General features: G+C 41.4%; 2 protein-coding genes and 1 pseudogene across 9 annotated transcripts; 2 read left to right on the top strand and 1 right to left on the bottom strand.

Annotated features, from left to right (window-relative positions):
- The first annotated feature begins 79,804 nt into the window (after positions 1-79,804).
- FHL1 (four and a half LIM domains 1) lies at positions 79,805-156,083 on the top strand. 7 transcript variants are annotated; one of them, XM_059680099.1, is made up of 9 exons: positions 79,808-79,953; positions 86,956-87,056; positions 108,322-108,392; positions 151,209-151,390; positions 151,825-151,999; positions 152,611-152,780; positions 153,223-153,409; positions 154,005-154,204; positions 154,586-156,083. In XM_059680099.1, the coding sequence occupies exons 4-9, from the start codon at positions 151,235-151,237 to the stop codon at positions 154,667-154,669; spliced, it is 972 nt and encodes a 323-aa protein (XP_059536082.1). In that variant the 5' UTR covers positions 79,808-79,953; positions 86,956-87,056; positions 108,322-108,392; positions 151,209-151,234; the 3' UTR covers positions 154,670-156,083. The 7 variants fall into 7 exon arrangements, with proteins under 7 accessions (XP_059536083.1, XP_059536082.1, XP_059536081.1 ...); XM_059680100.1 differs by lacking the exon at positions 86,956-87,056 and having other exon boundaries at positions 79,805-79,953; XM_059680102.1 differs by lacking the exons at positions 79,808-79,953; positions 86,956-87,056; positions 108,322-108,392 and adding exons at positions 142,729-142,846; positions 145,312-145,436.
- Positions 156,084-160,718: 4,635 nt separating this feature from the next.
- LOC132224114 (activated RNA polymerase II transcriptional coactivator p15-like) lies at positions 160,719-161,455 on the top strand (annotated as a pseudogene).
- Positions 161,456-167,861: 6,406 nt separating this feature from the next.
- On the bottom strand, positions 167,862-201,925 carry MAP7D3 (MAP7 domain containing 3). 2 transcript variants are annotated; one of them, XM_059678460.1, is made up of 17 exons: positions 201,640-201,925; positions 197,144-197,227; positions 195,467-195,630; positions 191,503-191,614; positions 190,857-190,961; positions 184,825-184,950; positions 180,282-180,931; positions 179,630-179,733; positions 179,153-179,361; positions 177,867-177,996; positions 175,944-176,079; positions 174,944-175,048; positions 173,910-173,963; positions 172,117-172,240; positions 170,344-170,536; positions 169,166-169,425; positions 167,862-168,603 (listed from the first exon to the last, which is right to left on the bottom strand). In XM_059678460.1, the coding sequence occupies exons 1-16, from the start codon at positions 201,698-201,700 to the stop codon at positions 169,170-169,172; spliced, it is 2,613 nt and encodes an 870-aa protein (XP_059534443.1). In that variant the 5' UTR covers positions 201,701-201,925; the 3' UTR covers positions 167,862-168,603; positions 169,166-169,169. The 2 variants fall into 2 exon arrangements, with proteins under 2 accessions (XP_059534443.1, XP_059534444.1); XM_059678461.1 differs by lacking the exon at positions 184,825-184,950 and having other exon boundaries at positions 201,640-201,924.
- Between the last annotated feature and the right edge of the window lie 12,589 nt (positions 201,926-214,514).

Genomic DNA, 214,514 nt, shown 5'->3' with positions numbered 1-214,514 from the left:
GCATTTGGAGCTACTCTAAGGAAAACAAGAAGTGCTTACAGGTAAATTAAAAAGTAACAGGTACAGCTCTTCTCCCTGTATTGAACTAGTTGCCCACTTCCTTTCCAAAGCTCTGATATATTTTAAAACTTTCTCTTGTTGTTAATTTAAAGCAAAAACAAAGGGTAGGTTCAGTTTCTACCTCAATTGTACAACATCTAATGTTAGTACTGACAGATAATCTATAGTAAATAAAACACAAAACAGTCTTAAATATTTACATGATGCAACTGAATTTGAAAATCAGTGTCTACCTTGGTAATTCAGGACAAGAATTGTAGCACCTGTCCCTATGTCATAAACACAGTAGGCCCTCAAGTCCTTATGTCTGAAGGAAGGTCTTTACCTAGGTAGCTTTCTTCCCTTCATCAGATAATCTAAATTTCTTGCCAGCTTCTGGCTCATATAGTTTCCTGCTCTAAAATAGTCTTTATACTGTGTTCCTTGCAGTAAATGAAAACTCAATCTTCAGAAAGAAAATTAGGTCATTGGCTTGGCTTTTCTTGATTCCCCATCAGATTGAATTGAGATAGGATACTGGCAAGAGCAGCAGGATAAATTATCATTTGTGAAGTGTCTGGCCCAAAAGGGATTATTTTGACAGTCTGTTCTAACCATCCAAGCAATGTTTCCAATAAAAAGTTTTATTAGGTATTGTCACAGATGTAAATGTTTCATAAAGATATCACTCCACTTGTAAATCATGTACTTGAATTCATACTAAAGTCACCTCATTAAATACCAAGAAAAACGATGTCTTTCACATAAATCCTGGTCTCAAGTGACTTCACAAAAAAGAGCAAAGAACAAAAAAACAAAACTCAAGCCCCAGCCATCTAAGGCTGAACTTGGGAGACTGACAGGAATACAAAATTTCCTTTATCTGTTTCTTTCATCTTCTTTACCAGATCATATATTCCAAGATTTTAATTATCTTCCCATGTCTATCAGATTCTCCCGAGGTAATAGAACTGGAGAATAATTCAGATTCTAACTTTAAAAGACACTCTGATTTATTGAGGTAAAATTTGTATGGAGTCAAATCCTTTTTCATGTAAAGTTCTGTGAGTTTCAAAAAACACACACAGTCATGTCACTATCACCACAATAAAGATACAAAACATTTTCATCACTCCAAAAATCCCCATGTCCTTTTGTAGCCCCTCTTGCCCCTAGGCTCCTGGCAACCACTGACCTGTTTCTGTCCCTATAATTTTGCCTTTTCCAGAATGTCAGATAAACATAATCACACAACACATAGCCTTTGGCATACTATTCACTTGTAAAATTAATATTATTTTTCAGATAATAAAGATTAATACATGTTCATTATAAAAAAGAATATATTTAACTAAGAAACAAGGAGATATAAAAATGCTTCCCAAAGATAAACACTGTTAATATTTTGATGGATTTCCTTCCAGTCTTTTTCCTATAGATGCATATGTACTCCCAGGTACAGGAACAAAATGTACAAAATTAGAATCCTACTGTATACAGGATTGTCTTTACTTTGTATTTTGTTACTTAATATTGCGGTCATTTTCTTAAAGATTAACTGCCTTGAGGATTGGAGGCAAGAGCCTAATCAACAGGTTCAGGGATGAACGAGAAATAGAAGCAGAGTCATCATGACCCAGACAAACCAGCTCCAAAGCTGCTTTTGCAGGCTCTGTGCGTTCTGCATTGGTTTCCTGGGCTGCTGAGTTCCACTAGTTTTCATCAAAACCTCTTTCTTGTTGTTGCTGCTTGCTGTTTCTCAGACGAAAACACTCCCCTCCCCCATTCTTCTGAGGACCCGACAGCACCCTGTGTTCCACTCTGGCAGAGAACGTACCACACCACATTGGAATTATTCATTAACTTTGTCCATCTCCCCTACTCAACTGTGAGCCCCTTGTCTCATTCTTCTCATTCCGCCCCCCCCCCCATACTTGTGTCATGTTACTCAGCCAAGAGTAGATACTTGCTAAGAATGTAATGAACAAACTAATGAATGAACAAATGAACACAACAAGATGAAAACTCCCTCACTGGACTGGTTGCTGCCACTAATTTTTTCGCCCTTCTGCTTTATGCCCCTTTTGGGGCATTATTTTTGGTGGCCACCACAGAAGGGGTGGATTTTGCTTTCAAATGCCTTGGCACTTCTGACTCACAGCTACACAGCTTAGCAGGAGAGCCAACAAACTACTTGTCACATTGCTATGTCATGCCTCATGTGTTGCTCCGTGGAGCCGTGCCAAAGTTGTATTGTCAAGGAGATGTAACATGCAGAAAATGGACCAGTCAGGGAGGAAGAAAGAGGCAGTATGCTCAGAGTTGCTGTTGATGGGCACACAGACATGTGAGTGATTGATTTGTGCTTCTCGGTGGCCAGATCAGCTCTTGCTTGCTCTGCCTGCCCTTTTAGGGGTGGGGAGAGAATTGCAAGAGTCTGTGTTTAAGAGTCAAGATGAGGTGAAAAGAGTGACGGTGAGGGAAGACAGAAGTCAGAGTTGAGAGTGTTCTAATTCCCCCCTTTATTTTTCACATGAAATAATACTAATAATAGTTGCCACTTATTGAGTGCCTATTATGGGCCAGGGACAATGTTAAGACCTTCACATGCATTGCCTCATTGAATCCTTACAACAACCCTCTGAGCTAAGCACTGTTATTATCACTCTTTTACAGGGAAGTAAGAAATTGAGGCTCAGAGAGGTCCAGTGAATGTCTAAGATCACACAGCTACTCAGTACAGTGCCTGGGCTACAATGAACACTCTATCAATGGTAGCGGTTATGGATATTATCATTATTATTAATCATAAGGAATAGCTGATGCCATAGTTGCAGAGAGTTAAAGCAGGCTCTGAGATACAGACTCCTGTAGGCCTCCTTGGAGCTTTCAGAGGCCTGCTCTATGGGCAGGAAGTCCCCTAACTTCTCTTTCTGACTTTTCAAAAATTTGGAAGGTGGCTCCTTGGGTGGTGGGAAAAATGATGCCATGCTTGTGTTTGGCTCCTTCTTGGTTCCCACAAATGCCCTTAAACTTTTCCATTTTCTGAGCGCTTTTGTGAAACAGCTATGATGTGGTTGACAGTATTTGTAGTCAGAGCCAAGTCAAGCCTGCCTCTGGAGGAAAGCTGGAAGCCTTTAAGGGTCTTGTCAGGGCTCACGTAGCCCACAGGCCCCTTCTCAGTGTCACTCGAGTCGGAGGCTTTCCCATTAGGCAGCTGCCGAGCACAGTGCCCTCATTGATCCCTGCGCTGTTTCCCTGGGTGGGGAAACCAACACTGTATTGGCAAGGCTGGGGCCTTTCCCCAGGGAGGCCTTTGCTGGAGCCCCTGATCTGCCTGTGATGCTCTTCATGGTTCAGGGACTACTGCGGACAGCTCAAGATGATTTCCCTTTCCGTGTTTCTTGCAACTTCCCCCCTCCCCCGCCAGGACCCAGGAGAAACTTTGAAACTTAAAAAGTTATCCACATGCCAGGAATCCACAGTCTCCCTGTAAGGGGTAGATGAGCACCATATGCTGTTTATATAAAAATAAATGGCTTCCCCCCATGAAGCACCCAGGCCTGAATCACTGGCTAACCCCCCTTTTATCTTAGCAGCTGAGCAGTGGCCCTCTGGATGAGGATGTGTATGTAGAAAGCACTTTGGCTTGAAAAAGCCCCAACAGTTTGTTTGTATGAGCTGCATCTCCTAGGGAGGCAGGTGGTAGGCAGGCCAGTGGCCCCCTGTGGGACCAGCTGAAGAAGACAAGAGATGAAGACAATCAGGTAGTGCTGTACAATGGCCTTCTGCCTCCCCAAGCAGATTTTCAGAGGGGTTCCCCTCATCCTCATGACCCCCCTGTAATATTATGAGCCCTAGGAATAGGGGGAGAGGGAAATATCTCTCTCTCTCTCTCTCTCTCTCTCTCTCTCTCTCTCTCTCTCTCTCTCTTTGGACTTCAAACACCACACCACAGGGCTTGGGTTAGGCAATTGGTGCTCATTCATTCATTCATTCATCAAGCAATTATTGAGCACCTACCACATATACATCTTGACATTGCACAAAGTCCAGACCCAACCATTTGCTCTCTTAGTGATGATCCAATGAGGACACTGAGTCAAAACTAAAAGTTTGGATGTGAGGCAGGCTGAAATTCAACAGCCTGGGCAGCTAGTGAGTGAAGGCATAAGTTGCTGCATTTCAGTGTGGTTTCATTCATTCAACGATCAATTCATGAGTGTCTATTATGGACCAGACACTGTGGTAGGCACTAGGGTTATCAGAAGGAAGAGTCCCAACTCTGATAGAAGGCAATTTCAGATAACAGGAGCTAGCATTTATTGAGTGCTATGTGTGCCAAGAACTATGCTGAGCACTTTTTGTGCCTTATCTTTTTTGAATCCTTGTTCCAGACCTGTATGGATGGGTAAACTGAGGTTCAGAGATTTTACTAACTTGCACAAGGTCACTTAGCCAAAAAATGGCAAAAGTAAGCTTGAAAAATTAAATGAGTCCAAAGGCCTGAGGCTGTGTTTTTTGTGCACCCTCTGTCTACTGCAGGAGTCAGTCAACTGCTGCCTGTAGTACAAATCTGGCCCACTGCCTGGTTTTATACTGCTGGAGAGCTAGAATGACTTTTCTTTATTTACTAGAGGCCCGGTGCATGAAATTTGTGCACTGGGGGTGGGGGTCCCTCAGTCCAGCCTGCCCCTTCTCACAGTCCGGGAGCCCTCAGGGGATGTCCTGCTGATGGCTTAGGCTCACTGCCCAGGGGAGTGGGCCTAATACTGCAGTCTGGCCTCCCTCTGCAGGAGGCGACTGACCGATCAGGGGAAGGCGACGCCACCATCACACCTCTGCTGCTGGCCACGAGGCTGCCTGAGCCTCGGCCATCGCAGCCACTGCAGCTTACCTGAGCCTCGGGCCTTCACAGCGGCAGCAGCCACTGGCAGCTTGCCGGAGCCCCGGGCCAGCCCTGGGCAAGCAGCGGTGGCCATTGGCCGCAAGCTTCCCCATGCTTAACCAATCAGGTGCGCTCATCTGGTGATGGGCAGACCACATCTTCCAGGGTTCTCCTGGCTGCAGGGGAGGGTGCTGGTCTCCCTCTGGCCCTGGGTCACTGGGTCTGGCTGCTAGAGGAAATTCCCTACATTGGTTGCCCGGACACCTGGAGGCCTCTACCAATTCCTGACCCTCACCTGAGGGGCGTTGAGGGGTGATGGAGGCGGCCTGGGAGTTTGAGGAGCCGCAGGAAGGAGCTGCCTTTCTCAGAACTCCTGACCCGCATTGCTGGAGGCCAAGGTGGGGCATAGCCAGGCCGGCAGCTCTTAGCTGTGGAGCTTGGATTTTCCCTCACCTGGCCTTCACTGCTGGGCTTTCCCTTGCTCATCTGCCTTCGTTGCTGGGCTGTCCCTCGCTCATCTGCTTTCGCTGCCAGTGTGGAGGTTTCCAGGCAGAGCAGCTCTGCTGCCACTTGGCAGAAGGAACCTTCAGGAGCGCTCACAGCTGCCGCCACCATGTGGGGAGTACAGGTTGCCCTCCACCAGGCCCAGCCTCCCCCGCCCCTGTCCCCAATGCTGCAAGTCTCCACCCACCTGCCCCTGCTATGCACACAGCCTGCTGATCAGTCATTACATGACGGCATCCCGACCAATTTGCATATTACCCTATTATTAGATTTATTTATTTATTTATAATATATATTTTTATCGATTTCAGAGAGGACAGGAGAGGGAGAGAGAGATGGAAAATCAATGATGATGAGAGTATCATTGATTGACTGCCTTCTGCAGGCCCCACACTGGAGATCAAGCCCACATCCTGGGCATGTGCCCTGACCGGGAATCGAACTATGACCTCCTGGTTCATAGGTTGATGCTCAACCACTGAGCTATGCTGGCCGAGTTAAGAATGACTTTTAGATTTTTAAATCTCCACAACATGAAGATTATATGAAATTCAAATTTCAGTATCCATCAATAAAATTTTATTGAGATACAGCCACACCCATACCCATTCATTTACATATGGTCTAAGGCTTTTCCACTGTAACAGAAGAGTTGAGGAATCTTGACAGAGGCTGTTTGGCCAGCAAAGTCAAAAATGCTATCTAGATCTTTGCAGGAAGAGTTTGCAGTGTCCCTGGCCACATAGGTCACTGGCAGAAAAGGAAGCAGGTCTCAGCCCATATCTGAACTCAGGTGGTTTCAGGACCTCTGTCCTCTGATCTCAGCCTCTTCTTCAACAACTCAGGCAGATCTCCAGGGAGGCTCAAATGAGGCATTTCAATGATGGCTGCCTTTGAATTCTTTCAGCACTTCTTTCAAGAGTCTCTGAGGACTGAGCTGTTTAGGGTAGTATTAGATTTTTCCTAATGTTTAGATAAAAATGTAGACGGCAGATCTTGGGTTATTTGTGAACAAAACCCTGTCCTGTTGGTCTTTGCTGAGAGATGCCAAATTATCTCAGGCTCCACTGGGAGCTGCCTGCAGGGGCCTTATATGGGCATAATCTCCTAACCCGGGCCTGTCTCCTTTTCTGTGGTATGGTCACATCCACTTTTAAGGTTATGTGTGAACATTTCTGGTCTTTCCATTTGCTCAAGAAGTGGGGAATTTAGCTTCTGCTGCATTTGAAGGAAAGATGACTGCTGTCAACTTCTGCACATGTCTTATTTGTACATAAAAGAGGACAGTAGCCTTCCTTTTGGCATTCATCTCTATTAACAATCTTCTGTAGGTGCAGGGGAGAATTTTGGAAATGCTGGAGTGGGGGAAATGTAGCTTCAGTACTCTGTTCTCCCCCCACCGGGATTAGTGTGTTTGAAAAGATATTGATAAAGCAAACATTTAAAGTATGACTATAGGCAATGGGTTCTGTGTGAGGTATCCCAGGTGTGTTATGTTACTCAGATCTCACAGTACTCATCTATTGAGCAGATATTTATTGATGTTTACTAAATGCCATATCTATGCTAGGCCAGGGCTACAACAGTGAATGAGATAGATAGTCCCTGTCCTCATGGAGCTAACCCTCTTGTGGGAGAGGCAGGCAATAGACAAGTAAAGAAATATTTAGAAACCAGGACAGATTATGATGAGTGGTGTAAAGCTAAAAAGCAATACACCAAAACTGAGTAATGGGGTGACCTACCCAAGACTAGGGAGTCAGGGAAAGCCTCTCAGAAGAGGACAAATTAAAGATGAGACCTGAATGATAAGAAGGAGCTGACTGGGGGACTCTCAGTGTTTGGACTGAAAGTCTTGGTGTTTAAGATTTTGGTTAAGAAAGTTAATGAAAGAGCTATGACAGTGCCCAGCTGGTGTGGTTGAGCATTGACCTATGAATCAGGGGGTCACGGTTCAATTCCTGGTCAGGACACATGCCTGGGTTGTGGGCTAGATCCCCAGTGTGGGGTGTGCAGGAGACAGCCAATCTAAGATTCTCTCTCATCATTGATGTTTCTCTCTCTCTCTTCCTCTCTGAAATCAATAAAAATATTTAAAAAGAGCTATGACAGTGACTCAGTTGACTGGTGCCTCACACTAAGGAATACAAAGCTCCAGATAGTTATGTTCTAGCTAAGGCCTTTAACCTGGACTAGGCTAGCCCTGGAAAATATAGCTTTGGTTCAAAAGAAAACCTTTAGGCAAGTAAGGTGCCCCACTATTGGACATCTAAGTCCACATATTTATGGAGCTCTTTCCATGAGCCTAGCACTGTCTAGGCTCTGGGGATCTAGAAAAGAATCAGACAGCAAGGAGCCCACACTCTAAGGGAGGAAATAAGTCATATAATCAGGTAAATGAATCCATAGTGTGATAAGTACAACATAATATGTGAAAGATCTCAAGGTAGCACAGAAGAAGAGGCAGCACTCAACACATTTGGGAGGGCCAGGGAACAGGCAAAAGAGGCTGAATTTTGAAGGGCTAGAAGGGCCTTATAAAAACAAGGAACGCCAGTGAGAAAGGCCCAGAGGCATGAAGCCACATGCCCTGGGCCTTTGGAGAATTAGAAGTCATTATGTTATGAATTTTTGAGCCTAGAGTACAAGATGGAGAGTAGTGGAGATTGAGGTTGGAGATTTCAGCAGGGCAGGTCATGGGAGGGCTTTGTTGAATAAGTGTTGTGGATTTGAACTGCACTAAAGGTATGTAAAAACAAGAAACAGATCTCCCCATTGATTTGCCTTGATAATGCCCCTCTTGTTATCTAATACCATGAATTTTGACTTGATTTTCTAGGAAGCTATGGGATTTCAAAGAAACTGCCTGATCCTTTTCTAGACAAATTTTATTCTTTTGGAAGTAACTTCCCTCCCTCCCCCCACAAGTACTGTATACTTTTCTTATAATTTTTCAAAGCATCTACCATATGGTATTTCTACCAAGTGAGAGATTATTATCCCTTTATTTGGGGGAGCTGAAATGAAGTCATCTGTCCTCTGGAGTGACAGCTGCAAGCAGAGATGTGCTCTCCAGGGCAGCAGGCCTGCCATCTGAGCATCTTCTCTGTGTCTGTCTCCAATCAGCCGCCCATTGCTGCTTTCCCTTTTTCCCTTGCTTCCCATTATGTAAGATCATTTTTTACAGAGATGAGCTCTGGGCTCATTCTGAATATTTTAGGTGTCAAACATCCTGTTTTTCTCTCAGCAATGTGACCTCGTCAATGACCCGCTGCATTTCAGAATGACATCATGGGATTAAACTCAGAATGGTTGAAGAGAAGTGATTATGGGAGCCTAGGGACCTCTGCTTGTCTCTTTACCTTTCAGCAAGTTGTTTGAAGATGCTGAACAAGAAGCCTGCAAATGAGTGTTCGCTTTGCAGAGAAGAGGGGTCATAACCTATGGCCTATGGACTAAATTCTGCCTACAGAGCAAATCCAATCTGAGCTGTTTTTGTAAATAAAGTTTAATTGGCACTCAGCCACACTCATATGTTTGCATATTGTCTATGGCTGCTTTCACACTGCAAAAGCAGAGTTGATCCTATGTCACAGAGCCCATATGGCCCACAAAGCTGAAAATATCTACTATGTGGCCCTTACAGAAACATTTTGCCAAGCCCTGCACCGAAGCCTTCATCCTTCCCCTTTGGAAGAGAACATGTGAATGTAGTGGTGTCCCCCATTCCCTTCCTCTCCTCCCAAACACATGGCACAACAAAAAGTAGAGATTGAGTTTTAACAAGCATATCAGAGTTTTCATATTTATTCAATGACATCAGTACTTTTACATTTATTAAATGCGTTGCCCTTCCAAAAAGTTCCCTTGGGACATTGCATACTTATTCCAATGCTGCTGCCAGTGTGCTGGACATCTTGGGGGCTGCTCTTCAGAGCCAAGTTATTTGACACCTGAGAAAATTCCCTTCACCTTCTTTTTGGAACCAAAGTAGTGCAGCCTTGTCAGAACATGTGCCTACTGGCCATGCACAAATGTTGGCCAATTTAAAACATTTTCAATCTACCACTCAGGCTATCCCAAAGAATTGGTTACAGGTTCTGAAGATAGTTCCCTAAAAAGCGCTTTGAACATGATTTCTTCAGATAAAAGAGGTTTGCCTCACCCAAAGAATTAGGAGTCAAGATTATATTTTGGAAACACCTTTTGGAATGTTGGTGGGTGTTTTCAGCATTTTGGGCCATTTGATTTATCACAAAATAAAACACTCGGTGTGTGGCTTTCTCCTCCTTATTCAGAGACTGTTTTCATATTCCAAACGCCTTTACCATCTGTCCCACATTTCCCCAGCTCTTTATAGCCGCTGGCAGTGGGTTTTGCTGTGGCTTGCTGCATTGTACCCATTTAGCTAAAAACAGAATGGACTAAGGGATGAGGGAACCCTTTGCTCAGTTCCCTTTCTCACAGCCAAGTCTGAATGGGAAAGAGTCTCCTAGGAGCTGGGATGTGGTATACTGTGGGTGGGCCAGGGATTGCTGGGAGAGCATAGAGGCAGTGGACATGTCAACTTTTGGTAGCCACTCTTGTCTCATGAACCGCTGTGTGTTCTGGATTGCTGTGGTAGAGGGGGTCTGGAGTTTGGTGGTTTCTGAAAACCATGAAATGCCTACTTATTGTTCCACATTTCTGCTTTTTCATTTTCCTTAAACTCCTTCTGCAATGGGAATATTGTGTGTCCAGCCCTGAAACAAAAAGATAACCAGTTAAGCAAGTTGCTTTTTTTTTTTTGGTCCTTTATTACTTTTTCCCCCCAAGAGCCACTGGCTCCCACACAAAATGTCTATATTTCATGAGCTCACAATTGCTACACAGATTTCTGCTCTGCCAGAGTCTCAGATGCAGGCCTCTGGGGGAGTTACTCATATCATGTTTATATTTGTACTAGAGGCCTGGTGCACGGATTCCTGCACCAGTGGGGTCCCTCAGCCTGACCTAGGGAATAGGGCCAAAACCAGCTCTCCAATATCCCCTGAGGGTCCTTGATTGTGAGAGGGCACAGGCCAGGCCGAGGGACCCCACTGGTGTACGAATTTGTGCACCGGACCTCTAGTATGCATATAAGATCTTTGGTTAATCTCTTCCCACCATCCCCTTTTCCCCCTTCTCTCTGAGATTCATCAATCTGTTCCATGTTTCCATGCCTGTGGTTTCCACTCCTGTGTCTGTCCCTGGTGGTCAGTGCACATCATAGCTGCTGGTCGGATGGCTGAACAGTTGGACAGTCCGGACAGTCACTTAGGCCTTTATATATATAGATTTCCCATTGAAATAGCTTTGCTTGTGTGATGGGGTATGAGTAGGTGGATTACTAAGAATCAAGGAGGATTAGGACTGGAGCCACAAGTGTACATTCATCACCAGTGCTCCCAGATTGGCATCCCACCACAGCTCTGGGGACTGAGGGGCTGCTTTCCAATCGAACCTTAGTTAAGGTGGTGGGGGGGTAGTTTCGCTTGGAAGGTGCTTTTGCTTTTCTTAGATTATCTTGCTCCAGGAACCAGAATTTAAATTTGAGCTGTTAGCTAGAGGCATTGGTGGGAGACTGGTCCTGATCTTGGTATTCTGGAGCCAGGTCTTTTGTGTCATGGGTCCCTCAAGGAAAGCTGAAAGCCTTAGACCACTCAAAAGAGGTGGTTCAGAGAGAGAATGCTGGGCACGCCATATGTATCTGTACTACACGTTTTTCATTAACAAGTATGTTCTTCACACATATGGTGATCTGGTCCCACTGGACCCTTTTGAGGGTAGAAATTATGTCTTCCATTGTTTGAGCAGCACCACACAGAGTCTCCTGGATCAGAGGACACATAATGCTCTGATTTGTCTGCAACAATGTGTGAAATAACAAGTAAATAGTACTTCAGGGCATTTGGTTTTATATTTTAAGCTTATTGTCTATTCTGGTAGTACTTAGTAATCAAGTGGCCTTCGGGTGGGAATCCTCTAAAGGTCGAATCCCACAGGACTTCCATCAATCAGGCAGCATTTGAAGGAACTTGTACTTTGTTCACAAAATGTCTGGCATAACAAGTCTGGTCCTTGGTAGATGTCCAACTGGCATGGCTCTCCACCAAAGCGAGAAGTGGAGGAGGGGCTTTCTGCAAGAGAGTTCTTTAGTTTCCCATTTAAAAAAAGAAAAGAAAAGAAACAGGGCAGCTTCGGAAATGTTTGCTGGAAAGCTGAGAACCTTGATTTTGATGTTGAGCAAGAAAGAAATTATGTTGGCAAGAGCACTATTGAGGTTCAGTTCTTAGTATTCATAGGAGTTAAGAGCTTGACTTGGTAGGTTGGACACGTTCCTGTGGACAGAGCTTATGGAGTTGGAATGATGGCATTCTGTTCTTGCTATTGGTAGTATGGGGGAGGGGGACATGCAGGGTAGGGGAAAGAGAGCGGGGAAGTAAGAGGGTTGAAGACAGAAGCAGAGCAGTGTTGGAATGCAGGAATATTAGCTAGTATTCCTTTTCACTGTCCTCCAGAAAACATGAGACTGTTCAAAAGAGCCATTAAACATTGGGGAGGCTAAGTCCTTTCCTGGGTTTCATCACTAGCCAATGGTATACTTGTTTTCAAGTTTACCATGACTTATCTGTCACTGATTTAACCAGTCTTCAGCACCCATTAACAGTTCTGAGAAGCCACCCTCTGCCACACCTTCCTTCAGCCCTAGGGGTTATTTTTTCTTCTTTCCATTTTTCCTTCAAGAATTTGCCCCATTTGGGAATTTTAAAAAAAGAATCTTCCCCAGTATTCTCCTTTCATGAGTACCAGAAGCAATTCATACTGGGAGAATGTAGGCCACTGCCCTTAGACAACCACTGATGATCTATCTTAGGCCCCAATTGAGGCTTCACAGCCTCCTCATTTATTGTATTGTTTATACTTGAAGACTGCTGCTCTCCTCTGAGGGTTGCATCTGGTTGACTGACTGAATCATTCATTCATTGGTTCATTCACTCAATTCATCCAACATGTATTCATCCAACTTTCATCCTGCCATATGCCAAGCTTTAATCTAGGTGCCATGTTATAATGTGGGGCGAAACCAGACAAGTTCTTTGTTCCCATTGAGCATATATTATTGCTAGGGAAGAAAGACAATAAACAGACCAAAAAATCCACACGAGCAAGGGAAATATCCAAGAGTAGCAAGTGTAACACAAAGAATGAAAGTAGGGTGATGTAATGGAGTGACTAGGTGGCTTATCTCATATGACCTCTAACCTGAGATTTGAAGGATGAGCAGCCAAACTTTTAAAGAATGAGAGTGAGGAATATTCCAGTGTAAGAATGAGCTGCTCTAAAGAGCCTACTATGAGCTAGACACATGGCAGACAGAGGGTAACAAAATAGAACAGGTCTTTGCCCTCCAAAGCTTCTAATCTATATGGAGAGACAGAAAATAGATAGGTAGTTACAATGCAATTAGATCAGTGCTATGACAGGAAAAGTATATAGAGTTAGAGCAAGGTCTCTGAAGGCTAAGATGGAGGGTTAGAGTGGCTTCCTGGAGGAAGTAGCATTTAAGCTATTACAAGAAGGATGAGAAGAAGTTAGCCAGGTCAATAGGTTGTAGGTGAGGTTAGGAGAAGGGACAATATACCTGAAGGGCCAGTGATCACAGAGCATAAATGTATCTGAGGGACCAGGAAAAGTTCATAGAGTTTGAGGAAGGAGAAGGTGTTGTGGGCAAGGAGACTAGAGAGGTAGACATGGTCATGTTATGGATTTGTATTCTGATGATAATGGAAGAATTGTTAAATAGTGTTATGTTGGGAAGAGACATAATCCAATTTATGTTTTGAAAAGACCATTGTTCTGGCTGCTATGGGAAGATTGGATTGTATGTAAGGGAACAAGGGTGGAAGCAGGAAGATCATTTAGGAGATGGGTCCAGTCATTCAGGTAAGAAAGGATGTTGCCAAGGACCAGGGTGGTAGATGAGATGAAGGTAAGTGGACAGATTCATGAGATACTGAGAAGGTAAGACTGACAGTACTTGATGAGGGATTTTTAAAATGGAGGTAAGTGAAGGAGAGAGAGAGAAGTCAATGGTGTCACCTAGATTTTTGTCCTGAGCAACTAGATATATGTTGGTGCCATAAAGATGGAGGAGACAGAGTATAAGATTTGGTGAGGGAGATGAAGGCAAGATGAAGATCTCTGTTCTGGACATGTTGAGTTTGAGGGGGATGTCTAGTAGTTAGATGGAAATGCTGTTGTCTAGATCCTAGGGAAGAGTTCTAGCATAAGAAAAGCTGTCACTAGATGGAAGTTGCAGCAGTTGAGGTCATGGAAGTGGAGAGCCAATGCTAAGGAAAGCAGGCAGAAACAAAATGAAGACAGAGAAAAGGAAAGGACCAGGGACTGAGCCCTGAGTCCCTAATTGCCACATTTAGAGGTCAAACATAGGAAGAGGAGTAGCTAGTGAAATAAAAGAAAACCCAAGGTATCTTCACAGCAGCTGAGAGAAGAAGTGCTTCCAGGAGGAGGGAACTATTAATGGTCTAACACTGCTACTGAGCATTGTGACAGGCACAATGGAATATCTTTTGAATTGGATACAGAAAGTCACTGGTGTCCTTGACCAGAGTTATTTCAAGGTGATAGTGTATGGAAGCCTGGTTGGAACCAGTGGAGAAAGGAATGGGATATGAAAAGGTGAAGATAGAGGCACCAGAGAAAAGGCAACATTTTGCAGGTTAGAGGGCAGCCCAAGATTGCACTACTCCTCCACTGCCTGGGAACTAAGATTCAATTCTTTCTTGGTTGAGTTTCTATAGTCACTGAAAATGTAACACCCAACAGTCTCCCAAAGGAAAAAAAGTGACCACACTTTACATAACCTGGATTTTCCTCACTTTACCAAACCCTCATCACAGAGCCTCTCATCCCTATTTAACACAGGCTCTCCTTTCCTAAATGCATTCTGTTCACTCAACTTTCAGAGACTTCATAAAGGGTCCCCCTGTATACTGAGGAAGCAGCACACTCATTTTTAAATTCATTCTTTTTTTTTAACATTTTCTAACTGCTTATTATTAAGTGCACTGAGTGGGTCCTGAGAATAAAGCATTGAAGAAGACAAACTCATGGGGTTTGCATTCCAGTGGGAGAGGCAGACAAAAAATAAGAAAATAAGTGCCCTAGCTGGTTTGGCTCAGTGGATAGAGCATTGGCCTGTGGACCAAAGGGTTCCAGGTTCGATTCCAGTCAAGGGCACATACCTAGGTTGCAGACTCCTCCCTGGGCCGGACCCTGGTCAGTGCTTGTGCAGGAGGCAACCAATTGATGTGTTTCTCTCACATCGATATTTCTCTCTATCTTTCCCTCTCTCTTCCATTCTCTATAGCAATCAATGGGAAAATATCCTCAGGTAAGGATTAAAAATAATAAAGAAAGTAACTAAATAAGTATGATATTTTCAGATAGTGTTGAGTGCATTAAAGAAAACAACATAGAATTATAGGATGCACAGCAATGGAAAGGGGAGGAGACAGAGTGTAAGAGAGGCTCATTTAATCAGGATGGCCAGAGAAGAGTCTCTGAAGGGGAGATATTTGAACTCTATAGAACTGCACTTGTATCCTTTCTCCCAATAAAGCACTAGCAAGGGCATGCACTGGAGCTGCTACCACAATATCTTCTAATACCACCCTGCCACTTCAATACCCATGAGGAAGAGCCTTCTATCCCTAGCCTTTCAGTTCCTTGACCCCCTTTCCTCCAACAGTCTTGTCTAACCCCTGTCCCACTCAACCACTCAATTCCAAGATAATACCTTAGACTGGTCATTACCAATTTTTCTATCAAAACTTTCACTGTCTCATTGGAAGGCTAGAATAGGAGACTAGAATCTTGTACCTGTCCAGCTCATCCCTGTAGTGACCACAACTATTTTTTTACCCCAGTGATCCTACTACTGTCCATCACCCCATTGATGTCCTCTCTTCCCTCCTTACTTAGTTTACATTCCATAGTCAGTCATTGTAGAGATGAATAGCAGAGGTAGGAAAAAAATAATTGTATTTATTCAGTTGCATATGCTCCAATTCATTGCCCTTCTCACATTAACATACTTATGTAGCAACATCCCAAACCTGGTTAAGTTCATTAATCTCTCTCTCTACTTTGCAACTGCAGCTGAAATGTGGCTAAAGGAAAATACAAAACCATGATATCTGGTCTCACTTTAAATTCATGACCACTAACCACAAGTAGGTCCTTAGAGTTGCCTGGCAACCTAACCATTTCCCTAGATATTCACTTTCTAATTCTTGTTGAAGAATATGTCACATGTACTCCTCTCTTCTCAAAACTCCATCACCTCTTTCTCTATTTTTCACTTTCAGTGGGTGATCTATTTTCCTGTTTTATTGGGAAAACAGAAGCAAGCAGAATATAAAAAGAACTTCCAAAAGCTCCCACAAACAAATCTGTTACAATGGAAGAGGTGTTTGTTTCCTATCTAAGGACAACTCTTCCACTTCTTCATGCGATTCCCACCTCTTATCACTTACTCAAAGACATAACTATAAAAATTCTTCCCAGTGTGATGTTAACAGCTAATCTAATACTAATCTAATGCATAATTTCCACTGAGGACTGCAAAGTGGTGATATTAGAATTCTACCAGACCATCTTCACTTATTAGCTGGAAATACCTTTATAAATAGAAATGTCCCTACATCTACTATATGCTTTTATAATAGTATAGTGGTACCATTTTTAAATTTTTAAAATTTATTGATGTTAGAGAAAGAGAGGAAGAGAGAGCAAGAGAAAGAGAGAAACATTGATTTGTTTGTCCACCTATTTATGAATTCACTAGAGGCCCGGTGCACCGGCCTGCCCCCTCTCACAGTCCAGGAGCCCTGAGAGGCAGGAGGTGACCCGGAAATCAGGGGAAAGCAACACCCCCATCACACCTCTGCTTCTCCTGGTTATCTGAGCCTCGGGAGGCCCTGGGCTACTGGGCAGCAGCCATCCGAGGCTTGCCTGCACCTTGGGCCAGCCTTGGGCAGCTGGCGGGCTGAGGGCAGGTCAAGCTGAACAACGTGCCTGCCCCCTTCCTCCCGCCCCCCAGCAGGGCTGAAAGGACTGGGGGACTCCAGCGGGGCTCAGGGGACTGGGTGCCGCCATCTTGTGGTTATGGGTGCCACCATCTTTGTGACAGCATGATGGTCAATTTGCATGTTCCCTTTTTATTATATAAGATTGGTTGATTCTTGTATGTGCCCTATCCAGGGATCAACCTTGCAAACCTGGTGCATCAGGATGATGCTCTAAAAAACTGAATTACCAGGCCAAGGCCTAGTGTTTGATTCTTTCTCTCTGTTTACCAATTTTCAAAATAATGAGTTAAATCTCTAGCATCTTCCAACAGTGATGAATGGCTTCCCCCCCACCATCTCACTCCAGCCAAGTTTTCACCATCACCATTCCACCTAAATAGCTTCTGTCAAGATCATAAATGATTTTCATGATGCTAAATCTAATCATATAGCCTCAATCTAGTTATATCTCAGGAGCATTTGACATGCTCGTATTGAAACTTATTTTTCTCTTTCCTTCTAGGACAATCTACTTTCCTGATTTTCTTTCCACCTCACTGATGACTCTTCAATCTCTTTTGTTGATTCCTCCTCTTCTCTCTAACTTATTTTTTAAAAATTAAGATAGATTTTTTTTTTATGACTCCTATATTTATTGCAGTGTTGTTTACAATAGCCAAGATATGGAAGCAACCCAAGTGTCCATCAATAGACAAGTGTATAAAAACATGGTGGTACACATATACAATGGAATGTTACATGGCCATAAAAAAGAATGAAATCTTACCATTTACAACAACATGGATGAACCTAAGAGGGTATTATGCTAAGTGAAATAAGATAGTCAGAGAAAGACAAATACCATATGATTTCTTTTTTTATTGTTTTATTGCTTAAAGTATTACAAAGGGTATTAAAAACCATAAAATTTGCCATTTTAGAGTGTACAATTTAATGGTTTTTAGAATACTCAGAGTTGGCAATTAGCCAATGATCTAATTCCAGAACATTATCATCACCCCAAACAGTAACCTTTTATCTACTAACAGGCATTCTTTATCCCCACTCCCAGCCCCTGACCACTGTAATCTACTTTCCATCTCTATGGATGTGCCTATTCTTCTCCTTGACTTCTTAACATTGGAGTACTCTAGGGCTCAGTTCCTCTTCCTCTTTATCTATCCTTAGTTTTTGGTGATCTCATCCAGTTCCATGGCTCTAGGTACAATCCATACATTGATAACACCAGCATGGACCTCTCCCCTGAATTCTAGACTTGGTTACCCAACTTCCTACCTAATCTGTCCACATGGATGTCTAAAAGACATTTCAAACTTAACATGGTCTGCCCTGGCCAGTGTGGTTCAGTGGATAGAATATCGGCCTGTTTACTGAAGGGTTGTGGGTTCAATTCCCGATCAAGGACATGTACCTAGGTTGCCAGTTCCATCCCCAAAGGAGGCAACCAATTGATGTGGCTCTTTTACATTGATGTTTCTCTCTCTCTCTCTCTCTCTTTCTCTACCCCACCCTTCCACTCTCTATAAAAATCAATGAAAAAAAATATCCTCAGGTAAGGATTAACAACAACCACCACCACCTCAATATGGTCAAAACAAGCTAATGGCCTCCTAGAATCTGTTCCACTTGTATAGTCTTCATTTCAGACTATGACAATCCCATTCTTCTAGTAATTTGCTCGTGTACCAAAACCTTGCAGACATCTTTGATTGCTCTCTTTCACTTACACCCCACACTTACAATTAGGAAATCCTGTTGGTACTAACTTCAAAATATATCCAGAATCTGACCATGTCTCACAACCTCCACTGCTGTTACTCTTGTTGAAGCCACCATCATCTCTCACCTGGTTATTTTAATAAACTCCCTATTACCACCATTGTGCCTTCTATAGTTTTCAGCTCAGAAAAGGATGGTTCTTTAATATTTATAACATTATATAGTAATACCTATTACATATATAGCACCTGCTACATGCCAGACATTACGAGGCCTTACATGATATGGCTCCCATTACTTCTCTGACCTCATTTGTAACTGCTATCCCCATCATTCATACCACTCTACGCTGGCCTACCGGCTGTTCTGAACACCCTATGCACATTTCTGTTTCAGGGTTTTGAGTGTTATTCCCTGTGCCTGAAACATATTTACCCGATATCCTCCTGGTTCATGGCTCATGGCTTACTCATTCACTTCCTTCAGGTCTTTGCTTATATGTCATCATCTTAGGTAATCACTCCCTCAAAAATTAAATCCCCACACTCAGTCCCAGGACCCCCTAATCTCCTTCTCTGCTGTGTTTTTCTCCATAGCGATTATTGCCTCTGTCAAACTATATGTTTAACTTATTTATTTTATTATTTGTTTCCTTTCCGTAGGTTTACAATCTGTTAGTGAAGGGATTTTGGTTTCATTTTTCACTGCTGTATTCCCAGCACCTAGAGCAGTGCTTTGCAAATAGGTGCTCAATAAGTATTTGTTAAATGACTGAATAATAGTACCAATTAACAGACACAAATTATGCAGCTATACACCTTACATTCATGGCATCACCTAGTTTTCATAACAACCCCAAGAAGTTGTATTATATACATATTTTTCATATGAGGAAACTGAAGAGTTATGTGACTTTACTCAAGCTCACACATCCGGAAAGTCCTAGAACTCCAAGCTTCCACAGGGTCACAATCTGGCTGCTCTTGCCTTCCCTCAAAGTGCCTTGTCTCAAGAGAGCATTATTGTATGGGTATTTCTGGAATCTCAATGCAAACATGTAAATGGGACCCAACTAATGACATTTAGATTTTAAAAGTTGCCCAAAAGCAAGCTGTACTTTGTGGGTTTATTTTTCTTTCATGGTTTTCCATCTGTGGAGCTACAGCCACAAAGGACAAACTCGGTCCTGCTCAGACTCCAGAGATGAAGAAACTGACATACGCATCAGTGGGAAAGAACAATGTGATGGGAGTTGGAGAAGAATTATCTTCTGGAATGAAAATTGTGCACAGCAGAGGCAATTTATCATGTCATATCATTTCTGAAATCATCTCCCTGCTGCCTGCCAGCCCATCAGAAGTTTTGCTTCAGTGGCTTCCTTACTGTTCTTTAAGCAAATGAAATATGCTTGCTTCTAGCTTTATTTGTTTATGTAATTTTTGTATTGTTTTCATAAGAGAATGTGTTTTAATAACTTTATGTACTTTACAGATAGTCATAGATACTTGTGACAACATTTTTGCAGCTGTATAATAAAATAAGCATTGGACAGGGTCAGATTGACCAACACTTGCTGGCATAATCTTTTATATTTGATGCCAACTCTACTAAATTAAATACAGTTAAAGCAAAAACACGTTATTGTGAGCATAAAGATCTGGTTTTCCACATAGTTGGACTTTAGTTTTGGAGAAACAAGGGGACTGTGGTTGAAGAGGATGTTTATAAAAGGGCCATAATAAGCTGTTTACTATGCAACTTGACAGGGGCAAGATTTTGAAATGGGTGGCCCCATAAATGGACTGGAGAGTTTAGACTGCAGTTGGAACTGGTCTCTCTTCTGAAAACATCATACTGGGGGGTTCATATTAGCTCCATTTTACAGAGATGCCTCGGGGAAATTACAACCTTACTTTCTATCTCTGGTCCATTTGTAGTTAAAAATGTTTAGTGTTTCACCTTTACAGACATCTCCACTGACCACTTTTAAGAAATTGAGAGTGGATAGTAATGATTGAACATAGGTGTTAGCATGTTTCCTTTCTCACTATCTTTGAGATTTCACCTTCCTTCACCTTAGTGCCATTCTTCACTTCACATCTGGAAAGAGGCACTATGCAGCAGGAGTCCTGTGAGCACTATCCAGCCCATGGCCATTCCATGAAGGCTTAAACTCTTTCATGATGGTCAGCTCTCTTTCTTTTGCAGGGCCCTGGGTATTAGGAGATCACTTCTTTTTTTAATTTTTATTTTTTTAGTTTTAAAAATATTTATTATTAAGAGTATTATAAATGTACCCCCTTTTCCCCCCTTGCCCTCCACCACCTAGTGTCTGCCCCACCCAGGCCTTCACCACACTACTGTCTGTGTCAACAGGGTGGTAATGCATATATGCATATAAATTCTTCAGTCAATTTCTGCCCTCCCCACTTCCCTCTGAGATTCATCAGTCTGTTCCATGTTTCCATGCCTCTGGTTCTATTTTATTCATCAGTTTATTTTGTTCATTAGATTCCACATATGAGATCATGTGATACTTGTCTACCTTTGACTGGCTTATTTCACTTAGCATAATTATCTCCAGGTCCCTCCATGTTGTCTCAAAGGGTAATAGATCCTTTGGCTGCAGATAAATCCATTGTGTAAATGTACCATAGTTGTTTTTTGTTAATTGATTCATCTAGTGATGGGCACTTCAGCTGTTTCCAAATCTTAGGTATTGTAAATAACGGTGCTATGAACATAGGGTTGCATATATTCTTTCTGATTGGTGTTTCAGGATTCTTAAGTTAACCTCCTAGTACAGAACCCAAGTCAGCTTCACCATCACACCTACCTGTAGGTTTAGCTCTGCCATCAGGAGTGAACAGATATGCCTTTTTCCATATGCCAGCTCTTTCAATATTAAAAAATACTTCCATGTCCCTTCTCAGTTGTTTGTCACAAGCTCCTCCATATATGGCAGGGCCACCTCTAATTACCATCCTAACTCTTGGCCTCTGGATCCTCTTAAATTTGTCAACAACTTTTGGAGATTGTTGCTTCTGGTCTCTAAATCTAATTATAGTTATAAAGAAAACAACTCATTGGACTTTTGCTCAACACTAAAGATTGTTATCTTAGTTAGAAAGATAGTTCTAAGACTCTATTTTCCTAGTTAAGAGTTCTTTCTGCAACCCCATTCTGTCCTACATGACAGAATTAAGAGCCAAAGAGATTTAAAAATGAAGGGTTAGAACCAACAAGATGAAGTATAACAGAGACCTTTGCATCTGCCAAAACAGCTTAAATTACATGCACTTTTAAAGTTGTCGTGTCACATGGCTGACTCATGCAGAACTTGTGGTCACCTAAAGCCCCCAAGTCTTTCTCCATACTGGCAAATTATGTATTCCTCATGCTCTGCTTTAAAATTCTTAGAAATTAAAGATCATCTTCTTCATTTCAAGTCATTCTTCTAGCCTACCTTGATATTTTTAAAAATTTTATTAATGTATAATTTTTTTTAATTAAATCTTTATTGTTCAGATTATTACATTTGTTCCTTTTTTTTCCCCGCCATAAATCCCCTCCTCCCAGTTCCCGCCCCACCCTCCGCCCTCACTCCCCACCCACTGTCCTCATCCATAGGTGCACGATTTTTGTCCAGTCTCTTCCCACATCTCCCACACCCCTTTCCCCCCCAAGAATAGTCAGTCCATTCCCTTTCTATGTCCCTGATTCTATTATAATCACCAGTTCATTCTGTTCATCAGATTATTTATTCACTTGATTCTTAGATTCACTTGTTGATAGATGCATATTTGTTGTTCATAATTTGTATCTTTACCTTTTTCTTCCTCTTCCTCTTCTTAAAGGATACCTTTCAGCATTTCATATAATCCTGGTTTGGTGGTGATGAACTCCTTTAGCTTTTTCTTATCCGTGAAGCTCTTTATCTGACCTTCAATTCTGAATGATAGCTTTGCTGGATAAAGTAATCTTGGTTGTAGGTTCTTGGTATTCATCACTTTGAATATTTCTTGCCACTCCCTTCTGGCCTGCAAAGTTTCTGTTGAGAAATCAGCTGACAGTCGTATGGGTATTCCCTTGTAGGTAACTGAGTTACTTTCTCTTGCTGTTTTTAAGATTCTCTCTTTATCTTTTGCTCTTGGCATTTTAATTATGATGTGTCTTGGTGTGGTCCTCTTTGGATTCCTTTTGTTTGGGGTTCTCCGCGCTTCTTGGACCTGTAAGTCCATTTCTTTCACCAGGTGGGGGAAGTTTTCTGTCATTATTTCTTCAAATAGGTTTTCAATATCTTGCTCTCTCTCATCTTCTGGCACCCCTATAATTCTTATGTTGGTACGCTTGAAGCTGTCCCAGAGGCTCCTTACACTATCCTCGCATTTTTGGATTCTTTTTTCATTTTGCTTTTCCGGTTGGATGTTTTTTGCTTCCTCGCATTTCAAATCATTGACTTGATTCTTGTGCTCCTCTGGTCTGCTGTCGGGCGTCTGTATAATATTCGTTATTTCAGTCCGTGTGTGCTTAATTTCTAGTTGGTTCCCCAATATAAGATCGAGGGTCTTATTAGTTTTCGTGTAGATCTCATTAAGTTTATCGGCACCTTCTAAACAGTTCTTGAGAGACCTTAAAAGTGTGGTTCTGAACTCTATTTCTTCCATTGACAATTTTGTCCTGTTTCTTTGTCTCCGCATTTTGTTATGCTTCTTTGGTGCACCCCCTAGTGGTCTTTGTTCGCAGTCTTATAGATAAATCTTGATTGTTGTAGCTAATTCCAGGGAGGGTTTGACCTCCAGGCCAAGTGGCTATGAGAATCAGCTGCGTCAGCAGTGAGAGAACTTCTGTCCTCTAGGGAGGTGCTAATCTAGCCTTTGCCTGAGGCTATCCGGCAAATGCCTCTGTGCAGGGCTTGGGCGGGGCGGGTCGCACAGGATCAACAGGGTGGGCCGGAGAGAGCAGTTATGGCGGCTCTCAGTCCTGTCCCCAGGGGCTCTGCCTCTCTGAGTCCCAGCCCCCGCTGCAAGGCTCGGAGAGAAAGCTGCACTCGCTCTGACCGAAGCCAGACAGTCCGCTTCTCCCGTTTGAGCCTGGGTCCCTAAAGACTCGCCTGTATCTGGAGCTCAGTGTCTGCGCCTCCTCCCGATTGAAAACAACAACCGCGCCCTCCGCCGCCAGCCCGCTCCGCGCACTCCGCACCTCAGAATTTGACTTCAGCACTGCGGCTCCTCTGAGTGTCCGTATGCGTTTCTCTTTCCTCCTAGTTGTAGGACTTCCACTCAGCCAGCGTTCCTGTGGTTCTGGGTGATGTCCGTTCCGTGTTTTAGTTTCACTTTTGAAGTAGTTGTTCAAAGCAGCAAACTCCGGCGTTAACCTATGCCGCCATCTTGGTTCTCCTTATTAATGTATAATTTAAGTGCATAGGTGTTAAATGTACAGCTTGATTGATCTACACACACACACACACACGCACACACACACACCACTGTAATCACCACTCACATTAAGAAACAGAACATTATCAGCAACCAGAAAGCTCCCTTGTACCTCTTTCCAGTCAATAACTCCACCCCAAGATAACTACTGTCCTGATTTCTGACACAGTAGATTAGTTTTGGTCTGTTTTTTGAATGTCATATAAATGGTTCACACACTCTTTTGTGAATGGATTTTTTTTTGCTCATCCATTATGTCTGTGAGTTTCATCTGTACTGGTGCATACAGTAGTAGGTTATTCTTTTTCATTGCTAAGTAATAGTTTGTTGAGTGGGTGTACTACAATTTGTTTATCCACTGTCCTGTTGATATAAATTTGGGTTGTTTCTAAGTTCAGGTCAATACAAATAATGCTGTCATATTCTTGTACATGACTTTTGGTGGATACATGGATTTATATTAATAATAAACCCAGAAGGATACTTGCTGAGTCATAGAGTACATATATGTTTAGGTTTAGTACATGCTGTAAAACAGCTTTAAAATGTGATTGCGGCCCAGCCAGTGTGGCTTAATGGTTGAGTGATGACCCATGAACCAAGAGGTCACCAGATCGAATCCCAGTCAGGGCACATGCCCTGGTTGTGGGTTTGATCCCTGGTAGGCTAGCAGGATTGATATTTCTCTCGTATTGGTGTTTCTCTCTCTCTCTCTCTCTCTCTCTCTCTCTCTCTCTCTCTCATCAATAAAAACATTAAAAACTTTAAAAGGTAATTGTGGCAATTTACAGCCTGTGCTGACCTGTTTATGTGTCCTTGGCTAGGCTACAGTCCCAGTTATTCAAGCAAACACTAATTTACATTGTGCTATAAAAGTATTTCATTGACTGTCTTTGGGGTCCATGGGTCTCCTGGGGACGCAATAAACCTTTTCCTTTTCTTTCTTAAAAAAAAAAAAAAAAGTATTTCATTGATGTGACAAGTCCATAATCAGTTCACTTTAAAGAACATTATCCTAGATAATCCTGGAGGGCCTGATTAAATCAGATGAAAGGTCTTAAAGGTAGAGCTGAGATGTCCTTGAAGAAGAAAGTCTACCTCTGGACAACAGCTTCAGCTCATGACCAAGTTTTCCAGACTTTCCTGCTGATTTACTCAGTGGATTTCAGATTTGCCTAGCCAAATCTCTCTCTCTCTCTCTCTCTCTCTCTCTCTCTCTCTCTATATATATATATATATATATATATATATATATATATATATATATATATATATATATGTATATATATATATATATATATATATATATATATATATATATATCATACTGATTCTGTTTCTCTGGTTGAACCCTGACTGATGCAGATTTTGCCATTTCAAATACCTAAATATGTGAAAGTGACTTTGGAATATGATAATGGGTAGAGGCTGGAAAATTTTTGAAAACCATGGTAGAAAAATCCTACATTGGTTTGGACAGACTGTTGATATGGATGTTAAAGATTATGCTGTAGAGGCTTAGGAGGAAGTCAGTAGCATGGAAAATCATCTTATAGAATCCATATGTCATCATAAAGAAAATGCTGGTAGGATACTTTATCTTCTTCATTTTTTAAATATAAATAAATCAAAATGTAATTCTAAAAAATGTTCAAATGATCTATAGGAATACAGGAAAAAGCAAACAGAGAGAACAATAAGAAAACACCAGTGGGCGGTGTGAAACATGGCAGGAGACCAGCGGCAGTGGCCGGGCACAGAGGGAATGAGGGCAGGAGAGGCAGGGAGGCTGGGAGGTGGGTAACAGTGTGGTGGTGGCCCACAGGCTGCAAGGGAAGGAGGAGGTGGGGAGGCAGGGAGGCAGGGAACCTGATTGGCCCTGATCGCAGGCCAGGCCTAGGGACCCTACCCATGCATGAATTTCGTGCACTAGGCCTCTAGTTTATATATAACATCCACCAAGATAGACTCTTTCTTTATTTTTTTTATTAAATCTTTATTGTTAAGATTATTACATTTGTTCCTCTTTTTTCCCCCCCATAACTCCCCTCCTCCCAGTTCCCGCCCCACCCTCCGCCCTCATTCCCCACCCACTGTCCTCATCCATAGGTGCACAATTTTTGTCCAGTCTCTTCCCGCATCTCCCACACCCCTTTCCCCCCCAAAAATAGTCAGTCCATTCCCTTTCTATGTCCCTGATTCTATTATGATCACCAGATTATTTGTTCACTTGATTCTTAGATTCACTTGTTGATAGATGCATATTTGTTGTTCATAATTTGTATCTTTACCTTTTTCTTCTTCTTCCTCTTCTTAAAGGATACCTTTCAGCATTTCATATAATACTGGTTTGGTGGTGATGAACTCCTTTAGCTTTTCCTTATCTGTGAAGCTCTTTATCTGACCTTCAGTTCTGAATGATAGCTTTGCTGGATAAAGTAGTCTTGGTTGTAGGTTCTTGGTATTCATCACTTTGAATATTTCTTGCCATTCCCTTCTGGCCTGCAAAGTTTCTGTTGAGAAATCAGCTGACAGTCGTATGGGTATTCCCTTGTAGGTAACTGGATTTCTTTCTCTTGCTGCTTTTAAGATTCTCTCTTTGTCTTTTGCTCTTGGCATTTTAATTATGATGTGTCTTGGTGTGGTCCTCTTTGGATTCCTTTTGTTTGGGGTTCTCTGAGCTTCCTGGACCTGTAAGTCTATTTCTTTCACCAGGTGGGGGAAGTTTTCTGTCATTATTTCTTCAAATAGGTTTTCAATATCTTGCTCTCTCTCATCTTCTGGCACCCCTATAATTCTGATGTTGGTACGCTTGAAGCTGTCCCAGAGGCTCCTTACACTATCTTCGTATTTTCGGATTCTTTTTTTCATTTTGCTTTTCTGGTTGGGTGTTTTTTGCTTCTTCGCATTTCAAATCTTTGCCTTGATTCTTGCGCTCCTCTGGTCTGCTGTTGGGAGTCTGTATAGTATTCGTTATTTCAGTCCGTGTATGCTTAATTTCTAGTTGGTTCTTTATCATAACATTGAGGGTCTCATTAGATTTCTTGAGGATCTCACTACATTTATCGGCGGCTTCTAGACAGTTCTTAAGAGACCTTAAAAGTGTGGTTCTGAACTCAATATCCTCCACTGACAGTTTTGTCCTGTTTCTTTGTCTCCGCATTTTTTATGCTTTCTTGGTGCACCCCCTAGTGGTCTTTGTGCGAAGCTTGTTGTAGTTAAGCCTTGATTGTTGTCGGCAATACTGGGGGTGATTTGACCTCCAGGCCAACTGGCTATATGTAGATTCTATCGTTAGCCATAAAGCAAACAAATTTAACAGAATTCAAATCATATAGAGTGTGTTCTTTAGCCACAATGGAATCAAACTAGAAACCAACTAGGGAGAGAAGAGGGAAGGAAGAAAGAAAGGAAAGAAGACCAGCAGCATGTGCATCACCAGGGAGCTTGTCACATATGCAAAATCTCACACCTGCTAAATCAGAATCTGCATTATAAGAATATCCTCAGGTGATTGGTGCCCATATTAGAACTGGAGAAGCATTTGCCAAGGCTAAATGGGAATAGAGAGGAAGTTATAGATAAGAGAGAACTGTTAAGGCAGAACTGACAGGATTTAGCATCATATGTAGTGATCCTTTATAAATTAACTTATTTCTCCATCTGCTGACATCTTCACTTTTTCATCAACTAGAGTTCCAACTGACCGCACACTCTCTTGGATTGTGTTCACACCACAGCTGAGGAGCTGGCCTTCTCTTTTGGTTTAGAGCTATCTGTAGACAGAATGTTGGTTTCTTTTCAGGGGCCCCAGCAGATGGACCCTTATGCAGTTCAAAATCAATAAACTGTAAAAGAGAACAGTGCAGGATATTTCCACATATTTTCTGTTTTTGCCAAAGCAGATTTAGACTTCAGCTGTTTCAGTAATTTCTTTAAGTTTCTTCAAAGACAACAGTTGACTTTCATTTAAAAGCACTGGAGGGGTGGGAGGAATTGAATTACCTTGAGAAGTTTTGAAAAGTAAAATGTAATCTCTTTATTTGAGTTGCAAAGGACAAAATGCATCCTTGTTTTCATTGTGAATACATATCTTAAAATCAGTAGTTCATGGGTTTCTATAACTATTTTTTTAAACCTCACCCGAGGATATTTTTCCATTGATTTTTTTATAGAGAGTTAAAGGGAGGTAAGGATGGAAATGAGGGAGAGAGAGAGAGAGAGAGAGAGAGAGAGAGAGAGAGAGAGAGAGAGAAACATTGATGTAAGAGAGACACATCAATTGGTTGCCTCCAGAATCCGTCTGAACCAGGGCTGGATATCAAACCTGCAACCCAGGTATCTGCCCTTGACTGGGAATCAAACCCACAAACCTTCAGTGTGTGGGTCCTGGTCCCATGCTCTAACCACTTAGCAACACTAGCCAAGGCTCTATAACTGCTATTTAAAACAGGGAGAATGGTGGGTAGCTTGACCCAGATCATCCAGGAAGGATCCCTCCCTGTGAATAATAATTACCATATGCCAGTTTTAGAAGGACATTGACTTCCTTCATGAGTCAATATGTTTATTCCTGTGAGATTAGGATGACAGTTACTTCAGCTGTTGACCTGTTCTCTGTCCTTCAAAACCTCCAAAGTTGTCAATTAATGAAAAGTAGTACTCACCACTAGTCCACAGCAGCCATGGTGGAAAAGCATGAGACGCCTTGCAGAGTAATTTCAAGTTAGGAGGAAACTTAATCAGAAACTTATTCAGCAAGAACTTATTAAATGCCCACCAAGTTCAAGACGTTGTGCTTAAAGGGTTCATAGCTGCAGTCTATACTAGAGAAACCAACTCTGGTTAAACTAAGGAGAAAAGGAATTCACTGGCACAAAATCAGATAGCAAAGAGAATTGATAGGAAGGCTGAGGAACCAGGTTTGGAAATAGTCTAAAGCTGAGGGAAGCTTGGGGTCAGGGTCCCAGCCAAGCTCACATCACAGGAACAGACTGGTTCAGTGCTTCTTTCATCCTCACTGGGCACTGCATGCTGACACTGTCCCCACCAACCATTGCCAATGACTACTTTGATGCCCCAGCTGCTGCCATCAGAATGAATTTGGAACTGTCCCTTGCTTCTTTGCAACACTGACTCCAGATTCAAAGTACTGCACAGCATTATTAGGTCGGTTGAGCTTAGATCATATGTCTATGCTTAGGCTGCTAGGGGTCAGAGACAGTGAATGTGTAGCACTTTCAATTTCTTCAGTGGAAGGTGGGCCCTGCCTCCCATCACGATTCACACAATGGGGATTCCCAAACACCCTCTCTCCCTCAGTGATCTCATCCTGCCTCTTGGCTTTAAATACTGCAGCCTACTGATGGCTCCCAAATTTCTATCTCTATCGAACATCTCTATCGAGCTCCAGACTCTTATGTCTGCATGCCCACATGGTATCTGAATTCAGATATCTTATTGACAAATCAAATTCATCATGGCAGACAAAATTTCTTGATTCACCCATCTCCACCCCATATAAGCCTGCATCTCCCCCAAATTTTCTTTCCTTAGTAAACAGCACCACCAACATTCAAGCCAACATCTTAGGAATTTCCTTCCATTCTTTCCTTTCTCATACCCTACATATCCAATCCATAAGGACATCCTATGGTTTCTACCTCCAAAATATACTTCGTATCTGCCCTCTTCTCACACTTCCAATACTCTAGTCTGAGCCATAAGCATCTTTTTGTCTGCATCAGTCACATGTCATTCAGGGCACCAGTAGGAAACAAATGGTTTAACCAAAAAGAGTCTAATAACTATTAACTATAAACCATTATATATTATCCTATATAATAAAACCCTAATAAGCAAATCAACTGAAAAAAGGAACAACCAGTGGAACGACCAGTTGCTATGATGCACACTGACTACCAGGGGGCAGACACTCAATGCAGGAGCTGCCCCTGGTTGAGGGCAGCTCCTGAGTTGAGCATCTGCTTCCACCCCCAGAGGGAGGCGACCTGCCAGTGGCGGCAATCCGGAGGGCGGTGCCAGCCGGTGGGCGGTGCCAGGCCTCCAGCCAAGGCGGGTGCCAGCAGGGGGGCCCTGATTGCTCCACCTGCTGGTTGCCCCACAGATGGCCCTGATTGCTGGCCAGGCCTAGGGACTCTACCCTATATATTGGGAACAGTCTCTTTGATTTAAAAATTAAAACCTGGCAAGGCTACTCTAACACTGAAAAAACAGATGATGCAGTGATGACATGCATGGACTCTGGCTTGCACATTTTGGGGGTCAGCCCTGATTCTGACACTTATAACTGTGTGACAAAGCCAATTACTTTCACTTCTCTATGTTTCAGTTTTTCCACCCATAAGATGGGGGAAATGGTACTACTGCTTCAGAAGGATCGTGTTATGTACTACTTTTTATAATCAGGGCAAAAAAATCTAGCTGCCCATACAACAACAAGATACCTTTCATCTGTATGAAAGGTATGGTCACTGGTGCATGCAGTGTCCTGAATTGTGAGAGGGATGTCTGACTGCCAGTTTAGGCACAACATCCTCCGAGGGGTCCTGGATTGTGAGAGGATGTAGGCCAGGCTGAGGGGACCCCCTCCCATGCACAAATTTCATGCACTGGGCCTCTAGTTACTATATATTATTATCACTATATATTATACTTGTAGCCTGGTGCACGAAATTCGTGCACATTAAAAGGGAATTAATTGCCCTAACTGATTTGGCTCAGTGGATAGAGCATCGGCCTGTGGAATCAAGGGTCCCAGGTTTGATTCCGGTCAAGGGCATGTACCTTGGTTGCAGGCACATCCCCAGTAGGGAGTGTGCAGGAGGCAGCTGATCGATGTTTCCCTCTCATCGATGTTTCTAACTCTCTATCCCTCACCCTTCCTCTCTGTAAAAAAATGAATAAAATATATTTTTTAAAAAGGGAATTAATTAGCAGAGATATTTTAATATTGCTATTTGCCCTTTCTCTATAATAGAAGTGTGAGAGATGAAAGGAAATTAGTAAAATGTATATGAAAATAATATGTAAATTTATTAATAAATAAACAGTAACAAAAGGATATAACAACAGAGGCATGATATAAAAACGACAAAAACATGATGAAAACAACAAAAACATGATATAAAAACAACAGTGATGCAAACAATGGCTGATAAAGTGATTAAACTTATTCTAATATCTCCCTGTAAACCACAGTAAGAGTGAAAACACTTTCAGAGTGCTTGACTAATTTCCCTTGTGATGAAGTACTTAGAACTTTAACTGTAACATCACATGCTCTTCAAACTCTAGAGAAAGCAACAAATAACTGACCATGTGCAAAAACGGGTTCAGGTAGGAATATGCCTACTTTGTCTAGAGTTTGTCCTTGTGATTTATTAATAGTCATCACAAATGCTGGCATCATGGGAAACTGTCATTGAATCAATTTAAATGGGAGGCCAGTGTCAGATGGGGACAAATTAATTCTTGGAATCAGAACAGCCTCTCCCTTTGCAGATCCTGTTAATACTTCAGCTTCGATAATGTTAGGTCATAATCTTTTGATAATAAATCTGGTACCATTACAAAGACCACATTTACTATTGAGATTTCTCAATAGCATGATGATTGCACCCACTTTCAATTTTAATTTATGACATGGCATTCCTGAAGGAGTAATACTATTAAGAAATTCTATGGGAAAATTTTCCTTTTCAGCATCATCTGTGGAATCAATGGAATCATAGCAGTGGTTCTCAACCTTGGCTGCACGTTAGAATCACCTGGGAATCTTTTTAAAATCCTGATTCCTGGGCCTCATCCTCTGGAAATTGTTTCTTTGTTATGGGGTGGGGCCACAACATTAGTAACAAAGAAACAGAATTAAAACTTTATTGTGGGGAGCCGCTACAGTGTTTTGAACAGGTTCAAGCCTTGGGCTGATGAGAGGGCACAGTCCTCTCATTGCCACATGCAAGTCCCAGCTTGGAGGGCAGGGCCTTCCCAGCACAATTATAGCCAACAGCTGTAGTTGTAAGCTTGAACCTATGGTCCGAACACGTTGCCCCACGTGCCTGAGTGATGTGGGCTTGATAGAGTTCAGGTGCATGTAGTTGAGTAGGATTGAAACCCAGGAGAATGTTGTAAACATCTTGGTCACGCCCTTACTTTGCCTCCTAGCATCTGCTATAAACTAAAGGCATGGCTGTGGGTGTGGTCACTGTCTCTCAGAGAAGCAGCGTCCCACCAAGACCTGGCTTTCATTCTCTTGTCTGTCTTTTCTAAGCCTTTCAGCCACCCCCACTCAGGTTCACCCCTGGCCGTGCTGGCGCTTGGCACACTTTAGAAAGATCTGCCTCCACGCTCCGAGGGCAGGTTCCTGCCTCAAACCCTGCCCTTACAGGAAATAGCTCTGGGAAACAGCTCGGGGGAGGGCGCAGCCATTGCCAAGACAACCCCTGCAGGACTGACTTCCTTCCAGTTGGTCACCAGCCAGACCCCGGTTGTGATGAACACCACCCATGGATTTTATATAAGTAGATATTATTACTATACATCACTACTAGGTGTACCGGTTAATAATGGTGGATTTTGTAATCAAAGAAAACATGATAATTTCAAGAGAAATATCAAAAGTGCTTTATTCAAAGTAATGTCCATTGCTAGCTACACATTTCCCCCATCTTTCAGGTAATTTGTGGATACCGTTCCAATAGAACTTTTCTTGTTTTGAGGCAAACCATTCAGAGACCAAATTTTCCACTTCTTCATATGTTTTTAAGTGCTGCTCAGAAAGTGATGTTCAGAAAGTGCATGTGCCATCGATCAGAACAAATGGTAATCTGAAGGAGCAAGGTCTGGTGAATACAGCAGGTGGGTTAATACTTCCAAGACAAGATCTTTTAATATGTCTTTAACTGGTTTTGAAGTGTGTGATGAAGCAGCATCATGAAGCAAAATTAGTTTGCCGTGTCTTCTGGCCCATTCTGGTCGCTTCACGATCAAAGTGTGGTTCAAATTGATTATGTGTTGTCGGTAGCAATCAGTATTAATGGTTTCACCTGGTTTTAGAAGCTCATAATACACCACACCTTCCTGATCCAACCAAACACAGAGCATTGTCTTCTTTCCAAAGCAATTTGGCCTTGTAGTCGATGTTGATGGTTGACCTGGATCAACCCATGATTTTGTGCATTTGGGGTTCTCAAAATAAATCCACTTTTCATCGCCAGTCACAATTCGATGCAAAAAAGACTTTCTTTCTTACCGTTGAAGCAATATTTTACTGATGACTTTTCGGTTTTCCATTTGTCTTTCTTTCAGTTGATGTGGCACCCATTTTCCTTCCTTTAAAATCTTTCCCATTGCTTGTAAGTGATCGGAAATTGTTTGCTGAGCAACAGTTAATCTTTCTACAAGTTGTTTTTGAGTTTGACACTCATCTTCATCCAATAATGCTTGTAATAGTTGGTCTTCAAACTTTTTCAGTTGACCTGGACATTTGTATCCACATCGAAATCATCACTTTTAAAGTGTTTAAACCAGCATCCACAAGTATTTGAGTTGGAGCATGTTCACCATAAGCTTCCTGAAGTATATGATAACTTTTTCTTCAAAATAAAGTAATGAATTAAAACTTCCCACAAATGCTCTTTTTTGGCAAGAAATTTGACATTTTTAAGCGTAAAAATATCTATGATGTTAACAACTTCAGCAAATTTGACATGTGAAGTTTTGAAGCTTGCTGTCAATAAAACAAAATAGCATACATATCAAATCGCATATTTATCAACATATGTGTAATTCTATCTATTCAAAAAATCCCCATTATTAACTGGAACATCTAGTATATATAAACTACGTATAATGTAAATTGTAATATACAGGGTGTCCCAAAACATGTATACATGCTTTAACAGCTGATAGCTTAATTTTGAAAGTGAAATGTATTTTTAAAAAATGTTTTTATTGATTTCGGAGAAGAAGGGAGAGGGTGAGAGGGATAAAACATCAATAATGAGAGAGAATCATTGATCAGCTGCCTCCTGCATGCCCCTTAGGGCAATCGAATTTTGATCTCCTGGTATGTGGGTTGACGCTCAACCACTGAGCAACACTGGCTAGGCAAAATGAAGTGTGTTTTAATAAACACTGCCTTTATAATTATTCAAAGTGTGTTGTATACATTTTTGGGGACACACTATATCTTGTATATAATGTTATATAAAATATAATATATCCTATCTAATAAAAGAGAAACATGGTAATTAGCGTACGACCGCTACCCTTCCCATTGGCTAATCAGGGCGATATGCAAATTAACTGCCAGCCAAGATGGCGGCCGGCAGCCAAGCAGCTTAAACTGAACATGAGGCTTGCTTGCTTCAGTGATGGAGGACTGCAACGTTCCCCGCCTGCCTTGCTGGCCTCTGAGCTTGCAGTTTAAGAAACATTGTAACAAATATAGAAGCTAAACAAAACCCCAGAAACCAGCTTTCAGCCGGCCGGGATCTCAGAGCTGGAGTTATACATTGTTTCAATTATAGAACCTAAACAAACCAGATACCTGCTTTCAGCAGCTGAAGCCTCAGAGCTGGAGCCAGAGCTAACGCTGGCCCAGAATAAAAAAAGAAAAAGAAAAAAAGGAGCATTTGGGAGCTTCAGCCCTCAGCCCCTCACCCAGACTGGCCAGGCACCCCAGTGGGGACCCCCACCCCAAAGGGTGTGTGACCAGCTGCAAACAGCCATCATCCCCTCATCCAGGCTGGCCAGGCACCCCAGTGGGGACCCCCACCCTGATCCAGGACACCCTTCAGGGCAAACCAGCCGGCCCCACCCATGCACCAGGCCTCTATTCTATTTAGTAAAAGGGTAATATGCCTCCCAGCACTGGGATCAGCGGAGCTGCGAGGCCTCCCGGCACCAGGATCAGTGTGACAGGGGGCAGCGCCCAAACACCCTGACCGCCCTGCGGCTCTGTATGTGACAGGGGGTGGGGCCACAACCCCCCCACCCTACGGGCCCTGCTCTGTGTGTGACGGGGTAGAGCCATAACCTCCCCATCGGCCCTGCCCTGAGTGTGAGAGTGGCGGTGCCCCAACCCCCTGATGGGCCCTGCTCTGTGTGTGACAGGGGGCGGTGCCCCAACTCCCCTATTGGCCCTACTCTGTGAGTGACAGGGGGGAGCTCCTCAACCCCCTGATGGGCCCTGCTCTGTGCGTGACAGGGGTGAGCTCCCCAACCCCCTGATCAACCCTGCTCTGTGCATGACAGGGGGCAGCGCCTCAACCCCCTGATTGGCCCTGCTCTGTGCATGACAGGGGGTGGTGCCGCAACCTCCCCATCGACCCTGCCTTGAGTGTGACTGGGGGCGGCGCCCCAACCCCCCAATCGGCCCTACCCTGAGCGTGACTGAGGGTGGCATCACAACCTCCCAATCCGCCCTGCTCTGTGCATGACAAGTGGTGGCGCCCCAACTCCACAATCGGCTCTGCTCTGAGCCTGACCAGGGGCTGCACCTAGGGATTGGGCCTGCCCTCTGCCACCCGGGAGCAGGCCTAAGCCAGCAGGTTGTTATCTCCCTAGGGGTCCCAGACTGTGAGAGGGCACAGGCCGGGCTGAGGGTCCGCCCCCCCCCCCCGAGTGCATAAATTTTTGTGCACCGGGCCTCTAGTTGTTATATAATACTAGAGATCCAGTGCATGGATTCATGCACTGGTGAGGTCCCTCAGCCTGGCCTGTGGGGATCTGGCTGAAACCAGCTCTCTGACATCCCCTGAGGGGTCCTGGATTGTGAGAGGGCACAGGCCAGGCCAAGGGACCCCACTGGTGCATGAATCCATGCACCGGGCCTAGTATGCATATAAGATCTTTGGTTAATCTTGCCCTGCCCTCACCCCTCCCCCCCTCCTTCTGAGATTCATCAGTCTGTTCCATGTTTCCATGCCTGTGGTTTCCACTACTGTGTTGAGCTTCTGCCCCATGATGGTCAGTGCTCATCTTAGCTACCTCTCCCCACCCATTCCTGTCCCCAGCACAGGCCCTCACCCCCCTACTGTCTGTGTCCATTTATTATGCTTATATGCTGGCATACAAGTCCTTTGGTTGATCTCTTACTCCCCCTTCCTCCTCCACTGCCCTCCCTCTGAGGATTGACAGTCTGTTCAATGCTTCTAAATCTCTGGATCTATTTTTGTTCATCAGTTTATGTTGTTCATCATATTCCACACATGAGTGAGATCGTGTGATATTTATCTTTCTCTGACTGGCTTATTTCGCTTAGCATAATGCTCTCCAGGTCCATCTATGCTGTTACAAATGGGAAAAGTTCTTTCTTTTTTATAGCAGCATAGTATTCCATTATATATAGATGTAATACAGGATTTTTTAAAAAATTCTTTATTGTTTAAAGTATTACATATGTCTCCTTTTTCCCCCATTGACCTCTCCCTGGGTGTTCCCACCCCCAGCACATGACCTCACCCCCCTAAGGTCTGTGTCCATGGGTTATTCTTACTAGTATATGCATGCATACAAGTCCTTTGGTTGCTCTCTTATCACCACCACCACCCTCTCCCCATCCCCCCTGCCTTCCCTCTGAGGTTGGATGGTCTGTTTGATGTTTCTGTGTCTCTGGACCTATTTTTGTTTGTAAGTTTATGTTCATATATTCCACAAATGAGTGAGATCATGTGACATTTATCTTTCTCCGACTGGCTTATTTCGCTTATCATAATGCTCTCCAGGTCCATCCATGCTGTTGCAAATGGTAAAGAGTTCCTTCTTTTTTACAGAGGTTTAGTATTCCATTGTGTAGATGTATCACAGTTTTTTAATCCACTCATCTGCTGATGGGCACTTGGGCTGTTTCCAAATCTTAGCTATTGTAAATTGTGCTGCTATGAACATAGGGTGCATATATCCTTTCTGATTGGTGTTTCTAGTTTCTTGGGATATATTCCTAGAAGTGGGATCACTGGGTCAAATGGGAGTTCCATTTTTAGTTTTTGGTTTTTTTAAAAACATATATTTTATTGATTTTTTACAGAGAGGAAGGGAGAGGGATAGAGAGCTAGAAATATCGATGAGAGAGAAATATCAATCAGCTGTCCCCTGCAAACTCCCCACTGGGGATGTGCCCACAACCAAGGTACATGCCTCTGACCGGAATCGAACCCGGGACCCCTGAATCTTTAGGCCGACACTCCATCCACCGAGCCAAACCAGCCAGGGCCATTTTTAGTTTTTTGAGGAAACTCCATACTGTTTTCCACAGTCGCTGCACTAGTCTGCATTCCCATCAACAGTGCAAGAGGGTTCCTTTTTCTCTACATCCTTGCCAGCACTTGTGTTTTGTTGATGATAGCCATTCTGACAGGTGTGAGATGGTACCTCATTGTCATTTTGACTTGAATCTCTCAGATGATTAGTGACTTTTTCATATGTCTCTTGGCCTTCTATAAGTCCTCTTTTGAAAAGTGTCTATTTAGGTCTTTTGCCCATTTTTTTTATTGGATTGTTTATCTTCCTTTTGTTAACTTGTATGAGTTCCAGATAAATTTTGGAGATTAAGCCCTTGTCATATATAACATTGGCAAATATGTTTTCCCATGCAGTGGACTTCCTTGTTGTTTTGTTGGTGGTTTCTTTTGCTGTTCAGAAGCTTTTTATTTTGATGTAGTCCCATTTGTTTATTTTCTCCTTAGTTTCCATTGTCCTAGGAGTAATATTGGTAAAGATATTGCTACGACATATGATATTTTGCTGCCTCTGAATTCTGCCAAGATTTTTATGGTTTCCCATCTTATGTTTAAATCATTTATCTGTTTTGAATTTATTTTTGTGTATGGTGTAATTTGGTGGTCTAGTTTCATTTTTTGCCTGTATCTGTCCAATTTTCCCAACACCATTTATTGAAGAGACTGCCTTGAATCCATTGTATATTCTTGTCTCCTTTATATTAATTGACCATAATGGCTTGGATAGATCTCTGGGTTCTCTGTTCTGTTCCACTGGTCTATATGTCTGTTCTCGTGCCAGTACCAGGCAGTTTTGAGAACAGTGACTTTGTAATATAGCTTGATATCTGGTATTGTGAGCCCTCCAACACTGTTCTTCTTTCTCAGGATTGCTGTGGCTATTCGGGGTCTTTTTTTATTCCATATGAATTTTTGGAGAGTTTGTTCTAGGTCTGTGAAATATGCCATTGGTGTTTTAATGGGGATTGCATTGAATTTATAGATTGGTTTGTGTAGTATGGACATTTTAACGATGTTGATTCTACCAACCCATGAACACGGTATATTTTCCCACTTGTTTATATCTTCTTTTATCTCTTTTTTCAACATACTGTAGTTTTCCTGTAAATTATTCTTTATTTCAGTAAGTGTGCGCTTAATTTCTGACTGGTCCTTTTTCATGTCTTTGAAATTCTCACTAAGATTCTTGTCTCACTTAGTCCCTTGAAGCTCTCATTAAGATCTTGAACAACCTTATAACCATTGATTTGAACTCTGTATTCAGTAGTTTGCTTGCTTCCATTTCTTTCATTTGTGGCATGTTTCTTTGTCTCCGCATTTTGGCTGCTTCCTGTGTTTGTTTCTATGTAATAGGTAGAGCTGCTATGTCTCCGGCATTGGTAGAGTGGCCTTGTGTAGTAGGTGTCCTGTAGGGACCAGTGGCTGAGCCTTACCAGCCACCTGAGCTGGGCATTCTAGGTGCACCCCTGTGTGGGCTATGTGCAAGGTCTTATTGCAGTTGAGCCTTGATTGCTGTTGGCAGTGACTGGGAGGAATTTACCTCCAGACCAATTGGCTATGAGGACCAGCTGTGATTACAGTGGAAAAGCTGCTATGCAGGAGACTCCCCTATGGAACAGTGCTTGATTCAGTGGGGCTTTGGTGCTCATGGAGTTTGCTCCTTGAGTGTGTTGCTTGTGGATATGTAGAGTTGTAATCTGGTATGTTCTGAAGCTGTCCACTGGGTACACTAGCTCTGGGGCTTCCAGGGAGGTACAAAGTCTGCCATTGCCTGTGGGCAATTGGAAGGAGCTACAGAGAGATCTGCAGATGAGTGCTACTTGTATTGAGCTTGGAAGTGCCCAGGGGAGGCCCAGCTCTTAGCAAGACAGGCTGGTTCTAGTTCTGAGTCTTGGGCATCTTATTGATAGCTTTGGGGCATGGTGACTCCAGATGCTGTTTGTTTAAGAGATTTTAGGAAAGTCTGAAGCCTGAACCAGGACAGGACATTCTTATGGAAAAGCCATTGCAAACAGCTTGGGTGGGGCTGCATATTGGATAGGGCAGAGTCTCAGGGAATCACCAGGGAAGAGCAAATAGTGTGAGCCAAATTGATGGAAACTCAGCTATGGCTGCGAGTCAGCTCTGGGACAGAGGAGGTGCAGCACAGGATCAACGACCCCCCACAAGCATCCCTGTCTGTAAGAAAGCTGCCCACGAGTTCCTGCCCCTATGCCAAACAATCCAGTTCTGCCCCTATGCCAAACAATCCAGTTCCTCCCAGAATGTCCCAGGTTCTTTTCAAGCCACTGCCCCAGCATTGGAACCTAGAGGGATTGAGTCCCAGTAAGTCCATGTACTGGTCCTTTAAGAGGAACTTCCTGGAAAAACCAAGATGGCGGCGTAGGGAGTGGACCTGTGCGTGCTGCTCTCTCACAGCATCATTGAAACTACCAACTATGAGGCAAACAACCACCACTCAGAACCATGGGGAAGTTGGCCCAGTGGGAGTTCTACAACTGGAAGAAAAGAAAGAAGCGCAGTGAGACTGAGTGGGAGCTATGGAGGCACCAAAAACAGGTACGCAGTCACACGCCAGGCGGGCTGCAACTGGATGCGCGGTTTTTTTTTTCAATTGGAAGCGGTTACGAACCCTCGAATCCCCTGGGCTTGCTTGGGGCGGGTCTCTGAGGCCCCAGATCCCACAGGGAGAGGCAGCCATGGCCTTGCAGCGGTCGGAAAGTGAGGGAAGCTCTGAAGCGTGGCTGCTCGCCGGCACTGAGGGACGCGAAGTCCTGGTGTCCTGGGGAGGCGAGGGGCGCGGAGACGCCACCATTGCTATCTGCTCCGCACTGGCAACTCCCTGAGACCCCGCCCTACTCAATTTACATCCCCATCCAAGCTGTGCCAGGTGCACAAAAAGACCCACCTGCGCTTTTGCAGCCTAACCCAACAATTTGCAGACTTCAACTGCTCGCAGCCATGGGAGACACACTCAAGAAGCAGACCCAGGAGAACCAAGATGGCGGCGTACGGAAGAGACCTGTGCGTGCTGCCTCACACAACAACATTGAAACTACCAACTATAGGACAAACAGCGATCATACGGAACCATGGGAAAGCTGGCCCAGTGGAAGCTCTACAACTGGAAGGAAAGAAAGAACACTGAGACTAAGTAGGATGTGCAGAGTCACCGAGTACAGAGCCCAACCCAACAAACTGCAGATTTCAACTCCTCGCATAGAAAGAAGAGCATTGAGACCTAGTAGGATGTGCAGAGGCACCAAGTACAGAGCCCAACCCAGCAGGCTGCAGATTTCAGCTCCTCAAATCCCGAAGGGATGCAATCGGGGGGCGGAGTTGGGTTCGGGGCAGGCCAGGGCTGGGCCCGGCTGGGCCGGCGTTGTGGAACCGCTGTACCAGCAGGCGCACAAACATGCCCACCGGTTCCAGTCTCACGTGGGGCACTGGGGGACGGCAGATGGGCAGTTTGTGCACTTGGAGGAGGGCGTGGTCTGAGCAGGAGTGCTGGATGTTCAGCCACCAGGAACACCTGGAGATTTTGTCTGGCAGGGAGCTGCCCCGCAGGGGACAGAGGGCCAAACTTCGTGTTTCCCGGGTGAGGCTGGGATGGCCCCAGTGAGGTTGGAATGGCCCCGGTGAGATCGGGACGGCCCTAGTGAGGTCGGGAGGGCCCCAGTGAGGTCGAAACGGCCCCAGTGAGGCTGAGACAGCCCCGGTGAGGTCAGGATGCTCCCGGAAAGATCGAGACAGCCCTGGTGAGATCGAGACTGCCCCAGTGAGGTCGGGATGGTCCCGGTGAGGTCGGGACAGCCCGGTGAGGTTAGGACGGCCACAGTGAGGTTGGACGGCCACGGTGAGGTTGGGACAGCCCCAGTGAGATTGAAATGGCCCCGATGAGGTCGGGACGGCCCCAGAGAGGTTGAAACGGCCCTGGTGAGGTAGGGACAGCCCGGGTGAGGTTGAAATGGCCCCAGTGAGGTAGGGACATCCCCAGTGAGGCTGAAATGGCCCTGGTGAGGTTGGGACGGCCCCGGTGAGGTAGAGACGGCCCCGGTGAGGTTGAAACGGCCCCAGTGAGGTAGGGATGGCCCCGGTGAGGTTGAAACGGCCCCGGTGAGGTTTAAACTGCCCTGGTGAGGTCGGGACGGCCCCAGTGAGGTTGGGATGGCCCCGGTGAGTTTGAAACAGCCCCGATGAGGTCAGGACGGCCCCGGGGAGGCTGAAACGGGCCCAGTGAGGCTGAAACGGCCCCAGAGAGGTTGAAATGGCCCGGGTGAGGTAGGGACAGCCCCGGTGAGTTTGAAACGGCCCCAGTGAGGTCGGGACGGCCCCGGTGAGTTTGAAACGGCCCCAGTGAGGTCGGGACGGCCCCGGTGAGTTTGAAACGGCCCCAGTGAGGTCAGGACAGCCCCGGTGAGGCTGAAACGACCCTGGTGAGGTTGGGACGGCCCCGGTGAGGTCGGGACGGCCCCGGTGAGGTTGAAACGGCCCTGGTGAGGTTGAAATGGCCCCGGTGAGGTCGGGACAGCCCTGGAGAGGTTGAAACTGCCCCGGTGAGGTCGGGACAGCCCCGGTGAGGCTGAAACGGCCCTGGTGAGGTTGAAATGGCCCCAGTGAGGTAGGGACGGTCCCGGTGAGGTTTAAACTGCCCCGGTGAGGTCGGGACGGCCCCAGTGAGGTCGGGATGGCCTCGGTGAGTTTGAAACGGCCCCGATGAGGTCAGGACGGCCCCAGTGAGGTCGGGATGGCCCCGGTGAGTTTGAAACAGCCCTGATGAGGTCGGGACGGCCCCGGTGAGGCTGAAACATGCCCAGTGAGGTCAGGACAGCCCCAGTGAGGTTGAAACTGCCCCGGTGAGGTCGGGACGGCCTCGGTGAGGCTGAAATGGCCCCGGTGAGGTTGAAACGGCCCCAGTGAGGTCAGGACGGCCCTGGTGAGTTTGAAACGGCCCCGGTGAGGTCGGGACGGCCCTGGTGAGGTTGAAACGGCCCCGGTGAGGTCAGGATGGCCCCGGTGAGGCTGAAACGGCCCTAGTGAGGTTGGGACAGCCCCGGTGAGGTCGGGACGGCCCCGGTGAGTTTGAAACGGCCCCGATGAGGTTGGGACGGCCTTGGTGAGGTTGAAACGGCCCCGGTGAGGTAGGGACGGCCCCGATGAGGTCGGGACGGCCCTGGTGAGGTTGAAATGGCCCTGGTGAGGTCAGGACGGCCCCGGTGAGGTTGAAACAGCCCCAGTGAGGCTGAAATGGCCCAGTGAGGTTGGGACGGCCCCGGTGAGGTCGGGACGGCCCCAGTGAGGTTGAAACGGCCCCGGTGAGGTCAGGACGGCCCCAGTGAAGTTGAAGTGGCCCTGGTGAGGTTGGGACGGCCCCGGTGAGGTTGAAACGGCCCAGTGAGGTAGGGACAGCCCCAGTGAGGTTGAAATGGCCCCGATGAGGTCAGGACGGCCCCAGTGAGGTTGAAATGGCCCCGATGAGGTCGGGACGGCCCCGGTGAGGTTGAAACGGCCCTGGTGAGGGAAACTGCCCTGGTGAGGTCGGGATGGCCCCAGTGAGGTCAGGACGGCCCTGGTGAGATTGAAACAGCCCTGGTGAGGTTGAAATGGCCCCGGTGAGGTAGGGACGGCCCCGGTGAGGTTGGGACTGCTCCAGTGAGGTTGGGACAGATAGTGGGGACCAGTATAGACTGATGAACAGGGGTAGATGCAGAGGCAGAGCAACACTGAACAGACTGTCAAACTATAGTGGGAAGCCTGGGGAGGGTTTGGGGGGAGAATTAAGAGATCAACCGAAGGACTTATATGCATGCATATAAGATTAACCAATGGACACAAGACACCGGGGGGGGTGGGGGGTTAAGGACTGGGGGAATGTCAAGGGGGGGAAAAGGAGACATATGTAATACTCTTTATAATACTTTAAGAAATAAAAATTATAAAAAAATAAATTTTTTATTTGTTTATTTAAAAAAAAAAAGAGGAACTTCCTGGGTCTCCAGCAGCCTCCTTGTCACTCAGTCACAATCCCCGCTGCTTTTTACAGCCTGAAATTATGGGGACTTCTCTTCTCAGCACTGGAATCTTGTGCTAAGGGGTCTGGTGTGGTTCTGGTACCCCTTGCTCCTCACAGGAGGCCTCCACAGCCATGATATCTCTACCAATTAAAAAAACAACAACACCTCCACAAGTAGGTTGTCTGACCAGCCCATTCCCTGCCTCCACCCCTCCTACTAGTCTCAATGTGCTTTCTTCTTACTTCTCTAGTTGTAGAACTTCCATTCAGCCAGATTTCAGGTGATTCTGAATGATGGTTGTTCTGTATTTTAGTTGTAATTCTGATGTGGTTGTGGGAGGTGATTATTAATGCCACCATGTTGGTCCTCTGGAACTCCTATGTATTCTAGAACCTTTATAGTTTTAACTATACCTAAGTGCACTTAGGTATATGATGCATCTCAAATTAATTTTTTAATAAGCAGAAAGTAGGGGGGCAAATTCATTTTTTTCCATAAGTCTATCTACCTATTCCCTGCACAGCACCATTTGTTGAAAGACTATCATTTTTTCATCAAATTGTCTTTGTACCTTTGTTGAAAGTCAATTTATATTTTTAATCAAAAAATAAGAAAAAATATATATCCAGACTCTATTCTGTTCCATTGCTCTATTTGTTTATCTTTATGCCAGTACCACACAGTATTTTTTAAAAATATATTTGTATTGATTTTTAGAGAGAGAGGAAGGCAGAGAGATAGAAAGATAGAAACATCAATGAGAGAGGAATATCATCAGTCAGCTGCCTCCTGAACAGCTCCTATTTGGGATTGAGCCTGCAACCGAGGTACGTGCCCTTGGCCAGAATCAAACCTGGGACCCTTCAGTCTGCAGGCCAACACTCTATCCACTGAGCCAAATCAGCCACGCCCCACACAGTGGTTTTATAGTAAATGTTGAGATAGTGTGCATCATCTAAAGTTTTTCTTTCTCAAAATTGTTTTGGCTAGATCCTTTGTGTTTTCATATAAATTTTACAATGAGCTTGTAGTTTATTTTAATTTAATTTTTAAAATTAAATTTATTGGGATGACACTGGTTAATAAGATTATATAAGTTTCAAGTGTACATTTCTATGATACATGATCTGTATATTGCATTGTTTGTCCACCACCCAAAATAAAATAATCTTCCTTCATGATATATCTGTACCCCTTTATCCTTTAATAGCTGCCCTCCCCTTCCCTCTGGTAACTGCCATACTGTTGTCTGTCTATAAGTTTCCATTTTATAACCCACATATGAGTGAAATTGTATGGCTCTTAGCTTTTACTGACTGACTAATATTGCTTAGCATAATATTCTCAAGGTCCATCCATTTTGTCACAAATGGCAGTATTTCATCTTTTCTTAGGGCTAAGTAGTGTTTCATTGTATATATGTACCACATCCTTTTTATCCAATCATCTATTGAAGGACACTTTAGTTGTTTTTATGTCTTGCCCACTGTGAATAATGCTGCAATTAAAACAGGGGTGCATATATCTTTGCAAATAAATGTTTTCAAATATTTGAGGTAGATACCAAGAAAAGGGATTGCTGGGTCATATGGTAACACTTTCATAATTTTTTTTAATATTTTATTGATTTTTTACAGACAGGAAGGGAGAGAGATAGAGAGTTAGAAACATCGATGAGAGAGAAACATCGATCAGCTGCACATCTCCTACTGGGGACGTGCCCGCAACCCAGGTACATGCCCCTGACTGGAATCGAACCCGGGACCTTTCAGTCCGCAGGCCGACGCTCTATCCACTGAGCCAAACCGGTTTTGGCCACTTTCATAATTTTTTGAGAAAACTCCATACTGTTTTCCATAATGGCTGTATCTGTTTATAGTCACACCAGCAGTGAATGAGAATTCCTTTTTCTCCACAACCTCTCCAACACTTGTTATTACTTGTCCTGTTGAAAATAGCCATTCTAATAGGTGTATGGTAGTAGCTCTGATTTGCATTTCCCTAATAGCTTGTGAAGTTGAGCATCTTTTCATATATCTGTTGGCCATTTGTATGTCTTCTTGGGAGAAGTGTGTGTTCAGATTCCCTGCCCATTTTTTAATTGGATTGTTTGTTTGTTTGTTTGGTGTTGGTTTATATGAGTTCTTTATATATTTTGTATATTAACCCCTTCTTGGAGTTGTTTGCAAAAATCATCTCCCATTCGATTGGTTGCCTTTTTGTTTTGTTGGTGGTTTCTTTTGCTGCGCAGAAGAGCTTGTGATGTCTGCAAGAGAAATTTTCTAGGATAATAAATGGGGTTGAATTAAATCCATTGGTCAATCTGAGGAGAATTGACATCCTAACAATATTGATTCTTCCAATCCATCAACATGATGTATCTCTCCATTTATTTAGGTCTTCTGAATTGATTTCAGCAATGTGTTTTATTTTTCAGTTTAGAAATCTTGATGTCTTTTATTAGAATTTTTCTGGGTGTTGGAAGTTTTCTTGATGCTATCATAAATAATAATGTTTTAATTTTAATTTTATAATTTTTCACTGCTAGTATGTAGAAATACAGTTAATTTAGTATTTTGACCTTATACCTTTCAACTTGCTTAATTCACTTATTGGCTCTAGTAACATTTTTTATATTCATTACATTTTTCCATGCACAATTATGTTATCTGATTTAAAAGATTTACTGCTTCTTTTCCAATATGTATGTCTCTTATTTTTTTCTTGACTTATGCACTGATTGGAACTTTAGTATGATGTTGAATAAAAGTGATAAGACTGGACATCTTTGCCTTGTTACCAATTTTAGAGGAAAAGTGCTCAATGTTTCACCAGTAAATATGATGATATATAAGTCTCAAAATGATACTTTGGCTGCTGTGTGGAAAAGAGGTAAGTAAATTTAAAAAGCTAGAGATAAAAATTCATTATTCATAATTATATTAATGGAATTTAAAGAATGAGCCCTGAGGAATAACCAAATTTAGATGTTAGGTAATAAAATAAGAATAAATCAATAGCAGGCCTGGAAAAATGGAAAAGATACCACCAGAAGACCAAAAATAATAATAGATACTATTTATTGAGTATTAATATTTACCATGAACTACTCTTATTTTATTTATCTTTATTTACTCTTTGCATAAGTAAAGGAAGAGAGGGATTTAGCAAAAGATATTGAGGATGAAGCCTGAAGAAAGCCAAGATGTGGCATGTCACAGAAACCAGGAAAAGAGATTACACTAAGAAAGAATGACTGACTTCTGGATATTGCTGAAAAGCTAAATAATATAAAGACAGAATAACGTTCCTTTGATTTGCCAGCATGGAGTTGGCTGCCTCAGCAAGAGTAGTTTCAGTATAGTAGAGAATCTGGAAGACAGATTGGGGTGATTTGAGGCTTGGACTGATGCTGAGGACAAAGAGGCAGTGTAAGTGAATGATTCTTTGGAAAAGTTCGGCTGTGAAGAGGGCAGAAAAAGGAATATCAGATGGAGAGAGCTGTGGGATCAATGGAGGAATTTTCATGACCTAGTGTTCCTGCCACATTGTCTTCTAATAGTTCTCCCCAACTTGCCTCTGTCCATACTATTCTTTCCACATTCAAAATTACTCCACACTTGACCACCTGATAGGATCTTATCCTCCCGCACAGAGGGCAAGAGTGGTTAGCTCGTGAAAATCCACCAATCTCTACACTTAGACCCAACAAAAAGCTGTTTAAATGCACAAAAATAAGAAAATGAAAAACTGTTTCTCTACCCATTGTTCTTTCGGTTAAAATCCAATTACTGAATACCTACTGTGCTCCCAGCACTATATATACTAGGTACTTAGATGACCCCAGCCTCCCTGTCTTTCTGTAGCTTTTAGTCTATGCTGGCTAGAGTCTGGAAAAATCATAAACATCTCTTGCTTCTAGGACTGTGTTCTCCAGAATGGTCAAATTCTTGCTTGGCTCTGTAGTATAATTTACAAGGAGTTCCAAAATGCTGGATAAACAAAGAAGATACATTTATAAATGTTTTGGACTGCATACTATACTTCTGTTAGTTTATTATGGAAAATAACAAGGTCTTTTGCCATAATATCTTCATATTTCATATTCTGCTTGTGAATGATTATCCATAAATTCCTGTTGGACCATATGCAATTAACCTATAACAACAAAATTCTGAGAAACTGATTTCTGCACCAATGTAATGGAATGTTCTACATACTTTTTAAAGGTTCGAAATAAATTTTTCATATGTTTCACTAAAAATAAAGAAGCAAACATAGTATTTCTTTATTTGTAGCATTGGAGTATATTACTCACACTTAATTCTGTATTTAGCAATTTGAAATGGGGCCTTAAGGATATTTGAACTCCTGGAGCCCTTTCACATTTCCAGACATCAATTGAGTGAGATGAACACACTACAAGAGTAGCCGTCTATAAACAGGGACAATTAACCCATAAGCCATTAGAATCAGAATGTGGTTTGTGCAACAGTCCAGTTAGAAGCCTAATTCTGGCTAAATGTCTGGCTTCAGCTAAATTGTTCAATTTCCCTTTTTCTTAGGCTCTCTAGCTTATAACATGGAACTAACACTATGATCTTTAAGATTAGTAACTAGAAAGTATATACTAACAATTATAGAGCTGTTTGCTAAGAGAAAGTATGATTACCCATATGAATCACTTTATCTGAAGGAAAGATAGTAATTCTGTCCTCCAACTACAAAACCTCCTTAGGTATTTTTATGTAGAAATTTTTAAGGAAACATAGGGGCATAGGGAATTGTACACTTAAAACAGGTTAATTTTATGGCTTGTTAATGATACTTCAATAAAGCTGCTTTTTAAAAAAGACATAGGTCCATATGAGTACAATGTCCCCAATATAATAGGACCTACAAGAGAAATTTCTCTCAGGCTTCTTTACCAGAAATAACTACTCTTATACTGAGCAATACTATGGTTTATCTTATTGACCCTGAGAAAAAGATACTCACCAAGAAGGGCTACTGGTGGCTAACTGGGCTCAAACTTAAAAACAGAGCCTACTAGTAATTTATAAACAGGAGCCTATCACCCAAGCCATGCTTCAGGAAGAAAACTGCACTAAGATGCCTGCCCCCCGCCGCCACCCCCCACCCCCGCCCCTGCACTGAATTACCTGCCTGCACTCTGTTCCTGCCATCTGAGCCAGCTACTGAAAAAAAGAGTTCCTGTGTTAATTTACACAATAGAATACTATGCAGCTGTAACAAAGACGGATCTCTTACCCTTTGAGTCAGCATGGCGGACGTGAAGATTATTATGCTAAGCGAAATAAGCCAGCCAGAGAAAGACAAGTATCACATGATCTCACTTATATGTGGAATATAATGAACAAAATAAACAGATGAACAAATCAAATCCAGAGATATGGAAGTGTGGAACAGACTGTGGAATCTCAGAGGGAAGTGGGGGAGGGCAGGAAGAGATTAACCAAAGAACTTATATGTGTAGATGCATAACCCATGGACACAGACAATAGTGTGGTGGGCCTGCTGGGAGGTGGATGCGGGTTACAAGAGGGTCAATGGGGGGAAAAGGTGGGCATCTGTAATATTTTCAACAATAAAGGTAATTTTTTTTTTTTTAAAAAAAGAAGTTTCTGCAATTGTATTTCAACCAAGTGGACTGAAACTTTCCCCATCCAATCAGAGCTGTGCGACTAGATCCTCATCAAGATCTTCACAGATCAATCAGAGTGGCTCCATTTTGACCAAACAGGACAGTGGCTTTTGGACCAATTGAACTGTGAGAATTTGGAGTCCTCGTTGGCATGAGGATGGACCAATCAGAGACCAGGAGCAGGGACTTCTTTCTATATAAGTCAGCTCCCTGGGGAGCATTTTCCTTTTCCATAGGAAACTGAAGACTGCGTTTTCCAGCCAAAGCTAAAACATCAAAGACATCTTGCCAAAGCAGAGTGTGTAGACAGGAACAGAGCACAGCAGAGTAGGTAGAATGGACAGAGCAGAGTAGAACAGGTGGAGCGGACCAGAGCAGGGCAGAGCAGACAAGCCTAGAGAATAGGGAAGCAGACATGTCTTTCTAGCCAGAGAGGCAACTGCCTGAAGCCATGTTTTCCCACAGCTGTGCTGTTTCATGAGCTGTAACACTATTGAGCTATTTTGCAGCCATGCTGTTCTACAGCTGTGCTGTACCACAATTGAACTATTTGAACTGAGAAAAATTTCCTCTTTTACCGCACCACAAATTGGGGATTCCTGTTGGCATTGAATTGGCACCAATGACCATTGGTTGACAATCTTATAGCAATGTGAGCTTGGTCTTGTTTACTTCTTTCCTTTGTCCACCAGGCATCCCATATCTAGGTTTGTGATTCGTTTGCAGCATTTCAGCATACTATTTTAACCTAACTTTCAGTTTTATTTTTTTTTCCTACCCATGTTTTCCTTTGGTCTTGAACTTTATCTATTGATTACTTTTTTATCCTGTTATATTACACGAATTTATGTGACCAACTTCACATCCTCTTTGGAAGTAGGAAGTATGTAACTGACCAAACTACCACTTAGTTACTTAATAACAGAGGAAGGCAGTATGAGCACAACGAATATTACTCTATGTTGAAAACACCATCCCTGCTAATCATTTTAGAGAAAGTGAAGGAGGAATGGACTTGGCTTTACCAAGTTACTTGGCCATAATGATCCACAAGAATAGGTCTGCATATAACCACTGTACTCAAAGATTCAGTAGGATATCTGTTAAATATTTAAAACCAAGGCTAATTTATTATACTTTCAGACATTTCACATTTCAGACATTTTACCTGTACCCATCTGCCAAATGAACGTTTATGGAGAAAGAGCCAGTCTAGAACAGAAGACTAAAGAACAGTAGACTATAAGCAACTGTTTAATTTTCTCAGTGCACTTAGAATAAGAACCCCACTTCTCCCTGTGGACTAGAGCTGGCCCTTGTCTGTCTCTCCACCCTCGTTTCCTTCCAATCTACCTTTTGTTTACTAGGTCACACTGGAAATGACCAGTATTTTTCAATCTTGGATACGTTAGATTTTCTGTTCCCACTGCTTTGAATGTTGTTTCCCCAGCTGTGGGCTAGCTAGTTCCCTCTCACCCAGGAGGCCTCAGCTGAAATAGCACCTCCTGGGAGAGGCCTTCACTGACCACTATTTTTTCCCTTGTTTGTTTCTTTTATCATAACCCAGAATTAGGTTAATTTTTTTGTCTACTTGTTTTTTGTCTGTCTCCCTCATTAGACTGAAAACTTCTCAGGGCAAGGCTGTCTTAATCATAGGAGAGATGGTGAACCTCCATAGTAGTGTTCTCCCCTCCAGTGACTTTTGCCATACCTCCCTGTTTATTGCCATCATAGCCCTCCTCACAACTTGAAATGTTCTCTTTTTGTTTTCTTGTTTATTGCCTTACTCTCCCTACTAAATTGATGCTGGGGTCCAACCCCAGCAGGTCCAGGGGTCCCCAAAGGTGTGGACAGAGTCGGCGAAGAAGGAATGACACAGAGACAGCGTTCAGTTGATCAGCAGCCTAGCCAGGATCTCTAGCCAAGTTCTGGTTAGGATCTCCAGCGAAGTTCTGGTTAGGATCTCCAGCCAGGTTCTATGTCCATGTTCTCTTGCTAGGTTCTCCAGCCAGGTTCTCCAGGTTCTCCAGCCAGGTTCTGTAGCCATGTTCCCTCGCTAGGTTTCTCCAGCCAGGTTCAGTCACCAGGTTCTAGTCAGGTTCTCTTGCCATGTTCTATCCAGGTTCTATAGCCAGGTTCTATCTCTAGGTTCTTCAGCCAGGTTCTCTCGATAGGTTCTGTCTCTAGGTTCTGTGGCCAGTTTCTGTCCAGGATCTTTTGCCATGTTCTCTCGCTAGGTTCTGTCTCTAGGTTCTGTCTCCAGTTTCTGTCCAGGATCTTTTGCCATGTTCTCTCCAGCGAAGTTCTTCTGTCTGTAGGTTCTGTCTAGGTTCTGTGTCTAGGTTCTGTCTCCTGTTGTCTTGTTACATCTGTATTTATACCAGTTGATTCCAATCCTATCAATCTCTATTCCAAAGGTTAGGGCGTTTCTTATCTCCATTCCAGGGAGTAAAAATTATGTAGCTTAAGCATGGTTGTTCATAGTTAGTGATTAACTACCCGCCTGGCACTTAGTTAAGGGGTTTTATTTCCTCCCTAACTTCAGGGGAAAATCCCTACCTGGGGAAACAACCTTTGTCAGAGAGGTGACCTTGGTTAAAACACATAGCGCCAAGAAGGTGAGCAAACATATTAAGAACAGTATGCCATATATGCCAGGTCCCTTGAAACAGCAAGGATGGACCGGCTCCCGGAAAATTGTGAGCATCATGAGGGCAGGGAACATGTCTGTCTTGCTCCCCTTCTGCATCTTAGTGCCCAGCACAGGCCTTGACACTGGATAAATGACAGAGCCCTAGTGTTTGTATATAGGAAAAAAACATCAGACACCTTCCTGAGTAAACACTGCCTGCTTGTAACTGTCCAGTTTAGAATTGCCATGGTGTTGGCTATTGATTCCAAAGGTGTTTTAGTCTGTTTGGACTGCTATAACAAATTTCCACAAACTAGGTGGCTTATCAACAACAGAAACTTATTTCTCATAGTTCTGGAGGATGGAAGTCCAAGGTCAACATGCTGATAGATTTGGTGTCTGGTGAGAAGCCTCTTTCTGATTCATAGACAGCGTCTTCTAGCTGTGTCCTCACATGGCAGAAGGGACAGGGGAGCTCGCTGCAGTCGCTTTTATAAGGGCACTAATCACATTCATGAGGGTTCCACTCCAATGATCTAGTCACTTCCCAAAGGCCTCACTTCCTAATAGCATCACATTGGGGGTTAGGATTTCTACATATAAATTGGGGAGAGGGAGATATAAACATTCAGTGCATAGCAAAATAATAAGAAATGAGATATTATCTTTCCTATCCCTGTTGTGCACTGAAATCATGGAGGACTTAGCACAGCTTCAGAATGGTATCATAGGAATGCTAAAGTACATAGCACATGTTTAGGAGATTGGACAACTATTTGTGTTACTTAGCAGCTGCAATGTTGAGAAACATTTTATGCCTTGTGGGCACTGAGACAGCACAAACAGTCTTTCATTTCTTAGCACTCTCTCAATTCTTAATTTTAAAAATCTTTTTCATATTATAAAAGTAGTAATGAAACCAAATAATATAAGTTACAATGACTAGCTTAGAAATTCCAGAGGTTAACAGGAATTAAGTGTTAACTGCTACAAGTTGTAGCAAATTATGAGGGTCCCAAATTTTGAAGAAAGTATTCTTTGAGGTGAAGCAGCCAGAGAGTTGTGGTGGAATGAAGCTGGCTAGGGATATTGAGAAATCAATGAGGCCAAGTAGGGAGAGAGAAAGCAAGTGCAATCCCCAACTTGCACCCCTCTGCCACTAAAGTGATTCTTGTGTTCCTCCCCTGCATCTGTCTTCTTGCCTTGGTAACTTGATTTTGTGCAGTTAATAGATATGTTTTATTTTATAGATACAATACCTTGCCATGCTCAAATAATAAGATTCTAAACTTAAATGTCTAGAGATGTGAAGCCACTATACATAGATGAAATAATTTAGTCTATAACCTGCCTTACAATTGCTGAGATGGTGGGGTTTATATAGAATCCAGCCTTGCTTGTGTCTTACTAGAACTTCTGCTTAAAAGTTAAAGTGTCAGGGTTCAGAGAGGATTCAGGAAGTGAGCTTGCAGATGAAATATACACTCAGTTGTTTTCATCTAGGGCAGGGGTGGGCAACCCCTGGCACATGTGCCAAACATGGCATGCCAGTAACTTTTGCTGGCACGCGAAACCCTCTCTTATAATCTTCCATTTACAATTTTTTTCTTTTTTTTTTTAAATATATTTTATTGATATTTTACAGAGAAGAAGGGAGAGAGAGAGTTAGAAACATCGATGAGAGAGAAACATCGATCAGCTGCCTCCTGCACATCTCCTACTGGGGATGTGCCCGCAACCCAGGTACATGCCCTTGACCGGAATCGAACCTGGGACCTTTCAGTCCGCAAGCCGACGCTCTATCCACTGAGCCAAACCGGTTTCGGCATACAATTTTTTTCTTAATATCGACTTTTTCATTTTTTAGATAAATTCAGTGTAGGTGCATCTTAGATAATTAAATACTTTTATATAACAAGTTATCTTAAAGACCATAGACATGGATTGACGAGAGAGGGGAAGAGCAATTTCTATGCCTCTGCCTTAACTCTCCCTGCCTTCCTAGTTCCAACCAGTGTTTTGGTTTCAGCCTCAGATGCAACGGGTTTTCGTTGACAAGACAACCGCCTCACCTACTTATTCAAAATTTCACTCCAAAAAAATGAAACCTTCTCTCTCACTTTGCCCACCGGAACTAACGAAAGGGGAATAAATGTCTATGTTTCTCTCGGCAGCAACAGTCCCACTGATAATATCAAACGGAGTCATAAAGTTTTCTGTTGGATTATCAGTGTACATGTATACATTAAAAAATAAATGTATTTTTCATCATCATATACTGTGTTTTTGTCACTCAAATGAATTTTATTATTTCTTTAAGGTTCTTCACATACGTACACCTTAAGAGATATCAAGTAGGCGTAACATGTTCTCAAAAAATTAGGGTTGGCACGCAGAAGAATTTTGAGTCAGAGATTTTGCTGGTTTTGGCACGCACTCACAAAATGGTTGCCCACCCCTGATCTAGGCCCTAGATTCTAGGGGATAACCAACATCTCTTTCTTATTTTTCTAATATATTGATGCACAATTCCATTGGCACTGCTTATAGACAGTTGTACAGCTTGATCTACTATTTCTCAGGTGCTTAGACTCTTGAAATATTTCTTTCTCAAATTCCAATTAAGCCTGTGGGGATTATACGAACACTTTGTTTGAAAATATATGGATCATGGTTTTTCAACTCTGCATTTGATCAGGGTATATTTATTAGAGATAAAGAGAATGAAATCTTGGAAAGCCTAAAGCTCTTAGGTTCAAATAGAACAAGCCTTGCCCACTGTTCTCTCTACCCCAGCGGTTCGCAACCTGTGGGTCGCGACCCTTTTGGGGGTCGAACGACCCTTTCACAGGGGTCGCCTAAGACCATCGGAAAACACGTATATAATTACATATTATTTTTGTGATTAATCACTATGCTTTAATTATGTGCAATTTATAACAATGAAAATACATCCTGCATATCAGATATTTACATTACGATTCATAACAGTAGCAAAATTACAGTTATGAAGTAGCAACGAAAATAATTTTATGGTTGGGGGTCACCACAACATGAGGAACTGTATTAAAGGGTCACGGCATTAGGACGGTTAAGAACCACTGCTCTACCCCTTTACCTGGGAATGCACACATCAGCATTACAGATTTTGTCTGTGCTCCTGAAGTGAGCTGTTACCCCGCTTCCCATAAGATTGAATCTCACTCTACTCTGTCTTTTCTTGGGAAAGGAGGGACAAGAGTGACGTGGCTATTGTTTTGTTGCCATCTAAGGAGGCTTTCATTTTATGACTGAGCATCACCTTAGGAATCTGAAACAATGCAATTGGCCTTGCAAAAATGTATCAAGATTTATTCATTCATTTATTCAACAAATATTTATCAAGATTTTACAAGTGCTAGGAACTATGATAGATGCTGGGGATACAGCAGTGAACAAAATAGACAAGGTCCCCACTCTGAAGGTATTCTAATGAAACTCCTTGTTCTCTGCTTAATTAAATAGTGAACAACTTTATCAAAACATCTAGTGTAATTGGTCAGAACTTAAGTACACATTGAATATTAATGTATTTGACTTGAAACAATGTCTTCTTTTTTTGATCCTAAAATAGGATTCTATGCTAATAGGGGTTTTGAAATGTGTACTCAGATTTTGTGTCAACTTAAAAAAAAATTCATAGACTAGAGGCATTTGAGAAGTTGGAAGGAACCTTAGAAAGCCAGAGCAGTGGTCTATGAGCCAAGTTCAGCCTGTAGACATGTTTTATTTGGCCCCTGTGGTATTTTAAAACTATTTAGATTAGTTGCCAATATTGAAAAATCAGGCAGTTTCACATAAAAATCTGGATTTGAAAAGGGAACCCTCGTGTACTGTTGGTGAGAATGCAGACTGGTGCAGCCACTGTGGAAAACAGTATGGAGTTTCCTCAAAACATTAAAAATGGACCTGCCTTTAGACCCAGAGATCCCATTTCTAGAAATATATTTGAAAAAATACATGCACCCCAATGTTCATTGCAGCATTATTTACAACTAGAGGCCTGGTGCATGAAATTTGTGCATGGGGGGGCGGGGTCCCCTCAGCTCAGCCTGCACCCTCTCCAATCTGGGACCTCTTGGGAGATGTCCGACTGCCGGTTTAGGCCTGATCCCTGGGGATCAGGACAGTCGGACATCCCTCTCACAATCCTGGACTGCTGGCTCCTAATCACTCACCTGCCTGCCTGCCTGGTCGCCCCTAACTGCCCCTCTGCTGACCTGACCACCCCTCACTGCCTCTGCATGCAGGCCTGATCACCCCTAACTGACCCCTGCTGCCGGCCAGGTCATCCCCAACTGCCCCCTCCCTGCTGGCCTGGTCGCTCCTAACTGCCCCCCCCACCAGCCTGGTCACTCCTAACTGCCCTCCCCCTGCTGGCCTAGTCGCCCTTCACTGCCACCCCTGCTAGCCTAATTGCCCCCTACTACACCCCTCCCCCCGCCAGCCTGGTTGCCCCTAACTGCCCCCCCCAGCCTGGTCGCCTCTTACTGCCCCCCCTGCTGGCCTGGTCACCCCCAACTCTCGCCCCACTGGCCTGGTCACCCCTCATGGCCCCCCACGCTGGCCTGGTCACCCCACGCAGCCTGCTGTTTGGTCGTTTTGTCATCCCTCACTAACCCCTTGCCAGCCTGGTCACCCCACGCAGCCTGCTGTTCAGTCGTTGTTTGGTCATCCCTCACTAACCCCCTGCCAGCCTAGTCACTCCACGCAGCCTGCTGTTCAGTCCTTTGGTTGTCCCTCACTAACCCCTCTGCCGGCCTGGTTGCCCCACACAGCCTGCTTGTTCAGTCCTTTGGTTGTCCCTCACTAACCCCTGTGCAGGCCTCGTCGTAGGCAGCCATCTTTGTGAGGGTGTGAAGGTTAATTTGCATATTGCCGCTTTATTATACAGGATAGCCAAGATTTGGAAGCAACCCAAGTGCCCATCAGTAGATTAGTGGATAAAAAAGCTGTGGTACGTTTACACAATACAATATTACTCGGCTGTAAAAAAGAAGGAAATCTTACCTTTTGCAACAGTATGGCTGACCTGAAGATTATTAGGCTAAGTGAAATAAGCCAGTCAGAGAAAGATAAATACCATATGATCTCACTTATGTGTGGAATCTAATGAACAGAATAAACTTATGAACAAAATAGAAACAGATGTATGGCTATATGGAACAGACTGACAGCTGTCAGAAGGAGGAGCCTAGAGAGCTAGGTAAAACATGTGACACATGGACACAGACAACTGTATGGTGATAGCCATAAGAAAAGGGGGTGGGGGAGATGGAGGTTGGCAAAGGGGAGATAAATAGGGATGGAGAGAATTGACTTTGGGTGGTGAGTGCACAATGTAGTATGCAGATGATATTTTATTGAGTTGTAGACTTGAAACCTATATGGTTATATTAACCAGTGTCACCCCAATAAATTCAATAAAATTTAAAAATGTTTTTAAAAATATGGATTTCTGGCTTGTCCTGAAAAAAAAAATATGGGTAAATGTAGCCATGTCATGCCCAGACTGCTGTATGGCATATATGGTGCCATGCATGCTCCAATTTGTTAAGGTCCTCCCTGTATCACCCACCTGACCCCAGGAGGCCTTGTGTCTGTGACTCCTGAGCTAATTCAATCCCTTCCTGAGCTTCAGAGAAATCATTACTGCTCAAAATTAGTCAACAGCTGATTAGTTATCATTTTCTCAATTTGTTTCAACTCAAATACCAAGAGTATTATTTGTAAACAAATAAAGTTAGGAAAGGGACAATTATGTTAAAAGGCTTTTCTTGCCTGAATGGTGTTCTTATTGATGAATTTAGACTTTTTAAATATAATTAACTGATAGGAGTTAAAGCAACCACAGCTAAATAAAGATTAATCACATCTAAAAACAATAAAATGTGCTCTGAATCATCATTTTTCAAAAGCTATCTCTCAGTTTAACTCTCACCTCCTCTTTAAAATTTTCTTTTGCCTGGCCAGTGGCTCCATGGCTGAGTGTCAACCTATGAACCAGGAGGTCATGGTTCGATTCCCAGTCAGGGCACATGCCTGGGTTGCGGGCTCAATCCCCAGTAAGGGGTGTGCAGGAGGCAGATGATCAATGATTCTCTGTCATCATTGATGTTTCTCTCTCTCTCTCCCTTTCTCTTTCTCTCTGAAAACAATACAAATATATTTTAAAACATTTTATTTCACTTTTCTTCTCTTCTTCTGAACCTCTTTGATTTTATTTACCTAGTTAGGTAACAAGTTAGCACTTAATCATTCATTTATTCAGTAAATATTTATTTGAGCACTTGCTAGATGCCAAGTGGCTGTTCTGGGCACTTTGGATAATACAGAGAAAAAGAAACAAATTTTTTTGTGTAGCTTCCATGCTAGAAGCAGAAAGAGACAATAAGTAATCAAAACCAGTTCTGAAAAACAAAAAAAAAACCCAAAAAACAAAAAACTTAGTTCTGCTAATTAAAGGAACTATCTCTATACATAAAACCCTAATATACAAATAGACTGAACTGTGGAAAAACCAAACAAGCGAACAACTGAACAACTGGTCACTTGTCGTGTGCTGACCACCAGGGGGCATGTGTAGAACATAGTGGGCATCAGCCATGGCGGGATGGTGGAACAAGTGAGTGGGGGCGCCAGACCAAGGCAGGGCACCGGTCGCTGTCATCAGGGCGAGCCTCTGGTGGTTACTGAAAATTCTTTGCTCCCATGTGCCAAGGTCCTGCCCGGCACTCGCACCTGCTGCTGGTGCCATCCCTGCTCACACCCGCTGCCAGTGCCAGAGCTACCACTTGCACCCGTTGCCATTGCCTGGTGCTGGCCCTGATCGCTCAGCACCATCAGTGGGTGTGAGCGGCGACTGCCAGCTTCAATAACCTGTTAGGGCTTCTCCACCTCCCCCTGCTCCTGAGGGTTGATTGGGGCCAGCAGCCACCTCTCACACCTGCTGCCAGCAACTGCCCTGCTCTCACCCGCTGCCAGCGCTGGAGCTGCTGCTCACACCCACTGCTGGTGCCAGCCCTGCTCACACCCATAGCCAGCACTGGAGCCACCACTTGCACCAGTTGCTGGCGCCCAGAGCCGGTTCCAATCGCTTGGTGCCGTCAGTGGGTATGAGCGACACCTGCCAGACCTGATCACCCCTCAGGGCTTCTCCACCTCCCCCTGCTCCTGAGGGGAGATTGGGGCAGCAGCCATCACTCGCACCCACTGACGGCGCTGGACCTGCTCACACCCACTGCTGGTGCTGGCCCCAATTGTTCTGTGTTGTCAGGTGCAAGTGGGGTCAGCGCCATCAGCAGCAGTGGTGGGAGCGGGGGCTGCTGGCAGACAGGGGACCAGGGGCCATGAGAGGAGGGGCTAGGTGGGGGCGCAGAAGATGGGCCCACCACAGCCTCACAGCCCACAGTTTCTTTCAAGGTGCATGAATTTGTTCACTGGGCCCCTAGTCTATCTAATCTAATAAAAGACAAACATGCAAATTGACTGTACCTTCGCTATGCCTTAAGCCACGCCCACCAGACAATCAGAACAACTATATGCAAATTACCCCAACCAAGATGGCAGCTGGCAGCCACGGAGCTGGAGCAAGCAGGAGGCTTGGTTGCTCTAGTGATGGAGGAAGCCAAGCTTCCCGGCCAGCTCTGAGCTCCACTGAAGGCAACAAAGTTTCAATTATAGAAGCTAAATAAATCCCAGAATAAAAAAAGAAAAGAAAAAGAGGAGAGGCTGGGAGCCTCTGTCACCGGGGGGCTTGGCCAGCCTGAAAACGTCCCTCAGCCCCTCACCCAGACTGGCCAGGCACCCCAGTGGGGACCCCCCACCCTAAAGGGGGTGTGGCCAGCCTGAAAACAGCCATCAGCCCCTCACCCAGGCTGGCCAGGCACCCCAGCGGGACCCCCACCCTGATCCGGGACACCCTTCAGGGCAAACCAGCCGGGCCCCACCCATGCACCAGGCCTCTATCCTATATAATAAAAGGGTAATGGTAATATGCAAACTGACCCTAACAGCAGAAAGACTGGTAATGACTGGTCACTATGACACACACTGACCACCAGGGGGCAGATGCTCAATGCAGGAGCTGCCCCCTGGTGGTCAGTGCGCTCCCACAGGGGGAGCTTTGCTCAGCCACAAGCCAGGCTGACGGCTACCAGTACAGCGGTGGTGGTAGGAGCCTCTCCCCCCTCTTCAGCAGTGCTAAGGATGTCCAACTGCAGCTTAGGCCTGCTCCCTGCTGGCAAGTGGATATACCCCGAGGGCTCCCAGGCTGCCAGAGTGATGTCTGACTGCCAGCTTAGGCCCAATTCCCCAGGGAGGGGGCCCAAACCAGCAGGTGGTCATCCCCCAAGGGGTCCCAGACTGCAAGAGGGCACAGGCCAGGCTGAGGGACCCCCCTGAGTGCACAAATTTTTGTCCACTGGGCCTCTAGTGTATATATATATATATCAAGCAACTGAACAACCAGAATGACCGATCACTAAGGTGTGCAAAACAGGAGCTGCCCCCCTGGTGGTCAGTGCGCTCACACAGTGGGAACGCTGCTCAGCTGAGGCCCATCGCAGCAGCCCACCAGCCCACTGTCAGTCATTCACTCCCTCAGTAGTCCTGCAGGTCCAATCTCCGAAGAACAGGCCAGGCACCAACAGACCAGTGCTGTGGGCATGATCCTGACAGCACTGCTGGTCTCCTAGAAGTTGGTTTCAGGCACTGCAGCTGCTTCCCCTCCCTAGATGTTCCGCAAGGAAGAAACAATATAAAAGTAGCCGCCAGGTGGCTCCCAACAACTGGCGTGAATGTCAGCGGGATAAATCTGGATCCCAAGCCGGCAAGTGTGTCCCATCACCCGCCTGGAAGGCTGATTGTATCCCCCCCCCCCCCCAACACCCCTCTTGGGACCCTACCCATGCACAAATTCATGCACCAGGCCTCTAGTGAAGATATAAAGACAGTATAATGTGAAGGTGACCTGGAACTGAATGTTATTTATATAGAGTGATTAGAGAAGAATACTCGATGACTAGGGCCAGGGGTGGGGAACCTTTTTTCTGCCAAGGGCCTTTTGGATATTTATAACACTACTAGAGGCCCAGTGCATGAATTCATGCACCAGTAGGGTCCCTCAGCCTGGCCTGCAGGATCGGACTGAAACCAGCTCTCCAACATCCCCTGCAGGGTCCCGGATTGCAAGAGGGTGCAGGCCAGGCCGAAGAATCCCACTGATGCACAAAAGAGGCTGGGGAGGGACGTGGGAGGTTGCCCAGCCAGGGAGGGCTCCAGGGCGTGTCTGGCCCATCTCACTCAGTCCCGATCATCCAGACCCCAGCAGCAAGCTAACATACTAGTCAGAACATCTTCCCCCTAGTGGTAAGTGCACATCATAGCAACTGGTTGACTGGTTGACTGTCTGCCCTCTGGTGATCAGTGCACGTCATAGCAAGCAGTTGACTGTCCTTAGCATATTATTAGCATATTACACCTTTTTTAAAATATATTTTTTATTAAGATATTACATATGTGTCCTCACCCCACGTTACCCCCTGCCCCCCCCCCCGCTCATGCCCTCACTGTCCCCCGTTGTCCGTGTCCATTGGTTAGGCCTATATGCTTGCATATAAGTCCTTTGGTTGATCTTTCCCCCTTACCCCTACCCTCCCCTACCTTCCCTCCAAGGCCCGACAGTCCAATCAATGCCTCTCCATCTCTGGATCAGTCCTTGTTCATCAGTTTATGTTGTTCATTATATTCCACAAATGAGTGAGATCATGTGGTATTTATCCTTCTCTGACTGGCTTATTTCACTTAGCATAATGCTCTCCAGTTCCATCCATGCTGTGGCAAATGGTAAGAGTTCCTTTTTCTTCTTCCTCTTCTTAAAGAATACCTTTCAGCATTTCATATAATGCTGGTTTGGTGGTGATGAACTCCTTTAGCTTTTTCTTATCTGTGAAGCTCTTTATCTGAAGCATATTACACTTTGATTGGTTGAATGGCCGACTGGAAAACCGGACACTTAGCATATTAGGCTTTTATTATATAGGATTCTTGGGCCATATAAAATTATCAACTTAATCTCCAATAAGCGTTTAATCTCCAAAATTTACAGGCAGCTCATACAACTTAACAAAAAGAAGATAAACAACCCAATCAAAAAATGGGCAACAGGCCTAAATAAATACTTTTCGAAAGATGGCATACAGAAGGCCAAGAGACATATGAGAACATGCTCAAAGTCACTAATCATCTGCGAAATGTAAATCAAAATGACAATGCTGTACCATTTCACACCTGTCAGAATGGCTATCATCAACCAATCAACAAACCAAAAGTGCTGGCAAGGATGTAGAGAAAAAGGAACCCTCATGCACTGCTGGTGGGAATGCAGACTGGTGCAGCCACTGTGGAGAACAGTATGGAGTTTCCTCAAAAAACTAAAAATGGAACTCCCATTTGACCCAGTGATCCTACTTCTAGGAATATATCCCAAGAAACTAGAAACACCAATCAGAAAGGATATATACACCCCTATGTTCATAGCAGCACAATTTACAGTAGCTAAGATTTGGAAACAGCCCAAGTGCCCATCAGCAGATGAGTGGATTAAAAAACTCTGGTACATCTACACAATGGAATACTACGCTGCTGTAAAAAGCAAGGAACTCCTACCATTTGCAACAGTATGGATGGACCTAGAGAGCATTATGCTAAGTGAAATATGTCAGTCAGAGAAAGATAAATATCACATGATCTCACTCATTTGTGGAATATAATGAACAACATAGATGAACAAAAACAGATCCAGAGACAGAGAAGCATCAATCAGACCTTCAAACCTCAGAGGGAAGGTAGGAGAGGGTGGGGGTAAGGGTGAGAGATCAAACAAAGGACATGTATGCATGCATATAAGCCTAACCAATGGATACAGACACCAGGGGTGTGAGGGCATGAGCGGGGGGTGGGCTGCAATGGGGGGATAAAGACACATGTAATACCTTAATCAATAAAGAAAATTAAAAAATCATTAAAAATTATCAACTTGAAAATTTGCCTGCTATATTTGGTAAAACAAGTAAGTCACCCCTAATGGCTTGGCAGGGCCAGACCAAATGATTTCTCGGGTCTTCCTTATAAGGTCCGAGGGCCAGATGTTGCCCACCCCTGTTCTAAGCAAAGAGAAAAGAAAACACAATGGCCCTAAATTGGAAATAAACTCAGTATGTTCAGCCAGTGTCAATGGAGCAGAGGAAACAAGACTGGTAGGAGCGGAGATGGGGGATGGAGCCAAGGGCAGGCATGCAGGGCCTTATGGGATGTAAGCCATAACAAAAAGTTTAGATTTTATTCTGCTTCAGAAGCCTTTGGTGGGGGTTCCATTATATTGGCCATGCCTTCTATTTATTCTGAGTCTTCCACAGCAGACTGCACAGTGTTAGGCAGTGAATAAATACCAATTGATTATTGGGTCAGGGACCCATGCCAATCTCTTCAAAGCAGTCTGTCACTAAGAGAACCTGGTGTGGTAGGGTTAAGAATGCTCCATTTGCAAGAGATAATTTCCCTAGGATAACTCAAGGGGAATAGAAGTAAGCATGAGGAGTTCTGCATCTTGTATGATGTCATGATAACTCTGTAATGCCTCTGCGGAATAGAGAACAAACCTGCAACTGAGATCCTCAAATGAGAAAGGAGAAACTGTAACTGGATGTCATCAGTGTTCATCCTCTTGTGTATGAACAAGGTCTCCTCAAAAAGGAAGAGCAGTGATCAGGTGGGGGTCAAGTGTTTGGCTGTGGACAAGCCTTTTATCATGTGGCCCTTGGAGAACTGCAACTGACAGTGGTTGTTGTTGTTGTTGTGTGAAGGGGATTTGGCTCTGGAATCTGCTAAGACCTTTGAAAAAGTTTAGACAAACCTAGCAACAGAGGTAAGAGAAACCAGTGCTGGTCATATATGATGATTATTAAATAGTATCGAGTAAAAGCCAAAGGTGTTCCACTGAGAACTCCTTCTGGCTGCATTCTGTGAGTTCTAAACTTTCCACTCACTGATTTATTAAAAGTGACAAGGAGAAGAGAATCTTGCTGATCTATGATCAAAAATTCCTCTCAAACAATAATGTAAGTCAATGGCAAATCATGGTTCTCTCTCTCTCTCTCTCTCTCTCTCTCTCTCTCTCTCTCTCTCTCTCTCTCTCTCCCCTCCATATATATATGGCTTACAACCCACAAGGCCCTGCATATCTGCCCTTGCCTCCCTCCCCCATATATATACACATACACTCACACACAATGGTAAGGAACACATATGAAAAGAAGTCTATCTACGCAAGCATAAAGGTCAGAGTACCTGGGCTTGGATATCAGTAACCCTTCTTAATATCTGAGTGACTCTGGAAACTTGCTTAACCTCTCTGAACCTTTAGTTTCCTCATCTATGAAAAGTACTATATTATCCTATTTTATTTTTTAATTTATCTTTATTGTTGAGAGTATTACAAATGTCCCCCATTTCTCCCCTCTTACTCCCCGCTACCCATCTCCTACCACCCCAGGCCTTCACCACTCTATTGTCTGTGTCCATGTGTTATGCATATTATCCTATTTTAAAAATATTTTTATTGATTTCATAGAGGAAGGGAGAATGAGAGAGAAACATCAATGATGATAGAGAATCACTCATCAGCTGCCTCCTGCATGCCCCCTACTGGGAATCAAGCCTGCAACCCAGGCATGTGCCCTGACTGGAATTGAACCATGACCTCCTGGTTCCTATTTTAAACCAGGGATATTATAAGGATTCAATGAGACTATACATGTAAAGCTCTTAAAACAGTGCCAGGTAAAGTGTGATCAACACACATGAACTATTTTTATTTATTTCTTATTTCCTGCATTGTTTGTAAAAGCACATAGAGTAGTTGACATTTGCACTGAATTGTCAGCAATTAACAATGTGTTATCTGAGCTATGAAATTTGAAGGGCCAGACCAAAAAGAAAAAGTGACTCCTTAAACTGATGGTAATTTCAGTTGCTGCCTTCTACTTTGGATGTCTTCATAATGAGCTTTAAATTTATTTTTTTTTCTTAAATTAAAGTTGACATACAATATTATATTAGTTTCAGGTATACAACCCAGTGATTAGACATTTATGTAATTTATGAAATGATCCCCTCCTGATAAGTCTAGTACCCATCTGACACCATACATAGTTATTACAATATTGTTGACTCTAGTCCCTATGCCGTCCTTTATAGAGAAAAACCTCTTACCCAATTCCCAAATATAGACCTAATCTCAACTGAGAATGGCTCATACTCCTAAAACATTCCAGTCTAGAAAACAAGTCAAGAATTTATTTGCCTCCATTTTTATTCCATTTTGCCAAAGCCATCAGTCCATAAACAACATAAAGTGTCTAGCTCTTCAGAATTCAACAGCTGTTAATATTCAGCTGACTCTAAGCTCAATTTAAACTCAGGCTGAGAGGAGCTGTGCATATTCATACCATAAGCATATATGGTAGAAGTCTGCCTGTGGCAATCTGGACTAAGAAAATAATTACACTCATGTGATTTAACCCTAAACAGAAGCAACCTCCCAAGCCTAAGTGGGCTCTACCTCAGTGGGTTTCTCTGGCTTCCCTCAGCACTCATAATTCTATAAAGGGAACATTAGCCTATGACATGTGTGACCACGTTTTAAAAAAAGTTTTGCAATTATCAGTGGCTTTCAGTTCTGAAGTAACAGAAAAATGGTTCAATATTACATTTAAATATTCTGAAAATGTATGTACTTTTGTCTTGAATTGCTTTGTCTTTGATGATATTGTTGGCACTTAAACAGTGAACAACTGAAAAATTAATGGATGAAAAGTAATATTTAATTAACTTGCTCTTATCAAACACCATGTCCAACTGCTATATTTAGCAAATGAACTAATAGAGAAAGCTGCTGCAGAATTAGTCAGCACATCAGCCTGTTAAATATCAAAGAGCAGAGGAGGCTTTTTTGTCTCAGCCTTGAACCAGAGACTGAAAATGCATCTAATTTTAGCATTTCCAGAGGAGGATGAAAAGATGTGAAACACAATAATCAAGAAAAATGTCACGCACAGCCCAAGTACACATTCATCAGAACAGAAATGCTGGGAAGGTGGCAGCAAGTAAGAGGTCTGCCTGGAAACCAGAATTCATCACAAGTGAATTCTTTAAAAGAATTTACCATTAAAAAAAAGCCAAGATTCTCATCTATACAAGAGGTCCAAGGGAGTAATACAGAGTATTGAGTAAGTGGCAGGTTGTTTTTTTTTCTAGAAGCAGTTTCATGTGGTCTACTTTAGCATTTAAAGGCTCCAGAGTTTCATCAGTGCAATTGAAGGGAATGATTAAAGGAATCAAGAAAATGCTTTCTTTTCAGGGTGAGTTTTTATTTTCTATAGAAAAGCTTCTTTAGAAGTGATATCCAGGTGTGGGGGGGTGGGCAGGAAAAGGAAGTGGGTGAAATGAGTAGTCCTTCAAGAGAGCCTAGCAATCCTAATATATTTAAAAGGTTTTATTGCATTATGAAGACGGTGCACATTCTTAATAAAGTGTAAAAAGAAAGAAATGTGAGCTTTGATTTATTTTGATGTCCCAAGACCCTGGAACAATGGTTGGCACATAGTAGGTCTCAAAAATATTTGTTGAATAAATGAATGAATGGTTTCATATCAAGATGGAGAAGTGAGTATATACATAATTCTCTCCATACTATTTAAAACACATAAGGCCCGGCCAGAGTGGCTCAGTGGTTGAGCATTGACCTATGAACTAGGAGGTCATGGTTTGATTCCTGGTCAGAGCATATGCCTGGGTTGCAGGCTAGATCCCCAGTGTGGGGCGTACAAGAGGCAGTTGATTGGTGATTCTCTCTCATCATTGATGTTTCTATCTCTTTCTCCCTCTCTGTTCCTCTCTGAAATTAATAAAATATATTTTAAAAAACATATAGAAATGATCTATAAGGCCTTTAAAGATATATTTAAAAGTACATAATCAATTGTGAGAGGAAAATAGGCATGGACTTAAACAGAGAGAGAAACTGACTAGTAAGCTACAAGTAGTTGGGGCCATGGCTTCAAGTCCATAGGGGAATGGGGCCATACTTTCCCAGTATGTGTTACAGAACTGGATCCAGGATCCCAGTGTGAAGCCATCACCTAGACAGTGATGGCGAACCTATGACACGCGTGTCAGAGGTGACAAGCGAACTCATTTTTTGGGTTGATTTTTCTTTGTTAAATGGCATTTAAATATATAAAATAAATATCAAAAATATAAGTCTTCGTTTTATTATGGTTGCAAAGATCAAAACATTTCTATATGTGACACGGCACCAGAGTTAAGTTAGGGTTTTTCAAAATGCTGACACCTTGGGCTCAAAAGGTTCGCCATCACTGGCCTAGAACCATGGTTTCTCCCTGGAAGCAGTGGCCGAAAGAGCTCTACTTATGTACCAGGATTGGGCCAGGTTCTCCTGCTTGCCTCAGGTGGCAGATGAAGCAGAGAACTCTAACTGACATGAGAACTACACCTGGGTTTTGCCATGTGTGTGTATGTGCATTAGAACTGCTACCTATTGCAGATAGAAGCCCTGAGATGAGTTGCTAGTGTATTGAGGAGCCAGACCTGAGGCAACTGAGAAATCATTCCCACAGGGATGGGCATGCCTAGAAATCTATAGATTAGCGCCCAAACAAAACTCTAAAATTTATGGGAAGCTAATCACCATAAAAAGTTGTCAACAGACCCAATATCTGAGGAAATGAAGATAACAGAACAATCTAAAAAGCACTTTCAAGCAAGCTTGTATAAAATTTTCAAAGACTATATTGTGTTTGCAAGATATGAAATAATATACATAGTATGCTACTTTTGTGTAAGAAAGAAAGGAAAATTTTTATATATGTATCTGTTAATGTCTGCAGAATATATTTGACAGGAACAATAAACCAGAAATTAAGAAAATGGATTAACTAAAGTGAGTAGGTGTGAATGAGATTCCAGGGAGGGCAATGGGATTTCTATAAGTATATTTTTGTATATTTTGTCAGTTAATTACACTAATATTTTACATATTCAAAAAATAAAATTTAATTAATATGAGAAAAAATTAAAATTCAATACAAACAAATAAATTAACTTAACTGAATACCACATTGAAAACATAAGTATGCAGCAGAATAATTAGCCCAATAACTTTTGACACAGTACTTCCACTGTATACCCTCAATGGGATATAGTATATAAATAAAAATAGCTGCAAAGCAATCTTGAACATTTTACTAGTTTTATTATTGGTAATATATTGCTGTAGTAATTCCGAAGGTATTTTGTGTGTATCATTGGATTGAACAAATAAGTAAGTATATTGTAAAAGAAAAGAAAAACTATGTTATGGAGGATGGAGATGAAGAACCATGTGATGTTGGATTGGAAAACATCTATTAGTATGAACTCATGATTTAAAATATATACATCTGTCTACTAAAAGGGCCTAAAGGCAATGAGCACACAGCACCTAGATCTTGAACTATATTACAAGCTTCTGGAAACAGACACTGGGATTGAATCTGATGTATGAGATATTTACTAGGAATCAACAAAAGTGTAACGATGGTGGAGGGTTGAGAATAAAAAGAAGATTCCAGGCCTGAAAAAGTTTCAGTCAACCTAGCAGAGAGTGTCTCACATCAAGTGAAAAGCTGGACTTCATACCCCTGTCTGACTCAGTCACTGGATGTAAGCTGTCCCAGGAAGAGCATGCAACTAGGTGAAGTAATTTTCCAGCTGAAGCAGGCCCTAAAGGAGCTGACAGCAGGAGGCTGTCCACTGACCACACTCCCCACATTTGGGCAGCAAGTCCTTTCCTATAGGGTGATCTGAATGGCACATCTTCATGTCTACTTCTGTTCCCACTAAAAGTATCTAGATCTCTTAGGAGAAGTGGCTCATTCCATATCCAGGGCACAGAGAAAAACACTAAAGTGAGCCTGCAATACCTAGTTATATGAGAAAGCAGGGAAATGCTCAAAAATTAATAGACTCATGTAAAAAAGACACAGGAGCCAGCTAGAAGAGGTCCTCACTAGCCAAATTTAGGATAATTTCAGCATCAAAATGAGTAAGGACAGGAATGAATTATAACCCATTGAATAATAATAAAGAAACAATGGGTCTGTACTGATGTTGAAAAAAATGTTCAAAAATGGTGGGAGGAATGGGAAAGCTCTTATTTATAGGAAAATTCCAACTAGTCAATGTAGAAGAAATGACAGAAATAGAAAATCATTTTATAACTACCATAACTACTGATTCAGGCAAAAATTATCAATGGCTGCTAAAACTATCATGTTGAAGAGTAAAACATTCACACAGTCTCAAAATGTCGCTTCGAAGATTTCTTATAATTAATTATAAAGGTAAAAGGAAACCTTCAAGTGGAAACGTTTGGTAGAAACAACCTGAACCAAGTGATCAAACCTCACATTACAATAATGGAACAAGCTGACATCATGTGTCTTTTTTTTTATCCTCACACAAGGATATTTTTTTCCCCAAGGATATTTTTCCATTGCTTTTTTAGAGAGAGTGGGAGGGAGGGGGAGAGAGAGAGAGAGAGAGAGAGAGAGAGAGAGAGAGAGAGAGAAAGAGAGAGAGAAACATTGATGTGAGACAGACACATCAATTAGTTGCCTTCTGCACGAGCCCCAACCGGGCCAGGGGTAAAACTTGCAACCCAGGTGTGTGCCCTTGACCGGGAATCAAACCCTCAACCTTTGACCTTCAGCGCACAGGCCAACACTCTAACCATTGAGCACACCAATCAGGGTCATCATGTGCCTTTTGATGTGATGAACAAAGAAAAAGTTATAGTGTGCTCTTGTCAAAATATAAACAGACAAATCCAAATTAGAAAAATTCTAGAGAAAACTAACCTGCCCTTCAAAATGTCAGTATCATGAAAGCAAAAATGACTGAGGAATAATTCCAGATCAAAGGCAACTAAAGAGACATGACATGCAATGCTTGATTCTTTTTTTTTTAATTTTGTTTTATTGCTTAAAGTATTACAAAGAGTATTACATATGTTTCCTTTTTTTCCACCCCTTGACATTCCCCCGGCCTTCCCTAGCCCCCAATGTCTTATGTCTATTGGTTATGCTTATATGCATGCATACAAGTCCTTCAGTTGATCTCTTACCCACCCCCGCCCCTCCTGCCCCCCGAACCTCCCCAGCCTTCCCGCTATAGTTTTGATCGGATTCTGGATTTAAAAGAGCTATATAGGATATTACAGGAAAAACTGGAGAAATGTGATTATGGGTACAAATTCAATGATATTATATCAATGGTAAATTTCCCAGGTGTGATCATTGTACAGTAGTTGTATAGGCATATGCCCTAGTTTTTTAGGAAATTCATATTTAAGTATTTAGGAGTAAATTATCATATCATTTGCAACTACAACAATCAAATAGTTTAGATAGGCACATTTACACACAGACAAAGCAAATGTGAATAAATATTAACAAATGGTGAATCTAGGTGAAAGCATATGAGTTTTCATTATACTGTTCTTGCAACTTTTCTAAAGGTTTGAGATATTTTTAAATAAAAAAATTGAGAAAAACAAACAAAAATACAAACAAGAAAATCCTAACATTTCAAGAGATAAGAAAGGGAAGTTAGAATACATAAAATCATAATAATAGATTATAAAATAAATTTTTTGAAACAAGAAACTGATTGGATGAAAAATAGAAAAACTAATACAACAAAATAAAAAGATGTTTCTTTGAAAAATCAACAAACTGAATCTAACTTTAGTTAGATTGACCAAGGGAAAAATGGAGAAGACTCAAATTACTAACATCAGAAATGAAATAACTAATGACCTTACAGAAATTTTAAAAATTATAAGTGAATACTATGAGCAAATATATGCCAACAAATTAGATAACTTAGATGAAAGAGAAAAAGTCCTTGTAAGACACAAACTATTGAAACTATTGGTGAATTTTATCAAACATTTAAAGAAGAATTAATTCCTTACAAACTCTTCCAAAAAGTAGAAGAGGACATCTTTTCTAAATCATTCTTATAAAGCCAGTATTATCCTGATACCAAAGTCAAATGAAGACATCATAAGAAAATAAAATCATACACCAATATCTCTGATGAATATAGATGCAAAAATCTTCAAGAAGATGCTAGTCAACTGAATCCAGCAACACATAACAAGTATTATATACCCAATAAAATGGGATTTACCTCAGGAATGCAAGGTTAATTTAACATGAGAAAAACAATTAATGCAATACAACAAATCTATATAATCTATAGAATTGATAGAGAATATCTATTTTAATAGAATAAAGGACACATGATCATCTCAGTACACTTAGAAAAACCATTTGACAAGATCAAACATCCTTTCATGATAAAATCACTCAACAAACTAGCAATAGAGAGGAACTTCCTCTATTTTTTAAAAAACACAGCTAACATTACACTTACCGATGAAAACCTGAAAGCTTTCCCTGTAAGATCAGATATAGGAAAATGATGTTCATTCTTACCACTTCTACTCAACATTGTACTGGAAGTTCTAGCCAGTGTAATCAGGCAAGAAAAAGAAATAAGGAAACCAGAGTAAAAAGAAAGAAGGAAAACTATCACTACATGCAAATTACATGATCTTATATAGGAAAGAGCCTACAAAACTCACAAACAAACCTATTAGAATGAATAAATGAGGTCAACAAAGTTACAGGGTACAAGATCAATATGTAAAAAGCAATTATAATTCTATACACTAGGAATGAACAATCCAATGGTGAAGTTAAGAAAACAATTCCAGTTATAACAGCATCAAAAGAATAAAATACTCAGGAATAAATTTAACAAAAAGTATAAATCCTATACTCTTGAAAACTATTAAATATTGTTTAAAGAAGGCCTAAATAAATTGAAAGGCATCTATTGTTCATGAATTAAAAGACTTAATTTGTGAAGATAGCTTTCCTAATTGATCTACAAATGCAATTCAATTCCTTTCAAAAATCCCAGCTGTTGGTTTTTTTGTTGTTGCTGTTGTTGTTATTGGGTTTTTTTGTTTGTTTGTTTTTCAGAAATTGACAAACATAATTAGTCATTGGGGAAATGCAAATCAAAACCACAATGAGACACCTCTTCACACACACCAGCATGGCTATATTAAAAAAGACAGACAATAGCAAGTGTTGGCAAGAATGTGGAGAAATTGGAACCCTCATACATTCCTTTTAGGAGTGTAAAATGGTACAGCTGCCTTGGAAACAGTTTGGCAGTTTCCCAAAGCTTAAGCATAGAGTTACCATTTGATTCAGGCATTCCACTCCTAGGTATACATACAAGAGAATTGAAAACATATGTCCATACAAAAACTTGTGCACAAATATCCACAGCAGCATTATTCATAACAGCCCAAAGGGGAAACAACACAAATGCCCTTCAACTGATGAATGGATAAACAAAATGAAACAGACAAACAAAATATCCATACAATGGCCTATTATTCAGCAATATAAAGGATGAACCTTGAAAACATTATGCTAACTGAAAAGAGCCATACACAAGGGGCCACATATTGTATTAGTTCATTTATATGAAGCATCTAGAATAGACAAATTCATGGAGAAAAAAAGTAGACCAGTGATTGCCAGAAGCTGGGAAGAGGGTGGCATGGGAAATGACTGAGGGGTGACTGCTAGTGGGATTTGTTTTTGCATGATGAAAATGTCCTGGATAGTGGTGATGGCTGTACAACTCTGAATATGCTACAAACCAATGAAACATACAACTTAAAATGATTAATTTTATGGTAGGTGAATTATATCTTAATTTAAAAACAAACAGGTGTTAGCTAAAGCTGCAATGGCAATCATATTGCAATATATAAATGTATCAAAACAACCCAAAAGTGAAACTAAAATCATGTTTAGCAAAAACACCAGGGTTGGGTGGGATAAATTGTTTGGTAGAAGAATAGAGATACTCATTACATTGGAGTAAATAATATAAATAGAATCTATAACTTCTAAAATGGCCGAGAAAGGGGGGAATAAATAAATCCATAATGTTGAGTCAAACAGATAAAAATAAGTTACAGTATGATGAATACTAAGGGTGTCATTAATGTATAGTAAACATAAAATCATGAAAGAAAACAAACTCATAACAGTGGTTGGCTCAGAAGAGAGAAGGGGGTAGGACGGAAGGCAGTGGTCAATATTAAATATTTATCTCTAATATTTATTTTTTTATTTTCCCAAAAGAAGACTTAAAATAGACTATTAACAGCTGTTAATTCTGAGTGGTGGGAGTATGAGTGTTCATTATATTATTCTTTGTACTTTCCTTTTTTAAAATGTCTAAAAGCTAAAAAAAAATACAGAAAAATGTTCTCTATTAGATTTTCAGCCCACTTTTATTGGTATGTGTAATCCTAGCCAAGTTATAACCTCTATCTAACACATTTTTTAGCCTATAAATAAAAAGATTAGCAATCATATTTGTGTAAAAATGAGCATGTCAGGGTGAAAAAGTGAAGAGAGAATATAGTATTTGCTGAATACCTACTATATGTCTCACATTGTGCTAGGTGCTATACATGTGGTATGTGATTTAATTCCATCCTCATATTAATGCTGTAATTTAGAGAATGCCAGTTCCAAATTACAGATGTGGAAACTGGAATGAGGTAAATTAAGTCAAGCTAGGTTATGAATATCATTAGGGATACATGAAAAATGGCCAGGAGTTGGTGGGCACGTTCAGTTGTGAAGAAATCAATTTCTAGACTCTCAAATTCCTAAAATTGATCTCCTAAGAACACTGAGTCTCTAGCAGGTGGGTTCTCCTTCCCCACCTCCTCTTTCTAAATAGCCCTTCTTTCATTTTATAAGAGACAATCATCTCCCTCTACCCCTCCTTCCCTAATCTTACTTTGTAGCATTGACCCTCCCCCTCTCCTGGGGGTGGTGTGGAGGTGCAGACAGAAAACTCAGAGTTCCAAACAAAGGCACCAGCCAAAATAAGGGTGATGGTGTGGAAAAAATGAATGACCCTAATCACTGCTTAGCAAGACCTTTTGCTTTTCTTTCAAGAAAATTGCTGAAGGATCTAAGGGAATTGCCAGCTAATAAATCATTAAAATTAATTTTTGATGATAGATCACAATCAGATTTTTGACACACAACTCAGAAGACATGCAAAGAATTGTTTGACAATGCTGTGAGAATTTTTTTCATTTAATTCTACCCATTTCTTCGATCAGACCATCAATCCTCAGAGGGATGGTAGGGGAGGGTGGGGGTAAGGGGGAGAGATCAACCAAAGGACGTGTATGCATGCATATAAGCCTAACCAATGGACACAGACAATAGGGGGGTAAGGGCATGAGTGGGAGGGTGGGGGGGGGGGCAGTGGGGGGATAAGGACACATATGTAATGCCTTAATAATTAAAGAAATTTTAAAAAGATCAAAGTTTCTTAGCGTTTACATTATTAAAGTAAAAAAAAGAATCAAAATTGAATCAATACTGAACCCTGTCTCATTCTAGAAATAAGTAATATTTAATTCCAAATGCATTAACTAACTGAAAAACACCTCATCCATCTTTAAGAGATTCAGTTCCAAAAGTTTTATATTGTATATTTAAATTATTTTTAATTTTTATAAAATTTTTAAGTTCTTTTTACTAATTGTGTAATAAGCATAATTCTATCTAGAAATTTTGTTTTTAAACACATGGAGCCTTCTAGTGATAAGAAATTTTTTAAATTAATTTTAACTGCTATGGCTATTGGTGGGATGTAAACTGATACAGCCACTATGGAAAATAGTATGGAGTGTTCTAAAAAAATTAAAACTAGAACTATCATATGACCCAGCACTCCAACTCCTGGGTACTTAACCAAAGAAACCCAAAACACTAATTCAAAAGAATATATGTGTCCCTAGGTTCATTACAGATTATTTACAATAGCCAAGGTATGGAAACACCCAAAATGTCCATCCACAGATGAATGGATAAAGATGTGAAATATAGTCCTAGCTGGTTTTGCTCAGTGGATAGAGCATTGGCCTGCAGACCAAAGGTGTCCCAGGTTCATTCCAGTCAAGGGCACATAACTTGGTTGCAGGCTCCTCCCCAAACCTGGGCTCTGGTCAGGGCTGGTGCAGGAGGCAACCAATCAACTCATCTCTCTCACATTGATGTTTCTCTCTCGCTCTCCTTTCCACTCTCTCTAAACATTAATGGAAAACTATCCTCAGATGAGTATTAACAACAACAACAAGATGTGCAATATATAGACACAATAGAATATTATTCAGCCACTAAAAAGAATGAAATCCTGCCATTTGAGACAACAATGGATGGACCTTGAGGGTATTATGCTAAGTAAAGTAAATCAAACCAAGAAAGACAAATACCATATGATTTCTCATATATGGAATCTAAAAAAATAAATTAAATAAAAACCAAGCTCTAACACAGAGAACAGATTGTTGGTTGTCAAGACCAGGGGGTCAGGGGTGAGAGAAATGTGTGAAAGGGGTCAAAAGATTAAAAAAAAAAAAACAACTAATTTTAACTTATGTTCATAGAGGCCTGGTGCATGAAATTCATGCATGGGGGGGTGTCCCTCAGCCCAGACTGTGCCCTCTTGCAGTCTAGGACCTCTTGGAGGATGTCCGCCTAAACCGGCAATTGGACCCTTTTGCAGCCCGGGACACCTGCTCACTGCTCCTTAGCGCGCTGCGCTGCTGTGGAGGCGGGAGAGGCTCCTGCCACTGCCACTGTGCTCTCCAGCCATGAGCCCAGCCTCTGGCTGAGAGGCATTCTCCCTGTGGGAGTGCACTGACCACCACGGGGCAGCTCCTGTGTTGAGCGTCTGCCCCATGGTCAGTGTGTGTCATAGGGACTGGTCATTCTGCCATTCATTTGATTTGCATATTAGGCTTTTATTATATAGGATTTTTGTTGCATAGAAGTATATAGGGTGATCAAAAGCAGACTTACAGGCATAAAATATATTACATTAGGATGAAATTCTGTGGGAGAATTGGAATGGAAATGAGTTTAGGGAGAAAAAAGGACCGATGTAAAGTAAGTGGCCAAGCTCAAACTTGAACCCATGTCTGCAAGATTCCAAAGCTTATGGTCCTACGACTATACCCAAGGAAGACAAAGGATTCTATGCTTCATATTTCAAGGGTGTTTTAAATTCTGTTGAAATCTAAGACCCTTCTCCTCATGACTGTTTCCTTACTCAAAAAGAAACGGAAAAGATCAGCTCTGAGATTATACCATCTGAATTTAGTCATCCTGAAAGAAATTAAAACAAATTTCTTTTTGCTTCTCGGTGCTGGAAACATTACCAGAATGTAACACAAGTTCACAATTTGAGCAGCCGCTTTCCTTTTATCCATTTTGCTTATTCTGCAACAGAGTCCCCCACATATTTTAAGTGGAACAATGTGGCCACATGACCCACAATAGTTGAGTTCAAACCCAAAGAGATGAAGTGTTAAGAGGCAGGCAGGACTGACCAAGCCCAAGCAATGTGGGAGATCGCTGACTGGCACCTAGCAGAACATTACAAATATCTGAAGAAGGGAGGAAGGAAGGGAAGAAGGGGTGGGTGGGAAAGAAGGTGGGGCAGAAAGAAGGGGAAAGGAAAGATGGAAAAAGGAAGGGGGAGGAAGAAAGGGGTCTTGTGAGAAATGACCCACAACTAACACTGATTGAGCGCCAAAGGATGGCCAGATGGTTCCCTGGGAGAGGGCCTTTCATCTGGAGCCCTCCAGCTTGGGTTCCTTTTGGCTATTTGGGGCTGCACACTGGGCTGGTATTCTATTTGAGGCGTCCCTGCTTCAGGGTTAATTGTTCTCAGGATAAGAGTGGGGCAGATCAGCTCCTTCTTTTCCTAGCAAGTGTGAAGGAGAGTCTCTTTTACCATCCAGAAAGACCAGACTTCAGTGTTTCTCAGGGCTTGAAATGGGAAAAGGGGAAAGCCCAGATCCCTGGTGCCTGGGAGAGAGAAGGGGACTTTGCAAGGGTCTATGCCAGGGGTGGGCAAACTTTTTGACTCGAGGGCCACAATGGGTTCTTAAACTGGACCGGAGGGCCGGAACAAAAGCATGGATGGAGTGTTTGTGTGAACTAATATAAATTCAAAGTAAACATCATTACATAAAAGGGTACGGTCTTTTTTTTTTTTTTTTTTTTTTTTTAGTTTTATTCATTTTAAACGGGCCGGATCCGGCCTCTGGTCTGTAGTTTGCCCATGGCTGGTCTGTGCTCTCTCCTAAAGGAGGCCAGCGCCCAGTTTGTGAACCCAGTGGGTGGTGGTGGGGAACAGAAGTCATCAGATTGGAAGTACATAGCAGACTGCCTCCACTCCATCCCCTGATTAGCATGTATCTTCCTGGTCTTTACAAAGAAGAATGCCCTTTACAAAGAAGATGGACTTCCCAGTGCAATCCAGCTCTCACCTAGGCAGGGACTCCTTTCGTAAGCCCTTCCCTCTCATCAGCAATCTCTCCCTACTGATTTATTCCTAAACACATTCTCATCTCTCAAATTAAAAACGAAGAAATTAACCTTTTGTGCCTACTTGTTCCTCTGTTCTACTCTACTTCAGTTTCCCTTTACAGTGAAATGTCTACACTATGTTGTGTAGACTTCAACTCCAATTCCCCAGACTGGCTATCATCAACAAATCAACAAACGACAAGTGCTGGAGAGGTTGTGGAGAAAAAGGAACACTCGTGCACTGCTGGTGGGAATGCAGACTGGTGCAGCCACTATGGAAGACAGTATGGAGTTTCCTCAAAAAACTAAAAATGGAACTCCCATTTGACCCTGTGATCCCACTTCTAGGAATATATCCCAAGAAACCAGAAACACCAATCAGAAAGGATATATGCACCCCTATGTTCATAGCAGCACAATTCACCATAGCTAAGATCTGGAAACAGCCTAAGTGCCCATCAGTAGATGAATGGATTAGAAAACTGTGGTACATCTACATGATGGAATACTATGCTGCTCTAAAAAGGAAGGAACTCTTACCATTTGCAACGGCATGGATGGAACTGGAGAGCATTATGCTAAGTGAAATAAGCCAGTCAATGAAGGAAAAATACCACATGATCTCACTCATTCATGGATAATAGAGACCATTATAAACTTTTGAACAATAATAGATACAGAGGCAGAGCTGCCTCAAACAGATTGTTAAACTGCAGCGGGAAGGCCGGGGAGGGGTGGGGGGCAAGAGGGAGGGGGGTAAGAGATCAACCAAAGGACTTGTATGCATGCATATAAGCATAACCAATGGACATAAGACACTGGGGGGTAGGGGAGGCCAGGGGATTGTCAAGGGCGGGGGGAAAAAGGGACACATATGTAATACCCTTTGTAATACTGTAAGCAATAAAAAAAAAACAACAAAAAAAACTCCAATTCCCTCTTCAAACCTGTTCCATCAAACCCTTAAACTTCCCTCCACAGGCACCATCTTAAACTGAACCACCATCAGTTTTGACAAAGACTATTGGGAAAGCCTTCTAACTAGTCCTTTGATTCTCATTCTCCTCTAAACCTTTCTGATAGTCAAGGTGGTCTTTGAAAAATATAAGTCAGGCCTGTAATACTACTCAGCAATAAAAAATAATGAAGCTGAGTGAAAAAACTAATCCCTAAAGGTTACATACTGTATGATTCATTTACATAACAGTCCTGAAATGACAAAACTGTAGAAACAGAGGACAGATTAATGGTCACCAATGGTGAGGGACTAGGAGAACTGGGTAGGAGATTGTGGCTATAAAGCAACAGGATGGATCCTTGTAATGATGGAACTATTTTATATCTTGATTGTGGTGATGGATACATGAGCCTACACGTGATAAAATTGTATAGAATTAAACACACACACACACACACACACACACACACACACAAGTAAATCCAGGTAAATCTGAGTAAGATTGGTAGATTGTACTAATGTCAATATTCTGGTTGTGATCTTGTATTTTAGTTTTGCCTAGGAGCAGGAATGGGTAAAGGGTACATAGGATCTCTGTTTTATTTCTTAAAAATGAATGTGAACCTACAATTACTCCAAAAGAAAAAAGAATTATAAATCAGACCATGTCATACCCCAAGGTAAAACCATTCATTCAATGGCCTCCCATTTATTTTGGAATAAAACCGTCTGCCCATTGACTAGATGCAGTTCATGATCTGGTCCCTGGCAACTTGTCCAACATTTTATTATGCTACTCTCCCCAGCTCTTTTGGTGTCCGACATAATCACCACCTTAGTTCCAAGGCATCAAGGTTTGTCCTCTCTTTCTGGATTTTGTACATCTGCTCCTTATTTCTGGAAGGTTTTTCCCTGGCTGTTTTTATGGTTGCTCCTTTCATAACTTTCAGGGCTCAGCTTAAATGCCACCTCCTCCTGCCAACCCCACAATTTGCACCCTGTTCTTTTCCTGCACAGGTCTTATCCCAGATTTGATTATTTTATCACTTCTTTATCTTGTGTCTCCCCGACTAGATTGCAAGCTCCCAGGGCAGGGTGGAGAGTGTTCTAGAACTCTGCGCTGTCTCTCCAGCACCTGGCATAGTTCTTGGCACATAGGGAGGGCTCAGTAAACTGAATATTAAGTGAATGAATGAGTGACCACGTGCGGCTGCCATCAGTGTTTTTCTGAGTGATGTAAAGCTCTCTGGATGGTGGCTTTGGACTTATGGATGGGGCTCCTTTCGCCCCTTTCCTGCTTGTTACTAAGGGGAAGGGTCGCTGGCGGGTCTCTTGGCGCCACTCCGAACCACGCAGTTACGCAGTCGGGGGGCGAAACGGGTTACGTTCCGGGCCTCGGGCGCTTTGCAGGGAGTACGCAGGTTAGCTGAGGCCCCTGGCCAGGCCACCTTCGCTCTACTCTCTTTGTTACTCCCACCTCCCCAGCCCAGGGCGAGGCTGCCTGCAGTGACTCGTGACTCCCCACCGTGCTCTAAGGCTGCAGCGCCAGGGAGGAGGGCCCCGAGAGCCCCTAGCCCGCCCTCCTCTCCAGGCCAGGGTCGGCCCTACGGAGAAGCGCTCGCCGCCACCACCCCGCAGCCACCTCCTCCGCGCGCCCACGCCTTGCAGGCAGCGCCGCGGCTACTGAGAGGAGGGCACGTGGGCGCGCGGAGTGCGCGGTGCTCCGGCTCCCAGCCCCCTGCCGGACCAGCCCCCAAGCGCTCGCCCCGCACCACAGCCCCCCACGGCAAAGCCTAGGCTGGCGCGCGCCCCGCCCCGGGCCAGCCGCGTCCGCCCCTGCGCGCGCTCCCTCCCCTCCCCGCCCCCCTCCCGCGCCCCTCCCCTCGCGTCCCTCCCGCGCCCTACATCTCGCGCCCGGCTGAGGGGGCTCAATCCGCCGCCGCCGCCACCGCTGCCGCCGCCACCGGGCTTCGGTCTCGGTGCAGGTAGCGGCCGCCGCCAGGACAACTACGCTGCCGAGCATCCCCAGGCAGTAAGCCCGCTTTCTCACCGCGAGTGCGTGCATGTGCGCCTCCCGCCCACCGGCTCGGGTCCCCCGGGAGCCACTGCCCTATTGCCCCGCCGCCACCGCTGCTGTCGCTCTGGTCTGCCGGGCCTTCAGGGGCCGGCTACCTGCGGCCTCTGGCCCCAGCCGCTAGGCCGGGGGTGGGGGCTGGTATCTTGTATGATTACCAGCGTGCAATGGGCTGCACGCTTGCAGGACCCCCACACGGGGTTCGGCCTCCCGGGGCTTTCGCTAAGGTGGTGGGAGATGGTGGGAGGTGGGGATGGGGAGCGACTGGGGAGGGAGAAGGTGGAGATGGTGGGGGGAAGGAGCCAAAGGGGGGCTTTCCGCGCTCTCCTATGCGGAATGATGGGGAGGGAGGAGGGAGAGAACCGGGCTCTAGGTTTTCTCACCCATGATGTCGGGCAGTGGGTGTGGGCCGAGTTGGGGGCACCTCTTGGTTTTCTCAACAAGCAGAGTTAGCAGGGTTTGTGGGGAGCGGGTGAAGATGAAGTGGGGGGTCTCCCCTTGGTTTTCTAATCAAGGATGGTGGGGATTGGGGAGGCAGTTAAGGGGGACCTGCCTCAATAAGGGTGGTGGGGGTGGGGATTCGAGGGAGTGGAGGTAAGGGGCTCGCCTGGGTTTTCTCCATGGAGATGCGGAGGGGTTGGAGGAGTGGGGGAGGGTGCAGGGAGAATGGGGAGGGGGGGGAGAGCCCGCTGCGCTTCACTATAAGGGAAGGGCGGGGGATTGGCGAATGGAGGTGAGGACAGTGGTGGATTTCAGCTCCAGCGTGGAACCCAGAGAAGCTAGAGGAAGGTTCTATCACGTGGGTTGAGCCTTAGAACGTGGATTTTCAAAACTGCAGGGTGTAACCTTTCCGCCTCAAAAAGCTTGAAATCCCTACAAGGTGCCGTCTGTTCTAGGCTCTGGGGGAGCGCTTTCTGCTTTCGAAGTTTCTCTTTCCTTTCCATTCCTCAAGGCCTCTTATCCTCCAGGACGGGGTGGACTTGTGGAAATCTGCAAAGGAAGGCTGTGTGTGGTTCGGGTTCAGTGCTACATTATTTTCTGCATTTGGGGGCTGTGCGAGTCTCTCGGGTTTGTTTTGATTTTGCCCTTTACAATAAAAACCCTGTACCAGGGAGATCCCTTGGGAAAAGAAGAGAATACAGTTTATTAAGGGGACTCCAGGTTGGATTTTTAATATCCTGAAGGGCAAGAGATCTGTCATAGCATTTTTACTTGGATTTCAGAGGAGGTAGAAATAGAATAAACATCGAATGTCTTTGCTGGAAGTCCCCTATATTCGTTTAAATTATTCCATCGGGATTATCCGAGCCCCCTTTGATTTGAATTTGGAATAGATCCTGTTTTCCTAATTGGAGCCATCATTTTGTAATTGCCTGTTATTCTTCCCTGGGTTATCAAATCTATGGCAAGCTTATAGAGCAGCAGGAATAATTTTTTTCTGTTATCTTGATTAAGACAGTTTTAATGTAAATTTTATGTTGTTCCTTGGAAATGTGAACATTTGCAAAATAGAATAAATTTATATTATGGGCCCCTTGGAATTTTGCAAAGCCTTTCCATTCCCAGCTCTTCTCCGGGAACAGAACCCCCGCCCACACACACACACACACACACACACACACACACCCCATTCTTTACACTGAAAAAGCAAGGGCTTCTGGGATGATAGCTTTGCCTTTGGAAACTCATGCTCTTATTTGCTTAAGAAGAATACATATTAAAGAGGCTTAGGCCTTTAATGTGGTGAGGCTATATACTGCTTTCCCATTTTGGTTACATAAGGTTATAATCTAGTCTTTACCTTCAGTCTTTAAAATGCTTATTTAACATTTTGAAGAGCAAATATAATCTTTATGCAACAGGAAATTGGTCAGATAGGCCATGATTTGTACAAACCACCTCCCAACAATTACAGTCTAATACTACCATATAGGTTTTGTAGCCATATCTTGTTTTTGAAATTCTAAGCTACCATTCCCTAATGAGTTTTTGGAGAAGTAAAGAGTTGTGTGTGTTTTTATTAACCAAGTCTAGATTTTGGATGAAACATTAAAAAATATGTGTAAGATTTAAATTGTTAAAATTTTCTCTTGTATGATACCAGTGTATTGGAGCTAACTTAATAAGTATAAAATTAGTGAACCACTGAAATAAGATAATTATTTGTTTACTGGAAATGCGAACCTGAAAATGTTTAAGTAGAAGTAGAGATTTGGGTCTCAAAGATTAATGCAACTACATTTAAATAAACATTATTATATGCACCATTTCTAATGTTAATGTGATATGAAGTCTATGCATAGGCAACAATCTAAAAATAGTACAGTTGACACTTAAACAACACAGGTTTGAACTTCAAGGGTACAATTATAAGGTGGTTTCTTTTTTCAGTAAATACCTGTACTGTTTTCCATCTGCCTTGAGAGTCCACAGATATGGAGGGCCGACTGTCTGCATTGATCTACACAGTTTTATACAGGCAACTTGAATATGCACAGATTTGGGTATCTGTGGGGGTCCTGGAACCAATCCTTTGAGGATACCTGGAATAGCCCTTAGGGGGTGAAAAGTCTTACGCTCTTTTTTTGTTTGTTTGTTTGTTTGCCTTGGGGATTTAATTCTGATTTTTCTCTCTTAGGAATAGAATCCCCAGAGGTGGGCCTTAAGTTTCTGTATTTAAAAAAGTGTAAATTGAGTGTCTTTTACCCAGCTTTTTGAGAACCTGTTGTTTGTCCTGTGGGACTGGAAGGGAAAAAAAAAAAAGATGACATTTCAGAAATTAACAAATATATGATCAAATATCTTTCTAAATAGCCTTAAAGATTTTGTTAACATCCATTTGAAAAGTAATTTGTGAATCAAGACTTTGTGTAACAAATTGCCCCACACCATTTGAAAAAAATAACAGTTTGTTGAAGGAATGAAAGCTAACCTCATGAGACTGATCCCTGTTTTCCTGCCCTCCACTTCCTGGTTCCCTTCTTTCCCCACACCCCTCCCTTTCTCCCCTCTGGTGCCAGTAACATTGGCTATTATAACCTTGTGGGAGTTGAACAAATGTTGGCACTTGCTTGAACTTAACTCTTTGGCTGCTTTCCCCAACTTTTGCCTACAAAATTTTTTTGGTTAATTGAACTTTCCAGTTGTTGGGATTTGGGGTAAAAGGGAGTCAACTGTAATTATTTTCTCTTAAAAGAGCTTTTCTTTCAGTTCCTGTTGGATAAGAGCAAAGAAAGGGTTGGGGTTTTTGTCAATGGAATACTTAATTAAGCAGAGTATCTGACCATTCATTTATTTAACAAACATTACTGAGTTACCTCCTCGGTTGGAGGCTGTGTGCTAGGTGCAGGGATGCACAGTGGATAAAAAATGACTTCTGGCCGAAACCGGTTTGGCTCAGTGGATAGAGCGTAGGCCTGCGGACTAGGGGATCCCAGGTTCGATTCCAGTCAGGGGCATGTACCTGGGTTGCGGGCACATCCCCAGTGGGAGATGTGCAGGAGGCAGCTGATCGATGTTTCTAACTCTCTATCTCTCTCCCTTCCTCTCTGTAAAAAATCAATAAAATATATTTAAAAAAATGACTTCTGCCTTCTGGTGCAGTTACTAAATGAAAGATAGACAATGAATTTGTTGTGAATAATTGAGAGTTGTCCAGTCTTTTGGACATTAGCATAGCACTTTATTAGATATATTAAATATGCTTTAGTCATGCAAACAGTGGAATCATTTCCAGAGAATTGTTCACTGCATAAATTTATTCTCACCTCCCCAGCTAAGACATACTTTTCATTTTGGGTAATAATATAATTTTTAAGTCTTAAGCTTTATGGTCTTTTTTAAAAGATGAGTTTTATGTAAAATAAATAGGACATAGTACAATTCTTGATATTTAGATTCAGCATTTTGTATCTCTTTATAGAGTAGTGAGAAGATGGCCAGGCCAGCATTCATTTCTGAGACTTAAAGCATCTTTTGACAGCATAGTGGGCCAAAAAAATTTATTTTTCTGTGGTCAACTTAGAATTATCTTATATAATAAAAGGCTAATATACAAATCGACCAAATGGCAGAACAACTGGTCACTATGATGGACACTGACCACCAGAGGGCAGACGCTCAACGCAGGAACTGCCTCCTGGTGGTCAGTGCGCTCCCACAGGGGGAGCACTGCTCAGCCAGAAGCTGAGCTCACAGCTGGCGAGTGCTAAGGATGTCCGACTGACAGCTTAGGCACGCTCCCCAAGAGCTCCCAGGATGGCTCCTGGACTGCGAGAGGGCGCAGGCCAGGCTGAGGGACCCCCCCCCAAGTGCATAAATTTCGTGCACCAGGCCTCTAGTGGATAATAATAGATGATGGAGCCCATAAGAATGGTTAATACTAAATAGTAGCACTAGTAAATGCTTGCCCTCCTGAAAGGCTACCTCCTGAGATCTTTGAGAATTCCCCTTTTTGTGAAGAATGCTAGACCAGTGGTTTCTAACTAGGGCAGTTTTGCCCCCAGGAAACATTGAACATTGTCCAGAGACATTTTTGGCTGTTACAACTTGGGGCTTGGCATGCCTCTGAGAGGCCAAGAATGCTGCTTTCACATTCTATAGTGCACAGAGCTGGCTCTCCCCACCCCCACCCCCCAACAAAGTGTGATCTGAACCAAAAAGTCAATAGTGCTGAGGTTGATGTAATTTCCTCTACAAAATGCAATAAAATGTAACTTCAGGAGTGTAGAGAACAATGACAGTTTCTTGATGTGACTTGAGTTTGTTGAGCTCACTTTACTAGTCTTAAAAGTGACTGTTTGCCATGCATGGACCGAAATAATTAAAAGACCAATAACAGCTACCATTGATGGTAATTACTCTGTGCCAGGCACTTGTATGCATGGTATAGCCTCTTCATTTTATAAACGAGGAATCAGGCTCAGAGTGGTAAAGTAACTTGCCTTAGGTCTCATAGCTGATTGAGGTTGGAAGTAGACATCAAAATATTGTTTACAAAAATGTGCAAAATATAGTTATGCACATTTCACAGATAAAATTAGTGAAGTAACTTGTCTAAGATTGCGCAACTAATAATCAGCAAAGTTGGGATTTGAACTTAAGTCCCACGACTAAGCCACTGTCCCCTGCTGCTTGATCTAAAGTTTGGGGTTGATGAAAGGGGTGAGTTGAGGAGCAAGCTGCAGAGAGGTGAGTAACCAGTCCTATAAAAAGTAATTTCAGAGGTAATGTGTTGTAGTTGCTGGATTATATTCAGGTAGAGAATGGAGAGGTGATGAATGCTGTACCTTCTTCAACAGATGAGAACTGAGTGCAATGTGGTACTCTGGAGATCTACATAAACTAAGCCTGTCGTCATTTTAGAAACTTCATTTTCTATCTTACTTGAATTTTTGGAAAACTTTTGATAATTGTACAACTGGAAGTTACTAAATTGTGTTTAGATCCTTTCTGCAGCTTACCTTCTACCTTCGCTAGGACTGTCATATAAAACGTAGTAATGCGGCCCTAGTCGGTTTGGCTCAGTGGATAGAGAGTCGGCCTGCAGACTGAAGAGTCCCAGGTTCGATGCTGGTCAAGGGAATGTACCTGGGTTGTGGGCACATCACTAGTAGGGGGTGTGTAGGAGGCAGCTGATTGATGTTTCTCTCTCATCGATGTTTCTAACTCTCTATCCCTCTCCCATCCTCTCTGTAAAAAATCAATAAAATAATATATTTTTTTAAAAAACGTAGTAATGCAACATTTGGTTTGTCATCTTTTTACACAATTTAAGCATTTGTTTTTTTCCTATCAAAGTTGTTGGAAGTTGTTTTTATAAAAAATTTCATCAAATTCATACTTTTGTTTTTCATATGGGGGTGTGTTTTGTTTTGACAGCTAAATATTTCACTTTTGATATGTTGTGTTTTAGAGCATAAAAAGAGGAAAAATAAGAGACAGCCATTAGCAATCATATTTTGTCTGGCAAGCTTTTTTGTGGGTAGAAGAAGAACCTCGTGTTTCATTTCATTTACTTTAAATTGGAAAGGAATTTTAACCATGATTCTCAAGGGCCAGTATGCTGGGGGAGAAAAGAAATGTTATTTAGATAAAATGCACGTTTTGATTTCCACTCAGGACTGTGAAGTAGAGATTTTGATTGTAATAATAATGTCCTGATTCTGACTACAGCAATCAGCCACTTGGGTAATCAACCACTATGTATGGATATTCATTGTGTTATGTCTGATTTTGTGCCCCCCTCCCATCGATTTTAGAATAGACTTGAGAGATCTGATCAAACTTGTAAGAACACACTAGTCCTTTTGAAAATCTAATTTTTTAATTATAAGAGTAGTACTTTTTCACTGTAGGGAAATTCAGAAAATACAGAAAAGTCTAAAGAAGAAAATAAAAATGAGTTACAATCCACCACCCAGAAGTTAGTGACAATGTTTTGTATTTCTTTTTGTTATTTTTAATATGTTTTTATTGATTTTAGAGAGAGGAAGGGATAGAAACATCAATGATGAGAGAAAATCATTGATCGGCTGCCTCCTGCACGCCCTCTACTGGGGATTGAGCTGACAACCCGGGCATGTGCCCTGACTGGAATCTAACCATGACCTCCTGGTTCATGGGTTGCCGCTCAACCACGGAGCCACACTGGTCAGGCTGTATTTATTTTTAAAATACAGTGATTTTCTAAAAAATTGTGAACTCAAGTCCTTTGTAAAATCTCCAACCTATAAGTGTAGTCTAATTTTTTAAAAATTTTAACAAAATTTCTGAATTATTGTTGCATCTCTAGATAGAACTCATGAGCATAAGGCATGAAATGAGAAAGCTACCAGGGAGTTGGAGGATTGTCCTGTGGCCTCTTCATGCAACCCCCTTAAAATTTCTCCTCCTCAAACTTGAGTGATAGAATTTCAGTGCTAGAAGGGACTATCAATACCCACCCCCTTCATTTTTCAGGTGAGGAAAAGGAGGCTCAAAGAGGTCAAGCACCTGTTCCAAGATCATATAATGTGTTAATGTTGGAGTTCCAGTTTGAAGTTATAGTTCCTCCATAGTAGGTAAGTTTTTATTTTCTAATTACAAACTTCTCATAGCCAAGAACTATTTGTTAGCCTGTCCCTCAAAAGAACAGGCTTTTACGGTGGAAGTATATTAACTGTACTAAAGGATACCAAAAAGCCCACATATTTCCTAATTTCAGAAAATGATCAAAACAGTTGTGAGCAGTACAAGAATTTTTCATATAATTTACTTTATTGAAATTGAGTATTAGTGATCGGGAACCTTTTTTGTGCGTCTGGCCCTCAGTTTAATTTTCCCTGGCTATTGGGGCAAGTACCAAGGCATATCAAACATGCCAAACAAGAGGAACGACAAACAACTTTTATGAGTCTTTACACATGGGAGCCAGAAGAACACGATTAAAGCTGTTGCTGTACAAAATTATTTGTTTCCTGTATAGAATGAGATATCTGTTAAAATTGTGGGAAAGAAATTTTAAAGATTGCATCTGCTTCCAAATTTAGGTAGGAAGTTAAGAAATTACAGCAAATGCTGACAATGTGGCATCATTAACAAGCATAACTGTTGTTTGAATTTGGCACTATTAAAGTTTTTCAGCTTTCCTCCCTCTCTTTACCCTGCTCTCCTTACCTCTCTTTGTAGCTGTGTGGCTCACTCTTTGTGTCTCCTTTGCCTGTGTGTCTTTTTCACTCTTAGGGTGACTTGTTTTTCAGTACAGCTGACTCTACCCACTTTCTTTTTTTTCCCCTGGTTCTCAGTGTATCCACATCATCATTTTCACGATCCACTGTGTATCCCTTACCAGCCGTGGGCAAACTACGGCCCGTTTGAAATGAATAAAACTAAAAAAAAAAAAAAAAGACCGTACCCTTTTATGTAATGATGTTTACTTTGAATTTATATTAGTTCACACAAACACTCCATCCATGCTTTTGTTCCGGCCCTCCGGTCCAGTTTAAGAACCCATTGTGGCCCTCGAGTCAAAAAGTTTGCCCACCCCTGCTTTATCCCATTCACCAGTATTATAGTTATACCAACCTGGACTGGGCCAGGTCCTTTTTTCAGCCTAAGATGGGCAGGGAAGCTGCTGCCTGGAACAAACCTGGGCTAAGAAGAGCTGGTGTCATTCAATGTAGAATGTCACTGATAGAATAGAATTAAACAAAATCTGATCAGAAATAACATAGGCCGCATATACAGAGTGGGACAAAAGTAGGTTTACAGTTGTGAGTACAAGAAACAGTTTGGTGTTGTATTATTTTTCATATGAACAACTGTAAACTTTCTTTTACTCTTATACTTATAAACCTGTGAACACAAAATCATCCCTTCTCTATAGCCAGGGCCCCAGCAAATGCTAACCTATGTGAGATAATGCATACTCAGTACTAAGGACTTACTATTTGAACAAATGAGGAAATTTGACCCTTGCCTAGGGGTGTGTTTGTAAAGAGTTTTTGCTCCTGTTTCCCATTCATGCCCATTAATGAAAGTGTGCATTGTCAGCTCTTCCAAGCTTCCTGTAGCATACTGCATGCCTAGTAGAAAATGGGTTTTCTTCTGCATTTAAAAAATGAGATTTTATTGTACTGTATTTTTGAACTTCTGTAGGTAGAAATGCACAGATAGAAGATCCGTGTGTGCTTTTTTAAAAATGCAGTGAAACCTACAAAAAGAAAAGAACAATTGCCTGGCCTGTGTGGCTCAGTGGGTTGAACATCAACCCATGAACCAGGAGATCACACTTCCTTTCCTGGTCAGGCCACGTGCCCAGGTTGCAGGCTCAATCCCTGGTAGGGGGTGTGCAGGAGGTTGTCCATTGATGATTATCTTTCATCATTGATGTTTCTATCTCTATCTCCCTCTCCCTCCTCTCTGAAATAAATAAAAATATATTTTTAAAAAACATTTTTAAAAGAAAAGAACAATCAAAATAAGTCTTTGTGGTCAGCACATTACTTCTTGTGGAATTTATATTTTAATTATACACATAAAACTCTGGAATGTATATCTCAAGACACAAAATGATCCATCCATAGTCTAATCACAAGAATTTATAGTATCCGCAAGGTTTTATGTATACTTTTCAATACTAAGGTAATGATAGCTAAGGATACTGAGATTTTATCATCAAGGTTTTTTAAATTGATTTTTAGAGAGAGAAGGGGACAGAGAAAATGAGAAAGAGACAGAGAAACATCAATATGAGAGTGGAACATAGACTGGTTGCCTCCTGCACAATTCCCTATTGGGAATCAAGCCCTCAACCCAGGCATGTGCCCTGACCAGGAATCAACCAGAAACTTTTTGATGCCCAGCCAACTGAGCCACACTGGCCAGGCCTTATCAAGGTTGTTTTGACAAGGATGATACAAAACTAAATTTCTATACGTTTTTGTCATTCACTTTCAGTTTTAGAGTATGGATAAGGCTGCTTGACTCTTGTCAAGTTTAAAAATGTGTGCTTTATGTCATGGCTGGTGTGGCTCAGTTGGTTGAGCATCATCCTGTACACTGAAGAGTCACCGGTTTGATTCCTAGCCAGGGCACATGCCTCGGTTTCAGGTTCAGTCCTCAGTTGGGGTGTGTCAGGGTGCTTGCGGTCAGAAACAATTGGTGTTTCTCTCTCTCTCTCGCTCTCTCTCTCTCGCTCTCTCTCTCTCTCGCTCCCTTCCTCTCTCTCAAATCAATAAAAACATTTTTAAAATGTGTTCTTTTATTAGGAAGAAATTAAGCATTGGTTTGTCAGTGATTGTGGGGATCTAGTTTTACATATCATTCTTGCTTGTGAAACTATTAGCATCTGCCTATAGACATGATCAATCATATGGCCTCTCATGTGTTCAGGTGAGCTGAAGTAACAGGTGTCCCCTGCCCACCCAGGTTTCTTAGAGACTAAAGAGTACATATAGACACAAAGATACATACACATGGATTATAAAGTCTCAAAAGTGTTATGTCCCTAAGCCATAGTAGTGGGATTTAGACATATAAATCAACAAAATTTTATTTTTCAACATATTCTAAGAAATGTCCTGTAAAAAATTAGAGCTTTAAATACTTGAAATGATAAAGTTCCTAGCCAGAGAGCTTCTGGAAACTAAGGGGACACTGTAAGTTCCTTGTCAAAGATTCCACATCTCCAGATGCCAAGGTTAATTCAAGTTTTAAGACCCTAGGACCATTTTCTTCTAAACACAAAAAATTGTGGCTCTATTTTTTGTGTGTTTGTTCAAAAAATGTTTAAAAAATATAGTTTTATTGATTTCAGAGAAGAAGAGAGATGGAGAGATAGAAACATCAATGATGAGAGAGGATCATTGATAGGCTGCCACCCCCTTCCCCCTCCCCCTCCCCCTCCCCGGCATGCCCCACACTGGAGATTATTGAGCCCACAACCCAGGCATGTGTCCTGACCTGGAATCGAACAGGGGCCTCCTGGTTCATAGGTTGACACTCAACCATTGAGCCTCCTGGCTGGGCTCAAAATGTTTATGAGCTGAAATTGAATTTGGTTGTTAGACAACTTGTATTGTTACTCAAAGTCTCTTGAGTTTCAAAGCCAAAAACAAAAGTAATGATGGCCACGCATTTAGGATTCTTTCAAATTCTGGCTACAGGTAAACAACAATTCTTTATTTCATGTGTGGCCCCTTGGGACTCTGCTAAGCACATCCAACTGCAACATGGCTTAGGATTTTCATACAACCTTGCTTTTCACCTGCTTCACTAAAGGGTACTCTAAAAACAGAAGGTTGATATTTAGAATACTGTACTTAACCAGCTCGAGAAACAAACATGTAAGTGAAAGGGTCCAACAATGTGCCTTAAAAGAGGCAGAGCTTCAGTAACCTTTTCCTCCTGCCTCTTTTTAAGGAAGGAACTTGGAAGGAATTTCCAATGTAGTAAGCTTACCTAACCATACTTAGGAAAGAAACCAAGCAGCTAAGCTAATAGGTGGTGAAAGTTTATACTTGCATATATAGCAGCAATTTTCAAATCTTTTCATCTCATGGCACACAAAGTAATTACTAAAATTCTGCGGCACACCGAAAAATACATTTTTGCTGATCTGAAAAAAAATAAGTTTAATTTTGATTCATTCACCCCAGATGGCTATTTTTGTGTAAGCTGTTGTCATTTTTTTTATTTGACAGTCTAAGGCAGTGGTCGGCAAACTGTGGCTCGCGAGCCACATGGGGCTCTTTGGCCCCTTGAGTGTGGCTCTTCGGCAAAATACCACGTGCGGGTGCGCACGTACAGTGCGATTGCAACTTTGTGGCCCATGCGCAGAAGTCGGTTTTCGGAAAGGAGATAGACGAAACAAGTATACAAGACGAGTGTGGATGGGAGAGTTTGAAGGGGTCAACCTCAGCGAACTACCTTAATCAGATTGAAGACATTTTTAGCAAAGGCCAGCTTAGGAGTATCCTAATTAAGTTAATAACAATGTACCTACCTATATAGTTTAAGTTTAAAAAATTTGGCTCTCAAAAGAAATTTCAATCAATCATTGTACTGTTGATATTTGGCTCTGTTGACTAATGAGTTTGCCGACCACTGGTCTAAGGGAAAGGAAGTCAGTGCCCCTGACTAAATAGTCACGTACTGCATGTTTTAAAAATTCTTGCAGCACACTGGTTGAAAATCGATGATCTATAAATAAGCAGACAGCCTTTGTTAGAGTTACTTTAAAAATATCCACTCCCCCCCCCACTTTATTAAGGAATAATTAATAAATATAATTGGATATATTTAAAGGGTACAACGTGAGGATTTGATATACATATACATTGTGGAATGTTACTATCAAGTTTATTGAGTATCATTTACATAAAATAAACTGCATTTACTTAAAGCATATAATTTGCTGTTTTGGCAAATGTATATACCCATGAAACCACTGCTACAATCAGGATGTAGAATATTTTTATCACTCCCACAAAATTTTCCTCAGGCCCCTTTTCCAGTACATTCTTCCTTCTGCCCATGTCCCCAAACAACCACTGAGCTGCTTTTGTGTGAGAGCCATTTTCTAAACTTAGACTTGAAAATTTTTGGAGCCTTCTCTATCCAAAGACTATATTTATATCAAAAAATGCAATTTCTTTTCTATGTTTAAGAAAATAATACTATCCCAATTTTCTAAATATTAGTTCTTAACAAATTTGCCTGCAAGTAAACTACAGCATCCTTATTAAATAGCTTCATTGCATACTGTACTTTGATCGAAGGGAAATTATAGCCAAGAGAAAAACAACTCTGATGAAATGGAAAAGTGGTGTATGTTCTTCTGAAGTAGTTGTAGTGAGATGTTAAATTCCTCAAGAACAGGACAAATAAAATAATGTGAAATTTATTTCATGTTTATTTGTAAAGTAAAAATGAAAAAATGAGGGTAAATATTTTACATCGGTATGCCTATCTATCTATCTATCTATCTATCTATCTATCTATCTATCTATCTATATCAGTACCTCCAGGTAACGTATCTATATTATTACTCAGTAATAATCCTATCCCTTGAGCTTTCCAAAAGATTTCAACCAAATTCAGAGTGAATTTTCTGTGCATTGGTGTATCATCTTTATGTATTTACACAAACTTTTAATATGCTCAATATTACTTCCTCATTGATATAGTCAATTGAACAAACAATTGTTAGGCAATTTAAAGGCCATACTATTGTCCTTCCTCATTCACCCTCTCAAAAGTTTCATGTCACTGTGATTTCATGTCTAGCTGGCTCTCTGTTCTGTTGCTATCACTCTGTCCTGCATCTAGTCTCCATCTGCTGCTCCTGACTTCTACTGTCTTCCTTCCCCAATTTTCTTCCTTGTCTTTTTGTCCTAATGCCGCTCCTTACAGTGCTCTGCGTTCTTATGATACAGCTAGTTTTGAGGGGAGGGGGTGCAAGCCCTTTAATAACGCTATTTTAAAACAAAACAAAAGCTTACAAAAGCAGAAAATATACAGAAAAAAATAACTTGATTCAAATGTCCCAAAAAGAGAGGGGAAAATTAAAGGGGACAATGCCACATGTTCAACAATAAAGGGTTGCTTTTCTTATTTTTAATGCAAAATACAAGCAAAGGATACACATACTTAAAAAAAAAAAAGCTCAGGAGCAGACACACAGCCCTGAAAACCCTTCAATAAAAAAAGCAGGAGTTTGGTTTTTCTTTGTCTATGCAGGTACATCATACAAGTCTACCAATGCATGTTGTTTCTATAATTCATGAACGTGGTCAACAAAATAGTGTTCACTTCAACCCAATTTTATTTAAATTTTTAAAAAAATAATGACAGCTGTTTTTATAAACATATCCAGACTGAGTCATCAACAGACTGACTAACTCCCCCTTGTCAGATACCATCTTGAAGGCTGTTTTCTTATGTGGTCCAATAATTTCTTCAGATTCCTTTCATGTTTAGAGCCAAGCTGGAGGTTTGAGAATTGTGAATGGTTAGTTTTCAGGTAATCAAAGTCAAATATGTTTGCAGAGTTATGTTATAGACAGTCTTTGAAACCATGAATCATTAAAGAGAAATGAATGATTTACAGTATCATATCCCTATGAAACTTCCTTTTACAAAGCTAAAGCAATTAAAATTGTCTTGAGGTAAGGTGATTTATTATTACCCAGAATGTATTGTGAAGGATTAAGAAAAAACCCTTCAACATTTGTCAAAATCTGTGGAATGCACAACATAAAGAGTGAACCCTAATGTAATCTATGGACTTCAGTTAATAACAATATATCAATATTGGCTTATCAGTTGTGACAAATATACTCCAGTAATGCAAGATGTTAATAATAGAGGACACTAAGAGAGGATGTTGAGTGTATTTGCAACCTACTTTTTACTCAATTTTTCTGTAATCCTAAAACTGCTATATATATATATATATATATATATATATATATATATATATATATATATATCCTATATAATAAAAGCCTAATATGCTAAGTGTCTGGCCATCCATTTCGCCATTCAACCAATCAAAGTGTAATATGCTAATGATATGCTAAGGCCACTCAACCACTCGCTATGACATGCACTGACCACCAGGGGCAGATAGTCAACTGGTCGACCAGCTGCTATGATGTGCACTGACCACCAAGGGATAGATGCTCCGACTGGTAGGTTAGCTTGCTGCTGGGTCCGGCTAATTAGGATTGAGCTAGATGGGCTGGACACACCCTGGAGCCCTCCTGTGGTCCCTCCCTGGCTGGCCAACCTTCTGTGTCCTTCCCCAGCCTCGATCATGCACCAATGGGGTCCCTGGGCCTGGCCTGTGCCCTCTCAGAATCCAGGACCCCTCAAGGGATGTCAGAGAGCCGCTTTCAGCGTGATCTCACAGGCCAGGCTGAGGGACCCCACTGGTGCACGAATTCGTGCACCAAGCCTCTAGTATATATATATATATATACACACACACACACACACACACACACACACACATACCTTTGTACATTTTGGACTCAGAAATACAAAGACTATTTCAGGCAATTTTTATTATTGTAATTGAATGTGCAATGTTTATTTTTAAGTACTAGCAAAATAAGAGAAGTGCTTCTTGAGTGACATAACTTTGTGTCATGGTTCCCGGGAAAAGTGAGAGTGTGAGCTTCTGAAAGAGTTAGCTGCCCAATACCATCTGGTTGCACAGTAGTAATTGGACCGGTCATTGTGAGTATTGGGTTGGGACTTTGCCACTATTGGGACATTGTGCCATCTTTGCAATGTAGTGGATTTCCAGACTTGACAAATCCCCTGCCCTACAACCCAATGAGCCCTTTTTACCCTTGCATTTGTGGTGTCACTAGCAACAGTGAAAGTTTGTGAGCTCATGCCTTCTTTAAGCTAATATCCAAGTTAGAGTTTGATTGCTTTGTGCCAAAGGCTATTGCAGGCCTTTTAGAAGCATTGACCTCTAACACCAGAACCTCCATGCAGTTACTCAGTGTAGCCAGCTCTACACTAAACCTGTGTGAAAAGATTAGGTTTTCGAAAGTCTTATTGTAAATGGTTTCTACCAGTATATATTGGAACTGGGTGTTTATTATGAGCAACTGTAAGTATGTGTTGCTTTCTTGAATTGGCTCTGAAACAGATCACCTGTGGTATGCAGTAAGTAATAAGGAAGGGAGCAAGAGAGTGGAAGATTGGGGCTGAGAAGGACATTGAGGCTGAGAGGATAAGCAAATGTTATAGTGATGTTAAAGTAGTGGTTCTCAACCTTGGCTGCACATTAGAATCACCTGGGAATCTTTTTAAAATCCTGATTTCTGGGCCTCATCCTCCAGAAATTCTGTTTCTTTGTGATGGGGTGGAGCCACAACATTGGTAACACAGAAACAGAATTTCCGGAGGATGAGGCCCAGAAATCAGGATTTTAAAAAGATTTCCAGGTGATTCTAATGTGCATCCAAGGTTGAGAACCACTGTGTTAAAGTCATTGGAAGAGGAAAAACTGACAAGGCATCGAGGATTAGAACATAAATTAGAGTGTTCACTCAAGGATTGGATATCTTGGGGATACAGTTGTGCATAGAATATGTCCATCAGGTGTGTCATTAGACCCCGAGTGAAAAACTTTATACAATTACCTGAAAAAATACTAATAAAGGAGGGAGTTGTTTATAGAATTCACCTATTTATTAAAAATTATAATCCTTGCCCGATATTTTTTATTGGTTAAAGAGAGAGGAAGGGGGAGGGAGGAGAGAGAGAGAGAGAGAGATACAGAGATAACAATCAAACCCTGCAATCTGGGTAAGTGCCCTGATCAGGAATTGAACCTTCCACCTTATGGTGTAAGGGACAACACTCCAACCAACTAAGCCACACTGGCAAGGGCATTACAATTTATTTTGTATATCAGAAGTAATTTTTTAGATATGGATCTGTTATGTATACTCATTGTTATACCTGTTATTAGAAAAATACATATTTTTTTCTAGGCTTCACTGCTTGCCTGATTGACTATACTGGCCTACATCTGTTATAAGCATCAAATTTTAACAGGGGGAAGGAGAAAGAGACAAGACAGGAAACCTCTCCCTAGAGCAGTGATGGCGAACCTTTTGAGCTCGGCGTGTCAGCATTTTGAAAAACCCTAACATAATTCTGGTGCTGTGTCACATATAGAATTTTTTTGATATTTGCAGCCATAGTAAAACAAAGATTTATATTTCTTATATTTATTTTATATATTTAAATGCCATTTAGCAAAGAAAAATCAACCAAAAAAATGAGTTCACGTGTCACCTCTGACACGTGTATCATAGGTTCGCCATCACTGCCTATGATGTAGGCTGGGGATTCCTGTTCAGTTGCCAAAATTGTGGGTTACTCTGTGCCAGTGGTGAACCAAATAGTGGCACAGCCAGTTCATTCCTGTGGTCATCTTCACAATTAATACCAAGTTCTGCAGGTGACTTGACTATACAGAAATTCCTGTCTACTGTTGCGATGGCAAAATGATCACTCTGTCCAAATCATAAGGTATAAATGGGCTGAGTCAGCCATGAGTCCTAGCATAGTAATCACCTCCCAGTGAAGCTGCTAGAAATAGCTGGATGGTCTGGGGAGGTGTAATGGCAATGGCATGCAAGGCCAGGTGTGTGACAGCATCCTTTTGCCCCTTGGGCTTACCTAACTGCTTCCCACAGACCTTTAGCTTTTCTTCATCTCCGTCCCTCCCTATCTTCTCTTTACCTTTAATTCAGCTGCTTGTGGAATTTCTGTTAAGGAACAAGAAGGGCCTCACCACAAAAAGTTGGGGGACCATTGGCCTAAGTATTCTAACTACCAAAGCAGTGTATTTTAGACTTGCTTCACTGCCAGGTTTTTACTGCTGTTCTGGTTTGTTAGGTATAAAAAGGGTACGTTGTAAACATTTTCTGAACACAACTTGAGAACTGAAGTGTCACCTTATAAACTTATTATTCTTTCCATTGTTAAAACCCCTATAATTTATTTGTGTTTATGTGCTTATTATTGTCCCCATAGCAGATACCAGCAATGCGATGCTGATGTGAAGGATTTACTCTATGGCTAAGTGATTGGAGCAGAGCTGCCCAATTGCCAGCACTGGGCCAAACCCAGCTTATAAAGTATGAGGACGAGTACTTCATAAAATGAAATCAGTAAATGTTTATTGAATGCTTACTCTATGTGCTAAGCACTTTGCTAGGCTTGCTAGATGCTGTGGGGAATATTAAAAACAAAAATGATCTCTTCAAGCAAGGAACGTCCATTATAATTGGAGAAGTTGTTAGAGATGCATTAAGGATGTGGTGGAAAGAGTATTGAATTGAGGGGGAGGAGGAATTCAGAGTTTTGAATCTTAGCCCAAGTTCTGCCAATAACCCTATGATCCTTTGGACAAATCACTTCCCCTCTCAGAGTCTATTTATAAAAAGGGAATTGGACTAGATAATTTCTAAAACATTCTAAGGATTGGTTCATAAACAGATGTGTTAAAAAGGTAAACTAGCAGAACATGCTACATTCTCTTTTGCTAAAAAAAGTGTACATATAATTTAACTATTGTATGTACGTATAATTATTATATGTACAATAAGTCCTTAATGTCGTTGATAGGCTCTGAGACTTTAAGTGAAACAACATGCAATGAAACCAATTTTACCATAGGCTAATTGATATACAAAAGAGTTCATTCCTACAGCAGCTCATATAACAAAGTGATGTTGAACGAAATATTTGAGGACCATATGTATATGGTACATATATTTACACTATATAATTATGTTAATGAAAACTGTAGAGCTGCAGTTCTCAAAGTGGGGCCCTTGGACCAGCAGCATTAGCATAACCTGGGAACTTGTTAGAAATGCCAAGTCATGGGGCCACCCCAGACCTACTGAATCAGAAATACTAGGGTGGGGCCCAGGAATCTGTTTTTCTCCCCCCCCCCCCCGCCCTAGCAATCTGTTTTAACAACCTGCTTGCCCTCAGAGAATTCTGATGTTCATTATACTTTGACAGCTGTGCTGTAGGAATTTTGGGGCAGTGGTTCTCAAACTTGGATGCACATTGGTTTCATCCGGGGGAACTTCAGGTGCCCAAAACAACTCTGGGTCCCTAAGGCAGCCAATTTTGGAATCATTGGTTTAGGAGAGGGTGGCATGAGCACCTGTTATTCTCCAGAGGTGACAAACATCGGAGGCATGGAGTCAGCCAAAACCAGCGTTGAGTTTGGGGAAGGTAAAAAGTGGGTTGGAATCTGATTGGAAGGCCTTGCATTTCATGCTAGAAAAAATGGCCTTTCGGTTACAGTAAAGGAAGTTCTTGGAGAAATGGAATGATACTTGCAAGGTGGTCCATTTGAAGGATTATTCTGGCAGCATATAGAAGAAGGGAGCATGTCCAGAATTAAGTCTGATGAAGTAGTCTAGGTGTGAAGTGATGATGGGTGAAATTAGGATTGTAGAACTGAGATTATAAGGAGAAAAAAAAGTATGAAAGCTCATTTAGAGGACAAAATAGATAGGATTTGGTGAAGGTTGTGGGAGTGAGAGGCAGTGTTTGAATGTCTTTCTTTAACTCAGGAGTTCCTCTCAGACTTCTGGGACAGCCAGTGCTATCAGAATTGTCACATCTTATGGACATGTACTTATTTTTCTTCTCCCCCATTGCTTTAAGAGTTCTGATTTGGGGAATGGGTGTTTCACAGTGAGTTACATAAAAAGACAGAAATGTAGTCACCCAGAAAGCTACTCAGGGTCATCATGGCAGGGGGCAAACACCCTGTCTCTCTTAAGGAAAGAATGCTTGGAGTTGTGGGAAGGTTGTAAACTTGGCAATGACTAATTCAAACCTATCAGTCAATTAAGTGAATTTTTATTTTATCATTTGTTTGATTTGGGAGCTGTTGTAATTGCCATTAAAAGGACATCAATATTCCTATTTTAAAAACAAAACAAAAATACTATTGAACATTAGGGCAAAGGATAAGAATTTCAAGGTTTTTTTTTACCTTTTTGCCGGGAGCCGGTCCATCCTTGCTGTTTCAAGGGACCTGGCATATATGGCATACGGTTCTTAATATGTTTGCTCACCTTCTTGGCGCTGTGTTTTAACCAAGGTCACCTCTCCGAGAAAGGTTGAATCCCCAGGTAGGGATTTTCCCCTGAAGTTAGGGAGGGAATAAAACCCCTCAACTAAGTGCCAGGCGGGTAATTAATCCCTTTAACTACAAACAATCATGCTTAAACTACATAATCTTTTCTCCCTGGAATGGAGATAAGAAACGCCCTAACCTTTGTAATAGAGATTGATAGGATTGAATCAACTGGTATAAATACAGTTGTAACAAGACAGAAACACTCAGAACTTCAGACACAGAACTCAGGAGACAGAACTCAGAACTCAGAACACAGAACTAAGGACACAGGGCTTGGAAGACAGGACCAAGAGAGACAGAGCCTAGGCACAGAACCTACACAGAACGTTCTCTAGAGACAGAAGAACTTCGCTGGTGAGAGCATGCCAGGGGATCCTGGACAGGGACTGGCCTCGGAGCCTGGAGGCGGAGCCTGGCGAGAGAGCATGGCAGGGGATCCTGGACTGAACCTGACTGCAGAGATTGGCAGGAGAGCCTGACTAGAACCTGGTGACTCAACCTGACTGGAGATCCTAAGCAGAACCTCTCTGGAGATCGAGACCAGAACTTGGCTGGAGATCCTAACCAGAACTTCGCTAGAGATCCTGACCAGACCCTGACAAGAGAACCCGGCTATGATGATCAACTGAACTCAGTCTTCGTGTCCTTCCTTCTTTGCCGACTCCGTCCACACCTTTGGGGACCCCTGGACCTGCTGGGGTTGGACCCCGGCACCTTTTGACTTTAGCAAACATTTGCTTCTCCATTATTTTTGCTGTATTTTGCCTTCTTCTCCTCCTCCTCCCCTTCCTCCTCCTCCCCCTCCCCCTCCTCCTCCTCCTCCTCCTCCTCCTCCTCCTCCTCCTCCTCCTTCTCCTCCTCCTCCTCCTCCTTCTCCTCCTCCTCCTCCTCCTCCTCCTCCTCCTCCTCCTCCTCCTCCTTCTCCTCCTCCTCCTCCTCCTCCTCCTCCTCCTCCTCCTCCTCCTTCTCCTTCTCCTTCTCCTTCTCCTTCTCCTTCTCCTTCTCCTTCTCCTTCTCCTTCTCCTTCTCCTTCTCCTTCTTCTTCCCCATTTGTTCCTGATCCCTCATGATGTTAGTTTCCTCTCATCTGTAATTGACACCTTTTTAAAGTGTTCTTAATGTATGTTTGTTTGTTTACTTTTCAGTTTTACTTTAGTCTCATAAAGCTCATTAGCCACCAGTTATGCAACAATGTACACAGAAAAATAGTCATTTTAAAAAGGTTTTGACCTGCTTCATCTATTTCTTCCAATCTCATGCCTCTAGCAACCACCAGTCCTTTCTTTGTATATAAGCACTTGGTTTTTGTTTTGTTTTGTTTTGTTTTATACTAGAAGCCTGGTGCACAAATTCATGCACCAGTGGGGCTCGTTGGCCTGGCCTGGGGATCAGGCCGAAACCAGCTCTCCGACATCCCCTGAGGGGTCCCAGATTGTGAGAGGGCTAAGGTCAGGCCAAGGGACCCCACTGATGCATGATCAGGGTCGGGAAGGGATGTGGGAGGTTGGCCAGCTGGGGAGGGACCGCAGGAGAGCTCCAGGGCATCTTGCCCAGTCCTGATTGGCCGGACCCCAGCAGCAAGCTAACCTACTGGTTGGATCATCTGCCCCCTGGTGGTAAGTGCACGTCATAGCGACTGATTGACCAATTGACTGTCTGCCCCCTAGTGGTTAGTGCATGTCATATCATAGCGAGTGGTTGCATGGCCTTAGCATACCATTGGCATATTATGCTTTGATTAGTTGAACGGATGATCGGACAACTGGACACTTACCATATTAGGCTTTTATTATATAGGATTCCACATGTAAGAGAGGTCATATGGTATTTGTCTTTACCTGAATAATTTTGCTTAGCATAATACCCTTGAAGTACATCCATGTTATCAAAAATGGCAAGGTTTTTGCTAAGTGAAATAAGCCAGTCAATAAAGGAAAAATACCACATGATCTCACTCATTGGTGGACAATAGAGACCATTATAAACTTTTGAACAATAATAGATACAGAGGCAGAGCTGCCTCAAACAGATTGTCGAGCTGCAGCGGGAAGGCCGGGGAGGGTTGGGGGGCAGGAGGTAGGGGGGTAAGAGATCAACTAAAGGACTTGTATGCATGCATATAAGCATAACCAATGGACATAAGACACTGGGTGATAGGGGAGGCTAGGGGACTGTCTAGGGCGGGGGGATAAAATGGATACATATGTAATACCCTTTGTAATACTTTAAGATATAAAAAAAAAAAGGCAAGGTTTTTATTCTTTTTTATAGCTAAACAATACTCCATTATGTGTGTGTGTGTGTGTGTGTGTGTGTGTGTGACAATTTTGTAATCCACTTGTCTACCAATGGACACAAGTTGTTTCTGTGTCTTGGCTGTTGTAAATAATGCTTCAATGAACATGGGGGTATATATATCTTCTCAAGTTAGTGTTTTTATTTTCTTTGGATAAAAACCCAGAAGTAGAATAGCTAGATTATATGGTAGTTCTAGTTTTAATTTTTTGAGGAACCTCCATAATGTTTTCCACAGTGGCTGTACCAATCTGCATTTCCACCAACAGTGCACGAAAGTTCCCTTTTCTCCACATCCTTGCCAATACTTGTTTGTTGATTTATTGTTAATAGCTATTCTGATAGATGTGAGGTGCTATCCTATCACACTGTGGTTTTAATTTGCATTGACTAATGACATTGAGCAACTTTTCATATGTCTATTGGTCACCTGTATGTTTTTCTTAATTATCTCTTCAGACCTTCTGCCCATTTTATAATCAGATTTGTTTTCTTTGTTTTAGTATGAGTTCTTTATACACAGGGTGGTGCAAAAGTAAGCTTACAATTGTGAGTACCCAAATTACAATTTATTCTTTTTTTAAAAATTTCCTCCTCTTTTTTAAAAAATATATTTTATTGATTTTTTACAGAGGAAGGGAGAGGAATAGAGAGTTAGAAACATCCATCAGAGAGAAACATCCATCAGCTGCTTCCTGCACACCCCCTACTGGGGATGTGCCCGCAACCAAGGTACATGCCCTTGACCGGAATCGAACCTGGGACTCCTCAGTTCACAGGCCAACGCTCTAGCCACTGAGCCAAACTGGTCAGGGCTACAATTTATTCTTTGTATTATTAATTATTGTATTATTTTCCATGTGAACAATTGTAAACCTACTTTTGCCCAACTCTTTATTTTGGATTTTAGCCCTTTATCAGATACTTGACTTGCAAATATTTTCTTCCATTCAGTAGCTAGTCTTTTAAAATATATTTTTATTTATTTCAGAGAGGAAGGGAGAGGGAGGGAGAGATAGAAACATCAATGATGAGAGAGAATCATTGATCGGCTGCCTCCTGCATGCCCTCTACTGGGGATTGATCCTGCAATCCAGGCATGTGCCCTGATTGGGAATGGAACTGTGACCCACTGGTTCATAGGTCCACACTTAACCACTGAGCAACACTGGCTGGGCTGCCTTTTCTTTTTATTGATGGTTTCCTTTGCTATGCAGAAGTTTTTAATAAGATGTAGTTCCTGTTGGTGCAAAAGTTCTCTCAATGTTTTATTACTCCAGTCAAAAAATAAACAGATGTATTTTATTGCTTATCCCCACCTTTTGGCCACAAATTTCTTTAAATTTGCATCCAGAAATGGCCCATCAAAAGAGCTCATTAGCCCTAGCTGGTTAGGCTCAGTAGAGAGAGCGTTGACCTGTGTACTAGAGAGTACCGGGTTCGATTCTGGTCTAGGGCACATGCCCGGGTTGCAGGCTCAATCCCCAGTGTGTGTGTGTGGGGGGGCGGTGTGCAGGAGGCAGCCAATCAATGATTCTTTTTCATCATTGCTGTTTCTGTCTCTCTATCTCTCCCTTCTCTCTGAAATCAATAAAAATATATTTTAAAAAAGAAAAAGAGCTCCTCCGTGTGTACTTGGGGCATGGTGGGGGCACTGCTTGTGTTTACACCTTTAGTGAGTTTATAGGTTGTGCCATATCCAGGAGGAAAAACAGCATTTATTTACTAGTTTGGAAGCATATAAAAGCAAATTCCATATTTTAAAGGATTATCTATATTCTAATGCAAGGTTTAAAAAATGGCTCACCACTTTAATTTGGTAAAGCTGTGCACTTTTTAGTTTCCTGAAGAAATTGTAAAAATATGGGGAAAATCTAGACTGGTCACAGTTTTAAACATGTAGTATATCTAGTAGATATATCTGTTAAAATATAATTTATCTTTTCCCAAACTGAACAAGTATAAACCTTTCTCTTATAAATTGTGCAGAATATTATGATTATATCACATAAAATAAATTTAGAAACTTGTGTGGAATAGATGAACTTCTAGGCATACTAATAGTATAGAGTATATCACCTGATACACATTACCAGATATACTCTATACTAAATCTTAATATAAGGACACAGAATTAGATTTTATCTTTATTGTTGTTGTTTTTTTTAAATATATTTTATTGATATTTTACAGAGAGGAAGGGAGAGAGATAGAGAGTTAGAAACATCAATGAGAGAGAAACATCGATCAGCTGCCTCCTGCACATCTCCTACTGGGGATGTGCCCGCAACCAAGGTACATGCCCTTGACCAGAATCGAACCTGGGACCCTTCAGTCCGCAGGCTGACGCTCTATCCACTGAGCCAAACCGGTTCCGGCGGATTTTATCTTTATTGTTGAAAGTATTACAGGTGTCCCCTTTTATCCCATTGAACCCATACTCCCCACTCCTGTCCCCTCTTCAGGCTTTCACCCCACTATTGTCTGTGTTCATTTTGTTTGTCAGTTTATTTTGTTCATTAGATTACACATATAAGTGAGATCATGTGATACTTGTCTTTCTCTGACTGGCTTATTTTGCTTAGCATAATATTCACCAGGTCCCTCCATGCTGTCTCAAAGGGTAAGAGATCCTTCTTTTTTATAGCTGCATAGTATTCCATTGTGTAAATGTACCATAGCTTTTTTATCCATTCATCTACTGGTGGGCACTTGGGCTGTTTCCAGATCTTAGCTATTGTAAATAATGCTGCTACGAACATAGGAGTGCATATATTCTTTCTGATTGGTGTTTCAGGCTTCTTAGGATATATTCCTAGAAATGGGATCACTGGGTCAAATGGAAATTTCATTTTTAAACAAAATTAGATTTTATTATATTTTATATCATAATAGCCTTTTGGGTTTTGTTTATTAATTGAGATATTAAATATTAGATTATTTTGCAGATCTTGATTATGTTGAAATTATTAGAAATGAAGCTTCTTTCCTCTGAGCAGACCATTTATTTATGCCAATAAATTATTTTGCTAAATGAGAGCCAGTTTATTCTGCTAAAAGAAATGGGACAGTGGGTATCTCATTTGTATTTATTATTGGATTTTATGGTAACATTTAAAATGTGTTTTGAAAGGTACATATGCCAGTGTTTCTGACTATCACAGTGTAAGCATTTGAATAACAGTATATGGATCAATGAGAAGTCTAAGCTGCTTGGTATCATCACAAATATACCTAATTAAGAATATATTTGGTGCCCTGATTGGTTTGGCTCAGTGGATAGAGCGTCGGTCTGCGGACTGAAGGGTCCCAGGTTTGATTCCAGTCAAGGGCATGTACCTTGGGGGATGTGCAGGAGGCAGCTGATCTATGTTTCTCTCTCATCGCTATTTCTAACTCTTTCTCCCTTCCTCTCTGTAAAAAATCAATAAAATATATTTTTTAAAAGAATATATTTGGTGTTCACCACTCTCTGGTTTCTTAAGTGGGAGAGAATATTGTGAAGGACAATATAAAGGAATGGTTGCCATGACAGTCACTTTCAAAGAATTTAAAGGAGACAATGCATTTGTGGGGCTCATCCATTTTGATTGATTCAGCTGGTCTTTTATGCTCATTCAAACAGACATGGTCTCTGGATTGCATTTTTTTTCCATATAATTCACCCAATTCATTGGTGATATGGGGACTGTTTAAGCTTGGCTGACAGTAGTGATAGGGTCGCCAGTGGCCGTGACCACAATACTATTGTTAAACCTGAAGGAAAATGATTGTGTATGTGAAATGTGACAAGAACATAGCTACTGGCTTCTTCTGGAATGATATAAATGTCTAATTTCACTTATTAATTCTGTCAGGGTGGGATAAGATTAACATGATTTATTTAAAAGCATAACTGACCCTAAAGTGTTTGGGTTTTATTTTGGATTTTTTGCTGTCATCACATTTTACCCAGTGTACTTGGCTGCTGTTCTGTTTTTATTCGTTGACTTGCACAATATTGTCAACACAGTTTGTATTATGTCTGGTCAGAGGCATACAGTTACATACTGCAGTTTCAAAAGTATATACAATACTACCTGTTATGAGTGTCTTCATTCTCCCAACCCAACTAAATGTTAAGTGGGACACACTAGCACAGACAATGAAGTGAAACAGAACTGAAAATGCTGTTAAAATCTTGCTGCGTATTTTTATCATTCTTATGGTCTAGTTCTTGATGAAGAAACTATGAACTATGGAACCTCCCCTGACAGGGCCCCAAGTTGGACCCTAGCGTGAGAGCTCTGCCTACTCAGCCTTTGGGCCTTTCTCTCTTCTGCCCTCTGGAGTGTGTCTTAGAGCATGACATGAGGGAGAGCCAGTCTTGTGGTTACTAGAAGACAAGTTCTCTGGTACTCCACCTGCCAGGAGCCCCTCAAAGCCTGAACTTGTAGAAGTGGGGAGCAGACAGAGATAAGGCAGGGAAAGTACTGGTAGGGTTAAGGTCTTAGGGAAGAAGCTATTATGGTTCTTTAAGTAGAGAATTGGATTCCTTCAAGTTGAACCCAGCATGTATCAAATCCATCTCCAGGAAAAAAACCTATTCCAGAGAGTGCATAAAATGAAATAGTATACTAAATTTAGTGTATGGTGGATTCAGGTTGGAAGTTCAAATTGGGTAGAATCTAAAGAGGGATATATTTGGTGCCAAGCATTATCCAGGTTTGATAACATTTTTATGAAATCATTATCCAAGTTTGATAAAATTTTTACTCAACACCTGCTATAATTATAATGATACTTATATATCCAATATTCATTGAGTACCTTTTATGTGTGAAGAACTATTAAGTGCTTTACATGCAGTGCCCTCTTGCCACTTTACTGAACCTTTGTGACATAGGTTACCATTGTGCAGCTGAGTGAGGTTATACAGCTAATATGAGGTGGGGATCAGTATTTGAACCTAGGCATTGACTTTGGCACCCTTGTTGTGAACAGCAGTGCCATGGTGCATTCTTGCTGCAGCTGAAGAAAGGGTGTGGCACCTTGATTTCCATATGAGTGGGATGTGGGTGGTGGGCGGTGAGACTGAGCAAAATGCTTTGTATATACAAACCATGCTAAGTAACAGGAGACAGAAAAGAAATAAGGAATTTTGCCCGACAACCAAGAAACTTGAAGTCCTGTAGGACAAAGGAGACATAACATGAAACAAGTAATACATATTCATATGATAGACTGAGAATATTCTCTCTACTTAAGTATAGGCGGGAAGAGGACTAGAAGGTGTTCCTTACAAATATTTGCTTGTGAAAGTTAGCTCTTGACTGCTGGCACAAATTTGCTTTCCTCTGAGCTTTTGACCTGATATACAAGAACCCTGACTCTATAGTCAGCAGACTTGTCCATTTTGAGTTCAGAAGAGTTATCTTCAACTATAACAGTTGCTATTAAGATCTCTAAACAGATGAACCCATTAGCCTATTGAGCTAACTGGACCAGCTATTTATTTTCTAGTACGTTAACATTTTTAAAAATCTCTAGCCCTGGCCAGGTGGCTCAGTTAGTTGGAGCAATGTCCCATACACCAAAAGGTTGTGGATTCGATTCCCAGTCAGGGCACATACCTAGGTTTCAGGTTCAACCCCTGGTTGGGGCCACATATAGGAGGCAACCAATCAATGTTTCTATCTCACATTAATGTTTCCTTCCCTCCCTCCCTCCCTCCCTCTTTCCCTCCCTCCCTCTCTAAAAACCAATGAACATATTCCTCAGGGGAGGATAAAAAAATGAATAAATAAAAGTAAAAATCTCTAACCACTGCTTGTTTGATGGTCACCCTGGAAATGGTTGCGGGTGGATGGGGGGCTGTTAGGAGCTTGGTTATAATCCTTGATTTATGTTTGCCCTATTTCATTTGGTAGCTACTTCTGTAGGCCTAGCACTGTTCTGAGCATGGGATTAGAGCAGTGAATAGAACAGAAAGGGCCTTTCTCTCAGGAAGCTGTCTTTTCCTCGGATTTTTGGCTCTGTGTAAATTTCACAGTTGATACGAAAGTGTTCTTGGTATGAATTTCAAGATTCACATATTAGGGATAATACAGTGATCACATTTCCTTCCTCCTTAACCCTAGCCAGTCCTTTCTGAATAGTGAGGGGCGGGTAATAAGGGGGATGACTGTGCCTGTGGAGAGGGCAGCAGATCAGGGTGTATGGTCTTTGTGCTGTGATGGGAAAAGAACAGGGCACACCTGTTTCCTAGCGATGCAATGTGGAACCATCCGCACATGGATGAGCCTGCCCACCAGCCTGCATCCTAATCCTGTTGTTGATTGGAGATAACTTCAGTGGTCACAGGGCACCTCATCTCCATGGCAACACCTCTAAATATTCCTCTGGTGACTTGTGCTCTACATTCTGTCTGGATCTGAGCCCTCCTGTGGCAGAATATTCTAAAGATGTTAAAAAGAGGGGGGGGGGGAGGCTCAACTAATAAATCTATTCTAAATGACTGAGTCATTTGTTTTGATTACCCGGGTGATTGCCAAATGTTAATTTAAAACTGAAATAGGCCATGAGCTCACTCCACTAACAATGCTGAGTGTTTGTGCTAGCTAATACAGCTTGATAATGAGGTGGCCAGATCCACTGCCGGTGCGAATGTTCTATGATAAACAGACATTTGGGGAAATATGCAGAACATCTTGGCAGTTTTCTTTTAACTTTAAGGGTAATAAATACAAAGTAGAATGCGTTACCATGAGCCATTTCAAAGGAAGTTGAACTTTTTTTTTAGAATTTCATACTTTTCTTCTGAAAAGGTAATTTTGTGTCTTGATTTTCATTTTTTCCTAACTTAGGCACATTGGAACTTGACAACTATATCCAGTCCTTGCCAAATACATCCCATTGTCCACACATCCAGTGTGAGGTAAGTACTACTAATTGTTTTTACACTGATCTCCAACCTTTCAATTTGTAGTGTTATGGTTGACATTGTATGAAGAGCTTTATTTGTACAGTAGATTTAAAAGGGTTCATTTTAATTGACCCAGCCAACCATTATCACTGCTTACTAAATATTAGCTCTCTGGGGAATGCCTTTTCAAGAAAAAAAACAACAACCTCATTTGCTTTTAATTTGGGGGCATGAAAAGTGAATGTGCCAAGTAAAACAGAACTGTTAGGTCTGTTTGAAAATAAAGATCTGCCCATGTCACAGCATGAACAGTAGGGAGCAGGAAAGCTGCGTGGAGCAAATATTGGAATGGAGGGATAAGATTCCTACTGACAGCTGTGAGGAGTTGGACTGACCCAGTCAACTGTCAATGAAAGGAGCCAAGGTGCAGGATGCCTCTGTACAATCTGATGGTACAAATGCCAAAGAACGTTTCCATCGGCTTACATTAACATGGGCCAGAAGATTTTTTTTTTCTGATTAGTACTAAAGCTCCGAGCACTGCTACAGTGGTGGGAGCAGCCAGATTGACCAGCCTTTTCTTTTAATACATTAGTAGGCATTCTCTGTCCTCTTCATTGAGCCATGGTGGCTTATGTCTTCTTTGTGATGATCGAGGATTACCCATTTCTCTCTTTGAGAGACTGGATACTCACTTTTGAAAATAGTAAAAGGAGGGGATCTCAAAGATGGTTCATCCAGGCACAATGGAAGGGGCCCCAGTTTTCTGCTTTTCTGCCCATCTCCATGCATTTATGAGAGAGGATATAACATTTGCCAGCATCATACCAGCCAGGGTTTCCAGTTTCATCCATCAACAGGTTTTGTCTTCCCCTCCACCCTGACCTGCCTCCATGCACAGTTCCACATCTAGTGTAGCTCCCTGTATTTCAATTAGGGTAGATGCTCACTAGGTGGCAATAGTTACATTTGTTTTGGGGTGTTTTTTTTTTAATTTTGTTTTATTCCTTAAAATATTACAAAGAGTAGTACATATAATAGTTACATTTGTTACATCTGCTGCTGCAGAATAATTCACAGATTAAAAAATAGTCAAATACCTAAATATATCAAACCTTAAAGAGTAAAAAACAAAACAAAAAAAGTAGGACTGAGTTTCTCTTAGCTGCCAGAGATGGACACTTCCATCTTCAAGTCTAAGCCCTATCATCCTTGGCCTTTACCCAAAAATGTTGTTTTCAAACTTTTTTTTAAATGATAGAAACCTGTTTTCTAATAAAATCGTAGGATTAACCCCAATCAAGTACACCAAAGCAAAACTTCTTTGGCTCAAGTAGGTGGTTGTGAGTCGCTCACCCTACTCTGAGGAACCATTCCCAGGGCAGGTGGAAAGCACTGTGCTCTGCCCAAGAGCAAAAATTTTAGCCCTGAGCCCTTTCACAGCTCTTATTTTTATTTTCCCACAGAAACAGAGACTAGATTATTCAAGGAGATTTACAGAAGGGGAAAGCATCTTCCCAACAATTTAGTTGAAAGTGCTGGCTAGGTGAAACTTAGCTCTTCATGTGCATTGCTTGCCCTTAAGCATTCCACAGCAGTCTGCCAGTTTGACAAACTTCATCAGTAGAAAACTTCAATACACAGGTCATATATTGGAATTATACACTTTGAAAACCTATATAATCTCATTAACCATTATCACCCCAATAAATTTAATTAAAAAATTTTTTTAGTCCTGGCCTGTGTGGCTCAGTTGGTTGGAGCATTGTCCCATATACCAAAAGGTGGTGAGTTTGATTCCCAGTCAGGGCACATACCCAGGTTTCGGGTTCAATTCCCAGTTGGAGCTTGTGCAGGAGGTAACAGATCGATGATTCCCTCTCACATCGATTTCCCCCCTCCTTCCTCTTTCTAAAAAAATCAATAAAATTTAAAAATTTTAAGGAAAAAAACTATTAGAAACTATGTGTACAGGACTGTACTCTTAAAATGGAACCTTTTAATTGAAGCGTTTTGACCAAAATTTGGGTTTTCTTTTAGTGTATTGAGTTTCTCAGTTGAATTATTAAATATAACCTGTTAAATTCTTTTGCACCATGACAGAAATATATAGGATTGATGTAAAACAGTTCAAGTCACGATGCAGTTGTATCTTGTGATCTTTCTTCCTTTCATTCATTCATTCAGCCCTACTATGTACCAGGTCAGGAGTGTAGGAGTGAGCAAAACAAAAAGAATAATACATTTTGGTCTGATATTCTTCAAGTGTAGGACATCCCTAGATTATTTTCCCTTTTGCAGATGAGGTAACTGAAAACTGATTTCCCTTTTTAAATTAAACTGCCCAGTATTAAATAGACTAGTTTGGGTTCATGAGTGCAATTCATAATCCCTGTATCCAGTCTGCTCTTTAAGTCTATGATGTATGCCACCCCCATAGATGCATGTGCAAATAATAAAGTATACAGTAATTGATGGGGATGTGGCTGTGCCTGGGACCCAAATGCCCCCCAAATGAAAACAAATGTAAAGGGTATATTTCACACTCTATTTTTAAAAAATTTTGTTTGGAATAATTGGACAGTTTAGGAAAATGTACTTTGCAGTTTCCACAGGAGGGTATTTTGGTTTTTTAAATGATGTTTCCTATTTTATGTTTAGCATAGCATTTATCACAGGTAAAGTTTATAATCCAAGAGTTTGAAATTATTCCATTTGGCTGCCTTTTAGTTATGGAATTATTCTTGAACACTATAAATCTTAATACATCCATGAGCAATCTTCCAGTTTGACAAACTTCATCAGTAGAAAACTTCAATATATAGATCATGTATCATGCAATTATACACTTTATTGGCTTCTGTGTTAGGGACAAGATTGTTAATTAAACATGTATATCACATCTAGGAAATATTTATATCACTGAAACATGGTCACTTTCATTACTGATTTGGCAGTTTTTAATAATCACAAGACACAAAATTGTAAAATATAGTAGTCATAGTTATTTGATTTGCGTCATTTATGTTGATGTGACTTCTCTCCTTGGTGCACTAGCAGTAAGCATGAAAATCAGCCCAGATGGCTTGCACAAACTTAAAGAGTTTGGAAATCATCAGTCTAGAGCCAAGGTCTCAAACTGCTGGGCTGGATCTGACACACAAAGGTTCTTTTAAATTTTTATGTGAATTGCCAGCATTTAAAAACTGAGAGATTTCACATTTTCAAAAATCCAGATTTTCAGCTTCTCTTCTGAAATATTAGAAGATCTGGCAACATTGAGCCTGCATTCCTATTTGGTAACACTGGGCTGGAGCCAAATAGCTGCTGTATCATTAGATGGAACATGAACTCTGAAATTTGCCCCCAGTCTTCATCACTGTTATCTCCTTGACACTAAGGACAAGGGCAGTTGCCATTATCTGACTGTTTTACTCATTTATAAGAAAAATCTTAGCTCTCAAAGGCATGTATGTTTTCAACCCCAAGTCTAGATGAAATTGAGGCTGCAAACTTAGATCTGTTCTTTCTCTCAAAATATCAGCTTGTTACTTTTTGGGTGCACGATGGTGGATAATGTTCATTTTAAGGGGGGTGCATTAAATGGACTGAGGGTAAACATTTGAGGGGAGGGATACCTTCTGGTGATGCCTGATTGAGAGGAGCATCAGCAGAGTTTGACGGATTCCTGTGGTCTTACCCAGTGCTTCTCAGACTTTAATGTGTAGATTCTGATGTGGCAGGTCTGGAGTAAGGCATGAGATTCTGCTATTCCAACTAGCACCAGGTTATACCTCTACTAGTCTGAGGTCTCACCTCTCTTTGAGTAGCAGGGGGCTCTACCCTAAAGTGATCCCAAGAAAAGGCAGTCATGCAATGATGACTCTAAATATCTTCTTCTTTGGCCTGAGAAAGAGAAGTAGATCTTAGCCAGGCTATTTGGGGTTGAATCTTTATAGATAAACCTGTGTTCACTTTTAGTTGCAGCATGGTAAGTTAAAAAAATTGATTTTAATACAGCATAGCCCATGTAAACAATAAACCTAACTTTTATTTTCAAACTTGTTTCAAATTAAGTGTTTCTAGTAAAAAAAAATAAGCTAGATATGTTAAAACTCAAGCATCATGAAGTGGGGATTAGAGCTTTTTATTTTATAAGTAGAGGCCTGGCCTGGGGGGATCGGGCCGAAACCGGCCAGTGCACAAATTTGTCCAGGGTGTGTCCGGCCGTCTCATTGGCTGGACCCCAGCAGCAAGCTAACCTACTAGTCGGAGCATCTGCCCCCTGGTGGTCAGTGCGCATCATAGCGACTAGTCGAATGGTTGAACAAATGGTCAGACACTTAGCATATTAGGCTTTTATTATATAGGATTATAGGAGACTATATTTATGTGATTCTTACAAAACTGATAAATAAGACCACAGAAAATAGGTAATTATCAAATCCCTGGATATATAACCCTGTAAGCTATAAAATTATAGAAGTCACAAAGGAAGAGATCAACAGATTTAAATATTTAAAAATGTGCTGAGTGTAGATCTTATGTATTCTCACCACACACACACACACACACAATGGTAACTCTGAGGTGATGGATATGTTAATTAACTTGATTGTGGGAATCATTTTACAATGTATATGTGTGTCAAGTCATCATATTGTACCTTAAATATGTACAGTTTTGTTATTTATACTTCAATAAAGGCAGAAAGATAACTAATGAAAAGGAAAACACACCAGGAAAAGTTTTATGAATTTGACAAGATAATTTCCCTATTATGTACATAGTTCATACAGATCATAAGGCCTGGCACAGGCCTGACATAGGGTAGATGTGTCATAACTATTGACTAAATGAATTCTGTATTTGGTAGGTAGGCAAAAGACATTTGTGTTAAATCACAAAGTAAATAAATGCATGGAAGAACTTTCCAGCCTCTCTGGTATGCAAAAACAAGCATATTCAAATGGCAACAAAGTACATTTTTCACCTATTAAATCAAGAAAAAACAAAAGGAAACCCTATGCTAATATGGTTATCTTGAAACTGATAAACACTGACTCATTGCTGGGAGCATTGTAAGTTGTTTAAACGCCTTTTGGAACATTATTTGGCTTATTATATACTAGAGCCCGGTGCACAAAAATTTGTGCACTGGGGGGGGGAGAGGGGGAGGGGGGTCCCTCAGCCCGGCCTGTGCCCTCTCGCAGTCTGGGACCCCTCGGGAGATAACGACCTGCTGGCTTAGGCCTGCTCCCGGGTGGCAGAGGGCAGGCCCAGTCCCTAGGTGCAGCCCCTGGTCAGGCTCAGAGCAGGGCTGATTGGGGAGTTGGGGCGCCGCCCCCTGTCATGCACAGAGCAGGGCGATTGGGAGGTTGTGATGCCACCCTCAGTCACGCTCAGGGTAGGGCCGATTGGGGGGTTGGGGCACTGCCCCCTGTCACTCACAGAGCAGGGCCCATCAGGGGGGTTGGGGCTCTGTACCCTGTCACGCACAGAGCAGGGCCAATCAGGGGGTTGGGGCGCTGCCCCCTGTCATGCACAGAGCAGGGCCCATCAGGGGGTTGGGGTGTCGCCACTCTCACACTCAGGGCAGGGCTGATGGGGAGGTTATGGCTCTACCCCGTCACACACAGAGCAGGGCCCATGGGGGGGGGGTTGGGGCGCCGCACCCTGTCACACACAGCAGGGCCAATCAGGGGGTTGGGGCGCCGCACCTTATCACACACAGAGCCGCAGGGTGATCAGGGGGTTGGGGAGCTCCCCCCATAAGGCACAGAGCAGGGCTGATCAGGGTGTTGGGGTGCCTTCCCCTGTCAGGAACAGAGCAGGGTGGATAGGGAGGTTGTGGCCCCGCCCCCTGTCACACACAGAGCCGCAGGACAATCAGGGGGTTTGGGCGCTGCCCTGTCACACTGATCCTGGTGCCGGAGGCCTCACAACTCCGCTGATCCCCGTGCTGGGAGGCATATTACCCTTTTACTATATAGGGTAGAGGCCTGGTGCACGGATGGGTGCTGGCTGGTTTGCCCTGAAGGGTGTCCTGGATCAGGTTGGGGGTCCCCACTGGGGTGCCTGGCCAGCCTGGGTGAGGGGATGATGGCTGTTTGCAGCTGGTCACACATCCTTCAGGGTGGGGGTCCCCACTGGGGTGCCTGGCCAGCCTGGGTGAGGGGATGATGGCTCTTTGCAGCTGGTCACACACCCTTCAGGGTGGGGGTCCCCACTGGGGTGCCTGGCCAGTCTGGGTGAGGGGCTGAGGGCTGTTTTCAGGCTGGGGGTGACTGAAGCGCCCAACCGCTCCTTTTTTTTTTTCTTTTTTTTTTATTCTGGGCCAGCTTTAGCTTTGAGGCTTGGCTCCAGCTCTTAGGCCTCCGCTGCTGAAAGTAGGTTTCTGGCCTTTGCATACAATGTTGCGATCCTGCTGGCTGAAGCCTGGCGGACTAAAGGAGGTTTCTGGGGTTTTGTTTAGCTTCTATATTTGTTACATAGTTGCTTAGAGTTGCAGCTCAGAGGCCGGCAGCGGCAGGCGGGGAACGTTGGAGTCCTCCGTCACTGAAGCAAGCAAGCCTCATGTTAGTTTCAAGCTGCCTGGCTGCCGGCCGCCATCTTGGCTGGCAGTTAATTTGCATATTTCCCTGATTAGCCAATGGTAAGGGTAGCGGTCGTATGCCAATTACCATGTTTCTCTTTTATTAGATAGGATAGCAAAAGTCACAAAGATTGATACCCCTTGATCCAGTAATCTTATTTTGGGAAATATAGTCTAAGAAACAAATTAGAAAAGAAGAAAGAAAGCTATATGTTGTAGGTATTCATCACAGTGCTATTTATAAGGAAACAAAATTAGAAAGAATTCAAATGTCCAACACGAGTAATGGTTCATTTGTTCATCAGGTAATTTGGGTTAAGCAATTATGATACTCTATGCAATGGAATTCCATGAATCTGTTCAAAATTATAATCCTGACACTTGCAGAGCAATATGAAATTGTGTAATATAGCTTTACTAAAGATGTAGGACACAAACTTGTGTACTTGCTGTGATTTATAACCTTGTAAAGAAGTATGTACATATGGACAAGAACTAGAAGGCATATGGACAAATGTAAGTAACGCTTTACTTGAGGTCTTACTTGTATTATTGTCCTATTATTTATACATGTTGCCATAAGTATATGATTTGAGGATCTTCAGCTTTTACTTGCTTACTAATAAATCAGCTCCATATCACAAGCAGCAATATTCCCATTGGTCACACAGTGGGTGTTTAGTAAATAATTCTGAAACACAATGAGGACAGATGCCCAGAGCCTAAACATGAAATTCCGATGATGCAGTTCCTACTTACTGCTTTGTTCCATCATCCTGAGCTCCCTTTTTTTTTTCTTCTGATTCCTGTGGTTGGTACAGAGGCATCTGGACATCCCACATAACAAAATATAAGTATTTGTCTCAGAGGTTTTCAATAAATGTACAGAAGTGCCAGGGAGTGAATCTTGTGTCTAGACTCAGTATACACTGAGGTAGAACCTTAAAGGAGCTGTAATTCAAGGGAATGCTTATTTCATCTTCTGGTTTCATTTAGATAAGTAACAAAAATTCACTCTGGTGTCATGAGCCTTCTTTCAGCATCCCCTCCCCTCCAGTTGCAGTCCCTGTTTCAGATATACTTGTTTCCCTTGCTCTAAGTATACTTTTCTCCTTTAATTAGGTCAGTTACTTCATGTCTGTTTTTCTTTTTTGACATGGTTTCCTCTGGCTTTAGCACCACATATTTTCCCCATATGTCATTGTCTCTGGAGCTTCATGTTGCAATCATTTTTCAAGGGGAATGGAGAGCACATTACTAAGGGGGTAGCTCTTGACTCCTTGCCTGCCCTTTGCCTGCTTGAGCGTTCGTATTTCTTTTGGGCCTAGTTCTGTTTGGTTTTGTAGTCTTCATCATCAGTTATGTTTGGACTGAAAGATACTTAAGTAAAAATAATGGTAAGTCAAAGATATGTCTGGCAAAGGTGCAGCACATTTGTTAAGGTTACTGGTTTATTTATCTTCCCTGTCTCTATGGTGACTAAATCTGGGGCTGGGATTTAATGGACTTAATTTTGACCTCTTGTACATCTCCTAACTTTCCCAGCCTCTGATTTAGAAGGAATTCATTTTCACTTTAGGAGAGAAACTGCCCCACTTAGAGAAAAGGTCCTAACTGGACTCTTGGAAAGTAGAATCTCCAGAGTCTTCTATTTTTATGTCGTCTTCGATCAGAGTTCACATATAGCACTTGTAAAGAAAGCTGAGAAGTCTTTTAGATAAACACACACATGCACACAACATTGCTAATGGCTCCAGGAAGTAATTTTCTTTTCAATGAAATAAAATGTTTAGTAAATGTGAATGAACGGCATATAAGAACTTTTTATAAGATAGCCTTTTATAAGAATATTAAATCAATGGGAACATCGATTTATATTACAATTTCATTTTTAAGAAGTATCTCCTTTATTGCTTGCATATATATGTTCAAATCATATTTCAGATTTCAAGTGTATCGAACTGTGCTATAGAAGTCCACAATAAAGATTGGGCTTGACTAGGAGTCCCATGGAAGAAGGAAGATCTGGACACTGAAATTCAAATCTAGTGTCCCATCTATTCCCAATTGATGTGAAATAAAGATATCTAATGTAGCTAGAGTAACACCGTCTTGGATTTCAGTTGGTTCAGATGACCCTTTAAAACTTTTTATCCTCTCCCATATGATCCTTTGAGATTTGCAAGGATACTCCAGTTTTAGAAACTTAATAATTTATCCAAAATTGAATCAGAGTACTTTGCTTTATTTAAGGCTAGTGTATATTGTGTTTACTCATGGATAATTTATTTATTTACAAGTCCCTTCATATTCTTTAGGAACAAACTCATATATGTGCATTTCCTTTAAAACCAGGACAAAGGAATCAGTAAATGATAAGGATTATATAAAGGCTGAGACAAGGGAGGCGACATAAGTGTCTTTGTATATTTATTCACCAATATAATATTAGAGTTCAGCTCTGTCATGAAGTTTGGTTCAAGTCTAATAGGAAATTGTGAATACTTATTAAGATTTTTAATATCATAAAACTCAGTGGATATGGAAGTTAATTTTAAGATTTTTTCCATTGTCAATTCTTCTGTTAATAGGGCAGAGACTTGTGAAGCCAACAGCCAATGCTCAATTGTAGAAGAGATGCATTACTTGTGAGATGAATGTGGGATACTCATGGTGTTCTGGGATTAAAACCTTGACTGATGTGTCTTGTTACTTGAACTTGGAAAATGTGTTAGGTTAAGGTCATAGCTAAATCATATAAATTTTATTATGGCCAGTACAATAAGCATTGCTGAGGTCAAAACTTTTACAGAAATCAAAATGTTAAGGCCTGAAGCCCTTAATGATGATGCAGAAGGAGTAGCACTTTTATCATTATCCTTGTCATTATCATTATTTTCTTATCAACCTTATGTGTTGAAAGCCCAGTATGGAGAGCTGTGCTAATAATAGCTATAATTTATTTTCTTATCTATTTAACTGTTAATATTTCAATTTTGTTTTAACAGCTCTAAAGATCAAATCAATTTAAATAAAAATGAATGAAATACATAAATTTGCATTTAGCATGGTAACCTGATTCTCTTGTCCTATCAGCCAGATAAGCTTCACACTTTGTATAGCAACTTCTCAATGGGGGCTATCCATTTATTGGATAAACAATTAGTTTAACATTTTTTCACCTAAGTGATTTCAGGTAGTTTGATGAGAATGTGTGGTCTTTGCAAGTGTGGGCATAATCTCTTAAACCATGCAATATGACCATTTTTGTGTATTTTTAGGGTTATAAATTAATTATTTACTTAAGATATTCCAAGTACAGTGGGGCCTTGACTTACGAGTTTAATTCGTTCCCTGACAGAGTTCGTAACTCAAATTACTCATATGTCAAATCATAAATGAACGAGTGAGACACGTGATGCTGGGCTGTTGTTGTGGTGTTCACTGTGACGTTCGCTGTGCCAACTAGCAGTGGGGTATCTGAAGCTGTCTCGTAACCCGAATTTTAGTTCGCAACTCAAAGCAAAAAATCAGCTGAGAGATGGCTCATATCTCGAAAAACTCGTTAGTCAGGACACTCGTAAGTCAAGGCCCCACTGTATTTCTTTCCCAGAACTGTGGAGCATTTTCTGTGGGTTCTAATGAGAGTTTGTATATGTAGTTGTCAGTATACATGGGCTAGGGGAGTCATAATCCATAGTGTCTGTTGCTCACTAAAGTGGTTCAAGTGCTGACTAATTGGAGAGGATGGGCTCCACCCTTGGCATTGGTCTCACATGATGGGTTTGAACCTGAAAACAATACAATATGTTCTGTTATTTTTAGCCCATCCTTTATGTTCTGAGCTATGTCCTCTGTATTGTCAGTCCTCGTAGATTTACACAGGATATTGACCAAAACTCTGATCTTCCCATGGGTTTTTTCCATTTTTTTTGCAGGAAAAATCTAAGACAATCTAAGAGTCAGGATTTGGTTGGGATCACTGTCTTAAATTGTACTGTGCTTTTCCCAGGTAACTGGAAGCTTCCTTGGGAGCAAGTATACTGATATTTTCTCTGGTGTCTTCCATATCATTTATTATTTAATGCCAGAGGCTTAGTAGGCATTTACTAGAGATACAATTAATTAAGTAAAAGGCATTTTATAAATTACAAACCACAGCTTTTCTGTGGTGTGACACAGGAAAATCTCAGGAACTTTGTTTGACTCTGTTCCACTAATGTCAGTATTCTGACATCATTGGAGCATGTTCTTGAATGGAATGATAACTCCTACCATATGGCATCATTTTTTCCAACATTTTATTTTGAAGTTTTACAAACAGAAAAGTTGAAGTGAACATTCATATTCCCACCACCCAGATTCTACAGTGAAACATTTTACTGTATTTGCTTTATCACATATCCATCCATCCATTGGTCCATCTTAATATTTTGGATGCATTTCAAAGTAAACTGTAGGCATCTGTATAATTCATCTCTAAATACTTCACTATGCATATGATTATGTAGTTTAAATTTTGACGTACTTAGAGCTGCTATCAGATTTTGCTAAGATTCTAACATTGGTTTTGGTGGTGGCTAAGAAGAGGTGGTAAGTTAAATGTGAAATAATCTGTTTTCAGATTCGGGAGATTTTTTTGTTTGCTTTTAACTACCAGCAAATATACAAACACATAACATTCTGCCCCTTTCCTTTCACATCACGTGGTCACATTGTTTGTGTTGTTGAAACTTGGAAGGCCAGTCTAGGAAATAGATGTTCTTGTTTATATGAGTAAAAACGGAGATTCGGGGTTGAGGATAGTGGCACAGAATGTTAGAGTTAGCTACTGTAAGGGAGGGGAATAGAGATTCAGAATCAGGAAGTTACCCAAGGGTACCACTTATTTATATGTACATATAAGTCTAGAGAGGGTTTAGTAGCTGTTTATATTACCTAAGGATCATGGATTAAATAAACACTAACTGTACAAATAGAGGGTCCTTCTAGTCTAGTGGTTTTCACATTATAGTCCACAGAACCTAGAATTCATAGAAATGTTTCAGAGGTTTTACCACCATTCGAAATAGATTTTTTAAAGTGTATTGAACTATTTTAAAGAACTAATTAAAAAAACACATATACTTTAACTATGTCTTGTAGTAAATGTTAGCATACTGGAGAATACTTACTGATTGACTTTAAAATAAGTAAAGCTATTAATATCAGCCTAAAATACAGTTTTGAGTAACACTTATCTGCCATCCATCAAAGCCAGGGTAATGTTTCTGTTGTGGGAATAAAGACAAAAGGTCTTCAGCAAGACCATTACACTAAAGCCATGGTGTTAAGAACTGGCCTGCCAAAGCTGAAGTTACATTTTGGTTTCCAGTTACCATGAGCACTTATCCATCTGTTATATTTAGATTTTTTTTCTAGTACCTTTAGAAATTTGGAAACAGATGAGTATATGCTTTCAACTTGAAATGACCATAAAAGGGGAAAGGTAATTACGAGGCTGGAGGCTGGCTCCAGTGTTATCCCTTAGATGGGGTTATGTGAATGGATTAGGGAATCTTCAAAAAGGTTCCCTAATTGCTCAACATAAGTCTGAAAATGTATGTGTGCAATATTGTAGTTAATTATGAGGTTTTTATGGCTTCTTTGATTATGACTAAAAAGCTTTACAATAGCTTTGGCAGATTACTTTTGCTTGAAGGCTGTGGTGCTCCCTTTGGTCCCTTTATTTGGATTGTACCACATTCTGTACCTGTTGTTCAAAATGCCTTTTGGAAGCCAGTACCTGCTTGTGTCAATTTTTTAGCTGCAGTCAATTTATTAATTATTTTTAAAATTGATTTTAGAGAGGGAGAGGGAGAGATAGAAACATCAGTGATGAGAGGGAATCATAGATCCGATGCCTTCTGCACGCCCCCTACTGGGGATCAAGCCAACAATCCAGTCATGTACCCTTGACTGGAATCAAAACTGGGATCCTTCAGTCCACAGGCACGACACTCAATAGAGTCTATACACTGAACCAAACCAGCTAGGGCTGCAGTCAATATTTTAAATGCTTGCTTATCTTTATTTTTCCTATGACATTTTATTATGAAGCTGTTCAAAGTTGAAATTATTTTGCAGTGAACTCCTGTGTACCCATCATTAAGAGTCTACCATTAAAAACACTTTACTATAGTTGTTTTATCACATATCTATCTATCTATCCATCTATCTATCCATCAATCTATATTTTCAGATGTATTGCAAAGTAAATGTAGGTTTTAGTTAACTTCATATGTTGTATACACTTGGAGCCTGGCATTTCAAACATTACACAAATTGTGTAAATTGTCATTGAATCCTGTGAAAGATGTAAAATAAATGCCCATGTTGGTTTTAAAGGGAAAAAATTGGGAGCCTTATTTTAAAAGTAACAGATTATTCTGGAATTCTGGCATGGAGTTGGAGAAGAATACTGGTTTATTTTTAAATCTGAACTTTATCGTGACTCAGACATTGCTGGCCCCTAATAAAGAGGGGGCTATACTTATAAATTTTGTTTTCATCATTGAAACCAGAGCCAAATAGCTTCCAGTTCTTATAGAGAGAGGATCATCTTTAAAAGTCTTATACTATCAACAATAAAAATATGTTTAAAAAAGAAAAAATTGGAGAAACTAAGATGGCGGCATAGGGAAACACCGAAATTGCTGCCTCCTACAACAACTTCAAAACACAATAAACAGACAAAACGGACATCATCCAGAACTTACAGGAAGGCTGGCGGAGTGGACCTTCTACAACTAGAAGGAAGGAGAAAAGCACATTGAGGGTCAGGAACTGCAGAAGTAAAGTGCAAAGGTACGGAGGCTCGTGCGCGCGGAAAGGGGCTGGTACCTGAGGACGCAGCTGTCTTTTTGAATTAGGAGGGAGTCACAAGCTCCCGACTGCTCTGAACTCCGGTTCTGGGAAGTCTCTGGGGACCCAGGACTCATATGGGGAGAAACTGGACTGTCTGGCAGCGAGCAGAACTCGGAACTCAAGGGCGGCTTTCCCTCAGAGGTGCTTGCAGCAATTAAATTACCAGGACACTGAGAAGCGCGGCCCCTTAGGGCAGGGCTGAGAGTCCGCCATAGTTCCTTGCTCCGCCCTTTGATTCCCTGAGACCACGCCCCACCCAGGCTGCAGCAGAGGCTTTTGCATATGAATGCCCTGGCCCTTTGCAACCTGAAAATTACCTAACAAATTGCAGCTGGGCCACAGACCCAGAACTTCCAAGAGAAGACCCAAGGCCCCACAGCAGCTTGCATTGCTTCACAGCTGGGCCTCATCAGGGCACCTCCAAACTCCAAAAAAGGAAGGGGAATCTGCAGTTCTCTTCATAGCTCCTGCTGGGTAACCTCCAAGAGCCAGTGTACCCAGTGGTCAGAGGGGGACCATCCAGATTACAACTCCTCAGATCCATAAGGGACACACCCAGGGGGCAGACTCAGTGAGCACCAAAGCCCCACTGAAGCAAGTCTTGCCCCAGAAGGGTGTCTTCAGCACAGAAGTTCTCCCACTGCAGACACAGCCGATTCTCACTGCCAACTGGCCTGGAGGTCAATTCCTCCCAGTGATCCTACAACAATCAAGGCTTAACTACAACAAGACTGTGCACAAAGCCCACAAGGGGGTGCACCAAGAGTGTCCACCTCAGGTAACTGGGGAGGCTGAGCCACTGGGCCCTACAGGACACCTAGCACACAAAACCACTCTACCAACACAGGAAAGCATAAAAAATGCGGAGACAAAGAAACAGGTCACAAATGACAGAAATGGAGGAAAGCAAACTACTGGATATAGAGTTCAAAACCACGTTTATAAGGTTTTTCAAGAATTTTATGGAAACCGCCGATAAATTTAGTGAGACCCTCAAGAAATCTAGTGAGACCCTCAAGGATATGAAAAAGGACCAACTAGAAATTAAGCATACACTAACTGAAATAAAGAATAATATACAGAGATCCAACAGCAGACAAGAGGATCCCAAGAATCAAGTCAAAGATTTGAAATACAAAGAAACAAAAAATACCCAACCGAAAAAGAAAAAAGAAAAAAGATTCCAAAAATATGAAGATAGTGTAAGGAGCCTCTGGGACAACTTCAAGCGTACCAACATCAGAATTATAGGGATATCAGAAGAAGAGAGAGGGCAAGATATTGAAAACCTATTTGAAGAAATAATGACAGAAAACTTCCCCTACCGGGTGAAAGAAATAGACTTACAAGTCCAGGAAGTGCAGAGAACCCCAAACAAAAGGAACCCAAAGAGGACCACACCAAGACACATCATAATTAAAATGCCAAGAGCAAAAGACAAAGAGAGAATCTTAAAAGCAGCAAGAGAAAGAAAGTCAGTTACCTACAAGGGAGTACCCATATGACTGTCAGCTGATTTCTCAACAGAAACCATGCAGGCCAGAAGAGAGTGGCAAGAAATATTCAAAGTGATGAATAGCAAGAACCTACAACCAAGATTACTTTATCCAGCAAAGCTATCATTCAGAATAGAAGGTCAGATAAAGAGCTTCACAGATAAGAAAAAGCTAAAGGAGTTCATTACCACCAAACCAGCATTATATGAAATGCTGAAAGGTATTCTTTAAGACGAGGAAGAAGAAAAAGGAACTCTTACCATTTGCCACAGCATGGATGGAACTGGAGAGCGGATAAATACCGCATGATCTCACTCATTTGTGGAATATAATGAACAACATCAACTGATGAACAAGGACTGATCCAGAGATGGAGAGGCATTGATTGGACTGTTAGGCCTTGGAGGGAAGGTAGGGGAGGGTGGGGGTAAGGGGGAAAGATCAACCAAAGGACTTATATGCAAGCATATAGGCCTAACCAATGGACACGGACAACAGGGGGGTGAGGGCATGAGCGGGGGGGTGGGTAGGGGGTAACGTGGGGATAAGGACACATATGTAATATCTTAATCAATAAAAATATATTTTAAAAAAAGAAAAAATTGTTATAAACATCAATATTGGTCACTGCAGCAAAATCTATTTGATTTGGAAAGTAGAGGAGCAAGTTAACTGAGGACTAAATTGGTCTATGCTGGATTTGATCCCAAACCCTGGTGTGAAGGTGTTAAATGCAAATTATTAAAAAACACTCTTGTTACCATTGGAACAGTAGGACCAGGATGGAGGTTAAAAATGCTGGTGTATGGTTTCTGCCCTATTTATGTGGCAAGCACTCCCTGTGTTCTCGCAAAGCTTCCTTGTTCACTTTATACTCAATCCCCAGAATTATGTCCAAACACTCTCCCTTGGCCCACTGGGTTGGTTTGGTATATTTCCTCTGGAAGTCTTCACTTGCACTCTTGAGTTAGCTGGCAGGAGATCCCTTAAAAGCTTTTCCAAGCTGTTTTTCCCACTCCCTTATGGGGCTAATCCTGTAATTTCCACTTCAGTTTCAACTGCTGTAGCTTGGGTAGAAACAGATCTCTGTTGTCTTCCCAATCTCTGGACTTTCCAAGAAAAGTTAATGTTTAACAACATAAAGTTAAAACAAAATTTTAGTGGCAGGGGTTAAGTGGGGACTATGGGTGGGGAACTTGATGATTTGATATATTTTATTTTACTTTATTTTTAATATGGTTTTATTGATTTCAGAGAGATGAAGGGAGGAGAGAGATAGAAACATCCATGAGAGAGAAACATCAATCCACACCCCCTACTGGGGATCGAGCCCACAACCTAGCATGTGCCCTGACCAGGAATCTAACCAGCAACCTCCTGGTTCATGGAACAACTTTCAACCAAATGGGCTACACACTGGCTGGGCTAGATATATTTTAAATGTGTCAGTAGATAATGAATTTAAGGAGTTGTATAAGGAGTTGTAAACATTTTACCAACCCCCTCAGGCAAACACACTACCATTTAAAACCCATATAAACTCCTTGGCACCACGGGATAATATGTACTATGTTCTTGGAAGAAACTATTAGGTTGCAAAGGTTGATTCCGCTATCACTTACTTGCTCTTTGATCTCAGAAAGTGACTAACTTGTTCTGTAATGGTTCCATAAGCACTGATAATAAAACTGATTTACTGCATATGGTATAATAGAGGAGTTTAAGACTATAACTAGCTGCTGTTAGGCCTCAAGCTTTTGGAATTATTTTATAAATTTTTAGATATTAACATTTAATATTATTTGAAAAAAGTTGTTTTGTGTCTGAATACTGTATAATCTATAGTCCATATACATTGAACCACCGTTAATTAAATATTTTGACAAATCAGTTTAGAAAATTCATTTTACTGCAAAACATGTTTAAAGCACATAAAAATTGATTAGACTATGTACTTATTGCCAGCAGGAAGGTAGAAAGTGTCCTAGATTTATGATTAGGACAGGTGACAGTACTTGAGCTTCTATTCTTAGCTTGACCTTGCCCCCCTCTCTTAAGGCAAGACACTTAATCTTTTAATGTCTCGGTTTATCTACCTATAACACCTGTAGTCTTATTTCATGAAAACAGTACTGATTTTTATTTGACAGCATTTGAGGACTTGATGTAGAAAATGGCATAGAGATTCAAATTATTATGCAGAAATTATTTGTATGTTGAATGATAATCTTGGCAAATTAGTAATTACTACATTTAGAAAGTTACAACTCTGGAGGGAATTGATATTTGATATTGTTGTCCTCTGTGTTCTAAGTTACCATCATAACAGTAGGAAAATAAACTCTATCTTGGCTGTGTTACAAAGGGATTAACTCACTTCTTCAAGTTGTTACTAAATCTTCAGCCCTTTTGACATCATACATAAAAAGTGCTCCTTGTTTTACTTAATTTTTCTGGAATAAAAGTATTCTGTCTTAGGTTATGTTTTTCTTTCGTTGAGAGCTTTCCAAGTTATTCTCTTTGTGAAGAATGAAGGATAAACCATGTCAGTTACTTAAAGCAACTAAAATTACCAACTACAAATATGTAGAGAAGTATGCTTTTGATTTTTAGATCAAAGCAAAGAACTAAGATTATGTGGAGCTTACTTATTGTACATTTGTTCCCAGCTACTTGTGCTTTTACAAATAATTAAATATTAACTAAATATCAAGAGGATTAAATAGCTACACCCTAAGTAAAACTAATATATCCATATGACCATTTTCTCAAGTCTATCTCCTTCAAAGCTTGGGCTAAATTGAGAGAATCTCTATCATGGATATTGCTACTACATTTTTATGGTGCATGACAAATGTGTGTGTTTATTGTGAAAATTGTGTGAGTCATGCCAAAAAAGCCACTTGAAAAATTAGAAGACACTACCTACTTAAGTACAAAGTCTGATTTATGTATAGTTGACTCTAAACAACACAGGTTCGCACTGCATGTAGATAATTTTTTCAATAAATACTGTAAATGTATTTTTTCTTATAATTTTTAAATAACATTTTTTCTCTAGCATATTTATTGTAAGAATATAGTATATAACACATATAGCTTTAGAAATTTGTTAATTGGCTTATTTCACTTAGCATAATTCCAGTTAATGAAAGAAAAATACCACACTATCTCACTCATTTATGGATAATTAAGACCATTATAAACTGATGAACAAAAGTAGATACAGAAGCAGAGCAGCATCGAACAGACTGTCAAACTACAGCAGGAAGGCCGGGGTGGGGGTGGGGGGGTAAGAGATCAACCAAAGGACTTATATGCATGCATATAAGCATAACCAATGAACACAAGACACTGGGGGGTAAGGGAGGCTGAGGGAAGGTCAAAGGGGGAAAAAAGGAGACATATGTAATACTCTTTGTAATACTTTAAGCAATAACAAAAATAAATAAATAAATAAAAATTTTGTTAATTGATGTTTTATGTTATTGGTAAGGCTTCTGGTCAACAGTAGGCTATTAATGGCAATGTTTTGAGGGAGTCAAAAGTCATATTTGGATTTTTGACTGCGTGGGAGTCAGCATCCCTAACCCCCATGGTGTTGAAAGATCAACTGTATATGTGTATGTGTGTGTGTGTATATATATGCACATATATGTATATATTCCTTAATTTTTTTTATTTTTCAATTACAATTGACATACATTATTATATTAGTTTCAGGTACACACCCCAGTGATTAGACAGTATATGACTTACTAAGTGATCATCCCGATAAATCTTGCACCCATCTGACACCATACATAGTTATTAGAATATTATTGACTATATTCCCTATGCTGTACTTTACATCCCCATGACTATTCTGTAAGAACCAATTTGTACTTCATAATCCCTTCACCTTTTTCACCCATTCCCTCAACTCCTCCTAGACTGACAACCATCAAAATGTTCTCTGCATGTATTAGTCTGTTTCTGTTCTGCCTGCTTGTTTATTTTGATTTTTAGATTCAATTGATGATAGATATGTGTTTATTGCCATTTTATTGTTCACATTTTTTTATTTTTGTTTTTCTTATTATTCTTAAAGAAGACCCTTTAACATTTCATATAATGCTGGTCTGGTGGTGAACTCCTTTAGCTTTTTTTGCCTGGGAAGTTCTTTCTATGACTTTCAATTCTAAATGATAGCTTTGTTAGGTAGAGTAATCTTAGTTGTAGGCTCTTGCTTTTCATCACTTTGAATATTTCTTGCCAATCCCTTCTGGCTTGCAAAGTTACTGTTGAGAAATCAGATGACAGTCTTATGGGAGCTCTCTTGTAGGTAACTAACTGCTTTTCTCTTGCTGCTTTTAAGATTCTCTCTTTGTCTTTAACCTTTTGCATTTTAATTATGATGTGTCTTGGCGTGGGCCTCTCTGGATTCATCTTACTTGGGATTATCTGTGCTTCTTGGACTTGCATATCTATTTCCTTCACCAAGATAGGGAAAATTTCTGTCATTTTTTTCACATAGGTTTCCTTTCATATATATATAAAATTAATTTCATAGAGAGGAAGGGATAAGGAGAGAGAGAGAGAGAAACATCATTGATGAGAGAACCATTGATTGGCTACCTCCTTCATACCCGCTACTGGGGATTGAGCCCACAACCAGGAATCAAACTGTGACTTCCTAGTTCATGGATTGATGCTCAACCAGTGAGCAACACTGGCAAGGCTATTTTTTCACATAGGTTTTAAATTTCTTGCTTTCTCTCTTTGCGTTCTGGTATGCCCCATGATGTGAATGTTGGTACGCTTGAAGTTGTCCCAGAGGCTTCTTACACTATCCTCATTTTTTTGGATTCTTTTTGCTTTTTGCTGTTCTGATTGGGTGTTTTCTGCTTCCTTATCTTCCAAATCTCTGATTTGATTCTCTGCTTCATCTACTCCACTGTTGATTGCCTGTAATGTATTCTTAATTTCAGTTATAGTATTCTTTATTTCTGACTGGTTCTGTTTTAAAATGATTTGCATATACTAAGTTGATTTATAAACATTAAACCCTTTTCTTGAAATCCAAAGAATTAATTTTTTACATGTTAGCTGTGAGATTGGAGCGAGAGTGCTAGTGACATGTCTTTTTCTTGTTTGAGAGAAACAGGGAGGTACAATCTAAGTTGGTAAATCAGTGACAAATAGAACACGAGTCACCTGGCTTCAGTTAGTTATGTGACCTTTATATAACAAATGCCCATTTCAGAAAAGACTGATTTTGAGACTACAGACATTGAGCAGACTCTTCTGCTTTAAAGAAGGAACACTTACAGGGTTAAAATTCTGACACAGATAGAGTTGAAAAATCCCTGACAGGTTTCTATAACGAACGAGTGTGGTGTTTTGTTCTCCCAACAGGCAGTTAAGGTCAGACCTGTGAATCAGAGCTGTGCACTTGGTTGGTGATACGCATCACTCACATGCTGCCAGTCTAATAGTCCTAAAGGACTTGTGCCCGGCTCAGGTTGCTCCATTATAATCCCCAGCTGAGAAGCCACCTTTCATTTAAAAAAAATAAAAAAGAGAACATGAATATTTGAAAGTCAAACACCACATGTACTTTATAGCTTTTTAGCCTAAAGACATGATGAACACTAAAATTTGAGAGGTAAATCCTTCATTGCCATTAATCTGTCACAATCCCTCACTGTATGAGCATATGTACATTTTGTTAAGTGTTTTACTGAGTTTATTGTTTTGTAACTTATTGGCAAGGCATTGTGGTTTGGTGCAAGGAGCACTAGACTTGGAATCAAAAGCCACTTCCTGTCTGGGTGGTTTATTAACTGAGGGTAACCTTAGCATAGTTGGCATAGGATTTCCAGATGGCATATTCTCTGCATGAACAAAAATAATCTGCCATTTCAGTAAGCTTTGATGGGAGCTACCTGATCCACTTGAGATCCTTTTATCCTTTTCCCTTTTCTCACTCCCCTCCCTTGTAAATTTCACAACTCTGTTCTTTTAGGGCAGCTGACCCTGTTGGGTGTGAGAGGAAGGCAGTCTGATTAAATCAACTTACTATAATTTTTTTAGTTGGTCCATTCCATCATTTTAAATTTTGTATATTTCTTACAGCATTGTTTTTAATAACACACTATAAGCAACTTAAATGTCTGTAAATAAAGGACTGATTAAATAAATTGTGGTATATCTACACAATTGAATACTATGTACATGTTACTAAGTAGAAAGTCTCTATGTACTAACATGGAAAATTCTCTAAAATATATTAAGTAGAAAAGGCAGGGTGCAGACGAGTATGTATATAGTATATCACCATTATGTTTTTTTGAAAAATTTATATAGCTACCTGTTTCTCATATGTCCAGCATCTCTGGAAACATAACAAGACACTGGTATCATCTTTTACTGATGGAAGGGGGAAGTGAGTGTCTGGGCAGAGATAGGAGAGGAACATTTAAGAAATAAATCCACATTGGGTGGTGAACACACAATACAGTGTACAGATGATGTGTTGTGTGATTATGCACCTGAAACCTGTATAATTTTGTTAACCATGACACCCTAATATCTACACTAATAAAAGAGAAACATGCAAATTTGTGTCACTCCACTACACCCACCAGCCAATCAGGATGAGTATGCACATTAACCCAACAAAGATGGCGGTTAATTTGCATATGCAGGCACGGAGTGAAGACTGAAGACTGAAGAGGTTTGGCTTCTCCGCTGCAGCCAGAGTGAAGGCCTGGTTCTCAGGTGCTGGAGGAAAACCGGTGCTGGCAGCCAGGGGAAGGAAGGCTTATTGCACGAATCTCTTCGCGCAATGGGCCTCTAGTAGTCAATAAAAAGGGGAAAAAGAAATAAATCCACACACAAAAAAGAATGTTCACAGCAGTATTCATACTAAAAAGTAGAAACAACTCATGTCCATTAACTGATGAGTGAATAAAATAGAATGTGGTATAGCCATACAATGGAGTATTATTAAGCTATAAAAATGAATGATATGTTGACACACCTACAACATGCACAAACCCTGAAAACATTATGCTGAGTTAAAGAAACCTGCCACAAAAGGTCACAGCTTGTATGATCCCATTTATATGAAATGTCCAGAATAGGCAAATCCATAGAGATTGAAAGTAGATTAGTGGTTGCCAGAGGCTGGGGGGGGGGGGCGGGGGGCGGGATAGGGAGTGATTACTTGAGAGGTCCAGGGTTTCTTTTTTGGTGATGAAAATATTCTGGAATTAGGAGTGATAGTTGCACAACTTTATGAATATACTATAAAATAACTAAGTGAAGTCATGAACATGTCTACTAAGTCTCACTGTGAACATAAAACAACAAACAACTTAAATTTCTACCTAAGAAATACTTCAATTGTAAAATAGTATCACTGATAACTCCAGAGGACTTCATATCCTTTAGCTGCTTTCACTAACACCAGTGATCTTTTCATTTTATTGTTAACCCAAATGAAGTCCTGATTGATAGAATTTTAGGCAAAATAAAGGAGTTTGAATTATATGGGATTGAGATGTTGTAGCTGCAGGTCTTCCCCAAACCCTGCCACTAGGAGAGAAGGCTATGGGGGTTTTGAAGAAACCTCAGAGAATCTTTTGGACCAGTCTGTCTTTTCTCTCCCCACAGTGGATCCCTGCCTCTATCCTGCCTCCCTGGGCTGGTGACCTGCCCCTGTTCCCTTCTCTGTGTTCTTCTGGGTTGAGATGAGTCACAGGGTTTAAGGAGCCCTTCCTGATAATGGGTTAGTTTTGGGGCTCTTGGGTGAGATCAGTGGACCTAATAATACAGCTTCTCTTCCCCTAGTCACTAACTGCTGATAGGTTCTGGGTCATTGTAGATTGTTATCCAAAAGAACAAGTGCCATTATAGCATACAGCCTGTCTACAGGTTGGTCAGTCTTCTGTTGGTCTTTCCAACTCCTGGTGCTTTAACTTGCATTCATCTTGACCACAGTGTATCTTTGTTTAGGAGTGGGTTACACAATGCATATTTTAGTTTGCCACCCTTGAGACCTTAGTCATTACTGTGACCACTGAGGTTAAGTCTCCCCACAGGCAATCTTACCTCAACTGTGCTGCTGAGTCCTTCTTGTAAGTGGCCTAATAAGACAGGGTCTTTCAGATCCACATCTTTGGCATTCATTCAGAATTAACTCACATAGTACAAAACTGACCTACATTCTGGCTGGAGCTACTGTTCTGATGGTATAGGTAAGCCTCTTTTTGCTATTGATCTTCAGGCCAACTTGATATCTTGTTCATTGTATTAGAAAGGAGGGATGAAGGGAAGAGCCTTTGTTACCCCAAGACTGAGAAGGTGACCTAGATCTAGTGGGCTTTTTATTTGCACTAGAGATCAAGAGAGCAGGGTTTTGTTCTCCCTTGATCTCTGTCATCTGCTCCTGAACTCTCTTTATCTGTGTGGGATATACAGCTCTCTCTTCTTTAGGCTGACCTGCTGCCAGAGGCTGATTCCTCTGAGTTACTAGGACTTTTATAATTGCTCTCTAGTGCCCTAAGCATTCCCAGGCCCATAACCCTTACAGCTGGACTCTTGGCCAAGATCCTGAGTGAGCTCTTATCTCTTCTCCACATATCCTTTGTGAATTGGTAAACTTGAAGATAAATTCCTCTTTTGCAGAGATCTGCTGCTTGGGACATCCATATTTTAGAGTGTAATTGAATAAAAACATTTTGTGCTTACTCTGTGCCAGCTACTGTTCTAAAGGTTATAGATATTTACTACTTTATTTCTCCCAAAAAACAATTAATATAGATATTATTATTGTCTCCATTCTACAGATCAGCAAATTGAGTCACAGAGAAGTTAAGTAACACTTGCTTACACACAACCAGTAAGTGGTTGGAGGCAGGATTAGAGTCTCTAGACCAGGGGTGGGCAAACTTTTTGACTCGAGGGCCACAATGGGTTCTTAAACTGGACCGGAGGGCCGGAACAAAAGCATGGATGGAGTGTTTGTGTGAACTAATATAAATTCAAAGTAAACATCATTACATAAAAGGGTACAGTCTTTTTTGTTTTTTAGTTTTATTAATTTCAAACGGGCCGGATCTGGCCCACGGGCCGTAGTTTGCCCACGACTGCTCTAGACCTTCTGGCTCCAGAGTCCATGACCTTAGCCTCCATACTATATTCCCTTGTAACTTTAAAAAAATTAGATATAGCCATATTAAACTCTCAGATCAAATTCCGTATTATTTGTCTTAGAAAAATGTTGTTAAAATAATCTTATACAATATTAAGACTTTGCCCTAACCAGTTTGGCTCAGTGGCTAGAGAGTCAGCCTGCGGACTGAAAGGTCCCAGGTTTGATTCCAGTCAAGGGCATGTACTTTGGTTGCGGGCACATCCCCAGTAGGGGGTGTCCAGGAGGCAGCTGATCGATGTTTCTAACTCTCTATCCCTCTCTTTTCCTCTCTCTGTAAAAAATCAATAAAATATATTTTTAAAAAATATTAAGACTTTATTTCATGTAAATAATCAAATATAGCTATGATTGAGTCAAAATTATTTTATCTGAACTCCATTGGATGCAATAACAACTGTCAATCTTTGTTTAGTTTTCCATACCTTAGGAAATCTGTTCTTATTTACACTAGGTACATATTCACATATTTGTTCTCTTTGAGTATCACACTGCTTGAAAATGAAGTAGCAGCATTGGAATTTGAGGTATATGTGATGTAATCTTTTCAAGTGCATGACCTTTGGTAGCTTCTGCCTCTCTAGCTGCAGACTCCTTTTCATGTTCTATTTGATGGATTTTGTGTTCCTATTGTTCTGTTCATGTACTTGCTGCCTGGTGTGGTGAATGTATTGCTTGACTTTAAGAGCTTTGAAATCACTCATTCATGCTCCTTAAGTGCCAACTGTTTAGGCAAAACCTCTGCTCCTCTATCAACCTGGTCCTTATCTGTCTTTGCTCTATTTCAACTGCCATTTCCCAGTTATCGCAGCTGAAGTTTATGGTCTTTTTGACTTGACTTTTGCTGTAGTATGAGAAAATCTGCAAAGTGTTCATTGACAAATCATACAACTGTCCCTTACTTAGTCTTGAGGTCTGTGATCTAGCTGCTGTGGCTGGTTATCAAAGTCAAGAGACCATGAACCCCATTTACCATAAACCGCATTCCTAGGTGTTACATTGTCATGAGTAAAGAGCCCTTGCTGGAAGCAGCTTGATATGGTGCAAGGAATAGTGCCTTGGAAGTCCAGTCACCCATGTTCTAGACCTGGAGCTTCTCCTAACATAGTGAAGCAAGTTCTCTCCCATCTCTATGTCTTAGTTTCTGCATCTATAAAATGTGGTGTTTGGACTGGATGGTATCTTAAGATCACTTCCATCTCTGTCATTATGCAGTCATTATGAAGATGGAAACACCCACAGACCCCACCCATTATACTATGTCCTGACTATGCACAAACTGACAGAAAAAACAAGCTACCTTTTCAGACAGTGACCTCACGTCATGGCAGGCTACACACAATATCGCACTGGCGTTTAATCTACTGCTGTTTTCACATAATAGTGCCTGTCCTTGCAAACAGAATAGCTCTTTCCACAGAAAGTTATTCATGTTTGCTTTCTCAGCCATGAATTGCTGCAGACCACCTTCTGGGTCCTCCTTGAGTATTTGTTTCAAATCTAGATTGAGACACTGCCCAGGCAAACAAATAATGGCCTTTGGGGAAAAAATGGCATATGGGGACCAAGTGAAGCTTTCACCTTAGGTACTTTCAATCCTCTAGAAATCTGATTGCCCCTGCTATTAATCAACCCTATTGCCTAACAAAATGTAGACTTTTAAGTGATACCCAGATCACTGCTTTTATCTCTTTCCTTTTCCTGTGCTCCCAGTCCTGCTTCTGTGCACCTTTACCAACCTTTACTCAGAATTCTGGGGCTATCCCCTCTTTGGGAATTAAAAACTACTAGTGCATAATATGGTAACATTAATTACAGCCCCTTGGTAAATGAAGACAGATTTTATGTTACTAGCTGAGATCTCACACCAAGAAGTGCAGGGCTCATGAGTTACTGTGATAATATCTCTGGTCAAGGCAGTCTATCTCCATTAGAGCTTTAAGAATAAAGAGATTGCAATGGATACAGACAGTAGGGAAGTGAAGGCATGTGCTGGGGGGTGGGAGTGGCCAGGGAGAGGTCAATGGGGGGGAAAAGGAGATATATGTAATACTTTAAACAATAAAGAATTTAGATTTTAAAAAAAGAATAAAGAGATTGAAGATGGTGGTGTAAGTAAATGTGGTACTTGCTGCCTCCCACAACCACATCAAAATTTGCAACTAAAATACAGAACAACCATCATTCAGAACCACCTGAAATCTAGCTGAACTAAAGTCCTAACACTAGGGAATTAAAGAAGAAACACATGGAGACTGATAAGAGGGGTGGAGACTGGGGTGGAATTGCAGAACCAGCTGGTCCCACACCCATGTGTGGCAGTTTAAAATTGGGAGGGTTATCTTAGCTGTGGAGGTTCTCTGAGGATCAAGGGGTTCCTGCCCCACACCAGGACCCCATCCTAGGGTTCCAGTGCCAGGAAGAGAAGTCCCCACAACTTCTATCTGTAAAAACTAGTGTGGATTGTGGCTGAGTGACAAGGAGGCTGCAGAAGTCCCAGGCGGTTCCACTTAAAGGGACTATACATGGATCCTCTGAGCTCCAGTGCTGGGGCAGCAGCTTGAAAGGAACCTGAGATATTAGGGAAGGAACTAACTTGTCTTGAATCAGGGCAAGAGCTAGAGGGCTGCTTTCTCCAAGACAGAAGTACTGGCAGAGGCCAGTGATCCTTTGCTGAGTCCTCCCTGCCATAGAGCTGACAGGCTGTGCCATATCTGAATCACCATTAACCTGACTCACACTTTTCACTCTACCCTGGTGATTCCCTGAGACCCCACTTGTCCCTACTTACAGGCTCATTCAAGCCATTTCCAGTGGCCTTTCTACACAACTGGCCTCTCTTGCCTCATGCTTTGGACTTTCCTAAAATCTCTCAAACAAGCAGCAGCTGGCATCAGCAAGCCCCATACCTCTCAATAAGTGGCCCCAAGCCCAGCACTAGCAGCAGCCCACCCTGGTTTACAGGTTGCCTCTCCTGGGCACCTCCAAGCTCAACACAAGTAGCAGCCATCTGCTGATTGCTTTGTAGCTCATTCTGGGTTGCTGGGCAGGGCACAGGAAGAGGTTGACTTTACACCTCCTGGGAGGCCCCAGAGCCAGTGCACCAGGTGGTAAACTTCAACCACACAGGATTACAACCTTATTACCTCCACAAGTAACACACCCAAGGGGTGGACTTGGTGAGCAAGCCCCACTGCTCCATAAGGTTGACTCCTGTACAGCAGCTCTTCAGCTGTAGTTGCAGCTGATCTTTGAAACTGATTGGCCTGGGGCTCAATCCCTCCCAGTGATGCCAACATAAATCAAGGCTCAACTACAATAGGACAGTGCACACAGTCCACACGGGGTGCACCTAGGGTGCCCAGCTCAGGTGACTGGGGAGGCTGAGCCACTGGGCCCTACAGGACACCTACCACACAAGGCCAATTTACCAAGTCTGGGAGACATAGTAGATCTACCTAATACATAGAAACAAACACAGGGAAGCAGTCAAAATGCAGAGACTACATGTCATAAATTAACAGGAGAAATATCCAGAAAAAGAACTAAATGAATTGGAAGCAAGAAAACTACCAGATACAGAGTTCAAAACAATGGTTATAAGGATGCTCAAGGGACTAGTGAGAATTTTAAGAAAATTAGTGAAACTGTCAGCAACATGAAAAAGGACCAGTCAGAAATGAAGCATACACTAACTGAAATAAAGAATAATTTACATGGGATCAACAGTAGAGGACACTGAGAATCAAATCAATAATTTGGAGTATAAGGAAACAAAAAACACCAATCAGAACAGAAAAAAGAAAAAATAATCTAAAAATAAGAAGATAGTGTAAGGAGCCTCTGGGACAACTTCAAGTGTACTAACATTCTCATTATGGGGGTGCCAAAAGGAGAAGAGAGGGAGCAATAAATTGAAAACCTATTTGAAAAAATAACAGAAAACTTCCCTTACCTTGGGAAAAAAATAGACATACAAGTCCAGGAAGTGCAGAGAATCCCAAACAAGAGGAACCCAAAGAGGCCCACACCAAGACACATAATAATTAAAATGCCAGAGGTTAAAAACAAAGAGAATTCGAAAAGCAGCAAAAGAAAAACAGTTACCTACAAGGGAATGCATATATGACTGTCAGCTAGTTTCTCAACAGAAACTTTGCAGGCCAGAAGGGAGTGGCAAGAGATATTCAATGTGATGAAAAGCAAGAACCTACAACCAAGTTTAGTCTACCCAGCAAAACTATCATTTAGAATTAAAGGTCCGATAAAGAGCTTCCCAGACAAGGAAAAGCTAAAGGAGTTCACCACCACCAAACCAGTGTTACATGGAATGTTAAAGGGTATTTTTGAAGAAAATAGAAGAAGAAGAAGAAGAAATAAACGATAAAAATATGAACAATAAAATGGCAATAAGTGCATATTTATCAACAATTGAATCTAAAAATCAAAATAAATGAACAAAATAAATTGATGAATTAAAATAGAAACAGAGGCATGGAAACATGGAACAGACTGAGGGACCTCAGAGAGAATGGAGGAGGGAGGTAAGAGAGATTAACCAAAGAATTTATATGCATATATGCATTACCTATGGACACAGTCAATAGGGTTATAAAGGCTTGGGGGAGGGTGGGAACCAGTTGGAGAGGGCAATGGAGGAAAAAGGGAGGACATCTATAATACCCTCAACAATAAAAGTTTAAAAAAATAATAAAAAGATTAAAGCTTATTTGATTTGCGGTTTTATTTCCTGTTACTGAATATTAATCTACTTGGTAAATCATAGACTAGTGTAATGCACATTTATCTTAGCCCTCAAGCATCTATCAGAGGCTTGAAATGTCCACAACAGGTGGGCTTGGTGAATGCCAGGACTTAACATAATTGAAAGGGTGTTTTGAGTCATGGCACATGGCAACATGGAAATAAAACAGATATATCACAAGTGGGTGGTAGAAATAGACTGGAAGAGAATTTTAACACCTAAAACATGACAGATTTATCCCTGCCAGCTTCTCAGGTTCCTGATACATTCATTTTCCCTTGAGATTCTGTATATGTATTATGTATTTCCTCCTAAAACTCTGTTTTCTGTTTCTTTTCTTCTATCATTTTTCTCTGTATCTTCTTTCTTAAGTGCCACTTTATTTTTGTAATAAACCTGAGATCATATAGTGGCTTGCTTTGAAAGTCATTTGTTCAGTGTTGTTCTGATGGTGATTTCTGGTTAGAGGCCCATAAACATATCTGTAGGATATGGTTGGGATAGTTCATACATCTTGGTGAGTCTCATAGCAATATAGGAAGGGTCTGACTTTGAGGACTGGAGACATTTGAAACTGTTACGAATCATCTTGGGATGAAATTTCCAAAAATCAAGTGGCAAAAGCCATAGTACACATTTAAATTCTTAATCTCTGTGTGAATATTACAAAGAAACCTTCTAAACCCTGGTTAATTGTGAAATGAACATGTCTTTACTGGAATGAATTAGCATTTTCAAGGTGCTTTGCAATTTGCAGAGTTCTCTGTTTCATGTGTCTAAGCTCATTTGTAACAGCTCTTACCCTTTCATAGCTGCCCTTTTCTTTGCTCTGAAACTCAGAGACCATTTGGGGAGGAATAATTCCAGCTTTGCTTTCATTTGGATCTTGCATGAGATTGCCCCTTGGGTGGTTCTGGCGAGGCTCCCTTGTTTTACTCTGACAGATATGCCCTGAATTGTGACATTTAAGCAGTGACTTTGCAAAATTTGATTAGTCAGTAAGAAAAAGTACTCTTCCCACCCTAAAGATTGACAGGAACATGAGATGGCAAGAGTACATAGGACAAGAAATACTTGGGAGAGCTCAGCATCGAATCCCATCATATCATAGTACATGACTAGATGCCTAATCTCGTAGTTGGAGTCACTCAGAAAAATTGTTGGCGAAGGGACTAGTAGTCTGACAAAGTTATGTTGAGAAAAAACCTGCAGTGTATTAACTTATTAATAGTAGGCATGAGGAGAAGAATAATGTAAAAAACTGGAAATCAAACCACTGATAAACCCACAAAGACTCCATTCCAGATTGTCATCAGCTTCTTGCCTTTGCCATGACCAATGACCAGTAATTGTCTGAAGAAGTTTTAAATCATTTGGAAATTTCTTTGGTAAATGAAAAATATAATGAAGAAGGGTGACCACAAGCCAACCTGTGAACTAAGAACTTTGAGGTGTGGGCCAACTAGGCCACTGAATTTGCTGCATTTCACTCTTAGATTGCACCACTTTGAACTTTGCAAGTTTGATCCTCCCTGTGGTGTTTCTGAGGTAGAGAGGCTGGGATTAGATTGCAGTGGGAGAATCTCCACAAATGTGATTCCACCATAACCTCACCAGCAGCCCTATTTCTCTCTTGACTTGACAACTTGGATCCCATTAAAAGGATTTAGTTATTGACATTTCAGAAGAACCTCATTATAAAGCACCACTCTTCCCCCCACCAGTGCCACCTCTCAAATTCCCCATTATTTCCCAGATCACCCAGAATCACCAAATAAGGGATCACCAGCTCCTTCCCCTTCAATACATCAAATCTTTCCTGTCAGTCGTGACCCACAGTGGCCCTTAAAACCCTTCTTTCCTTTCCATGCCCATTGCCATTGTTGCTCTCATTCATTCAGTCCCCCCTTACATCTCATCTGGACAACCACAATACCTTCTTGACTCTCCCTGCTACCAGACTTTCTTCTCCAGGATTCACCCTTCTTATTACTGGTTGCATTATCCTAATCTCACCCTTCCCTTCTACCAATTGCAAAAAGGCCCTTCACGCTCTGGCTTTCCCTTCCTTTGTAGCTTGGTGTACTCCTATGCTGGTCTGTGTCCTGCTTCTGGAGCAGCCCCTTTGTTCTTCTCATACCTTTGCTCACACTGTACTTTTTCTTGGAATTCTCTCTCCTCTTCTCCTTGTGCTTAAGTCTTACCCATTCTTCAAGGACCAGATCAAATATTATCACATTCACCAAGTCTTGTCTGAACCCCCCAAACCTGATGTGATTGCTGCCTGTGATAAATCTCAATACCACTTTTTATCTCATGCTCTGCCTCGCCTGACAGTTATTTGTATATTGATCTTGGTACACTTGGAAGGAAGGACTGTGTCTTACTCCCTGTGAATAGCAAAATACCCTGCACCACATAGTAGGACAACTGTTCCATAAGTATTCATCTTATAAAATACATAGATGGATGGGATGGTATCATCTACAGGTAGGGCCCAAGGGTAGGTTAAAATGTAGCTACTGAGTTGCTGGAAGACAAGAATGTGTATATAACCTCTGAAGTAAATGGTTTTCAGAGGATCATATGCAAGAGGGAGCTTAGGATTTTTGATGCCTAACACTCACTGAAAAATCATCCTGATGTACACTGGAGTGTGAAAGACTAAAAGGTCTGAAATGTGGCCTTCAGACGCTGAAGAGATTTGTTAATCAAACGCCAGCCAGCTCCACCAACAGTATACAAAGGTGCTTTGTAAACAGTACAGTGATTATTAAGGATATTATTAACATCATACTGTTAATGTGTAATGAAGTTGGCTCAGAAGCTAATGAAACCAGTGATTGTTTGGGCGTGTGCTAAATAACCAGCAAGGTTTCTGAACTACTGATCCAAGACAGGGCAAACTTACCAGCTATTCTTATTGAAAAATTGTGTTTCACCTCACAAAGGGCCTTTTGTGTTTTGGTTTTGTGAAAGTTGTGGTTTTGTGATTTGAGGACATGGGCATGGGGATAAATGTAAGAGCAGGCTGTGGTCATGCTTCAGGAATTTTTTAGGAAGGCAGACTTAACCTGGTTGAAGTAAATTGCATATAGAATAAGTGCTATTGTTGTAGGGCCAAACTCCCAGTTCACACTGACTTGTATTTGACTTAATTAATTAATGGTCAGGAAATAATGCTCTTGTTTTTGTGTTTTCTCTTGTGTTTCAGGCAAAATAGATTTATGTTGATTTGCTAACCTCATAAGGCAGTCACTGTCCATATTCAGTTGCTTTTCAAAATGATCAGATGGCTGGAACCACCACACTTGCTAAAAGAATACACCTCTTGATGCATGGCTTGAAACTAGAATTGACTTCTTAGAGGAAAGCATTTGGCACTCTACTTTTATTGTTCACAGCACTACAAGAGGGGCATAAAAATACCTTGGCTCTATCTAAAAATATACCTCAATGAAATCTAAAATTTGGGGGTCATAAAGGTTAATCATCTAATAAAATAGAGAATTTCCTCAGGGTGGAAAGTTGAAGTTTATTTTAGGGGCGTGGTATTGTTTAGACTGGCCAAGCTCCCAGCTATAATGCAATCAGCCTGGATAAGAAAGAGGCTAGAGAGTCTTGGGGGGAGAGCACAGTGTCATTTCCTTTCTTTTCCCAGGCTTATTTTTTGACATTATCATGCAATTTGCCTTTTACATATATTGGCTTTGTTATGCCATTTTTTTTTCAGCTAACTAGGAGATCCTGACAATTTCAGCTGTCTTTTAGATTAATTTTTCACTAAACGTTTGAAGAGCATAAGAATTGTGAAACACACATTCATTTATCCATGAAGCTTGTATTGCTTACCTGCTATGTGCTGGGAATAGGGAGACAAGTAAAGCATATTCCCAGCTCTCACCCTGGTAGGGGAGATGTATGAATAGGGCAAAATCAGTGACATGCACTAGACGAGACTGTCTATAAGGTACTAAGCCCAGGACCTATTGGAGAGTGAAGGGTTAGCTGCCTTCCTTGAACTTCAGTGGCCAGAGCCATTTTTAGGGTTCCAGGTGGGACTATGTTTTGATTTTATATGAGGCTTGATTAACACTTTTTGCTTCTTTTAATTAATTTTTTTTTCAACAAGTAATTATTGTGGGGAACAAATTGAGGAAGGGGGTAGGAAACACCAGGACAGGTAACATGGTTACAGTTTTAAATAAGGTGGTCAAATAAGACATCACTAAAACAGTGACTTGGAGTAAAGCCTTGAGGAAGCAGAGGAGCAACCCGGAGAGGCTTGGTGCTGAGGGAATCAGTGTTGGGACCCTGAGGTGGGGCGTGTCTGGAGGGTGCAAGGGATAGCTCGGAGGCCAATGAGGCTGTAGTTGAAGGGAGTGACAGCGTCGGGGCAGGGCAGGGATAGGGCCAGAGAAGGAACAGGGCCAGGGGGTCATCGAGGGACTTACAGCCATCCTGTGGCTTTTCCTAGAGTATGTTCCTAGTGACCAGCCTCCAGCCATCAGATGGTTTGTTGAGCTGTTACAGCATGATAGGTTGCCATTATCATTTCCATCCATATTTTTTAAAATTTCTTTGTTGATCAAGGTATTACATATGTGTCCTTGTCCCCCCCATTGCCCCCCAACTCCCCACTCATGCCTTCACCCCCTGTTGTCTGTGTCCATTGGTTAGGCTTATATGCATGCATACAAGTCCTTTGGTTGATCTCTTCCCCTTATCCCACCCTCCCCTACCTTCCCTCTGAGGTCCATCCATATTTTTACTTTTATTGTCCCTGCAGTGAAAAGCAAGATATTTCATTTGTGGGACAAAGTCTCTTCCTTGTGTACATAGGGGGTATAGGGATGTTTGTCTCTATTCTTCCTTGCTCTGTCTGACACTAAGGAGATGTGTGGCTAGAATTGTTCTTTTCAGTAATTCTGCTAACCTGGTACATTCCAAGGAGGACATAGATATGCCTGTGGTATCTATATTCATACTAATTCCTTTCAATTATACTGGTAACATAAGTCTATCTCTTATAGTTACTTTTATCATTAATGGCACAAAAATGAATTCTTCATAGGGCCAAATACAAGCTCTTTAGGCATATAAATTGGGTTAACAAGGGTGGCTCAGTGTTAAGCTATGCCAGAGTGGAGTCCAAATTTTATTCCGGTACAGGGATGACTTTCTATGTGGCCTCTCTAGCTCTGGAGCTAATTTGGATGCTGAGTAGCCCCACAGGTATTTATATGTAGTGTTTGGTATTTTTACTGGGTTCTATTCTTCTCCCTTGGATCACCTAAAATGGTTAAGAATTTTCTAGTGGGATTAAGGTTGTGATCTCTGGGGAGGGGTGGGACATCTGCTCTCGGTTATTTTTGTGTTAGCTGCTTCCCCTTAAATGTATGTTCACAAGTGAGCCAGAGCCTTATCAGCTGGGGTCCAGGGAGGACTGTCTAGGTACTGCTCCTGAACTTGGTCTCTGAGCCATGGCTTCCCATAGACACTCAGGTAAAAGCTTCATATTCTTTATCTTCTATTGAGCACAAGTTTGCTAGGGCAGTAGATCCATCATTTGCCTAAAAAATACTTTTTGGTTAAATGAATTTAGTGTTGTCTAAATAGTAAATAAGACATTGCTCATATCTGTTCTGTCCTTGCCTTCTGATGCTGTTTTAAAGACAAAATATTATTCTTATTCTAGTAAAATTGGCAGTTTGAGTGGTTTATTTTATAAAAAACTAAATGTTATACTATATTGTACATTTTTCAGGACATTTTATGAAACTGTTAGAAATTGTGTGAAGACAGAAGGTTTTTTGGTTAGAAATTTTGGGTGATATATAAGATACAAATCCTTATCTTTACAGTGCTTTAAATCAAATGTAAGGTGTTTGGGGAAAGGTCAATTGAATATGATGCTGGAAGGAGGAATATTTATAACTAAGAAATTCCATAATAACTTACCACCTATCTTCACCTTTTCTGAACAGTGTTTTTAGTCTTCCTGAAGAAACAGCTATGATCCTTTTGCTATAACACTTAGGTTATTAATTGGAAAGGGGCAAAATTTCAGAACCTCCAGACTGTCATTACTCTAAGAGTCTTCCTCTTGTTTTGTAATGTGATGTTAAGGAAGCTTTTTGGCCATGGACAAGACACCACGGAATAGGGGTCAAAGGACTAAAGGACAGGCAATCTCCTCAGAATGGCCGGTTCTCTCTCGTCAGTCAGCCTGCTGCCTGTCTCTCCTCCAAAGCCTGGAATGTTGTTGTTGCTTTGTTGCCCTCTCCCTAAGTAACGGTTCCCTTTCTTAGAAACCAGGCACTTTGTCCTATCTCCCAGTTTTCAGATTAAGGAACCAAGTAATTATCAGTGGCAGTCTTTTAGAAAAATTGTTTTTGCAAACTTGTGATTACCTCTCAAAATTTAAACAATGGGAATAGTTTAGAAATGTCTCCTTTGGTGTTTTAAAACAAATGTGCTGCAATAGAACTTCCTACTTTAATGAATTAATATGCAGTGTCTTCTTTGTTCAAGAGTTCAAGAGCTATTTGTTTTTCCCCACTCCTCCCAGGAGCCATTTTACAAACATGGCACCGCATGCCTGAGATTATGGTAATCGGCCAGCATACACATTCTCTGGGTGTAGGCACACTATTCAGCTGTACCAGTTGTTCCAATGGATCTTGAATGCATGTTAATTGGTAGAGGAACTCCACATTTTATTTACTAATTACATGATAAAATAGGGATATATTGTATTTAAAAGGTGACATAATTATAGCACACTCAAGCATTGTTTTTAAATTGCACTCAACCCCAACTTGATTTTTGCTTAAATCTGGAGGCTATAACTGTGACTAAATTAGATAAACTAATTGACACCTTTTAGATGGGTTTTTAAATCAGGAACTATAGTTTTGTATTGCCTTGGGTCCTTAGGTCCATGAAAGTAAAGGAGAGAGAAGTCCTCACAGAAGGAAAATCCACATTGCCCTGAAATGGGCTTTGTGTGGACAAAACTGGATCAGAATCCATTTTTAGTGACCATCCCCATACTGAGAGATTTCAAGGACAAGAATTTATACTTTTGTTATTGAACACTTACAGTCTACAAAATTATGTAGATTGAAATCCTATACCCTTTGGCCTTTCAAGTTGAGGAGCGGGTGGGGTATGGGTGAGAGGGAAGTACTATGGTTTGCCATACTATGCAGCCATTGATTCACTTCACCAGCCACTGCCCAGTGGGTTACACAGCCCCAGCAGTCTATTCTCAGGGCAGGGATGGAAAATGAAAAGGTGAGGTGAGAGGGAATAATCAAACTGGATTGGCTTTAAATAACTGAAAAAATAGTAGTCAGAAGATATGGTTGAGGGTGAAGCTGAATGTTTTGTACTTATAATTACCACTAAATGACTGCCTACTGCTTCACCACAGCTAGAGAAACTAAAAACACATGTTTTATTGCTGTCAGGTTGGAAGTGCTTTTTTCCTATAGGGAAGACAGAACATGCTGCACATAATGTATACAACATTAAGGAAAGTTTCGCCCTGGGTAGGTGGCTCAGTTGGTTGGAGCATTGCCCTGCCCCATGCACCAAAAGCTGGTGGGTTCAATTCCTGGTTAGGGCACATACCCAAATTGCATATTTGATCCTGGGTTGGGTATGTGTGGGAAGCAACCGATCAAGGTTCCCCCCATCCCCCCCCCCTCATCAATTTAAAAAATGTTAAGGAAAGCTTCAACTATGAACAAAATAGCACTAGAATAGAATCTGACCTAGTGGAAGTTCAGTGACATGATTTTTTGTTTAATAATCTCTAACCCTCCTGATACCAGATAAAATCTAAATTGTGTTACCTGTCTATCAGTTATCCAAAAGAGATTTATATGTTTTTTTCCTAAATGCAGTGTACAAGTGAAGTTGTTAATAACATTGAATCATTCTGCACACATTCTGTTTTTAAGGGAAAAAACACTTTCTGATTTTCTATGAAATTCTATGAAAGACTACTTTTCAACCATGACTCATGAACTTCGCCTCATTCCAGCTACTTAGGCGTTTATTCCCAAATGTCTGACGACACCCCCAGGTGCGTGAGCATGTCTATTAAACAAGGGTCTTATTCATCTGCAAATGGCTCCGTTCCATTTGTTGAATGTTCTCAGGAAAGCAATATACCCTTTCTTTAGAAGCCAATATTTATACACAGAGTGACTAACATACTGGTATGTTGGACTTAGCAATTAACAGACCAGAAATAGACTGAACTTTTTTTTCCATTTGGGTTGCTGTTCACTGTTTACACTGTACATTATACCACTCAGAGAAAGTGCTTAGTTAGAAAAATGCAACCTAGTTATAATATTCACTTTTTCCCTAAATATTCTTATTTTGAGCCACTTAGGCAGGAGGGGAAAATGAACATTAGTATGAAATATGTGAGAAAATACACATAAAAATACAAGCAAGATTATTAAATACAAATATAATTTTCTCTAATGAGAGATTTATAGAAAAAAAGTTGCAATGTTATATTATTTACATATGTGCACGATTAAATAAAAACCCAAAAGTTTTTATTGATATACTGAGGTTTATGTAGGCACTTCGTAGCATGTTGGACGTTGTTCAGGAATTTTCTGAAAGAGGAAGCTTGTTTATTAAGTGAAGAATGATGTGGCTTTTGAAGCAGGCACAGCATGAAAGTCAGGCTACCACCTTGGAATAAATATCTAAAACTTGATCGTCCAGTTACATTTCCAACTGCATTCTAACCTACTAAGTCTATAAAGGACGGTAGGTTAGATGTCAGCACCTTAGGGTCACAGGAGCTGCCCCTGATTTTCCAAAACAGAAATACTTGTTATAAAATGCTTTTAATAAAAGAAGTTTTAAAAGCTTTTAATGGTGGTGACTTATCTCCGTCTGTCAGTCAATAGGCATGTACTGTGTTACTTGTGTATACAAGGCCCTGAATTAGGTTTCTGGGGCTCCTAGTATATTGGCAAACTTTTCTGTGATACAGAAACCTCCTCACCATGTCCAGATGAGGGCCACACTGTGAGGTTAAAATTAGAGAGCTACCCTAGGGCAAACATGGCCTGGACAGAGACAGGCAGGAAGGGAAGCAGAGCTGTAGTTATATGTATCCAAGTTTCATTTAATGATTGATGACATGCCCTTTCCCAGATAACAGCACGAGGTCAAGGCAAACATCTGAAGTTCGGGGAGGTTAAAAGTCTTCGGATTTCATGTACTTAGAAATTGCTAAAGGGATAAAAATTGTTCCCTCGGAGATAAACACCTCAGTATATGTCATTAATTAAGATTAAAGAGAGCCCCAAAGAAAAAAGATCAATTCCATCATTTTTCTCTATTCTCTTATTTACAACAAAGGGAAAGAAAAGAAAGTACAAAGCTTTTCTCTCATCATGAAGTCAGCGCCTAACTAGATCTCATTTCGATGGAGCCCACAAATCTGGGTATTTTCTGTCTTTTCGGAAGCTCTCAGTGTTGTCATTTATAAGCTCTTAGAGTTGTTAACCTCTTTGAAGATAAGTGGTAACAAAATATTTTGCTCTTGTACACATCGTTCATATTTTATTCAAAGTTTTGACATGGTAACTATCTCATCAGCAGGAATGTATTATTCCAGCTTCCTCCTAAGCACACTGTGTGACAGTTTGAAATAGTTTGAGACCAAATAATCATAAGGTTAGAAAAACACGAGGTAAACTAATTCGGGTTGCCGAGTTCCAATTAATTGGATTTATTGCAAAAGAGTACTAAAGTTTACGAATTTGCCATCGACATTGTTAACTTGCGTTAAGTATTTCCAGCCTGTCACTTATTAGGCAATAAAGCCAACATTCCTAGAAGTGCCTATTTTATCTTGACAAATAAGTGTTTCCACACATATGAGAAAGGTTTGCCCTGGCTGCTCAGTTGTTTGGACATCTTCCTGTGCACCAAAGGGTCATGTGCCGGGGTCCAACCCCAGCAGGTCCAGGGGTCCCCAAAGGTGTGGACGGAGTCGGCGAAGAAGGAATGACACAGGGACTTCTCCAGCCAGGTTTGGTCACCAGGTTCAAGTCAGGTTCTCCTGCCAATCTCTGTAGTCAGGTTCAGTCCAGGATCCCTTGCCATGTTCTCCCGCTAGGCTCTGTCTCTAGGCTCCGAGGCCAGTCCCTCTCCAGGATCCTCCGGCATGCTCTCGCCAGCGAAGTTCTTCTGTCTCTAGAGGACGTTCTGTGTAGGTTCTGTGCCTAGGCTCTGTCTCTCTTGGTCCTGTCTTCCAAGCCCTGTGTCCTTAGTTCTGTGTCTTTCTGTCTTGTTACATCTGTATTTATACCAGTTCATTTTAATCCTGTCAATCTCTATTACAAAGGTTAGGGCGTTTCTTATCTCCATTCCAGGGAGTAAAGATTATGTAGCTTAAGCATGATTGTTTGTAGTTAAAGTGATTAATTACCCGCCTGGCACTTAGTTAAGGGGTTTTATTCCCTCCCTAACTTCAGGGTAAAATCCCTACCTGGGGAAACAACCTTTCTCAGAGGTGACCTTGGTTAAAACACATAGTGCCAAGAAGGTGAGCAAACATATTAAGAAAAGTATGCCATATATGCCAGGTCCCTTGAAACAGCAAGCATGGACCGGCTCCCGGCAGTCATGGGTTCGATTTCTAGTCAGGGCACATACCCAGGTTGTGGGTTTGATCCCCAGTCATGGCATGTACGAGAGGGAACTGATCGATGTTTCTCTTACACATCAGTGTTTTCTCTTTCTCTCACTCCCCTCTCCCTTCTTCTCTTTTTAGAATCAATGAAAAACATATCCTCAGGTGAGGATTTTTTTAAAAAAGAAAAAAGCTTGAGTCCACTGTGGAAATCAGTTCTAAAAGGGTGACCCTGGATTTTTCACACTGCAGAAAGAAAAAAAAATAATGCCTAAAGCTAGTATCCCAAAACATCATTAACTTGGGATGGATTCTTTTAATTTGCCCTTTGCTTGGGTTAAGACCTTGTACTATAAGAATGATAAGAGTGGTGAGCAACTTCATTGAATGTGACTCCATGTACAACACACTCTGGTACTTCCATGTTCATTGGAAAACGATGGATTATTTCATCATCTTGAAGCCTAGAAGAGCGTGAGATTAAAATGAGTAATGTTCGAAGTTTTATTCTGTAAATAGGGACTTTGGTAAGGGAGAAGGGATTTTCAAATATGGTCCAAGATGATGGTCTGAAAGGCTAAACCAGCTGAGATAACTAGACAGGGTAGTCTAATCTTATAGATTCTGATTTCCTGCCAAATGGCATTTAGGAGCCACTGATAATTTAATTTCCTGGCATTTACTGTTACTGGAGATTTTAAGAAAGTAAATTTTTGTTGAGTGCACAATTTCAATATGGAAAAAGCTAGTAAGATAAAGATTTTATGTGACATGTGAAGGACCAGCAAGAATGAAATAGGAAAGTGATTTTCAACATGCTATCACTGTGACAGGCACATTTTTCTATATGTTGAGGCTAAAGGCAGTTTTAAAGCTGCCTTATGTAAACTGTATAGTTCAAGGAGATGGACCCTGGTTTCACCATGTCTCTACTTTCCATTTCTAACTCAATTGTGTAAGGGAACATCCTGCTTTCCTTTTTGGGGAAAGTACTAGTAAGAACTATTCTCTGGTCTTGATAAATATCTGCTGTGATACAGCTGTCTCGAGCAATTATCTTTGCCCAAGAATGTTTCAATCATCACTCTCTGGAGATGAGGGGTCTGTCTGTGTGCCAGCACAAACTGGATCTGGGCTGGCTCAGAACATGAAGCTTGTTCAGTGGTCTGATTCCCTCTTTTGCTGGGCTGGCTTCAGAAACTGACCCAATTCTGAGTGACAGTTCACCAGCCTTCACCGAGGCAGGGTCTGAGACACAGGGTGTGGTTTCCTTAGCTCACACTCTGCTATTTGGTTGCCTATGGCAACAAGATCCAAACAACTTGGACATGTGTTTGTATAAAAAAAAAAGGCTGGGAATGGGACCCAAAGAGGGAGTTTGGGGCTGTTCAGTTAGTGGAAGAGCTGCGGTGAGTATCGGGCAACTGCTCATTGCTTTTCCCTCATTCTTTCTAAATTATGCTGGGGATATCTGCTAGCACAATAACCATGTTTGTGGGTAGTTGGACAAATAGTCTCCATTCTCTGTTTCCTGAGCAAATTAAATACTTGCTATTTATTTGTCTGTGTAAGTTTCTTGTTCAGGGAGAGACAAACAAGTTAATATATGTTTAAGAAGCTGAGAACTTGTAGATACTCACATTTGGTACCTTTTTGATGACAGGATTAACAGGGTGCCTTAGCAGTGTTTGTAATTGCAAGTGGGTGATCTAGAGTCAGGGGTGGGTGGGGGTCAATCAGGATGGGATGAGGGGACTTGTTCATATGAAGGCAGTGGAAGAAGTTATTGGAATAATCAGCTTAACACTTTTTATAAGTTATTCCCTTCCCCCAGATTTTACTTTAAAATTGCAATTTTTCAAACAGCCAATGTCCTGAATAGTATCACTTCATTGACTATATCTATCCTCTCACTTGCTTGAACAAAGGGGGATTTAATTTTGGCATGTCCTAAAACTGCACATCACTATGACAAGTAATTTACAGTTGCAAAATTTGCCAGTACCAGTTGAGAGTGCCACTTTAATTTTCTCTTGCTTGATTGCCCAGGTCTCAGAAGTCAGTCAGTTTACCTTAGACAAAACTCTGTAGGATATAAAAGTGTTCTGCCAGATTTAAAGTTAATGCAGACATTTTAAGCAAATTTTTTTTTATTGCTTAAAGTATTACAAAGGGTATTACATATGTGTCCATTTTTCCCCCCGCCCTAGACAGTCCCCTAGCCTCCCCTATCCCCCGGTGTCTTATGTCCATGGGCACTTAGGCTGTTTCCAGATTAAGCAAATTAATAAGGATTGCTTGGGTGCCTAGCATTGTCTAGAGACAGCAGTAAGTCTTTGTTCAGATGAACTGAATTTTACAGTCAGGAGGAAAGTGAGGCTTCAGGAAGATGCTATTCCACCCCTCCACCCCTCACCCCCCACCCCACTAAGAAGTTATGGAGGAGGAGCTGGAAGCTGGCAGGGAGGTTTCTGGCTTACTGTCTTGAACAGCAGTCACCAACCTTTTGGCCCTCACGGACCCGTGGTCCTCGGACCACCGGTTGGCCACAGCTGCTCTAGAGCGTAGCCCATGAAGCAGAGGGTCTGGGCACCTCCCTCCTCCACAAGCCGGCTGAGCCAGCCAGCCAGCCTGGAATAATCAGCTTAACACTTTTTATAAGTTATTCCCTTCCCCCCAGATTTTACTTTAAAATTGCAATTTTTCAAACAGCCAATGTCCTGAATAGTATCACTCACCCCACAGCTGCTGCATGCAGACTGTGCCTAAAGCTGTGCGTCCCTTTATGTAAAACAATTCCTTCTCTCTTGGCTGCTCCGTCACACCCCCGCACTCCTTCACATCACTGCTCAGAGCCACTGCACTGCCCAGAGCCCCTGTCGGGCCAACACAAGCTCTGATCCACTTGCCCCCCTCAGTGTCCTGTGAAGCAGCACAGCGGGATATCCCAGCAGGGGTTTCTCCCAAGTCCCCAGGGACTTCCCTGACCTTTGGCCTTCTGGCCCCTGGGGAGCTACCCTCAAGGGTTCTTTCTTCCTAGGAGTCTCAGTGAAGTGTCTCTGGCCTTGGTGCCTGCAGGCCCCATGAGGCCTTGCACAGCTTCCCCCCCCCAACCCCCGGAAGCCTCTGTGGCACAGTATGCTGGTCTTTCCAGTCGTCATTTGTTTTTTCTGTTTGCCCCCATAGGTCCCTCCAGGTACAAGGTGGGCACCATGGCTGAGAAGTTTGACTGCCACTACTGCAGGGACCCTCTGCAGGGGAAGAAGTACGTGGAAAAGGATGGCCACCACTGCTGCCTGAAGTGCTTTGACAAGTTCTGCGCCAACACCTGTGTGGAATGCCGCAAGCCCATCGGTGCGGACTCCAAGGTAACATTGGGACCGGACGGGTTGGTTGTCCTGTGACTGAGACAACAAAAGCCCGCCCTCTCCTGAGTCCTCCTCATCATTGCAGCTACCCATGTGGAAGTCAGGACAGGCAGTGGCACGGAGACAAGGAAACAAGAGGCCCCGGCCCAGGAGCCAGCCACCCTTGCTTCTAGTGCTTGTTCCCTTGACAGTGTCCTGAGCTCTCTGTGTAGGACTTGGAGCGGCTGGTGCCAAGGCCCATGCCAGCTTTGTTGGTTGTACTTTCTCTTGTTTCAGGAACTGTGAGTCTTCCATCCTCACCTCAGTGTCCTTCATGTTTCTCAATTAGAACATTCACGTCAGGGCATCCCCAGGTGTAAGGGGTAGTAGTAGGCCCCTGCCCCCCTCCTAGCACCCCTGTGTCACAGCAGCCCATCCTTCTGCTTGGTTTCCAGGAGGTGCACTATAAGAACCGCTACTGGCATGACACCTGCTTCCGCTGTGCCAAGTGCCTGCACCCCTTGGCCAACGAGACTTTTATGTCCAAGGACAACAAGATCCTGTGCAACAAGTGCACCACTCGGGAGGACTCCCCCAAGTGCAAGGGCTGCTTCAAGCCAATTGTGGCAGGTACTGCCCATACTCACTCCTGGGATGGCCAGGGAGGAGGCCTATGGGCAGAGATGATGTGGGGTTGCTTGGGACGATGGGGCTAATGCTACTGGGAGCTGCTTTTAGCTTTTAGCATATATATGCACGCATATATATATATATGTATACATGCGTACACATATATGCTCGCACACACGCACACATTCGGAAACTAAAGACCACTGGAGAGAACTGTCTGTGGCAAGAGAAGGAAGTGAAAAGTATGTAGCACTTTCTCATTTGGGTAGAGTAAGTGATGGAAGCATGCTTTTTCCTTAGAATGTAACTCTGGGTCAGACCATCCCTTATAGAATCTCTAAGTCCACAAAGGGTGTGGGAGTGGGGTCTCGGGTGTCTATTCCTCAAACACTACAGCTGGGGTCCCCTCCCTGACAGATCTGGGTTGGCACACCCACAAGTAGGCCATTGTTGAGGAACCTTCCACGGGTAGGCTCATCAGAAGTGTGAGGCCAGTCACTGCAGGGCCTGCATTCCCTCACCTCTGGAGGGCCCATGGTTGGAGTTGAGTGGATGCAGCCCCCTGCAGAGCACTATCAGTGGGGCTATCCAATTGCTTCCTCCCCCTGCAGGAGATCAGAATGTGGAGTACAAGGGGACCGTCTGGCACAAAGACTGCTTCACCTGCAGCAACTGCAAGCAAGTCATCGGCTCTGGAAGCTTCTTCCCGAAAGGGGAGGACTTCTACTGCGTGACTTGCCATGAGTCCAAATTTGCCAAGCATTGCGTGAAGTGCAACAAGGTATGTTGTCAAGGGAGATCTATATGGACTATTGTTTCTAGAAGCGTTTTTGACAGTTGGCAGAGCACTTGCACACACACTATCCCATTCCATCCCCACGACGGCCCTGTGATGTGGGAATTATTATGCTCATTTTACAGATGAGGAGACTGGGAGTAGAAAACTGTATGGGGCCAACTCAGGCTGTCTGAAAGGCACTCACCCTGGAGGCACAGGCAGCCGGGGCTCTAGAGGCCTGTCTCCACCACCTAGTTCGCCTTCTCTGAGCCTCAGTATCTTCACCTGTAACCTGGGGGTAATAATAGCACCTGCCTCCCATGGCCGTTATGGTGATTAAATGAGATATTGTAGACCAAAGCGCCCAGCACAGTGCCTGGTACATAGTAGGCATTCAACAAAAGAGTTGTTGAATCTGAATTCGGTGCTACACTCCCTGGTCTAGGCCATCACATCTGGAGGAATCACTTACCAGGATCAGCCCTGGCATGCCGAGTGCTTTGTGTGTGTTACCTGCTCTAAGAAGCTGGCTGGGCAGCGTTTCACCGCTGTGGAGGACCAGTATTACTGCGTGGATTGCTACAAGAACTTTGTGGCCAAGAAGTGTGCTGGATGCAAGAACCCCATCACTGGTAGGCTAAAGAGTCCTTGCTAAGTCGGCCAGGCTAGGTTTTGCGCATGGTAACCAACTCTCATTTTCCTACTTCGGTTTCATCCATAAAGGCCCCTAAGAATGCCCCCTCCCCTTGCCATTGTGGTCCTGAAGACCCCCAAATAGTTTTGAATTCTCCCCCAGGCCAGGTTAGCCTTTGCAATACAGAACACTTCCTGACTGCTGCTGACTAACGATGCTGTGCTGCGGAGTTCACGAGCCTGAGACCCACGCCATGGGCAGGCCATGGGCAGGCACTGCGCACGCGTGGGATATTGGGGGTGGGGGTGGGGGCGGGGAGGGGAGGGGGGGAAGGGGTGGTGAGGGTGGGGTAGAGGCTAGGGGAAGGAAGGGGAGGGAGGCTGAAGAGTGATAGGCTGGGATCATAACACCCCATAGCTGAAGGCTAGCTCAGAGGTGCCTGTGGGCAGCTTTGTTGCCACCCGAGCTAATCATTTCATTCCTCATCTCGCGGCCGCGATCCACGTGCCCTGGGCCCTTTCCCCGCCTCCACTGTTCCCATCTCCCCGGGGAGCCTTGAAATGTACATTTGAGAAGACTTTTGCCATCCTCAGGGAAAAGGACTGTGTCAAGAGTGAGCCACCCAGTCTCTAAAGCTAGGAAGCCCCCAGTGTGCCACGGGAAACGCTTGCCTCTCACCCTGTTTCCCAGCGCCAACCTCCGGGGCAGGCATCCGGGTGGAGAGAGGACTTGTCCCTCGTGGGTGGTGGTTCTTTATAGAAAAAATCGAAGCTTAGCAGCTCCTCGAGGCCCGGTAAGTGCATACCCCACGAACAGCCCAAGTTTGCCTCCTGGTGGCCACTTTGATGCCATGGCCCTGACCTAAATCAAAGAAACTGGTTATGCTGGGAGGACGGTGCAAGTGTTACAGGGCGATTGAAGTGGCATGGGATTGTGGGTTCTTTAAATCACAGAAACCTTTGGCTGAGCTCTGGAATCTTCTGAGGTCCTTGAGAGCTGTAGCAGGGTCACGGCGGCATGGCGTAGGGGACAGATCACGGTGGAGAGGGGTGGCCTGGGAGCTGGGCAGATCCTGCCCTGTGCTTATTAGCTCTGTAAATGGGCAAGGCAGCCGTGTATCTCTCACCTGTATTCACTCAATTTTCTCTTTTGTTCTCTTTTGTGTTTTCCACAGGGTTTGGTAAAGGCTCCAGTGTGGTGGCCTATGAAGGACAATCCTGGCACGACTACTGCTTCCACTGCAAAAAATGCTCCGTGAATCTGGCCAACAAGCGCTTTGTTTTCCATCAGGAGCATGTGTATTGTCCCGACTGTGCCAAAAAGCTGTAAAGTGACAGGGGCTCCTGTCCTGTAAAATGGAATTGAGTATTGTTATTTGTGTCCTCACCCTCTGCCCTATACCATCCATAGGGAAAGAGCGGCCTTTCACCTCTTCAAAGTTGTTCCTGTCTTTTCTCCCATTTTACAGTATTATTCAAATAAGGGCACAGTGATCATTCTAGAATTTAGCAAAACCAACTCTGCAGCAAAGTTAATTTTGCAATGGCTGCATTAAAAAATGAACACTTAGATTGACTCTTCTGCATGTTTATCATAGAGCAGAAAAGTGCTAACCATTTAGCTGCTTAGTGATATAAGCAACAAGCCTAAGAAATAAAGCCCCCACTGAGATGCCCTCCGTGACTCAGCTGGGACCCACTTTGTCATCACACGACACACAAGAGTTGTAGCAGCTGCTTCAACTCATTGCTCACCCTGTGTTCTGTGAGCAGAAAGAGAATTTACCGAAATGCATGGTTTAACTTCATCAAAACCTTCCTTCTGTTCTTTTGTGCTTTTGATCGACTAATATGAATTTCTAGAAAATTAACATTTGAACTTAGCTGTGATGCTAAACTGACCTTTCCCCCCGTACTAACATTTGAGTTCCCCGTGTGCCGTGTTTTCTGAACGTTCCTACTTTCAAGTATGGAACATGCAGGTGATGTGGAAAGTGTAGGCAGATCTGAGAGAACGAGCCTGTTTCAGAGGAACATCGTCACAGTGAATACTTCTGGAAGCTTAACAAAACTAACCCAGCTGTTGGGTATGTTTAATTAATAATTTTTTTAAATTAATAACAGCATAGATTATGGGTTTGGAGACTTGCATGAAAACATTTTAGCCCCCTCGAATGTTCCTGCAGTTTGAAGTCATCCTATAGAAGTAACCATAAATCTCTAGAGGGGTAGCTGAGCAGCCATCAGGACGGTCATTGACATGGATGTGACATTTCCAAACAGTGGCAAGTTGAATCCCTTGTAACATAATAGTTGTTGTTCTTTTGTTGATCTGTTAAAGAGGCTCACCAATGTCTCTTGTGATTCTTAGGACTGTTCCTCAAGAGCTTAGCTCAATTTCTGGGGGAGTGGGGAGGTCACTGTCTTCACAGGCAGATTTCCATGTAGTGCTTACCTGAGATGCCGGATCACCTACTTACTGTATTCTATCTAATTGTTATATTACATAATAAAATGAGATGATATCAAAGTGAACATGTAATGACAATACATATTAACATTCTTGTAGCTATGGTTAGAGAAGCCGATGCCTCATTTCTACATTTTGTCATTAGCTAATATCATCTAACGTTTCAGTGTATCCTTACAGAAATAAAAGTAGCATATAAATAACTTGCCTCCTGTCATTTTATTCTACCCAGTGTAATTGCTATAAGGTGTTACTACTGATCCTAAAACCTGAATTTTTTTCTTTCTTCAAGGACATACTCAGTTCCATGCAATTGCATGGGACACAAATTACAAACAAGACAAAACAGACCTATAACAGTGCTTGGATCCAATTAAAAACAACAAAAACCCATTCTGACCCAAAATAGCACTTCCCAGATGTTGCCATCCCTTAAAAGGGTCAAATTGATCATCTTTGACCAGGGGGATGAGGGTAGAAAGAGCACTGTGGCTGAAGGATATCAATGGAGAAATCATCACAATCTCTATTTTGTTGGCTACCCTTATGTTGTGCCTCATAGAGCCCTGGGCCCCTGTTGAACACTGCTATGTCCTCAATGGCTGATATCCACCATTGGGCCTCCCTCCTTGGGGACAGTGCTTATTTGGAAGGCTGCACATTTGGGCCCATGGACTTCAGTGAGGGGGATGGAGTGGGCACAGGTTGCAGCTTCTAGATCATTGCTACACATCTCTGAGGCTCATGTTCTCGAGCTATTCAACCTACCCACCCACACATGGTTGTTGCAGGACAGCACTGGAGGTCCAGTGAGACAGGTTCCTTCTGCATGCTCCTACATGATGGATCACCAGAACATAAGAGCACTTAGTCAAACCATATTTCAGCTAAAGGCAGAGTTGGGAGGAGAGGGCAGTAGTCTTTGATGAGCCTTAGGCCCAGGGCAATAAAAGCAAAGGGCAGAACCCCTGGGTTATATTTACTACTAGAGGCCGGTGCATGAAAATTCATGCACTGGAAGGGGGGTCCCTCACCCTGGCCTCCCCCCTCTCACAGTCCGGGAGCCTTCAGGGGCGGGAGGTGACCCGGTGATCAGAGGAAGGTGATGTCCCCATCACACCTCTGCTGCTGCCACTGCCATCAGCACAAGCCTCGGCCGGCCCTGGTTACCTGCGCCTCGGGTGACCCTGGGCGGCTGGGCAGCCAACATCCAAGGCTTGCCTACGTCTCGGGCCAGCCCTGGGCGGCTGGGGAGCTGAGAGGACTGGAAGACTCTGGAGGCAAATGTGCAGAGCACCAGTGGGGCGAAGGGGACTGGGCGCTGACATCTTGTGGCTGTGGGCATTGCCATCTTTGAGGGCGTGGCATTCAATTAGCATATTCCTTATAGGCTGTGGGTGCCACCATCTTTGAGGGCGGGGCAGTCAATTAGTATATTCCCTCCTTATTGGCTGTGGGCGCCACCATCTTTGAGGGAAGGGCAGTCAGTCAGCATATTCCCTCCTTGGCTGTGGGCACCACCATCTTTTTGGGTGTGGCAATCAATTAGCATATTCCCTCATTGGCTGTGGGTGCTGCCATCTTTGAGGGTGTGGCAGCAATTAGGCTATTCCTTATTGGCTGTGGGCGCCTCCATCTTTGATGGTGGGGCAGTCAACTAGCATATTCCCTTCTTATTGGCTGTGGGGGCCACCATTTTGATGGTGGGGCAGTCAATTAGCATATTCCCTTCTTATTGGCTGTGGACACCACCGTCTTTGAGGGAGGGGCAGTCAATTAGCATTATTTCCTCCTTATTGTCTGTGGGTGTTGCCATCTTTCAGGGCATGGCATTCAATTATTATATTTCCTCCTCATTGGCTGTGGGTGCCACCATCTTTGAGGAAGGGGCTGTCAATTAGCATATTCCCTCCTTATTGGCTGTGGGGGGCTCCATCTTTGAAGGTGGGGCAGTCAAATAGCATTATTTCCTCCTTATTGGCTATGGGTGCTGTGATCTTTGAGGGCGTGGCATTCAATTAGCATATTTCCTCTTTATTGGCTGTGGGCACCACCATCATTGAGGGAGGGGCAGTCAACTAGCATATTCCCTCCTTATTGGCTGTGGGCGCTGCCATCTTTGAGGAAGGGGCAGTCAGTTAGCATATTCCCTCCTTATTGCCTGTGGGCGCCTCCATCTTTGAGGGAGGGGCGGTCAATTAGCATATTCCCTCCTTATTGGCTGTGGGCGCCACCATCTTTGAGTGTGGGGCAGTCAATTAGCATATTCCCTCCTATTGGCTGTGGGCACCATCTTTTGGGCATGGCAGTCAATTAGCATATTCCCTCCTTATTGGCTGTGGGTGCCTCCATCTTTGAGGAAGGGGCAGTCAGTTAGCAAATTCCCTCCTTATTGGCTGTGGGGGGCTCCATCTTTGAGTGTGGGGCAGTCAATTAGCATATTCCCTCTTTATTAGATAGGATATTAGAGGGAATCAGAACTTATCAGCAAGAAACTATGAGCACTTTAATGAATGGAGAACATCCCCTTGTGTTTCCCTGGGAAAATGAGCAACGCTTAAAACAATGAAGAGTCCACCTGGTCATCTGGCGTCCCAAGGAAGTGGGTTGGGTGGGGAATTCAGATGGCACCCTTCTGCTTCCTGAAACCTTGGGAAAGGATAGAGCCCTGAGGGGACAAGCCTCCCAATTCACTCAAGACTTGAGCACTGGCTTATATGCTTTTCTCTATACGAAGAAACTATGATACATCTCCAATACCTTCCTCCTCTGCTGTCACTTCAACCATTCTTCATCTCCATCCCCTCAATCCTGTTACCCTTTTGCTTCCTTTTTCACTTGGCCTACAAAACTCCAGCCTGTACCAGGACCAAAGAGCTCTGATGAGAAAAGCCACACAATTACAGACTGCAGCCACCAGCTGCATGAACTTCTGCCAGGCCCTCAGCCCTGTATCACCACTCCACCACTGCCGGGGTCCGACCCCAGCAGGTCCAGGGGTCCCCAAAGGTGTGGACGGAGTCGGCGAAGAAGGAATGACACGGAGACAGCGTTCAGTTGATCAGCAGCCTAGCCAGGATCTCCAGCCAAGTTCTGGTCTTGATCTCCAGAGAGGCTCTGCTGTTTATTGTCTTGTTACATCCGTATTTATACCAGTTGATTTTAATCCTGTCAATTTCTATTACAAAGGTTAGGGTGTTTCTTATCTCCATTCCAGGGAGTAAAGATTATGTAGCTTAAGCATGATTGTTTGTAGTGATTAACTACCCGCCTGGCACTTAGTTAAGGAGTTTCATCCCCTCCCTGACTTCAGGGAAAAATTCCTACCTGGGGAAACAACCTTTCTAGGAGAGGCATCCCCTCCCTGACTTCAGGGAAAAATTCCTACCTGGGGAAACAACCTTTCTCGAGAGGTGACCTTGGTTAAAACACACAGCGCTAAGGGGAGCAAACATATTAAGAACAGTATGCTATATACGCCAGGTCCCTTGAAACATATGCTGTGCAGATGTTTCTTTCCTGCAGCGACTGTGTCAAGCAGCAAGGATGGACCGGCTTCCGGCACACCACTTCCTCCACTTCCTAACAGACTTCTCCACCACCTTCCTCTCCCAGGAAACACTCATTGGAGTCAGCCTCTGGCTATTGCTTGCCACATGATGCTTGCTCTTAACACTCTTGCATCTTTAGAAGTACACTCAAACCTGGGTTCTTGAACAGCTCCTATCTCGAACAATTCATTTCTCAACCAAGTTGTTCACGAAAAATGTCTCGGCTGTCGAAAAAAACTTCAGTTCTTGACCTGACAACCCTTTCATGATGATACTTGTATGATCAGTCATGCATTTCTCAGGGGACAAAGGAAAGAATACATGCATATGAGTCAGTTTACTGCTAAACCTTGTGTTTTCAACATCTTAGGAAATTGTTTGCAAATATTTTCATGTTTATTATATTAAAGGTCTTACTGTGTACATGAATTTTCATTTTTTGCTGTACATTTCATTTCCTTTTTGTTAAATTTTCATTTACATTTCATGTCCTTTTTGTCTTTAAAGTGTTTATTTATAGATTGAACAGTACATTAAACATGTACTGTGTATAAGAAAGGTTAAAACAATCATTTGGGAGTCTGGAATGGATTAATTCAATTTACATAATTTCTGCCCTGGCCAGTGTTTCTAAGTGGTTAGAGCTTCGGCCTGTGAACCAAGGAGTTGCAGGTTGGATTCTAGTCAAGGACATGTACCTGGGTTGCAGGTTCATTCATTCCCCAGCCTCAGTTGGGGCATGTGCGGGAGGCAGCCAATTGATGTGTCTCTCTCACACAAATGTTTCTCTCTTCCCTCCCTCTCATTCTCCCTTCCAGTCTCTAAAAAAAATCAATGGAAAAAGTATCCTTGGGTGAAGATTAACAACAAAATTTACATTATTTATAATGGGAAAAAATGATTTGGTCTTTGAACAATTCACTTCAGGAAAAGCTTTCCCAAACGAATTAAGTTCGAGAACCAAGGTTCCACTGTAAGTGCCTTATACACATTACATCGGGCCCTCACACCCAACACTGGCACTCTTTTTTTAAAAATATACTTTTATTGACTTTTTACAGAGAGGAAGGGAGAGGGATAGAGAGTTAGAAACATCGATGAGAGAGAAACATCGATCAGCCGCCTCCTGCACGCCCCCTACTGGGGATCGAGCCTGCAACCAAGGTACATGCCCTTGACCGGAATCGAACCCGGGACCTTTCAGTCCATGGCCCGACGCTCTATCCCCTGAGCCAAACCAGTCAGGGCAAAACTGGCACTCTTGCCCCTATCTTCCAGATAAGAAAACTGAAGTTCAGAGAGGTTATCTGGTTTGCCTAAAGTCACACAGCTAGTAAGTCAGAAATCATCACCCTGGACACACCTGTAGCCTATCCATTATGACACTGCATTGCCAACAAAATGGTGAGCCCCTTAGGGCAGGGACAGTGTTTGACACATCACAATGAGGAAACTGCCGTGCTCAGTGACAAGCATAAGACTCAGGAGGAAGGAGGGGAAATTTTAGTTACCAAATTTCCAGAAGAAAAACCTTTTCTCCCTCATAATTAAGGGGAGCAGGATATCAATAACACATCTATTTGAGTCTCAAGCTAGTGAGCCAGCAAGGGAGCAGAGGGAGGTTCCAGAGCAGGAGTGGAGCAATGCCTAAATTAAAGGGACTTGTTTCTTCCACCTCTTCTGGCAGCAATTCTGTCAGTGAAGTTAACAAAATATGAAAGGAGAAAAAGCAAGTTATTTCAGAAAACCCTGTAAAGAAGCAAAAGACTGGTGAAATTTCAAGAGCCCTGCCATTTTTTCAAGCAGAACAGCAGCAGCAGAGATGACATGTTTCAGATTGGGAAGATGAGGTGCATCAGTGTTTGGGACTTTCAAGGAAAAGTCCTAATTTATATTAGAAAATATTGGATCGGTTCAGAAGGTGAAATGAAACCAAGAAGAAAGGGTCTTTCTTTAAATCCCGAGCAAGCAGCCATCTGAAGGAACAGATTTGTGACATTGACAATGCAGTAAGAAAACTGTAAAATCAGAGCCAAAAACTTGTACTGTTGCTTTAATTTGTCATTGTTTTCCAAGCTATTGTATATTTGGATTGTAAAACAATTTGTAAGAACACTTTCTTAAAAGAAAATGTGGATTATTTAAAATGTTCTGAGGATGCCCTAGCAGGTTTGGCTCAAGGATAAAGCATCGGCCTGTGGACTGAATGGTCTCAGGTTTGATTCTGGTCACCGCTAACTGCCCTCCCTTGCAGGCCTGGTCCCTCCCAACTGCCCTCCCCTGCTGGCCATCTTGTGGCAGCCATCTTGTGTCCACATGGGGGTGGCTATTTTGTGTTGAAGTCATGGTCAATTTGCATATCACATCTTTATTAGATAAGATTGCTTAGTCTGTACAAAATAATGATTTAGATGTCTGATTTCACTTATTAAACATCACCCATAGGATGTCTATAAAATCAGATATTGCTAAATTAGACTAGGATTTAATAAAAATTGTGAAAGCTTACTGGCCAAAAATTTTATTTTATAACATTAAGTATGGATTATATATAACCAGAGATATCACTATGCTTTACTGTTATAGTAGGTAATGTGGTCAGTTTTTAGGCCAGTGGTTCTCAACCTTCTGGCCCTTTAAATACAGTTCCTCATGTTGTGACCCAACCATAAAATTATTTTCATTGCTACTTCATAACTGTAATGTTGCTACTGTTATGGATTGTAATGTAAATATCTGATATGCAGGATGGTCTTAGGTGACCCCTGTGAAAGGGTCGTTCGACCGCCAAAGGGGTCGCAACCCACAGGTTGAGAACTGCTGGTTTAGGGGAAAGAGCATATACTTGGGTTTTTCGGCCTAAGCTTGGGTCTTTTACAGTTAATCTACTGGACTTAAATGTTACTAAGTTTTTAGCAGGCATTCTGATATGATTTTCATTGAGCCATGATGACAAAGACACAGATTGAGGCACAAGTTTCAGGGACTTGGCAGCAATAGACAGGGCATGGTGTGCCTTAGGGAAAAAAATGTAAAGGAACTATTAGCAGTTAAAGAAGGCAGGGATTCTCTTCAAACTAAATTATATTTTGATCACATGGATAGGACACAATTCTACATAGAAGAGTAAAAAGAAAGGATTAAAAATATGTAAATAATCCTTGTTGACAAATTATTTTTGATAGCTAAAATAAAAATAAAAATGGCTACTGCCATATCAGAGTTGCACTATTATACTAAGTTGGATTGCTAACTATATCTAAAACATTTTATGGAATTGCAAAGACTTGATTTCAGAACCATCTGCTAGGCCATATATAGTTATCAATTTATCTGGCAGCTATTCTACCTTATTTTTTTACATTTTAGATTTTAGTGCTTTTAGCAGTAACCCTAATCAGTGCGTAATTGGGGAAATAAAGAAATCCTCTTCCGTATTTTAGCCTTCATCAACTAATAGATACCAAAGTGTTCAAATAATGTTTTAGACAAATCATACTTGTTAACTTTCCCTTTTTTGTAAACATTTTTGTCCTGTTAACTTAATTGGGGAGATTTTTAAAGTATTCCTTATATATACAGAAAGGGTAGTTAGAACACAGAATTTTGATTTTGGTTTAGATGGAGAGGGGATAATGGTTGCATTTCCTAGGTTTATATGAATTTAAGAAGTGTATGTATTTTGAAACATCTGCTAATAGAGAGATGGTGCTGAAATCTATTATTACCTAGGCATTTTCTAGCTATTTAGCTTATTTCATAAGTTAAACCTTCATATAAGGAAGGCAAATTTGTTGACTGCTAAATTCATTTAAATAATGTTACTAGAGCCCTAACCGGTTTGGCTCAGTGGATAGAGCATCGGCCTGCGGACTGAAGGGTCCCAGGTTCGATTCTGATCAAGGGTATGTACCTTGGTTGCGGGAACATCCCCAGTAGGGGCGTGAAGGAGGCAGCTGAGCGATGTTTCTCTCATCGATGTGTTAACTCTCTATCCCTCTCCCTTCCTCTCTGTAAAAAAATCAATAAAATATATTAAAAAATAAATAATGTTACTAGATATGCAGTATATAGAATTTTTGTGTGTGTGTGTGTGTGTGTGTGTGTGTGTGTGTGTGTGTAGGAAAGGATGAAAACTGGGTTAAAATAAGAGCCAAATTAACTTGTACTGAAAGGGCACTTTTGTTTTCTGTTTAAACTTTATCTTAAGATTTCTTCCGGAAGAAAGCTTGGCATTTGGGTGCAGCCATTTCTTCCAGTGTAATGCCAAAGTGAATTTAATTAATACCAGCCCTTGAATGTACTCAGCAGCAGGGCTTTTCTAATTGGGTTTTACTCTTTGTCTTTTAAAGTACAAGCAGCTTCTGACCTATGTCCAATGCTCTTGGCATTTTATTAAAAGAACCACTAAAAAACTATATATAATTTGATTTTTCTCTTTTGTTTTGCTTCATAAATGCTTAAGAATGTCTTTTGAAGACAGTTCCTACCTCATTAGCTAGTCAAGATCCTGTGATGATCAACCTATTCCAAATAATGCTTTTTGAAAAAAAAAAAGACTTGAAAACAAAAAGTATGTACATCTTGGGCCTTGGCTATTGAGGAGAAAAGAAAAAGAATTGAGAATTAAGTGTTCCTGACATGGGCATGTTAGAAGAGTACTATAAAAGTTTGAAATATTCAAAAAGTTCTAGCTAGCCTTGGCTGGTGTGGCTAAGTTGGCTGGGCGTTATCCTGTGTGCCAGGAGGTTGCTGGTTTGATTCCTGGTCGGAGCAGATGCCCATGTTGTGGGCTAAATTCCCAGTAGGGGGTGTGCAAGAGGCAGCCAATCAATGTTGTACTCTCACATTGATGTTTCTATCACTTTTCCCCTCTCCCTTCCTCTCTCTCTAAAAAAATAAACTATTATTTTAAAAAATTTAAAAAAATTAGAAGTGCTAGCTAGTATTTAGGTATCTCTTCTGATACTCTTTGCTATTCACTTTTTATGGAAATTAATTCAGTAAAACACTCAAAACTTTTTAGTATTTTTTAGTGGTGTTTTTCCAGATAAATTCTACGGGTAAATATTTCCAGCCACAAGTATGTAATTCTGTAACTGTGGAATACCTGTATGCTTTGTTTGGTGTATCTTCCATGGAGATTATCAATGAATATACTACTCCATCTGTGAACATTTTAAATGTTGAAGTAAAAGAAAAATAAGAAATGTACAAAAAAATGAACAGCCGTAACCGGTTTGGCTCAGTGGATAGAGCATCGGCCTGCGGACTGAAAGGTCCCAGGTTCGATTCCGGTCAAGGGCATGTACCTTGGTTGCGGGCACATCCCCAGTAAGAGGTGTGCAGGAGGCAGCTGATCGATGTTTCTCTCTCATCGATGTTTCTAACTATCTCTCTCCCTTCCTCTCTGTAAAATCAATAAAATATATTTTAAAAAAAAGAACATATCTACTTGTTAACAGAGTGGGTTGTAGAGCCCAACTTCTGGGGTTCAAATCCTGGCCACCCTGCTGTTTTAAAGTTATGAGCCCTTTGGCCAGTTACTTAACCTATCTGAGCTTTTTTCCTCACCTGTAAAATGAGACTTAGAATTCCTACCTTGCAGAATTACATGCAGATTTCATAATGCAAGTGCTCAGCAGGGTGACGGATAACCAGTATAAGCACTCAATAAACTTTAAGCATTTATTTTATCTCCATCACCAGAGATAGTTTATTAACTACCATGCAAGCCATAGGACACTGTTCACTCCCCAAGCAGTATGGGTGTTGGCTTTATAATCAGACAGACTTAGGATTGATCAGCTCTGCCTTTCTGGTTGAATGTACCAATATCCACAAACCTGTGTCATCCCAGGTAAAAATGAATAACCACACCTTATAAGACTGTTGTAAGGGTTTGAAGTGATGCCTATAAAGTACCTGGCATATAGATGTGCAAACTTTAGTTATTACGACACTAGAGGCCCCATGCATGAAATTCGGGTAAGAGTAGGCCTTCCTTCTCCTGGCTGCCGGCACCAGCTTCCCTCTGGCACCCGGGACCTGGGCTTCCCTTGCAAGCCCGGCTTCGTCCAGAAGGACTCTGGTCTAATTAGCATATTACGCTTTTATTATTATAGATAGTTGAGGAAATTATTAAACACTGGAATTGGATTGGTGGGGAGACCAAGGACAAAATAGCCTTTCTGGGGCCTGCTTCAACAAACCAGACCTAGGGGTGGGGGGCACTGAAAGTGACACAGGGAATTGACCTGATAAAATGTGACAGTATGCCTCCAGGCTTTTGCTTCTTGACACTTGCTACTGTTTTATTAGTCCCAAACCTCCAGCTGTTGCCAAAATGAGTTAGTGACTGTTCAGTATGAGAATGAAAGGGTCTACAGATATTGTACTGCAGCCCCCCTCTCTTGCCAGATTAAAGGGCTCAGAAGGGCCATAACATACACAATCACGTGGCCATAACTTATGCACACACACAGGCGTCTTGGCTAAGATTCAGGTCTTCAGATTCCGTTCTAGTGTCCCTTACCGCACTTTGTGGTTGTCAGGGATTAGAGAGAGCCTTTAAAAGGCTTTACAGTGTTCACGACATAGGTGGAAGAAATGTGGTCATCCTCAGAATCCACACGGGAAAGGACACCAAGATAATATCCAGAGAGAAAGGGAAACTGGAGGCAACAAATGTGTCCCCTAACATGTTCAAGGGCACCAGCCCAGGGCAGGAGGGGGAATCTAGATCATGTCCATCACTTCACAGCTGTAAAGCAAGGTGATGTGACTGCATTTCATGTTGTGTGCACACCAGGGGATATCCTAGTTCAACAGCTCCAACAGAAAGACCAACAGAATGGAATGCCAAGTGGGGAATGGCTGCTACCATTCTCATAAGCACCAGACCACAAAGACTGAGGATAAACAGGACCTTACCTTACAGAATACAATAGCGAGTGGAGTAGAACATGTTTCAAGATTACAAGCAACCTTTATAGGCAGATCAGAACACTGGTCTCACCACGCATAGTAAGTGATGTCATGGAGAGATGGGTATATAACAGTATAATCACTGCCTGAGCACACTCACAAGGGCTAGGAGAGGAGGAATGGGGAATGACTATGTAAAGGGCCTAGGGTTTCTTTGTAGGGCGATGAAAATGTTCTGGAACTAGATGGTGGTGATGGCTGCCCAACACTGAAAGTACTAAATGCCACTAAATAGTGACTTATGTGAATTTCACCACAGTAAAAAGAAAGGTACTTTAATCACTGGCTTCAAGTATAAGTCAGATCATCACCAGGAAGAGTAACACAGGAAAGAGTAACAAGCATTGGAATAGGTGCAGGAAGACCAGTGTTTTGAAATTCACATCTTGATGTCCCACAAGGGGAACTCTGCCAAATCTCTGATTAGCTGGAGAGAAGCATCAGAGGATTTGCTTACTGAACTTGTTGGTTGCCTGTGTTCATGGCTTGGTTAACAACTGGTGTCACCTCTATACTTCCACCAGTACATTTTGTGTTATTATAATGAAAAGAAAACTTGACTTTATCTGCAAAGTTTATTTCACAGAGCACACATTTATATGGAGGTATAACAGAGTGTTTCAATATGTAACATTCGTGCGGAAAAATATCAGAAATATTGTTAGGATGATTGTCTGCCTCCTATATAAAAGAACTAGCATTTGAAAATCGTTTTAAAATCTAATGGATCAAGCTCTAATCTGTAACAAAAGATATAGTACTCTGAATAGCAAAGAACTAAGAAACAAGAAAGAATAATTACTTCCTTTTACTAATCCAAGACTGGTGACTACAAAGAAACATGGGCCTATTTCAAATTATTTGTGATAAGCCAGAAAACTCACTAGCATTAGGACAACTAAATTGCACTCAAGTTTTAGTCAATAGTTTTTTGTTGTTTCTTTTTTAATCCTCACCTGAGGATATTTTTTCCATTGCTTGAGAGAGGGAGGGAGAGATTGAGAAACATTGATGTGAGAGAGATATATCAACTGGTTACTTCCTGCAGGTGTCCCGACCAGGGATGGGGTTCCAACTTGCAACCCAGGCATATGCCCTTGACCGGGAATCGAGTCTGCGATCCCTCTGGTGCTTGGGCTGATGCCCTAACCACTGAGCACCAGGCAGGGCAAGTTTTAGTCAATACTTTTAATCAGGACTCAATGCATTCCAGCAAATATACATCCTGTGTGTGTGCATGCATGTGTGCCTTTCTATCACAAGGACTAAAGAATAACACTGCTCCTGTACTCACTTGCAGCCACTGGTTAGAGAAAGGCAAGCAAATTTTGGTTCCATATCCCAAGTGTGGGTGTATACTGAAGGGCAGGACTGGAGGGTATAAACAGAAAAAGATTATATACACAGTAAACATTTAGAGGTATTAAACATATCCCACCAGACAACAGCCAAATACTGCTTTATGTACACAATAAAAATAATACATGTTTTTGCAGATAAACCCTAGTACGTACTCCAAAAGGAAATACTGATAAGAGAACAAAATATCCTAATTGTTCCAAGATCAGACCTTCTAGGACTCCTAGCATTTGGGGGCATCACTGCTTGTGTACTTAGCTGGCAAGGTTAAAAATAGACATATATAATGTTAACATATGCTTTACTCTATTTTGCAACCTTTGGTATTGGTATATTAGAAATAATCCAACATAGCTCTTGTGAGCAATCTTGAGTCCTTCACATAACCTATTATGTTCTCTACAAGATCAAACAGGATTTTTTGTTAAACAGAACAAATATTAATTTAAGATTTCAAACATGTACTGAGAGAATATTATTCTTTCAGTAGAGATTCTTTTAGAAATATAAGAGTTACTAGTTTATGAACACAGCTTCAATGCACACTCAAACACGTGTTGGCTGGAAAATACAATGAGATACGATGGAGATTTTTACAGGAAAACAACAACTTTTTACTAAGAACGCTTTCTTGTGGATTTCAAGATGACATAAGTGAGCGAGGATCTTCTTAGACTTGTTAAAATGACTTTTTGTTGTTTTCCCGTTTAGTTTTTTTCTTTGCTTGGTTCAAGTTGGAGGTGGAGTAATTTGGGGAGATGAGCCTAGAAGTTGAAACCCAGGGTGAAGGATTAATTCTCTTCTAGGCTGCATGAGGTTTACATGTCTGACCAGAGGGAAAAAGAAAAGAAAGAAAATTAGTAGAGAAGGTGCTGGTCTCACAGCAATTGGGCCCTGGCCTGCCTTCCTTCAGGGTGGGTCTAGTACCCTCAGTAGCCCCTTTGGAGTTGCTCTCAACATCCCCAACCCCCAAACAAGCCCATGCTGCCTCTCAACTTCAAAGAGAGCTTCTCAAGGAAAGGAAAACGAAGGTCTTTTGGTTTTGGAAACACAGGTTGAGAGGCAAATTCCACAGACCTCATAAATACTCTGCCCTAAATCATCTGCGTGCTGTAAAAGAGCCAGTGTGAAAAGAACCTACTTTGCATTATCTGGCAGGAAATGCAGGACATTAAATTAGAATCAAGTCATTTAATTTACTCTAAAAACTAACTCGATGGAAGAGTCTTCGGCATCAATGTAACTTTTAGATCCACCACTGTCTTCTCCCTCACCTCCCAAGTTACATGGTGCCAAAGTGGCCCTGGAACAGCATGAAGCAGGATTGCTCAAGGTCAATGGTCTTGGAAACAAAATGAAGATGGGATTAAAAAAAAAAAAAGCCTTACCTAATCAAGCAGAATCAGATTTTTCTATTTTTGCTTGGAGACTTTGGTGGAATGTTGTGGAACCTTTCAGATGGTGTTTTTGGCTATTAAGAAGGTTACTAGAAATGAGTGGATCTATCTTGCGAGTGCTATCTAGTATCTGGTCACAGAGACATTCCTGTGACACTGAATGTAAACTTTCGGATGGTACCATGGTATTGCTGGTTTCAACTATCTTTTCAGTTTCTGTTACTTGGCTGGTCATTCTTTTGATGGACAGCCTGGAAAGAAATGTTTTGGTTAGAATCTTGATTATCCCCAAGCCAGAGCTTCATCCTGAAAGCAACTTTATATTTTAATAAACTTTTAAGAAATGCCTTGGAAGTAAATGAACTTTCAGAATGATAAAATGGGAAGGCTGGAAGGGGCCCTGGAGATCGCAGAACACCCTGGTTTTCAAATTGTGTCCTTCAAAGTCCTAGGTTCCATGGGCATGCTAATGGAACAGTTAAGTGTGAAGGCTGCAGGAACCCTGTCCCTACTTCAAGATGATCCCGGACATGGCCAGTAAGATGAAGTGAGGACTAACGTGGGTTTTGTAGCTCCAGTGCTCTTTCCAAACCATCACTGTGTCTCTTAGCAGAGTGTTTCCATGGGCCTTGTAGGTTAATGTCTTTCAAGTAATCGCCCAAAGATCCTTCCTTTCTTGACTCTGTTCCCACTCTTCTGACCTAATCTGTGACCCTCAGTTTCCCCATATGTAAAATGAGGTCATTAATATCGAACTTAGAAGTGAAATGATAATTAAAACAGGTTATGTAAAATAACTGGCATACAGCAGTCACTCAATCCATGACTCCTTCCCTGATTTTATGAGACAACATTAACCAGTGTGAACAAATCACAGTTTGGAGTCAGATGTATCTGAGTGTGAATTTGGGCTCTGCCCTGGAACAGTGGGATGTTGGGCAAATAAGACCCATAATCTTTCCATGCCTCAGTTTCCTGATCTGTAAAGACGGGAATGCTAACACTACCCTACAAGACTGCTGTGCGGATTAGTTTGTTTCTGTAAGGTAAGTGCTTAAAATAGTGTTTGGTACAAGTTAAGAGCTCAGTCAATAATCTCATGTATCATTCTAAGAATGTCAATCATAATAACACCAAGTTTATTCTGAAAAGCTCGCTGAGTGACTAACCTGATACCCTTGGCCTGAGCCAAAGGGTCTTTCACTTTTTGTCTGACGTTTTTTATGTCATTTTTTAAAGATGCTCTTGTATTTGTACAGACTTCGTCAGAACTGACTTCTAAAGGCAGCAGCCTGGGGGTTCTCTTCACATTTCTAGAACTTTTCTTGAGTTTTATGGATGAATTCATGCCATTTGTAAAGGCTAGAAAAAAAAGAATAAGATTAAAACTAAAGCTTCAACAACAAAGACAAGAACAAAGGCTGTGATGTTGATAGGCTGGGGGAAGGGCCGACCATGTCTGATGGCAGGAAGAATCATGGGAGTATGCTGGAGAGGCAGGCCCAGCAGCCACCAAACTACTCTACTTTTCTCAAACATGATCCAGGCTGCTGCCCAGCACACCTGTCGGCACTGCCCTTAGAGCACAAAGGGGCCACCTTTAAGGAACTTGCCCTTTCTCCTTTGGCAGGAAACAATGCCAGGCCAGAGGATAGGACTTAACCATGCTTCTTACCCCTCCTTCTGATTACCCACCTACCCAATTCTGCCTCCATCTCTTATTTCAGTCTCACTTCCAATGCCACCTCCTGCCCTTTCCAGTGTCCTAAAGCAGACCCTATACCTACTTTGCTCCTACTGCTATGTCCTCATGCATTTTGCCAAACTTCTTTTAATGCAACCAGCTTGTGGCAGAATCGTTATTTGCTCATATGTCTGCCTCCCATTGGCTATGGTTCCTCAAGGTTAAGGGCCCTGCTCTTCATCTCTGTATCCCTGTACCTAGTAGAGGGCCTGACTTCTGGGATAAAGGGTGGACAGTGTTTTCTCAGATGCCAATTACTGTTGCCATAAAGTGGTTCCTACTCATAAGGGAACCAATAATACATTTTAGAGGGCACTCATAATCATGACATGATTTTAATTTTTCGCAATGACTTAGAAAGTAGTATTCCACCTGTGGTCAATCATAGATGCCGGCCGGAGGAGGCCCTGAGCTATGAAATGTTAGTAAACCTCATATTCAGCTGAGAAAGAGATGCCATCTACAGTCTTTTAGCACAACCTATAAAATAACAACAGACGCTGCAGCAGGAGCTAATATTTATTGAGAATTTACTATGTGTCAGGCATTATTCTCTTAGCATTACACGGATTATCTCATTGTAATCTCATGCTAACCCTAGAAGGACAATAGCTTCTCCTTTTTCAGACAGGAAAACTGAGCACACAGAGAGATTAAGTAACTTGCCCTTAGCCAAACAGCTCAGAAGCAGAGGAGTCCCTGGATGAACCTATGCAGTCTACCTCTTAAATAGTGACTAACAAAACTCAAAAGGTGCCCAGCGGTGTGGCTCAGTGGTTGAGCGGCCACCCATGAACAAGGAGGTCATGCCAGGGTTGTGGGCTTGATACCCAGCAGGGGACGTGAAGGATGCAGCCAATTGATATTTCTCTCTCATCCATGTTTCTCTCTCTCTCTCCCTCTTCCTTCTCCCCTCTCTCTAAAATCAATAAAAACATATACAAAAACAACAACAACAACTGCCCAACCATTGTGGCTCAGTGATTGAGCATCAACCTATGAACCAGGAGGTCACAGTTTGATTCCTGGTCAGGGCACATGGCTGGGTTGTGGGCTTGATCCCCAGTGTGAGGTATGCAGGAGGAAGCCAATCAATGATTCTCTCTCAACATTGATGCTTCTATCACTCTTTCATTCTCCCTTCCTCTCTGAAATCAATAAAAATACTAAAAAAATAACAACTCAAAAGCAACCAAACCTGATGGATGCAAGACATTAGAAGAATGTAAATCATCACTTTCTGGCTCATCCTCATCATCTGCCTCATCCTCATCATCTGCCTCATGCTCCTCGTATGTGTCACTGCTGGATGTTTGTGCATCCTATGATGAAAAAAGAAAATTATGGTTATATCTAAATATTCAATCATCCTGACATAGTTATTTCAAAGAAGACAGATTTCAAGGCTGGATTGATGGTTAATTTTCATCATTTCAAAGTAAAGATTTAAAAAATCTAAACTCTTTGGTCCCGAGAATCTACAGGAAATAGGACAGATGGCCCTAGTTTTGTCTTTAAGTTAGGGGAGGACACTCAAGAATGAAAGACTTCCCTGAGTGAGAGCCAACAGCCAAGGGCTTTGGGTTAGCATGCGGTGTCTTCCTGCTCTGAGTCCGAACTAAGCCAAGGTGGGGGCAACTGGTGAGTAGCTAAAAAAAGTTCTTGGCTGCTGCTGGAGGTAAAATTCTCAGACAAATGGGCTAAATGATCTTTGAGATGGTGACCCCCAGAACTTTTCAGAAATGATATTTCTATTCTAAGCTTTCATAATTATATCAACTGGTCAAATATAAAGAGACAAAACATTACTTTTATAGCACAGAGGGTAAACAGTATAGAATCTGGAAGCAAAAGGCCTTGAATGCATGTGATCCATCAAAAGACAGGACACTGAGGTAGGCAAATACTTGAGAGAGACCCCCAAAGCAGTAACCATACAGGAAGAAACTGGTAAATTTGAGTTCGTTCAAATTAATTTCTGTTGATCACAGGACATTATGAGAGTGCGAAGTAAACTACACCATGGGGGCTGATATCTGCAATACATTATATTCAAAGGGTTCATAACTAAGAGTAAAAAACTCTTAAAATCAAAAGGCAGGCAACCCAATAAAAACACGGGCAAAGGACTTGAAAAGGCAGTTCTCGCCCTGCCTAATGTGGTTCAGATGGTTGGAGCATTGTCCCATACACCAAAGAGTTGCAGGTTAGATTCCTGATTGGGGCAGGTATGGGGAGCAGTGGATCAATGTTTATCTCTTCTCTCTCTCTCTCTCTCTCTCTCTCTCTCTCTCTCTCTCTCTCCCTCTCTCTAGAAATATCAATAAAAAAAGAAAAAGGCACTTCACAAAACCAAATATCCAAATGGCCAATAAGCATATGTAAACCCATTAGTCATCAAAAAAATATTGATAAATTCAACAATGTAAAAATGAAGACATTAAGAAAAGACAGCCATAAAGTGAGAGAAGTTATCTGTAATACATATAACCAAGAAAGAAGTAGAATCTAGAACATTTACAGAACTATAAATTAGTAAGAAAAAGACAAATTAGCCCAAAAGTTCTGGGCAAAAGACCTAAATAAGCATTTTCACACAAGAAAAAAAAACATGGAAGATAACTAAAGATCTAAGAAATATGCTCAATTGTTTTAATATCAAGAAAAATGCAATGTGATGCTTTATTTCATTACCACCAAAATGGCAAAACTTAAAAAGAATGTGAGCTCTACCAATGTGGCACATTGAGCATCAACCTATGAACCAGGAGCTCATGGTTCGATTCCCACTCAGGGCACATGCCTGGGTTGCGGGCTCAATCCCCAGTAGGGGGCATGCAGGAGGCAGACGATCAATGATTCTTCCTCATCATTGATGTTTCTATCTCTCTCCATCTCCCTTCCTCTCTCATAAATCAATAAAAAACATTAAAAAAAGAATGTGAAGCAACAGGAATTTGTATATACTGCCAGTAGGAGCATGGAGACTACCTTTGAGGTGTCCGAATCTGTCTTTCTTGTCCGCTTCATAATTTCCTCAATTCTCTATTTAAAGGAAAATAAAATTTCAAACATGAAAACAGATTAAATGCAAAAGAGTGGTGATTACTCCCATTTTCCAGAAGTGGGTAATATCAATGACTGCTCCAAAGCCACACACTTAACCAACACAAGACGTTGGATGGCAGTTGATTCCTTCCTCCAGTCCTGGTCTCAGTGGCCTTGAGTGGTGATAACTGTACTTGTTTTGGCAACACAGAAATCCAAATGATTCCTCACTCCTAATTTTGCAGACTTTGAAATGCATTACTTAGATTGAGCACATACTACTACAAACCAATTAGAACTTTTAAACACAACTGTAATCTGAACAGGCCCTGACTGAGGCCGATGTTAATGACAAGAATGTACCCCAACGATGCGACACTGTCAGAGCTTTTGTTACTAGAAAGAGAACACACATAGGAGAGCTAAGATTTTTTTCCCCAGTATACACTTCTTTTCCTGTAAGTGAGGAGAGATGCAGCTCTCTGGCCTCCTCAAGGTGATGGATCTGACAGAGGCTTGCAGCACCTCAGCCAGGACTGTAGCCCTTCCTTGCTCCCAGATGTGGCACATGAGTTACACAAAGTGAGCTCCTACTATACAAAAAGCCTGCACCTTGGCCTCTCAGAGACCTGCACTTTCTAGCCCAGGTAGAAGAAAACCTTATTTCTACCAACCCATACCATGACCTGAGTAATTCTGTTTAAAGGAGCTTTGTTCCCAAAGGTTTGCTGTAATGGCCACCACTGGTCAATGAGGGATGGGTGTGGTCAATAAAAGGAGACCCTTGTAGGTAGGAGAGGTCAGATCCTTGGCTAAGGAAGAAAAGAGTAGAATGGGAAAACAACCATTGTCACTAATTTGTGATTTTCATATCATGTGCCCAACACTGTTTTCTAAACAAAGAATCAAACCCTCAAAACAAAGACAGAGAGAGAGAGAGAGAGAGAGAGAGAGAGAGAGAGAGAGAGAGAGATTACCTTTTTTCTTTCTAATCTTTCTTGTAAATTCGGCAACATAATTTTTTCCTGCTCCTTCTTGAATTTGTCGGCCTCCTCCTTAGCTTTTATTTCAGCGTCTCCTTTCTAGGAAAGTTATATAAAAATGTTTCACCTCAATATATCTGAATTACACCAGAAAACACTAGTTTAAAAAGTTAAATGTTATCCAGCTAAAATAACGTAATCTTTTGATTGAGAGTACCTATAACATATACGGAATGGCTGTTTCTAAAGCATTAGCTAAAATGTATAAAACTAGGCTATTATCTTGAAGATTTAGAAGACATGTATTACCCCCCTCCAGGACCTCAGGGCTATCATTAGTAGTGGTTATCAAACCACTACAGTTTCAAAGTATGTAATTGTGCAGCTATTAACATTAACACAGCAACAGGAATCATGTGCTACCTTCTCCAGGAATGCAAGTGCATATAATCATTTATGTGACATCTAACTGATTTTGATGACTGATACACTAAAAGTGGAATGTAAAATAGGTTATTGAAACTGAGCTGAGTTTGGGGAATTATTTACCTGGTAATTTGAATTTACATGGGTGAGGCATTCTTATTGGTAAATTTGATGACTTTAAACTTTTAGAGGTATTCATAATTTTTATCTTTTCTGTTGGGGGGATGTGGAGTACAATCGTGTCACCACAGAATGCAGGATTGGGAAAATTCACATAGGACGTTTAATCTGTTTGGATTCCTGAAACCAAGCTGCAATATTGTTTACGTAGACAAACTAAAGGACTGTTAATCTTTAATTTGCTGCTTTCTGCTTTTGTTACTTTTGGTAAACATTCTTGGATTTTGCCAAGGGTGGCTGAGAATGACTTATAGCGATGTGGGATGTTAGCTAGACTGTAATGTAAAAATGCAGCCAAAGGAGGTGGCATCCTTGGAGAAGCAGGTTTTTGCTTTGGGTTTCAACTGAATTTTATAACCTAGTTCTCATCCCCTGATAAAGTGCAGACCTGTAATAAAACTTGCTGGCTTTCTCGATGCTGACGTCCGTTTTTCTTTTTTATTGCCTTTTGTTGCTGACCATGGTCAAATTTGGAGAATCTTTCTTGGCCGTCAAATGCTTTCTTTTTCACATCTTTCTCTTTCCTGATGACACAAATATTTAAATAACTCTTAGTATTTATCTTGGTCTCTATCATACATGGCTTGCAGTAGGTATAATTTACATTTATAACAGATTCACTACATTTTGTGTGTTGTTACTCCACAAGATATGCACAATTTCAACCTTTTAAAATGGAGAAAACTAGCCCTTGGGAGTAGAACTATCAAGTGGTGGGCTACTTTTCATCTTAAAACATGGGGAGGGGGGGAGAAGGGAGAATATCACTTCTTATACATGGGACTCTCCACTTATACATGCTCGTACCCAATATCACATGGGGATGTGATTGGGATAATTTACAGGAAGGTCTGGTGGTGCCTAGAGGAAGAAAACCCAATCAACAAAGACCAGTACTGAGTGCTTTTAAAATGCGAAATCAGCCTTGGCAAGTTTGGCTAAATTGGTTGGGCATCATCAGTGTATTAAAAGGTTGCCTGTTGTTTGCCAAAACAGGTTTGGCTCAGTGGATAGAGCGTCGGCCTTCGGACTGAGGGGTCCCAGGTTCGATTCCGGTCAAGGGCATGTACCTGGGTTGCGGGCACATCCCCAGTGGGAGATGTGCAGGAGGCGGCTGATCGATGTTTCTCTCCCATCGATGTTTCTAACTCTCTATCTCTCTCCCTTCCTCTCTGTAAAAAATCAATAAAATATATTTAAAAAAATAAATAAAATAAAAGGTTGCCTGTTTGGATTCCAAGTCACGACATATGCCCAGATTTCAGGCTAGATCCCCAGTAGGGCAAGTGCAAGAGGCAGCCAATCAATGTTTTACTCTCACATCAGTGTTTCTCTCCCCCCCCCCCTCAAAAAAAAAATCAATTAAAAAGCCCTGGCCAGTTTTGCTCAGTGGATAGAGCATCGGTCTGTGGACTGAAGGGTCCCGAGTTCAATTCCATTCAAGGGCATGTACCTCGGTTGCAGGCTCGATCCCTGGCCCCTAGTGATTGTATTAAAAAACACTTAATACATAAAACCAGTCAGGCAGTGACATTTCAGGGCCCTAACTGGAATGTCCTTAAGGTGGAGGATCAAGAAACCTTTCGATCAAATTAGAATGCACACAACTTACATGAGATCTACTAATCACAGGAAATCCTTCCAGCAATGACTAATGAAATTGAGATGTCCCAAAGTCACTGGAAACCACCCTTAATAAAACACAAAAAAGTATACTTTCTAGGTTTACAAATTCTAAAGTTGCAAGACCTCTGAAAAAAGATAGGGGCTGACACAAGTGGATGCCAACAGAAACTGCTGAGATCTGGGATCCTGACATGAGTTTTAGTCTCTCTTTTAAAAAAAATGTATTTTATTGATTTAGAAAGGAAGGGAGAGGGAGTGAGAGATAGAAACACTAATAATGAGAGAGAATCCTTGATCAGCTGCCTCCTGCACGTCCCACACTGGGTATTGAACCCGCAACCTGGGCATGTGCCCTGACCAGGAATTGAACTGTGACCTCCAGGTTATAGGTTGCCGCTCAACCACTGAGCAACGCTGGCCGGATGAGTTTTGGTTTCTTTATGCATCTCCATACCACACCTTCAAGGTTCATGATGCATGAAGACGAAAGAGGCCTATACCATTCATCTACACATCAGTGTCCTCTCTCTGCTTGACATGCTTCCCACAGTCATTTCTGATTCATGTCGAAGAAAAAGTCAATCACTCTTTGAGAATTTATAATACATCTAACTTGATAAGTTTTGACTTTCAAACTTTAGGCCCAGGCAAGATTATAGCACAGAAAGGATGATATTGTACTTACCTTTGCTCCATTTGTTTTTGTAGTTTTTCTTCTTTTTCTTTGTGTTCACGAGCAGGGCGTTGTTTCGTTGACAAAATTTTTGTTTTCTCCTCAGCATTCATAATCCCTTGTGTGCTTTTATTACCAGACTCTAAATTAACATGTGAAACAGTTAGTTTAGGGAAGTTACTGCCTCTCATTCCAATAAAGAGATGCAAGACAACCAATAATATAAAAAATGAACAATATGTATATAGTCTAAAATGTATAAAAAGCAATCTATAATTGACTATAGAACAGATTTTGTTCAAAATCCCACTCCTCCAATAACACAAGTAGCATTTTGTTTCTTTTTAACAACTACTTGTTCCAAAATGAAATAATGAGCTGCTCCCTCCTACTTTGGTTTAGCTGTTTTGAGGTAACTTACTAAGTTGATCCTATGGAAAAAAGATTTGTACTTAATATAGATGTACACAAGATTATATTCAATCTAAATGAAGTATATAAATATTAAATACTTGACTTAACAAAAATATATCCAGCATACATTTTAAAATTTGTTCATCATTTTTACTAAATAATTACTGTGAAGCTAACCATTGATACTAGTGTGTTATGATAGTTGGTTGATCATAAACTGGCTAACTGTAGATAACCAAAGAAACCAAGACTATCAGTAACAAAGCGACTGCATGAAGGCATATGATAATATTTTAGACCATGTGACTAATTTCTTCATTTTAAATAAACGTATGAAAATGAGGGTCATAAGACATCTAGCACAAATAATTTATAATAAAAAGTTTATTCCTGTTCTAAATAATTCACTGTGGAATTCCTTCATAAAGCAAAATTCCCCAGTATATTTAAAAGTAAGCAATATCCTTGAATATTAAGAACACATGTGACAGGTAAAAATACCAATTTGGTACTTTTAGGAACCCAACTACATCCCAGACACCTTATGGCCTATGCACAGCAACTGACCTACAGCTTCTAATAGAAACCCATTCAGCCATTCATAGAACCATCCACTACCAGAGCTGGAAGGGACTGCAGGGATTACCTAGAAATACACTCATCCAAGAAGTACTTTTAACATCAGTTCTAAAAATAGATTTTCCAAAACAATTAAAGGGTGGGTAAAGTAGCTCTCACAAAAAAAGTAAGCAGTGTGCCAGTGATTGGCAAGATTCTCTTTATCTAAAAGAAAGCTCGCTCCTTAAATTTCTCTGAATTGGAAAATAAAATAGAGCTGACCATTCCCATACCTGCCAAAATATAAACTCAGTGAAGAAACTTACCGCCAGAGGTCATATGCTTTTGGTTCATGGCCTCAGAGCTTTTAGTGGTTTTTTTAGAAGCCCGTTTTTTTTTCCTTCTGATCGTACCTGATACCTTTTTTGTATGTTGGGTATGCTTAACAGGAATTATTTTACAGGGAACAGAAGATTGTTCTGATTGTTTTGACACAACCGGTGAAACCGATGGTGGGCAATTCTTTTGGATTTGCCTAATAAGAAAAATCAATAGTTAATGGGGGAAGTCTGATATGATTTTGTAATTAACATGTGCCAATTAATTCTTAGTGTACTATTTCATAAAATATATTATGAGATCATGTTATTTTATAATAGATGAAGGTAAGCCCTTTGTCTATTAAAACGTTTTTCTAAATATTTATATTACCATGTATACTACATTATTTCAATTATGAAATACTGATGTAAAATTTATCCTGGTAAAACACATATCAGGAACAGTTGCAAATAGCTACTTACTTAACACTTATGGGAGAGGGTGAACCCCATACGCTTGCAGAAGATGGCCATTTAGACAATGGCGTATGTGTCGATGTGCGCTTCTTGTTTACAAGGTTTGATTTCTGAACAGATCAATATAATCAGATAAGAAATTATTAGCAATAACTTTCTTCAGCTGGCTTTTCTTTTTAAGAGAAAAATATTCTGAATAATACACAATGTTAGCTCCAAAAATGCCTAATTTTCCTTACATGCATAAGAATTAGCTATAGAGATACGTTCTTCCAGAATAACAATACACAATTCAAGTCCATAGAAATAATTAATTTAAAAGAAATATTTTACTTCAAAACCCAATTCTATTTCTAAATCCTAATTGAAAGTTTACAATATTTCTCAAAAAATTTTTCTTCAGAGTTTAGAAGCATAGTTCATATAAATTCATACATCTTTCCCCTTCTACTGAAAACTAGTATTTCAGCTTTGGGATATACTGGTACAATGAATATCAGAATTTTAAATCATTAAACAAAGTTATCCTATTTTATTAATTTTATTGCTGAATGTTATAAATAAGTTGTTTTTATTGGGAAACCTGACCTATCAAATAATCTATACAATTAAATAAACAGATTTTTAATAGATTAGTCAGTAAAGGTACTTGACAAACCTGTGGAGTGTCTCTCACGTTCATCTCAGGGCATGACTTGGACTCGGGGGATGCTTCCACATTGGCTTTAGGGGGCACGTCCATGCTCTCTTCGAGGACGGTTTCCAAGCTTTCTTCAGGAATCATTTCCATGTTCACCTTGTGGAACATTTCCATGCGTGCCTCAGATTTTTCTAAGCTCACCTCTGGGGATGAGTCCAAGCTCACCTCAGAGGACGAGTCCATGCTCACCTCAGGAGATGGATCCACGCTCATGAGGGACATGTCCTCGCTTCCCTCAGGTGATGTTTCCAAGCTCTCAAAAAGTGGTTTCTCATTCATCCTGGGGAATGCTCCCATGCTCACGGCAGGGGCTGCTTCCATGCTCACCCTGAATGGTGCTTCCACACTCACCTCAGGAGCCACTTCCACACTCACCTCAGGAGCCACTTCCACACTCACCTCCGGGGCTGCTTCCATACTCCTCTTGGGGGCTGCTTCCACACTCACCTCGGGGGGTGTTTCCAGGTTCACCCTGAGGAATGTTTCTACTTTCTCCTGGAAGGGTACTGCCACTGTTGACTTGCAAAGTACCATGGTATTCTTCAATTCATCATTGCTATGGCTAAGCAAGGGCATGTTTGTAGACCGTACTACAGGGCTGTGGATGTCTATGGGTGAATGAGAGAAAATGAAATTCCAGTTAGAAATATGACAAGACAGAAATGTACCATGAAACAGTATAAGAGCAGGAAAAGAGAAGAGAGAGACTGTGTTTATTAGGAAATGACAAGGATTACACATAACACAGAAGTGTTTAGTGAAATTAATCACAGGACAAAAGCATGGCAAAATTGGTCAACTTCATAAGCACCACCACCAATAGAATCACTGTGAAAGCAATAATCTGCTACAGATAAATATAAGATGCTTCTCCAAAGTTGATGTTTGCAAGAGCCATTTTAATCACACTATAATTCAGAATGATTTTCATAGAAAATTATAAGATTTTCAACACTTTTTAAAAGTAATCTAAACAATTTCACCAGGGCCAGAGAACTGTTTCAAATGATTATGTAAGACATACATGATTGTTTTAGAATAGAATAAAAAAAGAGCATTTTTTCTCTTCCATATTAAAAATTGTACATTTGCAACAACATGGATGGATCCTGAGTATCATGCTAAGCGAAATAAGTCAGACATAAAAGAACAAAAACCATATGCTTTCACTTACATGTGGAATGTAAAACAAAATGCAACAAATGAACAAACACGCAAACGAAAAAACTCATTGACACGGACAACAGTATGGTGGTGGTTACTAGAGGGGAAGGGAAGTTGAGGAGGGTAAAGGGGGTCAAATATATGGTGACCGAAGGAGACTAAACTTTGGGTGGTCAGCACACAATGCAATGTACAGATGATGTTTTAATAGAATTGTATATTTGAAACTTATTAACCAATGTCACCCCAATAAATTTAATTTTTAAAAACTGTAATAATATATTAATCAGAATGGGCTGGACCTCCAAGGTCTCTTCCAGTTTGTTTTCTTTTCCCCTTTTTTGTTTATCTTTTTTTTCTCTTCCAGTTTTAACAATCTAAATATTTTTTGCCTAATAAATGGACAAAAATGATAATACTTGTTACCAATTTTGGGAATGGGGCCACTTCATAAACTGCTGGTGGGAGTATGGCTTTGCATATGTTCCATGAAGGGCACATATCATTTTGGCAATAATATATCAAAAGCCATTTTTAAAAGTACACATTCTTTGTCCCAGCAAGTTCACTTCTAGGTTTATCCTTAGGAAAAAAATCAAATAAGTGAAAATGCATTTACAAGATTATTTATAATAGCATTTGTTATAATGCTGAAACTACTTAAAATATAATCCAAATATTCAACAGGAAATTTGGACTATACTAAGACAGTCATTAACAGTAATAATATGCTATTTTTGGACATAAAAACAACATATATTGAATTTAAACAAAAACAAGTTATGCCCTGGACAGTGTGGCTCAGTTGGTTGGAACATCGTCCTGTGGACCACAGGGTTGCAGGTTCTATTCCTGGATAGGGTACATGCCCAGGTTGTGGGTGCATACGGGAGGTGACTGATTGATGTTTTTCTCTCCCCTTCTCCCTTCCTCTCTCTCTCAAAAAAATAAAGCAGGTTATGATCCCATTTTGTGGGGGGGAAAAAACAAACACAAAGAAAAATATGCAGTAAACATTTTTTAAAAAGATATTTGATGGTGGCTTTCTTAAGACATGATAAATTTGTCACATTATTTTTAAATATGGGCAGAAAATTTTTATGTGATCTTATCCTATATAATAAAAGCCTAATATGCAAATCGGCTGAACAGTAGAATGACCAGTCGCTATGATACATACTGACCACCAGGGGAAAGATGCTCAACACAGGAGCTGCCCCCAGCCTGCAGGCCCCAGGCCAGCCAAGGTGGGTGCCAGCAGGGGCCCCCCAATCGCCTCGCCAGTTGCCCTGCAGAGGGAGGTGACTGGCAGCAGTAGTGGGGGGGCAGGGCCAGTGAGCGGGCGGCGCCAGGCCAGCCAAGGCGGGTGCCAGTGGGGGCCCCCAATCGCCTCGCCAATCACCTCAAAGATCAGCCCTGATCGCCAGCCAGGCCTAGGGACCCTACCCATGCACGAATTTTGCGCACTGGGCCTCTAGTCAAATAATAAAAATAGAACAAATTACTGAAGATTAACTTAGTCCCTCACTTTTGCTAAAGAAAGCATTAAATTTTTTAAAAATTGATTTTTAGAGAGAGAGAAGTCGATTGGTTGCCTCCCATATATGCCCTGACCAGGGATTGAACCCACAACCTGGGTATATGTGCCCTGACCAGAATCGAACCTCCCACCTTTTGGTGTACTGGAGGATGTCCCAACCAAGAGAGCCACCTGGCCAGGCAGGGCTGGTGGAGCAAGCATTTTATTTACATATCCACATGCGCCAACAGTTTGTGTTACATAACATATAGTAAGTATAATAACTTAATTTCTATTAGCTATAGAAATTTAAGACAAAATGTTGAATTTTTTTGATGGGAATAATATATTAAACAATGTGGTTCAGTGGTTGGGCGTGGACCTATGAACTGGGAGGTTGTGGTTCGATTCCAGATCAGGGCACGTGCTCGGGTTGGGCAGGAGGCACGGACGAGTGGTGATACTTTCTCATCATTGATGTTTCTACCTCTCTCCTTCTCCCTTCCTCTCTAAAATCAAAAGAATTATTTAAAAAAATGAAATTAGAAATAGCTTACAACAGATTGAAGGGAGAATGGCAGAAAATAATCTGACAGACATATAAATAGATATAAACAAAGTCAGGAATTCAAAACTAAAGAAGTAAATATGCAGTACTAGAAAGTGAGAGCATTTTGATTTTATGAATCAAATGAATATTGACTGAAAAATATCAAAGGGGTGGGATATATTCTGGAAATTTAAAAATGGAGAAAAAGGGGAAAACAAATGATGGGAACAATGTGTTAGAGCTCTCCATTACTGAGGATGTCTAACTACCCACAGGCATATCTAACACTATATGTGACCTATAAATGAGAAAATTCCCATAACCCTGAAGACTTATTTTAGCAACAATCTTTATGTTCTTAGTTAAAAGCCAAAGAGCAGGTCAATATTATTATTTCATATTTTAGGAATAAAAGGAGGGTAGAGTAGGAAACTTCCTACCTTCATATTAAGTTTTTCTATACTACCACTTCTAGGAATATATCCCAAGAAAACAGAAACACCAATCACCCTTATGTTCATAGCAGCACAATTTACCATAGCTAAGATTTGCAAACAGCCTAAATGTCCATCAGCAGATGGATGGATTAGAAAACTGTGATACATCTACACAATGGAATACTGTGCTGCTGTAAAAAAGAAGGAATTCTTACCATTTGCAACAGCATGGATGGAACTGGAGAGCATTATGCTAAGTGAAATAAGCCAGTCAGTGAAAGATAAATACCATATGATCTCACTCATTTATGGAATACAAAGAACATTATAAACTGTTGAACAAAAATAGATGGAGGCAAAGAAGCATCGAACAGACTCATAAAAGCACAACCAATAGATGCAAGACACTGGGAGAGGAATGAGGGCAAGTGCCAGGGGATAGGGGAGGCTGGGGGGAGGTCAGTGGGGGAAAAAAGTAGACATATGTACTACTATTTGTAATACCTTAAACAATAAAAAAAATAAAATCCAGTACTTTTTATAGTATTGTGACACATTTAAGCAAGGTCAAGAAAACCATAGAGCTTTGTAATTTATTCACCAACAAAATTACCTATCTCATCCTATAAATTACCTATTATCCAGATAACTACTCTACAATGCTAGATGTCATAAAATAAATAGGCAATATAAACTGTTGGGTAAAATCACTCATTTGGAAACTACTGATTCAAATTATTTTCATGCCTTATTGCAACAAATTAAGTGATAAAACCTACTCTTTAAGTGCAAATATTAACACTTTCCAGCTTTCTACCCTATACCTGTTACCTAGAGTATCTTTTCCAGGGATTGATAATGAAGCAACACTTTTGCTCCTGGCTAGTGATGCTTTGGTTGGGGCCATCAGGCGCATGATTAAATCATTCTCCCAAAGATTGGTGTACAGTTGCTGAACTAAATGATGAGAACAAATAAAAAGGATTCAATTTGAAGCCTCACAAACAAATGCCAAGCAAAAAAGAACAATGTGAACTGCTGCAAACAACTTTTTTAGCCAAAAAGTAGAGGCAATGAGAACACACACATAAGAGTGAAACACTCCACCTGACCAGACTACACTGTTAGGGAAGAGAGTACCTGAATAAAGGGGCAAAGGCCCCAGCATACCACAGCAATGCCAATGAAGGAATCCAGGCAATGTATTTAACAGACTACAACAGATGGAGTCTTTATGGAGAAACTCACATATGGAGAAAAATGTTGTACATGACAAAACAACTTTGCTAATAATCATACTACTCAAGTCCATTGGCAAAAGCTCCAAGGTATTAACAGAATTATTCTGCAATAAATTTTTATTCTCATAAGGATCGCTGTGACAATGGCATTTGACCTGAATCAATGAAGTGAATAGTGTTCAGTAAGTGAATGGTTCGGTATGAAACAAAAAGCAACAATCATGTTGGACAGGAAAAAGTTAGAGGGAAAAGTATGAGAAAGAAACTACTTTAAATAAAGAAGTATTTCGGTAATAACTGTGATATCTTGCATGCAATAATCAGTGGGGAAAACATTCACAAAGGAAGGACGTGGGATAACAGAACAAAGCTTTGAAGTTCAAAATATGGCTGGTAATTTAGAACTTCTAAATGCAAATTGATGAAATGCTTAAAGAAAATCAAGTTCTCCAGTACAAAAGTACCTCTTCCAACATCTGACATCTACTTTGTCAGCTTCATTAAAGACATCTTGCTCAGATAATGGCAGAATTATGTATTTCATTTAAAGACAGGTTCTCCTAGCTTCGGCCAAATGAACATGGCACCACAGTACATTTTTCAGTTGAAGAAGGGAAATTTTGACTTCTACTTTTAGGAATGACTTTGCAAGCAACTGAATATTGCCACAAATATATCTCTTTTAAACCACTAAGATTGGTACTTAGAAATAACTACTTACCTGATTTTCTTTCTACTTGTTCAGCTTCTGTAGGGTAATGTAGTTTGCTACATTTTTTATTTAAAGACTAGAGGCCTGGTGCACGAAATTCATGCACTGGGAGCAGGGGGCCTGCACCCCCTCGCAGTCCGGGAGCCTTGACAGACATCCCTCTCACAGTCTGGGAGCCCTCACACCTTACCGCCTGCCTGCTCACTGCTCCTTACCGACAGCTTGCTGCTCCTTTGTGCTGCCTCGGAGGCCAGGAGCGGCTAGTGTCACCACCTCTGCGCTTGCCAGCCGTGAGCCCAGCTTCTGGTGGAGCAGTGCTCCCCCTGTGGTAGCATACTGACCACCAGCGGGCAGCTCCTGCGTTAAGAGTCTGCTCCCTGGTGGTCAGTGCGCATCATAGCGACCAGTCATTCTGCCATAACAGTCGCTGGGCTTTTATTATATAGATAAGCACCCTTTCTTCTGGAGATCAAGGGCAAAGCAATATTATATTTTACAAGCTGTTTAAATATATTTTGATAGTGAGTCACTCCTTTTTTTCAAACATTTTCTATCGTCTCTGCACTTGTTTGTAAGAATTTAAATTTCAAATATGATGTAGAGATTCTACATCCCAAAACTTAAAAGTTTACTCTTTAAGTTATCTAAAATGAAATAAAATTTTTTAGAAAATAGTAAAATTTAAGAGGGTAAATATCTCATACTACCTGACCAAATCAAAGTTCCCAAATTAGGAATATACAACCTTTACTTTTGGACATAATCCATAACATCTATTACTAAAGTAACTTATACTTCAGTTATAACTAGTATTTTTAAACAAAAATGACCATTAATATAGATGTACAATTTTAGCAACCCAAACCACTCATAGGGAAAATAATCTATTTTGTGTAGACACTTTTCCATTTCACTTGAAGTATTCTGGCTCAGAATATTTAGGAATGTCTGTTTAATAATTTCTCTTTGGGGGACCTTCCAATTAAAGTACATATTGACAATATAGCATAATTTGAAAATTCTTGAATAGATAATATAATTGAACATTATGAATCAAAGAGGTGTAATTGATTCATTCAGGTAATTAAATCATGTGTCCTTTATCATTATACTGCAAAAAATGACAAAATGATATAAATAATTATTATGAGGCAGCAATGAGCAGAAGAAAAATAGACTATTTGAATCAGCCAAGATTTAAAACAGGACTATTTAAAATATTACAGGCTAGCTTATGAACTTCATTTGAATTTGAAATGTTCATCTCTCCAAACTGAAGAGGTTTCACTTAAATTTGAAGGGATTTTATAAATGTAAGCCACTGTCAATATTGATTTTGTTTTCCCTAGAATCATTTTACAACATTTATCATTTCAGGGTGTGCAATATACTGTACCTTTAAACAAGTTATTTCACAAATTATCTTCCACACGTACCTTCTTGCATTAAAAACTGATAAAAATCATTTAAAATTTACTTGGAATTGCTTCTTTAGTGCAATTTAACTAATTATTAACTTCAAAATCATCACCTGTCCAATCTCTTTTCATGTCTCAAGTAGACAAATCAATGAAACCATATTAGTGTTTGCTCAGTATACTGAAAATGTAATAAATATCTCTGGAGGAAATCTTTGGTAATTCCTCAAAGCAATTAGACCAGCCTTGGGCAAACTACGGCCTGCGGGGTAGATCCTAGATCCGGCCCGTTTCAAATGAATAAAACTAAAAAAAAAAAAAAAAGAAAAGACCATACCCTTTTATGTAATGATGTTTACTTTGAATTTATATTAGTTCACACAAACACTCCATCCATGCTTTTGTTCCGGCCCTCCGGTCTAGTTTAAGAACCCATTGTGGCCCTCAAGTCAAAAAGTTTGCCCACCCCTGAATTAGACAGTGAAACATAGTCAGTGCTTATGAAACAAGATACATTAAAATAAAAGTACATAAACATGCCATTGCAATGGATGTTATCTAATTTTGTAAAAGGACTGAGTTAGTGAAAAGTAAATTAAATTTATTATATGACCAGCAAGCTGCTACAAAAAAATCTTCCCACATTCATTTATGAATGGACCTGGGCTAAAATAATTAAAGTGCTTTGGGAAAGCATACTGAGGGTGGTAAGAGGATCAACTTTTGTTAGACCAATATAAGAAAAAATGTGATGCACGCAAACTGACACATGAAATACCTCATAAGCAATCTTTGGAAACTGTACAAGTCCTAAAAGTACAAATAGCATAATGTAAGTATGAACAAAACAAATATCACTGTCAACATATCAAAACTATAATATTTAGACAAATTGGAAATCTTTCTGACTAAGTTAATCACTGCTACAATTAATTATACTACTTTAAATTAGATCCAGAATCTTTTTTTTTTTTTTGTACTGGAATTTTATAGCAATCACCATTGTTCCCAAAACTGTCAAGGCACCTAATAATACAAAAAAGCACTTTTTAATTCAAATTACAATTACACCTATTTCTCAATTCATAAGGTATAAAAGAGGTATTTCTTCTTGTTAATGGCTAAGTTTGAAGGAATGTTATAGAATGTTTACCATGTGTTTTTTTTCCTGCCAAGACCATTTCTATTTTTATTTCCAGAAATAAAAAGGACTTTTTAAATTGATGGGTATGCTTACCTAATCCATTTCAATTATCAGTGAGTAGCACCATGTGTTAGAAGCCAGAAATGGTCATTGACACACACTCAGATATTGAAAATAAGGAATACTAATTAAAAGGGCAAACACCAGGAGCAAAGGGTATTTGAAGTAGTCATAGTAGATAAATTCATTGGGGTTTTAACTATAAAAGCAGAACGGGAATTACACGTGCCTGTCAACTTTACAAGGCTGTTGTGAATAACATATATAAAGAAGATCAATTTGTCGACTGCTATATATAAATATATTTCCTTAAATGAGGTAATATTCATGAAACTTAATGAAAATTGAATGACGAGCTTAACTAGTCCCTAGAAAAAAATCATTTCATTTATAGGTTAGAAAGAATAAGAATTAATTTTAAAATAAATTATTGTGTCACTTAACAGTGATGACTTTTGGTCAAAATGTTTCACATTCTCAATGTCAATAATCAGAGAAATGCAAATTAAAACTACAATGAGATATCACCTCACACCTGTCAGAATGGTTATCATCAATAAATCAACGAACGTGTTAGTGAAGATTTGGAGAAAGGGAACACTAGTACATTGTTGGTGGGAATGCAGACTGGTGCAACCACTATAGAAAGCAGTATGGAGTTTCCTCAAAAAACTGAAAATGGCCAAAACCGGTTTGGCTCAGTGGCTAGAGCGTCGGCCTGCGGACTGAGGGGTCCCAGGTTCGATTCCAGTCAAGGGCATGTACCTGGGTTGCGGGCATATCCCCAGTAGGAGATGTGCAGGAGGCAGCTGATCGATGTTTCTCTCTCATCGATGTTTCTAGCTCTCTATCTCTCTCCCTTCCTCTCTGTAAAAAATCAATAAAATATATTTAAAAAAAAAACAACAAAAAAAAACAAAACTGAAAATGGGACTGCCACTTGATCCAATGATCCCACTTCTAGGAATATATCCTAAGAACCCTGAAACACCAATTAAGAAGAATATATGCATCATTATGTTCATAGAAGCATTATTTACCAGAGCTAAGATTTGGAAACAGGCCAAGTGCCCACCAACAGATAAATGGGTAAAAAAGCTGTGGTACATCTACACCAGGAGTCCTCAAACTTTTTAAACAGGGGGCCAGTTCACTGTCCCTCAGACCGTTGGAGGGCCAGACTATAGTTTAAAAAAAAACTATAAACAAATTCCTATGCACACTGCACATACCTTATTTTGAAGTAAAAAAACAAAACGGGAACAAATACAATATTTGTATTTGCATGTAGCCCGCGGGCCGTAGTTTGAGGACCCCTGATCTACACAATGGAATACTATGCAGCTGTAAAAAAAAAAAAAAAAAAAAAAAAAAAAAAAAAAGGTCTCTTACCCTTTGAGATAGCATAGATGGACCTGGATATTATTAAGATAAGTGAAATAAGCCAGTCAGATAAAGACAAATATCACATGATCTCACTTATTTGAACAAATAATGAACAAAATAAATGAACCAACAAAATAAGTCAAGAGGCATGAAACAGACTGACATATCTCAGGAAGGAGGAGGTGATGAGGAGATAAACTGAAGAACTTATATACTTATATGCATAGCCCATGGACACAGAAAATAGTGTGGTGAAGGCCTGGGGGTGGGTGGGGACTGGGTAGAGGAGGGTAAAGGGTGGAGGGGATATAGGGGACATCCGTAATACTGTCAATAATAAATTATATATATATATTTAAAAAAAATTTCAAGTAATAAAAAGAAAAACAAAATATATTTTACATTAGGCTACCTGAGCCCAACAAACCCTTCTGATATGATTAACACACAAATCAGCCCAGCCGGCATGGCTCAGGTTATAACCTCCTGGTTATGTTCCCGATTAGGGCACATGCCCAGGTTGTGGGCTCGATCACCAGTGTGGGCATGCAAGAGGCAGCAGATCAATGTTTCTCTCTCATCATTGATGTTTCTAGCTCTCTCCTTTCCTCTTTGAAATCAATAAAAATATATATATTTTAAAAATACACAAATCACAAAAAGAATTTATACTAATATTTATATGATATGTTAATTTTATATATACATACATTGATAGTTATATTGATATATTGATGAAAATACAAAATAGTAATGACCATCTCTATTGTAAAACAATGTGGTACTCTTCTGTAATAAATCTAAATGTGGCACAATCTAAAGAAGTGGTACTGTAAAAATACATATAAAGAATTGATTTCGTTGATTTGAAATTCAGTGGAGTACATGAAATAACTACTTACTCTTGGCAACAGAACTCTGAACACCAGGAGATGACAGTGTCATTTGTTTGTGTGATCCAGAAGTATCCTGTTCTAGTTTTTCAGTAGATACAGACAGTTTCTTGACTGAGAAAAGACAGAATTTTTACTGCACTCATATTTTTAAAAAGCATCATTAGTTGAAACAGAATGAGTTCGTGATGTAGTTCTATGGAGCCTAAGCAGGCATTAATTAAGTACACAATGTGAGTCATTCCTTAAAAGCTATGGAATTTAACTTACGTTTTATGAAATTGTGTAGAGTTATGTCACATGTAGCATAATTTACAGTATGTTAATAGTAAACAGGGCAGAACTAGTTTATTTTAAAACTATCATTGGAAAAAGTGTGTCAAGCTTGTTTGTTATTAATCATTTTATACTAACTGTAAGTTTAACTGGGTAAGACTTTGAATATACTGGATAAAATAAAGTTACAAAATTTGCGCCTTTTTCTCTTGCAATCTCACAACACAGGTGAAATAGTATGCATGTCAAAAAGTACATTGGGGCATTTTCATTTAAGATACAAAACTCAAAACCTTGTGGTAAATGCAACCTTATACTAATAGACAATATTTAAACATCAGCATGAATGAACTTAAAGTTTAATTGTTGTATTAATTACCCGTTTTACTTCCAGAGTTCACTGTCATAGAGGCTTCCCATGACCATCTTTTTTGACATTCAATACGATTGGTCCGCTCCAATGTACGAGAGACAACAGCTTTGAATTTCTCCTATTTGAAATAAATGCAATAGTATGGTAGTTCCCAGAGGGAAGGAGGTGGAGGGTAATAAAGAGTAAAGGGTAAATATATGGTAACAGAAGATTAATAGAGTTTGGGTGGTGACACTCAATGCAATATACAGGTAGATCATGTATCATAGAAATGTACACTTGAAACCTACATGACTCTATTAACCAATGTCATTCCAATAAATTTAATAAAATAAAATTTTAAAAAATTAAATGCCAAGCCGAAACCGGTTTGGCTCAGTGGATAGAGCATCGGCCTGCGGACTGAAAGGTCCCAGGTTCGATTCCGGTCAAAGGCATGTACCTGGGTTGCGCGCACATCCCCAGTAGGAGATGTGCAGGAGGCGGCTGATCGATGTTTCTCTCTCATCGATGTTTCTAACTCTCTATCTCTCTCCCTTTCTCTCTGTAAAAAATCAATAAAATATATATAAAAAATTAAATGCCAAATTAATTATTAAATGCCAACAATTTTTACATATTCTTTTTAGTGGTTAGTATACTTTTGATCTGTGGGTTATAAAACAACACCATCATCAAATTTTTCTATCAGGAAAATTTCTTTTGTATCAGGTAAAAGTTTTAAAAATAGAGACATGTCTCACCTGTCCGGTGTGGCTCAGTGGATGAGTGTTGACCCATGAACTAAGAGGTCACTGGATCAATTCCTGGTCAGGGCACATGTCCCGGTTGCGGGCTCCATCTCCAGTAGGAGGCGGGCAGAAGGCAGCCAATCTATGTTTCTATCCCTCTATCCCTCTCCCTTCCTCTTTCTCTCTCAAATCAATTTAAAAAGAAACATTTAAAAATAGAGACATGTCTCTGGTATCAATCAATATCAGTGCTTCTACTGAATAATTAGGTTTTAATCTTATAAATCTGAATCGAAGAACTGTGCTTCCCTCTGCTTATATCATTAGGAAAATTAGAACCAAAATTTGTAGCCTATTTCTACCAACTATACAAAGACTGAGGGTCCAATTTTGTGTTTACTAATCATACATTATGTTCTATTATTTTCCCCTTTGCTTGATTCCCTCAAGTACCCATCACATGGTTGTGGCATGTATATTTTTTTAAATATACCCATTTATAACATTTTAAATTCTGGTGTTAACTAATCTAGTTTTTTAAAAAATAATAAGTGTGTTTGTCTTGAGCTCAACTTCAATTTAAACTTCTCAGGATAACAGCTACACAAATGTCAATGTCAGAGGGTAGCAAAACAACTCCACTGTCAGAAATGAGATGGTTTTCTTTACTCAGATATTTTTCAATATCTGTGCTGAAATATACCAGATGAAAAAAATCAACTTCAGGACCAGGTTTTCTATTTTTCCCTGACAACCACTGTTTCTTAGCAACACCATCCTTACAATGTCCCCACCGTTTCTGAGGGCAAAGAGGGTAAACATAACAGGAAAATGGAGAATCATCTGTATCCTTTGAGAGTAGCAATCACAATTCTTGAAATAAAATTTATTTAAAAATGCATCTACAAGCAGTATTTTAAAATTATATTTCTACCAGAAAATTGTCCTAAATTACTTGGAAACCAGAATTTCTAAAAGCAGAAATTCATCTTGTATTAGTTGAGAACATTACTGATTTCTAAGAATTCTATCCTGCTATTTCCAAATGCATTGATTTCCAAATGAACCTGTGCTCTCAGGTTCCTTCCTGCATCTGTGGCTCAGAAATATCTATCATCCCTCCTCAACACCACCGAGTTTGGGGTTTTCCCCTGATCTACCTGCAGCCTACTTATAGTGTCCCATGTCCCTGCTCTACTCCCTTACATTAGCTCGCTGGTGTTGAATCTTTTGGCCTTGTCTCGTCTTTCTGTCTCTTTTCCTGCCATGTTTCTGGCTTCCTTTCTGTCTACAGTTTCATTTTCTTCTCTTCTGTGTTTTCTCTGATTCTTCTTTCTCTAAGATGTTTTTTTTTTCTCAGTCCCTGAGATTGCCTCTCCCCTCCAGGGTCCCTCCCCAACTCTGCAGTTTTCTGTTTTACTTTATTTGGTTCTATGTCTCTACTTAGTTCATGTTAATTCTCATTCATTCTCTCTCTCTCCTTTCTCTTTAACATAGATAAGTAAATTAAGGAGTCATCTCACAGAGGAAAAGGAAATGACCGAAATTCTAAATGAGAGTCCATCAAATACTGGAATGTGAAAAAAGACAGGATAAGAAACAACAGAAAAGGCTCAGAAAGACAGAGAAAGTGATAGTGGATCACAGATGGGGAAGAAATGGCACAAGGACAGTCCTAGAATAAGAAAGATCCACAGCCCTGGCCGGTTTGGCTCAGTGGATAGAGTGTCAGCCTGCAGATGGAAAGGTTCTGGGTTCGATTCCTGTCAAGGGCATATGCCCAGGTTGCAGGCTCCATCCCCAGTAGGGGGCGTGCAGGAGGCACCCAATCAATGGTTCTCTGTCATCATTGTTGTTTCTGTCTCTCTCCCTCTTTCTTCCTCCCTGAAATCAATAAAAGTATATTTTTAAAAAAAGATCCAAAGATGGAGGTAGGTGTTGGGAGTGAGGCACATGCAAGAGCAACTGTGTGCACAAGGAAGGAGGAAAAGTGAGCACCAGAAAAAGACACAGAGAATAAGACTCATGGGGGAGAAATAGAACCAAAGAAAAAAGAAAAAGAAATGTAAAAATTAGAGCAAGAGAAAAAGAGAGGAATATAAAAACACACATACTGAGAGAACAACAGGCAGAAAGTGCAAAGATGAGCAGAGAAAAAGAGAGAAACTAAAACAAAGAAAAGTGAGGCACTTCAGACAGAGAACCAGAAGACAGACTACGACTTGCTTAGGGACACTTGAGAATCACTGGAATAAAGAAAAGAGAGTATGCCCGCAAGAAAAAGAAGGGTATCACAGAGAATTTGCTGGATTCAGAAGAAAGAGTCAATTTACTCAGAGTAAAGTAGTGGAATGACCTACAGGAGAAAAATTTGGTGTCAGAGAGAATCATACAGAATGAGACAGGAGCCAGATGTCCATGTATAAGTAAGTAATAAAGGACAAACTGAGTAAAGAGGGACAGAAGGGAAAAACAGAGGGTATCACAAAGGCAGTGACTCATGCCAAGAGAGTGCCAAAGACACTAACAAAGAGTCCAGAAAGGAAAATAGAGCAGGTGGCCACAAAACAGACAGAAAGAAGGGAATGTGACAAATGAACTAGAGGGAGGGAGGAGACACAGAGAGAGAGTGTACACACAAGAGGGAATCAGGTGAATGCATAACAGTAGATTTGGCTAGGACTCAGTCATGCAATTAGAGTTGTAAGAAGTAAGCCCATCAGATGGGGCCTTGTCAGGGAGGGCCAGACTGTGGGTCTGTGCATAATAGGAACTGGGCCAACACTGAAAGCTTTCTGGTAGGAGAGAGAGCCTCTCAGAGTAAACCCCAGGCCACAGGCACCCCGTGTGCCATGTTCTGAAGGTGGACAGGGTTCTTGTCCTGGATCTGCAAGGCTCCTCTTTACCTAGGCCAGTGGATCTCAATTCTCGGATCTGATTGGGACAGGAGCAAGAGTCTCTAATATTGAGGGGAAGAAATGAAGAAATGGGATTGGTTCCCACAGGTTGGCCCAGTAAAGGCAGAGACAGGCTTTAAAAAAAGTATTCCGCCCAGTCAGCATAGCTCAGTGGTTGAGCATTGACCTATGAACCAAGAGGTAGCAGTTCATTGACGTTTCTATCTCTATCTCTCTCTTCCTTGCTCTCTTAAATCAATAAAAATATATTTTAAACAAAAAGTATTGCAGACCCAGACAACACAGTATATCATCTGATTAATAGGCTAGAAAAATATGTACCCTGTCTTCCTGTAATTTTTGTTTTCTCTTTTCTTCAACGGATAGTCTTCGCTGTTCATCTTTCTGTTTTTGTTCACGCAGCTTTCGTTGTTTTTCTTCCATGTGTTTTTCATACTGGATCCTGGACTTTCTTTCTTTTTCAAGTATATGTATTTCTTTAGTAACTGAAATATTCCAAATACAAGGTATAAGATCCAGAAAATATTAGTTTTCCACATTACACACAATAAATAAACATTTATTGTATAAGTGTGGCCACCAAACAAAGACACCAAAGAACTAAATTAGCTTAGATGACTCTCATCCTGTCTGAATTTAAATTTAAATTCCAAATTAAAGAAATGTAGTTGCCATAGACCAATTCCAGCATGTCATAATTTTAAGAGTTTCATCAAAAGGTTGATGAAACTTGGGGACTCAACAGGGTTGAGTCACAGATGTAGTCACCATCTGGGAATGGCTAACGGCATTTTCCCATACCCGAATAGGAAACTGATTGCGGCTGCCAGACAGTTAAAGGGCATCTTAATCTACATGTTATTGCCTCCTACTGGCCAAACACCTGAACAGCCATAGGCTATTCCCCCATTCTGACAATGGACTCTGTACCCTTTGAAACCTTAGCCATTGAAGTGTATTATCTCCACCTTGTGTTAATAAAAGCAAGGGTCCTAGACAAGGAGGCACTCTTCAGTTCCTTTAGCTGAAGGTTCTCTGACCCCCAATGCCTTTCAAAATTATATCTCGTCTCTGGACTCTTTATTAGTCTCTGGATTTCTATGTCATCTACCCGCAGCCCCTTTTCCAGATTCCTGAACACTTCTTGATGCTGGGACATGAACCCCGGCATGTAGTTTCATACATTTGACATTTCTGCTGATTTGAGCTAAAGTTAAGCATTAAAACAATAATTTTTAAAGACTACATGGCCAGAATGGATTTTTTTCCCTTCAACTAGGAAACTTCTTTTAAAAGCCTCCTGATCTATACAGGCCATATTAAGCATGCCAATCATGGGCTTTGTCACATACTACATTTTGATGTTTTCCTATATTCAAATTTTCCCTAGTTTAAGCTTGGAGAGCATCTAGCAGTTATAAAATAGTCTCCAGCTTAGAGCTAGGAAGAAACAGCTCCTTATCAAAACAGTGGTAATTGATATTCCATTTGAATACTAGTAAAGTTGGGCAATAGTATTGTCAGTGGATTTGTAAGACCAGAGGAGAAAAATACACAGTTGAAAAAGTATTTTTTTCAAGGTGTAAAAGATTATACTTTTAGATCTCAATTGATCCACAGTTACACTTGAGAAGCATAGCAATCAGTGAAAGATTCTGTTAGGATTCTTAGCAGCTCCATTTTCATGTTTAGTATTATTTTATTGAAATCCCATTCTGCTGTTGCTACAAATGTTTAAGAGATATTCATACCTCAGTTTTCAGAAAATTAAAGCTTAACAGAAATTACTTCAAAAACTAAACAACCGCAGTTAAATTTTTTTCATGGGCCTTCTTTATCTGATTTAATACAAACATTTAACCCAATATAATACATACCGTAAAAAGTAAGATCTATCATATAATCAGACTAGGAAAAGTAAGTAAAACCCAATTTGGAAATATATGACCTTAACATAAAATTCATTCATTAATTTTTTAAAAAAAGTCTAAAATATACCATCCTGTAGTCTTCTGTTTTCTTCTCTGCGCTCCTTGGCTAATTTTTGTTTTAGATCATTTTTAAGCACAGATCCATCTAGCACTAAAAAAGAAAAGAATATAGACATTAATAGGATATCAAATTTTAATGATATGATACTTTGACATCTTCCAAAGCATTCTAGGAATTATACCTGGTTTATATATTGATGTACTTGAGGACTGGCGTAGAAGGGAGTTTAATGCACGCTGATTGCGTCTTTCTTGAGCGATGGCATTAACAGTATCTACTAAAATACAGGGAGATAAATAAAAGGGATTGGATATTAAGATTACAAACAGCTAATACAGGGGGCTGCAAAGCACAGCCAATTGTGCCTCTGATGATAAAATGTAGCAGATCTTCCATAAAGGGAAGTCATAAGACATACTGAGTTCATGATGTTCAACAATAATTTCACAAAAAATTAAAAGTGTGTGCTGTGGATGTGACAGCATAACTGTGACATAAAGAGAATTGTTAGTGGAAGTAGCAAGACAAATTTGTGGATGAGTAGTAGCTAGTGATTAATAGCTGTCAGAAATGCATCAGACAAAGACATTCTGCCAAGTGGTAGAAAAACTGAGCTGGCAAGGAATTGGAAAAAATGTTTCGCCATAACCTGGGACTTTAGAAAACATTTGGAGTTTATGGATATTAGTTTGGAAGCAAAAGTGTCAACAGTGATATCCTCAGAGATCGGCCCAATATTAAGGAGTACATTTATAAATGACCTAGATCAGGGGCTTTCTACACTGGCTGCAGCCACCTAAACTGCTTTAAAAAAATTAGCAATGCCTGCCCCTCCCAGCCCCCACTCTCTGGTGGGTGGGACCCAGGCCTTTGCAGTTGCAAAAAGCTCTATTCTGATGCATAGTGAAGGTGATGAACCACTCAAGGAATTTCCAGTGATGGCATTACTCTAGGTAGAAAAATGTCAAGCAAACAAATGCAAATTATACAATACAAATTTACATATGTCTTGAGTAAATAGGTAGAAAATTGAGAAATAAACTTCAGTAAGAGGGATGGGGGATGGGTGGAAAAGGTGAAGGGGAATATAGTCAATAATAGTGTGATAAGTTTATAGGGTGACACATGATTACTAGATTTAGTGTGATCCCATTGTAAAGGTGTATAAATATCAAATCACTATATTGTACACCTGAAACTAATATAATATTACATATCAACTATTTTTAAATTTAAAAAATAAATAAAATAAACTTCAATAGGGGTATAAGATAAGGGGAGCACAATTTGAGAGAAAGTAAGAAAAACTACAATTCTAGCGTGATACACAGATAATTTATTATAAAGGATTTCCTGAAACCTTTAATTCCATGTATGGCTGTTTCTAAAATGCCCCCTAATACTGGGCATCTTCAGGAAGAATAACAATGAAAATTCTTTTCTACCTTTGAATGAAAGCATAAGAAATATGGCCCTGTGATACTGCATACAACTCTGATTTCTATATATCAAGGAAAATATAACAGCTGAAGATGGGCAATGAAAACAATTAAGGTAACAGAGGTGCTGGCCTTGTACTCATAGAATGAATGGACTCTGAGATGTTAGTTGCCACTGAAGAAAGATATCTGGGAGTCATTTTACAGAGTAACCTTGAAAAGTGACATCATAATGGCTGCCATAGGGATCACCATTTCAAAAAGGAAAAAGGATTTTTTTTACCCCAGAGACCTAACAGCTCAGATAATACATGACCTAGCTAAATTTGAAAATTAGACTCTTCTCACCTTCCTTAATAATTCAACTACTGGCAATTTTGTAGACCACAATTACCCTTTCAATTTGAGTACTAGTGTATTAAGAAAAAATTTAAAGTCTAGAAATTAATCCCTCTATATACTCCCTCCAACTTTTTGCACATTCGGTATTCTTAGAAGTCTCAAGGAAAGTCCATATTTTGGCACAATTTAGCTAACCAAAAGGACAATTTCCCTCAAAATGTAGAATTTTATCAGGTTTATAGATTTCATTAAACAGAAGTAAACTTAGAATTAACTATGGAGGGAATAATGAACCAAATCATATAAAGGTTAATGTGGTAATATAACATCAACCTTGATTTTTCGATCTTTATATCCAAATTCCTACTGGCAATAAATATATTCACCAAAAGGTAAATAAAGCATTTACCTTAAAAAAAAGAAAAGAAAAAAGAAAGCACTATTATGCTGGGGCTAAGACAGGACTACATTAAAAGAAAAAGTGTAAAAGACATTACAAGAAGAAAACCAATCTCCTGTGGGGAAAATTTACAATTAATCATGCTATCTAGCCCAATATAAGCCTCAGAATTAAATGAAAAAAATATATAGGTGCCACTAGGATGCCCAAGTTAAAGAATGCTTACACTTACTAGGTTTTTACAAGATGTCATTGAGATTCTGAAGCCCCCTTTGCACATAAAACATTTTAGCTCATTACTGACTTCATGTAGAAAATTTCTGCTTCTCTCTGGCCCTCTTCCTCAACACATACACATACACACACAATCACATACATAAATACATACACACACACAATCTGTGTCACTAGAGTTCTGCTCCATTAGGGCAAACTAAATGCAAGAAAGAAGACAACATGACTAGTAAAGAATGGTCATCTTCCTAAGACTGCACACAAGCACAGCCAACCCCAAATGCTAAATCCCATGAGATGTCAATGATACACACCCCATACTTATTCAGCAATTCTATATTGATTGCCACAGAGGTTGCTCTTGAATCCCTCTCAGAATTCAACAGAAAATCTGAAGCCCTACCTGCCCATGACCTTTCCTCCCCATGATCCTTTCTTCTGTACTCATCAGAAATATTAGATCACAAAAACTACTATTTTATTAGGTAGGAAAGGGCATAGATTGCAAAAAATGATTGAACCGGGTTTTTTATTTTTATAAAAGGGCTATGGTTGTGGCAGAGAACCATACTATGAAACTGGTACAGATGAACAGATTTAGTGCTAGTCACTGTTATTTGGGCAACAGAATAAAAAGAAGCAACTCCTACCAAGTGCCAAAACATCTCATTGACTCTGTCCCCATCAAGAAATGCTGAGACCAGGAAGGCAGTTCTGGTTAAGCATGTGATGCTCTCAATTTCTATCATAAAATGGGCAGCAAGGATGTTGGTCAACTAAGATTCTGTGTTAAGCCTTTTTTGCATGGCTTTCTGTAAGTTTTTCGTTTGAAATACTGTCAATTCAAGCAACTGTCCTATACCAGATTTTCAGATACTTTTCAAAGTTCAATACACAAATGTTTTGGGGGATTATCCGAAATGCTGGTTATTTTAAATCAATGATATAAAGCAATGTGAGAGAGCTTTAGGTGTCCTTAAGCAATAACACAAATGTGAATTTATTGCAAACTGTCTCTTGAGAGACAGAAAAGTTTTCTCCCGATGGAAAGTGTATTTGCTTCTGACATTCTTTGGGGAGTTCATTCACAGCGTTCTGAAATAACATAAATCTAAATTAATTTTTCAATTGCAAATGAAAAAAACTCCCTAAGGATTTCAGTAAAAATCAATAAGATAGTTTTATTCAAGCTCATACAGGAGGAAACCACCCTGAGAACTGGCGAAAAGCAACCTGCTACAATGTAGCAAGAAATACTACCTCCCTCAGGTAGTGAAACAGTCTCGTGGGCTAAGAAATGCGCTGCCAAATTTTTCAAAATTAACGATTTGGGGGGGGGGGCTCTTTTTGGCGTTGGGGTAAGTTTAGGAGAAGTAATCAGTTCAGCCTAGGGTCTGCAAGATGTCCCAGGAAAGGTGACATCTTGGCGGAATCCTGTGAATCAGGAGGTAGAGAGAGCCACGTTTCACCCCAACTTAGGCTTCCTCTCATCCGACCTTGACCAGGAGAGAGGTAAGCTTTTGGAGAGGCATGGATTGCGACCGTGGGAAAGAATCAGAGCGCGAGCGTCCTGGGCAGAAGGATAACTCCAACCGCTGATGCCTGGGAGGGCTGTGCCCGGCCGCGGAGGCGGTCCCGGTGCAAGGGGTCCTTCGGGGCGCTCACGCATCCTCAGCAGCCCAGCGTCAGTTCCGCCAGTTGCGGGGGCGCACGCCTACCCCTCCCCCCCCACACACACACCCCAACAACAGGCGGGGCTCGGAACGTCCGCGTAGTCCGGGTTTTCAGGCCACCCCCCGCCCAGCAGCGCCCGTTACTTCCCTCGCTCCCGGGGTTCGGCCGTTGGCGGCGCTGGCCCGCAGTTGCCCCATCCGTCCCTGTCCCATCACAACTCCCCGTCCCATTTCAGAGGACTTCTGCGGGGATAAGAGCGGGACCAGACGGCAAGAGGCAACTCCAGGGTAAAGTTTTCTGGCGCCCACCGCTCAGCTCCAACGGTCTCCGGTCTCCGGGCCGCGGGAACCCCGCCTCCCGCGCAGTCCGAGCCCCCGCACCCTCCCCCCAGGAAGCCGCCGCCGCCCGCTCACCCATGCGTTTCCGAATCTCCATCCAGGATGATCTGCCTCTAGTGATGGCGGGTTTCTCCATCTTCCAGCAATTGATCCCTAAGCCTCTACTGTCGTTGTCGCCACAGTGCGCAGGCTCCCGGCGCGGCCACCGCTCGGGCCAGGATTCAGCCGCCAGAAGGCGTGGTGGGGCGGCTCCGCCCTCTCCCCGCCCGCCTGGGACCCCCAAGTGGGCAGCGCTGCTTTCCACCCACCAGGTGGTGACCTGCCTGGCCGAGACCACCTAGGCTAATGAAACCCTCCGCTACGTTCTGAGCTCTCCCACCCCCATTGTGAGGGCCAGCCAGTCAGCAAGCGGCTTGGCCATCCAACATTCCTTTTCCCCTTTCGTCACTTTTACCTGGCAACTCAGTAACATTCCTTCCTTCATTTGTTCGCTTAGGGAGCTTGTACTGAGTATCTCCTGGATGCGCTTGTATCACGAGTTTGCTAGTCTTTGGAACACTACACAAAGAAAGTCCCAATTTGGAGGAAGAGGCCCAGGGAGAGGTAGTAAGGAGAGAGGTTTCTATGAGGTGCCAGGGGCCCGATCATGAGCAGAGATGTTAAGTTGTTGCAAAATAAATCATGACACTGTTAAGTCTCAAAGTTGTGCGAATTATCTACAGGGTGCTCATGGGTCTTTTAAGTGAAGGAGAGTATTCACTGGCATTAATCTCTCCAGATATTGGAGGAGACCCTTGGAGTTTGCAGAATGTTTTTCCCACCCACAAAGAAAAACTTCCTTGGCTGGATGTGCCTTTGAAAATACGTCACTTTTATGGGTGTTTGCCTGTGCAAAGTGGAGTCACCTCCTTTATTAGTATGGTGTGGCACACGGTTTTAAGGAGCAGTTTATCAAAAGGGTAGGAGACTACCAAATGGGGCAGGAGAGCACTTGTGAGATAAACACTTTTATGAGTCCACTGTGTCTCAAAATTACATAGGAGCTGTAAAATGGGAGAACCTAACAACAGCAAACACTTATTGACTCTTACTATGTACCAGGTACTGTTCTAACTGCATTGCATTTAATAATTCATGTGATCCCCTACTATCCTATTAGGTAGGTACCATTAACACTCCATTTTATAGATAAGAAAACTAAAGCAGAGAGAGGTTAAATAATTTTCCAGAATCACACAATTATACGTAAGGGAAGTAGAATTTGAACTCAAAATGTCTGAACACAGTATCCATAAGTTTAGCCTTGTGCCATAATGTTTCATGAGATTTCAGATCTATGGTATATAATTCATAAATGACTAGTATCCAGAATATATAAAGATCTAAAAACACATAAGTAAAAGACAACCTCCAAAAAGTGAGTAGAAAACACAAACAGGCCCTTTACAGGAGAGAAAACACAAAATGGTCAATTAACATAAGATACTCAAGCTTTAGCAGTCCAGAGAATACAAAAGTATCTTTATATACCTACAGATTTAGCAAAAATTAAAGAGCAGACAATAAATAAGTGTTGGTGAGGCTATAGATTAATACTAGTAAGGCGGGGGAAGTTTGGCATTACGGCAAAACCGCTGCTCCTATGCATATACAGAGAACAATGCTTTGCCTGACCTCAATGTTTATTAATATGGTACACATGTGATTAGGGTGCCAGCAAAGCGTATGTTCTGTACACACACACAAACACACACAAATTCAGCTTTGATGAATTTATCTGGAACTTCACGAATAAAAAACCTGGAAAAATGCAACATCACCTTTGGAGTTTCTTGGAAAAATATTGAAATTGTTGAACCCATTCAGACAAATACAAAATACTGTGGCATTTTCTACAAAACACTTGGCCAGGATGCTTCAAAATGTTAATGTCATGAAAGATTAAAAACAGACACCCAGGAAGTGATCCAAATCACAGGAAGAGACCAAGTGTAATATAGTACAGGATCCTTGATTAAAACCTAGATTAAAAAAAATCTGGGGCACTTATAATTGAGACAAGTAGGGAAATTTGAATAAACTATATATTAGATGATCTTATTGGATCAAGGTCAAATTTCTTAGGTGTAAAAATGATACTGTGGTCATCTAAGAAAATGCCCTTTTTCTTAAGAAATAAATACTGAAGAATTTAAGGGTAAAACATCATAATGTCTGAAACATTAAATAGTTCAAAGGAAAAAAACAGCAAATATAAAAAAGTGTTAAAAATTTGTGACTCGATGATTACAGAAATGTTGATTTTACTAGTCTTTCAACTCTTCTGTGGGCTTGAAATTTTTCAAAATAAGAAGTTGGAGAATTTTCATTTAAATCTAGAAATTTTGTCTTCCGTTTACTTGTACATACCACCACTTCGAAAAATGAAATCTGATTTGGAATTACATATGGAGAGTCACCCTTCATATTGTTTTCAGTATTCAAAGCCTCTAAAGTCCTTAATCCTACCCAGGTGTGGGGTGATGTCTACAAAAAAACAAAACAAACACAGGCAGCATATGCTGGGAACTGGGTGAGAAATTAAACCGTGTTCTAAGAACTCAGCAGGATGAGAAAGCAATCCTAGTTGGGGTGATCAGGGAAGCCTTCGTGGAAGAATTGGCACTTGTTCTGAACCTGAGGCCCAAAAGAAAGCAAGCTCTCCTTAATTCCAGCCTTGATAGCCAAGTGAAGAGATGGGCCCATCTGTGGCCAGATATTCCCATTTTTTTCAAAATAAGCTGAAAATCTGGATTTTAATGTCAAATCTCTCTCTTTTTTAAATGACAACATTAAAAGTTTTGCAAAAACACGATGCAGGGCAAACAAAAATGATCAAAATACCTGATCAGTGTTCAAGTTTCCCAATTGTCTCAATTTTTGTGTTTAAATAAAAATCGATTCAAGGTCGCCATATGACATTAATTGATAGGTTTTTTAGGTGTCTTTTATTCTGTAGATAAACCCTGCTTTCTCTCTAACATCTCTGATAGATCACTGTGAAGTTTAGCACTCATTCATTCATTCGGTAGGTAAGTCATTCAATGTAATTTTTACTGACCACCCACTCTGTGCCCAGCAGAGTGGGGAGAAAGAGACAGGGAAGGAACCCTGCCCTCCACTGATTCTAAGTTAATGATTAGACGTGAGGGCCCCCTTAGACAGATGTTTCCTTGGGGTTAGAGCAACTCTCTAAGGAGCTCCCTTGAGATTGTCTGTACATTTCTCAGAAAAATATTTGAACTAAAGGCTGCCAGTTTGGGGAGAGTGAATCTATACGGAGCCAACTGAGACTCAGAGCTGGGAAAGAACCCAGGCAGCTCCTCCCCTCTCCTCCCTTATTTGGAAAGCATATGTTCCCCAGTGAGCAAAAAATAACTGGAATCTTCCTTTTTTTTCTTTTTCTTATTTGGCTTCCTCCCCCTTAAACCTGACACCAGCAGGAAAAATATTCAGAAATCACAATCATAATAGGTCTAGGAACTTCCAGGGTTTTTTTTCTATTAGATGTTTTTAAAAATTAAATTCACATGTAATAAACACTTCCTGGGCTTAACAAATTTGCATTTAAACTGCCACCACCACAGCACTGTACTAGAAATTTTTTGTTTTTATAAATTTACTTTTTTTTGTTGAGAGTGTTACAGATGTCCTCCATTTTCCCCCATTGCCCCCCTCCACCCGGTTCCCACCTCACCCCAGGACTTCACACACTATTGTCTGTGTCCAAGGGCTATGCATATATGCATATAAATTCTTTGGTTAATCTCTTCCTGTCCCCTCATTCCTCTCTTCCCTTCCCCCTTCCTCCTTTCCCTTTGAGATTTGATAGTCAATGCCATGCTTCTATGCCTCTGGACCTATTTTGTCTATCAGTTTATTTTGTTCATTAGATTCCACATATAAGTGAGATCATGTGATACTTGTCTTTCTCTCACTGGTTTAGTTCACTTAGATAACACTCTCCAAGTTCTTCCATGCTGTCTCAAAGGGTACTATGAGTTTTAAGCGTCACAGCCATGAGCTGGATCATCCTCTCCATCCTGAACTATCTGTAAGATTAATCCCTCAAGCACACAGTGGACACAGGGCTCTGGTTTTTTGTTCCTTCTCTCATTTCTGACTTTTGCCTTGCTTCTATTGCAACATGGCTGTGATACAGGGGGAAGAGTGATGTTTCATTTTGGACTCATCTCTTGCCAAATCTACTCACATTATACATTCTTTTCCTGAATCTGCACCTTTCTTCTCTCCTAAGTTACATACTTACCTGAGTCTCTGCTCATTTCTCGATTGGTTGATGGCAGCCTTCCCAAATCCCCCAGTGCAGCATCATGCTCTCCACCCTCACCCCTCACCATCCTCTATGACCCTTCAGTACTCCTTGCTTCCCTTCACCTTCCCATTTGGATGGAGGACCAGGGTGACCTTTCTTTCTGTACCCTATCCTTTCAGGGAGACCCTGTTCTTTGGTGGGGTGTTTGAGGGATGATTCTCATGGCCTGAGCTATCAGGGTGTGTGCAGTGAGCTTCTGAGGAGTGGAAGAAGAGGCCATCACTCCCAGTTTGGAGGGCATTTCCCTCCAAATTGTAAATTCAGACAAAGCTCAGAGGGTGTGATGGCAGCCATGGTGATATGCTTGGAGCAGTGCGTGACTCTTGGATACTTATGGGTAGATAGTAAGAGCTGTCATTTGTCCAGTGCCTACTCAATGGCAGGCACAGTGCTAAAGATTTTACACAGATCACTTCACATAATCCTCACCACAACTTTATAAGGGATCATCTATTATCATCTCATAAGGATGTGGAAACAAGCACATGGAGGTAAACTAACCTGTCTTGGTTTAGCAAAGCTAGGAAATAGCAGAGCCAGGATTCAAGCCCATGCATATCTAGTGCTCCTTCTATGCTGTCCGCAGATTTAACTGGTGCTGAGCCCTAGTCCTCTCTGAATTCCTAACCCATGTCTTCCTCTTCTTAATTGACCCAGTCTCCACACTGAGGCTACTGAGCCTTTTCATACTTGCACTTTCTATAATTGGTAAGGTCTTCCTACAACTACATCTAACCCAAGAATCTGTAAAGCTGTCTCTTAAGCCTTTAATAGAATTGACTCAAATGATTCAATAAGAAAACATTGAGCCCTAGCTGGTTTGGCTAAGTGGATAGAGCATCCGCCTGCGGACTGAAGGGTCCCAGGATTGATTCTGGCCAAGGGCACATGCCTGGGTTGGGAGCTCAATCCCCAGTAGGGGTCGTGCAGGAGGCAACTGATCAATGATTCTCTCTCATCATTGATGTTTCTCTCTTTCTTCCCTTTCTCTCTGAAATCAATGAAAATGTATATTAAAAAATAAACCATTGAAATGTGCATTTAACATATGTCTTGCAATGGAGATAAATGTGACTTTGCTTAAGCAGCCTTCCTTCTAGAAAGGCTCAGCAGAGTCAATTAATGCTGAGTACTAGGGACTGCCTTCAAAATGCATATGTATGGGAAAATGTGCCACTGCTATTGCACTGTTTATTCTGCAATGAATATTCATGAATGAATGAAAGAGAATAATAAAAACATCCAAATTACTGAAGGAAGAAGAAATGAAAATATTTTGAATGGCTACCGGATTGTTGAAAAGATCTAGACAATAAATAGGGCAAGAAAATGTCCTCATTTTGTTTTCCCCTTGACTTCAAATAAAGTAGAGCAAACATGGGCTGTGCCTTCTCATTCTAAATACAGGCCTGCAATATACAAGAAGTTTCAGAGGATGCCAAAAAGCATAAAATACCAAGGAATGCCCTTTAAGGACTGATAGATCCTTCCTTCCCCCAACTGGTGGGTGGAGTATGACGTAACCTGCAGCCCAGAAATACCTGAGTGACTAACCATGTACCTTTATGGGCTATACATTGAACCACCAATCAACACCTACCAAATACCCTAAACCCTTGTTCCTATATGGACCATACATTAAGCCAACAATCAGCGTGTGCCGAGTACCCTAAGCCCCCATTCCTTCCCACTCCTCCCCTCAAATGGAGTGCTCACCTCTGCACGGGTTGCTGTTTTCCCATTGCGAGACAGCCCGGCAGGTCTTTTCCCCCTAATAAAGCCTGTAATCCTGGTTTTCAGCTCCCGATTGGTCTTTCAAAGAAATTTTGAAATTTCTAATAAACTTAACGATTGGTAAAATCCAGATGGGGAAAAATGAGAATAACATCTGGATGGTTTGTTAAAATACAGATTGCTGGGGCCCATTCCCAGAGTTTCTGATTCTCTAAGTGATATTAATTGTATGACATACCTCTAAGGAAATGTCTAGTGCGATGTCAATTACAGCTAAGTATTTAATATCATTCCATTTTGCTGATAATAAATATTAAATATTCTAATATAGATGGAGGTCTGGTACATGAGAATTAACTTTTTTTTTTACTAAGGGCAGGCAGATGCTTTGCCCTTGGTATTGCTAGTGAGCATTACATAAGGGGAGGGCCATCACATACAGGGAGTTGCCTGAGGAGGTTTTTTACAACAATTTCTTGCAACAGAGTCTGATACAACACACTACAAACATGGTTTTCCTCCCCTCACCCCCACCACGTGCACACACACACACACAGGACAGTGCATGCTCATTCACACCTACGTTTTAAAAGGAGCTAGTTAGCCCAGCCGGTGTGGCTTAGTGGTTGAACATCCACCTATGAACCAGGAGATCATGGTTTGATTCCTGGTCAGGGCACATGCCTGGGTTGAGACGATCTCCAGTAGGGGGCATGCAGGACGCAGCCGATCAATGATTCTCCCTCATCATTGATTGCTGGGAGCCCGTCCATGCTTGCTGTTTCAAGGGACCTGGCATATATGGCATACTTTTCTTAATATGTTTGCTCACCTTCTTGGCGCTGTGTTTTAACCAAGGTCACCTCTCCGAGAAAGGTTGAATCCCCAGGTAGGGATTTCCCCCTGAAGTTAGGGAGGGAATAAAACCCCTCAACTAAGTGCCAGGCGGGTAATTAATCACTTTAACTATGAACAATCATGCTTAAGCTACATAATCTTTACTCCCTGGAATGGAGATAAGAAACGCCCTAACCTTTGTGATAGAGATTGATAGGATTGAATCAACTGGTATAAATACAGATGTAACAAGACAGCAAGAGACAGAACTTAGAACACAGAACTCAGGAGACAGAACTGAGAACACAGGGCTTGGAAGACAGGACCAAGAGAGACAGAGCCTAGGCACAGAACCTACACAGAACGTTCTCTAGATACAGAAGAACTTCGCTGGAGAGAGCATGCCGGAGGATCCTGGATAGGGACTGGCCTCGGAGCCTGGAGGCGGAGCCTGGCGAGAGAGCATGGCAGGGGATCCTGGACTGAACCTGACTGCAGAGATTGGCAGGAGAGCCTGACTAGAACCTGGTGACTGAACCTGACTGGAGAACCTGGACAGAACCTCTCTGGAGATCCTAAGCAGAACCTCTCTGGAGATCGAGACCAGAACTTGGCTGGAGATCCTGGCTAGGCTGCTGATCAACTGAACACTGTCTCCGAGTCTTTCCTTCTTCGCTGACTCCGTCCACGCCTTGGGGACCCCTGGACCCGCTGGGGCTGGACCCCGGCAATTGATGCTTCTATCTATCTCTCCCTCTCCCTTCCTCTCTGAAATCAATAAAAAATACATAATAAATAAATAAATAAATAAATAAATAAATAAATAAGTGGAACTAGTTTGGTGGACGAGGGGAAAGTAGAGACATCTAGATCACACACAGGAAGTGAAATGCAGAAGAAACCTCTCTCCTCCTGCCTCAAGAAAGCTGTTTCCCAGGAAATTCTGGTCAGATTTAGGGCATACCACTGCCTCTTGACCCACTATACTCAGCCTCTAGTTTATTATACTGCAAACTCAGATGCCTCTGCAGCACAGGGAATAGTTCGTTGCTTTGGGTATTGATCCTAGATGTTTGAAAGTTGTACAGATGGAAGGAATTTCATCTATATTTATATACTGCACTTCATTAATCAAGTTCTATCAGGGACTACATGATGTTTTACAAGTCTTGTGTCTTTAAGATTTTGAGACTCAAACTGAAACTGTTCTTAGTGGTTAAAAATATCTGTCCTTGTCCTCCCTGGCCAGTGTGGCTCTGTTGGTTGGAGCATCATCCCAAACACTGAAAAGTCTCCAGTTGGATTTCTAGTCAGGGCACATACCCAAATTTTGGGTTCAATCCACGGGGAGGCAACTGATTCATGTTTCTCTCTCTTGAATCAATGTTTCCCTCCTTTCTTTCTTTCTTTCTTTCTTTCTTTCTTTCTTTCTTTCTTTCTTTCTTTCTTTCTTTCTTTCTTTCTTTCTTTCTTTCTTTCTCTCTTTCTCTCTCTCTCTCTCTCTCTCTCTCCCTCTCTTTCTCTCTCTCTCTCTCTCTCTCTCTCTCTCTCCCTTCCTCTCTAAAATCAATAAAAATCATATCCTCAGGTGAGGATTTTAAAAAAATATATGTCCTTACTGGGGCTTTTCTTGGGAATTTCCCCTTGACAAACTCAATTGTTTGTCAATGGGCAATACAGTTGTGTAGTTGAAAAACTGCACTGTAAAACTCATTGTTGCCCTAACCGGTTTGGCTCAGTGGATAAAGCGTTGGCCTGAGGACTCAAGGGTCCCAGGGTCCCAGGTTCAATTCTGGTCAAGGGCATGTACCTTGGTTTCAGGCACATCCCCAGTAGGGAGTGTGCAGGAGGCAGCTGATCACTGTTTCTCTCTCATTGATGTTTCTTACTCTCTATCTCTCTCCCTTCCACTCTGTAAAAAATCAATAAAATATTTTTTAAAAAACCTCAAAAAAACCCCCCCAAAAACAACAACTCCTTGTTTCTTCATGGCTAGCTCACAGATATATTTACAGAATGTGTATTTTAAGTGAAAAAAAGGCTCAGGTGAACAAAGAGACCTGTATGCATACTTCTTGGGGCATGTGATATATCAGAATGCATACAGGGGCAGCCAAATAAGTTTTAGCCTATAGGTTCTCATCATGTCTGCATGCATCTGGGGTGAAGGACTCAGCAACACAGAGCAAACTTCTAAGGGTCAGGTTAGCCACACAGGCAACCCTGCCAGGCCCCCAAGGAAAGTTTTCAGAGAAGACTTTGGGGATGGATGGGGAGGAAAAGAGAAAAAGGACAGGATATCCCTGTGGCCAGTGGGCCAGTGGTTCTCTGCTGGGGTCCAACCCCAGCGGGTCCAGGGGTCCCCAAAGGCATGGACGGAGTCGGCGAAGAAGGAAGGACATGGAGACAGCGTTCAGTTGATCAGCAACCTAGCCAGGATCTCTAGCCCGGATCTCCAGCGAGGTTCTGTAGCCATGTTCCCTCGCTAGGTTCTCCAGCCAGGTTCTGTCCAGGCTCTCCAGTCAGGTTCAGTGTCCAGGTTCCAGTCAGGTTCTCCTGCCAATCTCTGTAGTCAGGTTCAGTCCAGGATCCCTTGCCATGTTTTCCCGCTAGGCTCTGTCTCTAGGCTCCGAGGCCAGTCCCTGTCCAGGATCCTCCGGCATGCTCTCGCCAGCGAAGTTCTTCTGTCCCTAGAGAACGTTCTGTGTAGGTTCTGTGCCTAGGCTCTGTCTCTCTTGGTCCTGTCTTCCAAGCCCTGTGTCCTTAGTTCTGTGTTCTGAGTTCTGTGTCTTGCTGTCTTCTGAATTCTGTCTGTTGTTGTCTTGTTGCATCTGTATTTATACCAGTTGATTCCAATCCTATCAATCTCTATTCCAAAGGTTAGGGCGTTTCTTATCTCCATTCCAGGGAGTAAAGATTATGTAGTTTAAGCATGATTGTTCGTAGTTAAAGGGATTAATTACCCGCCTGGCACTTAGTTGAGGCGTTTTATTCCCTCCCTAACTTCAGGGGAAAATCCCTACCTGGGGAAAACAACCTTTCTCAGAGACCTTGGTTAAAACACATAGTGCCAAGAAGGTGAGCAAACATATTAAGAACAGTATGCCATATATGCCAGGTCCCTTGAAACAGCAAGCATGGACCGGCTCCCGGCAAATTCCCCCTTTTTTATTTTTTAAAAGCAGGCATTAAAAAGAAAAACCTCAAACGCTCTCTTGTATCCATTTTAAGAGTAGGATTGGCGCTTTCTGCTATTACCTGAGTCCTGATCTATCACCCCAGGGAGAGCTTGCCAATCCTGCACTTTCCCGGGGTGGAAAGGCTGCAGTGGGGTTAAGGATAAGGCTCCTTGGGCCTACCTTCTCCCATGCCTCTACATTTACCTTTCCGGCACCTTTCCTTCCTCAGAAAAGCATGGACGTATTTCTTGTATAAAATGTTCTGTCTGACTGGGAGTAACCTTAATTCCTCTGCTAACAAGCATATATGTTAAAAGATCAATATGGAGTCTTTTTTCTTTAGACTCAGTATGGCACATCTTCTTAATCTAAAGATCAATACAGAGTCTTCTTTCTTTGGACTCAGTATGGCACATCTTCTCAATCTAAGTTCTGTACTATCCACCTTCTTACCCTACTTATCCTCTATAGGGGGGTCTGTAGCACCCTGGTGGAGTCCTATCCATCCCGTGTGGGGTTCTCAATGGGGGGGCTTACCTAAGGGAATCCTTTTCCAGGGGTTCCCAAAGGTGTGGACGGAGTCGGCGAAGACTATCCACCCTCTTCCTACGGTGGAGTCCTATCCGTCCTGAGTGCGGGGCGCTTGCCTAGGGGAATGGGGGGCTTACCTAAGGGTCCCTGTTCGGGCACCATATGCTGGGGTCCAACCCCAGCGGGTCCAGGGGTCCCCAAAGGCATGGACGGAGTCGGCGAAGAAGGAAGGACACGCAGACAGCGTTCAGTTGATCAGCAACCTAGCCAGGATCTCTAGCCCGGATCTCCAGCGAGGTTCTGTAGCCATGTTCCCTCGCTAGGTTCTCCAGCCAGGTTCTGTCCAGGCTCTCCAGTCAGGTTCAGTGTCCAGGTTCCAGTCAGGTTCTCCTGCCAATCTCTGTAGTCAGGTTCAGTCCAGGATCCCTTGCCATGTTCTCCCGCTAGGCTCTGTCTCTAGGCTCCGAGGCCAGTCCCTGTCCAGGATCCTCCGGCATGCTCTCGCCAGCGAAGTTCTTCTGTCCCTAGAGAACGTTCTGTGTAGGTTCTGTGCCTAGGCTCTGTCTCTCTTGGTCCTGTCTTCCAAGCCCTGTGTCCTTAGTTCTGTGTTCTGAGTTCTGTGTCTTGCTGTCTTCTGAATTCTGTCTGTTGTTGTCTTGTTGCATCTGTATTTATACCAGTTGATTCCAATCCTATCAATCTCTATTCCAAAGGTTAGGGCGTTTCTTATCTCCATTCCAGGGAGTAAAGATTATGTAGTTTAAGCATGATTGTTCGTAGTTAAAGGGATTAATTACCCGCCTGGCACTTAGTTGAGGCGTTTTATTCCCTCCCTAACTTCAGGGGAAAATCCCTACCTGGGGAAAACAACCTTTCTCAGAGACCTTGGTTAAAACACATAGTGCCAAGAAGGTGAGCAAACATATTAAGAACAGTATGCCATATATGCCAGGTCCCTTGAAACAGCAAGCATGGACCGGCTCCCGGCAGTTCTCAACCTTCCTAATGTCACAACCCTTTAATATAGTACCTCATGTGGTGACCCCCAACCATAAAATTATTTTCGTTGCTGCTTCATAACTGTAATTTTGCTATTGTTATGAATCGTAATATAAATATCTGATATGCTATATGTATTTTCCGATGGTCACGACCCACAGGTTGAGAACCACTGGAAACTGATCATATTTCTCTATTCTCATGAGAGACATATACCTTGACTTTGCTTTTCTTTAGTTTCTAGATTTTATTATTGAGGACAGATCACAGAATGTGAAAGCTAGGAAGAACCATCAGGGCCACTTGGTTTAGTTCTCTCATTTTCCCCTGAAGCTCAAAGAGAGGTGTTGTCTCAAGTTCCCACAGCTGGAACCCAGGTCTCCTGACATCTCATTGAATGCTCTTTTCTCTACACACATGTGAAAGGCTGTTCAAACAATCTTTTGGAGGAAGGAAAAAAAAAAGGAAGAATTGCTGATCCAGTGCTAGGAACCATTATGTAATCCAGCTGGAATTTGACCTATATCCTCCCAATGAAACAGAAACAGAGATGGAAGGGAAATAGAAGGAGATACCACTAAATTGGGAAAGGCACACTTGAATGTTTAACAGTTACTTTTGTGAAAGCTCCAATTAGTCGGCCCCTACCTGCTGCTCCAGCCCCATTTCCCTCTACTTCCTCCCAGGAACCCTTTTTTGCATCAACAAAATAGGCAAATGTCTTGACTCACAAGTGCCTCTTGATCTTTACTCTTCCGCCACCCCACAGGGGTACAATTAAAATTCAGAAGAACCTGACTCCAGAGTACTGGAGCTTTCCAGAGGTATGAAGAATCAGAGCAGAGAGTTTTGTTAGAAACAGTGCCTGGTAGTCTATGTCACGGGATAAGAGTGACAAAATCAAATTACTATTTAAATCTGGGAGTAGAGGTGGGAATAGGGGAGATGGGCAAGTGCTAGCATAGCCTGAGAGGCTTCATGGAAGGAATGGCTCCTAAAACCAGGCTGTTAAAATAGTCTCTATTTTTTGGATGGGAAATTCTTATTATCCCCAGAACCATGCACAGTATTCTGTAGAAGGTTTATGTTCAATACATTCTTGTTGTTGCTCATGATATTGATTATTATGCCTGGGAATAATCAATTCAACTGAAACATACCCAGAGGGAACTGTTCAGTCTTCTGGAACTCACCAGTTCTTTTTTCCTTCTGGTAGGAGGAATGTGTATGCCAAATCTGGTACCTTCTGGATGTGTGTACACTGGGAAACCATGGATGAGGCTGACTTCAGAAGG

Source organism: Myotis daubentonii, chromosome X, assembly GCF_963259705.1.
Source record: "Myotis daubentonii chromosome X, mMyoDau2.1, whole genome shotgun sequence".
Taxonomy (NCBI): domain Eukaryota; kingdom Metazoa; phylum Chordata; class Mammalia; order Chiroptera; family Vespertilionidae; genus Myotis; species Myotis daubentonii.
The sequence above is the reverse complement of the archived record's forward strand: the minus strand, read 5'-3'. Positions and strand labels throughout refer to the sequence as shown.

Coding starts and splice junctions, on each gene's coding strand:
- MAP7D3 (XM_059678460.1), bottom strand. CDS start 201,700: ATGGAGAAACCCGCCATCACTAGAGGCAGATCATCCTGGATGGAGATT. Junction 177,997..179,152: donor AAAGCATATGACCTCTGGCG/GTAAGTTTCTTC, acceptor ATGTTAATTTAG/AGTCTGGTAATAAAAGCACA. Junction 172,241..173,909: donor CAGATTCGGACACCTCAAAG/GTAGTCTCCATG, acceptor TTTTCATCATAG/GATGCACAAACATCCAGCAG.
- FHL1 (XM_059680098.1), top strand. CDS start 142,825: ATGGCTTCCCATAGACACTCAG. Junction 152,000..152,610: donor CTTCAAGCCAATTGTGGCAG/GTACTGCCCATA, acceptor CTCCCCCTGCAG/GAGATCAGAATGTGGAGTAC. Junction 154,205..154,585: donor TAGCAGCTCCTCGAGGCCCG/GTAAGTGCATAC, acceptor TGTTTTCCACAG/GGTTTGGTAAAGGCTCCAGT.